At 37.6% G+C, this 271881-nt stretch overlaps 1 protein-coding gene across 1 annotated transcript; it reads left to right on the top strand.

The window, feature by feature from the left end:
• Nucleotides 1-42049: 42049 nt before the first annotated feature.
• Nucleotides 42050-255962, top strand: LOC150086855 (uncharacterized). Its single transcript, XM_090372298.1, has 10 exons — nucleotides 42050-42073; nucleotides 54305-54350; nucleotides 64370-64498; nucleotides 74439-74545; nucleotides 103422-103551; nucleotides 135713-135840; nucleotides 204789-204836; nucleotides 212045-212117; nucleotides 233092-233232; nucleotides 255910-255962. Exons 3-10 carry the CDS (start codon nucleotides 64423-64425, stop codon nucleotides 255960-255962), a joined length of 756 nt encoding a protein of 251 aa, XP_090228424.1. The 5' UTR covers nucleotides 42050-42073; nucleotides 54305-54350; nucleotides 64370-64422.
• Nucleotides 255963-271881: the final 15919 nt, after the last annotated feature.

Raw genomic sequence — 271881 nt, 5'->3', positions numbered from 1 at the left:
ATATCGCAAAGTCCGAACGATCTATGACAGCCAAATCCTCTGCTTGCATTGCACCTTCACGATGGTGGGAATGTTAGTAATTCTGGATATAACCGCCATACGCAAGCACACTGTGGGCGACCACCCAGATGTGAACCAATGTAAGCAGGGGCCGAGGTGTGATGCCCACACCACATGGAGGAATGCTGCCCCTCTGTGTTACCAGGAAATACTAGGTGGTAGATGACTCATCAACCAGTGCAATACCACCACTTTGCTTACACCACTTCATGCCTCCAATAAGCAAAGTGGTGGTATTGCACCACCACTTTGCTTATTGGAGGCATGAAGTGGTGTAACCCATGTTTAGTCTCCAGAGCTAAGTTCTGGCCAACCCTTCCCCACCTCTTCCATCATGCAGTGTGACTGGTGACTTTTGAGGTTATGATGGACATCATGGCGAGATCCAACCTTCCTTACATTTCGAGGGTACGGCGGTAAAACGGTGTTCGCAGGCTGGCCGCTAGTTACTACACTGGGCCAAACCTATTGGTAACTCTAAGAGGTTTTCAGATCAGCTAATGTATAATCTTGCTACCTCTACAAGAGGCTGCCATAGCCTAGTAGTGGTCATGGGTGCATAAATACACGTGCCTTGAGTGACTGGGGTTGGAGCCCTTGACTGCTGAATATGGTGCTGTTTCTTGTATTCTGTCTATCTTGTGAATTCCTCTGACCGTTTGGTCGTCCCAGAGTATAAACAGATAATTTAATTTAATTTACTGTGCCAGACAGTAACTGGAGGGAATCCGAGTAGTGTGTATGCCATATCCAAAAATTAACTTACTTCATGCAGCATGTCCCCCCCCCCACACTTTTTCTTACTATTGAATACACCATGAATTCTCAAACGCATAGATTAAATTAACTTATCTCCAAAAAGATCTGAACCTCCCAAACACTTCCTAGTTCATTTCACAAATATATGTGGTCCCAGTTCTAATCTCAACGATGTCCATTTCCACTTGTGATCTGCCAAATCCCATGTACTTTTTTTCTACCAGAATCTGAGTTATCAGTTGATTCAACTAGTGCTCATCTCAGTTGTCCAAATTATTCGCTATGATTCTTTTCACCTCAAAGGTGTACTTGAGCCTATGTCCGTTCCGATGTTCCTGTCAGAGACTTGTTAATTTGGAATCTCCTCTTGTCGATCTTCTCTGGCTTAAAATCTCTCTACTTCATTCTGTCAAATTCATCTGTTGTCTCTACCATTCTCCCAACTCCACTAATTACTTGGAGCTCTTTGACTTCCTCTCTTTGCAACTTGAATTTCTCCATTCCAACTTTTCTAACAGTGAGGTCATTTTCCTTGGTGATTTTAATGTTCACAACTCCGGCTGGTTTCCGTTTTCTAGTCACACCAACCCAGCTGGTCGAGATGCTGAGTCTTTTGCAATTACTATTTACCACGCACAGATTGTTCATTTACCTACCAGAATACCAGACATTCCTAAACATGCAGCCAACATGCTTGATCTTTTTGTCACAAGCAACCCTTCTAAGTACACGGTCGAAGTGAGTGGTCCTTTAGGTACTTCAGATCATAACTTGGTGATTGTCTCCTCTCCAATGGAGCTTTTATCTTATGGCTTTTTCCAACCTCGTGTTGTTTGGCATTACAAGAATGCAAAATGGAATGACCTGCAAGATTTCTTCTTCTCCTTAGTCCAGATTACTGTTTCAAAACTTCTGATATCAGCGTTTGCTCAGATCGTGTCAGTGAAATTATTCTTGTAGGAATGTAATCCTTTATTCCACACTCCACTTTAAAATCTCGTCCTTTATCTAAATCTTGGTTTTCGAATAAATAGGCTAATGCTGTTCAAGAGAAGAATGTTGGATATCGTTATTAATCAATCCAAACTATATTTTGAACATGTCAAGAGTAGAAAACTTGTTTCTTGCCCTAATGGCCGCTCTGTCAAAACCAGATGGTTCTGGTGTCACTTCAGCCAAGGATAAAGCTGACCTGATAGCATCCCATTTTTCTTTCAACTCATGTATTAATTATCTTGGTAAAAACACCTCCCACCATTCAGAAAATGCTCCATTCAATGCCTCCTGCGGTCTTCTGTCAGAAGGAGTTTGATGAAACTTGATGCTCAGAAAGCTCCAGGTCCTGATGGTATTTCTCCACTTTTTCTCAAAACCTGTGCTCCTGAACTTACTACTGTTCTTTGCCACATTTTTTCATTTTCTTATTCCAAAGGTGTTTTTCCTTCAGCTTGGAAATTCTCATATCTAGCTAGTTCCTAAAATAAGTGAACAATCCCTCCCATCCAATTATTGTCCCATTGCAATTATTTCTACTCTTTCTAAAGTAATGGAGAAACCTATTAACCGGCAATTCATTGTCGATTCCCTCAGTGTCGATTCACTAGTGATATTCTGACTTATGTTACCCATTTATGGACAAATTCAATGGAAAAGTTTCGCAAAACACAAGCAGTTGCTCCTGACACCTCAAAGGCTTTTGATCGTGCGTAAAATCTTCTAAACAAGCTTCCACCTTATGGTTTTCCAACTGTTTTTTTATAATTGGTTATCCAGTTTTCTCTCTGATCGCTCAATGAGGGTGATGGTAGAGGGCTCTCTGTCTTCGAACTTCACTACTAATGCTAGTTTTTCCCCAAGGTTCAGTTCTTTCCCTCTTGTATATTAATGGCCTTCTTTCATTGACCGGAAATCCTATCCATAGTTTTGCCGATGATAGCACATTGCATTTCACTTTGAGAAATCTTGCCCTGCTCAATGAGCTTCAACTTCTCGAACATCCACTACCAATTCCTTAAATGCTGAATTCCAGGTAATTCTCCAGTGGGGCAGAGACAACTTGGTTGGTTTAAATCCTTCTAAAACTCAGTCTTGTCTTATATCTCGGGAAAATGATTCTTCTGCTTCTATGCTTACCTTTGGTGACACTCCGATTTCTAGGCAAGATGATATATCTCTTTTGAGGATTACCCTGACTTCTAATTTCTCTTGGCACAACCACATTACACATTACAAATAAAAAGGATTCTTCTGCTCCTATGCTTACCTTTGGTGACACTCCAATTTCTATGCAAGATGATATATCTCTTTTGGGGGATTACCCTGACTTCTAAATTCTTTTTGCACAAGCACATTACAAATAAGGCGCCTCTGTAGCCAGGTGGGAAGGAGCAGCAGTGCGTAGCACACGCTTCTTGATTAGACCGGGGTTCGAGCCCGTCACCACCAAATACGGAGGATGCGGAAAGGTCAGGGAATGACCACCGCATATCCCGGAGCAATATGGCCTTAGTTGCTAATGCTCCTAAAAACCAAATAACAAAAACAACAACAACATTACAAATATTGCTACCTCTGCATCTAAAAAACTTGGTTTTCTCTCTCGCTCTTGGCGTTACTTTTCGTCCAAACAGCTGTTCACTCTGTAAAAAATCGCAAATCCGACCTACCATCAATGGTTTATTGCTAAAAAAAGAACAGAATCGGAACGCTCGTTCTGCAGAAGACTAATTCAGACACAGCATGGGTTTGTTAAGAGAAAGTCCTGTCTGACAAATTTGATAGGATATTATGATGTGGTCACAAAGGAACTGGATGCAAAAAAGAATTTTGATATCATATATTTGGATTTCAGGGAAGCTTTTGACACTGTTGCGCATGTACAAATTGTACAAATTTGTACAAATTGGAGCAGAATGGTATTAAGGGTAAGTTGCTACAATGGATAAAAGGCTGGTTAAGTGGGAGAAGGCAGAGGGTCGTAATCGATGGGTGCTGCTCTTCGTGGATTAATGTTATTAGTGGAGTCCCACAGGGTTTGGTGTTGGGTCCACTGTTGTTTTGTATATTTATCAATAATATTGATGAAGGTATATCAGGCTTAATGTTGAAGTTTGCAGATGATACAAAGGTTGGCATGGTTGTTAATGACAGTAATGGCAGTGTGCTACTGCAACAGGATCTAGAAAATTTGGGTAGATGGGCTGAGAAGTGGCAACTGAAGTTTAACCTTGACAAATGCAAAGCACTGCATATGTGTAGAAGTAACCCCATAGAAACGTACCAACTGTGTGGTACTACATTTAAGGTGGTAGAAAATGAAAAAGACCTGGGAGTAATTGTGCAGTCAGATATGAAGTTTTCTGTGCAATGCAGACAGGCTGCCAGGGCAGGTCATGGGTTTTGTCAATGATATATATAGGAATTTTGCTAGCAGGGAAAAGGAGGTGATTGTCCCTCTGTATAAGGCAATGGTCAGGCCATGCCTTGAGTACTGTGAACAGGTCTGGAGGCCTCATTTTAGGAAGGATGTAGATTTGCTTGAGCGTATACAGAGAAGGGCAACAAGATTGGTGAGGGGAATGAAGGGATCCTCTTACCAAGAGAGGCTTAAATTCTGCAAATTGCAGTGGCTGGAGACTAGGCACCTGCGCAGTGATCTGATTGGGGTGTATAAGGCCTTGAATGGGTTGAGCACCCTGAATTCTGATGGGATCCTTCCACTTGTTCAGATTACGAACCTAAGGGGTCATAAAATCAAATTAAGAAAAGACAGATGTAGAATAGATGTGCGGAAATTTGCCTTTAGCCAGTGGGTGGTTAATTGCTGGAACAAACTTCAATCTGTCGTGGAAGTTGATAGGTTAAATAAATTTAAGGAGGAACTGGACAGGCATTTGGAGGGAATGGTGTGATTTTTTTTTTTTTGGCTGATGCTGAATAAGTTGCTACAATGGATACACTTGCTTTCTTGCATCACATGCCACTACTACTATATGATAACGCCACATTGACTGTACAGTAACTGAATCAGACTTCAGACTCATGGTTCATAGATGTTCAGCTCATGACGAATCAAAATGCAGCGTTCGCACGCATCGCAGTATATCTCATTCCTTGGATCTCTTTATCTAACGTTGTACTTTAGTAAGAATCGTTCAAGTTTCATTGCGAAATTTATATTTTTGCTTTTTAATAAATTTTTAAATAAATTTATTAATTTTAAAGATTACTATTAATATATATTTTTAGTAGCGATGGGTAAAATAGATATTTCTCCCTCCCCTTTGATTATGCCATTGTTTCATAATATTAGGTGTATAAATTTAATGATTTTCTATTATGACATTTAGGAAAAAAGTACCGGTACGTTGTTCCGGTCTGAATACACCACTTCCTACCATCGATTAGTGTTACCACATCTGGGGGTGGTGCCACGAAAACCTTTCTCAGGCTTCTAGATTCCATTCAAAAGGGGGCAGTTAGGTTAATTAATGACTCATCTCTAACAAAGGCTGTTCACTCTCATAGACGTACTGTTTCTGCTGCATGACTTTTCTACAGATACTTCCATGGGCACTGTTATTCTGAATTGGCTTTCATAATTCCTGTTCTCTCTTTCAAAACAGTCAGGACACATGCTGCGAACATCCATATACTGTTCAACTTCATACTCACAGAACCAACTTTTCATCTTCCACGTTTATTCATTCACCTGCCGTTTTCCTGAAAATTACAATTTACAGAAGTTCAAGCCTAATGTCAACAAATATCTTCTCTCGTCTTCTCAACCTCCAACCCAAGCACGGTACTAAGTACTAACGGTTCTAATACCTCTCGTGTTTGGGGTTTTCATAAAAAAAAAAAAAAAAAAATATATATATATATATATATATATATATATATATATATATATATATATATATAATTATACATATATTTGAATAACGTTTAAAATAGTTGGAAACGGAATCTTTCATAATAAAATTAAAATAAAAAAGGTACAGCATAACATCAGAGGCAGCAAAAAGCATATTCCTCTTCATGATGCTTGTAGAGGTTATATTGCATCATCTACATGATGCAATATAACCATACAAATAAATTAGAATGAGAGTTAAAAAAAATAAAATAATGCCAGCAGTATTTGCACTGGAGTGCTCTTATCCGTTCTATTTTTTTTTTTTTTTTTTTTTAATTTTTGCTGCATCAGGACCACCGCTGTCCAAACCCCCTGCATCGGTGGTTCGATCTGGGGATCGGATGGCGGACTGATCTTTCGATCGATTCTCCTTTGCGGCGATCGAAATGCAGTGATTCCCTGGCCATTATTGGCCTTGTGGGCGGCTGTCGAGATGGGGTGTAATGGTCAGTAAATTTTGGTTTTAGCATTAGCATTAGTAGAGGCATACGATGCAAGAAAGCAAGCTTATTCAGCATCAGCCCAAAAAAAAAAAAAAAAAAAAACCCTCTCCCATTTCACCCCTCCGTTCGTTCGAAATACCTGTCCAGTTGAGCTTTAAATTTGTTTAGGCTATCAAAACTTCAACAACAAGTGATGGAAGTCGGTTCCACCAACCAACCACCCGCTGGCCAAAGGCAAATTTCCGCACATCTATCCGACATCCGTCCTTCCTCAATTTGAATTTATGCCCTCTGAGGTGATTATTCTGAGAAAGATGAAGAATCCCATTGGCATTGAGCATGCTCAAACCATTCAAGGCCTTATACACCTCTATCAGATCACCTCGCCGGTGCCTAGTCTCCAGACTCTGTAATTTGCAAAACTTAAGCCTTTCTTCGTAAGAGCAACCCTTTGTTCCATTTACTAATCTTGTTGCCCTTCTCTGTACCCGTTCCAGCAGCTCTACATCCTTCTTGAAATGAGGCCTCCAGACCTGTATACAGTACTCAAGATGTGGCCTAACCATTGCCTTATACAAGGGAATAATCACCTCCTTATCCCTGCTAGAAAAATTCCTGTATATCATTGACAAGACACCATGAGCTACTCTTGCAGCTCGTCTGCACTGCTCAGAGAACTTCATATCTCCCTGCACAATTACCCCCAGGTCCTTTTCATTCTCCACCACTGTCAGTGTGGTACCGCAGAGTTGATACGTTGCTCTGGGGTTACTGTTTCCCATATGCAGTACTTTACATTTGTCAATGTTAAACTTCATTTGCCACCTCTCAGCCCATCTGTTCAACCTTTCCAGATCCTGTTGCAGCAGCATAGCGTCAGTAGTGTCCTTGACGACCCTGCCAACCTTTGTATCGTCTGCAAACTTGGACATTAAACTTGATATCCCATCATCAATATCATTCATAAACACCGAAAACAACAACGTACCCAACACTGAACCTTGAGGAACTCCACTAATAACATTAGTCCACGTTGAGCAGTGTCCATTGATTACCACTCTCTGTCTTCTGCCACTCAACCATCCCCTTATCCATAGCAGCAATTTGCCTCCAATGCCACACTGCTCCAATTTGTGCAGCAGTCTTCCATGTGCAACAGTATCAAAAGCCTTTCTAAGATCCAAATATATAATATCAAAGTTATTCCCTGCATCCAGTTCTTTTGTGACTACATCATAGTATCCAATCAAATTGGTCAGGCAAGACCTGCCCTTAACAAAACCATGCTGCGTCTGAGCTATAACTGAATTCTTGTCTAGATGATCCTGCAGTGCTTCTTTAACCAGTGCCTCCATTAATTTACCTGGAACAGAAGTTAAACTAACAGGTCTATAATTACTTGTGTCAGCCTTTGACCCTCCTTTGTGAATTGGGGTTACATTTGCACATCTCCAGTCTATGGGTACCTCCCCTGAGTCCAAAGAAGCTCTCATAATTATGGCTAGGGGTTTGCATACTTCCTTTGCTGCCTCCTTTAATATAACTGGATAGATCCCATCCACCCCAGGTGCCTTTTTTATGTTTATCCTCCATTGTTTGTTCCATTGTAATTTGGTTTGTCTCGAGGACGTAGTCAGGATCAGTTTAGAGCTTATGGGAATACGGACATTCACTTAGCGCATGAAGAATAAGTTAGTGAACAAGTAGCTGTGAATAATACTGAGGTGCAACTTATACCAAGTCAGGATGTTGAAACTATGACAGATGAGCTATACAATGTACAAGATGTATCGTCAAGGTGTGAGGAGATCTCTAAAATGAGGAAAAATATTAGGAGCTTCCTCTTGGCAGAAGTTAATAAGGGTACAAAGAAGGCAGGAGACATAATTATGGACAAGTGGGCTAAGTTAGAAACAGCGACTATGGCTGTATTAATAGAAAATGAAAAACTTAGGGCTTTAAATGCTGAGATTAGTAAACGGGCGAATTTATTAGAACATTTAATTCAAACATTTTCGTCTGAGCCTTATAGTAAGACTGACGCCCACAAAGAAGTAGTGAGTGAAGAGGAGGGTGTAATAGGTAGTCAAGATCACGCGCAAGTGCAGGGGGTGGAAGTAAAGCGTACTTATGCGGAGATAGCGAGTGGTACTCGTCCTAAGGAAGGAATACCCAGGTCTGGGGAAAATCTTATGATTCTTCGAGCTTCTGATAGTAGTGAGCTTAAATCGAGTTCTGAAGTGAAAACTGCTGTGGCAAATGCTTTAAAAAATGAATTTAAGTCAGTGAAAGTCCGAGCTCTACGGTTGGTGCGAAATAAAGATGTGTTATTAGAAACAGCTATAAAGACAGATTTGGTGAATATAGCTGCATCGGATTCTTTGGCATCTGTTGGAATAACAACGAGTGTTCCCAAAAAGGGCAACCCATCAGTGATTATATATGATATTCCTAAGGAGTTAAGTCAGGAAGATATCATTGAAGAATTATACTGTAAGAATCTGGAAGAACGCGGGATCACGTTCGAGGAAGTTAAGAAAGACATAAGTTTTAGGTTTACGACCAAGTCTAGAAGTACAGCTGTTGTACACTCGGTTATTACTCTCTCCCCAAGGTTATATAAGCTTATCTCCACATTGGATCGTTTATACTTGGCAGTAAGTGCGCATAGGCACCGCCCCTTTACTATAGTTTCCAGATGCTTTTTATGTCTTGGATATGGACACGTTACGAAATATTGTACTCACAGCTCCCCTACTTGTGGTCATTGTGGAAAAAGGGGGCATGTATATGCTGAATGCCCAAACAAAGATCAGGAGCCAGCTGTGCTAACTGCAAGCGCCGTAAGCGGGATTTTTGCCATTCAGTAAGGGACGTTAGATGCCCAGAATATCAAAGAGCACTGGAAATGGTACGAACTCGGACTGCTAATGAATAGTTGTAATGAATGAAGAGAAAGGGGGTGGAAGAAGATCCTGAGTTAACTGAAGTTTTTTATTCTACAGGAATTAAAATAATGCAGATTAATGGACAACGATCGAGATTGGTAGCGGACGAGATTAGGAAGATTAGTGAGGATTTTCAAATTGATTTGGTGGCAATACAGGAATTGGACTAGAGTTCCAGGTGAGCAAACATCTAGAATATTTGGTTATCCCTTAACGTCACGAATAATACAACCGGTGCAGGAAGAGCCTAAAACTGGAATTGTGGTCAATAATAGAGATCTAGACGTAGTGGATGTACATAGGTTATGCAACCAGTTCGCTACATGTGTTATGGTGGCCTCGGCAAATGTTCAATTCTATTTTATATCTCTGTATTGTGCTCCTTCAATGGACTTTAATAATTGCGTGGATTATTTAGAGTATGTGTTGCTCATTTTAAGACCTAAACAAGTGATTATTTCGACAGACGCTAACGCAAAGTCTCCGTTGTGGTATAGTGCAACATCTGACATGAGAGGTTTATTGCTGGAAGAGTTTTCATCGAGCCATAATTTATTTGTAATGAACAAGTCAAATCAACTGTCTACTTTCTGTGGACCAATGGGTGAATCTAATATTGATTTAACTATAACAACTTCTGGTATTAGACATTGTATTTGTAACTGGAAGGTAATGCCTGATTGGACATCAAGTGATCATCGAGCCATATTGTTTTATGTGAAGAATGTGCCGGATTTAACTGGTACTCAAGATCGGATACCGCACATTGTACGGTTTTCATTGAAATCGTTTGATTGGTCCATGTATGAAGCTTCTGTTCTTCGGGACTTTTCCTCGGATAAACAACAACAGATAGTTCGTGAATCTGCAATATATTTAGCTAATACTATAGAGGATTCAATAGTAAGAGCGGCATATAAGTCAGGTAGGAAGAAGGTAATTAAACTAAAATCCTGCCCATGGTGGACAAACGAACTGACTGTCTTACGACGGGCTGTATATCGAGCAGGAGACAGTACCAGCGGCATCGGAACTGGGGTCATTCTGAGGTAGTTAGATTGCATGAAAATTACGTACCTCTTACGAATAATTACAAGAGAACCATGGTAACTCGGAAGAGAGAAACCTGGCGATTGTTTGTAAAAGAATCGGGGAGAAATGATCCCTGGGGTTTGCTATATAAGTTGTCAAGAGATAAACTGAGAAGTTTGGAGGCATTTAATACAATTCAAGAGGATTCTACTGAGATATTGGCTGGGAGGATTCAGTAGATGCAATATTAACTAGGCTGTTCCCGGTTGACGATCCCATCTTAGACTCACAGTGCCAATCCGAACTGCGGAGAAAAAATCAGTATTATGTAGCTAGAAGTAATACCATGGCGTTTACAATAGATGAACTGGCAGGGGGTGTTAAAGAAACTTAATTTTGCAAAATGTCCAGGAATAGATTTGATTGAGAATGCATTTATAGTGAGGTTTTTTAAGTTGATACCTAACATGTTACTTTTGTTATATAATAAGTGCTTAGAGGAAGGACTGTTTCCATTGAAATGGAAGATTGCTTTATTGAGGCTAATTAGGAAGCCTGGGAAACCTTTAATTGAGCCTAAGTCGTACCGTCCAATTGCTTTGTTGGCTAATCTGGGGAAAGTGTTAGAGAGGTTAATGGCAATACGTTTACAAGAATTGTTAGAACGCCATGACATGATTACACCTAATCAGTATGGTTTTACACCGGGGAAATCGTGCGAGGATGCTCTTCTGGACTTTCATACATACATTTCAAACTCTGGTTCAAAATATGAACTTGCTATATATATAGATTTTGAAGGTGCGTTCGACTCAGTATGGTGGGAGGCAGCTCTTTCTCAACTGTGTCGTGCTGAGTATTCTAAGCAGTTATACAGTCTGTTCAGGAGTTATTTTTCTGAGGTATATGTGACTGTAAGGTCTAAACATTTTCTCCTTCAAAGACAAATCACGCGAGGTTGCCCTCAGGGCTCTGTATTAGGTCCTTCCATTTGGAATTTGGTGCTACAGAACTGGCTGGTTCGACCACAAGTAAATTGTCACGTGATAGCTTTTCCTGATGATGTCACATTAATTGTGGCAGGTCGATCACGACACGATTTGTAGCAAAATGCAAACCGTGTAATAAATGATATTAATACCTGGGCACAAGGATTTAAGCTTACCATTAGCCCCCAAAAGACCAAAATGATGCTTTTTAAAACAAAACTTGATTTGGGACGACCGCCGCAAATAAAATTAAATGGGAGACAGTTGACTATGGTTTCTGAAACTAAATACTTGGGACTCATTATTGATCACAAGTTGTCTTATTATGCGCATATAACACATCTACATAGCAAGATCAGGAAATTTTCCGGTTATATTATAAGAGTATCAAGAGGAGATTGGAGTGTGTCCAATAAAACTTTATATTTATATTATAAGGTGGTGTTTCTGCCTATGGTTACGTATGCAGCGGGAGTTTGGTCTCACAGAGTGGCTCTTGTTAGATTTCAGGCTAAATTAAACTCACTACAAAGAACAATGCTTCTCAGTATATTAAGGGTATGTAGAACTGTAGCTACGACTGCACTTCAAGTGATGGCTGGGGCAGTCCCCTTGGATTTGTTCGTGGCTTATCGAGGGCTGTGCTATGCCATTAAGAAGAAAATATCTACTAGACTTGTTGGTATAGAAGTTTACATAAATTCTGACATTAAGAGGGAGAAGAGAAGATGTTTAAACGAGATTGTTAACTTGTGGCAAACAAGATGGGACACTGTATCTTCTGGTAGAGTGACAAAGAAATTTATTCCTGATGTTACCTTTTTAAGTGACAGAACAGTTCGAAGCTGGTTTACACCAAGTTTACAAACATCATTTTTAGTAACAGGTCACGGCTCGATGAAAGCGAAATTATTTCAGTTGGGACTTTCGGATACAGATCTCTGTTTTTGTGGTGAGGTTGAAAGTTGGCACCATATATTATATGTGTGTGCAATTTATGATAATGTCAGGGAAATCATTGCTGAAAATGAGTTAGGTTGGGAAGAGGTGTTCTTATCTAATAGGAGTGTATTTCGATTATTCCAGGATTTTGCAAAGGGAGCCTTTGAACTGAGGAAACGCCTGTTAAACACTTGAACCAAAATAGTGTGTTGAAAACATTACCGAAGTGTGTCCAGAATGCTCAAGAGACTAATAGTGATGATGAGGAGGATTTTTATTATTATTATTATTATTTATTTAATTTATTATTATTATTTTATTTATTTATTATTATTTTTATTTATTTTATTTATATATATATATATATATATATTTTTTTTTTTTTTTTTTTTTAGCTCTGGATTGGGCCCCTAGAGGATTTTTTTTTTAAGTGTTGTTGTCTCATAACCTGAGACCTTATGCGTCCCATCTGCTGGAACTGGCCTACCTTCCCGTGGTGTGGACGAGTATCTAGAAGCAGCCTTCCTGGTGATAGCTGCTTCTGGGTAGCCAAGAGGTCAGCATAACACAACAATATAACATGCATTAAACACGAACATTGCACTATATTACACGCTGGCCTGTTTTGCAGAGTCTGTTCAACGTACAAAGAAACGAGGTGGATTTGAACGGACGTTCTAGGAGCCACCCTACCTATACACACACACACGTGTCCACATGTTCCATTGTAATGGTTTACAGTGGCATTATTGGAATGTGTTTTTTATGTAATAAATTCTTTTCCAATATTTTTCATAGCAAATGCAACAATTATTGAGGAAAAATCTGAACTCTTTGAAGCTCCTTTTGACCCTTCTCCTTAGACTCAAAAGGAGCTTCTCCTTTTGAGTCTAAGGTCATTGGAGAAGAGGAGAAGGTCACTCAGAGGAGAAGCTTGACCCTCAAGCTTTCCCTCTGACTGACTTTGTTTTCAAGTTTTGTTGAAAGCTGTTTGTTTGTTATTTGGTTTTTAGGAGCATTAGCAACTAAGGCCATATTGCTCCGGTGATATGCGGTAGTCATTCCCTGACCCTTCCGTATTTGGTAGGCACGGGCTCGAACCCGGTCTAATCAAGAAGCGTGTGCTACGCACTGCTGCTCCTGCCCACCTGGCTACGGAGGCGCCCTTGTTAGAAGCAGATAGTTCTTTCATTATTACATTCTAGGCACCTAACCTACTACTCGGGTGTCCCGATTGGTTGGGTTTTTCACTTGGCAGATATTTTTTGTGAGATATGCTCACTGACCAGTTTTACACGATTCTCCAGTCAATTAATCGTTTTGATGCTAATTGCATTCTTTGAAGCTATAACAGGGTCAAAATTATGGCGCTAAAATTACCAGGACTTATAGGGGTGTCATTTAAATAAGAACATTCTGTATTCTACACATACTTTTTATAAATTTTCTTTTAAATAATAAATATATGACATTAATTAATAAATTACGGGTAAGAATAAGCATTTAACAGATATACACTAGCTAATATATAACATTAAGAATATATATCTATACATCCATATATATATCCATATCACGTTTTTGTCAGGAAAACAGTGAAATTAATGTGGAATAACGTTATAGATCTAATCGTTACCTTTAAGAAAAAGTCGGATTTCACAGATATAAAATGTTATCGCCGTGGTACAGAACTCAAACAACACACCCAGGTTATCACAAACTACGTACTACCTGATAAACGAACTAAAACACTGCTTACCACCTCACATGTAGGGGTGACCTGCTGTTGACGATATCAATTGTGCTGAATTTGTTCAAGTTGTCCCGTTCTCTAAAATTATGAAAATTCTTCTTCTCTTAGTGATATTGCTAAAGTTTTTATGTTTTGTCAACGATAAGCCTAATATAGTGAAACCATTTGAAGTTTCAAAGTGTTGGTTTAACTGCCCGGTAAGTTTTTCAGATTTATATTGAGAATGCTACCTGTGCCCAATAAGGGCGCACCATTTCTTCCAGCAAAAATTTAGCAAAGACCACATCGATGTAAGAAAATGTAGATGTCGCCGATCATAAAAATTACAGATTGCTGTAATTTTGCAAAAAAAAAAATACAGTTTGCAGTGACATTTGATTTAAATGTCATTGCAAACTGTAGTTTTAATTTCCTCGTCTAAATTACAGTTGCATACATACATAATTTGTAACGACGAATCCAATCTTCATGTTTTTGTTTCATGGAGGGGAGGTGAACAGCCAGAACATGTCAGAGGGAGAGAAGTGGGCATGAGGGCCATTTTATAACTCCAATAATGAATGCATTTGTGCAGAAAATGGTTTAAAAAAAAATGTTAATGAAAAATACATTCCAAGATATCTCATTCTTTTGTACCCTATTTTTTTATGTATTTTCATTTATTATTATTACCCAAAAGCTGGAAACGGCTGGAGGAGTGCCTATGGACTTCTGAAATTGTCCAGTAACATCACAGGAAAACATGAGAGCAGGGCAGGATTTCCCATTAGGCACAGTGCCTAGGGCCTTCGAAGGAAGGGGAAAATTAAAAAAAACAAACAGTTCTCTCTTTTCCCTGACCACTCTGCTACGGCGACCTACGACTGATGAAAAAGGATCTGAGAAAACATGTGCGCAATTGACTTTAGGAGCTTAATTCAATACGCATAATCTAACCAACGATTGTTCTCCAAACAAGAAGAATCGAAATGATGGTTGCTCCGTCAATTGAGGTGGTTTATCATTTATTATGGTTGAAACTTGAGTCACGTTAATTGACGCGATTCAAAATCAAAGTGAAAATTTCAAATTCAAAATCAAATAGAAGGAATATTTTACCCCCCCCCCCCCAATTTTTTAAGCACATTTCAGAATAAAAGTGCCTAGGGCCTACGAACATCAAAACTCAGCCCTACATGAGAGATCTATCTTTGTAAGAGGGTGGGACAGTCGGCATAGAAAAGCAATTCCCTGAAAGTAGACTGTACTTTCAGGATCGATTCAGGACCTGAAAACAAATAAGAAAGTTCTGTCTAAACAGTTATAAATATCTATGGCTATTTGAATTTTAAAAAAATTTCGTGATAAAAATAATAAATAAGAATAAACACACAAATATCCAGTAAAATGTTTATTCATTCTAGTTACATGTTTGCTTATTATTTTTTACCATCGAAAACATCATAGCCATTTTTTAAATTTCAAAAATCCATTGCTCAGTAAGGTTGGCAGGCATCCGGTTTTGACCGGACTCCGTTATTTGAGCTTTACTGTCAGGTAAACAAATTGAGCAAATACCTGACATGTAATTATCTGATATTTTCTCATTTTGTGTAAACTTTGTAGCCTGTAAATTTTGCCACCATTTTTGCTGTTTAGGTAGAACTTTTATTCTGTCATTTTTATTATTCTCAAATAGCCACAATAATAAAATTTCAATTTGTATGGACAGATGAACATAACAGTTTCCATGCTGAATCTGTATGAATTAACGTTACGTATGTTTGTGTATGGTTTTTTAATATAACTTCTCCATTATTTAGATGTGAAAGACGTTTTCACTATGAAAAACAGATAATGATAAAAGGTGCTCAATGAAATTTAAATTATAAGTTGGAGCTTATTATTTTAAATTAAGTTTCAGTTAATACCATTATATTTTAGGTTAGCTTTCTTACTAGGAAAACAGTGACCATTTTTTTTTTTTTTTTTTTATTTGGAAGCCATCCAACAAACCTATCTGCTGTAAAGTAATGGACACAAATGCGCGAAAGCGGAATTGCGAATTAAAGCAGAAGAGGTCGCCTGACGACGCGATAACTCGGTAACCGTTTAAAATCGGAGACGTATGTTTATAGGAACTTTTCTCATTTTTTTTCAAGTCTTGACTCGACTCTGAAAGTTATCAAGGGGGAGGATTTTTACAATCCCCCTAGAAACAATATACACATATATTTTTAAAATGTTTTATATATAAAAAAATATTCACATACAAAATATGAATCAAATACATACTCTTCTTTGAACTAAACTTATAAAATAACCCCAGGGGCTCACATCTGGTGAGTATGGGCTTAGCACACCCAGGGTCCTGAGCTGGATATCATCATTCTTCTTTTTCTTGGTGATTCCTTTCTTCCCTCTCTCTCTCTCTCTTAGGGTATTAAAGAATTTTTTTTTTTTTTTTTTTGGCTGGTGCAGCATAAGCCTCAGGCTTCCTTGCACCATATGGCTAATAATAATAATAACAATATCACACTTCTTTAAAAAAACATATAGCTTACATATATTTTTTTCTTTTTAGTTTTTTTCCACAGAAAGGCTAAAATTCAGTAAACGGTACTCCTCGTATTACGTGACGTAACGAACAGAAGCTTGCATGAAGGACATGAACTGAGAAAAATAGTTGTAATTAGAAGTAGCAAAAAACACTTATTAGATAGGTCATGTTTTTAATCGATTTTCATTTTTGTTTAGTGAAAAAAAGGTTAGATTTCTGTGAATTAATAATAATAATAATACTTCTTTCTTTTAACAATAAAAACAAAAGAAATTAAATATATTTTTCCACTGAGTGAATTTTTCTTAATAATTCTTCATTATTTCTTCGTAAAATTCTTCACAAGAATTAGTAAAATTGCACTTAACTTGTAGTAATGTTATTTCAGCTTTTCTACGGAGTTTGCGCTTTTGTCACGTTCACAGCCTATTACCGTTGTGCCATTGGTTCCCGGCAAACATAATACAAACGATTTGCATTATGTTTGCCATTAAGTATGGAGGCTAGTAGGGGTGTGAGCAGTTTGAACCGATTTTAGTTGTGGTCGTCGCCGCTAGGTGGCGCAGTCACCTGCCCAATCCTCCCTGCCCCTTCCCACTGCCAGAGGGCGTAGCCGTCGAAACACTATGAACAGAATTTCACAGCGGGTGGTCTGCCGCTCATCCTTTTCCTTCCCATGATGCTTTGCGCGATGTATTCTCCGATTTTCTCTCCCATATTTTTTTTTATTTTATTTTTAATTTTGCTGGATGGCGCCACGGGTTTTTTCATAAAAAGATTTTTTAGTGGAATTTGAACCCAACATGATAATCTCAGAGGCTGCATTAACCACTGGGCTACAGAGATATTTGTTCATACGTGTGCAAATATAGTATTTGAACACTATTTTTTAGTGAGAAGCATTATTTTAATCAAGTTAATGTTATTTTATTTTTAAATTAATGAGTATTGAACCAATAAATTAATGTTGTTCTGAACAGTGTGTGGTTTAATTCTTTTTTATTTATTTTTAAAGTATTCACAAACAAAGCAATATAAGCAACAAATTAATTAATCAATGTTATTTTTTGAACATAATTTTTAAAGTAAGTAACATAATTTTTTAATGAGCAATCTTTTTAACCAATGGTATATTTTGTCAACTGAAAATGATTTATTTTTAATGAAGAAACAGATTTTAATGAATGAGTTATTTTATTGAATACTGAACTACAGTTGCTTTTAAATAGATTTGAATAAGTTTGTAACTCAAAATCCTCGCGAATATCATTTTTTGCCGTACAACGAACAGGCAAAAACACATTCATGCACACAGCTGGCAAGAGTTCACTGGTTCTCTTTATTTCGAACACAATTTTAATTAAATTTATTAGTGTTATTTTTTTAACACAATTAATGTGGTTTTTTTTTCATAATTATAAAGTTTGAAATTAATTTCCACACTACTTAGAAATATTCAATTTTTTATTATAATGTACCTGTAAGTTATTATATTAAATTAATTCTAAGGAGAAATTAAAAAGTTAAAAAGTTTTGTGAAAATAAGGTAAACATTGTAACTTCCAAACTATATAACGTTCTTACTATTCTGTTTAAAATTCTAAAATCTTCATTAAACACATGGTTTTAACGAATGAAAGACTCTTATTCTAAAGAGACAATATCAATGTGCACAGGTCTTTGCTAATAATAGAATTCTCAATTCAGATAGCATACTGTTATGACCACAGTCCATTCTTTTTTCCATATGAAGTGTTCACCACTTGTTTGCAGTATGGAAAAATTTTCGAATTCCGCAAAAAATTAGATGGTGATGTTAAGTTTAAGTAATTATTTTTAAAGTATTTATTCACGAGCAAAGCAATAGTTTTAATCATGAAATTAATTAATCAAAGTGTTTAAACACTATTAAAACATCAAATCATTTTTAAACTGCTTAAATATGAAATATTATCTGAATACATTATTATTATTATTTCGTATGGCAAAATGAGGATACATTTGTAACAAACAATATCAAAAAATATAAATAAATTACAATAAGCCTAAAAACAATATTTACAGAGAAAATTATAGATAACATTTTGATGAATTAAAATGTAATGTCCAGTTGATAGCATCGTCAGTAACACTATGTAGATCTTGGATGGGTCCTTCAAATCTCCTCTTTGGGCACTCCGAGACGACATGCTGGATAGTCTGAGGCACATTGTCACAGTCACAGAATGGGTTTTAAGTTTTTCACCACTTGTGCAGCCAGAACCTGCATCTTCCGTGGCTTGTTCGGATTCTATTCAGGTACAGCTCTGCATGGATCATTGACTAAACCCAGGTGGTCGGGGTTTGAAGTGGTCCATTCTTCACGCCAGGTCTGATCAGCATTAAAATGTGACAATAAGTTTCTCACCTAGCTTCCATGGGGGGGGGGGTTCCTGGATTTCAATCTCTCCGGCTTCTGGGGTTTGCAGTCCTGATGTATGGGCAATTGAGGATTTCTGTGACATTTTTGCCATTCTTTCAGCAAAGCTGTTTCTCTTCTTATATGAAGGGGATGGATGTTAGATAACACTAGTAACCATTTTAAAGGTGTCGATTTAATGGTGCCTGATATTGTCCTCATTGTCATTCGGTTGGGTATCAACTTTTACAGTGTGTGCACTATTAAGCCATACGGGACAGCAGTATTCTGCAACTGGGTAGACTAAGGCAAGGGCTGATGTTCGTAGCATCGTTGCGTTTGCTCCCCAGCCTGTTCAACTGAGTTTGTGCAAGATGTTATTCCTAGTTTTTATCTTTGCTGCAATATTACAAAGGTGTTGTTTATACGTCAGTGTTCAGTCCATTGTGATTCCCAGATATTTTGGGCAGGGGTTGTATTTCAGTCGTTGGCCTTTATATTCCACTTGAGGCATATAATTAGCCCTTTGATTATCCAGATGAAAGCAGCTAACTTCAGTTTTATTTAAGTTGGTTTAAGTCGCCATGCACGAAAATATTTATTCAGGTTATGAAGATCCTTTGTAAGTACAATTTCGAATCAGTAATGTACTGTTTTGAATCAGTAGACTGGGCAGTCAGAGCTATGTCATCTGCGTACATGAATTTCCTAGAAGCAGTTGCTGGAAGATCTGCAGTATAGATATTAAATAATAATGGAGCAAGAACTGATCCCTGTGGTAAACCATCATTTAATATATAAGGCTTGCTCACTCTGCCGTTTAAATGTACTTCAAACACTCTATTGCATAGCATATTGTTAAATAGGATCGCGAGGGTCTTACAAGGAATAATCTTCAAAAATTTCAGAATCATTCCTTGTCGCCATACTGTGTCATAAGCTGATGTCAAGTCCACAAAGACTGCAATGGTCTTCTTCTTATCTTGAAATCCATTCTCGATGTGGCTAGTAAGTGCCAGTACCTGGTCACAGCAGCTTCGGCTTGGTTGGAATCCGGCTTGTTCAATTGGTATGTGTTGGAAGATTGTAGTTGAGATGCTATTATAAACCATTCTTTCAATTAATTTGTAACATATATTTGTATTTAAAAGTGCGATTGAACGATAATCTTCAGGGCAAGATCCACTTTTCCCAGGCTTTAGAATGGCAATTATTTTGGTTCTAAATTTTGATTTTTGCCAAAATAATGGCAATTATTTTGGTTCTAATTATTTTGAAAAAAAAAAGAGCGGGAACCTACCATTCCGCAAGATGTCATTAAAGAATTTAACTAGCCAGTCCAGAGCTCTTGGACCACAGTGTTTCAGGAATTCTGGATATATTCCGTCTACTCCGGCTGCCTTGCCTGGTTTTATTTCCTTCAGGGCTGTTGAAATCTCTGCGACTGTAAATTCTCCTGAGAATTGGGAAGTTGGTTCAGCCAAGGATAATCTGGTTCTTAGCTCCTTGAGTTTTTTGACTTCATCTTTGTTGGTATCGGTTGGTCTCTTGGATATGCTGACAATTCTATTGGCTACTTTTCCTGGGGATACTTCTGAGCTCTTATTAATATGTTTGGGAGTCCTACTTCCGAGTTTCCTCAGAAGTGTCCATGCTTTTCTACTTGAGTGTTGGAAATTCATACTTGCTGTCATTATGTTCCATTTCTCTTTCCTAGTAGAATCTAAGCAATGCAATAGTTAATCGGCAATTTCTGTTCTTTGCTAAGTTGGTATTCTTCATATAGTTCATCATATCTTCTGTTCCAGCCAGGAATGTATTCTTTCCTAAACCCTCTGGGAATATGCTTCTTTGCTATGGAGCATATTAAACCAACAAATCGCTTATAATTGTCGATTTTTGATGGAATCCATTGAATATTGTTAGTGAAGGCTTCTCAGTGAGCTTTTCCAAAATTCCAACGGGGTACAGACTTTGATCTTATTATTGGAACTTCAGTACCAATTTTTACAAGGATTGGTCTGTGCTGACTACGAGGAAAATTATTCAAAACTTTCCTGGTACACTGCAAAGGTCTTCCACGCTCGTCTCTTGAAACAAAACAGAGGTCTGGGTTGGTGTCTTTGTTCCATCTACCTGAATGAAAGGAACCTTTCTCTTTTGCGTCATACATTAAGAAAACGTCCTCGGCTTCAGACCAGTCCATCACACCAAGGCCATCTGCATTGGTGTCAGCATAGCCCCAGGTAGTACTCCTACTGTTGAAATCTCCCATAATGATTGATGGATGACACATTCTGAATGGCTTCTTTACACCAAGGTCGAGATGGTGGTTTATAAATATTTACTATTTCCAGACCCACCACCCCAACTCTGGTAATGAAAATGTCATTAGAGCTTAGGGCCAAGATTTCTATTTGGTCGATATTGTTTCAGATATGCATAGTGGTACCATAGCTTTTATGGAAGGTAGCCGCAGCAAGGCTGTATCCTAGTAATTTACATCTAGAGTAAAGTTGGTTTTGATCTTCACAATATGTTTCTTGTAGCAGCACGACAGCTACATGATGGTCGTTAAGCACTTTTAAAATGTAGTCACTTTTTGATCGGCTTATACCCTCGATATTAAGTGGAAGGATATTCAGAGAGTGTCCTATATTCTTTGTTGTTGTTTGGTTCTGAAAGGAGCCATGTGGATTAGGATAATATTCCATGTTCTAAGTGTTGATATAGTGTGTCCTCTAATTGCTGGGATATCCAAAAGCAGAGCTCTAGGTCCAGCAGCCAACGCCGTTGCTCACTTAGCACCCCCGGGAGACACGTGTAGGGCAGTTTAAGGTTATACCTACAGACGTGTAGCAACGTTTGTCTCCCATATGAATATATTGATTGATATTAACAGACTGTTTAACTTTTCGGAAAGAAATATATATCACGAATGTTTATTATCCCGGTCAAACCTTTACACATCTCAATTTTTTACGAATTTGGTGGACATTATACTTAATATGCTGTACGTTATATTAACGATTCCACAGCTAAGGAATGCTGAATTTGTAATAAAAAGCTTATTGATAAACAATCACATCGTTGTGTTTTAAAAAAACGTTTTGTTACCATGGTAAAAATAGAAAGCATTCCACCTTATTTCTACTCTATCATTAGTTGGAAAAAAAAAAAAAAAAAAAAAAAAAACGAATGTTTTGAAAAATGAATTTTCATTAAACTGGTAAACTAAAGTTAAAAATTCAAATATTATAAATAATACTTAAAGTGTTGGATTCCATATCATCAATTACAACTGTATCAACCAAATAACAGAAAAAAATCATGAAACCACAGCAAGAAAAAGTGTTCGTCTCCAAGAACCATTGGATTTATATAGCCTTGTAATCATGTGACATAAAACTCATATTCCTGAGAGATCCATTTCCAAGAAAGCCGCATCCAAGAAAAATTTCTGATAAAGACAATTGAAATTATTTTATAAAAGAAACCGTGTTTTGAAAAAAATTTATCAGCGTAACACATCCCCAAATAGCGTAAAAAGTCTACCAAATACAGTCAAACGTCGGAAAATCTAAGAAAAATTATGATTATGTCAAAATATCTTAATAAAAGGTTTTTCAACATTTATTTAAGATTGAGACCCCCGCACCTCCCAACCCTCGAAAGGATTACGGTGTTACAGCTCTTTAACACCCCTGATTCAAAAATATATACAGCGTTATCACCAGCTTAAGCGGATTTATATGATTATAACGTTTTTGGGTTTTTTTTTTTTTTTCTCAGAATTCAAATAAGCTTACGCATGAAAAAAAAAAAAAAAACCTGTAATTGTGTACACGGAATTAATGGACCCTTTAAAATTAGAGAAAATTGTCAGAAAGAGAGAATAAACAAAAACTTGGTAGTTTTTCTTGAACTGAATCTCAGTGCGTGTTATAACAGGAAAATTCACCACATAATTTTCCAGAAACATGAAATTTTGAATTATAGAGCAAACAAGAGTTCTGAATCTACAGTAATAATTACTGCTATTGGAAATTGAAGTATCATCAGATGTCGAATTTATTATATAATTCGTCATTTACCAATGTAACCCTGCCTTTATACTTGAAAAAGGAAAAATTCGAAGCAAACACATGAAAAATAAAGATAATTTTAACTGGAAACGTATACGTTTGAAGCGTCACCACTTTTAATTTCCGTACAGTTGTGCCCCCGTATCCGCTGATTCAGTTACTCGCGGTTAACCACGGGAAAAAACGAAAAAACTTAACACTCTTCGCGTGTCCAACACGATGCTTCCCTTTATTTTTTACAATGTCGCGTGTGGTTTGGTCACCAACATTATAATGGTTCTTTAGACATTTAATTAACGGATGCACCGTTTTCCAAGTTTTGAGTAATTTCAAGTTATTATTTAATTTGAAAGCACAACTCTTGCGTTTGCCCATCTTTTTCGCGATTTATAAACACAAAAAAAAAAAAAAAAAAATTCCGACATCCCTGACATAAATAACAAAACAAAATTTGTCCTTTTGCGGTGTGACGGAACGCAACTATCAACGCGACGTACTAAAACAAACTAAACATTTGGTCTTTTTTTTTTTTTTTCTTCTTCTTCTTCTTTTGAGCGGTAGGTGTGAAGACAGCGGGGGTTGCAAGATAATAGGTACACTAATCTCTCAATGACGATTTATAACGCCGATTCTTGTCGCTTATTTACGACTTGAAAAATATCTGCTTATACCTACTTTAGTTATTACTTGAATTTTATGATTTCTGGTTGATTTTTTTATTTGGAGCGTTGAAGTTCCCGGTAAATCGATAGTCTGCTGTACTTTATTATTATTACTGTATTTAATGTTGGTAATGTCTTACTGTGTGTTTAATTTATCAATTAAACTTTATTATACGTATGTATGTACAGGAAAATCACGTTATATATGGGGTCAGCAGGTGTTCCCTTATATCCGCGGTTTCAGCCATCCGTGGTCTGTAATATTAACGGTAGGTCTTGGAACGTATCCCCCGTGGATCTTACTGTATTTCGACTGAAAATAACCGATATCTGCAGAAATCGTACCCTCCTAACACACATATTGTGCATGCTCTTTTCACATTGTCACAGGAACAAAAGCGGCATTTTACTAATATTACAGACCACGCTTATAACTTACATAATCGTTTTTAATATTACTGCATTTTCATGGTGATTGTACCTGTTATTTTCAAAATACTGCGAACAATTGAAATTGTTTGTATCAAATTTTTGCAACAGGAGTCGTCAAACTTTTACAAGAATTTTGCACATTTCCCCAGACACTTAAAATCTCTCTCCATCGTATTAGCAAAAATTTTAAAAATTTTTATTACTAACAAATAACTTTTACAAATAAGACATATCTACCAGTCACTTGTAAAAAAAACTTTCGAACAATCGTCAGTATGTCTGATATATGTTGACTTTACGCAGAAAAAAAACATGAAAATTTCAATAGTTTGGAAAAATAACCATAAATTGACCTTCAAAGCTTGATTTTGGAAATCCACATTCGGCTTGATTTAGCAAAGAAATTTGGACAAAACAGCATCACAAAACGTATGAACCTTGTTGTTATGCTCGAAATACAACTTTGTACTAAAAAAAAATGGAGAATTTTCCTAGTCACACAACCCAAGTTCACAGGTGGAACCAAAATAAACCTGAACAATAACCGTCGCAGATCGGCTATTTTACACTCAATAAGACTGAACAGCACCAACCTGAGTCAAAACGTTTGATTTAGTGAAAAAGGGGGATGCATAAGCAACAGCCTAAAAACGAGGAAATAACCATTGCTTCGTTCACAAGAATTTCACAATGCTTCGTGCAACGAAGCATTGTGAAATTCTTGTAAATGTTTGATGATTCCTGTTGAAAAAATTTGGTAAAAACAATTTCAATTGTTCGCAGTATTTTGAAAATAACAGCCACGTAATTGCAGTAATATTCAAAACGATTGTGTAAGTTATAAGCGTGGTCTGTAATATTAATAAAATGCCGCTTTTATTCCTTTGACAATGTAAGAAGAGCATGTACAATGTGTGTGTGAGTCTAAGTTAGTCTTCGGAAACGATTTCTGCGCATATCGTCTATATCCAATCGAAATACTGAACTTAAAAGTGGTGACGCTTCAAAGGTATACTTCTCCAGTTAAAATTATATCTTTATTTTTCATGTGTTTGCTTCGAATTTTTCCTTTTTTCAAGTATAAAGGTAGGGTTACATTGGTAAATGACGAATTATATAATGTTCGGCATCTGCTAATACTTCGATTTCTAATAGCGGTAATTATTACTGTAGATGTACACTGCAACGATTTCAGAACTCTTGTTTGCTCTGTGATCAAAATTACATGTTTCTGGAAAATTATGTGGTGAATTTTCCTATTGTAACACAGCTGGCTTTTTCTATTATAACACGCACTGAGATTCAGTTCAAGAAAAACTACAAAGGTATTTTGCTTTTTTTCTTATAAAATAAAAAAATAAATAAATTTTCTGTTTATATTCCGGCACGACAATCAAGTCAGTAGAGTTTACAATAAATCGTCAATACAAATATTCATCGTATTTAGTAGTCACGGGCTTGAACCCCGGTCCACTCAAGGAACGCGTGCTATGCACTCTCGCTCCTGACCACTGGGCTACGTCAGGCCTAATTATATTCATGAAATCCGTCTACTGTCGTCAGTGGCGGATTACCCATTAAGGCAATGAGGTACGTGCATTTATTTTTTATTATTATTTTTTGGGGGGCTACTAGACAAATATAATTTGCCTAGGGGCCCCCAACTATCCTTAATCTGCCACTGACTGTTGTCATTTTTTCGAGTAAAAAACCATGCACAATATGTGTTGGTCTACCAGCCTTCGGCAGGTACTATTTCTGCAGATATCGGCTATTTTCAGTCGAAATATTGAAATTAAATGTGGTGACGCTTCAAATGTATACATGTTTCCCGTTAAAAGTTATCTTTAATTTTCTTGTGTACTATTTGCAGGTACTATTTCTGCAGATATCGGCTATTTTCAGTCGAAATATTGAAATTAAATGTGGTGACGCTTCAAATGTATACATGTTTCCCGTTAAAAGTTATCTTTAATTTTCTTGTGTACTATTTGCAGGTACTATTTCTGCAGATATCGGCTATTTTCAGTCGAAATATTGAAATTAAATGTGGTGACGCTTCAAATATATACATGTTTCCCGTTAAAAGTTATCTTTAATTTTCTTGTGTTTGCTTCGAATTTTTCCTTTTTTCAAGTATAAAACCAAGGTCATACCTTCGGAAATGATGAATTATGTAAACTCGGCATCTGTTGATACATCAATGATGATTTGATTGTAATATCGGTAATTATCACTACAGATGTACACTACGATTTCAGAACTCTTGTTTGCTCTGTGGTTCCTTTTGGAAAATTTTGTGGTGAATTTCCTATTGTAACACATTGCTGGCTTTTCCTATTATAACACGCATTGAGATTCGGTTCAAGAAAAACCACAAAGGTATTTTTCTTATATTCATGAAAACCGTGTACTGTCGTCATTTTTTCGAGTAAAAACCATAAAAAATTAAAATATTTTAGTGCCCTTTCAAATGTCTCGTAGTTTTGAATACTAAAAGTATTTGAAACTTTTTTTTTCACAGATCGTAATCGTTATTGCGATCTGTGACAAACATGTCACAGATCCCTTGGCAAAAAGCGGTACAAGGCAAAAAGCGTTTTTATTTGAAAAAGACGATTATTTTCTCTAATTTTAAAGGGTCCATTAATTCCTTGTACACAGTTTCAGGTTTTTTTTTTTTTTTTTTTCATGTTAATGCGTAAGCTTTAACAAATATAACTCAAGGACATGTACAAATACTTGAAATTTTAATTATTTGAAATAAAAACATTAATCAAGTCTGGCAGGAAGAAAGTAAATGATCAACACGCTTCTCCTTTGTGGACCTGTGAACTGACCATCGCCATGCGTAAAGTCCGCGAGGCATGATTTGCAACGCAAATGGCGTTCCTGGGCAGCAGAACGTTTACATCGGAAATACAATCTGAAAAAGAAATATGTCAAGGACTTTCTAAATCAAAAGTTAAAATCATGCATAAACTTGTTAAGTCAAAGGGAAATGGGAAATGATGGTTCTTGGGGTTTAATCTGTAGACTCACCAAAAATAAATATGTTCCGGGTGATATGTGTAACACTTATATCTAACAATGATGTACCTGCTACATGGACTGACATCATAAATAATATTGTGATCCAGCTTCGTTCCATTGATGATTAGGCCTCTGACCTCTCTTCTTACCAAGATGTTAGGAAAAAAAAATCATTTATATCACTCACCTAATTTGACCACTCCTTACTTCCAAGGAAAAACTAATTTTACTGTTTCTACACCCAAGACAAATAATTGTATTGGCACAGATTTTCTGGTAGAGGAATTTTTTAAGAGATTTCATTCATCCTTCTGTTTTAAAATTCATGTACAACAAATGTATACAACAAGAAGTCTTTCTTATTAATATAATTGTAAATTTGTCGTTCTCTGTTTACTTCTAAAAGCCACAATCTGATGCCCAAATTATCTCCCCCCATCCAATTGGGCTTCTTTCTAATATTGGTAAAATCTTTGAGCGCTTCATTGCAGTTAGAATCAGGCCGACCGGGCTAGCCGAGTGGGTAAAGTACCTGCCCGGCAACCCAAAGGTCGCGGGTTCGATTCCCGCCTCGGGCTTGGATCAAAGTACTGCAAAAACCTTGGGAGGTGCAATATGGCCACAGAAGCCGATGCGCCAACAACTACCAAATCAAAAAAAAAAAAAAAGTTAGAATCAGTAACCTTCTCATCGACAGAAATACATCTCTCTTTTCCATATATGGTCTTGAATCCAAAGGTGCCCAGGTTGATCTGGCTAATATAATTATAACACTCAACAAAAGTATGTTTTGGCTATCTTTGATTTTCAGAGACTCCAAGAGCACTTACGATAGGAGACCTCCCACAATCAAGTTCAATGGTTCTTCACTTTCTCTGATCTCTTCTTTACATAAGAAAGAAGTCCTTGCTGTGTTTTTTTGCATCCTTTGCCAAAGATAGCTCATAATCTGCCTTTGCTTGCCTAACCTCCTTTGTGACTTGATTAACAGACTAGCTTATATCTACCATAGGCTTCTGTATCACCTGATAATTTATATGCATCCCATGCATTTTTCTTCTCTGCCTTGAGTCTCATTAGTTCATCTGACATCCATTTAGTCCTAAACCTTTAACAATATTTCTTAATCGGTATGAAAAGCCTAGTAGCTATCACAATTAATTCCTTGAATGCTTCCCACTTAGAATTTCCTGTTGGTAACATCATCAATTGGTCCACTGTAGAATTTAAAAACCGTCTGAGACCACTTTATGGAAGCCAAAGCCCTTGATGGTAATTACTCACTTCTTCACTCAATCACTTAATTATATCTTTGAGTAAATCCCACATCAGTACATCGTGATCACTGCATTTTGCACCTAGTGGTTCCTTTATCTGCAAATTCTTAATGCACGTATAATTGCTGCTTATAGCCAGATCAAGAAGATTAATCTCTGGTTGTCTCTCGAACATGCTGTTGTAGAAAACAATCATCGAATAAATCCACAAAACTCTTGCTAGTGCAAGTGACCAACCCACAAGTTCCAGTAAATATCTGGGAAATTAAATCCCCCATTATAAGACATTCTGATTTACTGGCCCAATCTATTTCTCTCTACAATTGTTCATTGTAATATTAGAGTCATTAGGTCTATAACACACTCCTCTCATTTTTGCTTTACCAGTGCTTATGTCACACCAGACTGACTCAACATCGCACTGTCCATCTATGTCAACTGAATGCTCTTCCTTAGATTTTATGTTTCTTAACTATCAACATAGCCCCTCCTCCCTTCCTATCCTGTCTATTCTTTCTGTACACATTATACTCCCTCAAATTCCAATTCTGCACTGCTTATATCTCTGTGACACCATGTTTCTGATATCCCAACAATATCCTCATTGTCTTAACCAGCACACCAAATTTATTAATTATACTCCTAGCATTGGTGTGCATGCAAGTATACATGAACCTGTTTTTACTGTTATTTATTTGTACCATGATGACTCCCTCCATTCCCTGAAACCCCAGCACCCTGCCCTTCAAGCTGTTGCTCATTCCAGTAGAAAAGGATTCTTTACAGGGGGGGGGGGGAGTATCAGTGCCCATTCGGAGTATGGGAACCAAATGATGGATATATGGGACTCGATTTCCGAACAATTAAAAAAAAAATTGTTGTTAGATTAATTAACTATCATCATTATCAATATGGATTGAGGCAGTGAGGGCACTAATCAATCAGTGATCATATCACTCAACATGGGCGTCTTCCCACTTCCCAGTATTGTGAGTTGATTTGTTTGCATGATCAGAGTTAGATTGATCCCCCCGTTCAGCCCTTACGTAAGCCGTTCTTTTTGTTACAAGTCAGTGTTTATTTAAAAGTAATATTTTTCGGATACTGTTACTTCATAAAAAAAATTATTTTTAATTTGAAATTTAAATTTCCATTTTGTGCTTTAATTTTTTTTTTTTTTTTCACAGAATGTTGCGAAATGTCGTCTGTCAAAAAACGGAAGTGGAATGATGAATACGTTGGTTTTGGCTTCACCTGTGTGACAGAAAAAAATGGAACTGAAAGATTCCAATGCAAAATTTGCAATTTGGTAATGAGCAATGGAAATTTGATGCCATCAGGATCGAGAGAAGATCCCGAAACCAAGCACAGTAATCATGTTGGAACCGCGATTGATGCTTTTAAGTTGAAAAGAATTTGTTATGATCAGAAAGGAACTCTTTCATCATATGGGTTTGCTCCTCCTGGGAAACCTCTTCTGAAAGCCTCTTATAAAGTTTTACATGATTTACAAAGGAAAGAAGCCCCACACAATTCGACAAAGCCTAGTGAAGTCATGTGCACTGGAGATGGCTAAAATCGTGCTGGGAGAGGATACCGTGAAGTGATTGAGTCAGGTGTCCAACGACACTATGTCAAAGAATTAAAGACATCAGTGAGGGCATAATAACCCAAGTTGTGTGAGATTAAAAACAGTCCTGCAAAAATCAGCATGCGGCCCGATGAATCAACTGATGTTTCAAAGCACAGTCAATTGCTCGTATTTTTACGCTGTGTTCATGAAACGAACATCGAGGAAGAGTTTTTACTGTGTGATAGACTAGAAGCCACAACCAAAGCAGCTGATGTTTTCAAGTTGATCCAATTATTCTGTGGGGGGTGAGGATGTAATGATTCTTCTTTTTTTGCATATATTTTATATTTGTATATTTTTATTTATTTATCCCCTTGTGATTAGATCCCCTTTTAAATATATATCTCCTTTATAATATCTCCCCACTTGCGCATCTGACTATTACTTCACAGAAAATTCCAAGTTCAAGGGGAAAAGCTCTTATGTGTGTTTAATTCCCTTGGGTAGGCTTGTGCCCAGAACAACAAAAGACACACACAAATGTTGTATATAAAAAAATCAGTTTATTATACATATTTACATGAGTATATTAAAACCAAAAAAAATTTGAATTCATACATAAGACAACATGATTTGGTCTCACCTATATGTGTACATATATCATATTCATACATCAGTAAAAAAATCATTACTAGCTAATATCAGTCCCTTCCTTTCTAGATATATTTTATCCTGCATCAATTAAATACCATTAGTAAGAATATCAATTCCATTCTATCCCTTCCTACATATACTTAATATTGCATCAATTAAATACCATTAACAAGAATTATCAATTCCATTCTATTCCTTTCTACATATACAGTATTTAGTATTGCACCAATTAAATACTATTAACAAGAAATATTAATTCCATTCTATTCCAACCTACATATATTTAATACTGCTTCATTTAAATACCATTAATAAGAAACATCAATTCCATTCTATCCCTTTCTACATGTCATATATCCAACATTCTAAATATCTTATATCTAATAAATTCCCCCGTTTTAATGTTCTTCCTTCCTGATTCTTCCCTAAACTATCTTTACAATTAGGTATTTCTAAAGTCCTGCTGACCAATTTACTGGGTTTCTACAGTTCTTAGTGTATGTGAAGGTACTACTACAATCTAGCGACTTACTTGTAGAACTCGGCGGGGCATCATCTTTCATCCTTCCTATCAGGTACAGCTTATCTTCACCGTCTGGGGCGGCGTCTTGCTATTCTCGAAGAATTTGGCACGGGTAGTAGGGCTGCCAGGCAGGTTTCGGCTTCATTTATTCAGCCCGCTTGATGCACTTCTCATGTTCTGGAATGGCTACTCTCATGTCGGTCGGGGTTCGGATTTCATCCGATCCAGCACTTTGCCTTCCAAGATTTCAGGAATCTTGGTCTTTAACGGCAGATTTGATTCTACCTTTTTCTTGTGAGAGACTCGTTTTATCTTTCACATATTTCTTTCCAACTCCTAGACGTTCCAAAGCGCCAACATTGGCTATGTTCCACTCAAAAAAGAACTCTGACTTTCTCAACGACTAACCCATTCTTACTAGCACCGAACAAACAAAACTCAACTATGTGTTCCTAAACCATTTCCCTCACACAGACAAAAATCTCAACTTAGTGCCCTAAACCATGTTTACTCACCCCACAAAAATCTCAACTTTGTTTGTCTTTCCAATCCTTTCACTGCCTTTTTCCTTCATCTTAGTCCGGATTTTGCCATGCCTCTTCCCAGTGATTTCTTCCAATGTTATATCTCCTTTCGGATTCTATCTCATTCCATTTGTTGGAAAACACCTTATTCCGCCGGCCCAGTAGCACGTGATCAATACTCCCCTTTTTTACAACCTGCTGGATCTGCGGCCATCCGGTGTGCCGTTTGTCCAAAAACAACTCTATCCCTCTCATATAACGCCTTGTCCCCATAGCGTTCTAAAACCACAAAAAGTGACATTAGTGACCACAGCATCTATCTTTGGAAACTTGTGTGTGCTGTTTAAGAACCGACTTCCGGCTTGCAGTGAATTTCCCCTACTATTTCGACCCTGCATAAACATTAACTTGTTTGTCGCGCCAAACCCCATGTTGTGTTTGCCGTAGTATTCTCCGTAACGGAAGTTAATGCTAATGGCTCTGTTTTCATTTCCACTACCCACTAATTTTATAATTCTTACTGAATAATTCTTGTTATTGAAACTTCGGATATTACCATTTTATCCTACTAACGGCAAGAATCCAAAGGAAAACTAACTTCCAAAGTCTTTATAAAAAAAAAAATTATTTTTGTAAGATTTTCAAATCTTACAATTCCTTGATTACCATGAGTTAACATGGGATTTGATTGGGTCTATTTGTATGGTTAAGGAAAAAGCTCCACATGTGTTGGTCACTCTGTGTTCTACATTACCAAGTTTGGCATCCAAAACATTGTCAAAGAAACTTAAAGAGTTGTTGCGAATGGTTGTGCAAACATCAACTTTGTTCGTGGACTTGCATTAAATCATTGGCTATTTCAAACATTCTGTGATGAGACTGGTGTGGAACGTAGTGTTTTACTGAACCACATAGAAATACATTGGCTAAGTCGTGGCCATGTTTTCGTATGTGTAGTGCAACTTTGGGATGAAATTGAACTACAAATTTGTTTAATTCCTTAAGCATCAACAATCCCCTTTTGCAAATAATTTGGAAAATGAACATTTTATTGTTAGCTGGGATATTTGACTAATATTTTCAGTCTTCTCGATGATTTGAACATGTCGATGCAGGGAAGGGATATGAATATTATTCAAGCCAGGGGAAAGCATGTGACATTTACGAGGAAATTAACTATTTGAAGTCGCCGTGTTGCAAGCAGAAACCTGGCAAACTTTCCAATCCTTGATATTATCCTAAGTGGAGATGGTAAAATATTGCCTGCGGAAATACTTCAAGAAGTCAAGAACCATTTGGAAGTCTTAAGTACAAATTTTGAGAGTTACTTCTCAGATATTAATGATCTTAGCATGGAATATGTTTGAATCATGGACTGTTTCTCGTATGATGTATCTAAGATGAGTGACGATTTAGCAAAGGATGATCTCATTGATTTCCAAGAAAATCAAAGCTAATTTCGAAAAGGCTGGCTGGACATCAAGCAGTTTTGGTGTGATTGTTTTAGTTCCCTTCACAAATACTTATCTCACTGAAACAGGATTATCTGCATTGTTGAACCTGAAATCAAAGTGGAGAAATCGACTTGATGGTGTCAGATGACATGTGAGTAACATTGTCAGTAACTATACATGGATTCTATATTTTCATTGCACAAAAACAACAGAAAAAAATCTCACTAGTTGTAGCTAGCGTGTGTATTTGTGATTTGCTATTTTGATATAGATAAATAAGATAAAATCCTTACTTTCTTTCAGCTGTGCTGTTCTGTTTCTAGCTATCTATATCCATATGTAAAGTAAAACATATTGGTTTTTGAAGATATACTGGTACCTAATTGGACTGGTGATGATGATAATTTCGACAATCTGGTATGGGGACATATTCGGCAATCCATTGGGGGTCTATAATCATAAAAAGGTTAAGAACCTGTGAAATAGAAGCAGTGCAAGAATCACTTTCACCTGTGCCTGCGTCTAATGTTAATCTTTTAGTCTTAGAATCTCCCTAAGCTAGAAGTTTTCTGACCCACCAAACACTGCCTTAATATCATCAACAAACACTCTTGCACCCCCTTCTATTTAAGCGTATCCCATCGCTGTAGAAGCAGTCTCTCTTGTCAACAAGCACAGACCACTCTGAGAAGAATTCTTCCCCCGAGCTTTGCACAATCTCTTCAGGGCCGAATTGATTCATAAGGCTCTCATCATATACTCCCCCCTGTCCTATCTGGGCAGAAATGCACACTTTCAAATTTATTCTTATTCACAACTTTTTTCAATTACAGAGTTACAGATCTGTTAGTTTAATTTCAGTTCTAGGGAAAATAATGGAGTCACTGGTTAATGAAGCATTGCAAGATCAACAAGCCTGCAGTTATAGTTCAGACACAGTATCCGTTTGTTAAAGGGAAGACTTGTCTGACCAATTTGATTGGATGCTATGAGGTGGCCACAAAGGAACTGGATGCAAAAAATAATTTAAATATATAATTGGATTTCAGGAAAGCTTTTAATACTGTTGCACTGTACAAATTGGAAAAGTATGGCATTAAGGGGAAATTGCTGCTTTGGATAAAGCGATGGTTGATTGGAAAAGTCGGAGAGTGGTAATCAATGGACACTGATCTTTGTGGACTAATATTATTAGTGGAGTCACCCATGTTTCGGTGTTAGGGCCTTTGCTGTTTTCTATATTTACCAATAATATTGATGAAGGTTTATCAGGCTTAATGTCCAAGTTTGCAATGATATGAAGGTTGGCAAGATTGTTAATGGCAGTACGCTGCTGCAACAGGATCTAGAAAAGTTGGGCTGAGAGGCGACAACTGAAGTTTAACTTTGACAAATGCAAAGTACTGCATGTGGGTAGTAATCGCAGTATAACGGACAAACTGTGTGTTACAACACTCAGGGTATTGAAGAATGAAAATGATCTGGGGTAATTGTGCAGTCAGAAATGAAGTCTCTAGATTAGTGCATAAAGGCTGCTAGAGCAGCTCATTGGGTCTTTGCATTGATATACAGGAATTTTGCTAGTAAGGATAAGGAGGTGATTATCCCTTTGTAAAAGGCAATAGTGAGGCCACACCTTGAGTACTGTATACAGGTCTGGTAAGCCTCATTTTTGGAAAGATTTAAAGCTGCTGAAATGAGTAAACGGAAGGGCAAGGAGATTGCCCTTCCCTGTACTCATTTCAAGAAAGTTTTAAGTTCAGTAAATCGCAGTGTCTGGAGAGTAGGCACCTGTAGGATGATCCGACTGATGTGTATAAATCCTTGAATAGTTTGAGCAAGCTCAATGCTGATGGGATTCTTCCTGTTGTTCAAGCTACTCAACTGAGAGGGCATAAATTTAAAATGAGGAAAGACAATTCTAGAATAGATATGAGGAAATTTGCCTTTTGCCAGTGGATGATTGCTGGAACAAACTTCCATCTGTTGTGTAAGTTGTTAGTTTAAATTAATTCAAGGAACAGCTGAACAAACTTTTGGAGTGAATGGATGGATAAAATGGGAAGGGGTTTTTTGGCTGCTGCTGTATAAGCTTACTTTCTTGCATCATATGCCTGTACTAATGAGAAGTTTGTTAGTACTGGGCAACAGTTGCATTTTTATCTCCTGGAAACTCAAATTGCTCATCCAACAAACAGACTGAAGGATATCTGTTATTTCACACACAGTACAGTGATTTCTCACAGCTTTTGTTGCTTTTGACAATGAACACAAACGAACTACCACACTTCCATTCATGGGTGTAGCGTTCCAAGAGCAGCCCTCACAGTTTCCATAAATAGCGTATGTATAGTAGTAGTAGTAGTAATAGAGGCATGTGATGCAGGAAAGCAACCGTATGAGCTTATGTAGCATCAGCAAAAAAAAAAAAAAAAAAAAATGCAATTTAATACAACCATTCCCGATAAAAATTTGTGCAGTTCATCCTTGAATTTATTTAAACTATCAACTTCCAAAATGACGGATGGAACCCGCTGGCTAAAGGGAAATTTCCGCACTTCTGTTCCTCAATTATTCATCAAAATTTTCCTCAATCAAAGCTTTTGATACTGTTGCACATGGAAGACTGCTGTACAAATTGGAGAGGTATGACATTGAGGGCGGTGGTGAGCTATAGTGGGCTCGCAAGAGCCCATTGTTGAGACAATCATTTATTTTACAAATGATATCCTGGAATCAATTATTGAGTATCCAGAGCCGAAAATGCGGTGGGACGAGCAGGGGCCCCGATTTCCAGTATTTTAATGGCGCAATCGATCGATTATGTATTTTAAAATTGATTAATTTTTGATTTAATTACAGTCGGACCTCTGTTTAATCAACTTCCTGGTGAGCATGGGCTTGGCACACCCAGGGTCCTCAGCTGGATGTCATCATTCTTCTCTTTCTTGGTGATTCCCTTCTACTTCTGACTCTCTCTCTCTCTCTCTCTCTCTCTCTCTCTCTCTCTCTCTCTCTCTCTCTCTCTCAGGGTAATCAGAATGTTTTTTTTTTCGGCTGGTGCAGCATAAGCCTCAGGCTTCCTTGCACCTTATGGCTAATAAGTTGTTAATAATAATTTACTAATAACTTCTTTATACCGAATTTTTTAAAATTCCCCTCGGTAATTATATTTAAAATACAATAGTTTCCGTAGAACGAAAATAATTTCTATGTAACGAACAGATTAGCAGAGACAACTTTACATGCATTGTTATCACCTTTGGCCTTTAGGTAATTAGAAAGCGCGAAAGTTAGAAAGGGATTATCGTTACACAACGTTAGTGGTGTCTGTAAAACTTATGCAGCCACATTCCGAGAAGTTGCGCTAATCAATATGCTTTCCATAGCCAGTCAGAGGATTAAGATTCCCGACATGGATAATAGCCTCTGGTCAATGTGTGTTGTGGTTACCCTTCACTCCGACAAACGGGCGTGTGATTTTCGAAGAAGTGAGTGATGCACGCGTTTCAGTAAATTTCTCCTTCTATGACGCAAGAAAGCAAGATTACGCAGCATTAGCCAAAAAAAAAAAAAAAAAACGCTCCCATTACACCCCTCCGTTCCAAATACCTGTCCAGCTCAGCCTTAAATTTATTTAGGCTAACTTCCACAACAAAGGATGGAAGTCTGTTCCACCAACCAACTACCCGCTGACTAAAGGCAAATTTCTGCACATCAATCCTACATCTGTCTTTCCTCAATTTCAATTTAAGCCCTGTCAGGTGATTATTCTGAGCAAGAGGAAGAATCCCATCAGCATTCAGCATGCTCAAACCATTCAAAGTTTTATATACCTCAATCAGATCACCTTGCAGGTGCCTATTCTCCAGACACTGTAATTTGCAAAATTTAAGCCTTTCTTCGTAAGAGCAACCTTTGTTCCATTCACTAATCTTGTTGCCCTTCTCTGTACTCGTTCCAACAGCTACACATCCTTCTTAAAATGAGGCCTCCAGACTCCAGAGGTATACAGTACTCAAGGTTTGGCCTGACCATTGCCTTATACAAAGGAATAATCACCTCCTTATCTCTGCTAGAAAAATTCCTGTATATCATTGACAAGACACCATGAGCTACTCTTACATACCATCTGCACTGCCAGGAAAATTTGATATCTGCCTGCATAATTACCCCCAGGTCCTTTTCGTTCTCTACCACTGTCAGTGTAGTCCCACAGAGTTGATACGTCACTCTGAGGTTATTGCTTTCCACACGAAGTACTTTACGTATGTCGATGTTAAACTTCATTTGTCACCTCTCAGCCCATTTACTCAACTTTTCTAGGTCCTGTTGCAGCAGCGTACTGTCATTAGTGTCATTAACAACCCTGCCAACCTTCGTATCGTCTGCAAACTTGGACATTAAGCCTGATATACCATCATCAATATAATTTATAAATACAGAAAACGACAATGGACCCAACACTGAACCCTGAGGGACTCCACTAATAACATTAGTCCACGAAGAGCAGTGTCGATTGATTACCACTCTCTGTCTTCTCCCATTCAACCATCCCTTTATCCATAGCAGCAATTTGCCTCCAATGCCACACTGCTCCAATTTGTTCAGCAATCTTCCATGTGCAACAGTATGAAACGCCTTTCTAAGATCCAAATATATGATATCAAAATTATTTCGTGCATCAAGTTCCTTTGTGACCACATCATAGTATCCAATCAAATTGGTCAGGCAGACTTTCCCTTAACAAAACCATGCTGTGTCCGAGCTATAACTGAAGTCTTTTCTAGATGATCCTGCAATATTTGTTTAACCAGTGCTTCCATTAATTTTCCTGGAACAGAAGTTAAACTAACAGGGCTGTAATTACCTGTCTCCCCCTTTGTGGATTAGGGTCACATTTGCACATTTCCAGTCCATGGGTACCTCCCCTGAGTCTAAGGAAGCTCTTATAATTTTGGCTAAGGGTTGGCTTACTTCCTTTGCTGCCTCTTTTAATATAACTGGATAGATCCCGTCCACTCCAGGTGCCTATTTTATGTTTATCTTCCACAATTTCTCCTCCACTTTCCTCTCAGTTATTACAAAATCATGTAGCTCACTGGCAGAGTTTAACTCACATCTGGCATCTCTCTCCCTGAATGATTCATCTGACATCCATTTAGGCCTAAACCTTGAAGAATATTTCTTATTTGGTGTGTAAAGCCTAGTAGCGTCCAAGATAAATTATTTGAAGGCTTCCCATTCTGAATTTGCTGTTGTTAACATTATCCGTTTCTCCCATTGTATAGAATTTATATACTATCTCAGACCACCGTAGTCGCCTTTACGAAAGCAAAAACCTTCCCTATTCCCCTGATGGTCGTTACCTCTTTGAGTAATTCCCACTTCAGCACATTGTGATCACTGCCACCTAGTGGTTCCTTTATCTGCAGATTCTTAATGCATGAAAAATCACTACTGAAAGAAAATTTCTGTTTATACTTCGGCACGACAACCAAGTCAGTAGAGTTTACAATAAATCGTCAAAACAAATATTTATCGTATTTAGTAGTCACGGGCTTGAACCCCGGTCCACTCAAGGAACGCGTGCTATACACTCTCGCTCCTGACCACTCGGCTACGTCAGGCCTGATAATCAAATCAAGAGTATTACTCCCTCTAGTTGCCTTCCGAACATGTCGATGTAGAAAACAATCATCCAATAAATCCACAAAACCCTTGCTAGTGTGTCAGTGACCAACCTACAAATTCCAGTCAATATCTGGGAAATTAAAATCCCCCATTATAAGACTCTCTGATTTTCTGCCCCACTTTATTTCCTTGTACAGTTTCTTATTATAATCATCAGAGTCATTAGGCCTATAACACACTCCTACTCTCAATTTTGATCTCCCAATGCTTATGTCACACCAAACTGACTCGACACTGTACTGTCCAGCGATGTCGACTGGCTTCACTTCCATGGATTTTATGTGTTTCTTAACTAATAGCATAACCCCCTCCTCTCTTCCTATCCTGTCTATCCTCCCTGTACACATTGTACCCCTCAAATTTTAGTTCTGCATTCCTCATATCTGTGTTTCCACCTTACTGATATCGCAACAATATCTGCCTTTGATGTTTCGAGCAATACCTCATCAAATTTATATACCAAAACTACTCCTAGCATTGGCGTACATGCAAGTATACATGCACCTGTTCCTATTCTTAGCTACCTTAACACAAGCCATGTGTTTACTTGTTTTGCAATGACTCCCAGCAGTCTCTGAAATACCCTGCATCTTGTTTTCCAAGCTGTTGCTCATTCCAATAGAAGCAGTGCAAGAATCACTTTCACCTCTGCCAGTGGTGAAACTGTTAATCTATTAGTACTTGTATTCCCCCAAGCTAGCAGTTTTCCAACCCACCTAACACTGCCTCGATAGCATCAGCAAATATTCTTGCAACCTTTCTATTTAAGTGTATCCCATTCCTGTAAAAGCAGTTTCTCCTCTTAACACGGTCACAGTAGCTGAATACTGTATCTGAGTGATTCCGATATTTTGCACAGTGCTCAAAGAACTAGTGACAGTAGCAACTAAGATATTATACAGGGTGTTTCAGTTAAACGTTTCAGAACTTCTAAGAGGGGTAGGGTACATCCTGACAACTCGAAATCATATAGCAATGTGGGGTCGGAAATGCTTTCCTGAAGCGGTGTTGTACACAGAAGCACCATAAAAAGAAAAGAGACCGTAAGTGAGAAATCGTTTTAATAATACATGAAAAGAAGCAAAAGGTACATGGATTAAAGTAAGTGTTCGAAGTTTCTTCAACCTCATATTGCTTTCGCACAGTGGTACCTTGGAAAATGTGCTACAAATCCCCTTTTTCCTGCTGAAGTGTTGTTTTCCGATGAGGCATCCTTCACAAGGGAAGGAATTTTCAACACGAATAACGACCATATCTGGGCTGTCGAGAACCCGCATGCAATACGACGTCGTGCAGCACAGATTCGATTTTCGGTCAATGTATGGGCCGGTATTATGGGCGATCACCTCATCGGACCTTACCTGTTACCGTGTCGTCTAACCGGACCTATCTACTTGATCTTTCTGCAGCAAGTATTGCCACAACTTTTGAGAGATGAACAGATTTCTGCATCGACGCAACAGACAATGTGGTTCCAACACGATGGAGCCCCTGCCCATTATAGCGGAGATGTTCGTAACTACCTGGATGTCACATTTGGTCAACAGTGGATCGGACGTGGTGGTCCCGTGCGTTGGCCTGCTCGGTCACCGACCTATCATGTCTTGATTTTTATTTCTGGGGTCATATGAAATCGCTAGTTTATGACACCCCTGTTGACAATGCTGAGGAGCTGGTTGCAAGAATCGCAGTAGCTGCCGAAGAAATTCGAAATTCGCCTGGAGTATTCCAGAATGTTCGGATGTCCATGCGTCGGAGATGTGAGGCGTGCATTGTAGCCCGTGGAAGAAACTTCGAACACTTACTTTAATCCATGTACCTTTTGCTTCTTTTCATGTATTATTAAAACGATTTCTCACTTACGGTCTCTTTTCTTTATGGTGCTTCTGTGTAAAACACCGCTTCAGGAAAGCATTTCCGACCCCACATTGCTATATGATTTCGAGTTGTCAGGATGTACCCTACCCCTCTTAGAAGTTCTGAAACGTTTAACTGAAACACCCTGTATAAACTTTACGAAGATGAAATGCTGGCAGATTTGAAATTTCGTCGAGGCTTTCACTATGTAGAAAATGGTCTAAAATATAATGGAAATTTTTTTTTTAAAACTATTCCCTGGGAATAATTAAAAAACAAACAAACAAAATGTATCCACTACTGTATATCACCAATCTCCAAAAAAAACCAGCGCGAATTAAAGATGATTGCTAAAGAACGTGACGTGGAAACTACAAAGGCCAGTCGTCTGTTCGGGATACAAAGAGTAGCTTGTAGCTTGCGGATGGTAATTGCGGGTTAAGGGAATTATCCTTCATTGTGCAAACATTTTGAATCAGAAGTTAAATATTCGGGACTGTTAAATGTGGAATTAATCATTTAGCACTAATGATCGACATCCTGCAGAAGCTCTCTTACAGTAAGAATCCTTACTGAAACCTCGGGCTCACATCTTGTGAGTATGGGCTTGGCACACTCAGGGTCCTGAGCTGGATATCATCATCTTCTTTTTCTTGGTGATTCCCTTTCTCTCACCCCCCCCCATCTCCCTCTCTCTCTCTCTTGGGGTAAATTCAGAATTTTTTATTTATTTATTTTTTTGGCTAGTGCAGCATAAGCCTCAGGCTTTCTTGCACCATATGGCTAATAATAATAATAATAATAATAATAATAATAATAATAATTTCAGAAGCTTTACAGATTCACTATGGTAAAAGCAGATAAGTTAATTATTCGAATTATCAATGCGATCGCTAATTTGAAAAATTATGAAGCTAAAATTGAGAGCATGTTGATGTGGAAAGAATTTCAAGGAATCAAAATCGAAAGTAAGAACAATAAAATTATCTCGTGACAAGTTATTAAATGCATTGTTTTATCCTTAAAGGATAAGTTATTAATGTAACAGGGTGATTTTAAATTAAATAAAGAAAATAATGATACAATTGAAAGAAATTTTAAACATATTCTAACGGAAATCGTGGGATTTGAAAGAACTTTCGTCTCGGTGGCAAAACTGTGAAAACCAAATAAGAAATTTGTCTTTTGATAAAATATGAAATAAAAATTAATGATTATAGAGATTTTGTCTAAGATAGTTTATCTTTAAAATCGAGTGAAATTCCCTTTACAATTTAAGAAAGCCAGAAATATCTTGGAAACCATTGCGATTAGCAGTGCTGAAGCTTTCAGCGTAATGAATAATACTGTATCGTGTAAATGAATGAATAATGTTGACAATTAAACATGTTGCAGATTATGATGATCATACATCTAAATGGAAAACCATTGCTTCAATTTGATCCGAATCATTATGTCAAATCATTCCTACGTAATAATAGCTCAGCTATTGAGGAAAGAAGAAGATCGAAAACAAATAAATAAGTAAACTGCATATGGCAATTTTTAGAATAACGTTTTTTTGAATATTTGTGCAATATTTTTTTCATGTAATCTGTGATTTTTGTGTACCTTTTGTAGAACATATTGTTTTTTATGTAATATTTGTTTTTATATTCTGGAATGTTTTGTGATAATTTGTTATTTGTAATATGGGAAATATTTTTGTTATTTTTTATTCGCAATGTTAAAATTTTATCATGAAAAAAAAAAAAAGAATAAAAAAATCGCGCGTCTGCTGAGCACGCGCAGTAGATGGTTTTACGTGAAACATCCTTCGCGTTTCTTGAAGATGTTTTGATTTGTATACAGTATACTGATTACGAAATAAAAGAGCTTTTGTATTGTAAATATTTTATTGATCATTCGCAAATTTCCATAATTTCAGGAAGACAATGGATTTATGATAACTAAAGTAAGAGATGTATACTTGCTACTGCAACGTATCTAAATGTCGTGGCACCTAACTGGAATGTTAGGTGCCACGACATTTAGACGAAATAAGAAATTGTTGACAAATCTTTGTATTGTTGCAGAAATATGACAAATACTTGCAATCATACTTCCTGCAGTAGTAACTGCAAGAAGTATGATTGTGACGTCATACTGTTCAAAAATTCCAAAAAGTTAGAACTCGAGATATCGTACTGGTCACAAAAAATGCGTCACGCGCTCTAATATAATCATACTACTAGTGAATGTTCCACATAGACTAGTGGTCTGAGTGTGGGAAGCCCTCTGGCAGACGCCGCTGGTGACGTCACTTCCGTGACCGATCAGATTTACTCGCTAGATACCCCCCACGCAAAGGATTTTTCACATCAAAAAGTCGGCAAAAGTGCGAGCTCATTGTTAAAATATTCCCAGCTCACCACCAATGGTAAGTTGCTAAAATGGATAAAGGGATGGTTGAGTGGAAGACGACAGAGAGTGGTAATCAGTGGACACTGCTCTACGTGGCACCAAATAGGATGCCAAAAGGTAAGGGAATGACCACCGCATATTCCAGAAGCAATATGGCCTTAGTTGTTAATGCTCCTAAAAAAAAAAAAAAAAACCAAATAACAAATCTCTTCGTGGACAAATGTTATTAGTGGAGTTCCACAGGGTTCATTGTTGGGCCCATTGTTGTTTTGTATATTCATCAATGATATTGATGAAGGTATATCAGGTTTAATGTCCAAGTTTGCAGATGATACAAAGGTTGGCAGGGTTGTTAACGACAGTAAACACAGTATGCTACTCTAACAGGATCTAGATAAGTTGGGAAAATGGGCTGAGAAGTGGCAACTGAAGTTTTTAACATTGCCAAATGCAAAGTACTGCATATGGGTAGCAATAACCAAAGAGAAATGTACCAACTGTGTGGTACTACACTCAGGAAGTAGAAAGTGAAAAAGACCTGGGGATAATTGTGCAGTCAAATATGAAGTTCGCTGAGCAGTGCAGACGGGCTGCCAGGGCAGGTAACGGAGTCTTGTCAATGATATATAGGAATTTTGCTAGCAGGGACAGGGAGGTGATTACCCTGTTATACAAGTCAATGGTCAGGTTATGCCTAGAGTATTGTGTACAGGTCTGGCGGCCTCATTTTAGGAAGGATGTTGAGTTGCTAGAATGAGTACGAAGAATGGCAACAAGATTGGTGAGGGAACAAAGGGGTGTTCTTACCAAGAAAGGTTTAGGTTCTGCAAATTGCACTTGTTGTTGTTGTTATTTGGTTTTTAGGAGCATTAGCAAGTAAGGCCATATTGCTGTGGGATATGCGGTGGTCATTCCCTGACATTTCCGCATCCTCCGTATTTGGTGGTGATGGGCTAGAACCCTGGTCTAATCAAGGAGCGTGTGCTATGCACTGCCGCTCCTTCCACCTGGCTACAAAGGTGCCACAAATTGCAGTGCCTGAAGAGTAGGCACCTACGAGATGATCTGATTGAGGTGTATAAGGCCTTGAAAGGGTTGAGCAAGCTGAATGCTGATGGGATTCTTCCTATTGCCTAGACTAAGAACATGAGGGGGCGCAGTTTCAAATTGAGGAAAGATAGTTGTAGAATAGATGTGCAGAAATTTGCCTTTAGCCAGCAGGTAGTTGATTGGTGGAACAGGCTTCCATCTTTTGTTGTGGAAGCTAATAGTCAAAATAAATTTAAGGCTGAGCTGGACAGGCATTTGAAACGAATGGAGGGGGGTGAAATGGGAGGGGTTTTTTTTTTTTTGGCTGATGTTGCATAAGCTTGCTTTCTTTCATGGTATGCCTCTACAAATGCTAATGTTAAATTTGAATTTATGTCCTCATACGTTCGTAATCCGAGCATCCGGAAGAATCCCATCAGGTTTGGGATTCAATTATTACTGTGAAAATGTATGATGCAAGAACATTATTTACAGTAACTACAATAATAAGTGCTTATGTTTAGAATATATTATTTTCAAAAGTTTTTGTTAATAAATGTATTACACCATGTGTAAAATATGCAATATACAAAGTATGTACTAAATTAATAAATTTGGAATTATCTCTTTCTTACAACATTTAATAAAGCTATTTAACTTAGTTCTAAATACACTGACTGATATCCAGTTCTGATAAGTAAACTTTCTTAAAAAGAAATATGTAAAGCTTTCCAGTTGTTACATCTCCCCCCTACCCAAACTTTCTAAAATGCTAAAATTTCCATTGTTGATTAGCATTAGCATTTTAGCATTAGTAGAGGCATTTGATGCAAGAAAGCAAGCTTATGCAGCATCAGCCAAAAAAAGAAAAAAAAAAAACCCACTTCCACTTCACCTCTCTGTTCGTTCAAAATACCTGTCCAGCTGAGCCTTAAACTTATTTAGGCTATCAACTTCCATGACAAGGGATGGAAGTCTGTTCCACTAACCAACCACCCGCTGGCTAAAGGCAAATTTCCTCACGTCTATCCTACATCTGTCTTTCCTCAATTTGAATTTATGCCCTCTCAGGTGATTATTCTGAGCAAGAGGAAGAATCCCATCAGCATTGAGCATGCTCAAACCATTTAAGGCTTTATACACCTCTATTAGATCACCTCGCTCGTGCCTAGTCTCCAGACACTGTAATTTGCAAAACTTAAGCCTTTCTTCATAAATGCACCCCTTTGTTCCATTCACTAATCTTGTTACCCTTCTCTGTACTCGTTCCAGCAGCTCTACATCCTTCTTGAAATAAGGCCTACAGACCTGTATACAGTACTCTAGGTGTGGCCTGACCATTGCATTATACACGGGTATAATCACCGCCTTATCCCTGGTAGGAAAATTCCTATATATCATTGACAATACACCATGAGCTACTCTTGCAGCCTATCTGCACTGCTCAGAGAACTTCATATCTGCCTGCACAACCACCCCCAGGTCCCTTTCTACCACTGTCAGTGTAGTACCACAGAGTTGATACATTGCTCTGGGGTTGCTGTTTTCCATATGTTGTACTTTATGTTTGTCAATGTTAAACTTCATTTGCCACCTCTCAGCCATCTGCTCAACCTTTCCAGATCCTGTTGCAGCAGTATAGTGTCAGTAGTGCCCTTGACGACCCTGCCAACCTTTGTATCGTCTGCAAACTTGGACATTAAGCTTGATATACCATCATCAATATCATTTATAAATACAGAAAACAATAATGGACTGAACACTGAGGGACTCCACTAATAACATTAGTCCACGATGAGCAATGTCCATTGATTACCACTCTCTGTCTTCTCCCCCTCAACTACCCCTTTATCCATAGCAGCAATTTGCCTCCAATGCCACACTGCTCCAATTTGTGCAGCAGTCTTCCATGTGCAACAGTATCAAAAGCCTTTCTATGATCCAAGTATATAATATCAAAGTTATTCCCTGCAACCAGTTCTTTTAGTTCGTTTGACAACCATTTAGGCCTAAACCTTGAACAGTATTTCTTAATTAGTATGAAACGGTTAGTAGCTTTCACTATTAATTCCTGGAATGCTTCCAACGTTGAATTTTCTGTTGGTAACATCGTCAGTTGGTCCCACTGTAAAAAATTTAAAAACTGTCTGAGACCTCTGTAGTCACCTTTATGGAAGCAAAAACCCCTTTCCTTTACTCCTGATGGTAATTATATCTTTAAGTAAATCCCACATTAGTACACTGTGGTCAGTGCCACCTAATGGTTCCTTTATCTGCAAATTCTTAATGCACAAATAATCACCGCTGATAACCAGATCAAGAGTATTTCTCTCTCTCATTGTCTCTCGAACAGGCTACTGCCGAAAACAATCATCCAATAAATTCACAAAAATTTTTATCTAGTGACCAACCCATAAGTTCTTGTCGATATCTGGGAAGTTAAAATCCCCCATTTTAACCCAATATGATTTACTGGCCCATTCTGTTTCACTATACAATTGTTTTTTGTACTCATTAGAGTCATTTGGCCTATAACACACACTCCTACTCCTAATTTTGCTTTCCCAGTGCTTATGTCACACCAAACTGACTCAGCATTGCACTGCCATATACATCAACTGGATGCACTTCCGTAGGTTTTATATTTTTCTTAATTGACAGCATAAACCTTTTTTTCCCGTCCTATCGTGTCTATCCTTTCTGGACACACATTATACTCCCCATATTCCAATTCTGCATTCTTAATAACTGTTTGATACCATGTCTCTGATATCCCAACAAATCCACTCCACAAACATATCTCTGTCATGTTTGTGGAGCAATCAGGAACGGGACATGATATTGCCAAATGGAATGTCTTTGTGTGTACGCGATGTAAGGAGTGCAAGGAAACCAGGCTACCACAGCATTGTGGTGGCACCCCAAGGCAGAATGCACTGGACCCAAAGGAACTAGTTGTTGTTGACTCTATTGTCAGGGAAACGGGGAACATATTGCGCAAAAAGGATATATGGAACAGGACCAGGGTATTTCTGCCAGGGGCAAAGGTTGATGATGTTATAGAGCAGATATCATCTTTTAAAGGCACAAAGGGTGATATTGTTGTACACATTGGCACTAATGATATTAAGAGCAGGAGACTGGCGGAATTACTTAACAAGTACAAGTCAATGCTGAAACAAAGCCGTGAGTTAGGGTTCAATTTGAAAGTGTCTGCAATTCTGCCCAGACACGATAGGAGGGAGTATATAATGAGGGCCTTGTCGATCAATTCAGCCCTAGAGAGATTGTGCAAGGCTTAAGGGGTAAAATTTTTTTTTCAGCCTGGTCTGTGCTTGTTAACAGGAGAGACTGCTTCTACAGGGATGGGATACACTTAAATAGAAAGGGTGCAAGAATATTTGCTAATACTATCGAGGCAGAGTTAGGTGGGTGAGAAAACTGCTAGCTTGGGGGATACATGGACTAATAGATTAACAGTAGCTGCTGGCAGAGGTAAAGGTGATTCTTGCACTACTTCTATTGAAATACAATTGAGCAGCAGAGTGGAAACAAGGTAATGGGGATTTCCAGGACTGCTGGAAGTCATAGTGGAACAAGTAAATACATGGGCTGTTTTAGGGTAACTAAGAATAGAAACAGGTGTATATATACTTGCCTGTATACCAATGCTAGGAGTATAGTTAATAAATTAGTCAAGACATCAAAGGCAAATATTGTTGGGATATCAGAGACATGGTGTCACAGACATAAGCAGTGCAGAACTGGAATTTGGGGAATACAATGTGTACAGAAAGGATAGATAGGAGAGAAAGGGAGGAGGGGTTATGCTGTTAGTTAAGAAACACAGAAAATCTAAGGAAGTGCATCTAATTGATGTAGGTGGATAATGCAATGTTGAGTCTGTTTGGTGTGACATAAGCACTGGGATAGGAAAAATGAGAGTAGGTGTGTACTATAGGCCAAATGAATCTGATGAGTATAGTGAGCAATTATGCAGAGAAATAGAGTGGGCCAGAAAATCAGTGTCTTATAATGGGGGATTTTAATTTTCCAGAGATTGACTGGAATTTGTGGGTTGTGTTTTGTGTAAATCCACAAAAGCCTTCCACTAGCAAGGCTTTTGTGGATTTATTGGATGATTGTTTTCTAAGCAGCATGTTCGGGAGGCAACTAGAGGGAGTAATACTCTTGATCTGATTATCAGTAGTGATTCTTCATGCATCAAGAATCTGCAGATATAGGAACCGATAGGTGGCCGTTGTCACAGTGTGCTGAAGTGGGATTTACTGAAAGACTATTATTTACTGAAAGATTTACATCAAGGGTAAAGGGAAGGATTTTTGCTTTTGTAAAGGTGACTATGGTGGTCTGAGACAGTATTTAAATTCTATACAGTGGGACCAACTGATGATGTTACCAACAGCAAATTCAAAATGGGAAGCATTCAAAGAATTAATCTTGGAAGCTACTAGGCTTTTCATACCAACAAAGAAATATTGTTTAAGATTTAGGTCTAAATGGATGTCAGATGAACTAATTAGACATGTGACAGAGAAGAAAAATGCATGGGATACATATAAATTAACATGTAACACAGAAGCCTATGATGGATAAAAGCTGGTCTGTAACCAAGTTACAAAGGAGGTTAGGCAGGCGAAGGCAGATTACGAGAAATCTTTGGTAAGGATGCAAAGAAAAACAGCAAAGAGTTCTTTTCTTATGTAAACTCTAGAAGGAAGGGGATGAATCAGATTGGTCCACTTGATATCAATGGTTCAACCGTTGATGATCCTGCTCAGGTAGCTAACAAACTAAATGAATATTTTGCATCTATATTCACACATGAGGAGTTATTCAGGGAGGGGAATGTCAGAGGTGTATTTAGCTCTGGCAGTAAGCTAGATAATCTTGTAATAACTGAGAGTAAAGTGGAGGAGAAATTGTGGAAGATAAACTTAAGAAAGGCACCTGGGGGTGGTTGGAATCTATCCAGTTATTTTAAAGGAGATGGCTAAGGAAACCCTTAGCCATAATTATAAGAGCTTCCCTGGACCCAGGAGAGGCACCCATGGAGTGGAGATGTGCAAATGTGACCCCAATCTGCAAAGGAGGATCAAATGGAGACACAGGTAATTACAGACCTGTTAGTTTAACTTCTGTTCCAGGGAAATTAATGGAGGCCCTGGTTAAAGAAGCATTGCAGGATCATCTAGACAAGATTTCAGTTATAGCTCGAAAGCAGCATGGGTTTGTTAAGGGGAAGTCTTGTCTGACTAATTTGATTGGATACTATGATGTAGTCACAAATGAACTGGATGCAAAGAATAACTTTGATATCGTATATTTGGATGTTAGAAAGGCTTTTGATACTATTGCACACGAAAGACTGCTGCACAAATTTGAGCAGTGTGGCATTATAGGCAAATTGCTGTCTCCAATGGATGGTTGAGTGGGAGAAGACAGAGAGTGGTAATCAATGGACACTGCCCTTCATGGACTAATGTTATTAGTCCATGAAGAGCAGTAATAACATTAGTCCATGTGTTGGGTCCATTTTTGTTTTCTGTATTTATAAATGATATTGATGATGGTATATCAGGCTTAATGTCCAAGTTTGCAGACGATACGAAGGTTGGCAGGGTTGTTAATGACACTAATGACAGTACACTGCTGCAATAGGAACTAGAAAAGTTGAGCAGATGGTCTGAGAGGTGGCAAATGAAGTTTAACCTTGACAAATGTAAAGTGCTGCATATAGGAAGGAGTAATCCCAGAGTAACATATCAACTCTGTGGTACCACACTGAGAGTGGTAGGGAATGAAAAGGACCTAGGGGGTAATTGTGCAGGCAGATATGAAGTTTTCTGAGCAGTGCAGATGGTTTACAAGAGTAGCTCATGGTGTCTTGTCAATGATATTTAGCAATTTTTCTAGCAGGGATAAGGAGGTGATTATCCCCTTGTATAAGGGAATGGTGAGGCCACACCTTGAGTACTGTATACAGGTCTGGAGACCTCATTTTAAGAAGGATGTACAGTTGCCCTTCTCTGTACTCGTTTCAACAGAACGAGTACAGAGAAGGGCAACAAGATTAGTGAACTAGTGAACAGAACAAAGGCTTACATTTTGCAAATTACAGTGTCTGGAGACTAGGCACCAGCGAGGTGATCTGATTGAGGTGTATAATTTTGAATGGTTTGAGCATGCTCAGTGCTGATGGGATTTTTCCTCTTTCTCAGAATAATCACCTGAGAGGGCATAAAGTCAAATTGAGGGAAGACGGTTGTAGGATAGATCTGTGGAAGTTTGCCTTTAGACAGCGGGCAGTTGATTGCTGGAACAAACTTCCATCTGTCATTGTAGAAGATGATAGCTTAAATAAATTGTAAGCAGAACTTGACAAACATTTGGAGCGAGGGGATGGGTGAAATAAGGGTTTTTTTTTTTTTTTTTTTTTCTGGCTGATGCTATTTAAGCTTACTTTCTTGCATCATGTGCCCTTACTAATGCTAATGCAAATATCCACTTTTGATGTCTTGACCAGCACTTCAAATTCATCTAATTTATTTACTATACTTCTTATATTGGTGTACATGCAAGTTTGCCCGCACAAATTCTTATTCTTAGTAAATTCTTATTCTTAGTTACCCTAACACAACCCATTATTTATTTGTTTCATAATGACTGTATCAGTCCTTGAAACCCCCAGCACTGCACCCTCCAGGCCACTGCTCATTCTAATAGAAGTTGTGCAAGAATCACCTTTACTTTGCCTGCAGCTACTTTAACCTTTTAAGCTTCTATAACTTCCATATCTCTACAATCAATTGTTCCCTAAATCATTAACAAACACCATGACCCCCTCCCAGGCCTAGCCATGTTTTTATCTCCTAGAAATTCTAATTTTTTTATTTTTTACCCAGGAAACGGGCTAAAGAATATGTGCTTTTACAGATACCTCATTAACCTTTGTATGTGAGTGTAGTGTTCCTTATAGTGGAATTGTAATTTCCTTACTCATGATCCAAGTATGTTCAGCTTATAATGTAGTATCTCTTGCAGAAACAAGTGAAATGCTTTGCTAAAGAGTATAATTAATGTCAGTGTTATTTGCTGCATACAATCACTAGTGACACAATCTTGTTATTTTATCAGGTTATTTAAACAAGATTTTTCACTTTACAAAACCATGCCAGTTCCCTTGAGAATATTTCTGTTTTCATTTGTATCTGGATGACTCTGTATTGCATTCTAAATTATTCCCATGATTTTCTGTACTAATAAAGTGAGACTGACTGGTCTGTAGTTACCTGCTTCATTGTTTGAACCTCTTGTATGGACTGGCAACATACACACCCACTGGAACTTCTCCAATCAAAGTGAATGGCCCCTAAATCTCTCTCAGGCCTGCATTCCTTCTCTGTTTTGCTCAATAACCTTGGTATATGCTATCTGTCCTATGGTCCTTTCTTTAAGGCCATAAACAGTCCCATGGGATCTCCAGATCACTGATTTCTGTTTAATGGTGCTCATGTTCACCTGCACAGTTTCTCCTTGCTATGAAGGGACTTCTTCTGTAAAGATCAATGAGAAATATCAAAGATCAATGGGACTTCTTCTGTAAAGATCAATTCGCGTGTTCAGTTCATGAGGCAAATTATCAATAACTTCTGTGTATCAGCAATCCTAGGACACTGACATGATCACATGGTAGTACTAAGTATTCATAAATTTCTTTACCTGATGTTTGACTTGGTTTAATGACATTACTTCTACTTTAAACTTATTTATTTGTATTTTATAATATAAAGCTTAAGCATACAAACTGAATTTAATGCAGATTATCACACAACACACTGCCTTGTGCCTGCAGCGTGTCATTGTTATATCTGTTGTTTTGAGTAATGGCAATAGGCACAAGTTGCTCTTCTCTTGATGCCATTGCCATCTCATCTAGGATTTGTTGGTGTGTCAGCAACTTGCAGAGTTTCAGAAATTGACTGATATATAGAGACAATCGTATTCTCGGATTTTTTAGGTGCTTTAACGTTAGAGGTTTTATCAGTTCTTCTCATAATTTCTTCATGAATTTTTTTCTTATTTTTAGCTTTCCCTTTTTTATTTTTTTTTATTAATTCTGAGTTTTCCCTTTTTTCTTATGATGTGATGATAAATTATTCGCAAGTTAATTATTGAAATGTTCAGTACACCGTAAAATATACAAGGTGGCCAGCATCTTGTTTTTCGATTGGTGGATGCAATACTACATATTTGGTCTAACGTATCTACTCCCTCTTTAGTTGTGTTGTGTTGTGATGTCTTGGCTATTTCAGACTAATGGCTTGTTTTTGATGTTGGAATGGCTTGTTGATAATAGAAGTACGATTTTCTCGGCTTTGGCTTGTACATACAGTATGTATGTATGTATGTATGTACAAGCCAAATGGTAGTTTCAATCTTTTGTTTCTTGTTATTTTTGAGATCCTCTGGGATCTCCCTTTTGTTACTTTTTAATGTTCTGAACAAAATCAGATTGAAAAGGTCAACTCAAAAGACCATTTTCCAAGGGGATAGGGATGAACCAGTTGTCTATTGTCACATTCGTGTTAGAACCCTGAATAGATTTACATAATTCTTTTACAAAGAATTTGGACTGAGCAATTCCATTCGTGTCAGTCAACATATGATATTACATCAATCATGTAATGCATTCCTATGTCACATGTCATTGCTAATTTTTGCCCATATATTGCCAGTTTTCTAGGCAAATGCATATAAAGAGCAACAACCACGAAAAGCAAGAAACTATTGATCTGGGGTTTCTAATTATCTTTGCAATTTTTCATGAATTCTTCCCAAATATCTCACATAGGAGCAAAGCTGTCTGTGGATTTTCATTATTGTCTGGTTGTATGTCAAAGCATACACAATCTGACATAAATTCAAGCCTGTTTTTGCTCGTTGTTCATTTGTAGATGTGTCCACTTAGTTTTGGATGGAACATCTCATCAGCTGACAGTGGTTATCTTTTAGGGCAGCCGAATACACTAAAATTCCCAATAAAGCTTTCAGTTTCAATATGTGGGCTGGTGCTGTTGTTTGAGTTTCTTACCCTAGTTATGCCTCTGGTGGTAAGTTAGTCTGCAATTGAGATTATCTAGGGTGGAATGATAGGAGTAACCTATCATCCCACCCAGTTTTTTACAGGGGAGAGGTGATATGAGTAATAATTTACATGAGAAAAAGCTGTCAGCTTTTTCTCACTAGAATGAATGTCAGATCATCCCATCACGACTGACAAGTCAACTAGGATCCCCTTCAGTCCTTTTGTGTTTGGTGAAAGATGTAGTGCATTCACACAGAATTTTTTAATGCTTTTGTTTTATCATGGAAGGAGGCAAAGCCCTCTGAAACATATGGTTGTTTAATGTATCAATATTATATTAATTTAAATGATGAAAAAACGAACACAGTAGTATATTTATCAGATTGTTTTTCCTGCATTCACCATATGTTTTTCAATTCCTGCACATATGTTTCAAAAAAGGGGTGGGCCTGTTTCTTATAATAAATAAAATTAATGAAACATATGCCATGTTTGAATGTTGAAATAAATAAAAATAATGTAACATATGGCATAGTTTCAAAAGTATTATTTTATTTATAAAAATAGTCTGTTTTAAAATTACCAAAATGGACATGAAATGCTTGGATAACAATTTTTTTATTTCCTTTATTGTTATTTTTTTTAATGAGAATTGCTACACCATACCTTTTATAGAGATTCTCAGTAAAGCATTACACATATATCAGGAGTAATGTTTTTTTTTTTTTTTTTTTTGAAACAGTAATTTGAAAATCATTACTCTTGTTCAAAAATAATTTGAACATGAATTTTATTACTTTTACATGTTCCTAATAGTATTTTTCAGCAGGTAATATTTCTTTGTTTTCTGCTTCATTTCTAAAAAAATGTTGGTGTTATCAACATTCTCTACCAAAATAAAATAGTTGTAAACTGGTATTGTGTTGTGATATCTTGAGATCAAATGAAATGTAACAATTACATCTTTATAACGAACATCCCCATGTACTCTTTTTTTTTTTTTTTTTTAATTTGCTAGTCATGTGTTGACTAACAAATTAAAACTTCCACTTCCACAATGAAAGTGGAAGTTTTAAAACAACTGTAGTGCCAGATGGTTGTTGACCCTGGACTAGATAATCAGCATTATATTGTAATATAAAATGAAGTAAGTTTATTGTATTGTATAGTGTATTACAATTGCATTTCTTTCACATTTTCTATTTTTCTTTTAGGTGAGTAGCTTGCTCTGTACTGAACGTGATTCTTGTGTTTCTTTAGGTAAGTTAAATTTATTATTCTCTCTCTCTCTCTCTCTCTCTCTCTCTCTCTCTCTCTCTCTCTCTCTCTCTCCCCCCCCTAGCCTAGTAATTAATCTAATCTGCAACTAATCTTTGATATGCATGCTATGTCGGGTCATAGCATGCACATCCAAAGTGACATATATCCCCAGGGGCTCACATCTAGAGTATGGGCTTAGCACACCCAGAGTCCTGAGCTGGACATCATCATTCTCTTTCTTGGTGATTTCTTTCTACTTCTCTCTCCCTTTCTCTCTCTCTCTCTCTCTCTCTCTCTCTCTCTCTCTCTCTCTGTCAGGGTAACTCAGCAGTTTTTTTTTTTTTTTTTTGGCTGGTGCAGCATAAGCCTGAGTCATCCTTGCACCATATGGCTGCTAATAATAATAATATTTTGTGTTGGAATAAACATTATATCATAAAATTTTTCGACTCATTGTTAACAGAGTGCTGAGTGTGATTACCATAACAATGAAGTTGTTGACGCTCATTTTGTCATATAGCTGTGCAGGGATATAAACAGAAACCTTTCAGTATAGTTGCTTTTAAATAAATTTATGGGTATCGTGATGCTTTTCTTAACAGATGTGAGGTGATGTTGCAAAAAAAAACTGCTAATCAAGGCTGAATTTGAAATTGAAACTATATTTTAAAGGAAGATGCCAATTTTTTTTTAAAAGTATGGATATTGGGTATAGAGCATACTAATTATAAAAAAAAAACTTTTAATTTTTTTTTATAAATATATATTTAAAAAATAGGTCTATGTTATATGAACTTGGGATATTTCTTTAATTCAGTTTGTTTTTCAGTTACAGTGTGTTTGATAGGTCACCTTTTCCTTTATTTAATACTTCAATATTGCATATACAAACAAACAATACACGGTGCATTATGGCCACAGAAGCCTATGTGCCAACAACTACGAAAAAAAAAAAAAAAAGTAATACAGGCATGTGATGCAATAAAGCAAGCATATGAGCTTATGTAACATCAACCAAAAAAAAAATTCACACAACCAAAAATGTATGTCCAGTTCCTCCTTGAATTTATTTACGCTATCAACTTCCACAGTGACAGATGGAAGTTTGTTCCAGCAATTAACCACCTGCTGGCTCAAGGCAAATTTTCGCACATCTATTCTACAACTGTCTTTCCTCAATTTTAATTTATTCCCCCTTAGGTTCGTAATCTGAGCAAGTGGAAGAATACCATCAGAAATCAGCATGCTCAACCCATTCAAGGCCTTATATACCTCAATCAGATTACCTCACAGGTGCTTAGTCTCCAGCCACTGCAATTTGCATTACTTAAGCCTATCTTGGTATAAGAGGATCCCTTCATTCCCCTCACCAATCTTGTTGCCCTTCTCTGTACATGCTCAAGCAAATCTACATCCTTCCTAAAATGAGGCCTCTATCAGTACGCAGTACTCAGCGTGTGTCCTCACCATTGCCTTATACAAAGGGATAATCACCTCCTTTTCCCTGCTACCAAACTTCCTGTATATCATTGACAAAACCCCATGACCCAACTTGCAGCCTGTCTGTATTGCTCAGAAAACTTCATATCTGACTGCTCAATTACTCCCAGGCCTTTTTCATTTTCTACCACCCTAAGTGTAGTACTACACAGCTGATACTTTCTTCTGGGGTTACTTCTACCCATATGCAGTACTTTGCATTTGTCAATGTTAAACTTCAGTTGCCACTTCTCAGCCCATCTGCCCAAATTTTCTAGATCCTGTTGCAGTAGCACACTGTCATTAACAACCCTGCCAACCTTTGTATCATCTGCAAACTTTGACACTAAGCCTGATATACCTTCATCAATATCATTGATAAATATACAAAACAACAGTGGGCCCAACACTGAACCCTGTGGAACTCCACTAATAACATTAGTTCATGAAGAGCAGCACCCATTGATTATTACCCTCTGTCTTCTCTCACCCAACCACCCTTTTATCTGTAGTAACTTACCCTTAATACCATTCTGCTCCAATTTGGCATTCCAATGTCTCGCATTCTCCTCCTTGAATAACTCCTCATGTGTGAATGAAGATGCAAAAAACTTATTCAGTTTATCAGCTACCTGAGCATGATCATCAATAGTCTAACCATCTATGTTAAGTGGACCAATTTGATTCAGCCCTTTCCTTTTAGAGTTTACATAAGTAAAGAAGTCTTTGCCATTTTTTCTTTGCATGCTTTGCCAAAGATTTCTCATAATCTGCCTGCCTAACCTCCTTTGTGATGATTACAGCATAGCTTATATCTGCCATAGGCTTCTGTGTCGCCTGATAATTTATATGCATCTCATGCATTCTTCTTCTCTGCCACGAGCCTCATTAATTCATCTGACATCCATTTAGGCCTAAACCTTGAACAGTATTTCTTAATTGGTGTGAAAAGCCTAGTAGCATCAAAGATTAAGTCCCTGAAGGGCCCATTTAGAATTCATTGTTGGTAACATCATCAGGTGATCCCACTGGATAGAATTTAAAAACTGACTGAGACCACTGTAATCCCTTTTACAAAAGCAAAAGCTCCTCCCTTTACCTTGATGGTAGTTACACCTTTAAGTAAATCCCAAAAAATGAGGCTGCTTGAGTGAAAAATTATTAAACGAGCAAGCGTATTTGCTCCTGAATACTGATGCTGAAACTAATATCCATTCACTTGGAGGAATAGTCTCAGCTGTGGATGTAGAATTGCTGATTTATTCTGTATCCACTTGTCAAATGGATAATGTAAAATGACCTGCTTAACAGCAACCAAATCTTTGTGGTCTGCAAATGCCAACAAATGACATTTCACACCATTAGTACACATGAGAGGAAGGCTGACATGCATAGTTTCCTTCTCATATTAGCATTGGCATTAGTAGAGGCATACGATGCAAGAAAGCAAGCTTATGCAGTATCATAAAAAAAAAAACCCTCCCATTTCATCCTTCCATGAGCAAGACGAAGAATCCCATCAGCATTCAGCTTGCTCAACACATTCAAGGCCATATATACCTCAATCAGATCACCTCGCAGGTGCCTAGGATTCACATAGAAAGAAGACTATACATTGTGTGCACAAGCATCAATGGGTAGTCATGTACTTGAAAAGAAATTATATGAGGACAAACTTTAGAATAAGCAAACTTGGCATAAGCTTAATTTAGGTGTCTGTGGTAAATTTGTTACAAAATTACCACAGACACCTATTCACTTGAATTTGTTTATTTTATATTAGCTTGGAAAGCTGAACAACTGATGTCTGCAAGGAGTACTCAGGACTCCTGTTTAAAAAAACCAAATTGTCTGGCTTAAAGCTGCATATTTGACAGCCCTAGCAATATTGATTCAGTCTGGTGTGACTTGGAAAACAATAATGAGAGTAGGATTATATAAATAGGCCAAATGACTGTGATGAATATAATGAACATTTATTCTGACAGATAGTTATCCAACAAATCAGATTGTCTTATTATAGGAAAATTTAGTGGTGTGCCAAGGTGTGAATTAAAGAAATGTTTCATTTCTTTAATTAATTTCTTTTCATTCTGTTCGAACAGTATAAGTGTGAAAGTAAGAAAATATTTTTATTACTACCAATTCCACGTCAGCGGGTAGTTTTCCTGCTTCCGATTGAGCAGAATTGTGAAATATGTGTGCTATACATCCGACATCTTTGATATTGGAATTAACTAAATTTTCGAGTCGAGAAAATACGTTGCATTGGCCTCTTCTGTTGATCCATCCAAAATTAACATTTGTATTGTCAGCTTCAAACGCAATACACTTTTCTTTGGGGATATTATTTTCCTTCAGAGAAGTAAGGATGTAGTTGGCGATAGTTTCTGATGTCTCAATGGATAAACAATTCCTTTTAAGAAGCTGACGGAAATTCCAAAGAATTTAGACCTACTGACATCTTTTAAAACTTCGTTAAGTGAATAAGGAGCCAGTATATTCTTTATTAGTGCAATTGTTTTCATTCGTGCACTAAAAAAATTTGTGCAATTTTTGAGTCATCAAAAAGTTGACCGAAAAGGCTTGAGGAGCAGTCAGCACTTCTAAACGACTGATGATGTTTAATTAAATGATACGCCATCGTAAGTTCAGTGATAGCAACCTTGTCACGTTCGTTTGAATTTGATTTGACAAAGAAGTGTTCCAATTTAGATGATGATGCAGTTGCTTGAAATTTCATTGCGTGTTTTTTTGAATTAATGTGATCTTTGATATCACATCTCCCACTGTGACTTATGTTGATAAAACATGAGCACGTTCTGCATTCAGCCTCATTTTCGTGTCTTCCCTTTTTTTATAAAACTCCATTCTTTCTGGAAGTCCTCTTTGAAAACACATTTATGTTTAGGCATTTTTTTTATTATGCAGCTTAAACTAATTTAAAAAACTTACACAAAAACTCGCTTATCTTTATCTATAAACTGATTGAGTCACGTGCACTGAAAATAAAGGAAGAAAACACACGTCTGAACATCAAAATCACTGAACTTAAACTAAAAGTTGCGTGAAATGAAACTTAACACGTAATATCGCACATGCATACAGGAGAAATGAAAGCCTGCCAATCAATGCTAGACACCACCTCCTCGATTATATGGATTAAGTTTTTTGACCATTATAAAGTTTATAGTGAGGTGGCTGCAAACCAGTGGTGAACAGGCAATGTACAGGCTGTAACTGATGACACGATTTAAGACAATGCTCCGAACTCTGCTACTAATTTTTTATTGTGCACAAATAAATTTGTGCAAAATTGTTCATGATAAGAAACCGGGACATTTAAGCATCCCAAAAAATTATTTCGGGACACTGGGACACATAAACTGGGACATATGGACACCCTAGCTGAGTTGAGAGATGGTCTGTGAACGTCTATTATTTTTTTAAGTGAGTTGCTATTTACATTTAAATGATTAACCATTCTGATTAGATTCTAATTAAATTTGCATACTGATATTTTGACACTAATTTTTATAATAAATGAAGTTTCATTTATTATAAAAAAATTTATAATAAATTGTTAAAAATCTTCACAGACTACCTCTCTATTCAGCCATAGCTTGAGCCATATCCCACCCTAGCTCCTAATCAACTAGGAATTGACCTCTTGATCTCTTTCTGACTTAATCTGCGTGAGTAATCTTGCTGCAGACCTAATCCTTTTAAGTAATCTGGCCCCACTCTCAATCAAAAGTAACCTTTCTCAAAACCTAATCCTTCCATGTAATCTTGCCCCAGATTTAATCCTCTTGAATAATCTGATCCGAGTCTAATCCTTCTTAGTAATCACATTCCAGTTTATGAACCTTCCTGTGACCCTTGATTTTCTTAATCTTGACTCAAAACCTTTATACTCACTTCAGTTTTCTTTCTGTTACAATCCAGTTGATCAGGTGAACTTCTATAAGTTGACCTTTTCCAGAATACCAGAATTTATTTTTCCTGGCTATTTGAAGTTAAATAAATAAATAAATAAATATCCATTTTTCTGTTGTGTCAGATTAATTGACTGGAGCAATGTTCCCATTACGGCCAAGCCTAGAATACATCAGATCACAAAGATACATGAATAAAAACAAAATTAATCTTATTTACATAAAGAATCGAATATAATCAAAACACACACACACACACACACACACACACACACACACACACACACACACACACACACACACACACACACACACACACACACACACAGATTATAAGATAGGATGGCATGGTTGATAAAGGAATATATTAACTCTGAATAAGTTTGAGTGAGGCTTAAGTAAGAACCTATCAAGAGAAGAGATTTGATTACAGAAGAATTAATGATGGCTTCAGTCTAGTACCCCTAGAAGTAATGTGTCAGCCATCCTTATCTCAAATAGAAGGGGTTGTGCAGCATTTGAGAAAGTTTGGAAACTATATATAAAGATTTAATCTGAAGCAACTTCTTGAGTGAAACCCAATTTAAGTTTTCTGTTATTGTAGTGCAGGAGATGGTGTGTTCAGGGCCAGTTTTTAGATAATTAAATATTAGGGTAATTAAATGTAGTTTACTATGTTCCTTTTCTGTAACTTAATTTACTGAAAAATTTCCATATTAACTGCTGTGAGTTCTTCCACAGTGTTTAGAGTTATCTGCTTCTACAGGAATGGGATACACTTAAATAGAAAGGGTGCAAGAATATTTGCTGATGCTATCGAGGCAGTGTTAGGTGGGTTGGAAAACTGCTAGCTTGTGGGGGGAGACAAAGACTAATAGATTAACAGTAGCCACTGGCAGAGGTGAAAGAGATTCTTGCAATGCTTCTATTGGAATGAGCAGAAGCCTGAAAAACAAGATGCAGTATATTTCAGAGACTGCTGGGAGTCATTGCGGTACAAGTAAACACATGGGTTGTGCTAGGTTAGCTAAGAATAGAAACATGTGCATGTATACTTGCGTGTACACCAATGCTAGGAGTTTAGTAAATAAATTTGACGAATTTGAGGTATTGCTCAAAACATCAAAGGCATTTCAGAGACGTGGTGTGTCAAACAGATATATGGAATGCAGAACTGGAATTTGGGGAGTACAATGTCTACAGAAAGGATAGACAGGATAGGAAGGGAGGAGGGGTTATGCTATTAGTTAAGAAACACATAAAATCCAAGGAAGTGAAGCCAGTCAACATCGCTGAACAGTGCAGCGTTGAGTAAGTTTCGTGTGACATAAGCATTGGGAGATCAAAATTGAGAGTAGGAGTGTGCTATAGGCCTAATGACTCTGATGAGTATAATAAGAAACTGTATAGGGAAATAGAGTGGGCCAGTAAATCAGAGAGTCTTATAATGGGGGATTTTAATTTCCCAGATATTGACTGGAATTTGGGGGCTGGTCACTCACACACTAGCAAGACTTTTGTGGATTTATTGGATGATTGTTTTCTACATAAGAATGTTCGGGAGACAACTAGAGGGAGTAATACTCTTGATCTGATTATCAGTAGTGATTCTTCATGCATTAAGAATCTGCAGATAGAGGAACCACTAGGTGGCAGTGATCACAGTGTGCTGAAGTGGGATTTACTCAAAGAGGTAACTACCATTATGGGTAAAGGGAGGGGTTATTGCTTTCGTAAAGGCGACTACGATGGACTGAGACAGTATTTAAATTCTATACAGTGGGGCCAACTGATGATGTTACCAACAGTAAATTCAAAATGGGAAGCATTCAAAGAACTTATCTTGGAAGCTACTAGGCTTTACATACCAACTAAGAAATATTGTTCAAGGTTTAGGCCTAAATGGATATCAGATGAACTAATGAGACATATGGAAGAGAAGAAAAATGCATGGGATACATAGAAATTAACACATGACACAGAAGCCTATGATAGCTACAAGTTGATCTGTACCCAAGTTACAAAGGAGGTTAGGCAGGCGAAGGCAGATTACGAGAAATCATTGGCAAGGGATGCAAAGAAAAACAGCAAAGAGTTCTTTACTTATGTAAACTCTAGAAGGAAGGGGATGAATCAGATTGGTCCACTGGATATCGATGGGTCAACTGTTGATGATCCTGCTCAGGTAGCTAACAAACTAAATGAATATTTTGCATCGACATTCACACATGAGGAGTTATTCAGCGAGTGGAATGCCAGAGGTGTATTCAACTCTGGCAGTGAGCTAGAGTATCTTTTAATACTCTAGGCAATATCTTGTAATAACTGAGAGTAAAGTGGAGGAGAAATTGTTGAAGATAAACACAAGAAAGGCACCTGGGGTGGATGGGATCTATCTAGTTATATTAAAGGAGGCAGCAAAGGAAGTAAGCAACCCCTTAGCCATAATTATGAGAGCTTCCTTGGACTCAGGGGAGGTACTAACACAGACTGGAGATGTGCAAATGTGACCCCAATTCACAAAGGAGGATCAAAGGCCGACACAAGTAATTATAGACCTGTATGTTTAACTTCTGTTCCAGGAAAATTAATGGAGGCACTGGTTAAAGAAGCACGGCAGGATCATCTAGACAAGACTTCAGTTATAGCTCGGATACAGCATGGTTTTGTTAAGGGGAAGTCTTGCCTGACCAATTTGATTGGATCCTATGATGCAGTCACAAAAGAACTGGATGCAGGGAATAACTTTGATATTATATACTTGGATCTTAGAAAGGATTTTGATACTGTTGCACATGGAAGACTGCTGCACAAATTGGAGCAGTGTGGCATTTGAGGCAAATTGCTGCTATGGATAAAGGGGTGGTTGAGGGGGAGAAGACAGAGAGTGGTAATCAATGGACACTGCTCATTGTGGACTAATGTTATTAGTGGAGTCCCTCAGGGTTCAGTGTTGGGTCGATTATTGTTTTCTGTATTTTTAAATGATATTGATGATGGTATATCAAGCTTAATGTCCAAGTTTTCAGATGATACAAAGATTGTCAGGGTTGTCAAGGACACTACTGACACTATGCTGCTGCAACAGGATCTGGAAAGGTTGAGCAGATGGGCTGAGAGGTGGCAAATGAAGTTTAACATTGACAAATGTAAAGTACTACATATGGGAAACAGCAACCCCAGAGCAACGTATCAACTCTGTGGTACTACACTGACAGTGGTAGAAAATGAAAGGGACCTGGGGGGGGGGGTTTGCAGGCAGATATGAAGTTCTCTGAGCAGTGCAGACGGGCTGCAAGAGTAGCTCATGGTTTATTGTCCATGATATATAAGAATTTTTCTAGCAGAGATAAGGAGGTCATTATTCCCTTGTATAAGGCAATGGTCAGGCCACACCTAGAGTACTGTATACAGGTCTCATTTCAAGAAGAATGTAGAGCTGCTGGAACGAGTACAGAGAAGGGCAACAAGGTTAGTGAACGGAACGAAGGGTTGCTCTTACGAAGAAAGGCTTAAATTTTGCAAATTACAGTGTCTGGAGACTAGGCACCAGCGAGGTGATCTGATAGAGGTGTATAAAGCCTTGAATAGTTTGAGCATGCTCAATGCTGATGGGATTCTTCCTCTTGCCCAGAATAATCACTTGAGAGGGCATAAATTCAAATTGAGGAAAGACAGATGTAGGATAGATGTGCGGAAATTTGCCTTTAGCCAGCGGGTGGTTGGTTGGTGGAACAGACTTCCATCCCTTGTCGTGGAAGTTGATAACCTAAATAAGTTAAAGGCTCAGCTGGACAGGTATTTCGAACAAACAGAGGGTGAAGTGGAAGTGGGGTTTTTTTTTTTTTTTTGGCTGAAACTGAATAAGCTTGCTTTCTTGCATCAAATGCCTCTACTAATGCTAATGCTAATGCCAATCTCGCAGTGCCAGTTATCTCACTGAAAGATGAGAAAATTTCCTGACTGCTATGTCAGGTTTTTTACCTCTTAACATGTCCTAACTCAAAGTATAATTCCATTTTAACAGCAGTAATCTTTACACCAATTATAGTAACTTACATTCTACCTAAAAGTTGTCCGAATTCAATACAGAATTGATTTCTTTTCTCACCTTTTTTTTCTTTAGACTTTAAAATGATTCCCAAAGAGGAATCAAAACAATGTCATAAGTAGGACAGAAAATTGAGTAGTTGAGCATCGATTCATAAGTTTACGTTATTTATCATGTTATTCTTAACATAATATATGATTAAACCTCAGATGCTCCTTATGTCTTTCTGCACTTATATTCAAGTTAGTCTTTCTCGAAATTCATAAAATGTGATGACCATGGTTTTCATTCTATTTAGAGCATGAAGAAATGAATCAGTTTGTTCACTTATACATTTCTTTCCAAGAATGAATTTATATTGAATGTTAGAAAAGATAATAATACATGGAAGTTAGTTATCTTGTGTGAACAGCCAATTTAAATATTGTTACTTATGTTTTCAAAAGGTAATTTTTTGATATAGGATCATATCATACATTTTTAGAAACCATTAGAAATGAAAGAAAAGCAATTAAGTTAATAATGATTATATTTAAAATTTTTCTCTCTAGAGCACGAAAAAACTGTTGCATCTGTCTATACATTTTCAAACAGCGAGTTTAAAATGAAGATTAGGGAAGATAATGATACACAGTGGTTAGATGTATTGTGCAATCTGCCAGCTTTTGCATTCAAAAAAGGTATTATTTTTAAGAATTCAAATTTGATGATATACAAGGTGTAGCTTGTAAGTTCCAGGAATGGCTTTATAACTAATATAAAAATTGAATTATTAACCAATTATTTGCTTTCCCCCTTCAAAGAAGTTCTCTTTGACAGCTCTACATCAGGCCTCTTCTGCCATAAATGGAATCAATTTTTGAACTCATTTACTGACATATACTGCTGGACTTGCTACAAACACCCAAAATTTGATGATATACAAGGTGTAGCTTGTAAGTTCCAGGAATGGCTTTATGACTAAGATAAAAATTGAATTATTAACCAATTATTTGCTTTCCCCCTTCAAAGAAGTCCTCTTTGACAGCTCTACATCAGACCTCTTCTGCCATATATGGAATCAATTTTTGAACTCATTTACTGACATATACTGCTGGACTTGCTATAAACACCCAAAAATGTGTCCTTTCTGCAAAGTTTTGATACTTGGAACCTCATAGAAAAAGGTCATATGATGAAATTGGGGAACTTTGGAGCATTTTCCATCTTAAGGATCCATTTTTCAGTCAGAAATTGTCTTATTGACAACATGGCGCTGAATTACTATATTATTGATAAGGCAGTTTATGAAAAAAAAGAGGCTTCTTTGGATAGAACACCTTCCTTCCCTATGCTCCTGATTTCATTCCATCTGACTTCTTTCTATTTACAAATATCAAAACTCTTCTGAAAGAGACATGTTTTGGGTCTTCAGAGAAAGTCCAGCATGTCAAGGGTATTAAAATTGATATCAGTAAATAAGTTCCAGAAATGCTTCCAATTGTGGCAGAAGAGAGTGACTTCATGTAGGGTTGCCTAGTGTAATCTTGAGGGAGACAAAAGCATATAATTATGTTCAGTTTTAACTTACTAGTGTAGTCATTCTGTAAATTTTCTATCCATACTACATGTATTAGGCGCATTGTAGCCCAAGTAGCTTATGCGCCATCAAACCCCCATATCAACAACAACAACTACATGTATTAAATGTTTTCCCTTTATTAAATTTCACTACATATCAAAGTTTTCTCTGTAACCAAAGAAATGAAAATCTAAGTTATTTTTTGAAATACAAGTATGTCCAAGTATAGAGTTAGAGCAAACTACTATTAGAAATTTTCGTCCTTGTTATAATTGTTTTTACATTCTCTCTCTGTCTCAAATCTACAAAAATGTACATGCCCATATATCTTTACTATCTACAGGGTGTTCTTTGTATCATATGATCACAATATAAATATGAAATTAATTCAGGTTACTTAATTCTTTTGCTTTTCTTTTCTTTTTTTTGTTAGAATCAAGTTCAAATTTCTGGCAGTAACATAGTTGCTTAGTGAAAATCACTACTAAAGATACAATGTAAACAGAGTATAATACTAACAAAAAATGGGTATGTCTGCCAGGGGCAAAGGTTGATGACGTTGTAGAGCGGATATCATCTTTTAAGGGCACAAAAGGTGATATAGTTGTACACGTTGGCACTAATGATATTAAGAGTAGGAGACCGGCAGAATTACTTAGCAAGTACAGGTCACTGTTGAAAAAAAGCCGTGAATTAGGGTTGAATTTGAAAGTGTCTGCAATTCTGCCCAGACACGATAGGAGGGAGTATATGATGAGAGCCTTGTCAATAAATTCGGCCCTGGAGGGATTGTGCAAGGCTCAAGGGGTAGAATTTTTTCAGCCTGGACTGTACTTGTTAACAGGAGAGATTGCTTCTACAGGGATGGGATACACTTAAATAGAAAGGGTGCAAGAATTTTTGCTGATGCTGTCGAGGCAGTGTTAGGTGGGTCGGAAAACTGCTAGTTGGGGGGGGGATACAAGGACTAATAGATTAACAGTAGCCACTGGCAGAGGTGGAAGTGATTCTTGCACTGCTTCTATTGAAATGAGCAGAAGCCCGAAAAACAAGATGCAGGATATTTCAGAGACTGCTGGGAGTCATTGCGGTACAAGTAAACACATGGGTTGTGTTAGGGTAGCTAAGAATAGAAACAGGTGCATGTATACCTGCGTGTACACCAGTGCTAGGAGTTTGGTAAATAAATTTGATGAATTTGAGGTATTGCTCAAAACATCAAAGGCAGATATTGTTGGGATATCAGAGACGTGGTGTCACACAGATATAAGTAATGCGGAACTGGAATTTGGGGAATACAATGTGTATAGAAAGGATAGACAGGACAGGAGGGAAGGAGGGGTTATGCTATTAATTAAGAAACACATAAAGTCTAAGGAAGTGAAGCCAGTTGACATCGATGGACAAGGCAGTGTCGAGTCAGTTTGGTGTGACATAAGCATAGGGAAATCAAAATTGAGAGTAGGAGTGTGCTATAGGCCTAATGACTCTGATGAGTATAATAAGATATTGTACAGGGAAATAGAGTGGGCCAGTAAATCAGAGAGTCTTATAATGGGGGATTTTAATTTCCCAGATATTGACTGGAATTTGTGGATTGGTCACTCGCACACTAGCAAGGCTTTTGTGGATTTATTGGATGATTGTTTTCTACATCAGCATGTTCGTGAGGCAACAAGAGGGAGCAATACTCTTGATCTGATTATCAGTAGTGATTCTTCATGCATTAAGAATCTGCAGATAAATGAACCACTAGGTGGCAGTGATCACATTGTGTTGAAGTGGGATTTACTCAAGGAGGTAACTACCATCAGAGGTAAAGAGAAGGGTTTTTGTTTTCGTAAAGTTGACTATGATGGTCTGAGACAGTATTTAAATTCTATACAGTGGGACCAACTGATGATGTTACCAACAGCAAACTCAAAATGGGAAGCATTCAAGGAACTAATCTTGGAGGCTACCAGGCTTTACATACCAACTAAGAAATATTGTTCAAGGTTTAGGCCTAAATGGTTGTCAGATGAACTAATGAGACATGTGGCAGAGAAGAAAAATGCATGGGATACATACAAATTAATGGGTGACATGGAAGCCTATGATAGATATAAGTTGGTCTGTAACCAAGTCACAAAAAAGAGATTAGGCAGGCAAAGGCAGACTACGAAAAATCCTTGGCAAAGGATGCAAAGAAAAACAGAAAAGAGTTCTTTACATATTTAAACTCAAGAAGGAAAGGGATGAATCAGATTGGCCCACTGGGTATTGATGGTTCAACAGTTGAGGATCCTGCTCAGGTGGCTAACAATCTAAACGAGTATTTTGCATCTACATTCACGCATGAGGAGTTATTCAGGAAGGAGAATGATGTAGGTAAAGTAAGCATTGGCAGTGAGCTGGATGATTTTGTAATAACTGAGAGGAAAGTGGAGGAGAGATTGTTGAGGATAAACATAAAAAAGGCACCTGGGGTGGATGGGATCTATCCAGTTATATTAAAGGAGGCAGCAAAGGAAGTAAGCAAACCCCTAGCCATAATTATGAGAGCTTCTTTGGACTCAGGGGAGGTACCCATAGACTGGAGATGTGCAAATGTAACCCCAATTCACAAAGGAGGATCAAAGGCTGACACAAGTAATTATAGACCTGTTAGTTTAACTTCTGTTCCAGGTAAATTAATGGAGGCACTGGTTAAAGAAGCACTGCAGGATCATCTAGACAAGAATTCAGTTATAGCTCAGACGCAGCATGGTTTTGTTAAGGGCAGGTCTTGCCTGACCAATTTGATTGGATACTATGATGTAGTCACAAAAGAACTGGATGCAGGGAATAACTTTGATATTATATATTTGGATCTTTGAAAGGCTTTTGATACTGTTGCACATGGAAGACTGCTGCACAAATTGGAGCAGTGTGGCATTGGAGGCAAATTGCTGCTATGGATAAGGGGATGGTTGAGTGGCAGAAGACAGAGAGTGGTAATCAATGGACACTGCTCAACGTGGACTAATGTTATTAGTGGAGTTCCTCAGGGTTCAGTGTTGGGTACGTTGTTGTTTTCGGTGTTTATGAATGATATTGATGATGGGATATCAAGTTTAATGTCCAAGTTTGCAGATGATACAAAGGTTGGCAGGGTTGTTAAAGACACTACTGACGCTATGCTGCTGCAACAGGATCTGGAAAGGTTGAACAGATGGGCTGAGAGGTGGCAAATGAAGTTTAACATTGACAAATGTGAAGTACTACATATGGGAAACAGTAACCCCAGAGCAACGTATCAACTCTGTGGTACTACACTGACAGTGGTGGAGAATGAAAAGGACCTTGGGGTAATTGTGCAGGCAGATATGAAGTTCTCTGAGCAGTGCAGACGAGCTGCAAGAGTAACTCATGGTGTCTTGTCAATGATATACAGGAATTTTTCTAGCAGGGATAAGGAGGTGATTATTTCCTTGTATAAGGCAATGGTTAGGCCACATCTTGAGTACTGTATACAGGTCTGGAGGCCTCATTTCAAGAAGGATGTAGAGCTGCTGGAACGGGTACAGAGAAGGGCAACAAGATTAGTGAATGGAACAAAGGGTTGCGCCTATGAAGAAAGGCTTAAGTTTTGCAAATTGCAGAGTCTGGAGACTAGGCACCGGCGAGGTGATCTGATAGAGGTGTATAAGGCTTTGAATGGTTTGAGCATGCTCAATGCCAATGGGATTCTTCATCTTGCTCAGAATAATCACCTCAGAGGGCATAAATTCAAATTGAGGAAGGATGGATGTCGGATAGATGTGCGGAAATTTGCCTTTGGCCAGCGGGTGGTTGGTTGGTGGAACCGACTTCCATCACTTGTTATTGAAGTTGATAGCCTAAACAAATTTAAAGCTCAACTGGACAGGTATTTCGAACGAACGGAGGGGTGAAATGGGAGTGGTGTGTGTGTGTGTGTGTGTGTTTTTTTTTTTTTTTTTTGTTTTTTTTTTGGCTGATGCTGAATAAGCTTGCTTTCTTGCATCATATGCCTCTACTAATGCTAATGCTAAAAAAACAAAACAATGGAATATTTTGTTTGATCAAAAAATTGAAAATGTACTTGCAGTCTCCTCAGAATTTACCATTTTCCAGGATTCTAGATGAACTGTTTTTCAATGAATTATTGTTTTTATTTTGATTTATTTAGCTTTAGAAACTCAATTTCAACAAAAGCTGCACAATTATAATGCCAAGAACTTGATTTCAAATGCAAATTTGCTTCAAGTTCACTAATCAATTGACTCATATTGAGTTTAAATACTGTACAACATAAAGGCTCTGTTTGCTTGTCAGAGCCTTTATGTAGGTATGGTATAAGTCATGACAGTTCTAGTGATCCATTGAATTGACAGCTGAGTCAAGAGTCAATTTTTTATGGCATTCTGTTTGGAGATTTCACAAATTAAACGCAGAAAAATTCAAAATAATTGAATTAGTTTCATAATTATAATTTTATACATATTGAGTTTTTAATTCAAAATAACAATTTTATTTTTTCTAGAGGTATCTGGAAGTTTCACTATTTCACTAAAAACTTTTTTGTAACCTTTTGAACATTTATTTCTTTTTTTTTTTTTCTCATTTCATTATCATTATTACATAAAATAATGGTATGATTTGATGAAAAATGAATAAATTTGCAGTGATATAAGAAAATCTAATAAAATTTAGCTTAACATGAATTAGTCACCTATAAAAATGACCTTTTTCTGTAACTTAATGACTTAAGACCTTTAAAGTTTCAAAGACATTATGTTCTTCTTGAGTATTATTTATGATGACAATAGAAATTGAAATTAATTCTGAATCAACAAAAATGTAATATAACATAATGTAATATTGCAGAAAATATACTGTATAATTTGATATCAGACTGGGCATCAGTCACACTACTGGTTGCTTCAACTATATCACTTTGGCTGCTAACCATCTCAAAAATGATTTGATTTTTATTTATGAGGCTGCTAAAACTGGAAGCATGGAGCACATCCCCCATGTGACCCAGCATAAATATGGGCCTACTTCTGTGCTATCCTTTTCTGCTCTGGTAAGCTAGTCATCTCATTATTCATCACCTTGGCATCCTCTTTGTGCTGTGGTTTCTTAATGACATATATGCATTCATGGTTTCCATTATGACAGCTTTAGAGTTATCCATAATTCACCTGTATTCGCCCTCTTAGTTGATTGAGGCCACATAGCATCTTAGACCGAAATTAAAAACCCCTGACAAAATCAAATAGAGTTGTCCCCCACTATAGCACAGTTTAGTTAGCACTGTTTGTGGTAGCACTTTGTATTTTTGATATCCTCCCCCAGATTTTACTTTGTGTTCCTGGAATAGTGCTGTTCATTCCAAATACCTTGGTAGGATATGTTAAATGAGGTGCCTGAGAAGTCCTGTCAAAAAAAAATTTTGAATGCTCTTCAATTTGATTTTCCAATCAGCTTCAATTCACAGTGCTCTTTGAAGGCAAGCACTGTGAATTGAAGTTCTTTTTAACTGTTACTGTAATTAATGAGAAAATGGCTGAATTTCTGGCCAAACTGGAAATACTGTAAAGCATTTCCAATTTATGACAAGGAGAAAATTTGAAAGTGTCTGTTTATTGCCCCAAAAGTTTTGTTTTTTTGTCCATGGGTAATTGACACCTCTGTGTTAATTTTCTGTAGCTGTTTGTACTGGCACAAATTTCCTATGTCCACAGCTGAATGCTATGGTCATGTGCCATTTTTTATATATTACAAAAATATAGGTAACCCTCATATAACATGGTAGTTTGGTTCCTACAAAATTTCATGTAATGCGAAACTGTGTTATATGGGACTAAGAACCAGTACAAAAAGGGAGGTTATGTTCCAAAAGGTAACAAAAATACACCATTTTTTTTTATAACTATCGGAAACTTAATTTTTATAGTAATAATAACTTAATATTTTAACTTTATTTTTATAATAGTAGTAACTTAAATAGTAATAACTGAACAAACATCTTACTTTACAAACTGTGATACTTTATGTCAGATAATGTACTTTCATTTAATTTTTTTCCCTCTTCATCGCTGCTAAGCACAATCTCTTCTGCAGCATCTAGATTTCATGTGCCTTCTGCTCTCTTTAAAAGTTATGAACTGCATGCTTCGAAGTCACAATTTTTTATGGTCTCAAACAAGCACAAGTTCAATAACACAGAACCTAACCCAGGGATCTCCCAACAAAATACAGTGGACCCCCGGTTTAAAGATATAAAGCACAAATTTAACTTTATTACCTTACCAATTAACAAAGTTAAATGATACGTGAAATCGGAAGAATATTTTCCAGTTAGCAAAATAAAAATAAATTTACGCTTACGTACATTGCTTAATTAATACATACTGTAATATGTACATACTAACTAATTGATATTTCTGTTCACTGACTTTTTTTTTTTTTTTTTTGAGTTGTAAAATATAAAACAGTAAAAAAGACAAGTAATTAATAACAAAGAACCCGGCACGCACAACTTGCAAAAAACATGATACGCGCAAGTGAGATATGGAGTAATGAGTTTCTGAAAATTTATTTATGTTTTTTATGATTGAATATGTCATGGAAGGGGAAACACATTTCGGCATAATAACGTGAAAATCCACAGAATTCCAGCTATCGGTACTATAGCAAATGGAAGAAGAAGATAGAGTTTACTACCCGTTTATAATTGATTACACTAACAGAAAAGACCAATAAACCAGAAACTGCAAATTGTTTTTATTGTTTTATGGTAGTGACCTCCAGAAATGTGCTTTAGAAAAATACCATGAAGGCAATAACGACTAGTGAGTCAACAGCAGGGATTCACAAAAAGGAATGGAAACTTGGAAATTACATCTAACAGAATAGTAGGGTTTTCCGAGCACAAAAATACAGTGTTATGCAAGATTTCCCGCAATTCTCAAACCGTTTTAGAGTGAAACCATGTTATATAAGTACTGTGTTGTGTGAGGATTGCCTCAATTTATCAATCATGTTAGAGCGAAACCGTGTTGTAGAAGTACCATGTTACTACGGGGGTTGCCTGTATACATTTTTACAACCTTCCACCCATCGGGTTATGGGAACGGAGCACCTGTTTGTGATTTTAATTAACCGAAGTTTATTGAAGTGTTGTTTATAAACTTCTCTTTAGGACTTTTATTTCTGACGGAGTTGCTTTTAGCTGCACACTATGCAGTAACAGTTTTGGTTTCTCAGTTCTAGTTAGTTTTGGTTTCTCAGTTCTAGTTAGTTTTGGTTTCTCAGTTCTAGTTAGTTTTGGTTTCTCAGTTCTAGTTAGTTTTGGTTTCTAGTCAGTTCTGGGTTATTTAGTATTTATATGCAATTTGTATATGACTGATTTTTGTTTACCCTGTAGGTAGTTTCAACTTCACTTTTTTTTTTAATTTTAAATGGCCTCAAAGGGATCAAGTGAGTCAGCTAGTACTAATAATATGAAGAAGGCAAAAAATTATTGGAAAATGTTGTCATTGGGAACTAAATTGGACGTTATGAAAAGACTGAATTTGGGAGAGCACTATCAGCATAGCTGCGCTAGAGCACCAGCATTTACACTAGTCTTAGTGGTGTTGAGTGATTTGAAATTTACAGCATTGCAAGCTTTGAGAATAATATAAATACAGTATACATATAAGATTTCATAATTTTAATATAAGTTTTCTTACATTTTCTTGGACATGTATTTATGTTTTATTGCATAAACTACAATTGTCTGCAAGAGTGATCTTGGAATACCTGCCAGGAGCTGTAAAAGTGATGAACTCCTGCATCCAGGCCTGGCTGACTCACACAGTCTTGTGTTATAGCATTTCTGACTTGATCTTGTATTAACCATTATTAAAATAAAAATTATAAAAATGTCACAATATGCCGAATACAAAAATATTTATGATACAGTGGTGCACTTTTTAAAATAACCTGTGCTACACTTTATAGTATATAATTGCATGATAGTTAAAATATACCAAAAACTTTAACAAAAAAAAAAACTTGCTGCCTAAAGCCCCAAGTGTACTTAGAAACAGGGTTTTTTTTTTTTTTTGTTCCAGCTTAAAATGAGAAACTCAAGATAACATGGTTGCGCCCTTCAGATGCCAAGATTAGAAAAAAACCATAGATTTTATTCTGGGCAGTCAAAAACCTGCTGATTGCAAAACACACGGGACAAGATAGTCCATGAATTATTAATTTATTTTGTTGTGTACTTACATGGAAAGAATAGTGTGTTACATATCAGGAAAGAGAATTTCAAATGCAAACGGAACTAAAAAAAACATGGGTTCAAAGTGATCCTATGCCACTACCATTAGGTCAGTGGCTTAAGGAGGAATTTTCAAAACGCTATGCTTTAACACACTATGCTTTCCATGAAAGCATAGTGTGTTACGCCTCAGGAAAGATCATTTAAAATGCAAACAGAACTAAAAAAAAACGTGGAGGTGGGGGCTTCAAAGTGATCCCATGCCACTACCATTGGGTTAATGGCTTAATCAGGAAGTTTCAACTCTTAGTTAACACACACTAGCAAATTAACAATAATTTTTAATAGTTATTTACAAAAATAATAAATTACAAAAAAAATTCAAAGTCTTATAGTTTAAAAAAAAGTGAAAATAACAGTGTGTCCCTCAGGATAAAAGTTGTAATTTTTTTCCCACTTTGGCATTTATTTCACTTATAGATTTTTTTTTTGATAAAATACATTTTAAGCTGCATATAAAATTTAAAATATCCCTTTAAAACATAAATTTCATTATATATTTCATAATTAAATATTTATTTAGTTTTTTTATATTAAAGTACTGAATTAAATTATACCATTTAAATTGATCAAATTACTTTTGGAATTAAATGTTATTGTCAAAATCAACAATTCTTTTTAGAAAGTTTCTTAGGTTTTGGCTAGTTATAAAATAATAATTTGTTACTAGAATGGGTCTCAAGTTATATTTCATATTCATTCTGATTTGTGCTAAGGTATAGTAATTTTTGTATTCTAGGTATTTATGACATAGCTGCCATACTGCTGGACATTTCATATAAGGAGGGAAGTAATTCTGTTTGCCTGGGCATTGAAATTTTCATTAATATAAGTAATTCTCCGAATGTAAGTAAAAATAAGTTATAAAATTCTCAGAGCTATTTTGCAGTTAATTTTTCTCAATTTCTCTTTTATCCATATTTTCCTTTTACATCAAATAGCAGTAGATACAACTGCAGTAGCATACCATCATTCCTCTCATCAACAAGTAAATTGATAACAAGAAAAAAATAATTAAATTATTTAATGTTAAAATGATGAAAATTATGTAAAACTGTATTTATGCTATGAATTATTTAGAAAAGAAATTTGCCTTAAACAAAATGTTATTCACTACTCAAAATTTCTAAAATACAATTAAATTTAGAGCAAAATACAAGAGCTATAAAACATTATTGTATTTTTTCTTTTCTTTTTTTATGAAAACCCCAAACACGAGAGGTATTAGAACCTATAGTACTTAGTACCATGCTTGGGTTGGAGGTTGAGAAGACGAGAGAAGATATTTGTTGATATTAGACTTGAACTTCTGTAGACTTTAATTTTCAGGAAAGACATATGAAGGAAGGTTGTTCCAGAAAACAGCAGTTGAATGAATAAATGAGGAAGATGAAAAGTTGGTTCTGTGAGTTCAGATTGGCATGTGTTCAGATTGTTTTGAAAGAGAGAGAGCGGGAATTATAGAAGCCAATTCAGAAGAACAGTGCCCATGGAAGTATCTGTAGAAAAGGCATGCAGCAGAAACAGTAAGTCTATGAGACTGAGACAGCGAGTGGAGAGACTCTGTTAGAGATGAGTCATTAATTAACCTAACTGCCCTCTTCTGAATGGAATCTAGAAGACTGAAAGACGTTTTGAGGGCACTGCACCAGATATGGGAACAAAATTCCATGGTAGTGCAGATTTGTGATTTGTACAGAGTGAACAGCTGTTTGGAAGAAAAGTAACGCTGAGAGCGAAAGAGAAAACCAAGTTTTTTAGATGCAGAGGAAGCAATATTTGTAATGTGCTTGTGCCAAGAGAGATTAGAAGTCAGGGTAATCCCCAAAAGAGATATATCAACTTGCCTAGAAATCGGAGTGACACCAAAGATTAGCATAGGAGCAGAAGAATCCTTTTTGCGAGATATAAGACAAGACTGAGTTTTAGAAGGATTGAAATCAACTAAGTTGTCTTTGCCCTACTGGAGAATTACCCGGAGATCAGCATTTAGGGAATTGGTAGTGGATAATTGAGAAGTTGAAGCTGATTGAGCAAGGCAAGGTTTCTCAAAATAGAAAGTGGAATGCAATGTGCTTTCATCGGCAAAACCATGGACAGGATTTCCAGTCAATGGAAGGAGGTCATTAATATACAAGAGGAAAAGAGTGGAGGGAAAGAACTAAATCTTTGGAAAAAACCAGCATTAGTAGCCATCTACCATCACCCTCACTGAGTGATCAGAGAGAAAACTGGATAACCAATTACAAAAAAAAAGTTGGAAAACCATAAGATGGAAGCTTGTTTAGAAGGCCTTTATGACAACGATCCAAAGCCTTTGAGATGTCAAGAGCAACTGCTTGTGTTTCACTGAACTTTTCCATTGAATTTTTCCATAAATGGGTAACATAAGCCAGAATATCACCAGTGGATCAACATTGAAGGAATCCATACTGGCGATCGCTGATCAGATGGAAAGTTTCTAGGTAATTTAAGAGTTGGCGGTTAATTGATTTCTCCATTACTTTAGAAAGAGTAGAAGTAATTGCAATTGGATGGGAGGGATTTGTCACCCTTTTTAGGAACTGGCTGGATATGAGCAAATTTCCAAGCAGAACGAAAAACACCTTTGGGATAAGAAAGTGAAAAAAGGCGGCAAAGAACAGGAGTAAGTTCAGGAGCACAGGTTTTGAGAACAAGTGGAGAAATACCATCAGGACCTGGAGCTTTCTTGTCATCAAACCTGGAGCTTTCAAGATTCGTCAAAATTCTTCTGACATCCTTTTGATGGAATATCACAGGAGGCATTGAATGGAGCATGTTGGGAATGGCAGGAGGTGTTTTACCAAGATCATTAATACATGAGTTGGTAGAAAAATGGGATGCTAGCAGGTCAGCTTTATCCTTGGCCGAAGTGACAACAGAACCATCTGGTTTTGACCGAGGTGGGAGCTGAGATAGGCAAAAGTTGCGGCCAATAGCTTTGGCAAGAGACCAGAATGCTTGGCTACCATTAGGGCAAGAAGCAAGTTTTCTGCTCTTAGCCTGTTCAAAATCTAGTTTGGACTGATTAATAACTGCTTTACAATTGTTGCGAGCTTTGGAGTAGGCAGAAAATGAAACTGAAGAATTGGAAACAAGCAAATTATGATATGCAACATTCTTCTCCTGAATGGCCTTAACACATTTATTGGAAAACCAAGGTTTAGATGAAGGATGAGGTTTTAAAGTGGAGTGTGGTATAAAGGATTCCATTCCTACAAGAATAATTTCACTGACATGATCTGAGCAAACGTTGACATCAGAAGTTTTGGAACAGTAGTTCGACCAAGGAAAAGGAGAAAAGAAATCTCACAGGTCATCCCATTTTGCATTCTTGTAATGCCAAACAACACGAGGTTGGGAATAGCTATGAGATAAAGGCTCCATTGGAGAAGCAACAATCACCAAGTTGTGATATGAGGTGCCTAAAGGACCACTCACTTCGACCGTGTACTTAGAAGGATTGTTTGTGAGAAAAAGATCAAGCGTGTTGGCTGTATTATTATTATTAGCCAATATGGTGCAAGGAAGCCCAAGGCTTATGCTGCACTGGCCAAAAAAAAAAAAATTCCCCAAGTTACCCTGAGAGAGAGAGAGAGAGAGAGAGTCAGAAGTAGAAAGGAATCACCACCAAGATAGAAAAGAATGATGATATCCAGCTCAGCTCAGGACCCTAGGTTTGCCAAGCCCATACTCACTAGATGTGAGCCCCTGGATGGTTAGGATTGTCTGTTATTCTTGTAGGTAAATGAACAATCTGTGCAAGGTCATTAGTAATTGCAAAAGCCTCAGCATTTCGACCAGCTGAGTCAGTGTGACTAGAGAACAGAAGTCAGCTGGATTTGTGAACATTGAAATCATCAAGGAAAATTACCTCACTGTTAGGAAAGTCGGACTGGAGAAAGTCAAGTTGCAAAGAGAGGAAGTCAGAGAGCTCCAAGTGATTAGTGGAGTTGGGAGAACGGTAGAGACAACAGATGAACTTAACCGAACGTGGTAGAGAGATTTTAAGCCAAAGAAGATTGAAAAGAGGAGATTCCAAATTACAAGTCTCTGACATGGAATATCGGAATGGACATAGGCACGTTCCACCACCTTTGAGGCAAAAGGAATCATACAGTGAATAATTTGGGCAACTGAGATGAGCAGTAGTTAAAACAACCGATAACTGAGATTCTGTCAGAAAGAGTACATAGGGTTTGGTGGACTGCAAGTGGAAATGGACATCGTTGAGATTAGAATCGAGACCACGTATATTTGTGAAATGAACTAGGAAGGGTTTGGGAGGTTTAGATCTTTTCGCAGATAAGTTTACTCTATTAGTTTGACAATTCATAGTCTATTCAATAGTGAGAAAAAGTGGGGGGGGACATGCTATATGAAGTAATGAAATTTTTGGAGATGGCACCACATGGTAAGAATATACCCAGATCCTTGACATAACGTGGCCTCGATAATGCTTCCCGCATACACACTACTCGGACTCCCTCCAATCACTATCTGGCAGATGTTGTTGTTTTGGCGTTTATTGGTGCATTGACATCGGAGATCATAGTGAGCCACTATCTGGCAGAGTTGAGGTAGCCTCCTAAAGAGTTATCAGTAGGTTCGATCTGGTGTACTAACTAGCGGCCGGCCTTCAAACACCATTTTAGAGTTGTACCCTTGAAATGTAAGGAAGATTGCAAAATTTCTGTATAATTCCTGTACAAGACCCCATGAGCTGCTCTGGTAGCCTATAATTCCGTGGCAGACATAAGTCTCCAGATCTCACCATGATGTCCATCATAACCTCAAAAGTCATCACTCATAATGCATGATGGAAGAGATGGGGGAGGGTTGACCGGAACTTAGCTCTGGAAATTAAACATGGGTTCCACCACTTCAAGCTTCCAATAAGCAAAGTGGTGGTATTGCACCGGTTGATGAGAGTCATCTACCACTTAGTATTTCCTGGTAACACAAGGGGTGACATTCCTTCATGTGGTGTGGGTACGACATTTCCCCTTGACTCCTGCTTACATTGGTTTACACCTGGGTTACCCACAGTTTGCTTGTGCATGGGGTTTATACCCAGGATTACTAACAGTCCCACCATCGTGAAGGTGCAAGCAGAGGATTTGGCTGTCACAAATCGTCCGGACTTTGCCGAAATTGCGTCCACTTGACTTGAATGTCACCTAAATATCAGTTCCATCAGTGTTTTAGACTCCCAGATAGCAAGTACAGCTTGTCTGGCATATCTGAGAGAATGTTTTTGATAACCTCAATGACCAACAAGCAACTAAATTTTCTGATAATTCCATAATCTCATATTGAGAAACAAGTCACTAATGTTGCCTCATTTGCACTGCTCTCTGAAGAGAAGTCAGATTTTAGTTTTTATAGTATTTATTTGAAATGTATGCCATTGCTTATATAGCTTTTTAGCTGCTTATTGGCACCTCTTTTGTGTATCACTAGGCCGAGTCAGTTAAGGACCGAATAGTAAACAGCTGATTCAATTAAGGACCTAATAATGAAATATTTTCACAATTAGCATTAGTAGTGGCAAATAATCCAAAAAAAGAAAGCTTATACAGTAGCAGCCATAAAAAGAAAAAAAAAACCCAATCCTTTCCATTTCACCTATTCATTCCCTCCAATAGTTTATCAAGGTCTTCCTTGAATATATTAAAACCTCAACTTTCACAACAATAGATGGAAGTTTGTTCCAGCAATCAACTACCTGTTGGCTAATGGCAAACTTCCACGCATCTATTCTACAACCATCCTTCCTCAGTTTGAATTTATGCCCCTCATATGTGTAGTCTGAGCAAGTGGAAGAATCCCATTAGCACTGAGCTTGCTTAATCCATTCAAATCCTTAAATGCCTCAATCAGATCATCTCACAGGTGCCTAGTCTCCAGATGCTGCAATTTGCCGAACTGGAGTCTTTCTTGGTAAGAGCACCCCTTTGTTCCCCTCACCAAACTCGTTGCCCTTCTCTGTACTCATTCCAGCAGCTCTATATCCTTCCTAAAATGAGGCTTCCAGACCTGTATATGCAGTACACGATGTGGACTGACTCCATTGCCTTATACAGTGGAATAATCACCTCCTGATCCCTGTTAACAAAATTTCTGTATAATTCCTGTACAAGACCCCATGAGCTGCTCTGGCAGCCTATAATTCCATGGCAGACATAAGTCTCCAGATCTCCTACTCTTAATATCATTAGTGCCAACCTGTACAACAGTATCAATTTTTGTGCTCTTAAAAGATGATATCTGCTCTACAATGTTATCATCTTTTTTCCCTGATAGATCCCCCCCTAGTCCTATTCCACCTATCCTTTTTGCCTCATATATTTCCTCTTTTCCTGACAATAGAGTCACCAATAATAACTAGCTCCTGTGGGAGCAGTGCATTCTGCCTTGGGCTTGCCACTGATGTGGGAGCTGAGTTGGCACTGATGTGCACAGCTGAGAGCTTGATGGGCCTCAATTTAAATCCTTTGGCATCATCCACCTTGCTTCTTCAAGCTCTCATAAAGGCCATAACAATGCTGAGTTTGCACCCAATATCCTCACATTCCTTACATCGAACACAAACACAAAACATCCCCCTTGGCAATATCATTCTGTTCCTGATAGCTCTGCAAACCTCAAACATACAGTACATTTCATAAGGTCATTATTCAGAGAATAACTGCCCCCCCCCCCTCAGTTCTCTCAAGAGCCACGGCACTCCCACCACTTGAGCCCTTTGCTTTTCTCCTTTGGTCTGAGGCATGATTTTTGTTCAAATTCAATATAATTAAAAATACTACCCTAAACTGTTTAATTTGCTGTTTAATTGGGGCAACAGACTGCAGTACTTGAGATTACTCTCAGATTGTAAAGTGAAATAAGTAGGTGCTGGTTAACATGATCACTGGTTAGTTAGAATCAGCCACTTCATAGAATCAAATTTCAGAAAACTAATTCAAATCATTAAAATGCACTACATTTTCATTGTTATCGTATTTTCTGTTATAAGAATCAATTTTGAACACCTTTGTTAATTTTTCTGAAGTGCATTTCTGGAGGTTACAACCATAAAACAATTTGCGGTTTCAGGTTTATTGGGCTTTTTTTGTTAATGCAGTGTATTATCTAATAGTAAACTCCATCTTATCGTATTGGCAATAATATTTATAGCATTTCACCATAATAATGTAGGTTTTTACATTATTATGGTGAAATGTTTTCTCCCTTCACTGAAATCTTCAATCATATAAAAAACATAAATAAATTTTCAAAATATTCTCTTCATTCCTATTTTTTAAGTTTCATAAACTTGTTATTCTGTATCTCACTTGCACGTATTGTGTTAATTGCAATTTGTGTGTGCCATGTTCTTTGTTGATTGTTTATCTTTTTTTACTGTTTTATATTTTACTACCGAAAAAAATGTCAGTGAACAGAAATATCAATTAGTTAGTATGTACATATTATAGTATTAATTAAGCTATGTATGTAAGCGTAAATTTATTATTATTTTGCTAACCTGTGGAAAATGTTCTTCCAATTTTCTTGTATCATTTAATTTTGTTAATTCGTAAGGTAATAAAGTGTAAATTTGTGATTAATATATCTTTACTTTTATAGCCTGTGAATAATATTCCTCCTATATTCGCTTATTAGAATTGCTATTTAATAGAATTGAAATTCAATTTGCAAACTTGATCACAATGATCAGCGCTTGCTATATATCATATAGTGAAAGGCATTTTATTATGGAGTGTCCATCGTAAAGTGATTTGATCGTACAGTGAACCAATCATAAAGCAGGGATCCACTGTATTTTTAGCTATTTATGTGAAACTTCGCTTAATTGGGGCAGCTGCTTAATCAAGCCAAAGTGCACTAGTCCCAATGTGTCCCAGAATAACTAGAATCCACTATATATATATTGCAATATTGAGCCTACAGTATATATATTTCATATCTCCTAACAAGTGTAAGGAGATATGAAATATGTATTATATGTATTATGCTATACCCTTATGTTTGTAAGTTCTAAGTAAGTATAATAGTATTATAGATAATAAATTTATTTAAGTAACAGCAACTTACTTGATTTGAACTTTCAAGCTACATATTTGCCACTATTACAACACCAGAATTCCACCTACCAATACTAAGTGGAATTCTGGTGGAATAATGGCGGCAAAATTTGAATGTTCTTATTGATACAAAACAATGGCAACAGAAGTTGATTGCGGTTCCTTAAATGGTTATAAATGATAAATAACAAACAAATTCACAAATGTAATCAGAGAATCAAAATAATAATTACACTTTGAATTCCAAATAAAAAGTTAAATGCAATAATAATCCTACTCTCTGGCTCACCAGTTATGCTGCAGTAATACTGCCATGCTACCAAGTTTGCATTATATGTGTTAGGCTATACCATTATGCTTGAAAGTTATGTTAATTATAATATATTATAAAATTATTGATCAAATGCCAACCTATGTGATTTGAACTTTAGAGCTACCTATTTAACATAATTAAATGCTACAATGTGAGAAATGGTAATTTACACCACAATGTTAGAGATGGTGTCAAAAGTTTGAATTTAAATAAATTTAAAGCAAAAGCTACTGAGGTGACGCATTCCAGTATGAGATTTATGCATTTTGTGGCAAACTTAATTCACTCATTGCTCCATACACAACTGAGGCTTCTGCCGATGCATGCATAGTAATGTTTTCTAGTTGCCACATGCCCGAAACTCTTTCTTTCTTTAGGGATTTTAGATTACAACAAGAATCAGATATGTGGTTGCTGAGATGTGGGAGCTTACTTGGTGATACAGAAATGAACATATTGACCTTATTTTTACTTCCAGATTTAAGATTAGCTTTTTTTGGGCTACTTTCTTTTTTTCCAGTGATCAACCCGATGAAGTGCAAGTCTCCTATGTCAGTTAGTGACTGTATAATAAATAGAAGAAAATTTCTAGATGAAATCAAATTGTCAACTTGTTGAAAGACGCAGTGAAACACCTGAAAGGTGAAAAATCTGAAAGGCATTGTATGTTAGAAGAATGTGGTGGACCTTGGGGGGTGGTATATGACGTTGGAAGAGAGGATATTGACGATCTCAATGAAAGTGAGATGAATGCAGCAAGGAAGAAGATGGTGCTGCGGTTTAAAAGCCTCAGGTCTCATTAAGATCATTATCATATATAATACCACTCTTCATCATCAGCCATTTTCAATCCACTGCAGGATGAAGACCTCTCCAGCAACTTTCCAGTTCCTTCTGTTTTGTGCAATGGCCATCCATTTAGCACAAACTCATGAATTTTATCTGTCCAACTCTGTTGTTGTCTTCCAGGTTTTCTTCTAGCTCCTCTTGGGTACCATTCTGTTATTTTCTTAGTCCATCTGCCATCATGTCTTCGGGCTATGTGTCCTGCCCAAGACCATTTTAGTTCTTTAGTTTTGATAAGAATGTCCTTTATTCGAGTTTTCTGCCCAATCCATGTGTTTTTCTTCTTATCTAACAGTCTGATTCCCAATATAATTTGTTCCATTCTTCGCTGTGTCATTCTCAGCTTCTCTTCCATTATTTTGGTGAGTGCCTAAGTTTCACTTCCATAACTCATGGTGGGGAGTATACATTGGTTCATTATTTTATGTTTCAGACAAATTGGGATATTGCTCCTCAGTGTGTGACTATATTTCCTGGATGCTATCTAGCCAAAATTTATTCTTCTCTTGACTTCCAGCCATTTATCATTATTACAGCTAATGACTTGTCCCAGATAAGTATATGACTCCACCTTTTCAATTACTGCTCCTTCAATCATTATATCCTTTTCTGTGGCATACTTGTTCATCATTACTTTTGTTTTAGCCATATTCATCTTTAGTACAAAATCCTTACTAACTCTGCATAACTGATTAAGATTTTCCTCTAATTCTTTGGGATCGTGTCTTATGACCACAATGTCATATGCAAATCATAAATGGTTTAGGTACTCTCTATTCACATTGATTTCTTTCTGCAACCAGTCTAATCTTCTGAAAGTTTCCTCAAGGGCAGCCGTGCCCACCAAATACGGAGGATGCGGAAAGGTCAGGGAATGACCACCGCATATCCCTGGAGCAATATGGCCTTAGTTGCTAATGCTCCAAAAAACCAAATAACAACAACATCATCAAGGGCAGCAGTAAACAACTTTCGAGATATTGTGTCTCCTTGTCGAACTCCTTTCTCAATTTTAAATTTCCTACTGTCTTTGTCTAGTCTAATAAAAGAGGTCACATTCTCATACATTTTTTTCAAAATCATAATATATGGGGTATCTATGCCTTGTCTTTCCAGTGCTCGAAACATTGCCACATGCTGTATGGAGTCAAATGCCTTTTCATAATCCACAAATGCCAGGCATAACGGTGTTTTATATTCATTTGCTTTCTCCATTAGCTGTGACATTATGTGAAGGTGATCCATAGTTGAGAATTATGTCCTAAAGCCAGCTTCTTGCTCTTTCGGTTGATTCTCATCAAGTATTCTTTCTAATCTGTTAGTAATGACCCTTGTGAACAATTTGTAGATGTGGGATAACAAGCTATTGGTCTATAATTTCCAATTTCTGATTTATCTCCTTTCTTATGCAGCAAAACTATAATTGCATTATTCCACTCCTTAGGCGTCACACCTTTTCTAATGCATTTTGTGAAGAGCCTTGCCAGTTTTTTTGGGATGTCTCTTCCTCCCAATTTTAACAACTCTACAGTAACTTCATCTTTCCCGGGGCTTTCTGATTCTTCATTTTCTTCAATGCATGTTCTACCTCATCAGATAGAATGTCAGGTATGTGTTACTAATTTGCGATCCATCTTCCCCACTGCTGATATCATTCCTTCGCTCCTTGTATAACTCTTTATAGTCTTCTGATATTTTAATTATACCCTTTCTGCTATTTATAAGTACACCATCACTATTCTTCAGTTTCAGTATCATTTGTCTTTCTGTATACTGCTCATGGTTGCTGATTTAAATCCTTTGTTTTCCCTTAATGCTTGTTCTACTTTTCTTGTGTTAAATTCTCTTATATCCTCTCCGAGTCTCTTTCTAATGGCTTTGCATAACTCAGTATACTCAATTTTTTCCTTGTCAGTGTTTTTCTTGATCTTCATTTGTCATCTTCAGTTCATCACGACATCTCTTGCCTAATTTTTTCTTCTTTGGATTTCTTTTTACCTATAGGTTTCTTATGCTTTATTCCTTTCAGAAAGTTGTAATATTCTTTGTTGATATTTTGGTCCTGAGCAGTCTGCAGAAGCTCAAACTTGTTCTTAAGTTCAAGTACATACTGCTTTTTCTCCTCTTCTGTTATCTCGAAGACCTTTGCATTATTTACTCGAGTCAGTTTTTTCCTTTCTTTTCTTACATCTATATCAAGTGTGCATCTTACCATTCTGTGATCACTTCCACATTTACCTTGTTCAGGACAGTAACATAATTCACGATATATCTTCTGTTAGTGAGGATGAAGTCGGTTTCATTAGTTGTTAATCCATTTGGGCTCTTCCACATTCACTTTCTGTTCACCCTTTTCTTGAAAAAAGTGTTTCATTACTGACATTCCTCGAGATTCTGCAAATTCCACAAGTCTTTCACCTCTTTCATTTCTTTCACCAATTCCAAAATTTCCTATAGTTCCCCTTTCTGCACTGTTTTGTCTCTTTCTACCCTTAGCATTGAAGTCCCCCATAATGATAGTGTAGTGAGTTTTCTGTTCATCTAGAAGACTCTCAATTTCGGTGTACATTTCTTCAACCTCTTCATCATCATGGCTCAATGTTGGTGCATAAATCATTATAACCTTTAGATTACACCTCTTAGAAATCCTCAGGAGTAGTAGTCGTGACACCCTTGGTGATATATTTGAATTCCAAAATGTTGTTTTTTATATCTTTATGGACCAAAAGTCAATTCCACCTTCACCTCCTTTCACTGTTTCCATTGGTGTACAGCAGATTTCCACTTGATAAACTAATAAGTGATTAATTTCTTCTTCTTGTTTCAGCCATACCGATGATATTCCAATTCACATGTTCTAATTCCTTTTCCAGCTCTAATATCCTGTCTTTACCGATGAGCGATCTTACATTATAACAGGCCAAGTTCAGTTTCCGTGCAGGGCATCCTGGTTGTACCCAGAGATTCTTAGCACCCTCTGCTTCCACTCTGATCCTCTCGCTGCCGTAAGAGGGGGAGTGAAAGCCACTGGGGTCTGAGGGCCATTTGTTTCTTCTTACTGTCATGTGCTGGAGGTTTAGGTCTTTTCCTCTTCACGCTGACCAGGCATCTTGAAGAGAACCACTCTACACGTTTGTTGCCACCTATGTGACGTAACAGGGCTTATGATCGAGAAGGTGTGCATGAGTGGATTTTTGGGAGGCAGGCCAACCAGACTTCTCCTACATCTTCTGAAATAAAAAGATAATACAGAATGCCTGTTCCCTCCCTAAGCCCCTCTAATACCACTCTTATACCACGGGAAATTAATAATATAGTTTATTAAGCTATTCACCTAAACTACTACACATTAAGGTAACATTTCAGGTATCTTACTGATACTTATCATCAGACCATGCTGTTGGGAGAACAAAAATAGAAAGGATTACAAGAATACAATTACCAGTATTACAATTATCAATATTATGATTACAGTTTCCATTATTACCATTACAATTATCAATATTGTGATTTTACAATTATAATTACGATTTTCAAATAAGTAATTCTAATTTTGGATTATTATTACATAGAACCAGAAATTAAATAAGGTAAATACAAAGAGATTAAATTCTTACTTGCTGACCAACTCCTCTTGCCGATGCTCCCAGAAATCTGATGTACATACAGGCAAGAGGCACTGCCAGCAGTTAATACAGGCCTCTTGCCTCTATGTACATCAGGTTTCGGGAGCATTGGTGGGAGGAATGACACATCACTGATCACAGTAGAAAGTGACATATTGAGTTGTAACAGAGAAGAATGTATTTGTCGCGCTTGTAAAACGACACTTTTTTAATTGTGACTGGGTGATTGGGTGATATTTCCTTATTCTATTATAGATCTAAATTAAACTGCCATAACTTTACAATTTCTCAACTCAAAAGTGATAAATCGCAGTGTGTCTTCTGGCATGAGGGTGAAGGTAATCGGGGGGGGGGGGGGGGGGGCATAGAAACAGACTTGCATTTACAAATATTTAGAAGAGACTGCTAGATCTGTGAACAGTACTGTTCTTGAAATTACTCATGATTGCCTTCTACTCAGACAACTGCAGTGGGACAACAGAAGGATAAATTCACTATTGCTGTATCCACGTTGATTAAGTCCATCACTCACAATTTCTTAATTACCGGACATACACAAAATGAAAGGAATAATGTGCATTCTGTGTTAAAAAAATCCATAAAGCAATGATTAAAATTGGAACCAGTTTATATCCTTGGCAGTATGTTACATTAATATGTGCAGCAAAGAACGAGGGAACCCATATAAAGAAACTGAAATAACCCTTGACAATTTCACAGATTTTAAAAATGTTTGTCAGCATTATGGGAACAACTTCTCAAAGACTGAAGATAATAAAATGTAAAGTTAGGTGAAATCAAGATACTGAAGGTTGAAAAATGTAGTCCCGGCACATTCTTCATAAAAACATCATACAAGCAAGAGGACTATAAAAAATTGTGACTAACACGAGATCAGTCTTTGCAGGATAAAACTGTCGCAATGAAATCAGCATACACCAAGAAGATAAAAGTTTCAGATAAAAAAAAAAAAAAAATCGGATATCCTGGACCCGATTTTAAAAAAATATCATATCCATAAAAGCTACGAACCGTTTTATGTTTCAGCATTTAAATTTTACTTTGATTAATAAAGAATTATTGTATTTTTTTAAATTACAATTACATTTTTTGTTTGTTTTGTTACATTGCTCATTTCAAAATATATTTTCATTAATTAACAAAATATGCTAGTTTTGTCTAAACTATTTCAAAATGTTAATTTTTCTGTACCTATATTAAAAGTATCACAAATAAATAACAAATAAGAAAAGTGACACAACTCAAAGTCGTGGTCGTGGTATGGACCCTATGGTAGTCATAGTAACACAAATTTGAAAATGATATTTATAAAATCAGTTAGAAAGGTTTATTACACTTTATCAAGCTAGTAATTTTTTTCTAATCTATTATCAACATCCACAATTGAGATGAAATCTTATCTGATTTCTTTGTTTTCACTTATCTGAAAAATTGCATTTTTTGAGTTGTGTCACTTTTCAATATGATGTGTGATATATTGTCTATGCTTTCTCTAATTGTGTTTAGTATTCATTTGTGGGAAATATCTATGTGAAATATTTATATTACCATATGCCAGCAAGTTCCTTGAGTACATGAATACAAGAGTAGAACAGATCTAATTCCTTAGTTGTTATGTAATGTATTTTTTTTCTCTAAGCCTTGACGTTATGAATTTAGAAGGTTTTGGTGTTTACCATTGATGATCTGATTGAGAAGTACATTTGTCATTTGTGTGAACTTTGTCAAGCAGCCACCTGGGCTCTCGCCCATATGCTGTTGATGCTCAACTTCAGCTACATCATAACCTTTAATGGTTAGTCTAGGTTCAAACAAATAAACATAATGATTTTGGAAGCAGTGACCCCATGGTAGGGATTGTGTCTCCATCCCCACAACAAGGAGGTAGGTCGCCCTATCCAGGAAACCTTTTTTCAAAAATTTCGGTTTCCTGGATAGGTAGGTCGCCCTATCCAGGAAACCTTTTTTCAAAATGATCAACAACTAGTTGATCAATGAAAACAACCACCTTCAAGCTTAACAGAACGAGCATCATTTGTCCCACAAGCCAAAGCCCAACTCAGGCAAAGTGGAAGGGAGAGTTTCGCTCTTTATGAATTTAGGTTTCAGTGTTTACCATTGATGATCTGAATTGAGAAGTATGTTGTCATTGTCATTTGTCAAAACTCGATACCTTATTAGCCAGCTGGGCTCCCACCCATACGCTAATTTTAACTTCTGCTATGATTGTAACTTAGCCTAGTCAAGGTTAGTATTTCCACAACAATAAAGTTCAATCTATCTTAATGAACAACAAAAACATTTGATAAAACAACCTTTGGTCTCAAGGTGGGGATGGCATCTCCACCGGGGGGTAGTAGGTTACCCTATCTAATAAAACCATTAGTCTGACATCCTGTCAGACAACTTAAATACATAATCTTTGGAACTGAATCCATTAAAGTGACAAGACAATAAGAGGAACAACTTCCTCTTTTACACCTTCATATTTTCGGTTTGAAAATATAACATAAAATCAATAAGTGACTAACTTCAAGAGGAACAACCCTCCTCTTACCAGGCCTGACACCACCAAACCCGATCTCAATCAACTCAGATCAGAACTCCAAGGTCAACCACTGGAGGAGCCACAATATATCTATCGATCTTATCAACTCACCACTGGTAGAGACCGCCACCCTACGAGGCTTAAGGCCGATCCCCGTTATGAATTTAGAAGGTTTCAGTGTTTACCATTGATGATCTGAATTGAGAAGTTCATTGTCATTTGTCAAAACTCAATACTTTATTAGCCACCCGGACTCCCAGGCCTGTATGTTAATTTTAACTTAGAAGGCTTCAGTGTTTACCATTGATCTGAATTGAGAAATACATTTTCATTATCAACAAGCACACTAGTACTGCTCTGCAAGAGCTGAAGCTCATCTGCGTTTTATTGCTCTCGTAGTGGAAAATATTACTTTTCGATCCTTAGCCACACCCTCCTGTCTGAAAAGTCAGACATAGGAGGGCAGTTTACCACCCCTGCCTGTAGAGGCAGATCTCTACTATCTAAACTTTAACTCTCTTTTTAAACCTTTAACTTAAAGCATTTGAATCTCAAAATCACCGTGAACTCAATGCATTTACAACTCATTGAGACAATTTGTTTCTTAAGAAAAACAAAAAAAAAACCCTTTCAACTCTATAAAACTCACAATATTTTTGTATATTTTAAAATTTTATAATATTTTTGTATATCATAAAACTCACAACGTAAAACTGTAAAGTTTAAAAACTATAAAGTTTAAAAACTCAAATTTCTAAAATATAAACTCACTATTTACATATTTACAATTACCCTCCCTTCCTTCTCAAGTGAATGGCACTTACTAAGTCCAGGAAGGCAGTATATTTCTCTTTACTTTTAAAAAGCTCATGGCAGCTGTATGAGTCTGTGCAAAGCCTTCCTACAAATTCTCTTCTTATATCTTACGTTGGACAACATTTCATAATGTGTTCCATATCCTCGGTGCACTCAGATCTACATAATTCATTAGACTTTACTCCAAGCTCTACAAATCTTTTTCTATGCCCTGTCACCAGCATGGTCACAAACATGCCAAGACTATGCCAATGTTTTAACTTCATCATATGAACTGTGTCAACTCCAGGAATAAACTTGTGAATGACACGGCCTAACTCAGAACCATCCCACATTTATTGCCATATTCCATATAATTCAACTTGTAAACTCTTTTTCTTCCCCTTTAAATCTAACCTACTATACTATGCTATGCTATAATTGAGAAGTACATTTGTCATTTGTGTGAGCATTCATCCCAAGTCGCCACCCAGGTTTTCACCCATATGCCACTTGTTTCTCATTTGTGTATACCTCTCTACTAATCAAGTAGATTATTTCAACACAAAGACTAACTGGTCAACTCAAAAACAAAAAACAATAAGTTATATCAACAAGTTTTGACCATTTGCCTCATGTTGGGGTTGGACCAATCACACCCCACACCATGCGTTACCGTCCCCACCACAAGGAGGTAGGTCGCTACTGCTAGTTGGGCATTTCCCTACTTCTCTTATAAGCGATTTTACCAAAAATTCTGTAAAGTAACAAAACTTATGTTCTGTAAACAATTCCTTTAAAACAAAAGGAGAGAGAGAGTGCAAGCATCCCTCGCTCCAGTTGCTCTAATGTCCTCATAAAATGGACATTCCAGCGCTATGTGGAAGCTGGTCTCTGGCACTCCACAAGCACATAGCTGTGTCGGGAACAGCCCCAACTGACACAACTTTGATTTCAGGCCATGCCCAGTGAGAACAGTGCACACTGCCAGATCGAACAGAAGGCATGAAGGTGTACAAATGTTGACCTTTCTCAGAATTGGTCCACTGCATTTTCCAGATGGCCTCCAATTCATCATTGATCCACCTTCGTTCAGATGTTCAATCGAGCCGTCCAGGCATGACCTGATGCCAAAAATCTGTCTAGAGATTTCTCTCTTAAGGGCATAATGCTGGGCATGCCGAGCCACCACCAGCTCAGCCAGCATCTTTCTGGCAAGGATGCACAATACATCTGTGGCCATGGTCCTGCAGGCTCTGGTGATACCCAGAAGAGCAAACCTACTCAAAATGTTTGTAACCTTCATCCTGTACTTCTCAAATTGAGTAGTACAGGATGAATCTGCCAAGGCAATAGATATAGGTACTTGGAAATGATTAATCTTAGGTTAGCTCTTGCTTTATGTGGAGGTTATGTGAGCCAAGGAATAGGGAAGTAGATTCAGTTGTCATTCACGTTTTCATTAATGTATTTAGAGATTTAACAATTTGGTTTTGTTTAATAATTGGTAAATGTAAGGTTGTTCCTGGCATATCATATGCTTGAAATCATATAATCAAACCTGGATATTCGATAATTGCTCATTTCAGAAGCTGATATTCAACAGTCTTAATAGATTTAAAATTAGAGTTGGAGGCAACTTCCCATACCTTAGAAAGAATGACAGAAGTGCAGTATTTTTCAAAATAATTGCAAAGTATTGGTTAAGTTAACAAATGCAAATATTATAGGGATATCTACCTAAATAGGAGATGCAGAACTTGAATATGGTGAAAACATGTCTAGAAAGAACAGAAAGAGGCAGGGGGATTTGGAACTATGTTCTTATTTAAGAAGAACAGTACACCCAATTGGCATGGATTGCCAGTATAAGTTTAATCGGTCTGGTGTAGTAGTAGTAATAATAGAGGCATGCGATGCAAGAAAGCAAGCGCATGAGCTTATTTTTGTAGCATCAGCCAAAAAAAAAAAAAAAAATTTCACACAACCATTCCCTCTAAAAGTTTGTCCAGTTCCTCTTTAATTTATTTAAGTTATCAACTTCTGCAATGACAGATGAAAGTTTGTTCCAGCAATTAACCATCTGCTGGTTAAAGGCAAATTTCCGCACATCTTTTCTATAACTGCCTTTCCTTAATTTGAATTTATGCTCCCTCAGGTTTGTAATCTGAGCAAACGGAAGAATCTCATCAGAATTCAGCGTGCTCAATCCATTCAAGGCCTTATACACCTCAATCAAATCACCTCGCAGGTGCTTAGTCTTCAGGTGCTGCAATTTGCAGAACTTAAGCCTTTCTTGGTGAGAGGACCCCATTGTTCACCTCATCAATCTTGTTGCCCTTCTCTGTACATGCTCATGCAACTCTGCATCCTTCCTAAAACGAGGCCTCTAGACCTGTATGCAGTACTCAAGGCCTGGCCTGACCATTGTCTTATACAAAGAGATAATCACCTCCTTTTCCCTGCTAACAAAATTCTTGTATATCATTGACAATATCCCATGACCTGCGCTGGCAGCCTGTCTATATTGCTCAGAAAACTTCATATCTGACTGCACAATCAGTCCCAGGTCCGTTTCATTTTCTACCACCCTAAATGTAGTACCACACATTTGGTACATTCCTCTGGGGTTACTTTTACCCATATGCAGTACTTTGCATTTGTCAATGTTAAACTTCAGTTGTCACTTCTCAACCCATCTGCCCAAATTTTCTAGATTCTGTTGCAGTAGCACACTGCCATTACTGTCATTAACAACCCTTCCAATCTTTGTATCATATGCAAACTTCGACACTAAGCCTGATATACCTTTATCAATATCATTGATAAATGTACAAAACAACAGTGAGCCCAACACCGCACCATGTGGTGCTCCACTAATAACATTCGTCCACAAAGAGCAGTGTCCATTGATTACCACACACTGTTTTCTCCCACTCAACCACCTTTTTATCCATTGTGGCAATTTATCCTTAATACCATAATGCTCCAATTTATACAGTAATCTTCCATGCGCAAGAATTTCTTGCCTAGATTATACTGCAGCATATCTTTAACCAGTGTCTCCATTATTTTACCCAGAACAGAAATGCAACTTCTGTGTGATGACATAAACATTTAAAAACAAAAATGAGGATAATGAGTGAATATAATGAATAACTATATAGACAAAGAGAATGGGCCAACAAATCAGAATATCTTAAATGAGAGATTTTAACTTTCCAGATATTGAGTGGAACTTATGGACTGATCACTGTTGCACAGTTGACTTTTCTGGCTTATTGGATGACTGTTTTCTGTACTAACATGTTAGAGAGGCAACAAGGGAAAGCAATACTCCTGATCTGATTACTGGCAGTGACTCTCCATGCAGTAAGAATCTTCAGGTAAAGGAACCGCTTTAAACAAATTCCACCATCAATGTGGAATTTGTTTAAAGCTATAGCAACCATCAAAGGGAAGATATTTTGCTTTTACCAGGGTATTTACTATGATCCCAGGCAGTTTTTAGATTCTTGTCAGTGGGACCAACTGATATTAGCTGATACAAATGCTAAATAGAAAGTGTTTGGAGAAGTAATCATAGAAGCTACTAAACTTCTTTTATCAATTAAGAGATATTTTTTAAGATTTTAACTAAATGCATTGTATATGAACTGATGAGACCAGTGTCAAAGAAGAAAAATTCATAGGATGATTATAAATTATCAAGGGATACAGAAGCATGTATTAAGTGTAAACTAGTCTGCAATAAAGTCATCACAGGGGTTAGGCAAGCTAAGGCAGATTATGAGAAATGTTTGTTTAAGAATGCAGAACTAGATAGTAAAAAATTCTTTGCTTATGTTAACACTAGAAAGAAAGGATGGCCACCTTGACCTACTAGATAAAAAAAAGTAAAGTGCAGCCATTATCAACCCACTGCAGGATGGAAGCCTCCTCAACAATTCATGCTGAGTACTCCGTAGCCGAGTGGGCAGGAGCGGGAGTGCAGTAGCACACGCTCTTTGAGTAGACCGGGGTTCAAGCCCCTGACTGCTGAATACGGTCGATCTGCCAACCCGCACTGGACCAGCGTGGCAGATTATGGTCCATTTCCCTCAGCATGAATTGACCTACTAGATATGAATGCCATAACTATTATGATCCTGTTCACGTTGATGACAGATTTAATAAATATTTTGCATATACGTTTACACATGAAGAAGATTTTATGGATGGTGATACTGGAAAACTGTTGAAGCTAAAAGTAAATGAGATACTTGGGGCTGATGAAATCTATCCAATTATATTAAAAGAAGCAGCAAAAGAGGTAAGCAAACCTTGGCCTTAATTGTGAGAGCATCCTTGGATTCAAGGGACATCCCTACAGATTAGATATGTGCAGTTCTCTCTCCTATTCATAAAGTGGGATCAAAGGGCAAAGTGAGCAATTACAAACTTGTAAGCTTGACTTCTGTTCTTGAGGAAATAATGGAATTGGTGGTTAAAGAAGTAATGTAATATGATCTTGACACAATGAGGAATGTAGTTATACAGTCATCACAGCATGTATTTTTAAAGAAGACCTTGTCTCACCAATCTGATTAGCTACTATGACGTACAGTAGAGTGTGAGTTATCCAGAATAATTAATGTCACACCTCTTCCGGATAGCAAAATTTTCCGGATAATCTATTGTAATTTATTTAAAAATTAAATAAATTCTGTTATAATATATTAAGGTAAAAGAAGAAGACTTTAAATAGCATGAAAAAAATTAATTTATTTAATTTAAAAAAATAATAATAACTTAAAAATTTGCATATTTACATACATATGTATATTTAGATAGATATTTTGCGGCAAATTTTATGTGGAAAAAAAATTTAAGTAATTTTTTAAAATAATGTTCGATCGTTCATTTGTTGCATACTTTTTTATTTTGCTGCAAAATCTCTCAAGTTCCTTAATAATATCAATTTGATTATATCGCATTCTTCCTGGTTTTCTGCCCATTTCAGTGCTGTTTCTTTTTGTTGACATTTTACTGTAAAAAAACTGAGAAAAATAATAAATCGTACAGTTTTGGCCGATATTATTCTTACCGAATCTGGAGCTAAACTAAACATAATATGAAACAAAGAGAACAAAATATGTAATGGAAAATTGGGCGAATGACTAAACTCTATTCAATTATCATGATTTCTGAGAAAACCCATTAGTCCTAATCCAACATTTCACCAGATATACAATGTAAAAAAACAGACAGAAATACTCTTGTATCATTATAAGCATTTGTTTCAAATACTACCATTAATGAAAAAAAAAAAAAAAAAAAAAAGAAGAAAATCAGCCTTTCAAATTATTCTGTACTTCCAGATAACCGACGTTCTACTGTAGTTGCAAAGTAATTGGATGCAAAATTTTGACATCATATACTTAGATTTCCATAAATGTTTTGATTCTGTTCCATATAAACCACTGTTGTATAAATTAGAGCAGTGTAGCTTTAGGGACTAGTTACTGCTATGGGATAGTTGAGTGGCAGCTGCTAGAATGTAGTTATTATTGTCCATTGCTGTTCATGGGTTAATGTTATCAGTGGAATCCCTTGGGTTTGGTGTCGGGCTCCTCGATGTTTTCAGTATTTAATAATAATAATACTGATGAAGGCATATTAAGTTTAACATGATAATTGTGATAATAAAAAAAATTTACACATTGGGGGCCATCAACTTTTTTTTTTGTCATTATGGTATCTAAATTGTGTACTTAACCACTCGTATGACAAAAATTGAAAAATCAAGGCATAATTGAGTTTAATACAATAATTATGATAATAAAAAAAATTGACACATCTGTTTTTTTTGTCATTATGGTACCTAACTTGTGTACTTAACCACTTGTATGACAAAAATTGAAAAATCAAATTTTCTTATTTACCTTTTTTTTTTTTTTTTATTTATGCCATTTATTTATCTAGTTGATATGAGTTTTTGTTGAAGTTGTATAAGGTAAATAGTATGTTTACTTATGAAGAAAAACACCATAAGTTCAATATGAGATAATATTAAAACTCTCCCAGGTGCTTTAATATTATCTTATATTGAAATTATGCATCTATTTATTCTAAAGACATTCAGGGTTAAAGCCTCAACTTACGGGAATTCACTAGATGTAATAGGTTAGTGCATTACCATCATGTTTTTACACAGTGAAATCCTGTTTTTATGTAGAATCATTACATAAAAAAATGATGCTAATGCACTAACCTAATTACGTCTGTTTATGTCAGTGTCCACCACTTACGACAGCTGTTGGATTCCTTAGACAACAAGCCAGTATTTTATAGGTTGATAATACAAGAGTAGTTATTTAATGATACCCAATAAAGCACAATGGAGGAGGATACATGATAAAACACAATACAGCAGGCCCTCATTATAACGCAGGTCTCATTATTCGCTTTACGCTGATTCGCTATAACGCTGTTCTTATATTATAACCCATATCTGACTATAACGCTGTCACAAATCACTATAACGCTCTTTTACAAATTGCATTTTTGGCATATTTAATGAAATCGTTTCATTTGATGGAGTCAATAGCTTGAAAATGAATAGCAAAACAGCATTAAAACGTTTCCCACGATTAGTGAAATTTTCTCGCACCTAATTTAATTGCAGTACAGTGACTTGTTACGTAGTTCCAAGATCAACATTTTAAAAAATGATCAAGTATATTGCTTGTAATATTTGTTGTTGTTGTTATTAGGAGCATTAGCAACTAAGGCCATATTGCTCTGGGGATATGTGGTGGTCATTTCCTGACCTTTCCACATTCTCTGTATTTGATAGTCATGGGCCTGAACCCCGGTCTATTAAGAAGCATGTGCTAATCACTGCTGCTCCTGCCCACCTGGCTATGGAGGCACCATAATATTTGTGTTATATGCATTTATCCGAAGTTTAGTCATCACTCAGTACAGCATTAGACAGTTTGTCGAACATTGTATCATAATAAATGCAGCCGACGCAGTTACATTTTCGAAGAGTTAATAATGGCAGATAAGAATGAAAAACAATAATGGCTGGATTGCAGTACAAAGACTACAAATGTAAGAAAAAGACTGAATTTGAAAATTAAATTAGACATTTTGAAGCATATCGATTCGGTCAACGACAAGTGGATGCTTCCCATAATTAGAACTGGCAAGTTTAACTGTAAGAACAATTATAAAAAATTAAGAATTAATTTTAGCAGCAGGAAAGACAGCTGTTCCACTGCAAGCAACTAGGGCTAGGCCGGCTAGTAGGATTGAAATGGAGAGACTTTAACTAATTTTATTGAAGATAATATCCAATGCAGAATTCAGTTAAGTTAAATATTATAAAAAAAGAGAGAGATTAGCCTATATGATGATCTGAAGAAAACTCACCTAAAAAAAAAAAAAGTGGAACCATTTAAAACTAGTAAGGGTGGTTGAATAGATTTAAAATCCAGGGAGAAGCTGCAAGTGCAGATCAAGGAGCCGAAATTTTCAAAAAAGAACTTGTTAAAATTATCGAAGAGGGGTATTATGTGTTATACTTCTCAACAAGTTTTTAACATGGATGAAACAGGACCTTTTTGGAAATGAATGCCTAAAAGAAGTTTCATTTTGAAAGAAGAAAAACACATGCCTGGTTTCAAAGCAGCGAAGGATCGGTTGACTTTATTGTTGGGTGGTAACGCTGCAGGAGATTTAAAATTAAAACCCCTTTTAGTTTACCAGGAAGAGGGCCAAAGTACAACCCAAAATCGACACATTGTTATTTATTTTGTTATTATTTTGGTTTTTAGGAGCATTAGCAACTAAGGCCATATTGCTCCGGGAATATGCGTTGGTCATTCCCTGACATTTCCGCATCCTCTGTATTTGGTGGTGACAGGTTCGAACCCCGGTTTAATCAAGAAGCGTGTGCACTGCAGCTCCTTCCCACCTGGCTACGTAGGCACCATCGACACATTTTTCATGATTAAATTCATCAATTAAATCCATGATTTTAATTGGAATTTTAAGTTTAATTTTGATACATAAGAAGTTACCACATAATTATATACGTATATAATGCAGAATATTTAAATGTACAAATATTTGAATATTAAATATTTTGACTGGCATTTGTGCATCTTTTCACTACCATTTATTATTGATTAGAAAATATCCTATGGCACCAACCGCAACTCACAAATACATATGTTACCTTATGGGAATGCGGACTCACTTAGTGCGGATTCACTTAGCGCTCTGTTTTTTCGGAATGAATTATCAGTGTTAAGCGGGGGGGGGGGAATCACCTGTAAACAAATTCACCCAATGAAAAATGCTAAATTATAATAGTAAACTCTTTAACACTTTGCAGTCCAGCATTATTTTCACTGTCTTCCCCATGTGATCCAGCACTATTAATGAAACAAATGACTAGTTGAAATACAATGTTCAAAAATTATTTATTTTTGGGTTTATATGAGCTAATTGTATAATTTGTATAATTTAAGAATTCGAAAAATTAAGAATTTTTCAAATTCTTAAATTTTTTGAATTTTTTATTAAGAATTTAATAATAAATTTAATTTTGTCCGTCCATTCTTCAGACCAATATTTCTTTATATCACTTTCTTTATTTAGTCCCATGTTGATAACCCCGAAAATCTTTAGTTCATTTAGTGAAACCTGAACCCAGTCACACCATATGGAACAGTTGGGAACCACCTTATTTGTAAATGTTTCCTTTTTTATTCCTACTTCAGAAAGGTCTAACAATTTCTCAGTTTCACCATCAGAAAGACCACCCTTTACTAGATCTTGATGGCATGTCTAAATACTTCACTCTGAGACAGTAGTTTCTTTGTTACTTCTGCACTGAAAAAACAATGCTACTTGCCATTAACAATTGAATATAAACATTAATAAACATCCTTAGTTTTTCAGGTCATTCATATGAAGTATAACTGACAGCCATGCCAGTTTCCACGTTCGACTTGCAATCAAAAAAAAAAATGCCTTCTATGAACTATTGAATATAAATATCAGTTTAGTTTTTCAGATTGTTTCCATGAAGTATAAATAAATGACAAAACAAAAAAAGAATTAATCACTGTCTGCTGTTAACAACTGAATATAAACATAGACTTAGTTTTTCAAATTCTTTATATGACTTAAATAGATTGCAGTACAATAATTGAGTCAGAACAGGGAAAACAATTCTGTAATCAAAATGCCGATGTCAGCACCAGCAACATCCAACTGACAGAGGACTGAAAAAATAAACAACAAAGCTGCATGTACTTAATAATTGAATATAAACATCAATAAACATGGACTTAGTTTTTCAGATTATTTCAGGCGAAATGTAAATAGATGGTAATACAGTAATTAGCCAGTACAGCTGGAAAATAAATTCTGTAATTGGAAACACTGATGGGCATACTGGACACTACATTGCACTGGAAGTAGAATTTTACGATGTCGTGACCCACATGACATGGTAAAATCCGGCACTTTTCACAAAAAATACAATTTTATATGAAATGTTCCTTTCCAGCTCCCGTATGGCATCTTAATTAGATGAAAAACTTATAACAGTATAATTTTAGCATTAGCAGAGGCATTTGATGCAAGAAAGCAAGCTTATGCAGCATCAGCCAAAAAAAAAAAAAAACCCACTTCCACTTCACCCATCTGTTCATTCGAAATACCTGTCCAGCTGAGCCTTAAACTTATTTAGGCTATCAACTTCCACGACAAGGGATGGAAGTCTGTTCCACCAACCAACCACCCACCCGCTGGCTAAAGGCAAAGATCCCCACATCTATCCTACATCTGTCTTTCCTCAATTTGAATTTATGCCCTCTCAGGTGATTATTGTGAGCAAGAGGAAGAATCCCATCAGCATTGAGCATGCTCAAACCATTCAAGGCTTTCTACACCTCTATCAGATCACCACACTAGTGCCTAGTCTCCGGACACTCTAATTTGCAAAACTTAAGCCTTTCTTCATAAGAGCACCCCTTTGTTCCATTCACTAATCTTGTTCCCCTTCTCTGTACTCATTCCAGCAGCTCTACATCCTTCTTGAAATGAGGCCTCCATACCTGTATACAGTACTCTAAGTGTGGCCTGACCATTGCCTTATACAATGGAATAATCACCTCCTTATCCCTGCTAGAAAAATTCCTATATATCATTGACAATACACCATGAGCTACTCTTGCAGCCCATCTGCACTGCTCAGAGAACTTCATATCTGTCTGCACAACCCCCCCCCCCAGAACGTATCAGAGTTGATACGTTCCTCTGGGGTTGCTGTTTCCCATATGTAGTACTTTACATTTGTCAATGTTAAACTTCATTACCCACCTCTCAGCCCATCTGCTCAACCTTTCCAGATCCTGTTTGCAGCAGCATAGTGTCAGTAGTGTCCTTGACAACCCTGCCAACCTTTGTATCGTCTGCAAACTTGGACATTAAGCTTGATATACCATCATCAATATCATTTATAAATACAGAAAACAATAATGGACCCAACACTGAACCTGAGGGACTCCACTAATAACATTAGTCCACGATGAGCAGTGTCCATTGATTACTACTCTCTGTCTTCTCCCCCTCAATCACCCCTTTATCCATAGCAGCAATTTGCCTCCAATACCACACTGCTCCAATTTGTGCAGCAGTCTTCCATGTGAAACAGTATCAAAAGCCTTTCTAAGATCCAAGTATATAATATCAAAGTTATTCCCTGCATCCAGTTCTTTTGTGACTGCATCATAGTATCCAATTAAATTGGTCAGGCAAGACTTCCCCTTAACAAAACCATGCTGTGTTCGAGCTATAACTGAAGTCTTGTCTAGATGATCCTGCAGTGCTTCTTTAACCAGTGCCTCCATTAATTTTCCTGGAACGGAAGTTAAACTCACAGGTCTATAATTACTTGTGTCAGCCTTTGATCCTCCTTTGTGAATTGGGGTTACATTTGCACATCTCGGTGAAAATACCACCCCTGAGTCCAAGGAAGCTCTCATAATTATGGCTAAGGGTTTGCTTACTTCCTTTGCTGCCTCATTTAATATAACTGGATAGGTCCCATCCACCCCCAGGTGCCTTTCTTGTGTTTATCTTCAACAATTTCTCCTCCACTTTACTCTCAGTTATTACAAAATCATCTAGCTTACTGCCAGAGTTGAATACACCTCTGGCATTCACCTTCCTAAATAACTCCTCTTGTGTGAATGTAAATGCAAAATATTCATTTAGTTTGTTAGCTACCTGAGCAGAATCATCAACACTTGACCCATCGATATCAAGTGGACCAATCTGATTCATCCCCTTCCTTCCAGAGTTTACATAAGTAAAGAACTCTTTGCTGTTTTTCTTTGCATCCCTTGCCAAAGATATCTCGTAATCTGCCTTCGCCTGACTAACCTCCTTTGTAACTTGGTTACAGATCAACTTGTATCTATCATAGGCTTCTGTGTCACGTGTTAATTTGTATGTATCTCATGCATTTTTCTTGTCTGCCATATGTCTCATTAGTTCATCTGACATCCATTTAGGCCTAAACCTTGAACAATATTTCTTAGTTGGTATGTAAAGCCTAGTAGCTTCCAAAGTAAGTTTTTTTTCTGTTTATACTCCGGCACAACAACCAAGTCAGTGGAGTTTACAATAAATCGTCAATACAAATATTTATTGTATTTAGTAGTCACGGGCTTGAACCCCGGTCCACTCAAGAAACGCGTGCTATGCACTCTTGCTCCTGACCACTGGGCTACATCATGCTTCCCATTTTGAATTTGCTATTGGTAACATCATGAGTTGGTCCCACTGTATAAAATTTAACTGTCTCAGTCCATCGTAGTCGCCTTTACGAAAGCAATAACCTTTCCCTTTACCCCAAATGGTAGTTACCTCTTTGAGTAAATCCCACTTCGGCACACTGTGCTCGCTGCCACCTAGTGGTTCATTTATCTGCAGATCCTTAATGCATGAAGAATCACTACTGATAATCAAATCAAGAGTATTATTCCCTCTAGTTGCCTCCTGAACATGCTGATGTTGAAAACAATCATCCAATAAATCCACGAAAGCCTTGCTAGTGTGTGAGTGACCAGCCCTTAAATTCCAGTCAATATCTGGGAAATTAAAATCCCTCATTATAAGACTCTGATTTACTGGCCCACTCTATTTCCCTGTACAGTTTCTTATTATACTCATCAGAGTCATTAGGCCTATAGCACACTCCTACTCTCAATTTTGATCTCCCAGTGCTTATATCACACTAAACTGACTCGACACTGCACTGTCCAGCGATGTCGACTGGCTTCACTTCCTTCTATTTTATGTGTTTCTTAACTAATAGCATAACCCCTCCTTACTTCCTATCCTGTCTATCCTTTCTGTAGACATTATACGCCCCAAATTCCAATTCTGCATTCTTTATATCTGTGTGACACCACATCTGTGAAATCCCAACAATATCTGCCATTGATGTTTTGAGCAATACCTCAAATCCATCAAATTTATTTACTAAACTCCTAGCATTGGTGTACACGCAAGCATACATGCAACTGTTTCTATTTTTAGCTACCCTAACACAACCCATGTGTTTACTTGTACTGCAATGACTCCCAGCAGTCTCTGAAATATCCTGCATCTTGTTTTTCAGGCTTAGCTCATTCCAATAGAAGCAGTGCAAGAATCTCTTTCACCTCTGCCAGTGGCTACTGTTAATCTATTAGTCTTTGTCTCCCCCCCCCCAATCTAGCAGTTTTCCGACCCACCTAACACTGCCGCGATAGCATCAGCAAATATTCTTGCACCCTTTATATTTAAGTGTATCCCATCCCTGTAGAAGCAGTCTCTCCTGTTAACAAGTACAGTCCAGGCTGAAAAAAATTCTACCCCTTGAGCCTTGCACAATCTTTCCAGGGCCGAATTGATCGACAAGGCTCTCATCATATACTCTCTCCTATCGCGTCTGGGCAGAATTGCAGACACTTTCAAATTCAAACCTAATTCACGGCTTTTTTAAACAGTGACCTATACTTGTTAAGTAATTCTTCCCGTCTCCCACTCTTGTTATCATTAGTGCCAACGTGTACAACTATATCACCTTTTGTGTCCTTAAAACATGATATCCACTCTTATTTAGTAAAATATTAAAAAATATTATTATAGTTACACAATAAGTGAGTATTTTGATATTAAATTTTGAAAAAACATAATTATCTAAGAATGTTCTGTAACACCTAAGTTTATTTGCTGTTTATATAACTTTTTAATTTATTTTTTAAAACAACTTTATCTGATATTTTTTTTCAAAACAACTTTATCTGATATAATTTTTTTAAAACAAATTTATCTGATATAATTGCATTCAATTATTATAGTAGTTCTGTGTCAAGTTATCTGTTAACTGAGAATAAATTTTTTTCAGGTATTGATATCTTTTGGCTGTCAGCATAATAGTCTTTTTCTGAAAAAGCCCTACACAGTAGAAATCTTTTTACAGTATAAAACAAGGTCTCTTCATCCTGAAGTGAAAAAAAGCCACTTTTCAACCCAAAGTAAAATATATGCCATTTATGGCTGTTATCTAAGAAATTCTTGTTTAATATGCTTTTCCATTATGCAATTTTATTATTATGTAGTCCATTTATAAATAATTTATTTTCACATAATGTATAGTACAAGTCTGTTATTATGTAGTTAGTAACAAACTTGTAATTTCTTATAAGTCATCCAGATGAAGCCACATCTAGATGACTAGAGACTGTCAACCATAGAAAATATTGCTATTATTCATAAAGTGATTTGGACTGAGTTGCAATGCATAGCAAAGATAGGTTTGTTCAAAAGATATGTATAACTAAACATATCCTGTGAAGAAATCCATTATATTGTCCACAGTGAATTGAGTAGGGAAAAAAATTCAACAAAATGGGCACCAAAAGATTTGAATGGTGAGCAAAGGGAGATGGTGAATTGTGGAATTCATATAGAATTTTTTCCAGGGTCAAACAAGTTTGTCATCCAGTTTTTCTGTCCTTAATCAAGAAGGATCTCCTTGACACGAGAAATTTCAAACAGCACCATCAAATAACAAAGCAGCAATTCTTTGGAACAAAGAAAGGTTGATATTCATTGATTACCTTCTATTATTGGTGAATATTATTCATTCTTGTGACTAAAATTTCACAAGCAATTTAAGGACAGTCATTGTCAGAAATTCTGTAGAAAGAATCTCTTCCTGCAAGACAGTGCTCTCAATCATAAAGCTCTGGTTATCATCATCAGCCATTTTCAATCCACTGCAGGATGAAGGCCTCTCCAGCAACATTCCAGTTCCTTCTGTTTTGAGCACTGGCCATCCATTTACTACCCACGAACTCATGAATTTCATCTATCCATCTCCGCCTTTGTCTTCTAGGTTTTCTTCTAGCTCCTCTTGGGTACCATTCTGTTATTTTCTAAGTCCATCTGTCATCATGTCTTCAAGCTATGTGTCCTGCCCAAGACCATTTTAGTTCTTTAGTTTTGATAAGAATGTCCTTTACTTGAGTTTGCTGCCTAATCCATGTGTTTTTCTTCTTATCTAACAGTCTGATTCCAATATAATTCATTCCATTCTTCACTGTGCAGTTCTCAGCTTCTCTTCCATTCTTTGGTGAGTGCCCAAGTTTCACTTCCATAAGTCATGGTGGGGAGTATACATTGGTTCATTATTTTATGTTTCAGACAAACTGGGATATTGCTCTTCAGTATGTGACTATATTTCCTGAATGCTATCCATCCAAAATTTATTCTTCTCTTGACTTCCAGCCATTTATCATTATTACAGCTAATAACTTGTCCCAGATAAGTATATGACTCCACCTTTTTAATTACCGCTCCTTCAATCATTATTTCCCTTTCTGTGGCATACTTGTTCATCATTACTTTTGATTGATGTTTTAGTTTTATTTTTGTTTTAGCCATATTCATCTTTAGTCCAAAATCCTTCCTAACTCTGCATAACTGATTAAGATTTTCTTCTAATTCTTTGTGATCATGGCTTATGACCACAATGTCATCTGCAAATTGTAAATGGTTTAGGTACTCTCCGTTCACATCGACTCCTTTTTGCGACCAGGCTAATCTTCTGAAAGCTTCCTCAAGGGCAGCTGTGCCCACCAAATACGGAAGATGCGGAAAGGTCAGGGAATGACCACCGCATATCCCTGGAGCAATATGGCCTTAGTTGCTAATGCTCCAAAAAACCAAATAACAACAACATCATCATCAAGGGCAGCAGTAAACAACTTTCGAGATATTGTGTCTCCTTGTCGAACTCCTTTCTCAATTTTAAATTTCCTACTGTCTTTGTCTAGTCTAATAAAAGAGGTAGCATTCTCATATATTTTTTTTAAAATCATAATATATGGGGTATCTATGCCTTGTCTTTCCAGTGCTCGAAACATTGCCATATGCTGTATGGAGTCAAATGCCTTTTCATAATCCACAAATGCCAGGCATAACGGTGTTTTATATTCATTTGCTTTCTCCATTAGCTGTGACACAATGTGAAGGTGATCCATAGTTGAGAATTCTGTCCTAAAGCCAGCTTCTTGCTCTTTCAGTTGATTCTCAGCAAGTATTCTTTCTAATCTGTTAGTAATGACCCTTGCGAACAACTTGTAGATGTGGGATAACAAGCTATTGGTCTATAATTTCCAATTTCTGATTTATCTCCTTTCTTATGCAGCAAAACTATAATTGCATTATTCCACTCCTTAGGCGTCACACCTTTTCTAATGCATTTTGTGAAGAGTCTTGCCAGTTTTTGTGCGATGTCTCTTCCTCCCAATTTTAACAACTCTACAGTAACTTCATCTTCCCCCGGGGATTTCTGATTCTGCATTTTCTTCAACGCGTGTTCTACCTCATCAGGAAGGAAATCAGGTATGTGTTACTAATTTGCGATCCATCTTCCTCACTGCTGATATCATTCCCTCGCTCCTTGTATAACTCTTCATAGTCTTCTGCTATTTTAATTATGCCTTCTCTGCTATTTATAAGTACACCATCACTATTCTTCAGTTCCAGTATCATTTATCTTTCTGTATTACTGCTCATGGTTGCTGATTTAAATCCTTTGTTTTCCCTTAATGCTTGTTCTACTTTTCTTGTGTTAAATTTTCTTATATCCTCTCTGAGTCTCTTTCTAATGGCTTTGCATTACTCAGTATACTCAATTTTCTCCTTATCAGTGTTTTTCTTACGCTTCATTTGTCGTCTTCAGTTCATCCCGACATCTCTTGCCTAATTTTTTCTTCTTTGGATTTCTTTTTATCTTTAGGTTTCTTGGGCTTTATCACTTTCAGAAAGTTGTAATATTCTTTGTTGATATCTTGGTCCTGAGCAGTCTGCAGAAGCTCAAACTTGTTCTTAAGTTCCAGTACATACTGCTTTTTCTCCTCTTCTGTTATCTCAAAAACCTTTGTATTATTTACTCGAGTCAGTTTTTTCCTTTCTTTTCTTACATCTATATCAAGCGTGCATCTTACCATTCTGTGATCACTTCCACATTTACCTTGTTCAGGACAGTAACATCATTCACAATATATCTTCTGTTAGTGAGGATGAAGTCAATTTCATTAGTTGTTAATCCATTTGGACTCTTTCATGTCCACTTTCTGTTCGCCCTTTTCTCGAAAAAAGTGTTCATTACTGACATTCGCCGACCGGGCTAGCCGAGTGGATAAAGTACCTGCCTGGCAACCCAAAGGTCGCGGGTTCGATTCCCGCCTCGGGCTTGGATCAAAGTACTGGAAAAACCTTGGGAGGTGCAATATGGCCACAGAAGCCGATGCGCCAACAACTACCAAATCAAAAAAAAAAAAAAAAAAAAAAAAATTAGTGACATTCCTCGAGTGTCTGCAAATTCCACAAGTCTTTCGCCTCTTTCATTTCTTTCACCATTTCCAAAATTTCCTATAGTTCCCCTTTCTGCACTGTTTTGTCTTTTTCCAACCTTAGCATTGAAGTCCCATAATAACAGTGTAGTGGGTTTTCTGCTCATCTAGAAGACTCTCAATTTCGGTGTACATTTCTTCAACCTCTTCAAGTGGAAATCGGCTGTACACCAATGGAAACAGTAAAAGGATGAAGGTGGAGTTGGGTTGATGTTGGTGCATAAATCATTATAACCTTTAGCTTGTATCTCTTAGAAATCTTGAGTATTAGTCTTGACACCCTTGGTGATGTACTTTTGAATTCCAAAATGTTGTTTTTTTAAATCTTTATGGACCAGAAACCCAACTCCACCTTCATCCTTTCACTGTTTCCATTGGTGTACAGCCGATTTCCACTTGATAAACTTGTGATTCATTTCTTCTTCTTGTTTCAGCCAAACCGATGATATTCCAAGTCACATTTTCCAATTCCTTTTTCAGCTCTAATATCCTGTCTTCTCCGACAAGTGATCTTACGTTATAACAGGCCAAGTTCAGTTTCCGTGCATGGCAGCCTGGTCGTACCCAGAGATTCTTAGCACCGTCTGGTTCCACTCTGATCTTCTCGCTGCCATTAGAGGGGGAGTGAAAGCTTCTGGGTACTGAGGGCCATTTGTTTTGTTGTGTTGTCATATGCTGAAGGGTTTGTACTTTTCCTCTTAACGCTGACTAGGTGTCTTGAAAAGAACCACTCTACACGTTTGTTGCCACCTAAGTGACGTAACAGGGCTTACCATCGAGAAGGTGTGCATGAGTGGATTTTAGGGAGGCAGGACAACAGGACATCTCCTAAATCTTCTGTAATAGAGAGATATTGGATCCATCAGTGTTTTAGTCTGATAACACACAGGATACCTGTTCCCCTCTAAGCCCCTGGTAATCATAGAGACAGTCAATGATATATATTATTAATTGTTGCCACATCCACCCTACTCCCCAGATATGACTCCCTGTCAGATTAACATCTGCACTGAAAAAAAATATATTTTTCAAGCTTAATGCTTGGGGACAAATAATAAAGTTATTCATGCCGTTTTGAGATAACATTTAGAACTCTGTGTCTAGGTATGGAATCATCTAAAAAAAGCATCAAGCTTCTTGAAAAGGTCCAAAGATGAGCAACATACTTGGTGAGATCAGTAGAAGGGGTGTATGAGGATCCTCCTCATATACCCCTTCTACATGAATATGGGGCTCCTTCTCATATTCATATGAGGAGGATATCTCTCTCTCTCTCTCTCTTTCTCTCTCTTGCACTTTCTCCTTCCACATGTGGCCCCTTTCTTCTGATCTCAAAATATGGACTTACAGAGCTTGATAACTTTGTTATAAGGCTCTGAGAGGACAGTAAAATGAAGGAACATAAAATTTTTATGGTATTAAGCAACATTAGAATCAGGGGTATAAATTCACAATGGGGGAGATAGAATTATAGACTGAATTTTAAAAGTTTTTCTTTAATCTGCAAATTGTTCTTCAAGATGAAAGAAAATACTTGTGGATATTAGACTTGCATTTCCGTAGATTATAATTTTCAAGAAAAATGTCTGAAGGTAGGTTGTTCCTGAACACAGAAGTTGAAGGGATAAATGAGGAAGCAAAAAATTGGTCCTGTGAGTTTGAAGAAGGGCTTTCAATGGATGTTGAACTGATGGTTGCAGCACATGTTCGGACTGCTTTGGAAGAGAGGAGAATTATAGAATCCAGTTCAGAAGAACAGTGCCCATGGAACTATCCATAGACAAGGTGCATAGCAGAAACAAAATATCTATGAGACAGAGAGTTTAGTGATTTTGTAAGAGATGGGTCATTAATTAACCTAACTGTCTTCTTTTTAATGCAGTTTAGAAACCTGAGAGAGAAGTTATGGGTGCACTGCCAAAGATATTGGAACAATATTCGATGGTAGGGCAGATATGAGATTTGTACAAAGTAAGTAGCTGTTTAGAAGAAAAGTAATATAGAGGGTGAAAGAGAAAAGCCAATTTTTTAGATTCAGAGGAAGAAATGTTTTTGATATGCTTATCCCAAAATATCTATCTCTTCTAGAGATGGATCTTGTCTAGAAATCTGAGTATCACTGACGATACGCATAGGAGTAGAATAATCCTTTTTTGCAATATATAAGACAGTACTGAGTTTTAGAAGGGTGAAATTAACTAAGTTACCTTTACCTATTTGGAGAATTACCTGCATATCAGCATTTAAAGAATTGGTAGTGGATATTTGAAAAGTTGAAGTTGTACAGGACAAGGTTTCTCAAACTGGAAAGTGAAATGCAATGTGCTATGTGCATAAGATGGAAGCTTATTTAGAAGGCCTTTATGCCAAACACAATCAAAAGCCTTTGAAATGTCAAGAGCAACTGGTTGATTTTCACCAAACTTTTCCATTGAATTTGTCCATAGATAAGTAGCATAACCAGTATATCACCAGCAGATTGATACTGATGGAATCCATATTGGTGATCATGGATCAGATGGTAGTTTTCAAGATAGTTTAGGAGTTGGCAGTTAAAGGATTTCTCCATTACTTTAGAAAGAGTAGAAGTAAGCGCAATGGGAGAGATTTGTCGTAGAATAGAAGTAAGTGCAGTGGGACAATAGTTGTAGGAGAGGGATTTGTCATCTTTTTTAGTAACTGACTGTATATGAGCAAATTTACAAGCAGAATGAAAAACAGCACTGGAATAAAAGTGTAAAAAGGTGACACAGAACAAAGGAGTAATCTCAGAAGCACAAATTTTAAGAACCAAGTTTTGTGATAATTGGATAGGAAGGATTTGTCATAAAGTAGAAGTAACTGGGATGATGGTTGGATTGGAGGAATTTGTCATCCTTTTTAGTAACTGGCTCTGTTTGAGTAAATTTACAAGCAGAAGAAAAACACTAGTAGAATAAGAAAATGTAAAAAGGTGACATTGCAGGAGTACAGAACAGGAGTAAGCTCAGAAGCACAAAATTTGGGAACAAAGGGAGAAATAGCATCAGGACCTGGAGCTTTCTTGGCATCAAGATTTTTCAGAATTCTTCTGACATCCTTTGACAAAAACCCACAGGTGGCATTGAGTGGGATGTAGGGGAGATGGTAGGAGGAGTTACCAATATTGTCAAACGTAAATTAGCTTTATCTTTAGCTGATGGTTCTATTGCCTCCTCAGCTAAAGATAAAGCTCAGGAGGCAATAGAATTATCATAGAGGTGGAAGAATAGATGGAAAAGTTGCAACCTATAGTTTTGGCAAGATACCAAAATGCTCAACTACCATTTGGACCAAGAACCAACTTTTCTACTTCTAGCCTGTTGAGAATCTAATTTGAACTGATTAAAAACTGCTTTACAATTGTAGTGAGCTTAAGAGCAGGCAGAAAATGAATCTGGAGATTAGTATGCAAGCCAATTATGATACAACATTCTTCTCTTGAACAGCCATGGCACATTTATTGGAAAACCAAGGTTTAGATAAACTACAAGATTTTAAGGTGGAGTGTGGAATAAAGGATTCCATCCCTACAAGAATAATTTAACTAACATGATCTGAGCAAACATTGACATCAGAAGTTTTGAAACAGTAATCCGACCAAGGAAAAGAAGAAACGAAATCTTGCAAATCATCCCATTTTGCATTCTTGTAATGCCAAACAACATGAAGTTAAGAAGGGCTCCATTGGAGAAGAGAACATCAGCAATTTGTGATCTAAGGTGTCTAGAGGACCACTCCTCATGTTGCTGTGTGGTTAGGATTGTCTGGTATTCTGGTAGATAAATGAACAATCTGTGTGAGATCAATAGTAATTGAAAAAGCATCACCATCATGACCAGCTGGTTCTGTTTGACTAGAAAACAGAAGCCAGCTGGAGTTGTGAACATTGAAATCACCAAGTAAAATTTCCTCCATTGCAATGTTCTTAAGTATGTTGAGAGAGAGAGAGAGAGAGAGAGAGAGAGATTTTAAGCCAGAGACGATTCAAAATAGTCAATTCCAAATACAGAAAGTGGGATTTATTCTAAGAGGTAACTACCATCAGGGGTAGTAGTAGTAGTGGAATGTGATGCAAGAAAGCAATTGTATGAATTTATGCAGCATCAGCCAAAAAAAAAAAAAAAAAAAAAAAAATCACACCATTCCCTCCAAATGCCTGTCCAGTTACTCCTTAAATTTATTCAACCTATCAACTTCCACAATGGCAGATGGAAGTTTGTTCCAGCAATTAACCACCCGCTGGCTAAAGGCAAATTTCCGCACATCTATTCTACATCTGTACTTTCTTAATTTGAATTTATGCCCCCTTAGGTTCGTAATCTGAACAAGTGGAAGTATCCCATCAGAATTCAGCGTGCTCAACCCATTCAAGGCCTTATACACCTCAATCATATCACTGCGCAGGTGCCTAGTCTCCAGCCACTGCAATTTGCAGAACTTAAGCCTCTCTTGGTAAGAGGATCCCTTCATTCCCCTCACCAATCTTGTTGCCATTCTCTGTACACGCTCAAGCAAATCTACATCCTTCCTAAAATGAGGCCTTCAGACCTGTATGCAGTACTCAAGGCATGGCCTGACCATTGCCTTATATAGAGGACAATCACCTCCTTTTTCATGCTAGCAAAATTCCTATATATCATTGACAAAACCTCATGACCTGCCCTGGCAGCCTGTCTGCATTGCTCAGAAAACTTCTTATCTGACTGCACAATTACTCCCAGGTCTTTTTCATTTTCTACCACCTTAAGTGTAGTACCACACAGTTGGTATGTTTCTCTGGGGTTACTTCTACCCATATGCAGTACTTTGCATTTGTCAAGGTTGAACTTCAGTTGCCACTTCTTATCCCATCTGCCCAAATTATCTAGATCCTGTTGCAGTAGCACACTGCCATTGCTGTCATTAACAACCCTGCCAACCTTTGTACCATCTGCAAACTTCAACATTAAGCCTGATATACCTTCACCAGTATTATTGATAAATATACAAAACAACAGTGGACCCAACACCGAACCATGTGGGACTTCACTAATAACATTAGTCCACGGATAGGGTAGGGTTTTTTGCTTTTGTAAAGGTGACTACGGTAGTCAGAGACAATATTTAAATTCTATACAGTGGGACCAACTGATGATGTTACCAACATCATCAGTTGGTCCCACTGTATAGAATGGGAAGCATTTAGAGAAATAATCTTGGAAGCTATTAGGCTTTTCATAACAATTAAGAAATATTGTTCAAGATTTAGGCCTAAATGGATGTCAGATGAACTAATTAGACATGTGGCAGAGAAGAAAAATGCATGGGATACATATGAATTAACAGGTGACACAGAAGCCTGGTCTGTAACCAAGTCACAAAGGAGGTTAGGCAGGCAAAGGCAGATTATGAGAAATCTTTGGCAAAGATTAATGATCCTGCTCAGGTAGCTAACAAACTAAATGAATATTTTGCATCTACATTCACACAAGAGGAGTTATTTAGGGAGGGGAATGCCAGAGGTGTATTCAACTCTGGCAGTAAGCTAGATGATTTTGTAATAACTGAGAGGAAAGAGAAGGAGAAATTGTTGAAGATAAACATAAAAAAGGCACCCGGGGTGGATGGGATCTATCCAGTTATATTAAAGGAGGCGGCAAAGGAAGTAAACAAACCCTTAGCCATAATTATGAGAGCTTCCTTGGACTCAGTGGAGGTACCCGTGGAGTGGAGATGTGCAAATGTGACCCCAATTCACAAAAGAGGATCAAAGGGTGACACAAGTAATTATAGACCTGTTAGTTTAACTTCTGTTCCAGGAAAATTAATGGAAGCACTAGTTAAAGAAGCACTGCAGGATCATCTAGACAAGACTTCAGTTATAGCTCGGACACAGCATGGGTTTGTTAAGGGGAAGTCTTGTCTGACCAATTTGATTGGATACTATGATGTAGTTACAAAGGAACTGGATGCAAATAATAATTTTGATATCATATATTTTGATCTTAGAAAGGCTTTTTAGACCACACTGCTCCAATTTGCTGCACAAATTGGAGCAGTGTGGCATTGGAGGAAAATTGCTGCTATGGATAAATGGATGGTTGATTGGGAGAAGACAGAGAGTGGTAATCAATGGATACTGCTGTTTGTAGACTAATGTTATTAGTGGAGTCCCCCAGGGTTCAGTGTTGGGTCCATTGTTGTTTTCTGTATTCATTGATATTGATGATGATATCCAAGTTTGCAGACGATACGAAAGTTAGCAGGGTTAATGACATTAATGACAGTATGCTGCTAGAACAGGATATAGAAAAGTTGAGTAGATGGGCTGAGAGGTGTCAACTGAAGTTTAGCATTGACAAATGTAAAGTACTGCATATGGGTACTGCATATGCTTACTACAAGCAAAGCAAAAGGCTTAAGCTAATGGAAGTGCTGTGGCTCAGAGCAGGGGGGGCAGTTGTCCTCTGACTCACAGCCTTATAAAATGCACTGTTTGCTTGATGTTTGCAGAGCAATCGGGTACGGGACATGATACTGCCAAGGGGGATGTCTTTGTGTGTGCGCGATGCAAGGAGTGTATCGATATCAGGCAACAACTCGGCGTTCTTGTGGGCCTATATGAGAGCTTGAAGGACAGGGTGGATGCCCTCGAAGAAACTAAATTGAGGGGCCCATCAAGCTCTCAGCTGCCCACATCAATGCCAGAGCTTGCACTTGGGCATCGTGTGACACAGAGACAACGCCTAAGGCAGAATGCACTGGTCCCGAAGGAACTAGTAGTTGTTGGTGACTCTATTGTCAGGGAAACGGGGAACATGCTTTGTAAAAAAGATAGGTGGAACAGGACCAGGGTATGTCTGCCAGGGGCAAAGGTTGATGATGTTGTAGAGCGAATATCATCTTTTAAGGGCACAAAAGGTGATATAGTTGTACACGTTTGCACTAATAATATTAAGAGTAGGAGACCGGCAGAATTACTTAACAAGTACAGGTCACTGTTGAACAAAAGCCGAGAATTAGGGTTGAATTTTAAATTTTCTGCAATTCTGCCCAGACACGATAGGAGGGAGTATATGATGAGAGCCTTGTCGATCAATTCGGCCCTGGAGGGATTGTGCAAGGCTCAAGGGGTAGAATTTTTTCAGCCTGGACTGTACTTGTTAACAGGAGAGATTGCTTCTACAGGGATGGGATACACTTAAATAGAAAGGGTGCAAGAATATTTGCTGATGCTATCGAGGCAGTGTTAGGTGGGTCGGAAAACTGCTAGCTTGGGGGGAGACAAAGACCAATAGATTGACAGTAGCCACTGGCAGAGGTGAAAGAGATTCTTGCACTGCTTCTATTAGAATGAGCAGAAGCCTGAAAAACAAGATGCATGGTATTTCAGAGACTGCTGGGAGCCATTGCGGTACAAGTAAACACATGGGTTGTGTTAGGGTAGCTAAGAATAGAAACAGGTGCAGGTATACTTGCGTGTACACCAATGCTAGGAGTTTAGTAAATAAATTTGATGAATTTGAGGTATTGCTCAAAACATCGAAGGCAGATATTGTTGGGATATCACAGACGTGGTGTCACACAGATATAAGGGATGCAGAACTGCAATTTGGGGAGTACAACGTCTACAGGAAGGATAGACAGGATAGGAAGGGGGGAGGGGTTATGCTATTAGTTAAGAAACCCATAAAAACCAAGGAAGTGAAGCCAGTCGACATCGCTGGACAGTGCAGTGTGGAGTCAGTTTGGTGTGACATAAACATTGGGAGATCAGAATTGAGAGTAGGAGTGTGCTATAGGCCTAATGACTCTGATGAGTATAATAAGGAACTGTACAGGGAAATAGAGTGGGCCAGTAAATCAGAGTGTCTTATAATGGGAGATTTTAATTTCCCAGATATTGACTGGAATTTGGGGGCTGGTTACTCACACACTAGCAGGGCTTTTGTGGATTTATTGGATGATTGTTTTCTACATCAGCATGTTCGGGAGGCAACTAGAGGGAGTAATACTCTTGATTTGATTATCAGCAGTGATTCTTCATGCATTAAGAATCTGCAGATAAATGAACCACTAGGTGGCAGTGATCACAGTGTGCTGAAGTGGGATTTACTCAAAGAGGTAACTACCATTAGCGGTAAAGGGAAGGGTTATTGCTTCCGTAAAGGCGACTACGATGGACTGAGACAGTATTTAAATTCTATACAGTGGGACCAACTGATGATGTTACCAACAGCAAATTCAAAATGGGAAGCATTCAAAGAACTTATCTTGGAAGCTACTAGGCTTTACATACCAACTAAGAAATATTGTTCAAGGTTTAGGCCAAAATGGATGTCAGATGAACTAATAAGGCATATGGCAGAGAAGAAAAATGCATGGGATACATACAAATTAACACATGACACAGAAGCCTATGATAGATACAAGTTGATATGCAACCAAGTTACAAAGGAGGTTAGGCAGGTGAAGGCAGATTACGAGAAATCCTTGGCAAGGGATTCAAAGAAAAACAGCAAAGAGTTCTTTACTTATGTAAACTCTAGAAGGAAGGGGATGAATCAGATTGGTCCACTTGATATTGATGGGTCAAGTGTTGATGATCCTGCTCAGGTAGCTAACAAACTAAATGAATATTTTGCATCGACATTCACACAAGAGGAGTTATTTAGGAAGGGGAATGCCAGAGGTGTATTCAACTCTGGCAGTAAGCTAGATGATTTTGTAATAACTGAGAGTAAAGTGGAGGAGAAACTGTTGAAGATAAACCCAAGAAAGGCACCTGGGGTGGATGGGATCTATCCAGTTATATTAAAGGAGGCAGCAAAGGAAGTAAGCAAACCCTTAGCCATAATTATGAGAGTTTCCTTGGACTCAGGGGAGGTACCCATAGACTGGAAATGTGCAAATGTGACCCCAATTCACAAAGGAGGATCAAAGGCTGACACAAGTAATTATAGACCTGTGAGCTTAACTTCTGTTCCAGGAAAATTAATGGAGGCACTGGTTAAAGAAGCACTGCAGGATCATTTAGACAAGACTTCAGTTATAGCTCAGACACAGCATGGTTTTGTTAAGGGGAAGTCTTGCCTGACCAACTTGATTGGATACTATGATGCAGTCACAAAAGAACTGGATGCAGGGAATAACTTTGATATTATATACTTGGATCTTAGAAAGGCTTTTGATACTGTTGCACATGGAAGAGTGCTACACAAATTGGAGCAGTGTGACATTGGAGGCAAATTGCTGCTATGGATAAAGGGGTGGTTGAGGGGGAGAAGACAGAGAGTGGTAATCAATGGACACTGCTCATCGTGGACTGATGTTATTAGTGGAGTCCCTCAGGGCTCAGTGTTGGGTCCATTATTGTTTTCTGTATTTATAAATGATATTGATGATGGTATATCGGGCTTAATGTCCAAGTTTGCAGACGATACAAAGGTTGGCAGGGTTGTCAAGGACACTACTGACACTATGCTGCTGCAACAGGATCTGGAAAGGTTGAGCAGATGGGCTGAGAGGTGGCAAATGAAGTTTAACATTGACAAATGTAAAGTACTACACATGGGAAACAGCAACCCCAGAGCAACGTATCAACTCTGTGGTACTACACTGACAGTGGTAGAGAATGAAAGGGACTTGGGGGTGGTTGTGCAGGCAGATATGAAGTTCTCTGAGCAGTGCAGACGGGCTGCAAGAGTAGCTCATGGAGTATTGTCAATGATATACAGGAATTTTTCCAGCAGGGATAAGGAGGTGATTATTCCATTGTATAAGGCGATGGTCAGGCCACACCTAGAGTACTGTATACAGGTCTGGAGGCCTCATTTCAAGAAGGATGTAGAGCTGCTGGAACGAATACAGAGAAGGGCAACAAGATTAGTGAATGGAACAAAGGGGTGCTCTTACGAAGAAAGGCTTAAGTTTTGCAAATTACAGTGTCTGGAGACTAGGCACCAGCGAGGTGATCTGATAGAGGTGTATAAAGCCTTGAATGGTTTAAGCATGCTCAATGCTGATGGGATTCTTCCTCTAGCGCAGAAAAATCACCTGAGAGGGCATAAATTCAAATTGAGGAAAGGCAGATGTAGGATAGACGTGCGGAAATTTGCCTTTAGCCAGCGGGTGGTTGGTTGGTGGAACAGACTTCCATCCCTTGTGGTGGAGGTTGATAGCCTAAATAAGTTTAAGGCTCAGCTGGACAGGTATTTTGAACGAACAGAGGGGTGAAGTGGAAGTGGTTTTTTTTTTTTTTTTGTCTGATGCTGCATAAGTTTGCTTTCTTGCATCAAATGCCTCTACTAATGCTAATGCTAATGCTAAAACTGTGTGTTACTACACTCAGGGAATTAGAAAGTGAAAAAGACCTGGGGTAATTGTGCAGTCAAATATGAAATTTGCTGAGCATTGCAGGCGGGCTGGCAGGGCAGGTCATGGAGTCTTGTCAGTGATATATCGGAATTTTGCTAGCATGGACAGGGAGGTGATTATCCCGTTATAAAAGCAATGGTTAGGCCACACCTTGAGTACTGTTTACAGGTCTGGAGGCCTCATTTTAAGAAGGATGTAGGGCTGCTGAAACGAGTACAGAGAAGTGCAACACGATTAAGGAATGGAACAAAGGGTTGCTCTTATGAAGAAAGGTTTAAGTTTTGCAAATTACAGTGTCTGGAGACTAGGCACCTGAGAGGTGATCTAACTGAGGTTTATAAAGCCTTGAATGGTTTGAGCATGCGCAATGCTGATGGGATTCTTTCTCTTGCTCAGAATAATTGCCCGAGAAGGCATAAATTCAAATTGAGGAAAGACAGTTGTAGGATAGATGTGCAGAAGTTTGCCTTTAGCCAGCGGGTGGTTGATTGCTGGAACAAACTTCCATCTGTCTTTGTAAAAGTTGATAAAAACTTAAACAGATTCAAGGTAGAACTAGACTAACATTTGGAGCGATTGGATGGGTGAAATGAGAAGGGGGATGTTTTTTTTTTTTTTTTTTGGATGATGGTATATTAGCTTGTTTTCTTGCATCAAGTGCACTTGCTAATGCTAATGCTACCAAGGGTTACTAAAAGTCACACCATTTTGGTTGTCCCAGAATGACTTAACTTCACCAAAATTTCATTTGCTTGACTCATGTTGCCCGAATATCAGTTCTATCAGAATTTTAGTCTCTGAAGTAGCAAGCTATCTGAGAGAATGTCTATGATAAGCTTCAAGGATCTATTTTTATTGCATTTAATGAAACAATTAAAATACAGACAAAAAAAACCAAAAAAAAAAAAAAAAAAAAACCCAGATGTTTCTGTTATAGTTTTGTTTTGCTAGTTTCATTAGTGAAATAGAAACTAAACTAAAATAATGGTGCTGTATAAAAACAGAGAATACAAAAGCAATAAATGAAATCAAATGATGTATTCCCCTGATTTTGAGGAATGGCCAATATATATTAATCTTGCATATTAATGCAGAGTGAATGTTTCCTCCTCTATTGTTCTTGTACCTAACTTCTGGCATTTCTTGGCATAAGAATATCAGAAATATAATTTCCTGTGCATCCAGAAAAACTAGGCTTTCACTTCCGACAATATTTTTCATCTGAGCATCTGCAATTTGTACAAATTTCAAATATGTCTTACCTGTTTCCTTTATGTTAATTAGGTAAACATTTTTGCCCACAGAGAAATAAATGCAGTTTTGTGCTATATTAACAGTATACCATCTAAATTTTTATTATTTTTAATGGCATTATAAGTCAATGGACTCTGCAATGATATTTTTTAGAATATAAATTGCATAATTTTATGTATACTTTTCCTTAAGGATTATACTACATGACAAATAAAAAATATTTTTTTTTTCAGATTTTAAGTCATGTACTGAGAGAAACTCAGTAGTAAGAATAAGTGAAAATCAGTCAACGTAAGTTATTTTTAAGAAATTAGCCTTTTGGAATTTTTAATAATGAAATCTGATTCAGTGAATTCCACATGATAAAGTCATTGAAAATGGTAGTATAATAATAATAATCTAAATCATTAATAATCTAAATCACAATAATAAGTAATATAATCATATTACTTAGTTGTTAGTTTTTACAAAATCCAGATGTAATTAAGAATGGCTAGAAAAGCGTGAACGCCTGAGTTTCAGCGAAGTTTGACAATTCAGGATTCAGTACTTTTTTCTTTTTTGTGATATTTGTTTATAAGAGTTACTTTTTTAATAACATAATTTTGTCCTCTACTTTGTTAAAATGCAACATACAGCATTCACTGTATATCATTATATTTTTAATAGTAATAGTATTCGCCACATAGGGAAAGGAAGCCATGGGCTTTTGCTGCACTGGCAAAAAAAAAAAAAAAAAAAAACATGCGGATAAGAAAATACAAATTATATGTTTTCCTCCTCACACAGGTGAGGAGGGAAGCATATAATTTTACCATCCGGTTGACCTTTGAATTTATCCAATTAATCTGGGGCAGATTAAAATCACTCATAATAAGACATTCCTGCTTGCTTGCTCATTCCATCTGCAAGTAAAGGTTCTTGTCATATGTTTCACAACCTTCTGGTCTTTTCATTACTGCCATTCTCATTGTTCTTTTGCTTCCAAATAACTCACATCACACAGATTCTATGGTGGCAGATGTAACTTCAGACTCATCAAAAGTTCTTTTTGTGCTCAGGTTGCTTTTGATAAGAAGCATGACCCCTCCACCCCTTCTATCTTCCCTATCTTTCCTAAATACGTTGTACATACTGTAGTGGAACTCATCATCACCGATTTCAAGGTGGCACCATGTTTCTGTTATCCCTATTATATCAGTATTAGCTGTCCTAACCAAAGTTCAAATTCAGCCATTTTATTCGCAACACTCCTGAGATCACTGTAGATACAGTTGAAACTAAGTAATCTTTTATCATTTACAATCCTGACACACCCCTTGAATTCTTTAGGTTTGCATCCCAGGCTTTATCTTCTCCCTCATTTGAAACATCTCTATCCTCAGAACATCTTATCAACATAGGCTGTTGTGGCAACAAGCAAGAATTCACAAGGTGAGTGCAAGCATTACTTTGATCCTTATCATCAGATAAACATGGATCTGAATTACCTTCCCCCCCCCCCCAACTAGCAGTTTCCCCTTGAAGCTTAAGGTATCCTCCCTGATACTGGCAAAAATCCTTGCACCACTTTTGTTCAAATAAATACCATCTCTACAAAACAAATTCCTACTACCTACAAATGCAGGCAACACTGATAAAAATTTCCCCCAAGAGCCTTGCAGATTCCCTCAAGTCTAGAGTTAATCCACAAGGCTTTCAGCATATAATCCCTCCTATACACATTCTGACCTAACTTGGAGAATTTTTTCAGCATAGTTCTATATTTATTCAACATATGGTCAGGTTGTGTACATTTAATATTGTTAGTTCCCAGATGAATAATAATTTTCTCTTTATCTCCCTTAAAATTTGACAGTCTGTTGGTAACATCACAGTTATTGCTCATGGAAAGCACACTCTAGCTCTGAACCACCTATCTTTATTGAAAAACATGTTCCCCATTTCCCTCACAGTAGTCTCCCAATAAAAGTAGCTAACCTTTGACCAGAGCAATCTGCACTTGACTATTCTTTTCTGGGACCCAAATCGGGGCACATCACTTGGCAGGTCAGGAGATACTCGAGTCCCTGATGAGCTTCCAGTTACATTTGTTTCTAGGGAAAGCACTTGTTTTTAATATTAAATATTTTTTTAATAGTAAATATGCTAAATTCTTCTTCTGTACTTCATCTCAGGAAAAACAGTGTATCCTTTGGATGCCCTGCTTTGCCTGGGACTCCACTTGGTGATAGATGTTGGCTGATGGCAACATTGCTTTGATTAGAGTGATGGTTGTCAGGGTGTAGCAAAGTATGCAGTGAACTGGTGGTCTTTCTCCCACCTTTGAGGGAGTGATGACCAATGATGATTTTCTCTAAGAACCCATGTACTCTGCCTTAGTGTGAGGGTTGGAAGGTAGGAACTGTATCTACACTTGTGCAGTAGTTGTGGAAGTGAGGCACCTATTGGATCAGTGGCTAGGCATTATTTTTGCTCCCTTGCAAGTATGATGTCCCTACAGCAAGGACACCCTATTGTCCACTGGCTGGATTGTGGCTTAGAGCTTGGTCAGGCCAGTGTGAAGTTAATTGGTCTTTGGCAGAGAACATAAAGTTACAATTTATCATCCTGCATTTATGTAAATTTCCCATCTATCAAAGGCAAGAAAATCAACTGTATGAAACATGGGCTTACCCCAGGGGCTCATATCTGGTGAGTATGGACTTGGCACACCCAGGGTCCTGAGCTGGATATCATCATTTTTCTCTCTTTCTTGGTTGATTCCTTTCTATTCTCTCTCTCTCTCTCTCTCAGGGTAATAGGGAAAATTTTTTTTTTTTTGCCTGGTGCAGCATAAGCCTCAGACTTCCTTGCACCATATGGCTAATAATAATAATAATAATAATAATCTACAGGGTACTGCTGATAATGTCTATCCTGGTGCTATAAATAGATTTTCATGATTAGAAAGGAAGCCTGGCTTGTAATATTAATTCACGAAAAGATCCATAGATAGTTCCTGTTCTACTGAAAGGGAGGATAGGAGGTCGAGATCTGTAAAGGGTCCCCCAAGATGCTTTTGTCAGGACTACATAATATTATAATATGGGGATAGTTTGTAACCTTATCAAATTCATCATGCATAAATGGATTAATGAAATCTTTCTGCTGCTGCTATCTAAGTAATGGAAGTCAGGTGGACGGAGGTGTAGATAGTCTTAATCTCAGTACAACCTTGTATTAAGATTAAGACTGTCTAAGATTAAAACTGATTAAAACTCTATAATTCTTTTGAATCAAGCCTAAAATTTCTTGTTAAATTACCCTCCTATAGCCCATCCATTGGAATTGGATCTTCCCACTTAAACATAAAACTCTTGCTGAGACTAGCCACTGCAGCCTATGAAAAACTTGTATGTATATATATATATATATATATATATATAGAGAGAGAGAGAGAGAGAGAGAGAGAGAGAGAGAGAGAGAGAGAGAGAGAGGGGGGGGTTTCTATACTGGGTGGATTATGAGCAGGTATTTTGTCACTAACTGTGCCTTTGATACCCACAGTGAGATAACAGTTGATATTCAAATAAATAGTAGCATATCTCTTTATGCTGAAGACTAATACTGTCAGGTCTAATACTGAGGCAACTCATAGTGATTTGCTTCACAAAATGAGATCAATGCATTTTGTACTTACTCTTTGCTGTGTACACAACTGAAGTTTTTTACCAACTGCAAAAAACATACTATAGCTCTTGCATATCAGAAGCTCTTGTTGTAAATTAACTTGAGTTTTAACCTTTGAAACCATTTAGTATTTTTGATGTTGTGGAAATATTTCATCATTATGTTGTTAGATCTTTCACTGACTATTCTTAGTTAACCACTGATGAATTAAGCAATAATGCTGTTTGTTTCAAGTAAATAGCAGCATACTTCTTCTTACGGAGTGGTTTCTTTTTATTTGAAATATAATTGTAATAAAGGCATCACGTAGTAATTTACTTTGCAATATGAGATCAGTGCATTTTGTAGCAACTCTGCTGGTTACTCATGCTGTTTTCTGTTTGCTGCAAAAGGCACTGATCTCATATTGCAGTGTGTTACTATGTGATGCTTCAGTATTGCAAAGTAAGTTTTATAATTTTCCACTGGAATAGTTTCTGTTTTTTCTTTCAGGAGCTACTCCAGTGGAAAGATATTTTTCATGAATGAATAAATTTTGGTTACACAGCGGAGTTGACTTAAGCATAGTTGACAGTGACAGTTGTTGAGCCTAAAAGCAAACTTTGATAAGAATTGTTAGGAATTTTACCTAGGAGATGCAACAAGATAACTCAATTTTAACTCTCAAGTCATTCAGACTCCTCCCACATCCACATTTCTATAAACAGCCTCACATTCATATTTCTTCTGGCTGTAGATAATATTGAGATATGCTCATTCATGTTTACTTTACTCTCTTTTTCTGAACTTGTTTAATTTAGATGGTAATGGCCTTAGGTCATCTGGGGGCTCTTAGGGAAAGTCTCATTGTGGATCTCTAAACATGGATATAAATGCATAATGACAACAATGCTTATTTTACAAAAAAAAAAAAAATTAAATTAAATTAAAAACTGACATATATTGCATATATGTTTTTACAATAAACTAATTAAATTATTTTTTAAAGGTTAGGTTAGTGAAATTTGGAAATTAAGTGAAATTGAAAAATCAATGCAACAATTTAATATTCATGAAAATATTACTCACAAATCATTAAAAAAGTAAAATAAAATGCTGTGGATTCACAACACTTATGAAAGTGACAATGAGCTGTATGAGTTGGTGACCAGTTTGATGTTGCTTTAGGACAGCTGAGAGCAAAGAGAAATTGAAAATGCCCAGTGTCGATACAGCTGGGAAAAAAAGTATGCTTAATTAAATCTATGGTTATTTTCTTTCTTAAACAGCAACTTTCTAATGAACACAAAGAATAAAGGTAATTTGACATAATCAAGATGTTTTGCTGCCATTATAGCTCATCAGGTGCATGACTAAAATAGGGAGAAAACAATCGGCAGCTCAAGGTTACTATTTGGCTCCTTACTCTGTGCTAACACCATTGAAGAGAAGGCCTAGTGGATTACTGATGGCTTATTATTTTTCTGTTATAATGGCAACAGAAATAGTAGTAGTAGTAGTAGTAGTGGCATGTGATGCAAGAAAGCAAGTGTATGAGCTTATGCGGCATCAGCCAAAAAAAAAAAAAAAAAATCACACCATTCCCTCCAAATGCCTGTCCAGTTCCTCCTTAAATTTATTCAACTTATCAACTTCCACAACGACAGATGGAAGTTTGTTGCAGCAATTAACCACCCGCTGGCTAAAGGCAAATTTCCGCACATCTCTTCTACATCTGTCCTTTCTTATTTGAATTTATGCCCCCTTAGGTTCGTAATCTGAACAAGTGGAAGGATCCCATCAGAATTCAGCGTGCTGAACCCATTCAAATGAAACTTAGTGATCTTTGTTATTACATGCAAGAAATTGATTGAATTTCTGTATAGTACATTATTAAAAGCAAAATGTCATGTAAACTCCTAAATGTCTGATTATAATAATTATTCTTTAAGAAGAATATATTTTTTTATTGTCCATTACAAAAGAAGTGCATCCGTTGATATTCTGACATTTGTTGTGACCTTGTTTATTTTTATTTGTTCACATTTAACAAATTTAACTGAACTGTTAATTACATTTTAACCAATAATACTGTCTTTTAGTTTGTGCGATACAGTCCGTCACTAATGCACCTGAAAAAAAATTCCTACAACAACAAGCATCTTTTAGTCAATATAAATATAGTAGTAGTACTAATGGCAAGTGATGCAGGAAGCAAGCTTGTATAGTAGTAGTAGTGGTGGAATGTGATGCAAGAAAGCAAGTGTATGAGCTTATGCAGCAGAGATTCTCAACCTGTGCTTTGCGACGCCCTGGGGAGGCACCATAATTTACCAGGGGCATTGCGGACGTTGTAATAGTTTATGTAAGATTTCCATGGCAAATATTAAAAATGTATTAAGATTGATTTTTTTTTTTACTATTAGATATCTACTACTGTTTGATCTGTATTATTATTTTACATGTAAATAATTATAGAAAATATTTGGGCTATTTTTGGCAAAAAAGAATGCGTCATGTTCCCTCACCGTATTCTTGGGATCCTATTACTACAAGAGATTGGTTTGTCTATTTTTGCATGTTTTTTACCTTGCCTGAGTCTGAATGACACGATGCCGGAAATCTGCTCATAGTAACCTCATATTCAGAGTACAATCAGCTGTTTGGTCTAAGTGTATTTGTATTTCGAATCACATATGAATGGCAACATTTTACATATGTTGAGTTACTGGTAGTCAAGGGAGACAAGAAAAATTGTACATGTCAAGGGAGGCATGGGCTCAGAAAGTGAGAACCACTGTTATATAGCATCAGCAAAAAAAAAAAAAAATTAACCAATCCGTACCCTCCAAGAATTTGTCTAGTTCTCCCTTGAATTTATTCAACTCATCCACTTCCACAACAGAAGAAGCCTGTTCCATCAATCAACCATCCGCTGGCTGAACACAAACTTCTGCACATCTATCCCCAACCATCCTATCTCAACTTGAATTTATGCCGCCTCAGGTGTGTAGTCTCAGCAAGTTGCTATTAACATTCAGCTTATTCAATCCATTCAAGGCTTTAAACACCTCAGTCAGATCTCCGTACAGGTACCTAGTCTTGATACACTGCAATTTGCAGAACTGAAACCTTTCTAGGTAAGAGCACCCTTTTGTTCCCTACACCACTCTGGTTGATTCTCTGCACCTGTTTAAGCAGATCTACATCCTAAAATGAGGCCTTCACCTGTATGTAGTACTCAAGATATGGCCTAACCATGGGCTTATAAAAAGGGATAATCACCTCCCTATCCCTGCTAGCAAAGTTTCTGTATATCATTGACAAAGCCCCATGAGCTGTCCTGGAAGCATGTCTGCACTACTCAGAGAATTTCATGTCTGACTGCATAATTACTCCCAGGTCTTTTTCATTCTCCACTACCCTGAGTGTATTACCATATAGCTTATAAGTTACTCTGGGATTACTGCTACCCATGTGCAGTACCTTGCATTTGTCAATGTTAAACTTCAACTGCCGTTTCTCAGCCCATCAACTCAATTTTCCTTGATGTTGTTGCAGTAACTCACCCTGATGGATGTCGTTTAACCACCTTGCCAAAGTTTGATATACATTACTATTTTGATATACATTAAGCCTGATATACCATCATCAATATCATTGATAAATATTGAAAACAATGGACCCAGCACTGAACCCTGTGGAACTACATTATTAACGTTAGTCCATTGATTAGTCAGAGAGGGCGCTGACTGTCTTAGCAAGTTACAGCTGTGAATTACAAGCTCCAAAAAAGCATAAATGTTTTACTATTTTATTTAATTAATTGTCATATTATATTGTAATTCACAAGTAGCTTTGTTCTAGTTACTCTTGCTATTTTTAATTTTAATTTAGATAGAGTTTTTCTAGGTTACTACTTAATATACGTAAAATTGTTGTTTCATTCAAATCTTAGCATTAGCATTAGCATTAGTAGAGGTATATGATGCAAGAAAGCAAGCTTATTCAGCATCAGCCAAAAAAAAAAAAAAAAAAAACACAACCACTACTCCCATTTCACCCCTCCGTTTGTTCGAAATACCTGTCCAGCTGAGACTTAAATATGTTTAGGCTATCAACTTCAACAACAAGTGATGGAAGTCTATTCCACAAACCAACTGCCTGCTGGCTAAAGGCAAATTTCCGCACATCTATCCGACATCCGTCCTTCCTCAATTTGAATTTATGCCCTCTCAGGTGATTATTCTGAGCAAGAGGAAGAATCCCATCGGCATTGAGCATGCTCAAGCCATTCAAAACCTTATACACCTCTATCAGATTACCTCGCTGATGCCTAGTCTCCAGACTCTGTAATTTGCAAAACTTAAGCCTTTCTTCGTAAGAGCAACCCTTTGTTCCATTCACTAATCTTGTTGCCCTTCTCGTTCCAGCAGCTCTACATCCTTCTTGAAATTAGGCCTCCAGACCTGTATACAGTACTCAAGGTGTGGCCTGACCATGCCTTATACAAGGGAATAATCACATCCCTATCCCTGCTAGAAAAATTCCTGTATATCATTGACACGACACCATGAGCTACTCTTGAAGCTCGTCTGCCCTGCTCAGAGAACTTCATATCTGCCTGCACAATTACCCCCAGGTCCTTTTCATTCTCTACCACTGTCAGCGTAGTACCACAGAGTTGATACGTTGATCTGGGGTTACTGTTTCCCATATGTAGTACTTTACATTTGTTAATGTTAAACTTCATTTGCCACCTCTCAGCCCATCTGCTCAACCTTTCCAGATCCTGTTGCAGCAGCATAGCATCAGTATTGTCCTTAACAACCCTGCCAACCTTTGTATCGTCTGAAAACTTGGACATTAAGCTTGATATACCATCATCAATATCATTTATAAATACAGAAAACAACAATGGACCCAACACTGAACCCTGAGGAACTCCACTAATAACATTAGTCCACGTTGAGCAGTGTCCATTGATTACCACTCTCTGTCTTCTGCCACTCAACCATCCCTTTATCCATAGCAGCAATTTGCCTCCAATGGCACACTGCTCCAATTTGTGCAGCAGTCTTCCATGCGCAACAGTATCAAAAGCCTTTCTAAGATCCAAATATATAATATCAAAGTTATTCCCTGCATCCAGTTCTTTTGTGACTACATCATAGTATCCAATTAAATTGGTCAGACAAGACCTGCCCTTAACAAAACCATGCTGTGGCCGAGCTATAACTGAATTCTTGTCTAGATGATCCTGCAGTGCTTCTTTAACCAGTGCCTCCATTAATTTTCCTGGAACCGAAGTTAAACTAACAGGTCTATAATTACTTGTGTCAGCCTTTGATCCTCCTTTGTGAATTGGGGTTACATTTGCACATCTCCAGTCTATGGGTACCTCCCCTGACAAAGAAGCTCTCATAATTATGGCTAGGGGTTTGCTTACTTCCTTTGCTGCCTCCTTTAATACAACTGGATAGATCCCATCCACCGCGGGTGCCTTTTTTATGTTTATCCTCAACAATTTCTCCTCCACTTTCCTCTCAGTTATTAGAAAATCATCTAGCTCACTGCCAATGTTTACTTCACCTACGACATTCCCCTTCCTGAATAACTCCTCATGTGTGAATGTAGATGCAAAATACTTGTTTAGATTGTTAGCCACCTGAGCAGGATCCTCAACTGTTGAACCATCAACATCCAATGGACCAATCTGATTCATCCCTTTCCTTCTTGAGTTTAAATAGGTAAAGAACTCTTTTCTGTTTTTCTTTGCATCCTTTGCCAAGGATTTCTCATAATCTGCCTTTGCCTGCCTAATCTCCTTTGTGACTTGGTTACAGACCAACTTATATCTATCATAGGCTTCCATGTCACTCATTAATTTGTATGTATCCCATGCATTTTTCTTCTCTGCCATATGTCTCATTAGTTCATCTGACATCCACTTAGGCCTGAACCTTGAACAATATTTCTTGGTTGGCATGTAAAGCCTGGTAGCTTCCAAGATTAGTTCCTTGAATGCTTCCCATTTTGAATTTGCTGTTGGTAACATCATCAGTTGGACCCACTGTATAGAATTTAAATACTGTCTCAGACCATCATAGTCACCATTACGAAAGCAAAAACCCTTCCCTTTACCTCTGATGGTAGTTACCTCCTTGAGTAAATCCCACTTCAGCACACTGTGATCACTGCCACCTAGTGGTTCCTCTATCTGCAGATTCTTAATGCATGAAGAATCACTACTGATAATCAGATCAAGAGTATTACTCCCTCTAGTTGCCTCCCGAACATGCTGGTGTAGAAAACAATCATCCAATAAATCCACAAAAGCCTTGCTAATGTGTCAGTGACCAATCCACAAATTCCAGTCAATATCTGGGAAATTAAAATCCCCCATTATAAGACTCTCTGATTTACTGGCCCATTCTATTTCTTGCAGCCAGTGTTTTCACATAGAGTGAGTGGTAGGGAAGTCAAATTTTTAATTGTGGTAAATAGGTAGTTCTAATATAAACTACATTAATATAACTACATTTAGGAATCTTTTAGACAGTGTAGTATTGAGAATTAATTAATTAAATTTATTAATCTTATTAATTTTCATTGTTAATTTCAATATCATGCCCCAGACTAGAGCAGCAAATCAATGGGCACAAAGCAGCAGGAGTGCTGTCACTCGAGGGAGAACTGAGGGGTGGCGATTCTCCAAGTCATCACAGCCTAAAAAAGTGTGCAACTTGTGAGATTTTTGCAGGATTCTCTGGAGCAGGACATGATCTAGCCAAGGAGGATGTCTTTGTGTGTGTGTGTGTGTGTGTGTGTGTGTGTGCTAAGTGCAGAGAGTGTCAAGGAATTAGGCAGCAACTCAGCATTTTCTCATGGGTGTCTATGAGAACACTGAGTTTCTGCCTAATTCCTTGGGATTAGGGATACACTTTGATGAGTTGGGTAGATGCCCTCAAAGGAATTAAAATGGGGCCCATCAACCTGTCAGCTGCCCGACTCAATGCCAGAACTCACTCTTATGCATCAGACAATCAAAGGAATCAAAGGAAAGGCCCTCAAAGGAATTAAAATGGGGCCCATCAACCTGTCAGCTGCCCAACTCAATGCCAGAACTCACTCTTATGCATCAGATAATTCAGCTGCAACCTTCAGGGCAGAATGTGCCAGTCCCACAGGAGTTAGTTATTGTCAGTGACTCTATTGTCAGGGAGACGGGTAATATATTGTGTAAAAAGGATAGGTGAAATAGGACTAGGGTATGTCTGCCAGAGGCAAAAGTTGATGATGTTGTAGAACAGATATCATCTTTTAAGGGCACAAAGAGTGATATTGTTGTACATGTTGGCACTAATGACATTAAGAGTAGGAGATCTGCAGATATACTTAACAGTATAGGTAAATGCTGAAAAAAAGTCGAGTTAGGGTTGAACTTGAAAGTGTCTGCAATTCTGCTCAGATGCGATAGGAGGGAGTATATAATTAGAGCCTTAATCAATTCGACCCTGTAGGGATTGTGTAAGGCTAATGGGGTAGAATTTTTCTGAGTATGGTCTGTGCTTGTTAACTGCTTCTACAGGGATGGAATACACTTAAATAGAAGGGGGTGCAGAAGTGTTTGCTGATGCTATCGAGGCAGAGTTAGGTGAGTCGGAAAGCTGCTAGCTTGGGGGGGGATTCACAGACAGAGGTTAAAAGTAGCAGCAGGCAGAGGTGAAACTTATTCTATTAGATTGGAGGGTGGGATGTGGGTTTTTCAGGGACTGGTGGGAGTCATCACGTAAGGAATAAATAATGGGGTAACTAAGAATAAGAATAGGTGCATGTATACTTGCATGTACAGCAATTCTAGAAGTATAGTAAATAAATTTGTTGAATTTGAAGTGCTGTCAAGACATCAAATGCAGTATCAGAGACGTGGTGTCACACAGATATTAGGAATGCAGAATTGGAATTTGGGAATACAATGTGTACAGAAAGGATACACATGATAGGAAGAGAGGGGTTATGCAGTTAATTAAGAAAAACAAAATCTAAGAAAGTGCATCCAGTTGACATACTTGGACAGTGCAATGTTAAGTCAGTTTGGGGAGACATAAGCACTGGGAAAGCAAAAATGAGAGTAGGAGTGTGTTATAGGCCTAATGATTCTACAGAGAAATAGAATGGTCCAGTAAATCAGATTGGGTTATAACGGGGTATTTTAACTTCCCATATATTGACTGGAACTTGTGTGTTGGTCACTCGCCCACTAGCAAGATTTCTTGGATTTAATTGGATGATTGTTTTCTGCAGCAGCATGTTTGAGAGGCAACCAGATAGTGTTATACTCTTAATATGGTTATCAGCAATGATTATTCATGCATTAAGAATTTTCAGATAAAGGAACAACTAGGTGGCAGTGGTCACAGTGTACCGATGTGGGATTTACTTAAAGATATAATTATCGTCGGGATTAAAGGGAAGGGTTTTTGCTTCCGTAAAGGTGACTCAGACAGTTTTTAAATTCTGTATAGTTGGACCAACTGATGATATTACCAACAGCAAATTCTAAGTGGGAAGCATTCAAGGAACTAATCGTGGATACTACTAGCCTTTTGATACCAATTAACAAATATTGTTCAAGGTTTAGGCCTGAATAGATGTCAGATGAACTAATGAGACTCGTGGAAGAGAAGAAAAATGCATTCAATGCATATAAATTGTCGCTTGACACAGACGCCTAGGCAGATATAAGCTAGTCTGTAATCAAGTCACAAAGGAGATTAGGCAAGCAAAGGCAGATTACGAGAAATCTTTGGCAAAGGATGCTAAGAAAAACAGCAAGGACTTCTTTTACTTATAGGGGATGAATCAGATTGGTCCACTTGATATCGATGGTTCGACTGTTTATGATCCTGCTCAGATAGCTGATAATCTGAATGAGTATTTTGCATCTACATTCACACATGAGGAGTTATTAAGGGAGGAAAATGCCAGAAGTATATCAATATGTAATAGTGTACTTAATGATTATGTAATGATTGAGAGCAAAGTAGAGGAGAAATTGTTGAAATTAAACATAAGAAAGGCACCTGGGGTGGATGGGATCTATCCAGTTATGTTAAAGGAGGCAGCAAGGGAAGTAGGCAAACCCTTAGCCATAATTATGAGAGCATCCTTGGACTCAGGGGAAGTCCCCATGGACTGGAAAAGTGCGAATGTATCCCCAATTCACAAAGGGGTTGCAAAGGGTGACACAAATACTTATAGATCTGTCTGTTTAATTTCTGTTCTGGGGAAAATAATAGAGTCACTGGTTAAAGATGCTTTGCAGGATTATCTAGATGAGATTGCAGTAATAATTAAGACACAGAAAGGGTTTGTTAAGGGAAAATCTTGCCCAATAAGATTGATTATATACTATGTTGTGGTTACTGGATGCAGAAAATAATTTTGATATCATATACTTGGATTTCAGGAAACCTTTTGACACTGTTGCCCACGGAAGACTACTGTACAGATTGGAGAAGTATGTATTAAGGGTAATTTGCTACAATGGATAAAAGGGTGGTTGAGTGAGAGAAGACAGAGAGTGGTAATCAATGGACACTGCTCTTCATGGACTAATGTTATTAGTGGAGTCCACCAGTGTCTGCTGTTGGTCGCACTGCTGTTCTGTATATTTATCCATGATATTGATGAAGGTATATCAGGCTTAATGTCAAAGTTCGCAAATGATACAAAGGTTGGCAGGGTTGTTAATGACAGTATGCTACTGCAACTAGATCTAGAAAATTTGGGGAGATGGGTTGAGAAGTGGCAACTTAAGTTTAATATTGACAAATGAAAGTACTGTATATGGGTACAAGTAACCCCAGAGAAATGTACCAACTGTGTGGAACTACACTTAAGATGGTAGAAAATGAAAAAGACCTGAGAGTAATTGTGCAGTTAGATACGAAGTTTTCTGAGCAATGCAAATAGGCTGCCAGAGCAGGTCATGGGTATTGTCAATGATATACAGGAATTTTGCTAGTAGGAAAAAGGAGATGATTATCCATTTGTATAAGCTAATGGTCAGGCCATGCCTTGAGTACTGCGTACAGGTCTGGTGCCTCATTTTAGGAAGGATGTAGAGTTGTTTGAATGTGTACAGAGAAGGGCAACCTGATTGGTGAGGTGAACGATGGGGGACCTCTTATCAAGAAAGGCTTCAGTTCTGTAAACTGCAGTGGCTGGAGACTAGGCACCTGCGAAGTGAATACTACATCATAGTATTCAATCAAGTTAGTCAGACAAGACTTCCCCTTAACAAACCCATGCTGTGTCCGAGCTATAATTGAAGTCTTGTCTAGATGATCCTGCAATGCTTCTTTAACCAATGCCTCCATTAATTTCCCTGGAACAGAAGTTAAACTAATAGGTCTGTAATTACCTGTGTCTCCCTTTGATCCTCCTTTGTGGATTGTGGTCACATTTGCACATCTCCAGTCTATTGATACCTACTCTCAGTCCAGGGAAGCTCTCATAACTTTCTTTGCTGCCTCCTTTAATATAACTGGATAGATTCCATCCACCCAAGGTGCCTTTCTTATGTTTATCTTCAAAAATTTCTCCTCCACTTTACTCTCGATTATTACAAGATTATCTAGCTTACTGTCAGAGATGAATACACCTCTGGCATTCCCCTCGCTGAATAACTCCTCATGTGTGAATGTAGATGCAAAGTATTCATTTAGTTTGTTAGCTATCTGAGCAGGATCATCAACAGTTGAACCATTGATATCAAGTGGACCAATCTGATTCATCCCCTTCCTTCTAGAGTTTACATAAGTAAAGAACTCTTTGCAGTTTTTCTTTGCATTCTTTGTCAAAGATTTCTTATAATCTGCCTTTGCTTGCCTAATCTCCTTTGTAACTTGGTTACAGACCAGCTTATATCTATCATAGGCTTGTGTGTCACATGTTAATTTATATGTATCCCATGCATTTTTCTTCTCTGTCACATATCTAATTAGTTCATCTGACATCCATTTAGGCCTAAATCTTGAACAATATTTCTTAGTTGGTATAAAAAGACTAGTAGCTTCCAAGATTAATTCTTTGAATGCTTCCCATTTTGAATTTGCTGTTGGTAACATCACCAGTTGGTCCCACTGTATAGAATTTAAATAATACTTCCCTTTACCCTTGATGGTAGTTAACTCCTTGAGTAAACCCCACTTCAGCACACTGTGATCACTGTCACCTAATGGTTCTTTTATCTGCAGATTCTTAATGCATGAAGAATAACTACTGATAATCAGATCAAGTGTATTACTCCCTTCAGTTGCCTCCCGAACATGCTGCTGTAGAAAACAATTATCGAATAAATCCACAAAAGCCTTGCTAGTGTGTGAGTGACCAACCCACAAATTCCAGTCAATATCTGGGAAATTAAAATCCCCGATTATAAGACATTTTGATTTACTGGCCCACTCTATTTCTCTGTACAGTTGTTTATTATACTCATCAGAGTGATTAGGCCTATAACATGGTCTATATGATGAGAGCTTTGTCAGTCAATTCAGCCCTGGAAAGATTGTGCAAAAGGCAATAAGAGTGGTGAGGGAGAACAAATGGGTGTTCTTACCAAGAAAAGCTTCATTTCTGTAAATTGCATTGTATAGAGAACCTGTGAGGTGATCTGATTGAGGTGTTTTAAGGCTTTGAATGGATTGAGCACACTTAATGCTGATGGAATTCTTTCTCTTGCTCAAACTATGCACATGAGGATGGATGGTTGCAGAATAGATGTGTAGAAGTTTGTCTTCAGCCAACAGGTGGTTAATTGCTGGAACAAGGTTCCATCTGTTGTTGTGGATGTGGATAGTTTGAATAAATTCAAGGAAGAACTAGACAAACTATTGGAGAGGATGAATGGGTGAAATGGGATTTTTTTTTTTTTTTTTTTTGCTGATGCTGCATAATCTTGCTTTCTTGCATAATTTACCTCTACTAATGCTAATAACAATATCATTTTTTCATTTTTCATGAACATATCCACAGAATTCGGTGCCTCTGTAGCCAGGTAGGCAGGAGCAGCAGTGCGTAGCACACACTTCTTGATTAGGCCGGGGTTCGAGCCCGTGACCACCAAATACGGAGGGTGCGGAAAGGTCAGGGAATGACCACCACATATCTCCGGAGCAATATGGCCTTAGTTGCTAATGCTCCTAAAAACTAAATAACAAACAGCATCCACAGACTTCCCCTTTAGTTGTATTATGTCTCATGGTAGTTTGCAAACTGGCAACAAGTAGTGCGAACAATGAAATCCTGATTTGTAAGAGACCATTGACAGTTTTCCTACCTCCCCCTCCCCAGGGCTGGCTCCAAAATTTGTGGTGCCCTGTTCAAGAATTACTTGTGGGCCCTTGGGGTCCTGTGCAAAAGTTATATGGGAGTGTTTATGTAATAGTGTTTTTTAATTTTTTTTATTTTTAAACTTTTACAGTAACTAAGAAATAATTAAATAATTTTATATTATACTGAACAAAAATTTTAATACGAATAATATTTAATTCATTAATCAACGATATTGTTTAACAATTGCAGTCAACTCATAAAAATAGGAACATGAATAAATAATAATAGGAACGAATAATCACACATATTTACATATTATTAAAGCAATTATTGCTTTAATGTGGGTAACTAGACATTAAGATGTCAGTAGGCTTGTTGATAGAAATGTGGAAAAGACAGTGATGATATTATTATTTAGACCGTTTGAGGGCAGAACTGGCTGAACATGCTTATGGCCAACACTCCCCCCCCCCCACCTGAGCCAAGGCATTTCTGCTAATTTGAGCCTTTTGCCTTGCTGCTCTTGTCTGAGAATGATTTTATACTAAATTTAATTTAAAAATATATTTAATTTACCACACAAAACTAAGAGATATGAATATAATAATGCTACATTATTCCTAGATTAAGTGATGGTACATGCTCTGCTATTTTAAGTTACATTTCATGATATGGGATAGTTACATTATAAAATTACGTTTGTACTTTTAAAAGTTTACAGTTTGTAGACTTAATATCATATCAGTGAATTTTATCTAGTAGGAATGAAATATTTTATTCTGTATACTACCCTAAAATTTTGTCCTTTATCTAACCTTGGTTTTCCAATAAATGTGATAAGGCTATTCAAGATAAGAATGTAGAATATCACAATTGGCTTGTATCTATATCTATATACCTCTATAGATATATCTATCTATATTTATATCTCCATCTTCTGCCTACACTACAGATTACAATAATTGAAAAACAGTTATTATAAATCCAAAGTTGATTTTCAACAGGTTAAGAGCAGGAAACTTGCAAATTTGCTTCTAGCCTAAATGGTAGTCAATCATTCTGGTCTCTTGCCAAACTATTGGCCACAACCTTTTGTCAGTATGTACGCTCTCATTTCTGTTACAACATGATGGTTATATTATATCCTCAGCTAAAGATAAAGCCAACTTACTAGCATCCAACTTTTCTGCTAATTCTTGCATTGATAATCTTGGTAAATCACCTCCTACTATACCCAGCATACTCCTTTCATTGTCTCCTGTGGTCTTCCAAAAGAAGGTTAGAAAAATTCTGAACAATCTTGATGCCAAGAAAGCTCAGGTCCTGATAGCATTTCTCCACTTGTTCACAAAACCTGTGCTACAGAGCTTGCTCCTGTTTTGTTGGCTTTCTACACTTTCTTATTTTTTCACCAGTGGTTTTCTTTTTGAGAAAAAGTGTATTTCTCTACATCTCTCAAAGCCTGTTCTGCTGGGCTTGTGCCTGTTCTGTGTTGGCTTTTTACACTTTCTTATTCCACTGGTGTTTTTCCTTCTGTTTGGAAATTTGTTTATATCCACCCAGTTATCACCCCACTGCTCTTCCCTGTACTGTTTCCAAAGTAATAGCAAAATCCATTAACCACCAATTCTTAAACTTCTGGAAATCTACTGGCTAATGTTTGCACATATTCAAAAAACGTTTGGTGAAACCCAAGCAGTTGCTCTTAGCATTTCTAATTTTGCTTGTGTTTGGCACAACAATCTTCTTAACAAGCTCCCATCTTATGGATTGTTGACTGTTTTTTGCAATTGAATATCCAATTTTCTATTTGGTACCTCACTATGAATGATGGCAGATGACTCTTCTAACTTCTCCATTAATGCTAGTGTTCCCCAGGGTTCAGTTACTTCTCCCACTCTTTTCCTCCTGTATGTTAACGACTTTCATCCACTGATTGATTGGAAATCCTACCAATAGTTTTACTGATAATAACAGTCTGTATTCTGCATTCTAGTTTGTTCCTCCATTCTGTTCCAAACCTTGCACAAATAGCCTCAATTTCTTGAATGTCCACCATCAGTTCCTTAAATTTTGATCTCAAGGTAATTCTACAGTAAGACAGAGAACAGTTTAATCCTTCTGAAACTCAGTTGTCTTATTTTTTGCAAAAAATCTCTGCTCCTTTTCAATGAAACTCAGATTTCTAGACATGATCACATATCTCTACTATTGGATTACCCTAACTTCTAATCTCTTGTGGCATATACACATCATAAATATTGATTTCTCAGCATCAACAAAACTGGGTTTTCTTTTTCACTCTTAGTGTTACTTTCTTTCTAAAGAACTACTCACTCTGTACAAATCTCGAATCTGCCTTACCAAGGAATATTGTTCCCATATCTGGGATTGTTCCCCCAAAAGCTTCTAGATTCCAATCAAAAGAGAGGGCATTCAGGTTAATTAATGAACTGTGTCTTAGTCTTTCCACTCTCTGTTTCATAGACATTCAGATTGTACTGTCTTTTCTCTAGATATTCCCATGGACACTGTCCTTCTGAATTGAAATCTGTAATTCCTCCATTCTGTTCCAAACCAGTTCGAATTGGTGCCACAAGCAGTCAGCATCCATTCACTGCCCAACTCCAAACTCACACAACCAACTTTTTCTCTTCCTCGTGTATCCCTTCTAATTTTGCTTCGAAAACAACTTTCTTTCACTTGTATTTGTTGAAAATTACAGTTGACAGAATTCAAGTGAGATGTAAACCCTGTACTAAGTTCTTTAGGATGTTTGAGGCTTTCATTTAAAAAAATAAACAAACTTTTTTTTGACATATGTGAATTATAGATTTATGTTTTAGTAACACTGCCTTTACTTTTAATGAGGTCATTTAGATTGAGAATATTTGGTCTTTGAGGTTGTCACAGACATTCTCTCAGATATGCCAGACAAGCGTACTTGCTACCTGGGAGTTTAAAATGCTGAGGGAACTGATATTCGGGTGACATTCAAGTCAAGTGGACCCAATTTTGGTGAAGTCTGGACGGTCTGTGACAACCATACCTTCACGATGGTGGGACTGTTAGTAATCCTGGGTATAACATCCAAGTAGGTAACCACCCAGGTGTGAACCAACGTAAGCAGGCGCATCCATAGCCAGGTGGGCAGGAGCAGCAGTGTGTAGCACTCGCTTCTTCATTACACTGGGGTTTCAGCCTGTGACCACCAAATACGGAGGATGTAGAAAGATCAGGGAATGACCACCACATATCCCTGGAGGAATATGACCTTAGTTGCTAATGCTCCTAAAAACTAAATAACAAACAAACAAACCAACGTAAGCAGGGGTTGAGGTGTGGTGCCCACTACACATGGAGGATTGCTGCCCCTCCGTGTTACCAGGCAATACTAGGTGGTAGACGACTCTCATCAACTGATGGAATACCACCACTTTGCTTATTGGAGGCTTGAAGTGGTGGAACCCATGTTTAGTCTCCAGAGCTAAGTTCTGGCGAACCCTTCTCCACCTCTTCCATCATGCAGTGTGACTGATGACTTTTGAGATTATGATGAACATAATGGTGAGATCCAATCTTCCTTACATTTCAAGGGTACAGCTCTAAAACAGTGTTCACAGGCTGGCTGCTAGTTAGTACACCGGACCGAACCTATTGGTAACTCTTTAGGAGGCTTCCAGATCAGCTAGCGTATAATCTTGCTACCTCTACTCTGCCAGATAGTGACTGGAGGGAGTCCGAGTAGTGTGTATGCAGGGGGCATTATCAAGGCCACGTTATATCAAGGATCTGGGTATATTCTTACCATGTGTACACCATATCCAAAAATTTCATTACTTCATACAGCATGTCCCTCCACTTTTTCTTACTATTGAATACACCATGAATTGTCAAACTAATAGAGTAAGCTTATCTGCGAAAAGATCTAAACCTCCCAAACACTTCCTAGTTCATTTCACAAATATACATGATCTCAATTCTAATCTGAACGATGTCCATTTCCACTTGCAGTCTGCCAAACCCCACATACTTTTTCTGATAGAATATCAGTTATTGGTTGATTCAACTACTGCTCATCTTAATTGCCCAAATTATTTGCTGTATGATTATTTTTTCCATAAAGGTGGTACTTGTGCATATGTCTGTTCCGATATTCCCTGTCAGAGACTTGGTAATTTGCAATCTCCTCTTTTTATCTTCTCTGGCTTAAAATCTCTCTACTTCATTCTGACAAATCCATCTTTTGTCTCTACCATTCTCCGAACTCCACTAATCACTTGGAGCTGTTTGACTTCCTCTCTTTTGCAACTTGACTTTCTCCACTCCAACTTTCCTAACAGTGAGGTAATTTTCCTTGGTGATTTTATTGTTCACAATTGCAGCTGCCTTCCATTTTCTAGTCACACCAACCCAGCTGGTCCAGATGCTGAGGCTTTTGCAATTACTAATGACCTTGCACCTACAAGGATACTGGATAATCCTAACCATACAACCAACACGCTTGACCTTTTTATCACAAACAACCCTTCTAAGTACACGGGCGAAGTGAGTGGTCCTTTAGGCACCTCAGATCACAAATTCGTGATTGTTTCTTCTCCAATGGCGCCATTATCTAGTATTGGGAATAGCCATGAGATATCCAGTATCTCATGGCTATTCCCAACCTCATATTGTTTAGCATTACAAGAATGAAAAATGGAATGACCCGTGAGATTTCTTTTCTTCTTTTCCTAGGTTAGATTACTGGTTCAAAACGTCTGATGTCAATGTTTGCTCAGATCGTGTCAGTGAAATTATTCTTGTAGGAATAGAATCGTTTATTCCACACTCCTCTTTAAAATCTCATCCTTTATTTAAACCTTGGTTTTCCAATAAATGTGCTAAGGCTGTTCAAGAGAAGAACATTGCATATCGTAATTGGCTTGTTTCCAATTCTTCAGTTTCATTTTCTGCCTACACCAAAGCTCGCAACAATTGTAAAGCAGTTATTAATCATTCCAAACTAGATTTTGAACAGACTAAAAGTAGAAAATGTGCTTCTTGCTTTAATGGTAGCCGAGCATTCTGGTCTCTTGCCAAAGCTATTGGCCGCAACTTTTGCCCATCTCTGCTCCCACCTCTGTCAAAACCAGATGATTCTCTTGTCACTTCAGCCAAGGATAAAGCTGACTTGCTAGCATCCCATTTTTCTTCCAACTCATGTATTTTGGTAAAAATACATGAGTTGGATCTTGGTAAAACACCTCCCGCCATTCCCAACACGCTCCATTCAATGTCTCCTGTGATCTTCCGTCAAAAGGATGCCAGAAGGATTTTGATGAATCTTGAAAGCTCTAGGTCTGATGATAAGAAAGCTCCAGGTCCTGATGGTATTTCTCCACTTGTTCTCAAATGCTGTGCTCCTGAACTTACTCCTGTTCTTTGCCGCCTTTTTTCATTATCTTATTCCAAAGGTGTTTTTCCTTCTGCTTGGAAATTTTCTCACATCCAGCGAGTTCCTAAAAAGGGTGACAAATCCCTCCCATCCTATTATTGTCCTATTGCAATTAATTCTACTCTTTCTAAAGTAATGGAGAAATCAATTAACCGCCAACTCTTAAAATACCTAGAAACATTCCATCTGATCAATGATTGCCAGTATGGATTCCATCATTGTCGATCCGCTGGTGATATTCTGGCTTATGTTACTTATTTATGGACAAATTCAATGGAAAAGTTTGATGAAACACAAGCAGTTGCTCTTGACATCTGAAAGGCTTTTGATCATGTTTGGCATAAAGGCCTTCTAAAGCTTCCATCTTATGGTTTTCCAACTGTTATTTATTTTTTTTTTTATTGGTTATCCAGTTTTCTCTCTGATCACTCAGTGAGGGTGATGGTAGATGGCTCTCTGTCTTCTAATTTCACTACTAATGCTGGTTTTTCCCCAAGGGTTAGTTCTTTCCCTCCATTTTTTTCCTCTTGTATATTAAAGACCTTCTTTCATTGACCGGAAATCCTATCCATAGTTTTGCCATTCATAGCACATTGCATTCCACTTTCCATTTTGAGAAACCCTGCTCAATGAGCTTCAACTTCTCGAATATCCACTGCCAATTCCTTAAATGCTGATCTCCAGGTAATTCTCCAGTGGGGCAAAGACAACTCAGTTGGTTTCAGTTCTTCTACAACTCAGTCCTGTCTTATATCTTGCAAAAAGGATTCTTCTGCTCCTATGCTTATCTTTGGTGATAAGATGATATATCTCTTTTGGAAAACATACTGATTTATATTCCCTCTTGGTACAAACACATTACAAATATTGCTTCCTCTGCATCTAAAAAACTTGGTTTTCTCTTTCGTTCTTGGCGTTACTTTTCTTCCAAACAGCTGTTCACTCTGTACAATTCGGAAATCCACCGTATCATGGAATATTGTTCCCACATCTGGGGACATTAATGACTCCTCTCTAACAGAGTCTCTCCACTTGCTTTCTCATAGACGTACTGTTTCTTCTGCATGCCTTTTCTACAGATACTTCCATGGGCACTGTTCTTCTGAATTGGCTTCTATAATTCCCACTATCTCGCTTTCAAAATAGTCCGTACATGTGCCACCACCAGCCAACATCCATTTACTGTCCGACTTCAAACTCACAGAACCAACTTTTCATCTTCCTCGTTTATTCATTCAACTGCCATTTTCTGGAACAACCTTCCTTCATATGTATTTCCTGAAAATTATAGTCTACAGAAGTTCAAGTCTAATGTCAACAAATATCTTCTTTTATCTTCTCAACCTCCAACCCAAGCACGGTACTAAGTACTATAGGTTCTAATACCTCTTGTGTTTGGGGTTTCATAAAAAAAAAAAAAAAAAATTATATATGACATTTATATGATGTATGGGCTGGCCATGGGATCTGCAATTAGTGCACTTCTCACAAACGTCTTCTGAGGAATTAGAAAAAAGAGAGAGATCACCTTATCAAATTTGCAAGCACCTAAAATGGAGGCACTTTTTAGATGATAATTTTGCTATAATCCCTAGAGAGCAAGAAGAGGATATGTTAAACTGTTTAATTTGGAAATGGAATGTGAACTGATCTTACTAGAAATAAATGTGTAGCACTGGGACATGCTTGAAACCAGAGTAGTAGTAGTAGTAGTAGTAGTAGAGGAATGTGATGCAAGAATGCAAGTGTATTCTTGCATCACACAGCAGCCAAAAAAAAAAAAAAAAAACAATTTCACACATCCATTCCCTTTAAAAGTTTGTCCATTGTTGTTATTTGGTTTTTTTTTAGGAGCATTAGCAACTAAGGCCATATATCTCTGGGGATATGCAGAGGTCATTCCCTGACCTTTCCGCATTCTCCATATTTAGTGGTCACAGGCTCGAACCCCAGTCTAATCAAGAAGCATGTGCTATGCACTGCTGCCCCTGCCCACCTGGCTACAAAGGCGCCAAGTTTGTCCAATTCCTCCTTGAGATTGATTGGGTAATTGTATATTTCTTTGTATATAGAACTGGAAAAGAAATTGAATCAGTATCATTCATTAAATACAGTCTGTATGTAACAGATTTCATTTTTCGAGCCATTATTAAAAATTAGATATATCAAAAATATCAGAAATGTACAGTCATTTAACGTTAGAGCACATCAGGAAGCAGACTTACTGACTGACTGATGTATGATGGCTGCTCAGAAATATCTGGACTGCTATGATATAGTGACAATAAGCATATTTGTAAAGTGAGCAGTTTAATCCCCTTCAAAATACTGTCTCTGTCTTTCTGAGATGACCCACTTAACCCAGCAATTTTTCACTCTTATAAGCACTTCTGGAAAACCAATTTTGAAATCCCCTGAATGCTGAATTTTGTGTTGCCTTTGTTATTTGTACATCATCAAGCTGACATCCTTTCATATTCTTTTTCAGGCTAGGAAAAAAAAAAAAAAAAAAAAAAAGGCACATGGAGCCATATCTTGTGAACACAGTGGTTGAACCTGAGTGATTCCATGTTTTCAAAAACTCTTTACAAATAGTGACAAATGCAACAGTGCAACCAGTCTTTGGAGTTTCACATTTCCAGCTATTTTTTCCAGTGCATCACAAAGGCATCTGAGAACTTCAACATAGAACTCTTTATTAATTGTTTGTCCCTGTGTAGTATATTCATACTGACAACACCCTTACAATCAATAAATGCTAGCAACATGGTCTTTGTTTTGCTGCACACTTGCCATGCTTTTTTGGGTCAGGGGGAAAGAAGGAAGGAGCTTTCCACTGGGATAACTGCTGTTTTGTTTCGTGATTGTACCCATAAATCCATGTTTATTGTTTATAAAATGTCTTGTCATTAGTTGCACAGTCAAGCAAATTGGAAGCAACTTGCTGGTGGTATTCATGTTATTCCTCTTTCACAGCTACAGCACAAACTTTTGAAAATATGCCTCATGTTTAAAGTTTTCAATTAAAATGAAATGATATGATCTGGCTGAAGTATGATTTTTTTCAGTGATTTCACAAACAATTGATCTTTAGTTATTTCATATCAAATTTTTGTTTGTATTCAAGACACGATTTTATTATTTGTTGAGGGCCACTAGAGTGCAAATCACTCTCAACAGACTCCCTATCCTCTTTGAAACAGTGGTGCCAGTCGAAACTTGTGTATGACCCATTGCAGAATACCTAGATGCTCTTTTAAGTGAAAATGTTTCTCTTGTTTTTCCTGATTTTAAAGCCAAATTTAACACATACAGCCCATCCTGCTGTAACACACAACATATGTTACTAAAAAAACAGTAAATAATATAAATGTGCACTATAGCATGCATATTTTCTTATAACAGTCAAGGATAGGTTCCAAAAAAGATACAAATTGTCAATACTCAGCCCATTTTCAAAAGTTATTTTTATCAATACAGGAATACCTCGCATAGCACAGTTAATTCGTGCCAAAAAAATACTGTGCCACGTGAAACCATGCTGATCAAGGTATTATTAGTATGTATTTTAATGTAATGCGTTCTGACAATTTGATTATATGGGTCGAGTTGCAAAAATATATAGGTGTTTGTTTACCATAAATTGATGCACACAAAGTTCTTGCAAAAAAAGAAATTAAAATGATAAAAATGAAAAATACTAGTAAGTACAGTACAAATGATTTTTATTGCAGTATGTACATACCAAAAGAATATAAGTGAAGTATGTACTGTATTTTTATTTTGAAAAATAACTGATCAGCTTAGTTTGCACAGTTTTTCTTCTTTTTATCTGCATACATCTCTTTATAACATCAAATGTCATTTTGCAACGCCTGCTTTACTTTCATAACTCGTTCGATGTTTGGATCTAGAAGAACTCTCAGCGCCATTACATTTCTTCTTTCCACTCATATTTGCATATAAAGGTGTGACGTTTTTAAAAAAATAATCTTTAATAATAAAAATACACAGCGAAAAATATTTGTATAGCTTAAGCACAGTGAACGACCTCACCACTCGGAATCTAGACTGTTTACTAATGTATGAATGCTAGCAGAGTCTGTATTAATGGGAGTTGCGACAACAGTCAGCATGGCCTTGAATCCATAATGCATTGCCCACGTGCTGGCATTATAATACACATATACATATCAAATGTATTGGTGCGTAACATAGTTAATTTTTTTTCAATTTGTAAACCACACTATAGTGAAACCCATGCTGTTCGAAAGCGCGCTATGCTAGGTATTCCTGTATATGCTATGCTGTGATTGGTAAATAATATATTAAAACCCAAAGGTTATTAGATAAAACTTTATTTAATAAAACATACATGAGCACTATTGTTTCATTTTTGATGTTTAATTTTTAAATCAGAGGAAGGTGGGGTAAATCTATTCTTGTATTGGGCTCCTTTTTTTTTTAAAGAATGAATGCAAGGTTGGTTGCTTAGTGTGCTTTTTTTTTCCATCACTCTCTCTTCTAAAATTAATCTGTAAACGAATTTTATTTTGAATGTGCAACTTCTTTCACTGTTTGTTATCCATTTTGGAAACCATTTTCACAAAAATTTTAAAACTTCCATTTTTAAATATTTAATGCTTTCTTTCTTTCTTTTTTTTTTTTTTTTTTTGAAACACTGCTGTCTTTTGTTGCACTTATTGTTTACAGTATGGATAGTAAGAATATGTATGTATAGGAACTGTAGCTAAATTTTTGCACATGCAAAATCATACAAAATGATTTTTCATATAAATCAAAATATGCAATGCATACTTGCAGATATCCATAAATTGAAATGATGCTAGTTAGGAAAAAAAGAGTATAACATGGGGCACATGGGTTTTGTGTGTGCAGTACCTAATGATAACTACCTATGAATAATTATTTTTATGGAAAAGAATAATGTTTTATTTTAGAATTATTTTCTTATTTAGCTACCTTTTAATTTTTTTCTTTCTTTCTTTTCAGGAAAACTGTTGAAATAAACTTTTTTTCAAATGCTGACTGCAACTACAGTTTATACATAATTTATTTGTTTCCTAATGTTACTGAATGCAGTGATGATGGTGTGGAAAATGTAATTGGTGATCGCTATGAAACTGAAGTTAGTCCTTAGATAGAATTCAGAAATATATTATAAAAAAAAAATAATTAAAATTGTGCATATATGTGCAGTAAAGTACTTTCTGTATGTTAAATAAAATTAGTTATTTAATGTACTGAGCATGACAAGAATGCAAGTGATATTAAAAATGAATAAATACTAATGAACCTAATAAAGCATAAATTGAGAAGTACAAGGTGGACTAATAACCATTTGTTTCTTATACAAGAATATAAGAAGAACAAAAACAGAAAATTAGTTCGTAGCTCATAAGGGGGTCACAAGAACTCTTAGGCAACTACGGCTGACTGCCTCCCTTTCTCTTCACTGCCAGCCACTTCAGACCTCAGAGAGAAAGAGAAGGGCTCTGGTGGGAACTAACTCCATTTATAGTGAAGTTTCAAGATGGAGATGTGTGGAGACAGCGTCGTTGCTTCAGAACATGATTATCCATTTGTTTGTTTCCCTCATTGATAGGTGGGATGAGGGTTGGCTCCAGAGAGGTCAGCTACCAGGGATTAGATTTGTAAATTGGAAGTTTAAAGCATGTGACACAAATAAGCTGTCACATGGCTGAGTTGAGTGCTGTGGGTGAGACTATCTGAACCTTATTCTCTCTGAGTATAGAGTATAAGTCAAAAGTTGTTTGCAAGCTATTGATAATGTTATGAAAAATATATACAGGAAACCCTTGATTAATGCGGTTTTGAACAATGCGGTTTTAATTAGTGCGCAAAATTTTTTTGATACTATCCCCTTAATATATGCGTTATCAAATTTGATTAGTGCGCTGTTTTTTTTCTTGCGGTGCTTGGCAACTCACAACGGCGCCTAAAGCGGCAAATACGTGATACGCACTTACCAGGGTCTTCTAACTTAAATGAATGGGAATCGACTCCAAAATGCTCGACAGCAGCACCCCATACCACTCTGAAATTGAAATTTGCTCTGGTAACTCATATTCTTTTATTCTTAATATTAAACTTCTTTAATATTATGATATTAAAGAAGCAGTTGAGAACATACACAAATCGTGGGAAGAGATGACGAACAGCTGCATGAGAGCTGTCTGGCAGAATCTTTTGCCTGAATGCGCAAATGATTTTTGCGGTTTCATTAATCCTGTCAACAAAGTTATTAATGAAATTACTACAATTGGAAAAGACCTCGGCTTTGAGGAAGTAGATTCAGAAAACGTTAGAGAATTATTGGAATCGCATTCAAAAGACTTAAGTAACGACGATCTTCTTGAAATTGAGCATCAACATGCATACGAGGAAGAAGACGAAAATGAAGCAGAAGAAAAGCAATTTGCTACCAAAGAAATTTCATTCAAAAAACTTGAACTATTTAATACACTTTAAAAAGCAAAAGAACTCATACTAGAGATTGATCCAGATGCAGAGAGAAGCATGAACGTTCGTTGAGGATTAGATAAGCAAATTGATTGTTATCGCAAAATCATGGAGGAAAGGAAGAAAGCTACCACTGTTCAATTGAAGTTAGATAAGTTTTTTTTGCAAAAAATAAAATTTAAATCATACTATCTTTTTTTAAATTTATTCCTTAATAATTTAAGAACTATGCAGTGCATTATAGGTACGTATTGAGTAAGAAAAAATATATTTTTACAATTTCATAATTTTCAAGGATTCATTATAATTATTCCCATTGTTTCTTAAGTTTGATTAGTGCGGTTTTAATATGTGCGGTATATTTCAAGGATTCATTAACCGCACTAATCAAGGGTTTCCTGTACAATGATAACCCAGTTTAATATAATACAATAAAATATACAATAGCAGAAGCTTTCAAGACTAACGAGTCTCTTTTTCAACTGATAATTTGATTTAAATACAATGGATAAGTGCAGTGAGCTGAGAGTGAGGCACGTTATTCATTTCCTATTGTTTTATAGCCAAATAAGTTATTTTGTTGCTGAATTTATGGGCAAATAGAATGCAGATGTGCTTTTCTTTTGACTGTGGAGGGTCATGGAGGCAGTTATTCAACTGATGAGAATTTTATTTGACAGGCTTGGCAGATATAGTTTCTCTTTGTAGTGTGACTGATGTAACTGGGCTCTGCTTCCAAGTTCTTCCTGAAAGAATTCTGAGGGCCCTCCATAATGCTTGTGTGTGTGTGTGTGTGTGTGTGTGTGTGTGTGTGTGTGTGTGTGTGTGTGTGTGTGTGTGTGTGTGTGTGTGTGTGTGTGTGTGTGTGTGTGTGTACACTGGAATTCTGGGCTCTGCTTCCAAGTTGTTCCTGAAAGAATTCTGAGGGCCCTCCATAATGCTAGTGTGTGTGTGTACACTGGAATTCTAATAAGCAAGATTTTCCAGGTGGATGGCAACGTCCGCGATAGGAATTATTTGTCATTTTTTTAAGTTCTAACTTGAAAGACCAGTTAGGAATTATAGAAAGTATAGTTGTGAATGTAGTAGTAGTAGCAGTGGCATTTGATGCAAGAAAGCAAGTGTATGAGCTTATGCAGCATCAGCAAAAAAAAAAAAATTCACACCATTCCCTCCAAATGCCTGTCCAGTTCCTCCTTAAATTTATTCAACCTATCAACTTCCATAACGACAGATGGAAGTTTGTTCTAGCAATTAACCACCCGCTGGCTAAAGGCAAATTTCTGCACATCTATTCTACATCTGTCCTTTCTTAATTTGAACTTATGTCCCCGTAGGTTGGTAATCTGAACAAGTGGAAGGATCCCATCAGAATTCAGCGTGCTCAACCCATTCAAGGCCTTATAGACCTCAATCAGATCACCGCGCAGGTGCCTAGTCTCCAGCCACTGCAATTTGCAGAACTTAAGCCTCTCTTGGTAAGAGAATCCCTTCATTCCCCTCACCAATCGTGTTTCTCTTCTCTGTACACGCTCAAGCAAATCTACATCCTTCCTAAAATGAGGCCTCCAGACCTGTACGCAGTACTCAAGGCATGGCCTGACCATTGCCTTATACAGAGGGACAATCACCTCCTTTTCCCTGCTAGCAAAATTCCTATATATCATTGACAAAACCCCATGACCCGCCCTAGCAGCCTGTCTGCACTGCTCAGAAAACTTCATATCTGACTGCACAATTACTCCCAGGTCTTTTTCATTTTCTACCACCTTAAGTGTAGTACCACACAGTTGGTACGTTTCTCTGGGGTTACTTCTACCCATATGCAGTACTTTGCATTTGTCAAGGTTGAACTTCAGTTGCCACTTCTTAGCCCATCTGCCCAAATTATCTAGATCCTGTTGCAGTAGCACACTGCCATTACTGTCATTAACAACCCTGCCAACCTTTGTGTCATCTGCAAACTTCGACATTAAGCCTGATATACCTTCATCAATATCATTGATAAATACACAAAACAACAGTGGACCCAACACAGAACCCTGTGGGACTCCACTAATAACATTAGTCCACGAAGAGCAGCACCCATTGATTACCACCCTCTGTCTTCTCCCACTTAACCATCCTTTTATCCATTGTAGCAACTTACCCTTAATACCATTCTGCTCCAATTTGTACAGTAGTCTTCCATGCGCAACAGTGTCAAAAGCTTTCCTGAAATCCAAGTATATGATATCAAAATTATTTTTTGCATCCAGTTCCTTTGTGACCACATTAGCATTAGCATTAGCATTAGTAGAGGCATTTGATGCAAGAAAGCAAGCTTATGCAGCATCAGCCAAAAAAAAAAAAAAAAAAAAAAAAAAAAGTAACATAAATAAATAAAAATAACCACTTCCACTTCACCCCTCTGTTCGTTCGAAATACCTGTCCAGCTGAGCCTTAAACTTATTTAGGCTATCAACTTCCACGACAAGGGATGGAAGTCTGTTCCACCCACCAACCACCCGCTGGCTAAAGGCAAATTTCCGCACATCTATCCTACATCTGTCTTTCCTCAATTTGAATTTATGCCCTCTCAGGTGATTTTTCTGAGCTAGAGGAAGAATCCCATCAGCATTGAGCATGCTCAAACCATTCAAGGCTTTGTACACCTCTATCAGATCACCCCGCTGGTGCCTAGTTTCCAGACACTGTAATTTGCAAAACTTAAGCCTTTCTTCGTAAGAGAACCCCTTTGTCCCATTCACCAATCTAGTTGCCCTTCTCTGTACTCGTTCCAGCAGCTCTACATCCTTCCTGAAATGAGGCCTCCAGGCCTGTATACAGTACTCTAGGTGTGGCCTGACCATTGCCTTATACAAGGGAATAATCACCTCCTTATCCCTGCTAGAAAAATTCCTATATATCATTGACAATACACCATGAGCTACTCTTGCAGGTCGTCTGCACTGCTCAGAGAACTTCATATCTGCCTGCACCACCACCCCCAGGTCCCTTTCATTCTCTACCACTGTCAGTGTAGTACCACAGAGTTGATACGTTGCTCTGGGGTTGCTGTTTCCCATATGTAGTACTTTACATTTGTCAATGTTAAACTTCATTTGCCACCTCGAAGCCCATCTGCTCAACCTTTCCAAATCCTGTTGCAGCAGCATAGTGTCAGTAGTGTCCTTGACAACCCTGCCAACCTTCGTATCGTCTGCAAACTTGGACATTAAGCCTGATATACCATCATCAATATCATTTATAAATACAGAAAACAATAAAGGCCCCAATACTGAACCCTGAGGGACTCCACTAATAACATTAGTCCACGATGAGCAGTGTCCATTGATTACCACTCTCTGTCTTCTCCCCCTCAACCACCCCTTTATCCATAGCAGCAACTTGCCTCCAATGCCACACTGCTCCAATTTGTGCAGCAGTCTTCCATGTGCAACAGTATCAAAAGCCTTTCTAAGATCCAAGTATATAATATCAAAGTTATTCCCTGCATCCAGTTCTTTTGTGACTTCATCATAGTATCCAATCAAATTGGTCAGGCAAGACTTCCCCTTAACAAAACCATGCTGTGTCCTAGCTATAACTGAAGTCTTGTCTAGATGATCCTGCAGTGCTTCTTTCACCAGTGCCTCCATTAATTTTCCGGGAACAGAAGTTAAACTCACAGGTCTATAATTACTTGTGTCAGCCTTTGATCCCCCTTTGTGAATTGGGGTCACATTTGCACATCTCCAGTCAATGGGTACCTCCCCTGAGTCCAAGGAAGCTCTCATAATTATGGCTAAGGGTTTGCTTACCTCCTTTGCTGCCTCCTTTAATATAACTGGATAGATCCCATCCACCCCAGGTGCCTTTCTTGTGTTTATCTTCAACAATTTCTCCTCCACTTTGCTCTCAGTTATTACAAGATTCTCTAGCTTACTGCTAGAGTTGAATACACCTCTGGCATTCCCCTCGCTGAATAACTCCTCGTGTGTGAATGTCGATGCAAAATATTCATTTAGTTTGTTAGCTACCCGTGCAGGGTCATCAACAGTTGACCCATCGATCTCAAGTGGACCAATCTGATTCATCCCCTTCCTTCTAGAGTTTACATAAGTAAAGAACTCTTTGCTGTTTTTCTTCGCATCCCTTGCCAAGGATCTCTCGTAATCTGCCTTCGCCTGCCTAACCTCCTTTGTAACTTGGTTACAGATCAACTTGTATCTATCATAGGCGTCCGTGTCACGTGTTAATTTGTATGTATCCCATTCATTTTTCTTCTCTGCCATATGCCTAATTAGTTCATCTGACAACCATTTAGGCCTAAACCTTGAACAATATTTCTTAGTTGGTATGTAAAGCCTAGTAGCTTCCACGATAAGTTCTTTGAATGCTTCCCATTTTGAATTTGCTGTTGGCAATATCATCAGTTGATCCCACTGCATAGAATTTAAATACTGTCTCAGTCCATTGTAGTCGCCTTTACGAAAGCAATACCCCTTCCCTTTACCCCTAATGGTAGTTACCTCTTTGAGTAACTCCCACTTCAGCACACTGTGATCCCTGCCACCAAGTGGTTCATTTATCTGCAGATTCTTAATGCATGAAGAATCACTACTGATAATCAAATCAAGAGTATTACTCCCTCTAGTTGCCTCCCGAACATGCTGATGTAGAAAACAATCATCCAATAAATCCACAAAAGCCTTGCTACTGTGTGAGTGACCAGCCCCCAATTTCCAGTCAATATCTGGGAAATTAAAATCCCCCATTATAAGACTCTCTGATTTACTGGCCCACTCTATTTCTCCGAACAGTTTCTTATTATACTCATCAGAGTCATTAGGCCTATAGCACACTCCTACTCTCAATTTTGATCTCCCAATGCTTATGTCACACCAAACTGACTCGACACTGCACTGTCCAGCGATGTCGACTGGCTTCACTTCCTTGGATTTTATGTGTTTTTTAACTAATAGCATAACCCCTCCTCCCTTCCTATCCTGTCTATCCTTTCTGTAGACATTGTACTCCCCAAATTCCAGTTCTGCAGTTCTTATATCTGTGTGACACCACGTCTCTGAAATCCCCACAATATCTGCCTTTGATGTTTTGAGCAATACCTCAAATTCATCAAATTTATTTACTAAACTCCTAGCATTGGTGTACACACAAGTATACATGCACCTGTTCTTTTTCTTAGCTACCCTAACACAACCCATGTGTTTACTTGTACCCCAATGATTCCCAGCAGTCTCTGAAATATCCTGCATCTTATTTTCCAGGCTGCGGCTCATTCCAATAGAAGCAGTGCAAGAATCACTTTCACCTCTGCCAGTGGCTACTGTTAATCTATTAGTCCTTGTATCCCCCCAATCTAGCAGTTTTCCGACCCACCTAACATTGCCTCGATAGCATCAGCAAACATTCTTGCACCCTTTCTATTTAAGTGTATCCCATCCCTGTAGAAGCAGTCTCTCCTGTTAACAAGTACAGACCAGGCTGAAAAAAATTCTACCCCTTGAGCCCTGCACAATCTTTCCAGGGCCGAATTGATTGACAGGGCTCTCATCATATACTCCCTCCTATCGTGTCTGGGCAGAATTGCAGACACTTTCAATTTCAACCCTAATTCACGGCTTTTTTTCATCAGTGACCTGTACTTGTCAAGTAATTCCGCCGGTCTCCTACTCTTAATGTCATTAGTGCCAACGTGTACAACTATATCACCTTTTGTGCCCTTAAAAGATGATATCCGCTCTACAACGTCATCAACTTTTGCCCCTGGCAGACATACCCTGGTCCTATTCCACCTATCCTTTTTACAAAGCATGTTTCCCATTTCCCTGACAATAGAGTCACCAACAACTACTAGTTCCTTTGGGACCAGCGCATTCTGCCTTGGGGGTTGCCGCTGTGTTCCGCGATGACCAAGTGCAAGCTCTGGCATTGGTGTGGGCAGCTGAGAGCTTGATGGGCCCCTCACTTGTAATCCTTCGAGGGCATCCACCCTATCCTTCAAGCTCTCATATAGGCCCATAACAATGCTGAGTTGTCGCCTTATCTCCTTACACTCCTTGCATCGCACACACACAAAGACATCCCCCATGGCAGTATCATGTCCCATACTTGACTGCTCCGCAAACATCAAGCAAATAGTGCATCTTACAAGGCTGTGATTCAGAGGACAACTGCCCCCCTCAGTTCTCCCCCTGGCCACAGCATTCCCATTAGCTTGAGCCCTTTGCTTTGCTGCTCTGGTTTGAGTCATGATTTAGATTTACTTTCAATAAAATTTCAATTTCTGTACAAAATTAAATCCTAAACTTGTATCCAAACACAGTTATAACGCTATATTTATGTTTCAGTAACGAGTGTTATCTACGGAATATTTACGTTTCAGTAACGAGTGTTATCTGCGAAATCCCTTTATATAACTTTCGTATCAAGTTTGTCAGACAAGACTTTCCCTTAACAAACCCATGCTGTGTTTGAATTATTGCTGCAGTCTTGTCTAGATGATCCTGCAATGCATCTTTAACCAGCGACTCCATTATTTTACCCGGAACAGAAGTTAAGAAAAGAATGATCAAAATGTTTGATAGTCTCAAGTCATATTTTTGATCACAAGATAAAAGCCCCAAACTCTTGAGAATTTGAGGCTTTTATGGATTATGTTATTATTAATTATATTATTTATTATATTAATTTATTATAATATATTATTAATTAATAAATTGGCTTATGGATTATATTAATTATTTTATTATTAAGGGACTGTGGATTTTTTTTTTAATAATCCACAGTCCCTTCTCTGGTTCAAGTTCATTCACAGTCAACTTAATATGTGTAATAACACTATCAAAAAGATTGAATGAGAGGACATTTGTGGCAGTCAAGTGGCACAAGGATTGATTGCCCGGACAGAACAAATACTCAATAGAAAGGAGCAACAGTTTTTTACATCTGCTGTCCTGGACCTTAAAAACCAACTGGTAGAGGATGGTGTCATCAGAGATGTTGATTTTATTGAAACTGTCAACAATTTCTATGATACTTTCCTAGAATATGTGGAAAACTGGGCCAAGCCTTTTGCAGAGCTATGTGACTTTAAATGGGTTTTGTTAAATATCCCTCCATCTTGGTGTGTTGTTCAACAGTGTGTCCAAAACAAAAACCAAAATTGACACCAACATACTAAAAGTAATTGACGAAGATGAGCTATTCATTGAAGTGAATCATGGAAAGAATATATGTGAATCTAAGATTGATCATTGGAAGAAATGTAGTAGGACTGAGACAATTCAGATAATGAAAAATGAAGACATTGGTTTTGGGAACATAATATTCATTGTGAGTTTTGTGTTAGGAATACCGGACACAAATGCATCATTAGAGAGGGTGTTTTCTTTAATGAACTAATTTTGGACTGATTAAAGGAACCAGTTGTCTGTTGAAACTGTACAGGCAATATTAATAACAAAAACACATTTTAAAGACATTTCTTGTGTGGACTTTTATAATTTCATAAAGGAACAGCCAAAACATTTGGAAGAAATTCAGTCATCTAAAACATATGACAAAGATATTAGTTATCTGCTCAATAAAGATTTGTGTAATTTGACAATATTAATGTGAGACTAAGACACCGATAAATATGTAAATAATCTATGTTAATTTTAATCAAGCTAAACAGTTATGGCTAGTTGTTTTATAAATCTGGTCACCCTAATTCCAAATGTTTTGAAGCATCTCTTGAGAAATGGAAGTCATTATCTGTTCAATCTGGTCTTTTTACTCAATGACATTGTTAACTTTTTTTGCTTACACCTTGTCCTTTACAGAGATATCCCCATATCTGAAGAATGAGGAGGCCATGGAATGGGACCATCCCGGCTGATCCATTGGTTAGGAAATTTGTTGATCAGATATCACCTGTGGATTTTTTTGTATGGGGCTAGATTAATACTCAGCATTGATAGTGGCACCTCATTCTAGGAAATCAATCAATCATGACACTCCTGCATCCCAAATGAGATGCCATGACTTTCCCAGGCAACTTCTGCACTTAAAAACTTTTTAGGAAGGGACAAAGAGGGATGCTTACATTGTTTTGCTTGTTCTTTTGTTTCAGGTGCACCCATGTTTGGTCAATAGTGACATACTGGTCCCAAAACTGAGCTTCATTAGCTTCAAAACACTGCATGATCTCGTGGCAACACCTCACTCGTTCTCACATTTGATCTCCATTCAGTGCTTTAGGGACCCACTTTGTAGAAACTTTCATTCCTAAAACCTTCACCACAATATCGTGAGCTCGCTAATGGGGGATGATGAATATTGTCTCAATGTTATTTCTGCAGTCTTGCATGATCAGGTCATGAATGGCATCCACATTTGCAAGTGCCGACATGGTAATAGGCCTCACACTTGCAGGATGCATCTTCAACTCAGTCTTTCCATGCTTAAATTCTGCAACCCAGTTTTTTATTATGTGTAGGAAGGACAAGGTTCCCATAATGTTTACTGCATGCCTTCATGAATTTCTTTTGGCAACATTCCCTTTAAATGAACGTACTTAATGAGTGCATGGTGTTTGATTCTCTCAATAGTTGCCATCTCCATTCACTTTTCACACTTCAGTGACCTCTGTAAAGTAGAAGAATATACAGTCAGACCTCTCTTTAACAAACTTCTATATAGCAAATTTTTCTATTTAGCAAATTTTTTTGATTTCCCCTTGGTCATTACATTGAAAACAGTTTCTGTATAACAAACTGATTTCGAGAGACCTGGGTGCGCATTATTTGCACCTCTAGCCTTTAGGCAATAGAGCTCATTCTGTAGAAAGCATGAATTAAGAGCTAAAAGGATTAAGAATTAATCCCTTTAGCTTTTAAAAGCTGAAGGCATTAATTTTAATAGCACATATTAAGAGCTAAAACATTCCACAATTTAGTGGAGACCGTAAATCCTATACAACCACCTCTATTGTACCAAGAAATCACCCTGGTCAACTGCTATCTATGTATCCACAGCCATTGACAAAGATTAAGTCATATTCTCGATGTGGACATTGGCTCTGGTCAACCTGTTTTCTACTGTATGTGCCCTGTTAGAGAATTAGGAAAGAGTGATTTTCCTTTATCCCAGAAATTCATCTGTTGTTTCGTAGAAATGAGTCATCCACACTTGCAATAAATTCCACCTGTCTCTGTTTACATGGTAGCTACTAGTGGTCCTTGAATGTAGTGGAAAAAGTGGAAGTGCTTAATAGTGTAGATCGGAGCATTAAAAAAAAAAAAAAAGAAATTGCTTTAAAATTTGATATCCCTGCCAGTAATGTGTCAACCATTCTGAAAAACCATATTTTGTTTCACAAATTGTTTGAGAAAATGGGACCCAGTCGAAAGCATGCAAAATTATGTCTTTATGAAGATGTGGATGAAGCTTTTTTTTAAGTGGGTGAAGTTGATTCTAGACCAAAACATGTCAATATCAGAAATAAAAGAAAAGGCTATGGAGTAAGTATCTTTTCTGGGGCATAAAACATTCCAAGCCAGTTCTGGTTGGTTGGACAAATTTAAAAAGCTCCACGTCTTACTCGAAAAAAGATATTTCTGGTGAAAGTGGAGTTGTAATCGAAGAAGATTACCCATTGGAAAGAAACAGCTTTGAAAAAATTAATGAGAACTACTAGCCCAAAGACATATTTAATGCTGATGAAACAGGTCTATTTTTTAAATGTTTGCTGAACAAGACACTGATTTTTAAATGAGATGAATGCTTAGATGGTAAAAATAGTAAGGAGAGAATTTGGTTGGTGCAAATATGGCTGGTAATGAAAAACTGAAGCTTTTGGTAATTGGCAAAAGTAAACAACCCCTGATATTTCAAAGGACTAAAGTCATTAGAGTTTGACTACAACTACGACAAAAAATCTTGGTTGACAAGTGAAATTTTTGAAAAATAGGAAAATCATGTTGATTGTTGGCAACTGCCCTGCCTACCTTCACTTGGTAATTTCGAAACTTACAAGTGTGAAGCTTGCTTTCTTCCCTCCGTATACATCATCTAAACTGCAGCCAGTGTCAGGAATTTGAAAATGCATTACTGAAGGCGTATACTGAAAAAAATTATACTGAGAACCAGTGGTGGCTCATGACTCTGATGTATGGAGGGGTGTGCTGCTTCCTAAAATTACATTAAATTGCCTTGGTTATAAGAAATGTGGACATAGATAGTAATAATAATAATAAGAAGCAAGTTAAAAATACTATAAAACATTAAATGGACACTTTCTATTAACAGACTTGGGTAATCTTGAAATTTTATTTGAAAATATAATCATTCTTTGGTTTTTATTTGTTGAAAATAGATTAATAACTTTTTCATTCAAGTTTGGTGCGCTGTTAAAATTGGCACTGCTCACTCCACAGTTCCCTCGACTAATTTTTTCACCTCTAAAAATGTGTATTGGCAACCTGCCAACTAAGCATTGACTCAACCACCGAGACCAAAATGTGGAACTGTCTAGTACACATGATGTACACAGTATAGAATTGAGAACGATTTTGTGATTTTATTAGTTTATTATTGAAATGATTATTGGAAATAGTTGATTTCCCATGAACCAAAGGCCTTAGGCTGTGGTTGAGCTTGGATGGCCAGGACTCTGTTTAATACTTGTATTAAATAAAGCAATTATTTATTTATTTATATTATTGGAAATAGAGGATGGGTATACTATATGCAAGACCTGTTAATTCATTGCGTTACACTGTTCTTCACAAAACTCATATAACTCCTTTGACTGTATATTTAGATTTAAAGAGCTGGGGTGCTAACAACAAGCCACCCCTGCTGAGAACAGAAGCCAAACAACCTATAGATTCTGTTATAGATTTCTGGATGTGCATATCAGAGTTGACGAAAGTGTGGAATCAAGATGTGACAGAAACAATGATTAAGAATTGTTTCTCAAAAGGTTTTGCTAAAACATCTGATAATGATGTCATAGTTGAATATCCAAGCGACTCCAACACTTTGGAGAGTATTCAAAGAACTAGTGACAATATTGACAATGAAAATGAGGGCAATTTAAACTTTCCAAACATGAAATATTGGTAGCATTTGAAACTTTGCATCGAAGCCTTCAGTGTGAAGAAATTGTGCCAGAAAATATATTTGAGTTTTCAAACAAATGCGAATATTTTTATGAACAATGTACAGTAAAATCTAGTAGTGTGGGAGGCATCATTTCCTCTGTATCTCATATTGTGCTCGTTCTTCACAACGAGTTTCTATGGTATTGCACTACTTCAAATAAGTAATGCTTCACTAATAGAGAAGACTATTGTTACTTATTCTCAGTGGGCACCACCACCACCCAGACAGCACTGTTTCAAGGTTATTGGCCTATCATTGGTGTGTGGGCAGGTACCCTGGTATTGCAGACATGAAGACCCAGTTGTGAAGGTAATCACACAATATGAGAGATGCCAAAAGGTTTGTATAGTAATATTTAAAATAACTGAATGCAACAAAGCATAATATGTTAAGAGTAAGAGTTTTATATCTATATAACATTGTCCTTCACAAATTTGAAGTAGTGCAATACCATGGCAATACCATTGAAGGACGAGCATAATATGAGATACAGAGGAAATGATGCCTCTCACACTACTATCATAGTTTTTTCTTAAGAGTTATCTATGGTGTTTCCACACCAATATTATATAGATATAAAACTCTTACTCTTAACATATTATGCCTTGTTGCATTTAGTTATTTTAAGTAAAATCTAGTGTACAACAAAAAATAACCAAATATTTTATAAAATAATTCTTAAGTGTACTAATATATTGTGTGCATCATGTAAGTAGTCATTTCTTAATATGTATGTATTAATAAATTAATTGTTTTAAAATATTACAAAATTATTTATTCCCACTTATTTCTGATTTATTTCCCATCATTTGCTATGTTTCTGAATGCTGAATTGCAGTATTTTTAATTTTTGATTAGATCATATTTCTTTATAATGGAATTTCTGTTTAATGAATTTTTTCAAGTGAATGATTGATTTCGTTATATAGCGATCTGACTGTAGTTACAAATGTGAAATTTTCTGTGAACACACAAGATGAGTCACAGCACAGATTGGCAATATCGTCTTTTGTAAAAACTTTTGTAATCTATATTGGGCTAAAAACTTTTCAAACCCCCTATATATATTTTTTTTTAAAATATATATATATATTTTTTATAATATATATATATAGAGTTTACATATATATATTTTTAAAAAATATATATATATGTAAACTTTTAGCATGATACGTTTGTTGTTGTTTGATTTTTAGGAGCATTAGCAACTAAGGCCATATTGCTCAGGGAATATGCAGTGGTCATTCCCTGACCTTTCCGCATCCTCCGTATTTGGTGGTGATGGGCTCGAACTCTGGTCTAATCAAGAAGCATGTGCTACGCACTGCTGCTCCTTCCCACCTGGCTACAGAGGTGCCCGCATAATATGTATTATTGCTACATAACCTGTGATAGAGTAGTGTTATTATTGTATTTAGGTAGCTTTTTGTATTATCTTCAGTTATCCTAGTTTATTGTATTATCCTCAAATTAAATTGAATTTAAACAGAAATCATGCCTCAGACTAGAGCACCAAAAGCAATGGGCTCAAGTTAGTGGGAGTGCTGTGGCTTGGGAGTGAACTGGAGGGGCAAACCTTCTACAAACCATGGTCTTACAAAATGTGCTACTTGTTCAATGTTTCCAAACTTCCTGGAATGAGATGTGATGCAGCCAAGACTGTGAAGAAATCAGGTGTGAACTCAGAGTTCTAAGGGCATTTATGAGAGCTTGAAGAACAGGGTGGATACCGTTCAAGGAATTAAATTGGAGAGCCAATCAAGCTCTCAGCTCACCACCTCAACTCCAGAAATTATACTTGTACATCAGGCAATACAGTGTTAATTCACTTGGCAAAATATGCTGGTCCTGTAGAAGGTAGTTATTATTGGTGGCTCTTTTGTCAGGGAAATGGGAAATATATTGGGCAAAAAGGATATTTTGCCATGGGCAAAAGTTGATAGCATTGTAAAGCAGATATCACTTTTTAAGGGAATAAAAGATGATATTCTTGTACACATTGGCACAAATAATATTAAGAGTAGGAGATCTGAGGACTTACTTAACAAGTACAGTATTGTTGAGGGAAAAGTCACAAGTTATGATTAAATTTGAAAGTGTCTGCAATTCTAGCCATAACAGGAGGGAGTAAGTGACGCGAGTCTTGCCAGTCAGTTCATCTTTGGAGAGATTGTGCAAGGCTCATGGGTTAGAATTTTTCACAGTGTGGTTTCTGCTTGTTAAGTAGAATGTTTCTACATGGATGGGATACTCTTTAATAGAAGGGATGCAAGAATTTTTGCTGATGAAGAATCAGCAGTGATTCTTCATGTTTTAAGAATTGTACATAAAAATACCACTAGATAGCAGTAATCACAGTGTATTGATGTGGGATTTACTTAAAGATGCAACTACACCAAGGGTAAAGGGAAGGTTTTTGCTTTCATAAAGGAGACTTCATTGGTCTCCAACAATTTTTAAATTTTATAGGGTGGTGGGACCAACTTCTGTTACCAGAATCCAATTCTAAATGGAAAGTATTCAGTAAATAGTCATAAAACTAAATGGTTTTATGACTATTTACTGGCTTTTTGTACTAACTAAGAAATGCTTTTCAAGGCTTAGACATAAATGGATGTTAGATGAGCTAATGAGACTTGCAGCAGAGAAAATAAAATGAATGGGGTGCATATAAATTATCAGGTGATACATAAGCTTGTGGTAGACATAAAAAATGCAAATAAAAATGGCAAAGACTTCTTTACATATGTAAACACTAGAAGGAAAGGATGAATCACATCCACTTGATGTCGACAGTTCAACTTTTGATGACTTGCTCAGGTTGCTGACAAATTGAATAGGTATTTTGCATCTACATTCACACATGATGAATTCTTTAGTGAAGTAGATGTCAGAAGCTTATCAAACTCTAATAGGGATGTAAATAATTTTGTAACAACTGAGACGAAAATGGAAGAGAAATTTTTGAAGTTAAATATAAAAAAGGTACTTGGGGTTGATGGGATCTATCCAATTTTATAAAAATAATTTTATAAAATTGGACATTTTGTAAAATTCTGTGCTCAAACACTCAACAACTGCTTATCTTTACTGGTTAATGTCCAAGCGTCACAACTGGTGTTTTGTATGGATTTTGTATATTCTTAATTTTAAATGTCTGTTCAGTACTCTCGACTTCAATAATTTTTCATGTGCATAGAAACATCTGTTTCTGCTCAGGACATAGTGGACATGGTGTTATTGTTATGCAGTTCCTGTGGTTCCCACAAATCCATGTTATGTACTCTGTGAACGTTACAAAGCCAGTCGATGTGGGGTTTAGTGAGTAGTGTGTTGTTTGACTGGCCTCTTCATTACTGGGAGGTGCGATCACCAGGAAGTAGCCTTCCGGCATCCGTCCACTGGCACAAGGAGCCGGACCATGGAGTAGAAAAATATCTGATGGGCTGTCCACACTCTTGCAGGAGCGAGAGTGGGGAGGGGCCAAGGAAAGAGCAGAAAAGAGATAGGAAAGTGGAAGAAATGGAAGACTGTAGGGGGGGGATGGTAGAGTGTAGGCATACCCTAGGCAAAAAGGAGTAGGAAGGGTGCTAGGTGCAGTTGGGGGAGTCCTCAAGAAGGACTGTGGGTAGGGAGAAGAGAACAGGTAAAGTTCAAATTAAAGAGTCACAGATCAGCAAAATTGCGAATCACGGAGCGGCCCCTAAGGATCATCCTGCCCAGGGGTGCACCCTTGGCCAGCAGTAAGAGTGAATTAGGAGCCCAATGTGCAGTTGCATGACTGGAAGTACCTGGTATTGGGTATCAGTTGCTGTGTGGAGGAGGTTGTCCAGGAGTAGTGTTAGGAAGTTGCTGGTGATGTCAGCGGCAACAAAAGACTTAGTTGGCATAACTGGTCAGTGCACAGAAGGCATCGTTAGACTCCAATAACTTGGTTTCTGGCTGAAGTGATGTAGTGTGAAGGTCTAGGAGTAGTTGGGTTTTTAGATCTAAGTATACATTGTATGAGTGCATCACGTGGTCCCAGCCTTCAGGTTCTCTGCAGGTACAGAGGGCATCCTACACTAGGCCTAATAGGTGCCTCCGTAGCCAGGTGGGAAGGAGCAGTAGTGCATAGCACACACTTCTTGATTAGACCGGGGTTCGAGCCCGTCACCACCAAATACGGAGGGTGCGGAAAGGTCAGGGAATGACCACCACATATCCCTGAGCAATATAGTCTTAGTTGCCAATGCTCCTAAAAACCAAAAACAAAACAAACAAAAACAAACAAAACTAGGCCTAATTCTAGAAAGCGTCTCTTGAAGGACCCGTGACCAGTTAATAGGAAGGAAGCATAGATATTAGGGAAGAACCAATTGGAACTTTGTTGATGTAAGGTACCTCAGGGAGGAAAAGTTTAGTAGTTCCACCAGTTGTGGAGTTAGTCCAGCAGGTTTGCTATGAGTTTATTAGTTCTAGCCACACACATTTGTGTTCCTGTTGGGTATTGGTACAGGTTTGAATAGTGAGGAATTGTGCTTCCTTATTCTTCTTAATGGCATATGAGAGTCCAATAAAAGTGGAGATTCAAGGGGAGGTAGCCTGTTAGTTCCTGTATGGCAGCAATTGATGTCGTTCTACACACGCGGGTCATTTGTAGTAGCATAAATTATTGAATTTGCTGAATTTTATGTTGTGCATGCATTATAGTCATTTGGTGGTACCATACTGCAGCTGCAATATGTGACAATTAGTATAAATAATGCTGAATATAGAAGGCACAGAGTTGGTCCTTTAAGACCCTAGTCCTTGTGGATAAAGCGTGCTAACATAGTGATATAATTTTTTATCTTTTCTTTGATAGCTTGGATATGGGGAATGAAAAGTTCTCCTGTCATCCAAAATTACTCCTAGGTACTTCACCGATTGGTAATTTTCCAGTGGGTGGACATTAAAACGTATGATAAGATGTCTGGAGAAGTCCAGTTTGCCTTTCAATAGTAGGGTTCTGCTCTTCTCAGTGGAGAATATAAGTTTATTTTCCATTTCTCATACAAACAGGGCAGAGAGAGAACAACTGCAGCCTGGGTTTCTATGGTGGCATGGGAGGGCCCTCAATGATGATAACCATGTCATCGGCATAACTTGTTAGTTAGTTATTTGGAGCATTAGCAACTAAGGCCATATTGCTCTGGGATATGCGGTGGTCATTCCCTGACCTTTCCGTATCCTCCGTATTTGGTGGTGACGGGCTCGAACCCCGGTCTAATCAAGAAGCGTGTGCTACGCATTGCTGCTCCTTCCCACCTGGCTACGGAGGCGCCGTCATCGGCATAAGAAAGCTGAGTAGTGTGCAGGTGGCCCCTCAGGAGCCAGTCGTCGAGTATCATATTCCAAACAGCTGGCCCCAGGATGAAGCGCTGGGGACAGCCTCTGGTTTAGATATGGGACTTAATTTCATTAGTAATAGAGTTGGACTGATTTATCTGCTAACTGAGGTAGGTAAAATTCTGAACATGTTCAAACGACAAGCCATTGGTTCTTAAATTTTCACAGTTATCTGCCATTCTCTGGACTTCCATATATTTTGTCTTCACTTCATTTATCGTAAGTCCTTTTCTTTGTGCTTTACTATCCAGCCTAGCCACTGTTTCCTCCAGTGCTCCTTTAGTCCTACTAATAATAGCGATATCATCAGCATATGCACAGACCTGCACTGTCATTGTGCCTATGTGTCCAGTCACTTCTAATTTTCTGACAGCCACCTCCAAAACCATGTTAAATAACACAGTAGATAGTACACCACCTTGTCTAACACCAGCGTTAACGTTAAAGGGAGTTGTCAGCTCGTTGTCAATTCTCACCACTGATTTAGAGCCAGCCAGAATTGCTTTTATGAGTCTAACAATCTTTGCAGGTATGTCCAAGAGAAGAAGATCATTTATTATTTCCTCTCTCTTGAGGCAATCAAAAGCATATTTGAAATCTACATATAGATTAAATAAGGGTATATTGTACTCAAATGCTTTTTCCTGTAGCTGTCTAAAATGAAAATCTGGTCAGTTGTTGAGCAATTGGGTCTGAAACCACACTGATATTCTCCCTGATTGCCTCTGAATATGCCAATCTGTTATAAATAACTCCTGACAAAACTTTGTAAGTAGCGCTCAGTAATTTAATACCTCTATAGTTAGAACAAAGCAATTTATCACGCTTCTTGTGAATCGGCTGTATGATTCCAAGTGTCCATTCATCTGGGATTTTTTCCTCAGACCATATTAATAGTATTAGATTATGTATTCTTCTCCATAGTGTCACTCCACTGTCCTTGAGCAACTTTGCAGTTATTTTATCAGCTCCTGGTGCTTTAAAGTTCCTTAAGCACTTAATAACTTTTCAAATTTCTTCGAAGCTAGGGACTTCAATGCCCGGTTCTATTGTATAGTGCAATAGCTGTTTTGTTTCAGTCTTATCTCCCTAAGATGCTCTCAAAATACTTTTTCCACCATTTCAGAACCTCCTTTCTCTCAGTCAGCAAGTTTCCTTGACTATCTCTACATGCAGTAACTTTTGATCAGAATTCCTGTGTACTTTCTTTAATCTTCTTATGAAATGTTCTGCTTTCCTTCTTATTGTAATGTTCCACCATTTTGACAACCTTCCTCCTCAAATCTTCTCTCTTTTTCTTTCTACACATCCTAGCTGTGGCAATCCAGTTTTCCTTGTAGTGGTCCTGTTTGCTCTGCTATTCCACTGCAGACATTTCACCCTGGCTTGTCTCCTCAATTCTACTGCTTCTTGGCACTCATCATCGTACCATTCCTCGGTCTTGAGGTCTCACCCAAGGTTACACTTTCTGCATCCAGAATTGCTTCCTTTATGCAAGTCCATTCATCTTTATCTGCAGTCTTTGGGCCAACTCTGCCTGGTACTTCATTTCGACAAGTCTATCTTTCAATTTCTCTTCATTCAAATGCTTAGTTTTCTCAGCCTTTGTACTAAGGCTATTTTATACTTCAGTCTGGCTCCCACTAGAAAATGATCAGAATCAAAGCTAGCGCCCCAAAAAGAACGGACATTTCAATTACAGTAGCCCACCTCACCAGTACATGATCAATCTGATTAGCTTCATTTGTACCAGGGATTTTCCATGGACTTTTATGAATATTCTTTCTTGGAAACCAGGTACTCATGACCTTAAAGTTGTTAGCAGCAGCAAATTGTGCTACTCTAAGACCATTACTGTTTATTTCTTCATGGAGGCTGTGTCTCCTAAATAGACCCATGAAAACTTTTCCCCTGCCTAGTTTAGTGTTGGTCACCGAGAGTTATGATAGCATCATGTCTTTGAATTCTTTCACACACAGACAGGAGTTCATCATAAAATCCATCTGCAACATCATCATCTGCACTTTCATTTGGAGTGTACACATTAATAAAGATCATATTATGGAATTTTCCTTTTTTTAAGGCTGCGATTATAAGGCTGCCAATTCTTACAGACATTGGTGTGAAGGCAAGCACTGATCTGCACATTCTCTTAGAAATAAGAAATTCTACACCCTGTTCTCCCTGTCCTTGTCTAACACCAGCACTAATGTTAAAGGGAGTTGTCAGCTCGTTGTCAATTCTCACCACTGCTTTAGAGCCAGCCAGGATTGCTTTTATGAGTCTAACAATCTTTGCAGGTATGCCCTAGAGAAGATCATTTATTATTTCCTCTCTCTTGAGGCAATCAAAAGCATATTTGAAATATACATATAGGTTAAATAAGTGTATATTGTACTCAAATGCTTTTTTCCTGTATCTGCCTCAAAATGAAAATCTGGTCAGTTGTTGAGTGATCTCCCTGTCTGTCAGCAAATCCAGAGTAACACATTGTAAATTTCAACTTATTAATTACACTTTTACCTTTCCATCTAACTTCTTGAAGAGCAACAATGTCTATCTTAAACTTTTCACTTCCTCTGCTATGCTGTTCATAGCTCTGGCTTGCAACAGGGGACACACATTCCAAGTTCCAAATCTGAATACTAAACTCGTGTCCTTATTTCGAAGTCTGGTCTGTTTCCTTAAAGGGCTGTCTGGTTTCATTTGTCAAGTTATACATAATGGTTAAATTTTTTACAGGGCAGGGCTGTTGGCCCTGTGCCCAACCCCCAACCTGGAGGACCAGGGTATCTCTCTTTTTGACCTGTCTGGCTTGGGTGATCCACTGACATAGCTCTCAGGATCATTAGAGCACATAAGCCCCACCTCAGGGTAAACAAGATAAATTAGTGGAGAACAAGAAAGGCTTCAGTTATTCAAATTGTAGTATCTGGAGACCAGACTGCTAGGTGATCTGATTGAGGTGCGAAAGCTGTGAATGAATTGAACAAGCTTAATGCTGATGGGATTCTTTTGCTTGCTCAGACTATGCACAAGAGGGAGACATAAATTCAGATTGAGTAGTGATGGTTGTAGGATAGATTGTGTGGAAGTTTGTCTTTAGCCAGCAGGTGGCAGATTGTTGAAACAAACTTCCATCCCTTGTTGTTGAATTGGATAGTTTGAATAAATTATATAAATCAAAGGAAGAATGCATAGCTACTTACTAAAGTATACTGTAAACAGATTAGTTTGCTAACTAGCCTATCTGTTATGAACTAGCCCATAAGAATAATATTGCACATATTGATGGCAAGACTCTGGTCAAATTGCAGTATAAAAATGGGGAGGGAGGGAGGGAGAGAGAGAGAGAGAGAGAGAGAGAGAGAGAGAGAGAGTGGGATATAGACAGGGTGTGTGTAATTGTGTATTTGCGGCTTCTCATAGATCTTTAATAAATACGAGATAATTTGCCCATCTAGTATCAGGGTGATTTGCATTCCATTCTATCTATGGACAATAGCTACGAGGGTGGTTCAGTAAAGAATCACCCTCACCTACTTCCACATATCGCAGAGTCATGATATTTTGTGTGTAGCATCATACATATCTCTGTACTAAAGATGTAAAATTTCAGCCCTGTGCCATAATTTGTTTTTCTCTTACAGAGCTGAGCGTGTGATGAAGTAGCATCATGGACAAAGTTGAAGCCAGAGCTAAAATCCGGTATATGTTCTTGAAAGGGAAATCTCCTAAAGAAATCCACAAGGAGATGGCTGCTGTATATAAGGATGAAGCCACATTCTGTGGCATTGTGAAACACTGACATAGACAGTTTAGGTGTGGACTAAAACCTGTGCCAAGAATCAACAGGCTAGCACCTCTGCAAGGTCAGGGCAGTCTTTACTGAACACCACCCTCGTAGGGTTTTGAAACAGTAAACTGATCAGCAATCAAATCAAAAAGGATGTTAGATTCTACCAATGGTCGGACATTGGTAAAATCTGAGCCCATTCCAGGTCGTCCCCATTCAGCCATTGATGACAGTACAATCAGAAAAGTGGAGTCGTTAATCATGGAAGATCGCCAGATATCTATGCATGAATTGTCCCAGGAGGTGAAGATTAGTGTGGGCTCTGTTGAAACAGTCCTTCTTGATCAACTCCATTTATGGAAATTGAGTGCAAGATGAATTCCCCGATTATTGACTGGTTTCCAGAAGGCTGAACGACAACAGAAATCACAAGAATTGTTAGCCCTGTGCCAAAAAAATTAGAAAGACCTTTTCTCTTGTCTAATCACTCAGGATGAAAGTTGGATACACCATTTCGACCCTGAAAGTAAAAAGCAGTCCATGAAATGGTGACATCATAGTCCCCCCCCCCCAAGAAGGCAAGGATCCAAGCATCAACAGGAAAGGTCTTGCTGACAGTGTTTTGGGATGAGAAAGGTGTAATAATGATTGATTACCTGCCGAAAGGTAGAACAATAACAGGTGCCTATTATGCCAACTAACTAAAATTATGGGAGAAAATCAAAACATGTAGGTGTGGCAAGCTGTCCAAAGGTGTGAGAATGCTTCAAGACCATGCCCCAGTTCACGCTTCTGAAATTGCAACCAACAACACAAGTGGCCACTTGTGGATATGAAATACTGCCCCATCCAGCCTACTCACCCGATCTTGTGCCATCGGACTTCTTCTTGTTTCCTTCCCTCAAATTATTTCTTCAGGGGGATTCACTTCCCTGACAACTAAATGGTTGTCAAATGAACTAATGAGACTCGTAACAGAAAAGAAAAATGCATGGGATGCATATAAATTTTCAAGTGACTCAGAAGCCTATGGCAGATATAAGTTAATCTGTAATCAGGTCACAAAGGAGGTTCGGCAGGCGAAGGCAGATTACGAGAAATCCTTGGCAAAAGATGCTAAGAAAAACAGCAAGGATTTCTTTACTTATATAAACTCTAAAAGGAAGGGGATGAATCTGATTGGTCCACTTGACATCGATGGTTTGACTGTTGATGATCCTGCTCAGATAGCAAACAAACTGAATGAGTATTTTGCATCTACATTCACACGTGAGGAATTATTAAGGTTTGAAAATGGAAGAAGGTTATCAAATTGTAGCAAGATACTTAATGATTTTGTAATAACTGAGAGCAAAGTGGAAGAGAAACTGTTGAAGTTAAATGTAAGAAAGGCACCTGGGGTGGATGGGATCTATCCAGTTATATTAAAGGAGGCGGCAAAGCAACTAAGCAAACCCTTAGCCATAATTATGAGAGCATCCTTGGACTCAGGGGAGGTTCCCACGGACTGGAGATGTGCAAATGTATCCCCAATTCACAAAGGGGGATCGAAGGGTGACACGAGTAATTACAGACCAGTTAGTTTAACTTCTGTTCCAGGTAAAATAATGGAGTCGCTGGTTAAAGATGCATTACAGGATCATCTAGACAAGACTGCAGCAATAATTCAGACACAGCATGGTTTGTTAAGGGAAAGTCTTGTCTGACAAATTTGATAGGATATTATGATGTGGTTACAAAGGAACTGGATGCGAAAAATAATTTTGATATCATATATTTGGATTTCAGGAAAGCTTTTGACACTGTTGCGCATGGAAGACTATTGTACAAATTGGAGCAGAATGGTATTAAGGGTAAGTTGCTACAATGGATAAAAAGATGGTTAAGTGCTAGAAGACGTGATCCTTGAGGTTGTCACAAACATTCTCTCAGATATGCCAGACAAGCTGTTCTTGCTACCTGGGAGTCTAAAATGCTGATGGAACTGATATTCGGGTGACACTCGTCAAGTGGACCCAATTTCGGCGAAGTCCGGACGGTCTATGACAGCCAAATCCTCTGCTTGCACCTTCACGATGGTGGGACTGTTAGTAATCCTGGGTATAACCTTCATGCACAAGTACGTGGTGGGTGACCACCCAGGTGTGAACCAACATAAGCAAGGGGTCGAGGTGTGGCGCCCACACCACATGGAGGTACGCCGCCCTCTATGTTACCAGGCAGTACTAGGTGGTAGATGACTCTCATCAACCGGTGAAATACCACCACTTTGCTTATTGGAGGCTTGAAGTGGTGGAACCCATGTTTAGTCTCTAGAGCTAAGTTCCGGCCAACCCTTCCCTATCTCTTCCATCATGCAGTATGATTGATGATTTTTGAGGTTATGATGAATGTCGTGGCGAGATCCAATATTCCTTACATTTCGAGGGTACAGCTCTAAACGGTGTTCGCAGGCCGGCCGCTAGATAGTACACTGGACCAAACCTATTGGTAACTCTCTAGGAGGCTTCCGGATCAGCTAGTGTATAATCTTGCTACCTCTACTCTGCCAGATAGTGACTGGAGGGAGTCCGAATAGTGTGTATGCGGGGAGCATTGTCGAGGCCACGTTATGTCAAGGATCTGGGTATATTCTTACCACATGTACGCCATATCCAAAAATTTCATACAGCATGTCCCACCCACTTTTTCTTACTATTGAATACACCATGAATTGTCAAAATAATAGAGCAAGCTTATCTGCGAAAAGATCTAAACCTCCCAAGGACTTCCTAATTCATTTCACAAATATACGTGGTCTCAATTCCAATCTCAATGATGTCCATTTCCACTTGCAGTCTTCCAAACCTCATGTACTTTTTCTGACTGAATCTCAGTTATCAGTTGATTCAACTACTACTCATCTCAGATGTCCAAATTATTTGCTGTATGATTCCTTTCACCTCAAAGGTGGTACTTGTCATATGTCCGTTCTGATATTCCCTGTCAGAGACTTGGCAATTTGGAATCTCCTCTCTTTGATCTTCTCTGGCTTAAAATCTCTCTACCTCATTGTGTAAAATTCATTTGTTGTCTCTACCATTCTCCCAACTCCACTAATCACTTTGAGCTCTTTGACCTCCTCTCTTTGCAACTTGACTTTCTCCAGTCCAGCTTTCCTAACAGTGAGGTAATTTTCCTTGGTGATTTTAACGTTCACTTTAACTCCAGCTGGCTTCCGTTTTCTAGTCACACCGACCCAGCAGGTCGAGATGCTGAGGCTTTTGCAATTACTAATGACCTAGCACAGATTGTTTATTTACCTACAAGAATACCGGACAATCCTAATCATACAGCCAATACGCTTGATCTTTTTCTCACAAACAACCCTTCTAAGTACAAGGTTGAAGTGAGAGGTCCTTTAGGCACTTCAGATCACAACTTGGTGATTGTCTCTTCTCCAATGGAACCTTTATCTCATGGCTATTCCCAACCTCGTATTGTTTGGCATTACAAGAATGCAAAATGGGATGACCTGCGAGACTTCTTTTCTTCTTTTCCTTGGTCTGATTACTGTTTCAAAACTTCTGATGTCAACATTTGCTCAGATCGTGTCAGTGAAATTATTCTTGCAGGAATGGAATCCTTTATCCCACACTCCACTTTAAAATCTCGTCCTTTATCTAAAGCTTGGTTTTCCAATAAATGTGCTAAGGCTGTCCAAGAGAAGAATGTTGTATATCGAAATTGGCTTGTTTCCAATTCTTCAGTTTCATTTTCTGCCTACACCAAAGCTCGCAACAATTGTAAAGCAGTTATTAATCAGTCCAAACTAGAGTTTGAACAGGCTAAGAGTAGAAAACTTGCTTCTTGCCCTAATGGTAGCCGAGCATATCTCGTCTTTTGCCAAAGCTATTGGCCGCAACTTTTGCCCATCTCTGCTCCCACCTCTGTCCAAACCAGATGGTTCTGTTGTCACTTCAGCCAAGGATAAAGCTGACCTGCTACCATCCCATTTTTCTTCAAGCTCATGTATTAATGATCTTGGTAAAACACCTCCCACCATTCCTAACACGCTCCATTCAATGACTCCTGTGGTCTTCCGTCAAAAGGATATCAGAAGGATTTTGATGAATCTTGATGCTAAGAAAGCTCCAGGTCCTGATGGTATTTCTGCACTTGTTCTCAAAACCTGTGCTCCTGAACTTACTCCTATTCTTTGCCGCCTTTTTTCACTTTCTTATTCCAAAGGTGTTTTTTCTTCTGCTTGGAAATTTGCTCATATCCAGCCAGTTCCTAAAAAGGGTGACAAATCCCTCCTATCCAATTATCGTCCCATTGCAATTACTTCTACTCTTTCTAAAGTAATGGAGAAATCAATTAACCGCCAACTCTTAAACTACCTAGAAACCTTCCGTCTGATCAACGATCGCCAGTATGGATTCCATCAGTGTCGATCCACTGGCGATATTCTGGCTTATGTTACTTATTTATGGACAAATTCAATGGAAAAGTTTGGTGAAACACAAGCAGTTGCTCTTGACATCTCAAAGGCTTTTGATCATGTTTGGCATAAAGGCCTTCTAAAGCTTCCATCTTATGGTTTGCCAACTGTTTTTAGTAATTGGTTATCCAGTTTTCTCTCTGATCGCTCACTGAGGGTGATGGTAGATGGCTCTCTGTCTTCTAACTTCTCCACTAATGCCAGTGTCCCCCCAAGGTTCAGTTCTTACCTCCACTCTTTTCCTCTTGAATATCAATGACCTTCTTCCATTGACTGGAAATCCTATCCATAGTTTTGCCGATGATAGCACATTGCATTCAACTTTCCATTTTGAGAAACCTTGTCCAGCTCAATCAGCTTCAAGTTCTCGAAAATCTGCTGCCAATTCCTTAAATGCCGATCTTCAGGTAATTCTCCAGTGGGGCAAAGACAACTTAGTTGATTTCAACCCTTCTAAAACTCAATCTTGTCTTATATCTCGCAAAAAGGATTCTTCTGCTCCTATGCTTATCTTTAGTGACACTCCGATTTCTAGGCAAAATGATTGCGGATTACCCTGACTTCTAATCTCTCTTGGCACAAGCACATTACAAATATTGCTTCCTCTGCATCTAAAAAACTTGGTTTTCTCTTTCGCTCTCGGCGTTACTTTTCTTCCAAACAGTTGCTCACTCTGTATAAATCGCAAATCCGCCCTGCCATGGAATATTGTTCCCACATCTGGGGTGGTGCCCCCAAAACCTCTCTCAGGCTTCTTGATTCCATTCAGAAGAGGGCAGTTAGGTTAATTAATGATTCATATCTAACAGAGTCTCTCCACTCGCTTTCTCATAGACGCACTGTTTCTGCTGCATGCCTCTTCTACAGATACTTCCATGGGCACTGTTCTTCTGAATTGGCTTCTATAATTCCTGCTCTCTCTTTCAAAACAGTCCGAACACGTGCTGCCACCAGCCAACATCCATTTACTGTCCAACTTCAAACCCACAGAACCAACTTTCCAACTTTTCATCTTCCTCATTTATTCATGCAACTGCCGTTTTCTGGAACAACCTTCCTTCATACGTATTTCCTGAAAATTACAATCTACAGAAGTTCAAGTCCAATATCAACAAATATCTTCTTTCGTCTTCTCAACCTCCAACCCAAGCACGGTACTAAGTACTATAGGTTCTAATACCTCTCGTGTTTGGGGTTCTCATAAAAAAAAAAAAAAAAAAAAAAAGACAGAGGGTGGTAATCAATGGGTGCTGCTCTTCTTGGACTAATGTTATTAGTGGAGTCCCACAGGGTTCGGTGTTAGGTCCACTGTTGTTTTGTATATTTATCAATGATATTGATGAAGGTATATCAGGCTTAATGTCGAAGTTTGCAGATGATACAAAGTTTGGCAGGGTTGTTAATGACAGTAATGGCAGTGTGCTACTGCAACAGGATCTAGATAATTTGGGCATATGGGCTAAGAAGTGGCAACTGAAGTTTAACCTTGGCAAATGCAAAGTACTACATATGGGTAGAAGTAACCCCAGAGAAACGTACCAACTGTGTGGTACTACACTTAAGGTGGTAGAAAATGAAAAAGACCTGGGATTAATCGTGCAGTCAGATATGAAGTTTTCTGAGCAATGCAGACAGGCTGCCAGGGCAGGTCGTGGGGTTTTGTCAATGATATATAGGAATTTTGCCAGCAGGGAAAAGGAGGTGATTATCCCTCTGTATAAGGCAATGGTCAGGCCATGCCTTGAGTACTGCGTACAGGTCTGGAAGCCTCATTTTAGGAAGGATGTAGATTTACTTGAGCGTGTACAGAGAAGGGCAACAAGATTGGTGAGGGGAATGAAAGGATCCTCTTACCAAGAGAGGCTTAAGTTCTGCAAATTGCAGTGGCTGGAGACTAGGCACCTGCACGGTGATCTGATTGAGGTATATAAGGCCTTGAATGGGTTGAGCACGCTGAATTCTGATGGGATCCTTCCACTTGTTCAGATTACGAACCTAAGGGGGCATAAATTCAAATTAAGAAAGTACAGATGTAGAATAGATGTGCGGAAATTTGCCTTTAGCCAGCGGGTGGTTAATTGCTGGAACAAACTTCCATCTGTCATTGTGGAAGTTGAGAGGTTGAATAAATTTAAGGAGGAAAACGGACAGGCATTTGGAGGGAATGGTGTGATTTTTTTTTTTTTTTTTTTTTTGGCTGATGCTGCATAAGCTCATACATTTGCTTTCTTGCATCACATGCCACTACTACTACAACGAGACACTCATTTCTGCAACAGAATCATGGTTCAAAGATCAACCTCACTACTTCTACAAAAAACGGTACCCGTAGCCTCATTCATTGATGGGAAAAATGTGTAAATCTGCACAGTGGCTATGTAGAGAAGGACTAAAACCTATGCCAAGAATCAACAGGCTAGCACCTCTGCAGCTAGGTCAGGGCAGTTCTTTATTGAACCACCCTCATAGGGTGTTGAAACAGTTAACTGATCAGCAATCAAATCACAAAGGATGTTAGATAGGCCAAAGCAAATTAAGAGATGTGTTTGACAAAAGATGCAAAATAAAACAGCATAGATTTCTTTACCTATGTAAACACTAGAAGGAAGAGGATGAATCACATCCACTTGATATCGATGATGTGGAGGGATGGTTGCAGGATAGAAGTGTACAATATAGAAGTACAAGATAGTTTGAATAAATTCAAGGAAGAATGCATAGTTACCTATTAAAGTATTGTAAACCCTCATGCACAGATTAATTTACTAACTACTCTATCTGTCATGAACTAGAACGAGTACAAAGAAGGGCAACAAGATTGGTGAGGGGAACAAAGGGGTGCTCTTATCAAGAAAGGCTTAAGTTCTGCAAATTGCAGTGCCTGGAGAGTAGGGACCTATGAGGTGATCTGATTGAGGTGTATAAGGCCTTGAATGGGTTGAGAAAGCTGAATGCTGATGGGATTCTTCCTCTTGCTCAGATTAAGAACCTGAGGGGGCATAGATTCAAATTGAGGAAAGACAGTTGTAGAACAGATGTGCGGAAGTTTGCCTTTAGCTAGCAGGTGGTTGATTGGTGGAACAGACTACCATCTTTTGTTGTTGAAGTTGATAACCTAAATAAACTTAAGGCTGAGCTGGACAGGCATTTGGAACGAATGGAGGGGTGAAATGGGAGGGTTTTTTTGGCTGATGCAGCATAAGTTTGCTTTCTTGCATTGTATGCTTCTGCTAATGCTAATAAGAATAATACTGCATGTATTGATGGAAAGACTGGTCAAATTACAGTGAAAAAATGTGTGTCAAATTGCAGTGAAAAAATTTGTGTCTGTGGGGGGATAGAGAGAGAGAGAGAGAGAAAGAGAAAGAGAGAGCAGGACATGGACAGTGTGTATGCAATTGTATATTTATGGCTTCTCAAATTATATCTTTCTGCATTGAATATATCTGGGTCTTGATATCCACATGTATTCAGTGCAGGCAATTACCTGGTAAAAACCTCAAGCTATTTTCCATTCAGTTAAATCACTGTTTGGGAATTGTCTGGAAGAATAATATACAAAATTTAGGTTTGATAGTCCAAGGGCAGCAAGATGAAAAGATGCCTCAAGAATTGTCTAGGGAACCACGTAGACACCATAGTTGAATGATGTGTATCAGGAGGGATATTGATTGGTCTCCACCCTGTTGTTATAATTGACTAGAAATAAAGCCAATAATATTGCTGCTAGTTGGAAGCAATGCACATCGGCAGCATGAATATCATGAGTGGCAGAGGAAAAGAAATGGATGTACCCATTTTGTCAGTAGGGTAGGCAAAATCTCTGTTTATGTAAGTGTCGAGTGTTTGGTGTGACATAAGCACTGGGAGATCAAAATGGAGAGTAGGAGTGTGTTATAGGCCTAATGACTCTGATGAGTATAATAAGAAACTGTACAAGGAAATAAAGTGGGCCAGTAAAGCAGAGAGTCTTATAATGGGGGATTTTAAATTCCCGGATATTGACTGGAAATTTTGTGTTGGTCACTCACACACTAGCAAGGCTTTTGTGGATTTATTGGATGATTGTTTTCTACAGCAGCATGTTCGGGAGGCAACTAGAGGAAGTAATACTCTTGATCTGATTATCAGTAGTGATTCTTCATGCAATAAGAATCTGCAGATAAAGGAACCACTAGGTGGCAGTGATCACAGTGTGCTCAAGTGGCATTTACTTAAAGAGGTAATTACCATCAGGGGCAAAGGGAAGGGCTTTTGCTTCGTAAAGGCGACTACGGTGGTCTGAGACAGTACTTAAATTCTATACGGTGGAACCAACTGATGATGTTACTAACAGCAAATTCAAAATGGGAGGCATTCAAAGAATTAATCTTGGAAGCTACTAGGCTTTACATACCAACTAAGAAATATTGTTCAAGGGTTTGGCCTAAATGAATGTCAGATGAACTGATGAGACATGTGGCAGTGAAGAAAAATGCATGGGATACATATAAATTAATGGGTGACATGGAAGCCTATGATAGATATAAGCTGGTCTGTAACCAAGTTACAGAGTGGGTTAGGCAGGCAAAGGCAGATTATGAGAAATGTTTGGCAAAGGATGCAAAGAAAAGCAGCAAAGAGTTCTTTACGTATATAAACTCTAGAATGAAAGGGATGAATCAGATTGGTCCACTGGATATTGATGGTTCAACTGTTGATGATCCTGCTCAGGTGGCTAACAAACTAAATGAGTATTTTGAATCCACATTTACACATGAGGAGTTGTTCAGGGAGGGGAATGCCAGAGGTGAATTAAACACTGGCAGTGAGCTAGATTTTGTAATAACTGAGAGGAAAGTTGAGGAGAAATTGTTAAACATAAACATAAAAAAAGGCACCCAGGGTAGATTGGATATATACAGTTATATTGAAGGAGGCAGCAAAGGAAGTAAACAAACCTGTAGCCATAATTATGAGAGCTTCCTTGGACTCACGGGAGGTACCCATGGAGTGGAGATGTGCAAATGTGACCCCAATTCACAAAGGAAGAGCAAAGGTTGACACAAGTAATTATAGACCTGTTAGTTTAACTTCTGTTCCAGAAAATTAATGGAGGCACTGGTTAAAGAAGCTGTTGTTATTTGGTTTTTTGGAGCATTAGCAACAAAGGCCATATTGCTCCTGGGATATGCGGTGGTCATTTTTTTGACCTTTCCATATCCTCTGTATTTGGTGGTCACAGGCTCGAACCCTGGTCTAATCAAGAAGCATGAGGTCGATTTTCTGTTTTGCTGGATGAAAAACCCGAGTTTTCGTGAGAAAAAACCATGCTAACTCGCCCAACTAACTCTGCTACATTGTGAAAAATATCCATAAAAGTTCCTCCTGTCATCAACAGGATTCGAACTCAGGTCTTTTCCACCCAGTGTGGAGTGGAGGGTGATTCTATCAACTGTGCTACCCATGAGGACTTCAGTAGTCATATCATCAAAACCTTCCATTCCTACCGACCTAGCAAGTTCTACTATTGCACCCATTCCATTTTCTGCCGGTTCGACCATATTTCCTGAATGAACTGACTCTGGCCATACATTTTTCCACGCACATTTAATGTTGACGATTTTACTCATTTCAGTAATAAAGCTATGATTCTGATTAGAATCATAGCTTTATTACAATTAGAAATGTTTCCATTACTTCAATAGATTTGGAACCAATTTTTTTCAAAATCCATTGTAATGATTTTATGATGTAATGAGTTATAAAGGTGAATATAATGCCTTGATCTAATGGCTGAATGAAAGAAGTTGTATTAACCTAGTACAACTGTGGTGGTAGGAACATAACTTCAATGTTTGGATGACTTAAATCTTTTGGATGGCCTGGTGTATTTAATAGTAATAAAACTTTGGAATCTATATTTTTCCACAAGTTCAACAAGTGCAAGTTCAATAGCACAGAACGTAACACAGCTTTTCCCAAAAAAATAAAATACAGGGATTTCTCAATAATTTTTTCTGACCAGCAAGTCAACAGTGGGGATTCAAAAAGAGTGGAAACGTTGAAAAATTACATCCAACATAATAGCAAGGTTTCCCCCACACATAAAGCTCAAAAATACCCTGTTATGCAAGATTTACTGAAATTCTCAAACCATGTTAGAGTGAAACGGTGTTATACAGCCGTGCTGGGCAATGATTGTGCAATTTATCATGTTAGAGCGAAACCGTGTTGTAGAAGTACCAGGTTATACGGGGGTTGCCTGTATAGTAAATTACTCAGTTAAATTTACTAACTTTATTAATTTTCATTGTTAATTAATTAAATCGTATTTAAATGGAAATCATGCCCCAGACTAGAGCAGCAAAGTAGCGGGGAGTGCTGTGGCTTGGGAGAGAACCAAAGGGTATGATTCTATGATGCATCACAGCCTAAAGAAATATGCAAACGTGAAATGTTTGCAGTCCTTTCTGGGACAGGACATGATGTTTCCAAGTGGTACGTCTTTGTGTGTGCTCGAAGAAGTTAATGAAGAAGTTAGGCAGCAACTCGGCATTGTTACGGGCCTTTATGAGAGCTTGAAGGACAGGGTAGATGCCCTCGATGGACTTAAATTGGGAGACCCATCAAGCTCTCAACTGCCCACATCAATGCTAGGGCTTGCACTAGATCATCAGGCAACACAGTGGCAACCTTCAAAGCAGAATGCACTGATCCCACAGGAGGTAGTTATTGTCAGGGAGATGGGAGATATATTGGGCAAAAAGGATAGGTGGAATAGGACCAGGGTATGTCTGCCAGGGGCAAAAGTTGATGATGTTATACAACAGATATCTTCTTTTAAGGGCACAAAGGGTGATATTGTTATACATATTGGGACTAATGACATTAAGAGTAGAGGATCTGCAGATTTACTTAACAAGTACAGGTCAATGTTGAAAAAAAGGCACAAAGTTAGGGTTAAATTTGAAAGTGTCTGCAATTCTGCCCAGACGTGATAGGAGGGAGTATATGATGAGAACCTTGTCAATCTATTCAGCCCTGGAGAGAATGTGCAAGGCTCATGGGGTAGAATTTTTCTCAGCATGTTCTGTGCTTGTTAACAGGAGAGATTGTTTCTACAGGGATGGGATACATGTAAATAAAAAGGATACAAGAATATTTGCTAATGCTATTCAGACAGAAAACTGCTAGTGTGTCAGAAAACTGCCACCTTGGGGGGGGGGATTCACAGACTAATAGATTAATGGTAGCCACAGGCAGAGGTGAAAGTGATTCTTGCACTGTTTCTATTTTAATGAGCAGCAGCCTGCAAAGCAAGGTACTTGGGATTTCGTGGACTGCTGGTAGTCATCATGGAACAAGTAAATACATTGATTGTGTTAGGGTAACTAAGATTAAGAACAGGTCTATGTATACATATATGTACACCAATGCTAGGAGTATAGTAAATAAATTTGATGAATTAGAAGTGCTGGTTAAGACTTCAAAAGTGGATATTATTGGGATATCGGAGACGTGGTGCCACACGGATATAAGCAGTGCAGAATTGGAATTTGAGGAGTACAATGTGTACAGAAAGGATAGACGGAACAGGAAAGGAGGGAGGAGGGGTTATGCTGTTAGTTAAGAAACACATAAAATCTAAGGAAGTGCATCCAATCGACATTGGTGGACAATGCACTGTTGAGTCAGTGTGGTGTGACATAAGCACTGGGAAAGGAAAAACGGGAGTGTTTGTTATAGGCCTAATGAATCTGATGAGTATAATGAGCAGTTGTGCAGAGGAAGGGTGGGTCCATTAAATCAGAATGTCTTATATTGACTGGAACTTGTGGGTTGGTCACTCGCACATTAGCAAGACTTTTATATTTATTGGAGGACTGTTTTCTACACCAACGTGTTTGAGAGGTAACCAAAGGGAGTAATACTCTTGATCTGATTATCAGCAGTGATTCTTCATGCATTAAGTATCTGCAGATAAAAGAACCACTAGGTGGCAGTGATCAAAATGATGTGAGATTTACTTAAAGCTGTAACTACCATTAGGAGTAAGGGGAAGGTTTTTGCTTTGGTAAACATGACAGCAATGGCCTCAGAGAGTTTTTAAATTCTATACAGTGGGATCAACTGATGATGTTACCAATGGTGAATTCTAAATGGGAAGCATTCAGGGACTTAATCTTGGAGGGTACTAGGCTTTTCATACCAACTAAGAAATAGTGTTTAAGGTTTAGGCCTAAATGGATATGAGATATATTAATCCAGTTCGTGGCAGAGAAGAAAAATGCATGGGATGCATATAAATTATCAGGCAACACAGAAGCCTGTGGCAGATATAAGCTAGTTTGTAATCAAGTCACAAAGGAGGTTGCTGACCAGGCTAGCCAGGTGGGTAAAGTGCCTGCCTAGCAACTCAAAGGTTGTAGGTTCGAATCCCACCTCGGGCTTGGATCAGAGTAAAATGCAAAAAAACTTTGGGAGGTGCATTATGGCCACAGAAGCTGATGCCTAACAACTAACAAAAAAAAAAAAAAAAAAAGCAAAAAAAAAAAACACAAAGGAGGTTAGGCAGATTACGACAAATCTTTGCCATGGACACAGAGAAAAAGACCAAAGACTTCTTTACTTATATAAACTGTAAAAAAGAAGGGGATGAATCAGATTGGTCCACTTGATATCAGTGGCTTGACTGTAGATGATCATCCTCAGATAGCTGCCAAACTAAATGAGTATTTTGCCTCTACATTCACACATTAGGAGTTATTCAAGGAGGAGAGGACCAGATGTTTGTCAAACTCTAACAGGAACCTAAGTGATTTTGTAATAACTGAGAGCAAAGTGAAGGAGGAGAAATTGTTGAACTAAACCAGTGGTTTTCAACCTTTTTTTAATAATGGCACCCCTAAGTAATTTATTTTATTTTGTGGCACCCCTATCAATTTTCTGCCTGTTAGATTCGATTCTCTGTGTGTGTATATATATAATTTGTATTATGAATTGTAATTTTGTTATATTATTGTAATAACTATCCTATAACATATTTTTTAATATTATATATACAGGGTGTTTCAGTTAAACGTTTCAGAACTTCTAAGAGGGGTAGGGTACATCCTGACAACTCTAAATCAATGTGGGGTCGGAAATGTGGGGTCGGAAATGCTTTCCTGAAGCGGTATTGTACACAGAAGTCGTCGTGCAGCACAGATTTGATTTTCGGTCAATGAATGGGCCGGTATTATGGGTGATCACCTCATCGGACCTTACCTGGTACCGTGTCGTCTAACCGGACCTATCTACTTGATCTTTCTGCAACAAGTATTGCCACAACTTTTGAGAGATGAACAGATTTCTGCATCGACGCAACAGACAATGTGGTTCCAACACGATGGAGCCCCTGCCCATTATAGCAGAGATGTTCGTAACTACCTGGATGTCACATTTCGTCAACAGTGGATCGGACGTGGTGGTCCCGTGCGTTGGCCTGCTCGGTCACCCGACCTATCATGTCTTGATTTTTATTTCTGGGGTCATATGAAATCGCTAGTTTATGACACCCCTGTTGACAATGCTGAGGAGCTGGTTGCAAGAATCGCAGTAGCTGCCGAAGAAATTCAAAATTCGCCTGGAGTATTCCAGAATGTTCGGATGTCCATGCGTCGGAGATGTGAGGCGTGCATTGTAGCCCGTGGAAGAAACTTCGAACACTTACTTTAATCCATGTACCTTTTGCTTCTTTTCATGTATTATTAAAACGATTTCTCACTTACGGTCTCTTTTCTTTATGGTGTTTCTGTGTACAACACCGCTTCAGGAAAGCATTTCCGACCCCACATTGCTATATGATTTCGAGTTGTCAGGATGTACCCTACCCCTCTTAGAAGTTCTGAAACGTTTAACTGAAACACCCTGTATATATATGTATATAAATAGATATAAATGTGAGCGTATGTGTTTTTTCCCCTTTTTTAATGGTGCTATGACATATAAGTATTATTGTGCATACATATCTGGTAATCAAGTTAGTCCAACTAGGTTATCTTAATTCAGCATAGCCTATACATATTAATTTTAACAAGTATATTACTATATGATAATGAATTTTTCATTACACTTTACTGATGAATTTTCATTACCTTCAGCTAAAATTATGTTTAAGTCAATACTAAAATGTAAATTTGAAAGTTAAATTAATATAGTAAAAGGCAAAATTGGTATAGGGACAACAGAAACAGGTAGGTATGAGACATTACATCAGATGGGCTGTCAATCCACTCAAACCCCCGAAGGAGTAGGGGATTGACGACCATGTGATGGAATGTTCTATATCATAATATTATAATTTATGTAAATGTATTGATGTATAAAATTAGTATTGACTTGAACATAATTTTAGCTGAAGGTAATAAAAATTCATCAGTAAAGTGTAATGAAAAATTCATTATCATATAGTAATATACTTCTTAAAATTAATATATATGTCATAGCGCCATTAAAAAGGGAAAAAAACACATACACTACATGTATGGGACCAACTGATGATGTTACGAACAGCAAATTCAAAATGGGAAGCATTCAAAGAACTTATCTTGGATGCTACTAGGCTTTACATACCAACTGAGAAATATTGTTCAAGGTTTAGACCTAAATGGATGTCAGATGAACTAATGAGACATATGGCAGAGAAGAAAATTGCATGGGATACATATAAATTAACACGTGACACAGAAGCCTATGATAGATATAAGTTTTTTTGTTTTTTTTTGATTTGGAAGTTGTTGGCGCATCGGCTTCTGTGGCCATATTGCACCTCCCAAGGTTTTTGCAGTACTTTGATCCAAGCCCGAGGCGGGAATCGAACCCGCGACCTTTGGGTTGCCGGGCAGGTACTTTACCCACTCGGCTAGCCGGTCGGCAGATATAAGTTGATCTGTAAACAAGTTACAAAGAAGGTTAGGCAGGCGAAGGTAGATTACGAGAAATCTTTGGCAAGGGATGCAAAGAAAAACAGCAAAGAGTTCTTTATTTATGTAAACTGTAGAAGGAAGGGAATGATTCAGATTGATCCACTTGATATCGATGGTTCAACTGTTGATGATCCTGCTCAGGTAGCTAACAAACTAAATGAATATTTTGCATTGACATTCACACGTGAGGAGTTATTCAGTGAGGGGGAATGCCAGAGGTGTATTCAACTCTGGCAGTAAGCTAGATAATCTTGTAATAACTGAGATTAAAGTGGAGGAGAAATTGTTGAAGATAAACACAAGAAAGGCACCTGGGGTGGATGGTATCTATCCAGTTATATTAAAGGAGGTAGCAAAGGAAGTAAGCAAACCCTTAGCCATAATTATGAGAGCTTCCTTGGACTCAGGGGAGGTACCCATAGACTGGAGATGTGCAAATGTGACCCCAATTCACAAAAGAGGATCAAAGGCTGACACAAGTAATTATAGACCTGTGAGTTTAACTTCTGTTCCTGGAAAATTAATGGCGAGGTGATCTGATAGAGGTGTATAAATCCTTGAATGGTTTGAGCATGCTCAATGCTGATGGGATTCTGCCTCTTGCTCAGAACAATCACCTGAGAGGGCATAAATTCAAATTGAGGAAAGACATGTAGGATAGATGTGAGGAAATTTGCCTTTAGCCAGTGGGTAGTTGTTTGGTGGAACAGACTTCCATCCCTTGTTGTGGATGTTGATAACCTAAATAAATTTAAGGCTCAGCTGGACAGGTATTTCGAACGAACGGAGGGGTGAAGTGGAAGGTTTTTTTTTGTTTTTTTTGGCTGATGCTGCATAAGCTTGCTTTCTTGCATCATATGCCTCTACTAATGCCAATGCTAATATATATATACAGGCACGTATAATGTCCAATTGACATAATTACAATGTCATTAACATTGCACATAAGTATTCATTAAACTGTAAGCTAAAATATAACCTATTATGCATACTAATAATAATATATATATATAATTGTAGATGTATATATATATAATTACTGTTTATATATATATAATCTATTATTTATAAACTTTATATATAATCTGTGTGCTTCACAGATTACAATATGTATCATTCTTCTGACCTTCAAAGGCTTTTTCAAGAAAATGGTAAGTAGATATTGGAGCATGCAGTAGCCTGAAAAGCATGATGCGGGAGATTTCAAGCCTTGCTGAGGGTCATGTGTGGCTCTTTATTCATGGAATCGGAAGAAGTGGATACATGGGCTGTATTAGGGTAACTGAGAGTGAGAACAGGTACATGTATATTTGCACGTATGTTAATGCTAAGAACATTGAAAATTAATTTAATGAATTTGAAGTACTGATTATGTCTTCAAATGCAGAAATTGTAGGGATATTGGAGACGTGGTGTCATTCAGACATAAGCAATGCTGAATTTGAATATGGGGAGTGCATGGTATGCAGGAAGGACAGGCGGGACGAGAGGGAGGAGAGGATATGCCATTAGTTAAAAAAGCACATTAAATCTAAAGCAGTGCATCCACACATTATGGGTGCAATGTTCAGTCAGTTTGGTGTGACATGAGTTGAGAAAATGAAAATGAGAGTAGGAGTGTGCTATATGCTCATGATGAGAATACCAAACAGCTATACAGAGAAATAGAGTGGACCAGTAAATTAGAGTGTCTTATTGGATGATCATTTTCCACAGCAGCATGTGAAGCAACAAAAGGAAGTATACTTGATCTGGCTATCAGCAGTGATTCTTCATGCATTAAGAACCTGCATGTAAGAGACCCACTGGTTGGCAGTGATCACAGTATACTGATGTGAAATTTACTTAAACGCATAACTACTGTTAAGAGTAAAGGGAAAGGCTTTTGCTTTTGTAAGAGTGACTACAGTGGTCTCAGACAGTTTTTAAATTCAGTGCATTGGAAACAACTGATGATGCTATCAACAGTTAATTCTAAATGGGAAGCATTCAGGGAAATAATCATAGAAGTGACTAGGCTTTTCATACCATCCAAGAAATACTGTACAAGGCTTAGCCCAAAATTACTTTCAGATGAACTGATGAAACTTGTGGCAGAAAATAAAAATTTGTGGGATGCATATAAATTATGAGGCTATACAAAAGCCTATGATAGATATAAACTAGTCTGTGATCAAGTCATAAAGGCTAGGCAGGCTAAGTCAGATTATGAGAAGTCTCTGGAAAGAATGCAAAGAACAGCAGTAAAGACTTCTATGCTTATATTAACAGTAGCAGGGTTGAATCACATTGGGCCACTTGATGTCAATGGTTTAACTATTGATGAGCTTGCTCAGGTTGCTAAAAATTGAATAGGTATTTTGGATCAGCATTCATGCATGAGGAATTCTTTAGGGAAGGGGATGCCAGAAGGTTATCAAATTCTAATGGGGGAGTTGAATGATTTTGTGAGAACTGAAAAGAAGTAGAAGAGAAATTGTTGAAACTAAGCATAAAACAAGGCACCTGGGGTAGTGGGAGTAACCCAATTATATTAAGAGAAGCAGCAAAGGAAGTGAGCAAACCCTTAGCCATAATTATGAGAGCATCCTTGGATTCAGGGGAGATTTATATCCCCACCAAATATATCCCCAGTTCATAAAAGAGGATCAAAAGGTGATATGAATAATTGTAGACCAGTTAGCCTAACATCTGTTCCGGGCAAAAATAGTGGTGTCAGTGGTTAAAGAAGTAATAGAGGACCATCTAGACAGGAATGAAATTTTACTGTAATCTCAGCATGGTTTTGTGAAGGGGTGGTCTTGTGTGACCAATCTCATTTGACACTATGATATGATCACAAAAGAACTGTATGCAAAAAATAATTTTGGTATCATATACTTTGATTTCAGGAAGACCTTTGATACAGTGCACATAAAAGAATCTTCTGTATAAGATCGGTTTCCGCAGGCCGGGTGCTAGTACACCGAACCAAACCTATTGGTAAGGTGGCTACTACAAGGCTTCCAGATCAGCTAGTGTCTAATCTTGCTGCCTCTACTCTGCCTGATAGTGACTGGAGGGAGTCCAAGTAGTGTGTATGGGGGGGGGGCATTATCAAGGCCAATCTCTGTCAAGGATCTGAGTATATTCTTACCATCTATACACCATATCCAAAAATTTCATTACTTCATACAGCATTTTCTTCCCCCACACACCTTTTCTTACTAGTAAATACCCGATGAATTGTCAAACTAATAGAGCAAACATATTCTGCAAAAAGATCTAAAACTCCCAACACTTCCTCATTCATTACAAAAATATATGTGGTCTCAGTTCTAATCTTAATGATGTCCATTTACACTTACAGTCTGCCAAACCTTACATACTTTTTCTGACAGAATCTCAGTTATCGGTTGATTCAACCACTACTTATCTCAGTTGTCCTAATTATTTGCTGTCTTAGTATTAGTATTAATAGAGGCATATGATGCAAGAAAGCAAGCTTATATAGCATCAGCAAAAAAAAAAAAAAAAACCTTCCTGTTTCTCTCATCCATTCACTCCAAAATTTGGCTAGTTCAGCCTTGAATTTATTTAAGTTGTCAACTTCCACATTTTTTCTGACAATCAACCACCCACTGGCTAAAGGCAGAGTTCCACACAACTAGCCTACAGGTGCTGAATTGAAGCAAGAGAATAATCCCATCAGCATTGAGCTTATTAATCCATCCAAGGCCTTATACACATCAATGATATCACCTCATAGGTGCGGCGCCTCCGTAGCCAGGTGGGAAGAAGCAGCAGTGTGTAACGCACGCTTCTTGATTAGACCGGGGTTCGATCCCATCACCACCAAATACGGGGATGCGGAAAGATCAGGGAATGATCACCGCATATTCCCGGAGCAATATGGCCTTAGTTGCTAATGCTCCTAAAAACCAAATAACAAACAACAACCTCATAGGTGCCTTGTCTCCAATGCTGCAATTTGCAGAACTTAAGCATATCTTCGTAACCCTTTGTTCCACTCACTAATCTCGTTGCCCTTCTCTGTACTTGTTTCAGCAGCTCTACATCTTTCCTAAAAAGAGGCTTCCAGACCTGTATGCAGTACTCAAGGTGTGGCCTGACCATTGCCTTATACAATGGGACAATCAACTCCTTTTTCCCTACTAGCAAAATTCTTATATATCAATGACAAGACCTCATGAGCTACTCTTGCAGCCTTTTTGCACTGCTCAGAAAACTTCATATCTGACTGCACAATTACACTCCAGGTCTTTTCATTCTCCACTACCCTGAGTGTAGTACCACACAGTTGGTATGTTACTCTGTAGTTACTGCTACCCATACGCAGCACTTCACATTTGTCAATGTTAAACTTCAGCTGCCACCTATCTGCCATCTTCTCAACTTTTCCAAATTTTGTTGCAATAGCACACTGTCCTTATTGTCATTAAAAACTGTACCGACCTTTGTATTATCTGAAAACTTGGACATAATGATATACTTTTATGAATATTATTGATAAACACAGAAAACAACAATAGGCCCAACACGGACTGCTGGGGAACACCACTAATAACATTGATTACCACTCTCTATCTTCTCCCATTCAACCATTCTTTAATCCATAACAACAACTTGCCCTTAATGCTATACTACTCCAACTTGTACAGTAGTCTTCCATGTGCAACAGTATCAAAAACTTCCTAAAATCCAAGTATATGATATAAAAATTATTTTTTGCATCCAGTTCCTTTGTGACCACATCGTAGTATCCAATCAAATTGGTCAGAAAAGGCTTCCCTTTAACAAACGCATACTGTGTCTGAACTATAAATGCAGTCTTATCTAGATGATCCTACATTGCTTATTTAACCAGTGACACCATTATTTCCCTAGAAGAGAAGTTAAACTAACAGGCCTGTAATTATTCATGTCACCTTTCTATCCCCCTTTATGAATTGGGGAAACATTTGCACATCTCCAGTCTGTGGCAACCTCCCCTGTCCAAGGATGCCCTCATAATCATGTCTAAGAACCTGCTTACTTCCTTTGCTGTCTCCTCTTGTTTGTTTGTTATTTAGTTTTTAGAAGCATTAGCAACTAAGGCCATATTGCTCTGGGGATATGTGGTGGTCATTCCCTGACCTTTCCCCCATCCTCCATATTTGGTGGTCATGGGCTCGAACCCCGGTCTAATCAAGAAGCATGTGCTATGCACTGCTGCTCCTGCCCACCTGGCTATGGAGGCGCCTGCTTCCTCTTGTTATGTATGATTCCTTTCTCTTCAAAGATGGTACTTGTGCATATGTCTGTTCTGATATTCCTTGTCAGAGATTTAGTCATTTGGACTCTCCTCTTTTCGTCCTTCTCTGACTTAAAATATCACTACCACGTTCGGTCAAATTCATCTGTTGCCTCTATCATTCTCCCAAGTCCACTAGTCACTTGGAACTCTTTGACTTCCTCTCTTTGAAACTTGACTTTCTCTAGTCAACTTTCTTAACAGTGAAGTAATTTCCCTTGGTTGATTTTAATGTTCACAACTCCAGCTGGCTTCCATTTTGTAGTCATACAGGACCAGCTGGTTGAGATGCTGAGGCTTTTGTAACTACGAATGACATTGCACAGATTGTTCATTTTACCTACCAGCCGGACAGTCCTAACCATACTGCCAACAAGTTTGATCTTTTTCTCACAAACAACCCTTATAAGTACACGATCGAGATGAGTGGTCCTCTAGGCACTCAGATCACAAGATGGTCTCTTCTCCAATGTTGCCTTTCTCTCAAGGCCATTTCCAACCTCTTGTTGTTTGGCATTACAAGAATGCAAAACGGGATGATCAGCATGATTTCTTTTCCTTGGTCGGATTACTGTTTCAAAATGTTTGATGTCATTATTTGCTCTGGTCATGTCAGTGAAATTATTCTTGTAGGGATGGAATCCTTTATTCCACACTCCACTTTAAAATCTCATCCTTAATCTAAACCAGTGGTTGGGCAAACTTTTTTAGGAGTGCGCCAAAAAAAAAATAAAAAATTTTGGCGGGCCAATATAATTTATTATAAAACGCAATAAAGACTCAAAAAAATAGTATATTTTAAAAATTCTTTAATACTAATGCGATGAATGAAGTTGTGACTGCATTTCTAAACGTTCCTCATAATCTTGTTCGAACTGGGATGTACTGATTCTGAGAAGTGAAGTTAAATGCTTATCTGTCAGTCTGTTTCTAATACAACTCTTTCGAAGTTTCATTGCATAAAATACCTGTTCACATATATAGGATGAAGCAAACATAGCGCTAACTTTCTGGGCTTGAGATATCAGATTTGGGAAACTTGATTTCGATAAAGACTTGTAGAACTCTAATTTTGGGACATTGAGAAACAACTGTTTGAGGTTATTGTTAGATTGCAATTCAATTAATTCAAGCTGCAAGTCCGGTCTCACTACTTCACAGTCCACATTAAAAAGGCATGCTGAAAATATCGAAGTCTTTTTCAATGGCACTGAAGTCTTGAAATTTTCGCTCAAATTCAAGATGAAGTTTTCTCAGGCCATCTTCATAGCTCTTAAGCTTGTCTTTATTTACTGGGGCTATTGAATTTAATCTCGGGAAGTGAGACAAGCCGTTCTTAGTTATCTGATTAGCAAACAGAACAAGTTGTAGTTTAAAACCTCTGAGATGGCCCCAGATATCGTCAATAAATTGATTTTTTCCTTGCATTTTGACATTCAACTTGTTCATGTGACAGAGATAATCTGTGAAAAATGCAAAGTCCGAAAGCTGTGCTGTATCTTCCAATATTTCACACTCCACAGACCACTGTTTCTCATGGAAGAATGACACCATCTCGTCTTTCAGTTGTCAAATTCGCTCGAAGACGCATCCTGCACTCAGCCACCTAACTTTCATGTAATGCAGCACATCAGAGTATTCAGATTTCATGGACTCAAGAAAATCTCGAAATTGTCTGTGAATAAGCCCACGAAATCGAATAGTATTTACAAGCTTCACTATTTTTGATTAAAGATCCGAACAAATCCAGATTTTTTACCTGTCATATTTTGTGCTCCATCGGTCGTAATATTATATATGTTTGTTATGGGTACTTTCAATGTTGAAAGCCCTTCCTGAAATTCATGAAAAATATCAGACCCCGTTGTTGTTCCTTTTAATGATCGCATGCATGCCAATTCTTCAGTAATATAAAAGTTTTCATCAACACCTCTTATAAATAATACTCGCTGAGCAGTATCATTTATATCAGTGCTTTCATCCATAGTAATGGAGCAGAATTTAAATTGACCAATCTTTGACTCCAACTATGATGTTAAATTTTTATTTATGGCTTCGACTCTAGAAGTCACAGTTTTTCGGGATAAGCTTACAGTTTCAAAATCTTTTTTCTTTTCAGGACATAAAACATCACAAACTTGGAGCATACAGTGTTTAACAAACTCCCCATCAGAGAGAGCTTTATTACTTTTAGCAATATTGTATGCTACAATATAACCTGCATGTGTAGCTGCTTTCTGAGAACTATTTTTTTTCTTAAAAAAATTTTGGTAACTTGATAATTTTTTACGAAGATCTATTTTTCGTTTCCTTTCATATTTGGACATTGCTTCGTAATTGGAATTTTTATGCTTAGAAGTGAAGTGGCGGGAAATGTATTCTTTGAAGACTGCTACAGTTTCATTGCAGATGAGACACAGTGGTTTATCCTTTACAACTGTGAAAAAGTACTTCCAGGTCCATTCATCTTTGAAAACACGGCACTCTGAATCAATTTTACGTTTTTTAGTAGACATTTTGAGGTTGAAATATTTTACTAATATCCACAATAAAACTCACAAGCACCAACAACAATACTATTTTTAATAATTTCACCATCATGACACTAACATTCAACATTTATGAAGTTGGAATGCATCGGCCTGTCCACCATCTTTCCATTCAACGGTAGGTTCCCGCTTCGCGCACATTCCCAAACTGACTAATGTTATTTGATGTGGACATGTGGACAAATATTAGTGCCTCTGTTGTCGTTAATATAAACTCATAAGCGGTATATCAAAATTCTTCTTTAAAAATCTTGTTTCTATTTTTTTTTAATTTAAATATAAAAGCAAATAAGTATATTTTAATAATTTTATACATATTTATTAGGGCGGGTTCCATTTTTTGCACATGCAAAAGTTTTTAAATCAATTTCTATATAAATTATCACAATATTTTGCATATGCAAAAATATTCAAATTTCTATTAAATTTTCACATATGCAAAAAATTGAACATGCCCTTAAATGAATTTTTTTAAAACATTGAAATTGAAAATTTCTATACTGTTGTTTTAAAATCTGTTGCGGGCCAGATAGAACCTCTAGTCATAGATGGGCTGTAGTTTGCCCATCACTGATCTAAACCTTGGTTTTACAATAAATCTGCTAAGGCTGTCCAAGAGAAGAACAGGGTATGTCTATCAGAGGCAAAAGTTGATGACATTGTAGGGCAGATATCATCTTTTAAGGGCACAAAAGCTGATATTGTTGTACATGTTTGCACTAATCACCTTAAGAATAAGTGGTCTGCAGATTTACTTAACAAGTACAGATCAATGCTGGAAAAAAGTTACGAGTTACAGTTAAATTTGAAAGTGTCATTACGCACAAACACAATAGGAGGGAGTATATGATAAGAGCCTTGTCAATCAATTCGGCCCTGGAGAAATTGTGCAAGGTTCACGGGGTAGAATTTTTTTCAGCATGGTCTGTGCTTTCTAACAGGAGAGGCTGCTTCTACAGGGATGGGATACATTTAAATAGAAAGGGTGCAAGAATATTTACTGATGCTATCGAGTCAGTGTTAGGTGTGTCGGAAAATTGCTAAATTGGGTGATTCGCAGACTAAAAGATTAACAGTAGCCGCAGGCAGAGGCGAAAGTTATTCTTGCACTGCTTCTATTGTAATGAGCAGCAGCCTAGAGAGCAAGTTGCTGGAAACTTCAAGAGCTGCTGGGAGTCATCATGGAACAAGTAAATACATGGGCTGTGTTAGGGTAATTAAGAGTAAAAACAAATGCATGTATACTTGCATGTACACCAATGCTAGAAGTATAGTAAATAAAATTGATGAGTTTGAAGTTCTGATCAAGACAATCAAAGGCAGATATTGTTGGGATATCAGAGACATGGTGTCACATAGATATAAGCAGTGCAGAATTGGAATTTGAGGAGTACAATGTGTACAGAAAGGTCAGACAGGGAAGGAAGGGAAGAGGGGTTATGCTGTTAGTTAAGAAACACATAAAATCTAAGGAAGTGCATCCAGTTGACACAGGTGGACAGTGCAATGTTAAGTCTGTTTGGTGTTGACATTAACACTGGGAAAAGAAAAATGAGAGTAGGAGCCTAATGAATCTGATGCATACAATGAACTGTTGTGCAGAGAAATAGAATGGGCCAGTAAATCAGAATGTCTTGTAGAGGGGGGGGATTTTAACTTTCCAGATATTGACTGGAACTTGTGGGTTGGTCACTCGCATGCTAGCAAGACTTTTGTGGATTTATTGGAGGATTGTTTTCTACAGCAACATGTTCGAGGGGCAACCAGAGGAAGTAATACCCTCGATCTGATTATCAGCAGTGATTATTCATGCATTAAGAATTTGCAGATAAAGGAACTAGTAGGTGACAGTGCTCACAGTGTACTGATGTGGGATTTACTTAAAGATGTAACTACCATCAACGGTAAAGGGAAGGGTTTTTATTTTCGTAAAGGTGACTACAGTGGTCTCAGACAGTTTTTAAATTCTATACAGTGGGATCAACTGATGATGTTACAAATGGTGAATTCTAAATGGGAAGCCTTCAGGGACTTAATCTTGGAGCCTATTAGGCTTTTCATAGCAACTAAGAAATACTATTCAAGGTTCAAGCCTAAATCAAGCCTTTTAAGGGCACAAAAGGTGATATAGTTGTACACGTTGGCACTAATAATATTAAGAGTAGGAGACCGGCAGAATTACTTAACAAGTACAGGTCACTGTTGAACAAAAGCCGAGAATTAGGGTTGAATTTGAAAGTGTCTGCAATTCTGCCCAGACACGATAGGAGGGAGTATATGATGAGAGCCTTGTCGATCAATTCGGCCCTGGAAAGATTGTGCAAGGCTCAAGGGGTAGAATTTTTTTCAGCCTGGACTGTACTTGTTAACAGGAGAGATTGCTTCTACAGGGATGGGATACACTTAAATAGAAAGGGTGCAAGAATGTTTGCTGATACTATCGAGGCAGTGCTAGGTGGGTCGGAAAACTGCTAGCTTGGGGGGAGACAAAGACCAATAGATTGACAGTAGCCACTGGCAGAGGTGAAAGAGATTCTTGCACTGCTTCTATTAGAATGAGCAGAAGCCTGAAAAACAAGATGCATGGTATTTCAGAGACTGCTGGGAGCCATTGCGGTACAAGTAAACACATGGGTTGTGTTAGGGTAGCTAAGAATAGAAACAGGTGCAGGTATACTTGCGTGTACACCAATGCTAGGAGTTTAGTAAATAAATTTGATGAATTTGAGGTATTGCTCAAAACATCGAAGGCAGATATTGTTGGGATATCAGAGACGTGGTGTCACACAGATATAAGGTATGCAGAACTGCAATTTGGGGAGTACAACGTCTACAGAAAGGATAGACAGGATAGGAAGGGAGGAGGGGTTATGCTATTAGTTAAGAAACACATAAAAACCAAGGAAGTGAAGCCAGTCGACATCGCTGGACAGTGCAGTGTGGAGTCAGTTTGGTGTGACATAAACATTGGGAGATCAGAATTGAGAGTAGGAGTGTGCTATAGGCCTAATGACTCTGATGAGTATAATAAGGAACTGTACAGGGAAATAGAGTGGGCCAGTAAATCAGAGTGTCTTATAATGGGAGATTTTAATTTCCCAGATATTGACTGGAATTTGGGGGCTGGTTACTCACACACTAGCAGGACTTTTGTGGATTTATTGGATGATTGTTTTCTACATGAGCATGTTCGGGAGGCAACTAGAGGGAGTAATACTCTTGATTTGATTATCAGCAGTGATTCTTCATGCATTAAGAATCTGCAGATAAATGAACCACTAGGTGGCAGTGATCACAGTGTGCCGAAGTGGGATTTACTCAAAGAGGTAACTACCATTAGGGGTAAAGGGAAGGGTTATTGCTTCCGTAAAGGCGACTACGATGGACTGAGACAGTATTTAAATTCTATACAGTGGGACCAACTGATGATGTTACCAACAGCAAATTCAAAATGGAAAGCATTCAAAAAACTTATCTTGGAAGCTACTAGGCTTTACATACCAACTAAGAAATATTGTTCAAGGTTTAGCCCAAAATGGATGTCAGATGAACTAATGAGGCATATGGCAGAGAAGAAAAATGCATGGGATACATACAAATTAACACATGACACAGAAGCCTATGATAGATACAAGTTGATATGCAACCAAGTTACAAAGGAGGTTAGGCAGGCGAAGGCAGATTACGAGAAATCCTTGGCAAGGGATGCAAAGAAAAACAGCAAAGAGTTCTTTACTTATGTAAACTCTAGAAGGAAGGGGATGAATCAGATTGGTCCACTTGATATTGATGGGTCAAGTGTTGATGACCCTGCTCAGGTAGCTAACAAACTAAATGAATATTTTGCATCGACATTCACACATGAGGAGTTATTCAGCGAGGGGAATGCCAGAGGTGTATTCAACTCTAGCAGTAAGCTACAGAATCTTGAAATAACTGGGAGTAAAGTGGAGGAGAAACTGTTGAAGATAAACACAAGAAAGGCACCCGGGGTGGATGGGATCTATCCAGTTATATTAAAGGAGGCAGCAAAGGAAGTAAGCAAACCCTTAGCCATAATTATGAGAGCTTCCTTGGACTCAGGGGAGGTACCCATAGACTGGAAATGTGCAAATGTGACCCCAATTCACAAAGGAAGATCAAAGGCTGACACAAGTAATTATAGACCTGTGAGCTTAACTTCTGTTCCAGGAAAATTAATGGAGGCACTGGTTAAAGAAGCACTGCAGGATCATTTAGACAAGACTTCAGTTATAGCTCAGACACAGCATGGTTTTGTTAAGGGGAAGTCTTGCCTGACCAACTTGATTGGATACTATGATGCAGTCACAAAAGAACTGGATGCAGGGAATAACTTTGATATTATATACTTGGATCTTAGAAAGGCTTTTGATACTGTTGCACATGGAAGACTGCTGCACAAATTGGAGCAGTGTGACATTGGAGGCAAATTGCTGCTATGGATAAAGGGGTGGTTGAGGGGGAGAAGACAGAGAGTGGTACTCAATGGACACTGCTCATCGTGGACTGATGTTATTAGTGGAGTCCCTCAGGGCTCAGTGTTGGGTCCATTATTGTTTTCTGTATTTATAAATGATATTGATGATGGTATATCGGGCTTAATGTCCAAGTTTGCAGACGATACAAAGGTTGGCAGGGTTGTCAAGGACACTACTGACACTATGCTGCTGCAACAGGATCTGGAAAGGTTGAGCAGATGGGCTGAGAGGTGGCAAATGAAGTTTAACATTGACAAATGTAAAGTACTACACGTGGGAAACAGCAACCCCAGAGCAACGTATCAACTCTGTGGTACTACACTGACAGTGGTAGAGAATGAAAGGGACTTGGGGGTGGTTGTGCAGGCAGATATGAAGTTCTCTGAGCAGTGCAGATGGGCTGCAAGAGTAGCTCATGGAGTGTTGTCAATGATATACAAGAATTTTTCCAGCAGGGATAAGGAGGTGATTATTCCATTGTATAAGGCGATGGTCAGGCCACACCTAGAGTACTGTATACAGGTCTGGAGGCCTCATTTCAAGAAGGATGTAGAGCTGCTGGAACGAGTACAGAGAAGGGCAACAAGATTAGTGAATGGAACAAAGGGGTGCTCTTACGAAGAAAGGCTTAAGTTTTGCAAATTACAGTGTCTGGAGACTAGGCACCAGCGAGGTGATCTGATAGAGGTGTATAAAGCCTTGAATGGTTTAAGCATGCTCAATGCTGATGGGATTCTTCCTCTTGCTCAGAATAATCACCTGAGAGGGCATAAATTCAAATTGAGGAAAGACAGATGTAGGATAGACGTGAGGAAATTTGCCTTTAGCCAGCGGGTGGTTGGTTGGTGGAACAGACTTCCATCCCTTGTGGTGGAGGTTGATAGCCTAAATAAGTTTAAGGCTCAGCTGGACAGGTATTTTGAACGAACAGAGGGGTGAAGTGGAAGTGGATTTTTTTTTTTTTTTTTTTTGGCTGATGCTGCATAAGCTTGCTTTCTTGCATCAAATGCCTCTGCTAATGCTAAAATCGATGTTGGATGTGTTAATGAGGCTCGTTGCAGAGAATAAAAATGCATAGGATGTATATAAATTCAGGTGACACAGAAGCTTATGGCAATATAAGCTAGTCTATAATAAAGTCACAAAGGAGGTTAGGCAGGCAAAGGCAGATTACAAGAAATCTTTAAAAAACAGCAAAGAGTTCTTTACTTATATAAACTCTAGAAGGAAGGGGATGAATCAGATTGGTCCACTTAACATAGATTGTTCAACTATTGATGATCCTCCTGAAGTAGCTAATAAACTGAATGAGTATTTTGCATCTACAGTCACACATGAGGAGTTATTCAAGGAGGGGAATGCCAGAAGGTTATCAAAGTCTATCTGACTGTTAGCTTAATATCTGACAGGAAGCTAAGTAATTTTGTAATAACTGAGAGCAAAGGGGAGGAGAAATTGTTGAAGTTAAACATAAAAATGGCACCTGGGGTAGATGGAATCTATTCAATTATAATGAAGGAGGCAGCGAGGGCAGTAAGCAGACCCTTAGCCATAATTATGAGAGCATCCTTAGAGTCGTGGCAGTCCCCATGGACTGGAGATGTGAAAACCCCAGGGGCTAACATTTGTTGAGTACAGCCTTGGCACACCCAGCATCCTGAGCTGGATATCATCATTCTTCTCTTTCTTGGTGATTCCTTTCTACTTCTCACCCCCCCCCCTCTCAGGGTAATGTGGGAATTTTTTTTTTTTTTTTTGACTGGTGCAGCAGCATAAGCCTCAGGCTTCCTTGCACCATGTAGCTAATAATAATAATAATAATAAAATGTATCCCCAATTCATATAGGGGGTTCAAAGGATGACACAAATAATTATAGACCTATTAGTTTAACTTCTGTTTCGGGGAAAATAATGGAGTCACCAGTTAAAGAAGTGATGCAAGATCACCTAGACAAGATAGCAGTAATAGCTCGGTGCCTCCGTAGCCAGGTGGACATGAGCAGCAGTGCATAGCACAAGCTTCTTGATTAGAATGGGGTTCGAGCCCGTGACCACCAAATACGGAGGATGCAGAAAGGTCAGGGAATGACCACCGCATATCCCCAGAGCAATATGGCTTAGTTGCTAATGCTCCTAAAAACCAAATAACAAACAAACAGTAATTGCCCAGACACAGCATGGGTTTATTAAGGGAAAGTCTTGCCTTACCAATTTGATTAGATACTACAATGTGGTCACAAAAGAACTGGATGAAAAAATAATTTATACTTGGATTTCAGGAAAGCTTTTGATACTGTTGCATATGCAAGACTGCTATATATATTGGAGCAGTATGGCATTAAGGGCAAGTTGCTGCAATGGATAAAGGGATGATTGAGTAGGAGATGGCAGAGAGTGGTAATAAACGGACACTGCTCTAAGTGGACTAATGTTATTAGTGGAGTACCCCTGGGTTTGGTGCTGGGCCTATTGTTGTTTTGTGTATTTATCAATGATATCAATGAAGGTACATCAGGCTTGATGTCCAAGTTTGCAGATGATACAAAAGTTGGCAGGGTTGTTAATGACAGTATGCTACTGCAACAGGATCTAGAAAAGTTAGGCAGATGGGTTGAGAAGTGGCAAATGAAGTTTAACATAGACAAATGCAAAGTGCTCCATATGGGTAGCAGTAATCCAAGAGAAATGTACCAACTGTGTGGTACTACACTCAGGGAAGTGGAGAATGAAAAAGACTGGGAGGTAATTGTGCAGTCAGATATGAAGTTCAATGAGCAGTGCAGACAGGCTGCCAGAGCAGGTCATGGAGTTTTGTCAGTGATATATAAGAATTTTTCTAGCAGAGACAAGGAGGTGATTATCCCTTTGTATAAGGCAATGGTCAAGCCACAGTTTGGGTACTGTATACAGGTCTGGATGCCTCGTTTTAGGAAGAATGTACAATTGCTAGAAAGAGTACAGAGAAGGGCAACAAGATTGGTGAGAAAAACAAAGGGGTGCACTTATGAAGAAAGGCTTAATTTCTGCAAGTTGCAGCATCTGGAGACTAGGCACCTGTGAGGTGATCTGATCGAGGTATATAAGGCCTTGAATGGTTTGACCAGGCTCAATGCTGATGGCATACTTCCGCCTGCTCAGATTAAGAACCTGAAAGGCATAGATTAAAATTGAGGAAAAGACAGTTGTAGAATGGATGTGTGCAGAAGTTTGCATTTAGCCAGTGAGTAGTTGATTGGTGGAACAGACTTTCATCTGTTGTTGTGGAAGTAGATAGCTAAAACAAATTTAAGGCTGAACTAGACAAATATTTGGAGGGACTGGATGCGTGAAATAGGAAAGTTTTTTTTTTTTTTTTTTTTTTTTTCCTGTTGATAAGCTTGCTTTTTTGCATCATATGTCTCAACTAATGCTAATACTAATGAATGTTGCATATCATAATTGGCTTGTTTTCAAATATTCAGTTTCATTTTCTATCTACACCAAAGCTTGCAACGATTATAAAGCAGCTATTAATCCAAATTAGATATCAAACAGGCTAAGAGTAGAAAACTTGCTTCTCATCAAAATATTAGCCAGGCATTCTGCTCTCTTGCCAAAGCTATTGGCCGCAACTTTTGCCCATCTCTGTTCCCACGTCTGTCTAAACCAGATGGTTGTATCGCCACTTCAGCCAAAGATAAAGCTGATATTTCTCCACTTGTTCTCAAACCTGTGCTCTTGAACTTACTCCTGTTCTGTGTCACCTATTTTCACTTTCTTATTCCAAAGGTGTTTTTCCTTCTGCTTGAAATTTGCTTATATCCAGCCAGTTCCTAAGAAGGGTGACAAATCCCTCTCATCCAGTTATCATCCTATTGTAATTACTTCTACCCTTTCCAAAGTAATGGAGAAAACAATTAACTGCAACTCTATCTAGAAACCTTCCATCTGATCAATGATCAGCAGTATGGATTCCATCAATGCCATTCTACTGGTGACAATTTGGCTTATGTTACACATCTTTGGACAAATTCAATGGAAAAGTTTTTGTGAACTCAAGCAGTTGCTCTTGACATTTCAAAGGCTTTTGATTTGGTTTGGCGGTGCACGATAGCCTTAGATGCTGATGCGCCATTAAACTTCCAATAACTGATTTGGTTTGGCATAAATGTCTTCTAAATAAACTTCTATCTTATAGTTTGCCAATCTTTTTTTTGTAATTAGGTATCCAGTTTTCTCTCTGACTGCTCACTGCATGTGATGGTAGATGGCCCTCTGTCTTTTAACTTCTCACTAATGCTGGTGTTTCCCACTTTCTTTCTCCCACTCTTTTCCTATTGTATATTAATGACTGTCTTCCACTGACCGGAAATCCTATCCATAGTTTTGCTGATGATAGCATATTGTATTCCACCTTCCAGTTTGAGAAACCTTGCCCTACTCAAACAGCTTCAACTTCTCGAATATCCACTACCAATTCCTTAAATGCTAATATCCAAATAATTCTTTGGCGGGGCAATGATAACTTAGTTGATTTCAATCCTTCTAAAACTCAGTCCTGTCTTATATCTCACAAAAGGATTCTTCTCCTGTGCTTATCTTTGATGACACTCCGATTTCTAGTTAAGATTATATATCTCTTTTGGGGATTACCCTGACTTGTAATCTCTGTTGGAATAAGCACGTTACAAATATTGCTTCCTCTGCATTTAAAAAACTGCATTTTCTCTTTCGCCCTCAGAATTACTTTTCTTCCAAACAGCTATTCACTTTGTGCAAATCTCAAGTCTGCCCTACCGTGGAATATTGTTCTCATATATGGGGCGGTGCCTCCAAAACCTCTCTCAAGCTTGTAAATTCCATTCAAACTAGGATAATTAAATTAACTAATGACTCAGATCTAACAGCGTCTCTCCACTCTCTGTCTCTTAGACATTCTGTTTCTGCTGCATGCCTTTTCAATAGATACTTTCATGTGACTCTTCTTCTTCTGATTGGCTTCTATAATTCTTGCTCTCTCTTCCAAAGCAGTCTGAACACATGCTGCAACCAGCTAACATCCTTTTACTGGCCATCTTGAAACTCACAGAACCAACTTTTCTTTTTCCTCATTTATTTCTTCTACTTCCATTTTATGGAACAACTTTCCATCTTATGTTTTTACTGAAAATTACAATTTACAGAAGTTCAAGTCTAATGCCAACAAATATTTTCTTTCATCTTCTCACCCACTGACCCATGCACAGTACTAATTACTATAGATTTTAATTTCTCTCGTGTTTGGGGTTGTCATAAAAAAAAAATAAAAAAGATGGAGAAATGTAGAATTAAGTGCAAATTACTGTTTTCTATAGAAGAAAAAGGGATGGTTGAGTGGGGGAAGACAGAAAATGATTATCAATAGGCACTGCTCTTCTTAGACTGATATTATTATTATTGGAGTCCCTCAGATTTCAGTGCTGGGCCCATTGCTGTTTTCAATATTTATTAATGATATTTTACCCCAGGGGCTCACATTTGGTGAGTATGGGCTTGGCACACCCAGGGTCCTGATATCATCATTCTTCTCTTTCTTGGTGATTCCCTTCTACTTCTGATTCTCTCTCTCTTTTGGCTGGTGCAGCATAAGCCTCAGGCTTCCTAGCACCATATGGCTAATGATAATAATAATATTATTATTGAAGGTATATGAGTTAATGTTTACATTTACAGATGATACAAAGGTTGGCGGGATGGTTAATGACAGTAATTAATTAAGGTAATCCACTGCAACAACTAGAAAAATTAGACCTATCAGCTGAGAAATGGCAGTTGAAGATTACTATTGATAGATACAGGGTATTGCATATAGGTAGCCCAATGTGTGTAGTAGTGCACTCATTGTAGTGGAAAATGAAAAAGTCCAGAGGGTAATTCATATCAGAACTTCATATTTGTCAATGATATACAGGAATTTTTCTAGCAGGGATAAGGAGGTGATTATCCCCTTGTATAAGGCAGTGGTCAGGCCACACCTTGAGTAATGTATACAGGTCTGGAGGTCTTTTTAAGAAGGTTGATAGCCTAAATATAGAGCTGTTGGAACGAGTACAAAGAAGGGCAACAAGATTAATGAATGGAACAAAGGGTTGCTCTTATGAAGGAAGGCTTAAATTTTGCAAATTACAGTGTCTGGAGACTAGACACCTGAGAGGTGATCTGATTGAGGTGTATAAAGCCTTGAATGGTTTGAGCATGCTCAATGCTGATGGGATTCTTCCTCTTGCTCATAATAATCACCTGAGAGGGCATAAATTCAAATTGAGGAAAGACAGATGTAGGATAGCGGAAGTTTGCCTTTAGCCAGTGGGTAGTTTGTTGGTGGAACAGACTTCCATCCTTTGTTGTGGAAATTGATAGCCTAAATAAATTTAAGGCTGAGCTGGACAGGTATTTGGAATGAACAGAGGGGTGAAATGGGAGCGGTTTTTTTTTTTTTTTGGCTGATGCTGCATAAGCGTGCTTTCTTGCATCATGTGCCTCTACTAATGCTAATGCTAATTTGACTTTGTATGGTCAGATACGAAGTTCTCTGTGCAGTGCAGACAGGTTGCCAGGACAGCTCACTGGGTTTTGTCAATGATATACAGGAACTTTAATAGCAGAGATAAGGAGGTGATTATCCCTTTGTAGAAAGCCACGGTTAGGCCACATTTTGAGTACTGTCTACAGGTTTAGAGGCTTAATTTTAGGAAGAATATAGATTTGCAGATGCAGAGAAGGGAAAGAAATTGAAAGGAACAAAATGGTGCTCTTACCAAGAAAGGCATTATTTCTACAAATTGCAGAACCTAAAGACTAGGCATTAATTATTGCTCAGATATTTACTCAGCTATTACTCAATGTTGATGGCATTCTTCCTCTTGCTCAGACTACACTCAATAAGGGGACATAAATTCAAATTGAGAAAGTATGATTTTAGGATAGATGTGCAGAAGTTGGCTTCAGTCAGCAGGTGGTTGATTGTTGGAACAAATTTTCATCTGCTATTGTAGACATGGGTAGTTTGAATAAATTCCAGAAATAACTACACATATTCTTTGAGTGGGATGGATGGTGAGGTGGGTAGGTTTTTGGTTGATGCTTTATAAACTTGCTTTATTGTATCATTTGCCGCTACTAATACTAATACTTCGATGGGCTTGTTTAATTGTGAATTTATTAATTTGCAGTGTTCTTGACTTTTTGTATTAAACTTTTAAGGTTTGTGTCATTTGTTTTTATGTTGAGAAATTATGTTGTAACTTAATTATGTCAAGGCATTTTGACATTGGAATAAATGTGTCCATGAAAGTTTGGTTGTTTCTAAATGTTTTCTGTATTGTTAAGATTACTGTAGGCCATAATTTTAGCAAAAGTACAGTACAGCAAAGCTTATTACATTCCTCAAAACTGGTTGCAAAATGTAATTTACTTCCATGACTTTTGTTGTAAATGGGAGGGATGAGTGCCATAAACTTTCAATAAATCTGACAAGTAATGGTAATTTTTTAAATAAATCAAAAAATCATGCACTCACTATTAATCTGATGTCTTCTGGAGCCCAAGCAAATTTATTATTATTATTATTAGCCATAAGGTGCAAGGAAGCCTGAGGCTTATGCTGCACCCGCCAAAAAAAAAAAAAAAAAAAAAAAACAAATTCTGAATTACCCCGAGAGAGAGAGAGAGAAGTAGAAGGGAATCACCAAGAATGAGAAGAATGATGATATCCAGCTTAGGACCCTGGGTGTGCCAAGCCCATACTCACCAGATGTGAGCCCCTGGGGTTTTATAGCAGAAGCTATAAATTTAGCCTCATTCTACATATAGTAATGAAAACAAACCTAGTTTGTTTTCATTGTTATATGTAGAATGGGCCCCTAGTAGGACCAACTAGCTATATGTAGTTTTGGCCCCTAGTAGGACCAACCATTGTGGGCAATGGTTGGGCCTACTAGGGGCACAATGACTAAATAGTCAGAGAAACAATAGAACATAACACTACACAACATAACCATATCCCACACACTTTTAAATCTCTGGCCTCCACAGAGTACTGTGCTTCACGAACAGAGTACACAATGCAGAGATGATGTAACCCCTGGTGCCGTTGTAACTGGCATACAATCTAAAGCATATAAAATAAAATTATAATATAAAAATAATTTATTTTATAATATAAATAGCAATATAAAAAATAAATACTTTTCCATCTACACTAAATAAAATCACTACTGTAATGCTTTTTATTTAGTGTAGTATGGGCTTCCAATAGAAGAACTTCAACAATCTTGAAGCCAAGAAAGCTCCATGCCCTGTTGGAATTTCTCCATTTATTCTTAAAACTTGTGCTCCTGAGCTCTCTCCTGTTCTGTGTTGCCTTTTTTTACACTTTCTTACTCCATTTATGATTTTCTTTCTGCCTGAAAATTTGCTCATATCCAGCCAATCCTGAAAAATTGTGAAAACCTCTCTTATCCAGTTATCGCCGTATTGCACTTACCTCTACTCTTTACAAGCTAATGAAAAAATCCATTACTTTGGAAAGAGTAGAGGGTATATATTGGCTTAGGTTTCTCATCTTTGGACAAATTTGATAGAAAAGTTTGGTGAAACCCAAGCAGCTGTTCTTGGTTGTATTTGGCATAACGGTTTTCAAAACAAGCTCCCATCTTATGGACTGCTGCCTGTTTTGAGATTTGGTATCCAGTTTTCTCTCAATTTTCTCACCATTGCAGGTGATTTAGATGACTCTTTTAACTTCTCCATTAATGCTCGTGTTCCCCATGGTTTAGTTCTTTCTTCTACTCTTTTCCTCTTGTATGTTAATGAGCATCTTCCACTGACAGGAAATCTTATTCATAGTTTTGCTGATGATAATACTCTACATTCTAGTGTCTTGTCCTGCACAAATGGCCTCACTTTGTCTATATCCACCATCAGTTTCTTAAAACGTTGATCGCCAGATTAGTTTTCCAATAGGACAAAAAAACTTAGTTAATGTCAATCCTAAAATTCAGTCCTCTTTTATTTTTCACAAAAAAAAAGAGTCTACTGCTCCCATGCTCATCTTTGACGAGACATATTTCTAGATATGATCACATATCTCTGTTAATAATTCCACCTTCGACTTATAATCCTTATGGCATAAGCACCTTACAAATATTGCTTCTTTTGCATCAAAAAAAAATTGGGTTTTTTTTTCTTTTTCACTCTTGGTGTTATTTTTCTTTTAAACAACTAATAACCGTGTGCAAATCTCAAAACTGCTCTACCATGGAATATTGTTCCCACATCTGGGGTGGTGTGCCCAAAAGTTCCCTCAAGCTTCTAGACTCCATTCAAAAGAGGGTAGTCTGGTAAATTAATGACCTGTCTCTTACAGTCTTTCCACTCTCTGTTTTATAGACTTTTAGTTTCTGTTGCATGTATTATCTCTGGATATATTTTCATGGACACTGTTCTCCTGAATTAGCTTCTTTAATTCCTCCATTCTCCTCCAAACCAATCTCAACACATGATGCAACCAGTCATCATCCATTCACTGCCCTATTCCAAACTCACAGAGGCAACTTTTTCTCCTCCTCTTTTATCCCTTCTGCATTTGTTTTTTGGAATGAGGGCATGTATTTCACATGTATTTCCCAAAAATTGTAATCTCCTGTTATTCACTTTTAATGCCAATGAATCTGTCTTCTGTCTTCAACTCACGCACAGTACTAAGTACTATAAGTTCTGTTATCTTCCTGTTTAGGGATTTCATTAAAAAAAAAAAGGAAAAAAGTGCACTACAGAGGAAATTCCGTAATATGATAAACTGAGTAGCAAAATTAGTTTTCTCATTACTACATACAGAATTAGAAGGAACCATATAACTTTAAAAATAAACTGTTGTAAACATGTTAATGGAGGAGCATGAGAGATATAAATGAAAGCTGAGTTCAATTCATAGATATGTTACATCATAACCTTCAATAAATTTATCAAGTAATGAATAAAAAGAAAAGTCAACTAAAAACTCATAAGCAGAAAATTCATTCACAGCTAATGATAATTTATTATAATAATAATGACAAACTCGTGAGCTTTCCAAAGTCTTGGTGATTTAATTGCATTAGCATCAGTTGATTTATATTTGGTTCATTCTTCCTTAAATTTTGATTTTATTTATTTTTTGTCTTATCCTCAGACATTTCCACTAGAAATTTCCTTACAAGTTGGGGTTTACTGTCCAAAGGTAAGTAGGTAAAATGTTTGTCATTTAACATATCTGAGCAAGTATATCATTGATTACATTTTAAACAACTTAAATATTTAGAATTCTCTTTTGATATTCATCAGTTTCAGAATCAGGAAAATTAATATTTTAATTTAGTAATCTAACCTTATTAAAAAAAATTAATTAATATTTAAGATTATTTTGCTTTGAGGATAATTTTTCTCAAACTTCATAAAAAAAACCCTTACATTTAAGATTTTTGTGTGGAAATACACTAATTCCATGTGATATTCAAATTTAGTTTATTGTTTCCCGAATTAGGTGGTGGATTCATGCTTAATCTGGTCTCTAGGACCAAAAATGGGTTAATAATTCTAAAATTAATTAATTTGTTGATTTTGATCCTGTTGCAGCAGCATAGTGTCAGTAGTGTCCTTGACAACCCTGCCAACCTTTGTATCGTCTGCAAACTTGGACATTAAGCTTGATATACCATCATCAATATCATTTATAAATACAGAAAACAATAATGGACCCAACACTGAGCCCTGTGGGACTCCACTAATAACATTAGTCCACGATGAGCAGTGTCCATTGATTACCACTCTCTGTCTTCTCCCCCTCAACCACCCCTTTTTCCATAGCAGCAATTTGCCTCCAATGTCACACTGCTCCAATTTGTGTAGCAGTCTTCCATGTGCAACTGTATCAAAAGCCTTTCTAAGATCCAAGTATATAATATCAAAGCTATTCCCTGCATCCAGTTCTTTTGTGACTGCATCATAGTATTCAATCAAATTGGTCAGGCAAGACTTCCCCTTAACAAAACCATGCTGTGTCCGAGCTATAACTGAAGTCTTGTCTAAATGATCCTGCAGTGCTTCTTTAACCAGTGCCTCCATTAATTTTCCTGGAACAGAAGTTAAACTCACAGGTCTATAATTACTTGTGTCAGCCTTTGATCCTCCTTTGTGAATTGGGGTCACATTTGCACATTTCCAGTCTATGGGTACCTCCCCTGAGTCCAAGGAAGCTCTCATAATTATGGCTAAGGGTTTGCTTACTTCCTTTGCTGCCTCCTTTAATATAACTGGATAGATCACATCCACCCCGGGTGCCTTTCTTGTGTTTATCTTCAACAGTTTCTCCTCCACTTTACTCCCAGTTATTTCAAGGTTCTGTAGCTTACTGCTAGAGTTGAATACACCTCTGGCATTCCTCTCGCTGAATAACTCCTCATGTGTGAATGTCGATGCAAAATATTCATTTAGTTTGTTAGCTACCTGAGCAGGATCATCAACAGTTGACCCATATTGATGAAGGTATATCAGGCTTAGTGTCAAAGTTTGCAGATGATACAAAGGTCGGCAGGGTTGTTAATGACAGTAATGGCAGTGTGCTACTGCAACAGGATCTAGAAAAGTTGGACAGATGGGCTGAGAAGTGGCAATTGAAATTTAACAACAACAAATACAAAGTACTGTATATGGGTAGAAGTAACCCCAGAGGAATGTACCAACTGTGTGGTACTACACTTAGGGTGGTAGAAAATGAAAAAGACCTGGGAGTAATTGTGCAGTCACAATTACTCCCAGATCTTCAGATATGAAGTTTTCTGAGCAATGCAAATCGGCTGCAAGAGCATGTCATGGGGTCAGTGATATACAGGAATTTTGCTAGCAGAGAAAAGGAGGTGATTATCTCTTTGTATAAGGCAATGGTCAGGCCATGCCTTGAGTATGCATAGAGGTCTGGAGGCCTCATTTTAGGAAGGATGTAGATTTGCTTGAGTGTGTACAGAGAAAGGCAACAAGATTGGTGAGGGGAATGAAGGGATCCTCTTACCAAGAGAGGCTTAGGTTCTGCAAATTGCAGCAGCTGAAGACTAGGCACCTGTGAGGTGATCTGATTGAGGTGTATAAGTCCTTGAATGGGTTGAGCATGCTGAATTCTGATAAGATTCTTCCACTTGCTCAGATTACAAACCTAAAGGGGTATAAATTCAAATTGAGATAGACAATTGTGGAATAGATGTGTGGAAATTTGCCTTTAGCCAGCAGGTGGTTAATTGCTGGACAAACTTCCATCTGTCGTTGTGTGAAGCTGATAGATTAAATAAATTCAAGGAGGAACTGGACAAAGTTTTAGATTGAATGGTTGTGTGAATTTTTTATTTATTTATTTGTTATTTTTTATTTTTTTATTTGATTTTATTTATTTATTTTTATTTTTTGGATGCTACATAAGCTCATACGCTGCTTTCTTGCATCACATGCCTCTATTACTATTACATCCCATGAAGTTTTCTTCTCTGTTAAGAGTTTCATCAGTTCATCTAACATTCATTTAGTCCTATACCTTAAAGTTAACCCCAGGGGCCGACATCTGGTGAGTATGGGATTGGCACACCCAGGGTTCTGAGCTGGATATCATCATTCTTCTCTTTCTTGGGGATTCCTATCACTCACTCTCTCTCTCTCTCTCTCTCTCTCTCTCTCTCTCTCTCTCTCTCTCTCTCTCTCTCACTCAGGGTAACTCAGGAATTTTTTTTTTTTTTTTTTTGGCTGGTGCAGCATAAGCCTCAGACTTCCTTGCACCATATGGCTAATAATAAGGGTATTTCTTAGTTGGTATGAAAAGCTTAGTAGCTTCCATGATTAATTCCTTGAACGCCTCCCCTTTAGAATTTTTCCTGATTGTAGCATCATCAGTGTGTTCCACTGTATAGAATTTAAAATCTGTCTGAGACAACTGTAGTCTTTTTTTATGAAAGAAAAAAACCTCTCTCTTTATTCTTGATGGTAGTTACATCTTTAAGTTACTCCCAAATCAAAACACTGCAATCACTGTCAGTGGTTCTTTTATCTGCACATTCTTAATGCATGAATAAACTTTGCTGATAATCAGAGGAAGTGTATTACTCCCTGTTGTTGACCCTCTGATAAGCTGCTGTAGATCCAATAAATCCACAAAAGCCTTGCTAGTGTCTGCATGAGCAATCCACAAGTTTCAATCTGGAAAGTTAAAATCTCCTATTATAAGACATTCTGAATTACCGGCTGACTTTATTTCTTTGTACAGCTGTTTATTGTACTCATCAGATTCATTAGGCTTATAACACACTTCTCTGATTTTTGCTTTCCCGGTGCTTATGTCACACAAAACTGACTTAACATTGTACAGACTAAGAGATTAAAAATAGTCTGCGGCTATTGTTAATCTCTTAATCTCTGTATCCCCCCCACAAGCTAGCTTTTAGGCCTTTCACTATGGGAATTTACTAATACATATTGCATAGTGCACTAAAGCTTCATTTTAATATGCAATAAATTCAAGATGATGGCATACAAAGTTTGTAAATATCCACCCACTGGAGAGCATACATAATACCAAAAAAAAAAAAAAAAAAAAAAAAAAAATGCTTTTTTTATGTCACTGACTGTGAACAAATAATAATAGTGTTTAGGGACAAAGAGGCATTATTTTTTTGAAAGTGAAGGGATAGGCAATTCATTGTAAAGAATTTCACAATATTAAAGTGTTATAATGATAATTCTGTATTGCAAGAGAAGTGGCAAAGAATTTTTGGCTTATGTAAATACTAAAATACTAAAAGGAAAGGGGTAAATCACATGGGTCCACTTGATATGAATTGTAAAGCTGTTGTTGATTTCATACTGGTTGCTGACAAACTGAATAAATATTTTGATCTACAGTCACACATGAAAACATTTTTAAAGATGGAGATACCAGAAATTTAAATTCCAACTGATTGGAAGTTAAATGATTTCATGATAATAGAATACAATTATACTAAAAAAAAAAAAAAAAAAAGAGCAAAAGAAGTAATCATGTCTTTAACTATAATAAATGAGAGCATTTTTGGATTCAGTGGAAGTCCCAATAAATTAAAAGTGTTAGATGTTTCTCTCTTAATTACAAAGATAGTTCAGTGAGTAAAATGCATAAACACAAAGTTTTGTGCCATAGAAAATAATGGACTCAGTAGTTAAGGCAGGCCGGATCATCTGAATAGGAATAGGGCCATAAGGCAATCACAGCATGGATTTGTTAAAAGGTAATTGTGCCAGACCATTCTGATTAGCTACTACAAGGTTGTTGCAAAAAAAATGAATGAAACGGATAAGTTCAATATCATACACCTAGATTTCAGTAAAGCTTTTGATACTGTTATACATGAATGAGTGTTGTATAAATTGAAGCAATGTATAATTAGGGGAGTTACTACTGTGGATAGAGGGATGGTTGGGTGTGTAAAACAGAGAATGATTATAAATGACTATTCATGAACTAATGTTTATGAGTGGTGTACCTAGTATTGCACATGTTGTTTATTAATGATATTAATGTATTTCATGTTTGATATATGTTTAATGTTTGATGTCTAACTTTGCTAATGACAACAAAGGTGGGTAGGGTGTTAATCAGGTTATGCTACTTCAAGAAGATCCAGTTAAACTAGGCAGATGGGCTGAAAAATCGTGATTGATGGTTAACATGGATAAATATTAAGTACTATATTTGGTTCCCCGATGCTATATTATAATCCCAAAATAACATGATATTTGGGTTGCACCAAATTAAAGATAAGGAAAAAGACCTAAGGGTACTTGTACAGTCTAACAAAGTTTTCTGAGCAGTGCAGACACTATGCTAGAACAGTTTAAGGAGTTCTGTCAATGATGTACAGGAACTTTGGCAGCAGGGACAAAGAGGCAATTATCCTGTTGTATAAGAAATGGTTAGGCTATATCTGGAATACTATGCAGGTTTGGAAATCTCATTTTAGGAAGGATATGGATAGTTCAGAGGAGAACAATGAGATTAGTTAGGGACACAAATGGGTAGTGTTACCAAGGGGCATTCTGTAAATTGCAGCATCCAAAAACCAGATATCATCTGCATGCAGTGCCAAACTTAGGCATAAGCCATGACTTAGGGCCTCGCTTTCTGATGAGCTCATGCCATTTCCTCTTCTGATGAAATAAATTTGTAATTACATATTTTGGAGTCTCTTTTTTACATGCTTTGGCTTTGAGTGTTTAAAGCTTTAAAAGAGTTCAATAAACAAAATGTTTCTAGCATCTTTATTCTTTGTGCATGTATTATGTTCAGAAAATACATGCACAAAGGGATATAAATTTAAATTGAAAAGGACAGCTGCAGAATAGATGTGTCCTCAAGGCTATTTATCCTCAAGCAGAGAGTAATTGATATTGGAATAAACTTCTACCTAGCATTGAAGTGGGCAGCTTAAATAAATTTAAAGATGGATCGGATAAATTATTAGAATGAATGACTGCAGAATAGTTTAGGGCTAGGGCCTCAGGTTATCTAGGGAGTTAACTGATATATAAATTAATGCAATTGCATCATTTCTGTATGTAGCCAACTACTTAAGTAGTTATAAATTGGCATCATTAAGTATATCTTATATCTTATTGTGAATGCCTTCACAACGAGTTACCATGATATTGCACTACCTTGAATAAGTAACGCTTCACCATAGGAGAAGACTATTGTTACTTATTCTCAGCGGATACCATCACCCATATGGCACTGTTTTGGAGCTTATTAGCTCCTCATCATTGCAACACCAGGGTACAAATCTGCCCATATGACAACAGTCATATGGACGGATTTGAAGATGATGGTGCTTTGAAAAATGATATTGTCACTCTTCGTAAATCAATGGGTCTGGAGGTTGACAAAGAGGATGTGAAGGACCTTATTGACATTCATGGGTGTGAGCTAACAACAGAGGAACTACAAGAGTTGGAGAAAATTACAGAGTGACACTGGAGAGGAAGCGGAAGAAGATACCCAAAAAGGGTCAGCTGAAGAGTTGGAGACCGTCATTTCTTGTTGGGAGCATTTAAGAGACCTGGTAAAAAACACCCCAACATTGAAAACACTGAACTTGTGATGTGCAAAATGGAAGACAAAGTAATTTCTTACTTCAGGAAGCTACAAAAAAGTTGTAAAAAACAGTCCTTTGGAGAGTTTCTTTGACAGTAGCAGCAAAAGACTGAAAAGACACCTGATATAGCCCCACCATCCCCACTACGCTGCCATTGATTTCATCAGCTCTGCACTTCAAGTCTGAAGTGCAGAGCTAATTTATTGGTTTTTTTTTTTTCTAAGGTGTTTTATCACTATTTATTAAATAATCTTTATAAAACACTCATTTTTAATGTAAAAATGAAGTATAACATGTAAGAAATACCTATTTCATGTGTTGTTGAGGGTTGCTTGTCAAGAGTTTGGATTGAATTACAGGAAATCAGTGTATTATTAGTTTCAACTTACAATATTTTCAACATACAATGGGTTTTGATGAATTAATTACCATTGGATGTTGGGATCCTACTGTATAGTTCAATACTCGATATAGATATAGATAAAAAAAAAAAAAAAAAACTTTATAAAATTAACATTAATAAACTAATAAAATTGTTTAGAGGATATTTCTACCATGAAAGTTGAATGAATAATTATAACTTTGTGAACATGGTGAACTGTTTTCAATGATCTTATTAATGTTAATTTTACAGTTTTTTTTTATCCTTATTAACTTTTTAGTTATATTTATTTTCCACTTTTAACTGCTCTTCTAGCCCACTCTGAGCAAGCAGTTTAGAATTATACCCATGAATCATAAGTTTTAGATTATCATTGCTTCTTAATTTCAGTATTCAGAAGACAATAAATACTGACTTTCATATAGATAAAAAAAAAAAAAAAAAAAAAAACCTTGATAAAATTAACATTAATGAACTAATAAAATTGTTTAGAGAATATTTCTGCCATAAAAGTTGAATGAATGAATATTATAACTTTCATGGTGAAACTGTCTTCTTAAATGATCTTATTAATTATTAATGTTAATTTTACTGAGGTTTTTTTATCCTTATTAACTTTTCAGTTATATTTATTTTCCATATTTAACTGCTTTTAACTGTTCTTGCAGCCCACTCTGAGTAAGCAGTTTAGAATTATACCCACGAATCACAAGATTATCATTTTTTCTTATTTCAGCATTCAGAAGACAACAAATACTGGCTTTCATAACACATAAGATAGAGTGCTCATTTTATTGTACTTTTCATTTCTGTGCAACATGCATTTTAAACAATATGTTGATGCTTTGTATTTGCACATTTAAGAATCTTCGCTTAAGTTAATTATGATTCTTCCTTTTACAGGTTATTCCTCTCTCTGACATGTGTGGTTCTAATATCTGTACTCCAGTATATGGTACTATAATAGATATTACAGGTTAGTTTTTCTTTCTTTTTTAGTAGTGGAAAATAATGCAGGGAAGCAGGTTTAGACAGCATAAGACAAAAAAAGAAAAGAAAAAAACATTACCCATATCTATCTCATCTGTCCATCTCCAGTCTAATAATTTGTCTAATTTTTTTTTTAATATTACCCACAAACTATCCACCGCCATAGCACCAGATGGAAGTTTATTCCACCAATCAGTCACTCTCTGACTGAAAGCAAATTTTCGTACATCTATCCTATAAACATCCTTTTTCAGTTTAAATATGTCTCCTTATGTGTGTCATTCAAGAAAGAGAGTTACAGTGTCATCTGCATTTAATTTTCTCAATCTATTTAAGACCTTAAACACTTCAATAAGGCCTCCTTGCAAGTGCCTAGTTTCCAGATGTTACATCTTGGTAACCATACCATTTTGTATCCCTGACTAAACTTATTGCTCCCATCTAACAGATTTACATACTTTCTAAAATGAGGTTTCCAGACCTGTATACAGTACTTCTCAAGGTATGGCCTAACCAGGATCTTATACAATGGGGTAATCACCTCCTTATCATTGATAGATCCCCATGAACTGTCCTAGTACCCTGAGGGTGCCCACTAGGGGAATGATAGTGTCTGGTTGTTGTGCTCTGTAAACTTTTCTTGATTTGTGTAATTAAAATTGCAGCATTAAGTTCTTTTTAGTGTTGCCATATCAAGATTGACCCTTGGAAATAATAGATGCAACTGGTGAACAATGAGAGCAGACAAAAGATAAGTTCTGGATGAATTTCTTCATGCTCGTTCCTGCTACTTCTTATGCATGCTTTCAACCATTACTATAATTTTTAGTGTTTCTCACTAACCATTGAAGTGAAACGGAAACATTAAAGTTTATGTTTAAGTTTACGATAAATTTACAGTAGATCAAACAAAATATGATTATACAAAACGTTACTAATAATAAAATACTGAATTAGGATAAAATAAAACAAATGTATACAAATAAAATACTGAATTAAAATGCAATAAAATATACTAGATTAAAAGTGCTAAAATAACTGAAGCTTTCAAAGGCTTCTGCCTTCTTCCTCAACAGTGTACTTCTATACTGCGGTGCCTCATTAAATACCAGCAGGTTCACGGTGCATCTCACGTAAATGTATACTGTTCCTGTACACGTTGGAACCGGAAGCGGCTCGGGAGCGTTCCAGGCGAAAACGTTCATTCCCTCCAAGGATTACTGCCTCAAAGAGAGGATGAATCCATTGTTTCGACCATTGTTCAGTGTTTTCCATGCTCAACATGTCTGGTAGCAATGTGACCTTGCTCCAGTGTTAGTGAGCTGCTAAGCTGTTCTGTTCTCACCCTTGCATTCCATAGAATAAAAGCACATGTAGTGATAGCTAAGGAAGTAAGACTAATGACTGAATTTTGAATTAAAATTTATCAATTTAACATGGATGACAAAACTATTGACACTGATACTAGCATTTCAAATGAGGATTTTCCTCCTTTGGGACCTAGAAAGGACATAATGCCAAGTCAAACAAATGCAAAATTAAATTCATCCTCTATGGTAAGTCATGTCAGAATAGATTCTTCTCTTAATGATAATTCTCAAAATCAAGACTGTCAACAAACAAGTACTGTTGTTTCAATAGTTGATGCTCCGGTTGATGCTAGAGCTCAGGCTTGTAAAATACATAAATGAATTGTTGACTTCTTGACTAATGAAAGCAGTAGATTTACTAAAGCAACTACTAATTTTCTTTGTGAAAAACTTGGTGACTTAGAATTTATTCTTAGTAGTCTATTTATAGACAATGAAAAATTTACAGTTAGAAATGGGGAACTACAAAAAACCATTGATATTCTTTCATCTTCAACTTCACATAATGCATCTTTTGCTGATGCCTTAAAGAATTCAAGAGACAGTGCTGTACTGCCTGTATACAAGTACCAAAGCTGTTCGACCGTTACCAATACAAAAACGTGGGTATTGCTATTTCTACAGAATCCACCCAATCAAAATCTAAGCATAAACCCAACATAATTTTATGTAAGGCTACAGATTCCAGTATTTATTCCACCAGTAAAGATGTTTTTGATAATGTAGTTATGACCTTCTGACAGTCCTTAAAAAGTGTTAAAATAAAATCTATAAAAATGATAAAAAACAAAGGTGTTGCTGTAGAGACAGCCACCTCAGAAGACATTTGTAAGATAACTTCATCAGCTGATATTGGTATTAAGATGGAACCCTGTAAATTCTGAATTGGATTCTAGCCTTTTCTCCAAGAATATATAAACTTGCTATCTCCTTAGAATGCTTATAGATTGGTAGGTGTTCTCATAGATGCAGGCCTTTCACAGTGGTTACCAGGTGTTCTCATAGATGCAGGCCTTTCACAGTGGTTACCAGGTGTTTTTCTTGTCTTGGTTATGGACACACTGCTGCCTCCTGTTCTCAGGGTGTTCCATCTTGTGGTTACTGTGCCCATACTGGACACATCTATGAGGACTCTCCCAATAAAGATCAGCCCCCTTGTTGCTGCAACTGTAAGCGTAAAAAGAAGGATCATAAGCATTCAGTCTGAGATATTACCTGTAGTGAATACTTACAAGCTTTGGAAAATGTAAGAAATCATACTGAATATGAATAATATACTCTTAAATTCAAATTTTAATTATAGTCATAACATATACAATTCTTCTGTTAAAATTCTTCACCTTAATGGTTAAAAATCAAAAACTGTCGCAGACGAACTTCGGCAGGTCTCCTTAGAGAAATCTATTGATATTTTGTTAATTCAGGAGTGCTATTATTTGCATGGAATGATTACTGGTTTTCCTACAACCAAAAGAGTCTTATATGTTCCACATCAACATCCTCATTATGCTATTGAATGATGTTTTGGAGGTTACTTTGATTGGCTGTCTAAGTTCCCAATTTGTAACTTGCACATATATTTCTGGTTCCTTGGGAATTATCTATTTCTTTTCAGTTTATTGCCCTCCTCAAGATGAAATGGATGGAATTCTTTCTTTTCTTGACTATGCTTTCAGAACCTTGCGGTGCGCAAATTTTATTGTAGCTGGTGATTTTAATGCCAGATCCATGATGTGGTTCTGTTCTTCTTCCAACACTCATAGTCTTTCTTCTTTAAGATTTTCTTGCTTCACCAACTTAATATCTTTAACAAGCCTGATCTACCTTTTACTTCTTCGGCTAAGGTAAAGAAAGCCAACACGAGAACAATGAGAAACGTCAGATAATTTACGCCGAAAATTATAGTTTCCCGATACGGCACTCTAGCGCTGCTCGCTCGGTAAACAGACGGTACGTGTGTTGGTCTGGAGCCGAAATCAAAAATAAAAATACAATCATAAAAAAATAAATTTTTTTATGTATGTATTTCTAAATATGACTGATTCTAAAGAAAAAATGGTTAGGTTACCCTCTCCACTTCGGGAGGGGTTCCAGCTCCCATGGGATTCAAGTGGAAGTAACCTGACCTTTTTTCACCGTTCAATAGGGCTAGTGCAATTAGGGCAAGTTACCATTAGTGCTTTTGAGTGCTACTAAAGTGATACTAAACCGATGTTATTGTGCGTTGTGTTCGCGCACCAATCAGCACATCATTTGCCATGCCTACCTGTCAATCAATATATCGTTCTCGACTTTGCTTCAGACCGATAACTTCTACCATCTGTTTACTGAGCGAGCAGTGCTAGAGTGCCGTATCAGGAAACTAATTTTCTGCGTAAGTTATCCGACATTTCTCGTGTTGGCTTTCTTTACCTTCGTCACTTCTTCTATTGGTCAGTCCAATATTGATTTAACACTGTTCTTTTTTTCTTCTATTTTAAACAAAATCTGTTCTTGGATATTTTGTGTTGATTGGATTTCTTCTGATCATTGCAATATTCAGCAATGATTGGAGCAATTTTCTTTCAGCTTCAACCCATTCTTTCCTTTTCTACCTGTTATACTTCCACCTCCTCTCATTTTCCTTGCACAATGCTAATTGTCAAAAATTCACTAATATTTTGACTTTTGAATTTCCTTGTTTTTCTGAAGTTTCTGAAAATATGTATCCAGCTGACTGTGCTACTGCTTGTTTACAATGCTCTGCTCAAAGCTGCTACCCACTCTACTAAAAGGAAATCTAAAAAACATGTTACCACTCATTGATGGAACAGAGAATTGACAATCTTGCATCGTGAAGCATTTCGTGCCTGAAAAATTTATTAGTGGCATAGACATTCTTGGCCAGCTGACAACGTTAGCATTAGCTAACGTTGTCAGCTGGGCACATGCAGGAAATTAGCAAGGGCACATGATGAAAGAAAGCAAGCTCATATAGCAACAGCCAAAAAAAAAACACCCCCTTCTCATTTCACCCATCCACTTGCTCCAAATGTTTGTCTAGTTCTGCCTTGAATCTGTTTAAGCTATCAACTTCTACAATGACAGATGGAAGTTTGTTCCAGCAATCAACCACCCGCTGGCTAAAGGCACCTTCTGCACATCTATCCTACAACTGTCTTTCCTCAATTTGAATTTATACCCTCTCAGCGATTATTCTGAGCAAGAGGAAGAATCCCATCAGCATTGAGCATGCTCAAACCATTCAAGGCTTTATACACCTCAATCAGATCACCTCACAGGTGCCTAGTCTCCAGACATTGTAATTTGCAAAACTTAAGCCTTTCTTCATAAGAGCAACCATTTGTTCCATTCACTAATCTTGTTGCCCTTTTTATACTTGTTCCAGCAGCTCTACATCCTTCTTCAAATGAGGCCTCCAAACCTGTATACAGTATTCAAGGTGTGGCCTGACCATAGCCTTATACAAGGGGATAATCACCTCCTTATCACTGTTAGAAAAATTCATTCTTGTATATCATTGACAAGGCACCATGAGCTACTCTTGCAGACCGACTTATCAAGTGACTCAGAAGCCTATGGCAGATATAAGCTAGTCTGTAAGCAGGTCACAAAGGAGGTTAGGCAGATTACGAGAAATCCTTGGCAAAAGATGCTAAGAAAAACAGGAAGGATTTCTTTATTTAAATAAATTCTAAAAGGAAGGGGATGAATCTGATTGGTCCACTTGACATCGACGGTTCGACTGTTGATGATCCTGCTCAGATAGCAAACAAACTGAATGAGTATTTTGCCTCTACATTCACACTTGAGGAATTATTAAGGTTTGAAAATGTCAGAAGGTTATCAAATTGTAGCAGGATACTTGATTTTGTAATAACTGAGAGCAAATTGGAGGAGAAATTGTTGAAGATAAACATAAGAAAAGCACATGGGGTGGATGGGATCTATCCAGTTATATTAAAGGAGCCGGCAAAGCAACTAAGCAAACCCTTAGCCATAATTATGAGAGCATCCTTGGACTCGGGAGGTTCCCACGGACTGGAGATGTGCAAATGTATCCCCAATTCACAAAGGGGGATTGAAGGGTGACACGAGTAATTACAGACCAGTTAGTTTAACTTCTGTTCCGGGTAAAATAATGGAGTCACTGGTTAAAGATGCATTGCAGGATCATCTAGACAAGACTGCAGCAATAATTCAGACACAGCATGGGTTAGTTAAGGGAAAGTCTTGTCTGACAAATTTGATAGAATATTATGATGTGGTTACAAAGGAACTGAATGCAAAAAATAATTTTGATATCATATATTTGGATTTCAAGAAAGCTTTTGACACTGTTGCACATGGAAGACTATTTTACAAATTGGAGCAGAATGGGATTATTAAGGGTAAGTTGCTACAATGGATAAAAGGATGGTTAAGTGGGAGAAGACAGAGGGTGGTAATCAATGGACTAATGTTATTAGTGGAGTCCCACAGGGTTTGGTGTTGGGTCCACTATTGTTTTGTATATTTATCAATGATATTGATGAAGGTATATCAGGCTTAATGTTGAAGTTTGCAGATGATACAAAGGTTGGCAGGGTTATTAATGACAGTAATGGCAGTGTGCTACTGCCGCAGGATCTAGATAATTTGGGCAGATTAGCTAAGAAGTGGCAACTGAAGTTTAATTTTGACAAATGCAAAGTACTGCATATGGGTAGAAGTAACCGCAGAGAAATGTACCAACTGTGTGGTACTACACTTAAGGCGGTAGAAAATGAAAAAGACCTGGGAGTAATTGTGCAGTCAGATATGATGTTTTCTGAGCAATGCAGACAGGCTGCCAGGGCTAGTTAGTTAATTATTTGGTTTTTTTTTTAGGAGCATTAGCAACTAAGGCCATATTGCTCTGGGATATGAAGTGGTCATTCCCTGACCTTTCCACATATTCCGTATTTGGTGGTGACGCGCTCGAACCCGGTCTAATCAAGAAGCGTGTGCTATGCACTGCTGTTCCTTCCCACCTGGCTACAGAGGCGCCAGCCAGGGCAGGTCGTGTGGTTTTGTCAATGATATATAGGAATTTTGCTAGCAGGGAAAAGGAGGTGATTGTCCCTCTGTATAAGGCAATGGTCAGGCCACGCCTTGAGTACTGCATACAGGTCTGGAGGCCTCATTTTAGGAAGGATGTAGATTTGCTTTAACGTGTACAGAGAAGGGCAACAAGATTGGTGAGGGGAATGAAGGGATCCTCTTACTAAGAGAGGGTTAAGTTGTGCAAATTGCAGTGGGTGGAGACTAGGCACCTGCGTGGTGATATGATTCAGGTTTATAAGGCCTTGAATGGGTTGAGCACGCTGCATTCTGATGGGATCCTTCCACTTGTTCAGATTACGAACCTAAGCGGGGGCCATAAATTAAAATTAAGAAAGGACAGATGTAGAATAGATGTGCGGAAATTTGCCTTTAGCCAGCGGGTGGTTAATTGTTCGAACAAACTTCCATCTGTCGTTGTGGAAGTTGATAGGTTGAATAAATTTGAGGAGGAACTGGACAGGCATTTGGAGGGAATGGTGTGATTTTTTTTTTTTTTTGGCTGATGCTGCATAAGCTCATACACTTGCTTTCTTGCATCACATTCCACTACTACTACTACTACTACCGTCTGCAGTGCTCAGAAAACTTCATATCTGCCTGCACACGTTAACCAGTTCCTTGCAATTAATCTTAGCAAAAAACATTAATATGTCAAACTCATTGCTTAAACGAAATTTGACACCTGGAAGAAATTTGCTCATCATGCTGGTAATCAAAATCTCTGGAACATTGTTTATCAAATTGCTAGAAACATACAACATGCTCCTTTTATTTATAATACTGTTATAAGTAATAACACTGAATATCTTTCTTGACCAGATACCGCTAATTCAATTCTAGACGCCCTCTTCTTACTTGATTATCACCTTTAGATTTGTGCTGTCTTAAAGGTATTTGAAGTAAAGTAATTAAGATTACTTTACTTCCTTATTGCTATTCCTTTTACCTCTGTTTAATTATCTTCTGCCATTGCTAGCATTAAATCTAATCAGTGTCCTGGCAAAGATCTTATTGAAGGAGAGTTTTTGATAAAACTTCACTCCTGTCATCCAAATGTTCTTCTAAATTTATATAATAAATGTGTTCAATGGCCTATTTTCCCAAATTTCTGGAAACCTACCATCTTATGAATTCTGTTGAAACTTACCTAGTTTTCTGATCTTCCCTGGTCTTACAGATCTATAGATTTGTTCTCTAATTTTGATATTCTGGAACATTTGATCTCATATGGAATCCTGGCTTTGCTTCAGATATAAAGAGCTACTCTAGTAATCAATGTTTCGTTCTGGAGTTGGTGCTGAAGATGCTCTTGTTACTCTTTTGAATTTCATTAAAGAATTTTCTTCTAAATACATCTTGGCAATTTTTATCAATTGCGAGGGTGCCTTTGACTCTCTTTGGTGGGAGAGTGCTCTCGGACATCTTTGTACTCTGAACTGTTCTGCTAACCTATACAGTCTTATTATAAATTATTTTTTGGATAGATCTGTTAAAGTTACATTAAATTTTCACATTTTCTCGGAAAGTCTTACATGGATGTCCACAAGTTCTATCCTTTGACCTTTGTTTTGGAATTTTGTTCTCAACCAGTGGTTGCTAAAGGGTTTCCTAAATTATTCATCAATTGCATATGTGAATTATTTAGTTCTTTTTTATAGAAATTCTCGCCATTCATTAGAAGAAAATGCAAATTCTGTTTTTTGACATCTTTCTGCTTGATAAACTTATTATTTCTCACAGTAAAACTTATATAATGGTCTTCAAAGCCCTTTGTCCAATTCGTCCTCCTCTCATAAAAATTAATGCTAAATCTTTCCCTTTTCTAACTACCACAAAATTTCTTAGATTACTGCTTGATAATTGCATTACCTTTCTTCCTTAACCGAATCATCTGTCTGACAAAGTTAGAAAATTTGTCTTTCAAATTGTTCGCATTTCCCGTCAGTATGTGATGCCTCCTTAGCCGGGTGGGCAGGAGCGGCAGTCCGTAGCACAAGCTTCTTGATTAGACCGGGATTCGAGTCCGTGACCACCAAATATGGAGAATGCAGAAAGGTCAGGGAATGACCACCGCATATCCCTGGAGCAATATGGCCTTAGTTGCTATGCTCCTAAAAACCAAATAATAACAACACCAACAACCATCAGTATGTACTGGTGGTTTGAACCATAAGATTTTGCATACACTGTACAAAGCTGTTGTTTTAATAATTACCACTGACGCTGCTGCAACCTGGTTTAGACACTAAATTGCTTAAAGTGCAATCCAAGCTGGTTCAATCTAGCACAGTTTCATCCTGTTACTGGTTAGAACATGTAGACCTGTCTCTACCTCTACTCTACGGTGCTATCTGGTTCACTACCTTTACACTTATATTTAATTTACCTTGGACTTCTCTTACTTCATTCAAAAAGGCTTTCCTGCTTTTCAATGGAATTCAAATTGACTTGTTCTCCAGTTCTAAACAAGAAATACAATGAATTTTAAAAATTCTTTACAATCGGTGCTAATTTCATGGTCTGATTTCTGAAAAGGTTTAATTGCAAAATTATTTATTCCAGAAGTTGCATTTGTTAATAAAAACACTTGTGAATGGTTTTCTGCCAGCATGTAGTAGTAGTAGTAGTAGTAGTACTACTACTACTACTACTACTACTACTACTACTACTACTGGCATGTGATGCAAGAAAGCAAGTGTATGAGCTTATGCAGCATCAGCCAAAAAAAAAAAAAAAAATCACACTATTCCCTCCAAATGCCTGTCCAGTTCCTCCTCAAATTTATCCAACCTATCAACTTCCACGACAGATGGAAGTTTGTTCCAACAATTAACCACCCGCTGGCTAAAGGCAAATTTCCGCACATCTATTCTACATCTGTCCTTTCTTAATTTTAATTTATGCCCCCCCCCCTTTAGGTTCATAATCTGAACAAGTGGAAGGATCCCATCTTAATTTTAAGGAATGTGTCACTGTGGTCATATGTCAGCAAAACATTTAAAATGATTTTTCTTCCATTACTTTGTACCATCAATGTTCAGAGCTACACTTTCACCACACACCTTTTTGAAATACAGGCTATAAAGAGTCTTAAATTTTTGGAACCATCCATCTGAACTTTGTTCATTCACAGTTAAAGAATTGGATTACTTGTTGCTCTTGACTCGGTAGTACAAATTGTATAAAATATGACATTCATCTCAAAACCTTGCTCCATATTCTTTTTACTGTCGAATTTATCATTTTGTAAATATGTTCATATTTTGTAATTAGTAATTAAGTTTATATTTAAATAAAGCCTTTGTTTCTTTAGATTTTTTGGTAAAGTATGCTCTTTACCACCTTCAGTGTTTATTTGATTCTAATCAAAACTTGAGTGTTATGAACTCTTATGGACAATAAAATAACTTATGTATAGTAGTAGTGGCATGTGATGCAAGAAAGCAAATCTATGAATTTATGCAGCATCAGCCAAAAAAAAAAAAAAAAAAAATCACACCATTCCCTCCAAATGCCTGTCCAGTTCCTCCTTAAATTTATTCAACTTCCACAACGACAGATGGAAGTTTGTTCCAGCAATTAACTACCCGCTGGCTAAAGGCAAATTTCTGCACTTCTATTCTACATCTGTCTTTTCTTAATTTGAATTTATGCCCCCCTTAGGTTCTTAATCTGAACAAGTGGAAGGATCCCATCAGAATTCACCGTGCTCAACCCATTCAAGGCCTTATATACCTCAATCAGATCACCGCAAAGGTGCCTAGTCTCCAGCCACTGCAATTTGCAGAACTTAAGCCTCTCTTGGTAAGAGGATCCCTTCATTCCCCTCACCAATCTTGTTGCCCTTCTCTGTACACGCTCAAGTAAATCTACATTCTTCCTAAAATGAGGCCTCCAGACCTGTACGCAGTACTCAAGGCGTGGCCCGGCCATTGCCTTATACAGAGGGATAATCACCTCCTTTTCCCTGCTAGAAAAATTTCTATATATCATTGACAAAACCCCATGACCTGCCCTGGCAGCCTGTCTGCATTGCTCAGAGAACTTCATATCTGACTGCACAATTACTCTCAGGTCTTTTTCATTTTCTACCACCTTAAGTGTAGTACCACACAGTTGGTACGTTTCTCTGGGGTTACTTCAACCCATATGCAGTACTTTGCATTTGTCAAGGTTAAACTTCAGTTGCCACTTCTTAGCCCATCTGCCCAAATTATCTAGATACTGTTGCAGTAGCATACTGCCATTACTGTCATTAACAACCCTGCCAAACTTTGTATCATCTGCAAACTTCGACATTAAGCCTGATATACCTTCATCAATATCATTGATAAATATACAAAACAACAGTGGACCTAACACCGAACCCTGTGGGACTCCACTAATAACATTAGTCCAAGAAGAGCAGCACCCATTGATTACCACCCTCTGTCTTCTCGCACTTAACCATCCTTTTATCCATTTAGTCATTATAATAACTTTAGTTATTACAGTTGAAGCTCTATAGCAATCCTCTTTTTAATGTCTCAACACATTATAATGTCCTATTTGTTCTGGCCAATTTCTCATTAACCTAATGCTATTTTACATTCAGTATAACAACCTTGAAAATAAAAAGATTTCTCTCTAATGACCATAAATTTTTATCTCTTAATCTGAATTTTTACTTTTTTATTAGTTTAAAAATGACAAAATGCTTCAAATATATTGAAGTAATTGCAGCCTGACCGTGAGAAATCATTTGTTAAGATTTCCCATGCTGTTTTTTCACAGTGTAGTAGTGAATATAGTATAAGGTATGTTCGTGTCAGACGACGCCTGGGATTTCTCCCATCTCCACGTATGTTCGCTGTATCGAGGACAGTACACTGTCAAGCCAGAGACTTGAAAGTGTGTGGGCTATGTCTGTGCAGTGTGATCTGTTGTGCCCATTGTTTGTCCGGCTTATTGGCCGCCAGGCCCCTGGTGGGGCCCGACGTTGCCCATACCTTGCCACGTGGAGGCTAACCGGGTGTCCAGAATCATGATGAGTTGCTCCGGCAGGTCCTGCCCCCTAGTTTCCTGGGATTTCAGTGGCTAGGACCTAAAAAAAAAAAAAATAAATAAATAAATAATAATAAAAGTAAAAAATAAAATAAAATAGTAGTAAAAAAAAAAAAATATATATATATACGCATTTGACGTTAATTCTTAAGGAGATTGCTGTTAGGAAATCGCTGGTTGGGGTTGAACGCTAGAAAGATGTGTTAAAAGGCCCAATAGGTCGGGCAGAATTTTCTTGTTATTAAATTTAGACATGTGGGCTATACGTTAGATGAAAGATAAAAGTGGAAGGGAGGGGAGGCTGAAGACTGGGGGGTAGAAGTAGAAGTAAGGGGTCGATAGAGGAGATGACCCCTGCTAGACAGTATGGCATGCCCATGCCACACCAGAGGGGAGTTGGGATGCCGGGTGGGGGAGACGAAGAAGAGTTATCTCCCCCTGCCATGGATAAGGTATACAGTTAGAGTGGGGGAAGAGACTGAAGACTGGGGGAAAGGCAGAAGCATGGGGCCGATAGAGAAGGCAACCTCAGGTGGTCAGTGAGGCAGGCGCATGCCTCACCAGGTGAAGAGATGGGTTGGCAGGGGAGGGAGGAAACAGAGCATGTCTCCTCTCCCTCCTGCCGGGGATAGGGAATTTAAGATGAATAGGCTAAGGGTACCCCATTCAGCTCGCCATATACCATTTGGCAGCGGAGCTGCTAGTTGGTTCTAGTCCATTTCCAGGAGCGATCAGACCGAAGGATGATCGTTCATGGGGTGGTTCCCGTCCGTTCTGCAGTCTTTACTGTCAAAAGGTCCGGGTTTGCTTGTCGGCGTTTGTGGAGTCTTTCTTGTGACATTTCTCATCCATGTGGTGTTTGCGTCAATGTTGTTTATAGAGTCATTTCTCATTTATTCAACTTTAGGTCCACTTCAGGGTTTAGTGCCTTGATGATCGGAGGCCATTGGGTTCAGGCGTCTTCCGTGGGATGAGTTCCTTCGGGGTTTGTTCTTTTCTTATTGTGTCAGTGGTTGATTGCGGTTCGCTGCAATAAGAGCTCTCCGTCTTGTGAACAGGGCCAGTGCATAGCTGGAGAAAGCCTGATATTCTTCCCTGGTATCCAAGATGTGGTTCTCCTGGCCATATGGTAGATACTGTATTTTGGTGATGAATGCACTGCGGAGGTCGTCATACAGCTGGCAATCATGCATGAGGTGCTGCCAGCTCTCCAGCCCCCCGCAGATGCAGGTGGGATCTTCTTGTATTCCGAGTAGGGATAGCTTTGCATTCAGAGCTCCATGTCCTGTCAGTAGGTATGTGACTTGTAGGCCCGGGGAAAACCAGGGTGGGAAGTTCGGAAAAACCCGGCCAATGTTGGGCAGAAACTTTCTGGTGATTTCGCCTTTTTTGCGAGGTGGCCCATCTATCCTGCCACACCTGCAACAGGTGAGCATGCAGCTTTTTCTTTTCCATAGTCTTGCTATTGATGATGTCGGTGGTGAATCCTAAACATGTCTGTGGGATACCCTTGTCCAGGTGGTGCGTGAGGCCCCTTCGAATGATCTCTAAGTCCAGTGGAAGGACGCCAGCAAGGACTTGCAGGGCATGCGTGCTCACTGTGCTGCAAGCTCGAGTAATGGTCAGAAGGATTGATCGGTGAATCAAATCAATGATTCGTTTATTGACAACAGTTGTGGCTTTTTGATACCATGCGCCAGATGCATATGTGACAATTGGGGTGAAGATGGTTTTATAGAAAAGACGTAGCACCCGTCTGTCTAGGCCCCAGTCTCTGCGAGTGACTCTGGCAACCAATGCAGTGTATCATCTGACTTTTGTACGCAAATATTTCATTTGGTCCTGAAATGATAGATTTGGATCTAGAATCATGCCTAAGTATACTTTAGCTGCTTTGAGAATTTAATTGTTTTCTGGTCGATCTTGATTTGTGGAGGCCACCTGAGGTTGAGGCACCCCTTGAGCAGGATGGAGTTTGTCTTTGCAGGGGATATTCTAAGTTGATTTTTCTTTGCCCATTCCTGAAGGGTGGACAGAGCCCGGTTTGCCAGTGTCTCCAGTTGTGTCCTTGAGTCTGCTGTCACTGTCAGTAAGAGGTCATCAGCAAAGGCCTGCAATTTTACCTCGTCAAGGTCTATAGCTAGGAAGGAGTCCATTACTATGTTCCACAGTAGTGGTCCAAGGACCGAACCCTGTGGACAGCCGCGAAATGTATTCTTGGAGAGGGTCCCATAGGGAGCAACAATCCTGATGGATCTATTTGTGAGGTAGCTCTTGATAACCCTGTAGAGGTTGCCTGGGATCCCAGCAACCCGAAGCCTTGCCAAGATGCTTGGCCACCAAAGTGCATCGAAGGCCCCAGCAAAGTCCACGGCAATCACGAGGAAATACTTCTTGGTGCATCTTGTTACTTGTTCTTGTAGGTGTATTAAGGCATCCACGGCTGAGCGACCCCGCCTGAAGCCAAACCGGTTGGGTGAGGCCAGGCCAGCCCTGTCATAATATTGCTCTATTCGTCTATAGAGAAGGCATTCAAGTAGTTTACTTGCGACTGTGAGAAGTGCGATCGGTCTGTACGATTCTGGGAGGTGTGGTGCTTTGGTCGGATTTTTCAGGATTAGTTTGACGTTTGCTTTCTTCCACAAAGTCGGGAAGGTGCCACAGTGAAGACAGAGGTTGAGCAACAGGTTCGGGGAACACTCTACTGTCTTTTTGATGATTTCGGGCTCCAAGAGGTCTGGTCCAGGGCATTTATTTCCCCTAATGAGGGTGGCAGCACTCTTGAGCTCCTCCACGGTGAAGTGAGGTTCTGTCGTTGCTGTTTGATAGCTTTCATTTTCTAAGCAGAGTTGGATCTGCTCTGTTGTCTCCGGTTGTATAGCCGGGTGAAAGACTGTGTCCAGGATATTGGAAATGGTCTGCTCCCAGGTTGTGGACATGCCTCCTTGGGTCAATGTGGTGGCGGCAATAACTTCTCCTCGGGGGAGTTTATTCATGGTCAGTTTGTAGACGATTCCCCAGGGGTTCTCGTTTCCCATAGTGGAGACCATGCGCTCCCAAGATTGCTGTTTACAGCTTCTGATTTGGGCTGTGTAAGTGTTCCTTGCTTCTTTGTAGCGTTGTCGGAGTACTTCAACCTCTGCCGTCGGCCAGGAGCGCCTGGCCCGCTGAAAGACCTTTCTTCTGGTTTGTGTTTCTTTCCGGAGTTGTTGCAGTTCTAGGTTCCACCAGGGCACAGCCCCAGGGGTTGGATTTTTCTTTTTAATAGCAATGTCGCTTGTGTGCGTTATGATCTCTGTTACCTTGCTTTGGAGGTGATCTGGGTCTTCAAGGCGCTCAAGCTCACTCTGTCTCTGTTGTATGCTGGTTTTTAAGGTACTCTGGAAGAGTTCCCAGTTTGCTTTGGATATGGAGTATCTGTGAGTGGTTTGTCTAGCTGCCGGTACCCTAGTCAGTGATCTGTTGAGTTGGAATGTAATGGCTCGATGATCAGATGTTGTCCAGGCCTCTTGGATGGACCAGTCAGTAGTATTATTAGCAATGTTCCTGGAAGAGTGTAGTAGTGAAATGAACATTGGCTAGAAGTTCATTTTATCAGTTTGAGTGTATTCTTAATTGGTATGGCTCCAAGAAAGCAGTAACTTTGTCAATCGCAGATAAAATTAGGATTTTACAAGCTGTAGATAATTGTGCATTCTAAGATTGACATCGCCAAACAGTTCAGTATTTCTAAGAGTACTCTGTTTGCTATTCTGAAAGATTGGAAAAGATTGAAAGTTTAGAGAAATCTGCTGCACCAGGTAGGATTCAAGCACAAAAGGCAAAAGTACCCATATCTTGAAATGGTACTTTTGGAATGGCTAATGATGATGCATGCAAAAAACATTCCCGTAGAAGGTGATCTTTTAAAAGCTAAGGCTGAATTGTTTGAACATCAATGGATATTGAAGAATTTAAAAATTCAGATGGATGGTTCCAGAAATTTGTGACTCTTTATAGCCTGTCTTTCAAAAAAGTGTGTGGTGAAAGTGCTGCTGTGGACATTGACGGTACAAAGGAATGGAAGAAAAATCATTTTAAATGTTTTGCTAACATACAACCACAATGACATCTTCAATGTTGATGTAACCGGGCTCTTCTTTAAATTTCTACCAGATAAAACAATTACATTTAAAGGCAAGAAATGTAGTGGTGGAAAAGGGGCCAAACAACAGATTACCATTCTCCTAACAGCAAACATGTCTGGCATAAAGAAGCTACCTCTTTTAATCATTGGGAAAGCCCAAAAGCCTCGATGCTTTAAAGGGGTGAAGACATTACTGAGTGTCAAGCAAACCAAAAGGCATGGATGACATCGCAAATCTACGAAGAATCGATTGGAGACTTAGATTGCAGGATGAGTGAGGAGAATAGAAAAATTTTGCTGTATGGATAACAGCACTGCTCATTGTCAAGTAAACGACCTATGTGCAATTGCCGTTGAATACCTCCCACCAAATATGTTGTCAGTTGTTGTTGTTGTTTGGTTTTTAGGAGCATTAGCAACTATGGCCATATTGCTCTGGGGATATGCGGTGGTCATTCCCTGACCTTTCCGCATCCTCCGTATTTGGTGGTCATGGGCTTGAACCCCGGTCTAATCAAGAAGCGTGTGCTACGCACTGCTGCTCCTGCCCACCTGGCTGCAGAGGCATCACAACATCAGTTCTTCAGTCACTTGATCAAGGTGTAAGCCAGTGTTTTAAGAAAAACTACTGAAGAATGCTATTAAACAAAATTGTGCTATGTCTCAAAAGGAAAATTCAATGCAAAATTGACATCCTGCAGGCAATATGTTCAGCACAGGATGAAGTTGATGAAAAAGTGATCGCCAACTGCTTCAAACATGCTGAATACTGCCTTGAATGATGAAGTTTTGTATGCTTCTTCCTCTATTAATTGTGAAAAACAGGCCGATAATAGGAAAGAAATATTGGAGCATGTGCGTCATCACCTAAACTTACAGAAAAACTTAAGCTTCAGTTACGCAGAAGTGGATGCGGACATTGAATGTTTCAGGATATGCATGAAGAGGAACTCATTGCAGACATAATGGAATCTTCTGAAATTTGTAGTGATGAAGATAAGGAACCTACTGTGGTTGAACAAGAAATTTCAGCAAAAGATGCTCATCAAGGATTACAACTTGTACATCGATTTTTTTCAAGCACAGTCTAACTGTGAAAGTGAAATAACTGCTATCGTGAACCTTCATGCTCTACCATCGAAACAGCATGTTTCGACAGATTTACTACTTAAACTACTTAAACAAGATTACTACTTAAACAAGAAAATTATGATTTACAATCATAATTTTCTTGTTTAAGTAGTACATATTGTAAGATTATACTATATTATACTAGTAGAATTACATTACATTTTCAAGCATTTACTTGTTTTGTTGCTGATTTTATGAACAATTGATATAACGACCATTTTTCTTCCCCTGGGGGGGATTGTTATATAAATTCTACTGGTATAATATAGTATAAGATTATACTATATTATACTAGTAGAATTATATTACATTTTCAAGCATTTACTTGTTTTGTTGCTGATTTTATGAACAATTGATATAACGACCATTTTTCTTGTTCCCCTGGGGGGTTGTTATATAGAGCTTCGAGACTGAATATTGAAATATTCATTTTGTTGAACACTTATTTATGTCTTAGATGGCCATTAATCGTTGGACTATACATTTATTAACTTTAATAGGTAAAATCAACTTTTTTTCTTTGAATATTAATAATTTCTTTTGTGTAATTCTTTGTATATTTGTTAATTCTGTATACTTTTGTATATTTGTTAATTCTGTATACTTTTGTATATTTGTTAATTCTGTATACTTTTGTATATTTTGTATCTGCATAATTTTGTATAATCTTCTGTATAATTTCTTTTGTTGCAAACAGTTTGTAACTATTTGTATAAGGTTGTACAATTTTCTATATTATTCCTTTTGTTGTAAACAGTTGAGTGATGCTTTTGGTTAACTATTTCAGGTATCTATCTCTTAATAGTTCCTCTGTTATTAAATTAAAGAAAGTTATAATCTCATCAAAAATTTCCTTCAAATTGAATTCCTGATTTAACCTGGAATGGTTTCTTTGATGTTTTCTTTTGTATTTCTACCTACAGACTTGTCCTGTTTAGACCTACCTTTCTTGTTGTCCACTCCCCTCAGTGCTTATCCACGTATCATCGTAAGTGGGGGGGATGGCGACCAGGCTTTTGAGTGTTTTTTTTTAAATAGACCTAGGAACACTTATACACACATAAATAATGTTTGATTGATTATCTTTATTTGAATATTAGCAAAGCTTGTGAATAATAATACGTATTAATCACAAAAAATGACAAAAATATATTATTTCCAAACATTTGGCAATACAACACACGAAGCAAACAAGGTTATGAAATATGTAAGAAAATTATAAACAGAAAGAATAATAAAGTACATGTATATACTGTACACTAAAATTATACATAAAATTGTTTACAAAAATTGCAAACTAGAAAAAAAACAATATTACACTCAAAGTAAAAAAAAATTCTGAAATAGGTAATAAAATGAACAAAGGAATGAATGTAGTTAGTAATAAACATTTTACTAGATATGGGTCTTTTTATTATTTTATTGTTTTTTACTGTTGAAAACTCCATAGCCTTTTTTAAAATTGAAACAGCCATGGCTCCATAACCACTTAGAATCAGACACATGTTTATATAAACTTTTTTTAATTATTTTCAGGTATAGAATTGATCACGAGAGTAGGACCCCCCCCCCCATTTTATGAAACACCCTGTATGTTCTATAGAATATTTTACCTGGCCACCAAACTTAATGTGACTTCTATTGACAGGTACACACTTATATAAAACAGACAAAATACAGATTAATCCATCAGTGATGGTACCTGATCTGGCAGGCTCCATAATGAAATATCTATTTTGTATTTCATCATGGAGTTCAAGATTATATGTGGTACTACACTGACAGTGGTAGAGAATGAGAGGGACCTGGGGCTGGTTGTGCAGGCAGATATGAAGTTCACTGAGCAGTGCAGATGTGCTGCAAGAGTAGCTCATGGTGTATTGTCAATGATATATAGGAATTTTTCTAGCAGGGATAAGGAGGTGATTATTTTCTTGTATAAGGCAATGGTCAGGCCACACCTAGAGTACTGTATACAGGTCTGGAGGCCCTCATTTCAAGAAGGATGTAGAGCTGCTGTAATGAGTACAGAGAAGGGCAACAAGATTAGTGAATGGAACAAAGGGGTGCTCTTACGAAGAAAGGCTTAAGTTTTGCAAATTACAGTGTCTGGAGACTAGGCACCAGCGAGGTGATCTGATAGAAGTGTATAAAGCCTTGAATGGTCTGAGCATGCTCAATGCTGATGGGATTGGTTGAATGGTTTGAGCATGCTCAATGCTGATGGGATTCTTCCTCTTGCTCAGAATAATCACCTGAGAGGGCATAAATTCAAATTGAGGGAAGACAGATGTAGGATAGACATGCGGAAATTTGCCTTTAGCCAGCGGGTAGTTGGTTGGTGGAATAGACTTCCATCCCTTGTCGTGGAAGTTGATAGCCTAAATAAGTTTAAGGCTCAGATGGACAGGTATTTTAAACGAACAGAGGGGTGAAGTGGAAATGGTTTTTTTTTTTTTTTTTTTTTGGCTGATGCTGCATAAGCTTAGTTTCTTGCATCAAATGCCTTTACTAATGCTAATGTGATTATTAATGCTAATATGCACTCTTACCAGTGTAGTTTTGAAGGCAAAATATTATTGTTTGTTTGTTTGTTTGTTATTTGATTTTTAGGAGCATTAGCAACTAAGGCCATTAGCAACTCTGGCAGTTTTTCAGATTTCCTTCTCACCATGTGCTTTTTTTGTAACTAATGTCAAGTCTACACTTCCATCGAGACAAACAACCATCTGTTGCTTTGAAATTTACGTGACTTAGCTTTTTGGCCAACTCTTCTGACTTGGTTTTTAGCATAGGGCCACTTATACACACTCCTTGTTTAGATACAGTGGAAAACCTTTGATTCAAAGCATCCTCGACATCTGGATCTTTGCCTTCCCTCTTTTGCTCATGAGATGTTTTCTTTAAACCCATGTGCCATATCCACTCCTTTCTAAGTTTTTCTTGTTGATGTAGCAGTCGTGAAATTGTAGATTTTGGCACCTTTATTATCTCCACTAGCTGACGATGACCGATGTTAGGAGGTTGACTTTTTATCTTGTCAAGAATAGTGATTTTTTTTTTTAAAGCAACAAATCTTTACGTGGCATCTTGACAGGGGTCTTAAATTTACTGAAAAAAAAAGGGGAAACCAAAATCAGTGCATTGTTTGGAACAGTTTTAATCTATTCTAACCCACAAGATGTATACATATGTACCAAGTGTGATCGTAAACAACTGCAAGCAAAATTTCTTCAGAATCCAATTATAATGTCACAGAACAAACGTAAAACAACCACTCTACAGCACAACTTCGCAATAACTGACTTGGCTGCTGCCCACATGATCTTTTTGTTACGAGCCATCTAAATTAGTTTATTGTTCAATAAACCATATTTAGATGTTTTTGCGCACCATCTAAATATAGTTTGTTCAATCACGACCTTCATCATGCCAATTAAGCAGTGAGTTGGCCCAAATAATCAGAACAAATTCAGGCTAAATATTTATTTTGTTTATTTTGTTCATATTTTGCCCCAAATAAGCGGCTGCTCCTATTAACCGGTGCCCCAATTAACCGGAATCCACTGTATTATATAAATTATGTAAATTTTATGAAATGTGCATATATTTGAATTTTTGTGCATTTAGTCATTTTATAAATTTCAAAATGGAAGATACTAATAATTTAATTTATATTTTATGTTTTTAATGTGTTTTTGAGCAGAATTAAAAATTGTTAAAATAGGCTTACAACCTAACCTTTTCTTAATTTTTGAATTTTTCTTTAAAAGGAATAAAAAATTACATTTAATAAACATTATAATTCATTAATAAATAGTCAAGCATTGGTAAATTCCAAGCAAAATTAAAATGAACAAAGTATGTTTTCAGAAAATAAAAAAGAAAATTTTAGTCTGCAATTGTAACAAAAATATAGTACAAGGCGGCATGTTTTTATTACATTTCCAGTTGCTACAACTGATGTAGTTGCTACTTTGATGTACAAAGAACTAGCTGATAAAGTGTTATTTTCACTATAGTTAAATGATCATACTATATTCTATCCACAGTTCAAAATACATCATAGACAATCATTCGCCATGTTTCGACCTTTAAAATTAATGTGATCTAGAATTATGTTAAACTGAAAAACAGGATAAGTTTTAGCAGTTTTATAAAATTATAAATATCAACCTGTAATAGTTTGTGTTATCATTGTATAGATGAGCTTCCAGTTATTCCATTACCAAATTCCAAAAATAATCCACTATCAGTGTTGCACTATACTGTACTTGGAATCATAGTAGCTGCTTTAATTATCTGCATTGGTTCAGCAGCTCTTATAAGGAAAAGAATAAAACAGAGTAGGTATATTTATATTTAAAATCTTATATTAAATATCTATAACACTTTCAAAAACAGAAATTCTAATTTTTTTTATAAAAGGAAACACTACTACATAATTTTATAAGGGTTTTTCAAAACCTTTACAGCAGATGTAATTTTTGAAACAACAGTGCTTTAAAATTTGTGTTTATAATGCTGATGTTATTTGTATAAATTCTTAGCTTGTTACCAATTTTTTCATAATGTTCTTAAGAACTAAATGATCTTATATCAGAGAATTCACCTCAGGGACTTGAATTTCTCTCTCTCTCTCTCTCTCTCTCTCTCTCTCTCTCTCTCTCTCTCTCTCTCTCTCTCTCTCTCTCTCTCTCTCTCTCTCTCTCTCAGGGTAACTTGGGAATTTTTTTTTGGTTGGTGCAGTATAAGTCTCAGGCTTCCTTGCACCATATAATACTAATAATAATACTAATACTAATATATTGTGGCCACAGAAAAATGTTGTTTGCATATGTTGACTTGAAATTTTTTTCTGCATGGGACATTATTTTCACAAATGACACAAAACCAGTACTGAATTGCCATCCATAGTAAAATCTTTTTGTTATTGGTAATCCAAAATTCCATAAGTTTAGTAGTAGATTTGATTTTTGTCATTTCAAATGAAAGCTCCAACTGCCTATTCTGTACTTTTTAGTAGCAAAATGAGCTGTTGTGAAATGCATACAAAGAATGTACTTTCATCTGTTATTTATGGCAGAAAATTAAAGCAAGAAACTGTTGAAAAATTTCCCTGACTAATTTTGTTATGTTATTATGAAATCATCCTTGAGAAAACAGGATCACGGTCAGAAAACCTCTTCTGCATTTTGCTATTTCCTTGGTGTGGAATTAACCAAAAACCATAGAGGTGAGTGATTGCTGTTTTTAATTATCTAAATCACTATGATACGAAACATAAAATAAGATCTTTTGTATCCAAATCTACCATCTACATAAGACACATTATGCATGGAGTTTATTTGTCCTTTCAACAGTTAATCTCAATACAAGTTTATTATCAGATTCTGAAAGTAATGTATATCTTGGCAGTGAGTGTTTCCTGCATGAAAATTTATGTGAATTGAGAACTGCAATACATATAACTGCAAAATTACTTAGTGAGAAATTTGGGACTTCCAAAATCTTCTGAAGAAATTTTGGGACCAAGGCTCCAAGCTAAAAACCTACTCTTTCCAGTGATATCATTTCTTGATACATACAGCTTGAGAATAAAATCATTTTATACTTTTCTTAGGAAGACTCCCTTTTTTCTGCTGAAGAACTATTTTCTGATGAATGGCTGCCTTAAAATATATTAACCAAGTAAGTGAAGGCTGTTCATCAGTTCCTCCAAAATTAGCCTGAAAGTCACTCTCCTTTATTAGTGCAATGTGATCGTTCAAAGTGCATATTAAAGGAGACATTATAAAAACCTCACACTTCTTAATAAAATTAAATTTGAAGGACATAACTGGCTACCTCATTGGAAACTTGAAGGTTCTGTATATGCCATTGAATTAGCTGAAAAAAATACTGTTTCATCTACGAATTGGACAGCAGGACAAAAAGTCAACATTGGCAAAGGCTGCAGTGACCATGTAGAGACAGCCTTGTTGGGTTCAAAAAGTATTGTATGTGAAGGTCTGGACCAACAAGATTCTCTTAATTAACTCTACTTAGAGTTAATGAAGCAGTTTTTAGAAGTTTTTTTGACAAGGAGGATAATTTCTTTATTAATTTTTATAATCAATTTCCAAGTGTATTTAATGTGATACTCAAAGAAGAATTTTTATTGGTCTAAACAATGATGGCAGATAAAATAGTTAATTTCAGATAAACAATGAGAAAATGATAACCATCAGTTGAGATAGAACCTTATTCCTTGGTCTGAGATTGGCTAACCACAACCCTGATTGAAGAGATCTTTAAGAATTTCTCTAGCTTCTGATGAGATTTAAACCTAGATCTCTCCAAATGAGTGACAAATTATGAAATACTATCAGGTAGTACTGAAGTATTGAATTCAATTAAAACATTATTCTAATTATATAAAATTGGAAATTTATATTTGTGAGGACAGCAAAGTAAGTTCACAAAAGTATAGGAGTATTAAAAACAAAAGTATATAAAAGTGTATCCCTCATTATATAGGAGTACAGTATTAGGTTTAGCTGCTTGCATATATCCTTTAACAATTACTTTTTTACGTTGTTCCCTTTATACACTATCCTTCAAAAAGTATACAAACACTCCTCTATCCATAGCCCATTGGACCTTCCTGGATAAACAACGACTTATACCAGTATATAAGGAAGGCATATGAGCCAGTTAAGTTAGTTGTTCTTGTCATGGGATGTTATTGTCAGGTGTCATATTGCTGGCTTGTTGATTTGTGCAGTTTCTGACAGCCTACAAATCCAAAGTCAACTGTTAATGATGTTATCTTGAAATAGACGTGTGACAGTACTACCACAATCCAGCAATGTGTAGGAAGACCATGGCAGCTTACTCTGCATGATGAGAAGGTACTCAGAAGGATGGTACAACAATCTCATCAGATGTGCCTATAACATGCCCTGCTACTCTTCCATGAAAACAGAAATTGTGGAGCTCAGTAGTCTTGCTTTGCATGATGCAGAAAATGCCATAATTGGTCCATAGGGTAGTGGAAATCTGTTCTATGGAATGGCAAATCTTGCTACACTCTATTCAATCAGATGAGCAGGTATGGATGCAGAGGATGTCTGGTGGTAGAGTGTATTGTGGCAACTGTGAAGCTGAGGTTATGGTGTAGGCCAGGGTTTCCCAAACTTTTTTGGACTACCCCCCCCCCTTTTAGAGCATATATTTCATCAGTGCTCCCCCATAAAGTCAGTCAAAAATGGTACATTGAAAATTAAATTTTAATAAAAAACTATTTAAAATTTAAGCATTTATTTTATAAACAAAAATGTAATTGTATACAACAGTATCTAAAAGTACTTGATTTATTAATATAAAAATAATTAATGTGCAGGATGGGTCTGATGCCATGAGACTAATTTTTCCACATCTGGCTCAATATTAATAAGCAGTCCTTAAATCGCCCCATTCCACTATTTGTAGTCGGTTTCTTTTTTTCATCAAAAGGTCCGTGACGGCACTAAATCCACATTCAACTAAATATGACCCTGGAAACGCAATTAGGAACTTTTTCACAACAGTCCATAATCTAGGATAAAGATTTGTATTGTTGCCAACCAGAAATGATGGTACCCATTCTTAAATTTTATCTTCAACTCTTTGTTGTTTTTAATTCAATCATTTCTTCTTGTAATTACATTACTGTTTCCTTAACACGTGAAAATGGGTCTAAAACCCAATCTGGAATCTTCATAGCAAGAATATCTTCAAATTGTTTGGAAAAGTCCTTATTTAACACTTCCAAATGATGACAGTAGACTTGAATGTCATCATTATGTATTTCTGTATTTTCCTTGAGTGCTGAAAGACTTGGAAACTGGTAAAATTCTCCACGTCCCAAGTTTCATTTGAACCAAACGCAGATATAACAGCCTTCATTTTAATCAAATTCAGTTCATCTCCTTGCAGCTGCAAATTCATTTCATTAAACTTGAAATATAAATCTGACATATAAGCTATGTTATTTTTAAACTTTTTCAAGTTGTCTCACAGGGAAGCATCTTTGTTTTCAAAGACTTCTAAAACTGTCTCAAAAAGACTATAAAAGCAACTCAGACAGGTGCCCTTGGACAACCAGCGAACTTCAGTGTGGAGTAGCAAACGATTAAATTCTTCATTGTTTTGTATGCACAACTTGGCTGAATACTCTGTCATTGAGAGAATTGTTTCTGATTTTGTTAATTGCTGTAACAACGTTTTGCAATGAGTGATGCAAGCAATCACTAAGTTTTTTTGCAACAATGTTGTCGATGAATCACACAATGCACTGCCATTACATTTGGCACCAACTTTTTTAAGTGTGCAATGAATCCATGTTGGTAGCCCACCATTGACGGAGCTCCATCAGTTGTAGCTGTCATTATATTCATAAGAGGAATCTCCTTTTCTTTAAAAAAACTCTTCTACAACAAGAAATATCGACTCTCCTTTAGTATCTGTTACCAAATGTCTGCTCTTGAGTTAATTTTTCTTCTTTTATAAATTGAACATAAGCTAACAGTAAGGCTTCATTCCGTGATAGAGTTGATCATCCAGTTGTAACGAAAATTGGGTGGTCCTCAAAAAATTGCATAATGTGTCTTCCACAACCTTGCCCATTTTGTTTTGTTGTTGTTCTGTATTATTGCTCAAAGGAATTTTCTTGATTATGTCAGTTGCTGGCTTGTGCAACATGATACGTAGAATCTTACTAACAGCTGGTAGAATTAATTTTTTACCAATAGTATGTGGCTTTCCAGATTTGGCAATCAGTAATGAAATGTAAGAAGCACGTAACCCATCATTTCTGGCTTTGATGTGTCTGAAAACATACTTGACAACGTTGGCTGTTTGCAACATTGGTCTTGAAGCGCTTGAAAATAAGATAAATCTTTATTTGTCTTGTCAGCATGAATTTTTTCAAGTGCTCTCCTAATCTTGAAGCTTTCATAGATTCATTGAAAAGCACTTTTTTTGTAAATCAGGCACATTGGTAATAGTTTGTTTTCCGGTGATGGAAATGAAGCCATATTTTGAATATTTAATACTATACTACCTACATTTCTTCTTTGGTTCTGCCATGGTTATATCTGTAAAAAATATGTAAAAAATATATTATTATAGATATACACTGAGTGATCACTGAATTATGACCACCTACCTAATATTTCATAGGTCCTCCTTTTGCCCTCAGGTTACAGAAGCTATCCTACGTAGCATTGATTCAACAAGATGTTGGAAGCGTTCGGGAGGTATGGCCAACCAAGCTGTGTGTAATGTGGTCAGAAATGCAGGTATGGAGGTGATTGGTATATCCAGACGCTTGATATGCCTTTCCACAGGGCTCCGAGTGCCAAGCGATAGTGACAAGCAATTTTCTTCCTGTGATTATAGAGTGATCTGCAAAGTGATATAGTTTTGTTTATTTTCCAGTGCGGCTGTTATTTTATTTACTTGAAGTGGTTCTGTGCTTTAAAGGTCAAAAGTAAGAACCCAGAAAGGCAATCCGACCTTCTTTTCTTATTCTTTATATATATCACTAACCAACTCTATTAATTTAAACAACTGCTTGGTCACTGGTGGCACCACTCCTGCCTCCATGTGGTGGGGCCAGTAACCTGGAGGATAAACTAACCAAAGAGCAAAGATGGAAACAAATGAATTTCCATGTTTAGAGCCAAAGTGCTCTCAACAAAGTGACAAATACTATACTGACCGTGACTTCTCTCTCTCTCGAAGAGAATGAAAAAGGACACTGACAATCACCAGCTTTCCTAATAATACATTAGGAATGATGAAGGGGTAGAGCTTGCTCACAACCTGTGAGCAAGCTCTACCCCTTCATCATTCAGAGATGCCTCGAACATGCCACAGGTTCGCCAAAAATGGTGAAACGTCTCCAATCCGGAGATTTGTTAATAGAGACCACCAATTCTCGACACTGAACTATTATTACATCTGACATCCTTGAGTGGAATCCCAGTTCAAATCACACCACCCTCAGTTCTTCAATGGGAGTGATCACTGAATGGGATTTATTGACGTCCCTGAAGATCAAATAGCTCAGGAACTTAAAGAACAAAAAGTCATGCAGGCAAAAAGGATCATGATCCATAAAGATGGCAATTTAGTCCCTACCCAGAGTATAATTTTAACTTTCAGTTCTCCAAACCTACCAACTTCAGTCAAGGCAGGATATTTAAACTGTCACATTTGGCCATATATCCTGAACCCCCTAAAATGTTTTAAATGCCAGAAATTCGGCCATTCCCAGAGACAGCATGCCATGGAGATGCAAACTGTGGGTGTAAAACTCATACACAAACAGAATGTAAGGCATCAACCCCACAGTGTCCAAATTGCAAGGGCAACCATCTGGCATATTCCAAAGACTACGACCTATGGAAGTTGGGGGAAAAAAAAATACAAAAGCATAAAATCGAAAATAAAGTTTCCTACCAAGAGGCCAGAAAACAAGTAAAATCAAGTATGCCAAAATGCACCTATGCTTCTGCTACTTACAGTCATCAAGCAGTAGCACATCAGACAGAAGTGTTCATCCCTCCAGACACATTGATCTCAGATTGGGCTCGATTAGTCCTCTCGGACCATCATCCATCTCCACCAAACGTAGTAGACGAATGCAATAATACACCATTGACAGTTCCATCCCAGAAAGTTCCCCGTTGTCAAGCAGTGGATAATTGCAGAAATCTGATCCTGTTGAGGTGAAGCAATCTCACTTATCAAGTATAGACAGAGATGATACCACCAACTCAGAAGATCTGCTTGAAATACATGCAGATGATGATATGGAAGAAGACAATGACTCAAGATGCCCAAATTTTTCAAGAAAAGAAAAATCAAAACCCAACAGATATAAACAAGCCACTTACAAAAAGCAGAGAGACTCCTCTTCCATTCACAAAACCAAATAATGGAACAAATCATACAATGATTTGTTCCATTATTTGGTATTTGCAGAGGTTTTTGCAGCAATATTGATGATATCTATGAACTATTTTCACCATCACAATCCTGCTGCCATATGCTTACAAGAAACGAATCTAACGAAAAAATATCCATTTCAGTCAAAAACTATACCATCTTTAGAAAGATATTGATCTTCAGAAAAGATCAATCTGAAACTAACAACCTCCATGGAAGAGTAGCTATACTAGTGGAATCACGAGTCCCCTCCAGGCACATTCCATTGCAAAAACCATTAGAAGCTGTTGCTACCCATATAGTAATCGTATCACATTGATAGTGATCTCAATATATCTTCTGCTAAACCATCCAATGCACAATTCAGGATCTAGAAAATCTTATTTCTTAGTTGCCATCTCCTATCTGTCTGTTAGGAGATTTTAATGGAAATCATCCATTGTGGGGTTCTCTGGTCTCAGATGGGCATGGTGATCTCCTTGACAGAGAGAATTTGACACTATTGCACATTGGCTTACCTGCTTACATCCATTTTCCTACTGGCTCAACCACTTAAATAGATCTCTCAATCTGCTTGCCGGTCATCTTCCTAACTATATAGTCAACGGTACACAACAATCCTCTAAACAGTGACCATTATCTGCTGATTTGTAGCATTCAAACCACCCAGTCCAAACAAACAGAAAAAAAAAAAAGAAATGGAATTTTTCCAAAGCTAACTGGACAAAATTTTCCACTCATGTATCTTTTTACAAGGATACCATTGAGTCTTCTGCTATTGACACTGCCACCAATCATATCAAAACGCAGATACTAACAGCTGCACAGCCACCATCCCACTTTCTCAAATAAGAAACCATCGGCATACCAATCATGGTGGAATGGTGATTGTAAAAAAGCAAAAAGAGAAAAAAAACACAGCATGGAACACTTTCCACAAATATCCAACCACTGCCAATCTTATTAACTTCAAGAGACTGAGAGCCAAAGCTCATTACATCCGGCAAAAGGCCAAAAAAGATTCATGGATAAAATTTGCCTCATCAATCAACAAAGATACTGATACCTGAATAATCTGGGAAAAAATAAAGAAGCTAAGTGGAAAGATAATATATCACTTTCTCCTATTATTAACTGGAATGAGAAGGAGATTTCCTATCCTGGGGAGATTGCCAATGCCTTAGGAACTGTGTTCTGTGAATTGTCCTCAAGCGCATATCAACCGTCTTTTCAAAAAATTAAAGCCAAAGCTGAGAAAAGGAAACTGAACTTCAAAGCTACATGTCCTTCCTATAACCAAACACTCACAATATCTGAACTGAAAGAATATATATATATATATATATATATATATATACTTCAAGAAACAGTGCTGCTGGTCCTGACAGAATTTACTATATAATGCTTCAACATCTTGATCAGAAATCACTATTGTAATTGCTAAAATTTTACAGTCGGATATTCTCAGAACATTTATTCCCCACTTCCTGGCAACATTCTTATGTAATAGCTATACCGAAACCTGGAAAAGATCATTCAATTCCTCACAATTATAGACCAATTTCTCTAACCAGCTGCTTGAATAAGACTTTGAATATGAGTAAGAATTTGGAAAAAATGGTTCACCCTCGGCTAACCTGGTATCTTGAATCCTGAAACATAATCAGTAACAATCAGTTTGGTTTTCGAAAGAACAGATCTTTCCTAGACCTCATGACAAAAGCTGAATCAAACATAAGAAATAATTCATCAGAAATCAACATCTCGTCATGATATCGAGAAGGCTTTCGATACCACATGGCAATATACAGCATCCTAAGAGATCTCCATTCTATTCATATGAGAGGTCATTTACCATATTTTATTCAAAGCTATCTTCGACACAGATCTTTCAAAGTTAGGTACCGGCAGGTTTTATCGCAAACATACATACAAGAAGAAGGAGTCCCACAAAGCTCTGTTCTTAGTGCCACTCTGTTTTCAATATGAATAAACAATAGGCCGACCGGGCTAGCCGAGTGGGTAAAGTACCTGCCCGGCAACCCAAAGGTCGCGGGTTCGATTCCCGCCTCGGGCTTGGATCAAAGTACTGCAAAAACCTTGGGAGGTGCAATATGGCCACAGAAGCCGATGCGCCAACAACTACCAAATCAAAAAAAAAAAAAAAAAATAAACAATATCACAAATCACATTCCAAACACCGTTGACTCATATCTCTATTCAGACGATCTTACTATATCCTGCCATAGAATATGAACTATATTGAGAGACATCTACAAATCTCTGTAAATAACAGATGGCACAAAATGGATACAGACTGTCAAGCCATAAATGTACAGCTATACATTTCTACACAAAGCACAGAATGCATCCTGAACCTGAGTTGCACTTGACCAATCACTCTCAATCAATCGTGAATAGTATTCACCTCCTAAGGATAATTTTTGATAAGAAGTTCAACTTCCAGGAGCACATCAAATATCTAAAGAGATTTCCTCTCCTGGGGAGATTGCAAATGCCTTAGGAACTGTGTTCTGTGAATTGTTCACCTTTATATATAATTTATATTCTTTGCCCCTTTTGAGCAGCCTTGCATCCCCTTGCCTTCCAATGCCCACCTACTGCCCCCTTGAATTCCACCGCCACTTTGAGTTTTTCAGTGCCCCCAAGGGGACGGTAGCGCCCATTTTGGGAATCATTGATGTAGGCCGAATGTTTCTCACAGAAAGGCTCATCGTTCTGTGCACAACCACCTTTGGTTTGTGTGGGAGAACCATGAACACCAATGCCCATCTTAACATAGTAGTAGTAGTAGTATTAATAGTGGCATTTGTTGCAAGAAAGCAACTGTATGAGCTTATGCAGCATCAGCCAAAAAAAAAAATCACACCATTCCTATCAAATGCCTGTCCAGTTCCTCCTTAAATTTCTTGAACCAATCAATTTCCACAACGACAGATGGAAGTTTGTTCCGGCAATTAACCACCCGCTGGCTAAAGGCAAATTTCCGCACATCTATTCTACATCTGTCTTCTTAATCTGAATTTATGCCCCCCTTAGGTTCGTAATCTGAACAAGTGGAAGGATCCCATCAGAATTCAGCTTGCTCAACCCATTCAAGGGCTTATACACCTCAATCAGATCACCATGCAAGTTCCTAGTCTCCAACAACTGCAATTTGCAGAACTTAAGCCTCTCTTGGTAAGAGGATTCATCATTTCCCTCACCAATCTTGTTGCCCTTCTCTGTACACGCTCAAGCAAATCTACATCCTTCCTAAAATGAGGCCTCCAACCTGAACGCAGTACTCAAGGTGTGGCCTGACCATTGCCTTATACAGAGGGGACAATCACCTCCTTTTCCCTGCTAGCAAAATTCCTATATATCATTGACAAAACCCCATGACCTGCCCTGGCAGCCTCTCTGCATTACTCAGAAAACTTCATATCTGACTGCACAATTGCTCCCAGGTCTTTTTCATTTTCTACCACCTTAAGTGTAGTACCACACAGTTGGTACATTTCTCTAGGGTTAATTCTACCCATAGGCAGTACTTTGCATTTGTCAAGGTTAAACTTCAGTTGCCATTTCTTAGCCCATCTGCCCAAATTTTCTAAATCCTGTTGCAGTAGCACACTGCCATTACTGTCATTAATAACCCTCCCAATCTTTGTATCATCTGCAAACTTCGACACTAAGCCTGATATACCTTCATCAATATCATTGATAAATATACAAAACAACAGTGGGCCCAACACCGAACCATGTGGATTCCACTAATAACATTAGTCCACAAAGAGCAGCACCCATTGATTACCACCCTCTGTCTTCTCCCACTCAACCATCCTTTTATCCCTTATAGCAACTAACCCTTAATACCATTCTGCTCCAATTTGTACAATAGTCTTCCATGTGCAACAGTTTCAAAAGCTGTCCTAAAATCCAAATATATGATATCAAAATAATTTTTTGCATCCAGTTCCTTTGTAACTACATCATAATATCCTATCAAATTTGTCAGACAAGACTTTGCCTTAACAAACCCATGCTGTGTCTGAATTATTGCTGCAGTCTTGTCTAGATGATCCTGCAATGCATGTTTAACCAGTGACTCCATAATTTTACCCGGCACAGAAGTTAAACTAACTGGTCTTTAATTACTTGTGACACCCTTCAATCCCCCTTTGTGAATTGAGGATACATTTGCACATCTCCAGTTCATGGGGACCTTCCCTGAGTCCAAGGATGCTCTCATAATTATGGCTAAGGGTTTGCTTAGTTGCATTGCCACCTCCTTTAATATAACTGGATAGATCCCATCCCCAGGTGTCTTTCTTATGTTTAACTTAAACAATTTCTCCTCCACTTTGCTCTCAGTTATTACAAAATCATTAAGTACCCTGCTACAATTTGATAACCTTCTGCCATTTTCAAACCTTAATAACTCCTCATGTGTGAATGTAGATGCAAAATACTCATTCAGTTTGTTTGCTATTTGAGCAGGATCATCAACAGTCGAACCATCAATATCAAATGGACCAATCAGATTTATCCCCTTCCTTTTAGAGATATAAGTAAAGAAATCCTTGCTGTTTTTCTTAGCATCCTTTGCCAAAGATTTCTCGTAATCTGCCTTTGCCTGCCTAACCTCCTTTGTGACCTGATTACAGACTATATTTTATCTGCCATAAGCTACTGAGTCGCTTGATAATTTATATGCATCCCACTCATTTTTCATATCTATCACGAGTCTCATTAGTTCATTTGATAACCATTTAGGCCTAAACCTTGAACAATATTTTTTAATAGGTATGAAACTTTTAGTAGCTTCCATGATTAATTCCTTGAATGCTTAGGTTCCTGAGCTGGATATCATCCTTCTTCTCTTCCTTGGTGATTCCCTTTTATTTCTCTCTCTCTCTCTCTCTCTCTCTCTCTCTGGGTAATTCAGCATAAGCCTCAGGCTTCCTTTCACTATGGCTAATAATAATAATGCTTCCCACTGTACAGAATTTAGAAACTGTCTGAGACCACTCTACTCACCTTTAAGGAAGCAAAAACCCTTTCCGTTACCCCTGATGGCAATTATATCTTTAAATAAATCCCACATCAGTGCACTGTGATCACTGGTTCCTTTATCTGCAAATTCTTAATACATGAATGATCACTGCTGATAACCAGATCAAGAGTATTACTCTTTCTGGTTGCCTCTCGAACATGCTGTTGCAGAAAACAATCATCCAATAAATCCACAAAAGTCTTACTAGTGTGTGAGTGACCAACCCACAACAAGTTCCAGTCAATATCTGGGAAGTTAAAATCCCCCATTATAAGACATTATGATTTACTAGCCCACTCTATTTCTCTGTACAATTGTTCATTGTACTCATTCAAATCTTTAGGCCTATAACACACTCCTACTCTTATTTTTGCTTTCGCAGTGCTTATGTCACACCAAACTGACTCAGCAGTGCACTGTTCATCTATATCAACTGGATGCACTTCTTTAGATTTTATGTTTTTCTTAATTAACAGCATGACACCTCTTGCCTTCCTATCCTGTCTATCCTTTTTGTACACATTGTACTCCCCAAATTCCAATTCTGCATTCCTAATATCAGTGTGACATCACGTCTCTGATATGCCAACAATATCCACCTTTGATTTCTTGACCAACACTTCAAATTCATCAAATTTATTTACTATACTTCTGGCATTGGTATACATGCAAGCATACATGCACCTATTCCTATTCCTATTACCGTGGCACATCCCATATACCCACCTGTTTCACGATGACTGCCATCCCCAGCACCCTTAGCTCCAAGTCGCTACTTATTCTAATAGAAGTTGTGCAAGAATCACCTTCACCTGCGGCTACTTTTAACCTTTTAGTCTGTGAATCCTCCCAAGCTAGCAGTTTTCCAACCCACCTAACACTGCCCCGATAGAATCAGCAAATATTCTTGCACCCTTTCTATTCAAGTGTATCCCATCCCTGTAAAAGCAGTGTCTCCTGTTAACAAGCACAGACCACGCTGAAAAAATTTCTACCCCTTGAGCCTTACACATTCCCTCCAGGACCAAATTGATTGACAAGGCTCTCATCATGTATTCCCTCCTATCGTGTCTAGGCAGAATTGCAGACACTTTCAAATTTAACCCTAACTCATGACTGTTTTGCAACATTGACCTGTATTTCTCTTTCTTGGTGATTCCCTTTGACTTTTGACTCTCTCTCTCTCTCAGGGTAACTTGGGAATTTTTTTTTTTTTGGCTGGTGCAGCATAAGCCTCAGGCTTCCTTGCACCATGTAGCTAATAATAATAATAATAATAATAATAATTTGTTAAGTTAATCTGCAGATCTCCTACTCTTAATGTCATTGGTGCCATCATGTACAACAGTGTCACCTTTTGTGCCCTTAAAAGATGATATATGCTTTCGACGTCATCAACTTTTGCCCCTGGCAGACATACCCTGGTCCTGTTCCATCTATCCTTTTTACACAATATAATCCCCGTCTCCCTGATAATAGAGTCACCAACAATAACTAGTTCCTTTGGGACCAGTGCATTCTGCCTTGGAGATTGCCGCTGTGTTGCCTGATGCCCAGGAGTGAGCTCTGGCGTTGAATTGGGTAGCTGAGAGCTTGACGGGCCCATCATATTAATTTCTTCGAGGGCATCTACCCTACACCTCAAGCTTTCATAGACGCCTAGTAGAACACTGAGTTGTTGCCTAATTTATAGACACTCTCTGCACCTGGCACACTCCTTCGCTAGACCATGTTCTGTTCCAGAGAGTTTGGCAAACATTTCACAAGTTGCACATTTTTTTAGGCTGTGATGCGTTGGAGAATCGCTCCCCCTCAGTTCTCCCCCAAGTCACAGAACTCCTGCCACATTGTGCCCGTTGTTTTGCTACTCTAGTCTGGGGCATGATATTTTAAATTAGTAAGATCAATAAATTTAAATTTAAAATTAATTAATTGTCAATACTACGCTATCTAATAGAATCCTAAATGCAGTGATGCGTAACATGCTATATAATTATATGTTAGGCGCCTCCGTAGCCAGGTGGGAAGGAGCAGCAGTGTGTAGCACACGCTTCTTGATTAGACCGGGGTTCGAGCCCGTCACCACCAAATACGGAAAGGTCAGGGAATGACCATCGCATATCCCAGAGCAATATGGCCTTAGTTGCTAATGCTCCTAAAAACCAAACAACAAACAAACAAACAAACAATAATTATATGTTAGAGCTACCTAGTTATCAGAATTAAAAATTTCAGTTCCCTACTACTCTATACAAAAACAATGGCTGCAAAATTCGAATGAAATAACATTTTTACATATATTAACGGTGCCTCCGTAGCCAGGTGGGCAGGAGCAGCAGTGAGTAGCACACACTTCTTGATTAGACTGGGGTTCGAGCCCATGACCACCAAATACAGAGGATGCAGAAAGGTCAGGGAATGACCATCGTATATCCCTGGAGCAATATAGCCATAGTTGCTAATGTTCCTAAAAATCTCTTTATCTAAATTAAAAATAAAAATAGCCAGTGTAACTATAACTATAAGACTATGTATAAAGTACAATATAAAATAACAATTAGGTAAATAAAAAGGCAAACACATCGCTTTTTTGGAGCCTGTAATTCACAGCTGTAATTTATAAAGAGAGTCAGCGCCCTCTCTAACATTTTGGATGATTCTGTGCATTCCTATGGTGTGGCTACTCTTTGGTACAGTAGCATTAGTACAGGCATACAATGTAAGAAAGCAAGCTTATGCAGCATCAGCCAAAAAAAAAAATCCCTCCCATTTCACATCTCCATTCGTTCCAAATGCCTGTCCAGCTCAGCCTTAAATGTATTTAGGCTATCAACTTCCACAACAAAAGATGGAAGTCTGTTCCACCAATCAACTACCTGCTGGCTAAAGGCAAATTTCCACATATCTATTCTACAACTGTCTTTCCTCAATTTGAAACTGTGCCCCCTCAGGTGGCGCCTCCGTAGCCAGGTGGGAAGGAGCAGTAGCGCATAGCACACGCTTCTTGATTAGACCGGGGTTCGAACCCGTCACCACCAAATACGGAGGATGCGGAAAGGTCAGGGAATGACCACTGCATATCCCGGAGCAATATGGCCTTAGTTGCTAGTGCTCCTAAAAAAAAAAAAAAAAAAAAGCCCCCTCAGGTTATTAATCTGAGCAAGAGGCATAATCGCATCAGCATTCAGCTTGCTCAACCCATTCAAGGTCTTATACACCTCAGTCAGATCACCTCGCGGGTGCCTACTCTCCAGGCACTGCAATTTGCAGAACTTAAGCCATTCTTGGTATGAGCACCCCTTTGTTCCCCTCACCAATCTTGTTGTCTTTCTTTGTACTCGTTTTAGCAACTCTACATCCTTCCTAAAATGAGGCCTCTAGACACAATACTCTAGGTGTGGCCTGACCATTGCCTTGTATAATGGGATAAACACCTCCCTGTCCCTGCTAGCAAAATTCCTATATATCATTGACAAAACTCCGTGACCTTCCCTGGCAGCCCGTCTCAACTGCTCAGTGAACTTCATATTTGACTACACAGTTGCCCCCAGGTCTTTTTCACTTTACATTTTCCTGAGTGTAGTACTACAAGGTTGGTACATTTCACTTCGGTTATTGCTACCCATATGCAGTACTTTGCATTTGTCAATGTTAAACTTCAGTTGCCACTTCTCAGCCCATTTGCCCAACTTATCTAGATCCAGTTGGAGATCCATGATTGTTTCAAAAGGATAATGACCTGTGCAATACTATTCAAGAATGATTAGCATTAGCATTAATAGAGGCATATGATGCAAGAACGCAAGCTTATGCAGCATCAGCCAAAAAAAAACCACTCCCATTTCACCCCTCCGTTCATTCGAAATACCCGTCCAGCTGAGCCTTAAATTTATTTAGGCTTATCAACTTCCACAACAAGGGATGACAGTCTGTTTCACCAACCAACTTCCCACTGGCTAAAGGCAAATTTCCGCACATCTATCCTACATCTGTCTTTCCTCAATTTGAATTTATGCCCTCGGTGATTATTCTAAGCAAGAGGAAGAATCCCATCAGCATTGAGCATGCTCAAACCATTGAAGGCTTTGTACACCTCTATGAGATCACCTTGCCGGTGCCTAGTCTCCAGACACTGTAATTTGCAAAACTTAAGCCTTTCTTCCTAAGAGCAATCCTTTGTTCCATTCACTAATCTTGTTGCCCTTCTTTGTACTCGTTCCAGCAGCTCTACATCATTTCTTAAATTTGAGACCTCCAGACCAGTATACAGTACTCAAGGTGTGGCTTGACCATTGCCTTATACAAGGGAATAATCACCGCCTTATCCCTGCTAGAAAAATTCCTGTATATCAAGAGTAGCTCATGGTGTCCTGTATATATAAGACACCATGAGCTACTCTTGCAGCCCATCTGCACTGCACAGAAAACTTCATATCTGCCTGCACAATTACCCCCAGGTCCTTTTATTCATTTTCTACCCTGTCATTGTAATACCATAGAGTTGATACGTTAATCTGGGGTTACTGTTTCCCATATGTAGTACTTTACATTTATCAATGTTAAACTTCATTTGCCACCTCTCAGCCCATCTGCTCAACCTTTCCAGATCCTGTTGCAGCATACTGTCAGTAGTGTCCTTAACAACCCTGCCAACCTTTGTATCGTCTGCAAACTTGGACATTGAGCTCAATATACCATCATCCATATCATTTATAAATACAGAAAACAGCAATGTACCCAATACTGAATCCTGAGGGACTCCACTAATAACATTAGTCAACGATGAGCAGTGTCCATTGATTACCACTCTCTGTCTTCTCCCCCTCAACCATCCCTTTATCCATAGCAGCAATTTGAATCCATTACCACACTTCTCCAATTTGTGCAGCAGTCTTCCATGTGCAACAGTATCAAAAGACTTTCTAAGATCCAAATATATAATATCAAAGTTATTCCCTGCATCCAGTTCTTTTGTGACTGCATCGTAGTATCCAATCAAATTGGTCAGGCAAGACTTTCCCTTAACAGAACCATGCTCTGTATGAGCTATAACTGAAGTCTTGTCTAGATGATCCTGCAGTGCTTCTTTAACCATTGCCTCCATTAATTTTCCTGGAACAGAAGTTATACTCACAGGTCTATAATTACTTGTGTCAGCCTTTGATCCTCCTTTGTGAATTGGGGTCACATTTGCACATCTCCAGTCTATGGATACTTGCCCTGAGTCCAAAGCAGCTCTCATAATTATGGCTAAGTGTTTTCTTACTTCCTTTGCTGCCTCCTTTAATATAACTGGATAGATCACATCCACCCCAGGTGTCTTTCTTGTGTTTATCCTCAACAATGTCTCCTGCACTTTCCTCTCAGTTATTAAGTTATTACAAATTCATCTAGCTCACTGCCAGAGTTTACTTCACCTCTGGCATTCCCCTTCCTGAATAACTCTTCATGTGTGAATGCAGATGCAAAATACTTGTTTAGTTTGTTAGCCACCTGAGCAGGATCATCAACAGTTCAACCATCAATATCCATTGGACCAATCTGATTCATCCCTTTCCTTCTCAAGTTTACATAGGTAAAGAAATCTTTTCTGTTTTTCTTTGCATCCTTTGCCAAGGAATTCTCATCTGCCTTTGCCTGCCTAATATCCTTTGTGACTTGGTTACAGACCAGCTTATATCTATCATAGGCTTCCATGTCACCCATTAATTTATATGTATCCCATGCATTTTTCTTCTCTGCCATGTGTCTCATTAGTTCATCTGACATCCATTTAGGCCTAAACCTTGAACAATATTTCTTAGTTGGTATGTAAAGACTAGTAGCTCCCAAGATAAATTCTTTGAATGCTTCCCATTTTGAATTTGCTGTTGGTAACATCATCTGTTGGTCCCACTGTATAGTATTTAAATACTGTCTCAGACCATCGTAGTCGCTTTTACAAAAGTAAAAACCCTTCCCTTTACCTCTGATGGTAGTTACCTCCTTGAGTAAATCCCACTTCAGCACACTGTGATCACTGCCACCTAGTGGTTCATTTATCTGCAGATTCTTAATGAATGAAGAATCACTACTGATAATCAGATCAAGAGTATAACTCCCTCAAACTGCCCCCCGAACATGCTGATGTAGAAAACAATCATCCAATAAATCCATAAAAGGCTTGCTAGTGTGTGAGTGACCAACCCACAAATTCCAGTCAATATCTTGGAAATTAAAATCCCCCATTATAAGACTCTCTGATTTACTGGCCCACTCTATATTCCTATACAGTTTCTTATTATACTCATCAGAGTCATTAGGCCTATAGCACCCTCCTACTCTCAATTTTGATCTCTCAATTCTTATGTCACACCAAACTGACTCGACACTGCAGTCTCCAGTAATGTTGACTGGCTTCACTTCCTTGGATTTTATATGTTGCTTAACCAATAGCATAACCCCTCCTCCCTTCCTATCCTGTTTGTCCTTCCTGTACACATTGTACTCCCCAAATTCCAGATCTGCAATCCTTATATCTGTGCGACACCATGTCTGTGATATCCCAACAATATCTGCCTTTGATGTCTTGATCAGCACTTCAAATTCATCAATATTATTTACTATACTTCTAGCATTGGTGTACATGCAAGTATACATGCATTTGTTTTTACTCTTAATTATCCTAACACAGCCCATGTATTTACTTGTTTTGATGATGACTCTCAGCAGTCTCTGAAATACCCTGCATCTTGTTTTCCAGGCTGCTGCTCATTCCAATAGAAGCAGTGCAAGAATCATTTTCACTTCTGCCGGTGGCTACTATTAATCTATTAGTCCCTTGTATCCCTCCAAGCTAGCAATTTTCCGACCCACTAACACTGCCTCGATAGCATCAGCAAATATTCTTGCACCCTTTCTATTTAAGTGTATGCCATTCCTGTAGAAGCAGTATCTCCTGTTAACAAGTACAGACCAAGCTGAAAAAAATTATACCCCTTGAGCCTTGCACAATCTCTTCAGGGCCGAATTTATTGACTAGGCTCTCATCATATACTCCCTCCTATCGTGTCTGAGCAGAATTGCAAACACTTTCAAATTCAAATTCAACTCTAATTCACGGCTGATGCAATACTGTTCAAGACTGGTGGCCATTCAAAAGGAATGGCCAGCACAGTCTCAATATGAACCCTGTGGAACATCTAAGGAATGAACTAGAACAGTGGGTGAAGTTTAGACCAGCACATCAACCAGTCACTTTTCTCCCGAAGAAATGTACGAAGACACTCATGACAGTATCATTTATTGGTGAAAACCCTACCTACAAGATTGTCTTAGCAGCCAAAGAAAGACAGATATGCTTTTGAACATCAATATGAAACACTAATATTAGCATTATCATTAGCATTAGTAGAGACATACGATGCAAGAAAGCAAGCTTATGCAGCATTAGAGAGAAAAAAAAAAAACCTCTCATTTCACCCCTCCATTTGTTCCAAATGCCTGTCCAGCTCAGCCTTAAATTTATTTAGGCTAACAACTTCCACAACAAAAGATGGAAGCCTGTTCTACCAATCAACTACATGCTGGCTACTCAGACTAACAACCCTCAGGTTCTTAGTCTGAGTAAGAGGAAGAATCCCATCAGCATTCAGCTTGCTCAACCCATTCAAGGCCTTATACACCTCAATCAGATCACCTTACAGGTGCCTACTCTCCAGGTGCTGCAATTTGCAGAACTTGAGCCTTTCTTGGTAAGAGCACCCCTTTGTTCCCCTCACCAATTTTGTTGCCCTTCTTTGTACTCGTTCTAGCAACTCTACATCTTTCCTAAAATGAGGCCTCCAGACCTGTACACAGTACTCTAGGTGTGGCCTGACCATTGCCTTGTATAATGGGATAATCATCTCCCTGTCCCTGCTAGCAAAATTCCTATATATCATTGACAAGACTCCATGACCTGCCCTGGCCATCTGTCTGCACTGCTCAGTGAATTTCATATTTGACTGCACAATAACCCCCCAGGTCTTTTTCACTTTGTATTTTTCTCTTGTTATGGTATGTTTCTCTTCAGTTATTGCTATCCATATGCAGTACTTTGCATTTGTCAATGTTAAACTTCAGTTGCCACTTTTCAGCCCATTTTCCCAATTCATCTAGATCCAGTTGGAGTAGCATACTGTCTTTACTGTCATTCACAACCCTGCCAACCTTTGTATCTGCAAATTTTGACATTAAACCTGATATACCTTCATCAATATCATTGATAAATATACAGAACAACAATGGGCCCCAACACCGAACCCTGGGGAACTCCATTAATAATATTTATCCACGAAGAGCAGTGTCCATTAATTACCACTCTCTGTCGTCTCCCACTCAACCATTCCTTTATCCATTTTAGCAACTTTCCTTTAATGCCATACCTCTCCAATTTGTTATGCAGTCTTCCATGTGCAACAGTATCAAAAGCTTTCATGAAATCCAAGTATATGATATCAAAATTATTTTTGGCATTCAGTTCCTTTGTGACCACATCATAGTATCCAATCAAATTGGAGCCGACCGGGCTAGCCGAGTGGGTAAAGTACCTGCCCAGCAACCCAAAGGTCGCGGGTTCGATTCCCGCCTCGGGCTTGGATCAAAGTACTGCAAAAACCTTGGGAGGTGCAATATGGCCACAGAAGCCGATGCGCCAACAACTACCAAATCAAATCAAAAAAAACCAATCAAATTGGTCAGACAAGACCTCTCTTTAACAAACCCGTGCTGTGTCTTAACTATTATTGCAGTCTTTTCTAGATGATCATGCAATGTTTCTTTAACCAATGATTCCAATATTCTCCCCAGAATACAAGTTAAACTAACAGGTCTGTAATTACTTTTGTCACCTTTTGAACCCCCTTTGTGAATTGGTGATACATTTGCACACCACCAGTCCATGGGGATCTCCCCTGAGTCCAAGGGAGCTCTCATAATTATGACTAAGGGTTTGTTTACTTCCTTTGCTGCCTCCTTTAATATAACTGGATAGATCCTGTCCACCCCAGGTGCCTTCCTTATGTTTAATTTTAACAATTTCTCCTCCACTTTGCTCTCAGTTATTACAAAATCACTTAGCTCCCTGTTAGCATTTGATAAACCACTCCCATAATTGAAAACTGCTCATGTGTGAATGTAGATGCAAAAAATACTCATTCAGTTATCAGCTACCTGAGCATGATCATCAATATTCAACCCATCTATGTTGTGGTCCAATCTGATTCATCGGTTTTCTTCTAGAGATTTGCATAAGTAAAGAACTCTTTGCTGTTTTTCTTTGCATCCTTTGCCAAAGATTTCTCGTAATCTGTCTTTGCCTGCCTAACCTCCTTTGTGACTTGATTACAGACTAGTTTATACTTGCCATAGGCTTCTGTGTCACCTGATACTTTATATGCATCCATACATTTTTCTTGTCTGCCATGATCCTCATTAATTCATCTGACATCCATTTAGGCCTCAACTTTGAACAGTATTTCTTAGTTGAATTGAAAAGCCTAGTAGCCTCCAAAATTAAGTCCTGAAGGCTCCCTATTTAGAATTCAATGTTGGTAACATCTTCAGTTGATTCCACTGTACAGAATTTATAAACTGTCTGAGACCTCTGAAGTCACCTTTATGAAAGCAAAAGCCCTTCCCTTTAGCCTTGATGGTAGTTACATCTTTAAGTAATTCCCACATCAGTATATTGTGATCACTGTCACCCAGTAGTTCCTTTATCTGCAAATTCTTAATGCATGAATAATCACTGCTGATGATCAGATCTAGAGTATTACTCCCTCTGGTTGCCTCTCGAACATGTTGCTGTAGAAAACAATTGTCCAATAAATCCACAAAAATCTTGCTAGTGTGCGAGTAACCGACTCACAAGTTCCAGTAAATATCTGGAAAGTTAAAATCTCCCATTATAAGGCATTCTGATTTACTGGCCCACTCTATTTCTCTGCACAATTGCTCATTATACTCATCAGATTCATTAGGCCTATAACACACACACCTGCTCTCATTTCTCCCTTTCCCAGTGTTTATTTCACACCAAACAGACTCAACACTGCATTTCCACCAATATCAATTTAGATGCACTTCCTTAGATTTTATGTGTTGTTTCTTAACTAATTGCATAACCCCTCCTCCCGTCTTGTCCAGGTGCCTCCATAGCCAGGTGGGCAGGAGCAGCAGCACACGCTTCTTGATTAAACTGGGGTTCGAGCCTGTGACCACCAAATATGGAGGATGCAGAAAGGTCAGGGAATAACCACCGCATATCCCCGGAGCAATATGGCCTTAATTGCTAATGATTCTAAAAACCAAATAACAACAACAACAACTTCCTATCCTGTCTATCCTTTCTGTACACATTGTACTCCCCAAATTCCAATTCTGCACTGCTTATATCTGTGTGACACCAGGTCTCTGATATCCCAACAATATCTGCCTTTGATGTCTTGACTAGCACTTCAAGCTCATCAAATTTATTAATAATACTTCTAGCATTGGTGTACATGCAAGTATACATGCACTTGTACCTACTGTTGGTTGCCCTAACACAGTGCATGTATTTACTTGTTCCACTGTGACTTCCAGCAGTCCTGGAAATCTCCATTACCTTGCTTTCTAGGCTGCTGCTCATTCTAATAGAAGCAGTGCAAGAATCACTTTTACCTCTGCCTGCGGCAGCCACTGTTAACCTTTAATCTGTGTTTCCCCCCAAGCTAGCAGTTTTCCGAATCACTTAACACTGTCTCGATAGCATCAGCAAATATTCTTGCACCCTTTGTATTTATGTGTATCCAATTTATGTGTCTGTAAATATGTGTCTATAAATGTTTTGAAGGATTGTATATATATACTGTATATATATAATTGATAATTTTAATGTGTTCAGTTGCTTTCAGGATTTGGCTAATCCTCAAAGCAAATAAACACTGTTAATGTATTTTAATTTTTTTTTTTTTTTTACTTTCAGAAACTATTATGTTCAAAATTAGTCTCCAGATGAGTGATAATTTAAGTGAGTAAAATTTTAGCACTGACACATGATATGCATAACAACTCTACATTAATATGAATAGATTGGCATTAAATTAATTGGCTTTAAAATTTAAAAGTATTTTGTGTAGACTTATATACACGGGTCAATCCATAATTAATACATCTTTTGGTGATAAAAGTATAGAACAGATACAAAGATATCATTATCACTCAAAAAGTGTTTTCCACAAAGATATGCATCCAAACGTAAAAAAATCAGATGAAATTGAGTCTGTGATATACACAGGATGAGACAAATCTCTCTCTCCACTTTATTTCAGAAATTTTCATCTGAGCCATATGGGCAGTGTGCAACACAATATTATTGTAGTTTAATATGATTTGATATCTTGTTATTGTTTTGTTTTGTTTTGTATCCCTATTAAACTTATCAAGTGTTTGGCAGTAGTCTTCCTTATATAGTCTGGCCTTCCACAGAAAAATCAACCAAAACACTACATGATGATCTGGCAATTCAAGATTTTTTCTTCACTGCAGTGATAATAATGGAAGAACAAGATCTCATTATCTGTTATCAATCCTTTAAAAAAATCTTTAAAGTTATTGCACTCTCCTGCAACAGACCTTGTCTGATCTGCCTGGAGAATTTCATTTCTCTTGTTAACAGTTTTTAGTTCCCATTTGCAGCATATTTTTTCTATAATATAATTGTCTAAAATGGTTAATACACTTTTTTTTTTTTAACACCCTAGCGTTTACATCATTGCCTATGTAGTTATTGTCCTTTTTGAATCATTTCATCCAAAATCTTAGTGTTTTCTCAAGTGCACACAGACATTCCTTGGCTGGTCACAAATGTCAGTGTTTCCTCCTTTAAAATGTGCAAACTATCTATGAATATCGTGTATATTAATAGTATTTTATTGGTATACTTTTCTAAATTTTTCATGAAACTTGTTGGCTGAGTTTCCTTCTGACGTGAAAAAGAACTCTATCACTGACCATTGCAGAAATAGACATGCTTGACTGTTCATATCAGATCTGTAATAGACAGAAACTTTTAATATAGTATATGTATGTCTTAATGTCTATACTAATAATATATAAAACTTCATGATACTAACTAAATTACAAAACATTTTGTGTTTTTCAAGAGATATTACTTATGGAACAAACCTTGTATATATTTCATGTTAGCACTGAATTTTAACCACAGAATGTGTTTTGAGTGTTTAATGGCACATAGTCTACTATGTTGGCTGGTGCTGCAAAAGCCTTAGGTTTCCTTGCGCTATATGGCTAATGATGATGTTGATAATAATGATTATAATGTGCCGATTATAACTGCTAGCCTAGAGAAGAGAACTAATCTCTTAATGCATTTTATTTTTATATGATGGAAGTAGGAAATTAATATCATCTCTCTTTTTTTTCTAATTGAAACATATACCGTTATCAAAAGTATTATGAAATAATAATGTGTATGTAAAGACATTTGCACTGAAAGTGACTAATAAACAATTTTAATATGGTATAGGTCTTCGATGCAACAGATGGCTTAATTGGAAAACTTGCCACCAATTTTTGACAGATTTTAGGGAAATAATTTGCTATTTCTCATGCAGGCATTTAATAAAGCATACGAAGTAATAATTTTCATTTGGATTTGTACAGACCTTTCTATGAGAATGATAATTTAATTTGGGGACTGGTGAAACTTTCCATAACTGCTGCTAGAGGTGCTCTTCAAGATCAGTACTGAGGGCAGGCTCTTTGTGTGCATGCCAGTACTTGTCGAGCTAGTTTTGCGTGAAGAGAGCTTTTTAGCTGCGTGTCACTGACAATCGTTTTGAAGCAAGTATCATGTCAGACATACAGATTGAACAGTGATATACGATTCGTTGTTGTGTCAAATGGGCCTTAAATGCATCAGAAACATATAGTATTGAGTATCTTGGTAGGATGGCCATATTTAAATGGCACAAGCAATTCAGTGAAGGCTGTGAGTCTGTTGCAGATGACCCAAGACCCGGTCAGCCTTGCTCCTCAACAACTCCTGAGCAAATCACAAAAGCCCATCAAGTCTTGAATGAAGGTGAATTACACTCTGTGAATTAGCTGTTAGAATGTCCAGTTTGTATGATAATGCTCACAATATTGTGAAAGATCACCTGAAAACTTTGCAAATCTGCCCACTGGATTCCACACAATTTGACTCCAGAACAAAAACAGTAAAGAGTAGACTTCTGCAAAGAAATGTTTGATTTTTTTGAAACAGTGTCAAAACTTCTTAATTTGAATAGTGACTTGTAATGAAACTTGGATTTTTCACTATGACCCAGAGACAAAACAACAGTTGAGTGAGTGGAGGCATTCTGATTCACCAAGACTCAAAAAATTTTGAGCTTCTCATTTGGCTGACAAACAAATGGTTCATGTGTTTTTTGACATAAAAGACATTCTTGTTACACATTTTGTGTCTCATGGAATAACTATGAATAAGGTAGCATACTCTGAGGTTCTCAGAGTCAAACTTTGCCATGATATTCATGAGAAATGTCAAGGACTTGCCGGTGTGAGTTGTTTCTCTATCAAACAATGCCAGGCCCTGTACAACTAATATTGTGCAGCCAGTGATCGCTGCCATAGGTGTCAAGGTTCTGCCACATTCCACTTATTTACTGAACTTAGCCCATATAATTTTTTCCTGTTTCCACGTCTGAAGAAAGCTCTGAAAGACAAGCATTTCACATCTGACAACGATGCTCGTAGAACCACAATGGAAGCACTTCACAGTCTTTTGAAAAATGCCTTGCAAGAAGCATTTAATATGTAGGTATGATGGTGATGAAATTGTGTAAAGATCAAGGGGGAGTATTTCAAGAAGGAGAAATCCACAGAAGATTCAGATGATGATAATTAAGATAACATTTTGTACCAGTCTGCAAATTAAATGATCACACCCTTATAATTCATTCCACAGGTTCACAGTGGGGTTATGATCAGACTCTGAATCCTGTGGTAGCACGTTATTCTCTTCAAACCAAGTCATCATTCATTGCATGTTATAACAGGGAGTGTTGTTCCCTTGAAATGTTTATGGCCCTTTGCCATAAAATTTCATCAGCACAGAAAGCACAGCATTGTTGAGAATATCTTGGTAGGACAATCCGTTCGTTATACAGTTAAAAAAAAAAAATGCAAATGGTTTCCTAGCTGTCACCATGCCCACATTTTTCTATCATAGACTAAAATAGAATATGCTGTGATTCATCTCATAGAACATATTTCCATTCCTTTAATGCAAGCATAGTAACCATTGAGAGCAAGGTCAACTCTAGACAAAATTTAAGTTTTTAGGTTAGACCCACACTAGAGGGCTTTAGCTGTTAAGCATAGTTGCATTGGTTTTAATTAGGTCTGATCTTCTTGTTTCTAGAGACTTGTTTATAAAATATAAGGTCATGTCAGAAAAATGGTGTGAAATAGATTTAATAAAATACTATTGTTATTTCTGCAATTCGGTCCAGATAAAATAAGGGGAAAGTGTTGTTGATTTACTCTAGAGTTGAAGGGCTACAAGGTTAATGAGGAAAATTTTTTCTCAGCATCACCCATCCCACTTGGTAGAAAGAACTTGTTTAGTAAAGATGGAATTTATTTGAACAGAGGAAGTGAAAAGTCTTTGTTATTAATGACATAGAGAAGGCTTTAATGATTCAGAGAAACTGCTTTGGGCTTGATATTGGGAGAATCATTGGAAATATACAGTTAGTAGCATGAACCAACATTTGTGCCTTACTTTGATATCTGATATTCATTTATACAGTCACATGGAAAGTAGTAATATAACAATTTCAGGGTCTTGTGATATTATTATATTAATACAATGAGATACTAAAACAACATTGCCTCAAATGACAACTAATAAGATTTTGCCATACTGGTTCCACCAGTATGGCAAAAAACAAAAGTTTATTGAAATAAAAAGAAATAATTAAAATTTTGACTGTGTTAAAAATAAAAATAAAACAAATTAATTAAAAACATTAAAATACAAAGTTGGATTAAAAACATAAAATCAAGCAAATGGGTCAAGTAACTTGTCTTGAAGCCTATGACAGCAGGTCAACTATAATACAGAAAGATAATCTTGCACATGTGTACAGATACCCAGCTGCAGACCACGCTTGGAGAAGAAAAGAAATGAAAGAAGGGAGGGCAGGAATAATGGAAGAGGATAACTGCCAGACTGACAGATTGTAACTGACAGATTGTTGTTGTGACATACATTAGACAAGTTGTTAGGTCGCCGCCTCTCATCATGTTGTGAAATGACAGCCTCCATAACAGAATGTATGCGGGTTTCAAGCATTATAATTGATGGTGGAACCTGCCACAGCTGTATGGTGGAACCTGCCACAGCTATATGGAGGGCCTGTAACCACAAAAATGATTAGAATTATTATTAGCCCAGTCGGTTATTTCAATGCCGGAATGAGGATTATAGTTGAAACACTGCTCACACCAGTAATGCTCAGAGATGGCTGAGCTGTCAAAATCAGCATGACAAATAGCTCCCCTCATATTTGTTAATATGACTGCCCAATCTGCATTTGGTGTGACCAACATAATACACCCCACAATCTGGAAAAATAATCCAATATACAACATTTGCGGTGTAAAAGCAAAATAACCAGTTTAACCTTGGATAAACCAATTGCAATTTCCTGCCAAGGGGCTTCATGCAACCAGTACAATATTGGCACAGCACCCTGGCAACCCAAGTGGACACACCAGGATATTGGAGAATATAGGCCTTGCCAACTAGATCATTATCCTGATTAACATAACAAAACAGACTCATTTTAAACTATTTGGAGTCTGTTCGGAACATGAGTGCGGTAACCACATTTAGATAAGTCAGTCCTGATTCAGACAAACTCAGCTCCCTTTCTATAAGGTCGCTACAATGTGAACATGCCTGATTAAATAAAGTTCTTCCCATATTGCATAAATGCCCTGGGGCATTTGCAAATTTAAAGTTTATATATTGACCCCTGTACACAGGTTTTCTATAAACTGAAGTTACCAAATGAGAACCAGTATGGTGAACCAAAAATAGAATGGCTTATTCACCTCTATTTCTATGGTGAATGTAATAAATGGCAACAAAGAATTAATATACTGGAAGTTTCTCTGATCCCCAAGGTATAATAGGCATCATCAACATATCTCTGCCAAAGTCTAACAGGAACAGATAAATTTGCAAATACAGTGAAACTTCCCTTTAACGGACAGTCATGGGGAACGAGAATTTGTCCATTAGAGAGAAGTGTCCGCTAACCAGAAGTCTGAGGGAGAAAAAAAAAAGAAAGAAAGAAAAATCGTTAGACGTTTAATGTAAAATTAAATTAAAATATATACAGATTTTGAACAATATTTTTGTAAATAATATACAATTACATACACAAGAGATAAAGAAAAATCGTTAAACGTTTGATGTAAAATTAAATTAAATTATATACAGATTTTGCACAATATTTTTGTAAATAATATACATACAATTGTGCTATGCATATTATGACTTTATCTTAAGAAAAATACATACAGTAATCACTTATTTTCTTCTGCACCTTCTTCCAGCTGATAATTTTGTTTTCAACATTTGTTTGGAGTGAAGAAACCATCGAAAGTCCTTCAGTATCTTCTTCAGCGGCGAAAAACATTTTTAGACGATTGATTTGTATGAGCGCTTCTTCTATTTTCATCGGTGGTTCGTCGTTAATATGTTCTTCGACAGAATGACCTCCTTCCATTTCTTCATCCTTATGAGGAACTTCTTGAAAAATATCGATGATAATGTCGTTGATATCTAGAGCACCATCTTCTGTAGTGAGGTTCGAATCTATATCTTTGTAGCCAGGGTCACTTGTAGCGGAAGTATCGTACATTATCAATAGATGTTGAAGTTCTTGTTCTTCTTGGTGCTCCAGATTGCTGTTCACAACTTCAATTTTTGCATTTCAGAAGCCAGACTTTACAAAACAGTTCACGACAGTTTGTTTTCTAATTGCGTTTACTGAAGAGGAAATCCATTGAATCACATCTAGGATGCTGAGTTTCTTTGCAAGGTCACTCACACATGTTACATCATTCATGTTTGCAATGAGATGTCTTAAAACATGTTTTCTGTAGTGAAGTTTAAAATTTTTTATTATCCCTTGTTCCAAGGGATGACACTCTGCAGATGTGTTTGGTGGCAGTAAAACAATTTGAATGTTGGACAATTCAATGTGCGGGTGAGATGCAGCATTATCCATGAAAAGAATAATTTTTCTGTTTTGACAAATCATGTTTTGGTTAAAGTGACTTACCCATTCGCTCATGATATCTCGTGTCATCCACGCTTTTTTATTAGACTTCCAGTCAACATTCAAAAGATTCAACTTTATGCCCTTGAAACAACGAGGATTTTGTGGTTTTCCTCTAATAAGAGGTTGTTCAAAGTCTCCCAGCATATTTGTATACAATAGTACAGTCAAGCGTTCCTTAGAAATTTTTCCGCCCTGGCACTTTTCGTTTTTTAGACTCATTGTTTTTTCAGGAAGAGCTTTAAAAAACAACCCTGTTTCATTACAGTTTAAATATCCTTAGCTTCAAAATCACGACATAAATCTTCCAATTTGACAGTCCACTCTGTTACAACCCCAGTATCAACAGATCCACCTTCACCACTTATGGTTTTCGAAGAAATTTCATGCCGAGTTTTGAACTAGTCTAGCCATCCCACAGACGCTTTGAACTCATTTACTCCCATAGATTTCGCAACCTCTAAAGCCTTTCCCCTAATAATAGGCCCATTAATGGGAATTTTTTTAGCACATGCACGACAAAACCACTCATACGTAACATTGTCAATTTGAAGTCCAACCATTTTCAGGAATGATTTTTGAACCTGATCATTTACGTGTTGCCAAAATTGTTTGAGCAGTTAATTTTTTTTTCTTTAAGATGTTGCTTACCTGCGTCTTCCCAATTTTGAATTTTGCAGCGAGATTGCGAACACTACTTTTTTGCCGATCATACGCATTAATGAGTTTGACTTTATCTTTTAAAGTTAAATGTTTACAAGAAGACATTGTGCACTTCACACGACACTGAACAAAACTGAAAACTGAAACTCAAAAGACAAAAGGCCAACAAAATCCCCCCTGCACACACCGAATTCATCAGAAGTTTTACACGTGCCTTAAAATTCTTGAAAAAGGGTTTAGGACTGCGACGTAAACCTTGATAAAATTCAGAGAATCAGAAATAGAAAATAAACACATGATTGAGGCAATACGTGGAAGAAACGTTTCCTAGAAAAAGGGCCGTGAGCTCGCCCACTGTCCGTTATGGGGAGATCAAATTAAGTGCTAATCTAAACGAAACAGTGCAGATTGCCTGTCCGCATCCGTTACAGAGAATGTCCACTAGACAGAAGCTGAAAACACGTTAAAACCAATAGAGGAGAGTTGGGGAATTTGAAAATATCCGTTGTAGAGAGATGTCCGTTAAAGAGAGGTGTCCGTTAGGAGAAGTTTCACTGTATATCCTCCTCCTCTTCCTCCAGGGTTTCCATGGTGATGTTAGCTATGATGGTACTGATCAGTGTGCCCATACATGTACCCCAAATTTGTTTAAAAAGGGAGTCACCAGCGGCAATGGCACAGCCAGACAAACAAATATTAAGAGCATGAAAAAAAGTCATCAATGGAGAGCGAGATCCTGTCTCCCAACATGGAATCCCTGTCCAAAAGATGCCTGGCATAAACCAATGGCCAGCTGAATGGGGATAGATGTGGTCAGGGAAACTACATCATTGGAAACCATGACCTCCCCTCCAAAATACTAAAATCCCTGATAATCCTCAAAAAATCAACACTACTATTGACAGTGTATTCCATATTGCCAACAAGTGGAAATAGCAAGCCTGCAACGTGTTGGGAGAGGTCACACAACGTGATGTCACACTTCATGTGAACTCTTTATGTATTTTAGGTAAGCTATAAAATCTGGGAAGTTGGCAACCCATTATATGAAGCCTCCACCATAATGATTTACTAATTTTCCCATCCATGAACCATGAGTAAACCAACTAGTTCACTTTTGACTATAAACATTTAAGCACAGTAATAAAAGCATCTTGAATGGGTTCAAAGATTAGTGGGTCATGAAGAAGAAGAAGAAGAAGCAAGGCTTTTTGTGTATAGTCCACTCTGTTTATAATTACAATGTCATACTTTATCAGCAGGTAAAGTGATAATGTCCTGTTCTTTACATAAAGACTCGAGGGCAGCACAATAGATACATTGCAGATTAGAAGGAACTGAATGAACATGTTGTAGAACAGATGCGACCCTAAACCGGATCTCTGCAGCAGACTTCTCTGAAATGTGAGAAAACAAAGCTTCTACTCCCATAGCTACCTTAGTGATCAGAGGTTTGTGTGGTGTTAAGGCAAAGCTCAAACTGAATGAAAAAATATCCTGCTGGTCTGTAGACAGATCTTTGTTACTTAGATTGACAATAAATTGTGAGGCACTATTAGAGTCACTCCTGTAAGCAGTGCTTTTAAAAGAGCACTAAACTTTCTTTACTGATGGACACAATATTCATCAGACCCATGGACTGCCTGTGTCCACAAAACCTGAATAAGAAGAAGAAATGTATAATGCATCCTACCTCTAAGTGCCTAGAGATTCCTAGCTTTAGCATAGGTAAGGTTGGATAAGCATCAGTGTAGGAGCCCAATCCAAATGTTCAATGTGTTCCAACCATAGTGCTGACAAGCTCGTTGTATATGTTGGCCAGAAAATTGAAGTCAGTATCGAATCCTCCAGGGACAGCCTACACTGACTTACAATAATATGCAATGATGTGATATACAATGGTATCCTAAGATGCTGCCTGTCCCAGACTTCTGACAAGTAACATCTTGATGCTGTTGTAAACTTCATGGCCATAAACATAAACATGGCCTTTTCTCTAATACAGTGAGAGCTGAAACTAATTAAAACTATGAGACCACAGTAGAATAATAGGAAATTACTGAACAGTTGCTCAGAAAACGCTATATGTAATCACATATCTATCTGGAAAATTCTTGGGGAAGCACAAATACAAGCAATTAAAAAGAATGTGAAAAAGAAACAAAACAGTCTCTCATATTTCTATAACTATCATTAAAAGTATTAGTAATAAATTTGAAGGTTTATTTAAATCACTGAATGCCAACATATTTGGAAATACTGCCATTTTGCTATACAAGATGCAAAATTTGAATATGCTAAGTATATGACAAGTTAGACATGCCAAAAGGGAAGAAAGCACATGGATTCAATTGTGTCTGTGTGTAATTCTATATATATATATATATATATATATATAATTCTATTCAATATAATTTTCCATTTTGCCATGGCATAAAAAAGTAAAGTGCAGCCATTATCAACCCACTGCAGGATGGAAGCCTCCTCAACAATTCATGGTGAGGGAAATGGACCATAATCTGCCACGCTGGTCCAGTGCGGGTTGGCAACAGAGGACACTATATTGTCATCTTGTTGGGCAATTCTGATGGTTGTCACTTGATAACGACACCAGGATTGTGCTATATATAACAATATAATCATATATATATCTAATATAATAATATTATTAACTTATTTCTTTATATATGTATTAATTTTTCTTTTCTTTTTTTTTTTCCTACCCTTCTTTTCTCTCTTCTTTCACACTTAACTTTTCACAACTTTTCTTCACTTACTTCTCTTATCTCTTCAACTTTTCTTCACTTACTTCTCTTATCTCTACAACTTTTCTTCACTTACTTCTCTTATCTCTACAACTTTTCTTCACTTACTTCTCTTAGCTCTACTACTTTTATTTATTTACTTATTATACTATTATGGTTGTTACGTCTTTTCTAGCTATCAGTTACCTTGGTGGTCCATAATCAATTTCCTTTTTCATATTCCTCCTTCTCCCATTAATATTTATAATATGTATATACAGGGTGATTCAGGAGGAATAGTAAATATTTTGGGAGGTTATAGTATTGATTATTCTGAGTAAAAAAGTTCATATAAAAATACATCTAATTCTCAATGGATACGGAGATACAGCTGTTTGAAACTGACCCACACAAAGCCATTATGAGCAGTATTAAAGAACGATAAATGACTCATTGATACAAAACACAAATAATTGACAAAATTTTTACAGTTCACAATAAATGTTCAAAAATACCACCGCCAACCTCAGTGCACTTTGCAACTCTTGTGGTAATATGATGTGTTCTTCTCAGATCATCTTGGCATTCCTTCATGAGGGATCCAAAATGCAAGCAAGTATCCAAAATGCAAGCGAGCAATTCGTCTCTTGTATTCACCTTTTCATCCATCCCTACAAACAAAAATCTGAGTGAGGTCTGGTGACCTTGGTGGCCATGATCATGGCCAATCCATCTTTGAGGGAAAGTTCAATTTAGATATTATATCACCAGACAGGTATAACGTGCAGGAGCTTCAGCATACTGAAAGTACTTACCAATCCTTATAGCCAAGGGAACATCCTCCAATAGTAGTGGAAGTTTATTTTGCTAGTTAAACGGACCCTGTAAGATGATTTTGTAACACAACAAGCCCAATCAACTGGTTGTCAATGATACCACACCACACTACACATTTAGAGAGTATGTTTAAAATTTGTTTCTAGTGGCATATGGATTTTTGTCTGACCAGATTTTTGCTGATACCGTCACGGGTGAAAGTAGCTTCATCTAGTATTAATGGAATTAATTAGTGATTAGCATTTACCCACAGCTGGACAAAATTCCAATCGCTGGGTGTTGTCTCCTGGTTGAAGGTGTTGCACCCACTATATGTGAAATGGATACAACCCGTAATGTTTGCCATACTCCTGTATGTAGAACACCAATATGCATAGAAATTCTTCATGTGCTAATAGTAGGGTTATGTTCTATTGACTTAAGAATGTGTTCTATTTCATCCACATTTTGTTCATTTGCATGTTCAGAAGAAATATGATTGCTGGGAACTGTACCAGTCTCAAGCAGTTTGGTGTAAATGCTCTTGAATCCAGTATGGAAACTGTCAACAGTATTCTCTACAAGCAATAGTAGCACTTCCACCACAAAAACTGTAGACAAACACCATATCGGCATGTGTGAAGATGTGTGGCATTCTTAACAACACTTCTAACACCAAACAGCATCAGGTTATAACTGCTTCTTGATCACATCTGATTCAGGGAGCTGTGCATGCCAGTTTCAAACAGCTGTATCTCGTAGCCATTGAGAATTGGACACATGTTTATATGAACTTTTTTACTTAGAATAATTGATACTATAACCTCCTAAAATATTTACTATTCCTCCTGAATCACCCCACACACACACACACACACACACACACACAAGGGCACCTCCGTAGCCAGGTGGGAAGAAGCAGCAGTGCGTAGCACACGCTTCTTGATTAGACCGGGGTTCGAGCCCGTCACCACCAAATACGGAGGATGCGGGAATGACCACCGCATATCCCAGGAGCAATATGGCCTTAGTTGCTAATGCTCCTAAAAAAACCAAATAACAACAACAACAACTAGATAACATTAAAACAGTGTGATAAGCATCCCAAGACAAAACATTGGTCACCTGTGTAATTTTTAATTTAATAATGTAACCCCTTCTTTTGCATGAATCACTTCATGAATTTTCATTGGTAGGGAGTCAGCTAGATTCCTTAAATAGTTGATATCAGTATTAGGCCATTCGAAAACAATTGAGTCCTTAATTCATTCAGGTTTCATGGATGTTGTTTCAAATATGTTTTCACTTTTTGGTCAAGATAGTGCCATATATTCTCTATAGGAGGATTTAAATCTGTGACTTGGCTGGCTAATTTAAATTCCCTCTCATTCCCTTGTATTCCTTGTGTCATCTGAAAACAGTAGAGGCCCTGTGAACCAGACATTTGTCATCCTGGAAAACAGAAGTATCAAAATCACGAGTGTCCCTCAAATACTGTCTGCACTGCTCAAATCTGAGCAGTGCAGATGGTCTGCAAGAGTAGCTCATGGTGTCTTGTCAATGATATACAGGAATTTTTCTAGCAGGGATAAGGAGGTGATTATCTCCTTGTATAAGGCATTGGTCAGGCCACACCTTGAGTACTGTATACAGGTCTGGAGGCCTCATTTTAAGAAGGATGTAGAGCTGTTGGAACGAGTACAGAGAAGGGCAACAAGATTAGTGAATGGAACAAAGGGTTGCTCTTACAAAGAAAGGCTTAAGTTTTGCAAATTACAGTGTCTGGAGACTAGGCACCTGCGAGGTGATCTTATTGAGGTGTATGAAGCCTTGAATGGTTTGAGCATGCTCAATGTGGATGGAATTCTTCCTCTTGCTCAGAATAATCGCCTGAGAGGGCATAAATTCAAACTGAGGAAAGACGGTTGTAGGATAGATGTGTGGAAGTTTGCCTTTAGCCAGTGGGTGGTTGATTGCTGGAACAAACTTCCATCTGTCGTTGTAGAAGTTGATAGCTTAAATAGATTCAAGGCAGAACTTGACAAACATTTGGAGCGAGTGGATGGGTGAAATGAGGGTTTTTTTTTTTTTTTTTTTTGGCTGGTGCTATATAAGCTTGCTTTCTTGCATCATGTGCCTTTGCTAATGTTAATGCTAATATTCAGCAGTAGGCACACCTATGTTTGCAAATGAGATATTTGCAAACATAGGTTCATTTCATGGTGATGATGATGTCATATGTTCTGGATGTTTATTTGCATCTTTTGTCATAGAACATTATCTTTCTCTTAAGTTTTCCGAATAATGCAAGCATATTGTTCAGCAATATGTTTCTCAGTAGCAAAATAGCAAAAAATACAGTTGTGGAAGAACAAAAACACAGAGGTTGTTAGTGAGATAGCATGGATAGGGAAAGAAGAGTTATTGATGACTCCAAAAAATGGGCCATTTTCAATTGCTACAGATGGTAGTAATCATCAAAGAATCAAAGTGACTCCAAGCTGTATCCCATTGTGGTGACCTTTTGTAATAAAACAAAAAACATCAAATCAAAAGCAGCTGGCCCTCAGTGCCAGCAATGGAAAGCAACTCTGCAGGGCATCATTGGACATCTTTTTTTTTTTATGAACAACCTGAAAGCATGTGAGATTCCTTCAAAAAAACTGTCTAGAACTTAGTGTTGATAATACAACTGTTACTCTAGGCCTAAAAACTCAAGTAGTAAGGGTATTAAAGAAGAGATAAAGCAATAGGTAATAGATAGATTGTCCTTGCCATCTTATTAATTTATGTACTGAAAAGGGAGCTGCATATTTTCCTGTGAAAGTAGATGAATACAATTTCAAGTAGTGCATATCACTGAAATAAACAATATTTTTTGAAGTATGTGTTTGGACACGTGGGCTGTCTTTAATTAAATGTATAAAATGAGACTGGTAGAATAGTGGCAATCTTTGACAAGTCTGTTTAAAGAAGAGGTTATAAATGGTGTGAAAAGTAACATGAGCACTGAAAAGTGCTCATGTTACTTTTCAGCATTACCAATTGAAAAATACAAGCGGTCACTAATGTGTTGCACTGACTCATGTTCAAATTCAATTCGCGAAACAAAAGTTTTAAAAGATGACAAATTGATGAACTCAAGAAAAATAACTTCTGAATTGCAAACTTCTGGTAAAATCAATCCTAAATAGGCCTAATCTTAAACAAGCTGTCAATTCTGGGAATGTTATCCCCACTCTTGGAGAAAGTCTGTTTATGCTCCTTATAAACAGTTTCAACTGATGCATGCCACTGAAATAAAAAAAGATTTTGAAATGTTTGCACATTGGCAGTCTATGCTTAGATGTGTAAGTTACTTGTAGTCTGTTCTTCAATATGTAAGTTACTTGTAGTCTGTTCTTCAATGTGTAAGTTACTTGTAGTCTGTGCTTCAATGTACTGGTAGAGCAGTGATAATCTGAACAAGCTTATTCAAAGAAAAGGTTTGAAGTGGCCAGAAAAGCCATATGTTTCAGATTTACCAAATTGAAAGTACAACAAGTAATCTGAGTGCCCCTAACTCATATCCAATTCATGATCCAAGGAAGTTTTTAAAGGAGGCAAATTAATCAACCCTCCAAGAAAAAAAAAAACTTCTGAATCACAAAATCCTGATGAGAGCAATCTTAAACATCCCAAGAAAGTGATAATTCTAGGCATTATCCTCACTCATTCAGGAAGTCTATTCATGTTTCTTTCTTCTGACTTGCAAATTGTAAGTCAGAAGAGAGAAATACAAACCTCTGAAAATATGACACATAACTTTTTATTGAAAATACCTCTTCAATCCATTGTACAGCACATCCATGTACTGAGGTCATTACTCCTAGATATGTTGAAGAATGTATGTGCAAATTTATTTTATTAACAGTTTTTAGATCTTTCACTTCCATTTTAAAGATTGATTACCATAGCAGACTAAAACAGAAGGATGATTCTAATTTTGTCATAGGCATTTCTAGTGCCAAGATTGTGGAGATTCCAAAAGAGGAGAAGATTCTATTTATTTATCTCAGTGAGAAAGTACTTTATGGCTGCATGTGGCTACATGGTCCATGTTCATATAAATACAAGGGTAGCAAATATTTCATCAATTGGTATTACAACATTTTCAAATTTCAAAATTTTCATGTACAGGTTTCCAGTACTTGATGTCATTGAAGATAAATAAATAGATGCTTTTCGTCATGAGTTCTATCAGTTTTAGTGTGAGAACCTACCAGCTATTATAAAAGAATAAAGAATTGATGTATAGTGGTCCTTGGTTGGGGACTGACAAGTGTGCAAAGAAACTTGAAAAATAACAATTATTATCTCAAGTTAGGCATGGAATTTTAACAATTCCTCATAGCAATGATAAGTGTGAGAGAATGTTCAGCCAGGTTAGAAAAACAAAAACCAAGTTCAGATCTCTTTCTTATGAAGTTTTGGAATTGCCCCTATCAGCCAAGTCTTAGATAGCAGGGCCTTTATTATGAACAAAACTTTGATTCAAGATTTCTGAAGAAATTATACCTTTCTTGAAGTAATCAAAATTAGTTTGTATGTGAAAATCCACGGACACAAAAATGTTACAAAGTTATTGTTTAAAAGCACACTGTTATGGTAAACAATCCTTTGACTGTGTTTTAATATAAAATGTGTACTTTTTCCAGTGAAATTTAATTTCTAATGCAGTGTGAATTTTAGAAATACCTGCTATTTCCAAAAATTTCCTGTTTTCTTCCTGTTTTTTGGAAAGAACTATTTTTTGCAAAATTCCCCCCCCCCCTTTTGCATGTTTTAACCCAAAAACCTCTTGTTTTTCTCCTACTTACAGTTGCCTGATGTTTGGGTTTTAGTTGGCAGCTATGAATGTATAAAGGAGTTTGTAAGAAGGTGCTCATTGGGGGGAGGGAGACTGGATAAAGTAGATTATGAAAAGGAACTCACAAAGAAGTCCAAATATCTAAATATTTGTGCATTTTTTTGTATATGAAAGAGTATTTACATTACTTCCAGTCTCTAAAAGTTATCCAGGCAGCTAAACACCCGCAAGTCTGGTGTTTAAGTATGGTGTATAGTTGTTACTACAACCTATGTAAGTATGGCTTCTGTAGCAGGAAAGATTATGAAATCTGTGATTGAGGTGGAATGTAGTGGAGGGATGGAAATGGCTTTTCAAAACTAATGCTTTATTTACATATTTTGGAGATATAGATCAAGCATTATTATAAGCAGTCATAACTGCTGTGGAACTGAATAAGGAGTACAGCGTCCATGTTTATCCTTCCACATTCCCAGCCCTAATGTAGTGCAGCATCACCA

The sequence above is a fragment of the Mastigoproctus giganteus genome, chromosome 4 (genome assembly GCF_048544385.1).
Source record: "Mastigoproctus giganteus isolate SK-2022 chromosome 4, ASM4854438v1, whole genome shotgun sequence".
NCBI classification, from domain to species: domain Eukaryota; kingdom Metazoa; phylum Arthropoda; class Arachnida; order Uropygi; family Thelyphonidae; genus Mastigoproctus; species Mastigoproctus giganteus.
Note: the sequence above shows the minus strand (reverse complement) of the source record. Positions and strands in the feature narration are given on the sequence as shown.

Excerpts from the sequence above, each read along its gene's own strand:
- LOC150086855 (XM_090372298.1), top strand. The coding sequence starts at position 64,423 with ATGAAGATTAGGGAAGATAATGATACACAGTGGTTAGATGTATTGTGC. Across the intron at positions 103,552-135,712 it reads AAGCCACTTTTCAACCCAAA|CTAAAGATAAAGCCAACTTA; the intron begins GTAAAATATATG and ends TTATATCCTCAG. Across the intron at positions 233,233-255,909 it reads AAGGAAAAGAATAAAACAGA|AAACTATTATGTTCAAAATT; the intron begins GTAGGTATATTT and ends TTTTACTTTCAG.